Source organism: Limanda limanda, chromosome 8, assembly GCF_963576545.1.
Source record: "Limanda limanda chromosome 8, fLimLim1.1, whole genome shotgun sequence".
Classification (NCBI taxonomy): domain Eukaryota; kingdom Metazoa; phylum Chordata; class Actinopteri; order Pleuronectiformes; family Pleuronectidae; genus Limanda; species Limanda limanda.
In genome coordinates this window covers 8166653-8391872 of record NC_083643.1, presented here as the reverse complement: position 1 = coordinate 8391872, position 225220 = coordinate 8166653, and the positions used below count along the sequence as shown (strand labels likewise).

Genomic DNA, 225220 nt, shown 5'->3' with positions numbered 1-225220 from the left:
TAAGCTAGACAGAGTTGTGTGTGTGTGTTTCTGTATCTGTGTGTGTGGGTGTTCAGGTGGGACGGTGGTTCAATGCAAAGCCCAACAGAGGGAAGGCGTACCTGCGTCTGTCTTTGTGTTTCAAACTTGCGCTGCGAACTTAGACGAGTGGGCTGGAACGACAGAGCAGGACTGAGCAGGACTGAAAAGAAAGAGCCTGCAGGGCTGCGATCGCACCTTGCTCCTCCTGCCTGTGTGATACTCAGCCCACGCCTCACACTGCGGTCCGCCCGCTCTGAAGGACCAAATAAAATGAAATAACAAAAGTCTCACAGACATTTTTCACGCCTACTGTTTTCTGAAAGTGGAGCTGGAAATGAAAGAAGGGAAGAGAAGCCAAACGGAGGAGGAGGAGGAGGGAGATCTTTTTTTGGGAGGGGGGGGGGGGGGGGAGTGGGTGGAAGACCAATAGTCATATCCAAAACATCTGAGTGTAGCTCACTTGAAGAAAGAGAATTTGGGGTTTAAGGAAAATAAAAAAGCTTCCAGAGGAAAGAGTCTCCTCGGGGTGAGTTCCTTCAGAGGAGCTCAGGCTGCGGGGGGTGGTGGTGGTGGTGGGGGGGGGGGGCATCAGCGGGAACACGAGTGAACACACTGCTCTTCTCAAACAAAAGCTACAGCAGTGATTCCACCCTTACTCTTATCTTCTTTAAACATCATGTATCTCTCTAATAGAGTCATGAGGCTTTGTGTCACATCAGTGGGATAAAGTAATAAAGTACATTTGCTTAAGTCTTGTTCTTATGTGTAATTTTAGGCCTAAAGGTTCAGTGTGTAAGATTTAGTTGAGAGGGATCTATTGGCAGAAAAGACATTGGATAAGATATTCCTAGTGATGTTTTTCTCCAGTGTTTGATCCTCTTAATTGTACAATTGGTTGTTTTCTTTACACTAGAATGGACCGTTTATATTTAAACACTTTATATTTACGCACTTTATATTTAACACTTTATATCTACATCTGGAGAGGGTTCTCTCTACGGAGGCTGCCATGTTTTTTACATTAGCCCAGACTGGACAAACTTAACACCTTTTGAGTTTTTACTCAACAGCTGAAGCTAGCACAGGTTCTTCTTCATGTTTTGAAGAGGAGGCTGAGGTGAGGGGTGTTCAGATGCAATATACAACTTCACCACTAGATGTCACTAAATTCTACTCACTCAACCTTTAACTATGGTGGCTCAGACATTTCACACATTTGAGGTCCAACCAAACTTTAAGATGCAACTGCTTTGACTGGGTTTTCACCAGTGACAGCTCACTTGACCCAACTGGACTCATTTCATTGTCAATATCTTCTGTCACTCACTTCCATTGTGGTTATGTTTTTTTCCATTAATGTGCTTGTGTGAGACGTCGCAGCTTCAACATGCTTCTTAATGCTATATTGGATTTTTGCTAAATTGGGTTTTTGCTAAATTGTATGCTGCACTACAGTTGACATGGTCTTTACTCTCTGCTCCTCTTCATTTACTGGACTGAAACTGGGATGGAATTGCTTTGGCTACTTGTGATTTCCTCTCTAATCTTCACAGACAGTTTCAATAAAATATATTAATGAATGGTCCACTTATTGTGCAGCAGCATCTAATTAGAGTGTCACTCAGTAGAGCTTTTCTAGTCCTGATGACTACTCAAAGCCTGTTACAGTACAGCTTTAATGTCAGACATTCACCCACACATTCATACAGTGTGTCACTGTGCAGCACTTTCTCTATGAGTTGGGGCATTTGGGGTGTCTGTCTGGTCAGAGGACAACCGCTCTTTCCCCTGAGCCACAGCCGCCCCAGTAGAGAACATACCTCTGCCCCCCCCCCTTAAGTTCAATCAAGCTGAAAGAAATGTCACAGCCTCATAAATATTAGTCCTCTAAAAATGCTGGATATTTTTCATGACGATTTCTGAATAAATATTTTGAGAAATTCACAGAATTGTTGAAAACCTTGCTCGTATCTATCCACTGAATTTCAATAAAGTCTATTCAGTAGTTTTGAGGTAATCCTGGTTGCAGACAGACCAGCAGTAATAAAAACACAACCTTCATGTCGGAGGTAATCATGTGTCATCGGGACATTCAGAATGATCCCGTCATGTAATTGAAACTAACCTTGAGCAGCCGAACTCTAAATGGTAACTTAAAATATTAACAGGAAAAGGCTGTTGTATTGATGCAATCCTGCAATTTGAAGATTAAAATATCGAACCATTCCTCTTTAAAACTAGACCTTTGTGAAATATTTTGTTCACTTGTTTACTTACATTATCTAAAATGTTTCCAACACTGTTCAAACCCAGAAATAATCAGCAATTTAAATATGATATGACACAAACACAAGTTTGTGGAATGGGCTGTCCTTAGGGGGTTTCCAATCATGGTGTCGGCTGCAGTGTCCTGTACATAGATCTCAGAATTTCAGGGGGTTCTCACTGTGTACTAAAGGCTCCATTATGCTTCTACGTATCTGTTTCTCGGAGAGGGTTGCACGGAGAGCGGAGAGTCTTTTTGATTTTTACTTCTCCGACGACTGTACGTTGAAAACAATTCACCGCCAAACCCATAGGTGGCGCAACGGAAGACGAGGTCAGAGAAGCCTACCCCATTTATGGGAAGAAGAAGTCCACGTGTGTCTGTTTACCTCTGTTAGCTTGCCTCCCACACACTGAACCATGGCAACTAACAGAACTAAATAAAGTGACACCCAGCAGGTCAAAATGCTGATGTTATCGTTTCTTAGCGCAGCGGTTCCCCGGTCTTGTTTCCGAACTCTGTTGCTAATTCCACAGTTTAAAGCTCCGTGTAGCTTGAAGCTAGACGGAGCTAGCTAGCTCCGATCCCAGCTAGCTCCCCCCCAGCTTCCACACACAGTCAGCAGGACTCCCGGCACTAACTACTACCCAGTGTTTGCTTCTAACCTGGCGGTATTATAGAAACAGTGTCATGATAGAAGTGGAATTAAAGTCGTGACGGTGGGTTTTTGCACTGTTACCACCGCAGTTAGCATGGTGGCTAGCCTAGCCCGCTAGCGCCGTTTTGAAAGCTCGTTATAACCGTCTGTGATCGTGCACACATGCCCTCAGTGCTCGAACGAGCCACCGTCAGCCGGACAACTCAGCTGGCTTAACACACACGTCACATTAATCGTAGAATCGTAGTTGTGTTTGTGTTTATTGTGAAGCAGGAAGTTTAGGGTCCGGAAATGTGAAATCCGGAAATGACGTCGTAGGGAAATGATGTCGCCCTCAGGTCTGAGCCCCAGGTTAATGCCAACCTATTGCAGCGCCCCTGCACAGTGCTTCAAATTGATAACTGCAGTAGAAGCTTATTCACTGATATATGAAATTCTTATTATTGAGACTCACTGGCGTGCTTTTAAACTGCAGTGTGTGTGTGTGTGTGTGTGTGTGTGTGTGTGTGTGTGTGTGTGTGTGTGTGTGTGTGTGTGTGAGATACTGCTGACGATGCTAAGTCTGATAGGGGGCCTGCTTGCATTTACCTCGAGGAGCCGTACCCCAGTTGCAGCTCCGCCAGCTGGCCTTTTGATGTTCGCCATGAAAGCCCCTTATTAGGATCAGTGGAAAACACAATAAATAATCTGTGAGTGAACTCGTGCTGGAACAAACGCTGGGGAGAGTTGTCATAAAAATGCAAACTTCCACTACAAAAGATATCACAGCCAATGCCGAAGGAGCTGAAAAGGAAAAAAGGAATACAGGCAAAACATTTCGGATTCTGCGAACAGAGAAAGACGAGGAGGAAAAGGTGACCGATGAAGAGCGCGGGTGCAGGTAGAGGTCTTCTGTGTGCGGAGGGAAATAACAGTATTTGAATGATGGGTGTGACAGAGGCTGATGTCTGCTCAGGGCCAGAGTGGCTCCAATAATAAAGATACCGAGGCTCAAAGTGGTTTCATTCTGTCTTAAACGCTCCTTCATCTCACCATAAATGACACAAGTGGCTCCCAGTAAGGAGAGTGAAGAATGAAACCTGTATGTGCCAGTGCCACTGGGATTTTAATGGTTGTGTCAATAGAGAAAAATGAGCTGAGCTTTTTTACGTCAGGAGAGTCTGATGTATTTTCTCATCATTCTGAACACATTTCTATAAAAGATATAGTGAACTGCAGGTGGTGGGTTTGTGGAAATTACAGCCCTCTGCTCCCGCTGCACTTGAGAGGCTGAGAGAAATGATGAACGTTGTGTGATGTGAGAAACAGTTTTTAAACACTGCTGTAATTTTCTTCAGACATCAACGGCACTTTTCAACAAGCATTGAAATTATCCGTGAAGCTAAGAACCAGCAAATCATGATATTTATCTTTGGGGTCAGATTATATGAGTTTAAGCACAAAGAAAGAATAGAAAGAATAGAAAGAATAAAATCATGAATCCATTAACCTGGGATGGCATACAATGTTGGAACATAATAAATGAAAAGTTGAAGTTCTATAAAGTATAATCTGGCTACAAGGACCAAATGTTCCATAGGTGAAATTCAAATAAAGGAAATAGCAAGAAACAGGCAATTTTAAAAGATAATTGATACAATTTTATACATATGAATATAAACTTATGTAAAATCAAGTATTATTCAAGGTACAATATATATAAATTATTCATTAAAAATCACTCTACATAATGTAATCCTCTAAATAGTGAGTTTGCCATTTTGTAGTGCTGTCTGAATGTTTAGTGAAAGTTTAAAACTCTATCATCGGCTCATTCTTTCCAATAATGCATCCTGATATCCATCCTATTGTTTAGATTGACAGACTCCCGTTGGCCAGACATATTATACGTTGTCAGTTGTCGGTGTATATGCTCTAACCTTTCTTAAACCAATACCTTCCTGTAAAGAAGGTAATTTGCGGAGCTCACACGAGAGCTGAAATTGCTTCTCTGCTGCTGAGTGTCACCTTTGTCCCGCCTCTAACAGCCATATCTACTTTATACCCTGAACATACAAGCACACGTATGCTTATATATGCATTCATGTACGTCGGGGGAAATTGAGTTTGCTCTAAGCGTGTGGTTACGTGTGAGCACGACACGGAGGAGGATCATAATTTGCTGACTTTCTGGCCCCTCGCCCAGATGAGGACCATAAAGAATCGACGGTGGGATAATGAACCTGGATGACACACCTGCAGCTGGAGGAGCATCTCCAAGGACGTCTCACGGCCTCCTTTGCTCCCACATCTCATTATGACCAACGACTGGTTGGAGCCGGTGATTACAGACGAGCGGTGGGGCCCGAGCTGAAGAGGGGAGGGATCAGGACGTGACCGAGAGGATTCATGTCACACTGATGATTGGAAGGTCAAGAGGGTGATTATCAAAATACTGTTGGAAGCTGGTTCACACACATCTGTGCTGCTCGCTGTTTGTGACGGTGAAGCTGGGATATGCATCTGAAACTGTAACAGGTAATTACAGTCTGTGACATGGGTGAAAGGAAACAGGTGTGGAGTTTTGTTCTTCAACTTTTGGATGGATGGATGGATGGATAGATGGATGGATTCAGAGTTGGATGAATGGGTGAATATTAAAATACTGTTGGAAGCTGGTTCACACACTTCTGTGCTGCTTGATGTTTGTGACGGTGAAGCTGTTATATGCATCTGAAACTGTAACAGGTAATTACAGTCTGTGACATGGTGAAAGGAAACAGGTGTGGAGTTTTGTTCTTCAACTATTGGATGGATGGATGGATGGATTCAGAGATAAATGAATGGATGGATGGATGGATGCATGATGGATAGATGGAGGGATGGATGGGTGGATTTGCCATAGGTTTGAGAGATTCAGGGATAGATGGATAGATGCAGAGATGGATGAATGGATGTATGGAGGGATGAATGCAGGGATGGATGGATGAATGATTTATGAATGGATGGATGGATGGATGGAGGAATAATTTTAATCATCTTATCTGAATCTTATTATCTTTGGGTTGCTGTTGCAGTCAACACCACTCGAATTGAAGTGCTGTGCACGTGTCCTTGGGCAACACACTGAGCCTGGAGTGTCCTAGTGGTGTTTAATAGTGTTGTATGAATATTTATGTAAATGAGTGAATGTGATTTGTACTGTAAAGCACAAATGGTGATATAAAGATAATTAAACCCAGATAAATTGATAAAAATGATTCAATGCATCCATCTATTCATCCATGTAAATTCAGGACAAAAATACATAGAAATACAGTGGGAGTCATCACTTTCACAGACACAGCAGGAAGCAGAACGTGACAGTGCTCCGTCCCAGGAGCTGTCAGTGTGACAGATGTCAGCGTGTCCACTCTCCACATGACCGAAAACCGAATTGCAGAATAAAAAAGGCTTATTTTCACCTTTTAACATGTCGGGCTGAGCACGTTTTATTCGTGTGTGTGTGATACTCTCACTCTCCTCTTCTCATCCCGTCTGATTTGAATGTCAGGACAGAACAGGATGGAAAACCAGGAGTACATCTGCAGTTATATGGGTCTTCATGGAATAAAATTGTGAATAGATTATAGAACGCCACCAAGGCCCAGCAGTCCCCTTATGAAGCTACATTTATATTCACTAAAGCCAGATTTTTATTTGGATCTGCACCAAATTTTCACACACTCTTAAATATCGGCTCCCTCAAAATGTTTGATCCATGAATTATTCTCTTTATGAAAATATTGAAAAAACTTGTTCGCATTTTGCAATGTGAAAGAAAGTGAAGCAATATTCCTGGATCTGCCCCCTGATCATGATCCTCACCAAAATGTAAAAGGTTCCTCCCTGACCCATGAGCACCCTGTCACCAGGTGTCTGTGGAGGACACCGTAACTCAGCGGATTAGTCACCGTGTCATCCTGCTAACAAACAATCAAAATATGCACATATTGAGTCATCGGCTTCACTGAGTGTCTTCAGACGATGTGAACGCTGGTTAACAAGCTGAGTCCAAATATAACCAAGCACAGTGGTTGAGTTGTTGAATGAGCTGGCTGATAGCTTGAATATTAAAAACTTGAAATAAAATAAAAGTGAATGAGTAATGTGTGGTGTCAGGGGAGAGGTACTTGAGTTCATCTGCCTGGAGTGTTACACATTGAACAAAAGTAGGTTGGGAACCATTGGTGTTGTAAATTAACGGTTCTATTTTGCATTTTCCAATATCAGCATGCGCCCCATATTTGTTACGAGTATTTATAGGACCTACTGTAAATTTGTCAGCACAGTTAAGGAGACAGAAAGGAGTTGCCGGTATTGAGTCTGGAGAAATGGGTAATTAGCCGACAGCTGACTCAGGCCACTCGCAGCTTTGGGTGTCAGGGTGGGGATGGAAAAACCGATGAAGCACATCTCCCCGGGTGTCATAAAGCTTTGCTTTATGGCCAGTTTGTGTAGCCTCGCAGATTAAGTTCAAAGAAAGACGGCCACTCTTTTCTCCATGCATCTTAAATCCTGTTTCTCCTCCGCTGGATGTGTAGATCAATTCCTTGGGCTGTGCTGAGATATCCCTGGTGTCAGCAGCTATAGGCAGCTACAAGAAGGTTGTTTTGTGGTGGTGGAGTGTGTGTGTGTCTGTGTGTGTCTAAAAATAAATTTTATAAGGACAATTTCCCCTCATATCTAACAGTGCTCCCAGAGCAGCATGACCGTTCCACTCTCCCTCACTGTGGACCGGCTTTCTTCGCAGGGGTGAGAATGAAAGCTCACAGCTCCCAGTGGACTCCCACTGAAGCCTCCATAGGAAGAAGCAACACTTGCAGTTGAAAAGCAAGAAAATCACAGTCAATCAGAGGTTTGGCTGCGATTCATGCGAGGAGCTCTTCCTCAGAAACTACTTTCAGCATTTATCTCAAGAGAACAGCTCCGCGTGGAAGTAAATGGGCTGGTGTCTGGAGATGGCACGCTCCCTTTCTCTGTTTAGACACAAAGAGCAATTTCAAATGGTGGAAGTAGCAGAAAACGTGCAGCTGTCTAATCTGCGACTATACCTCACCGCAGACAGCTGGTGCCACCGAAGGATCCCGGTGTTTCTAAAGGTGCACAATCAAAGGAGAATGAAACGCAGTGCAGCGTGTGTTCTCCTCAGAAACATATCTGTTACTGCAGGAACATCAGCACCATGGAAATCTGGCTCTAAAAGCAAAGACTAAACCGAGCATGCACGGTTTGAAGCATAAGAGACAATGATTTTGTACCATGAGCCTTTGTTTTCAGCACTAAGACTCATTCACTTATCCACTTTCCTCTGAGGATTAAAGAAATGACAGAACACATCAAACAAAACCGGTTGCAACACGACTTCAGCAGCTCCATGGATATACATGTATATTACTTATAAATTATTTATTTTTTAAAAAGTCTAAGAAATATGAACCGTACACTGACAAAAATGCCCAAACATATCCAGCACCTGACATGTGCACATTTGCATTTTGACAGTTACACAGTATTTACAGTATTTAAATATTTACAGTGAAGGAAAAAAACAACTCATACAGATATTTTCTCATTTTTTCAACATCCTCACATAGAAAACACAGCTGCTCTGAGGGAGATTGCACCAGGAAACATATTCTACCTACGACATGTGACATTTTATTCCTCTACCAAAATGCATTAGAGACACTCAGAAGCCGAGCCCTATACTTTATTCTTCTTTTATTTACAAATAAATCCCCCCTTTGCTTCCTGTGTGTCTCACCTTCAGGAACATTACGCTTTGTCTGGCTAAAGGTCAGATTTGCTCTGAAATAGTACAGAGACTCTTGTGTGTGTTTGTGTGTGTGTGAGTGTGAAAAGCCGCACTCTATAAACTATATCCTAATAATGTTTTCAATCAAAACATACAGCAGTAAACCGTTGATTTTATTCTGAATCAGCACCACACACACAATTGAAATTTGGCACTTTTAATGTCTTCAGCAAAACCAAAATAAGCAAAACTGTCATTCTATCGGCAAAGTGCAGAAGAAAAATGAATAAATAACTTGATGAATAAATCAAATAAATAGATAAATAAATAAATAGAATGATGGAATAAATACATAAACAGCATGATTTTTGTAAACCTTGAACCACATCCATCATGTGACTGGGTGAAAAGTCCTGTGCTCCACTAAACTGTGGGACAAGTTTCTGAGTTCTGCTAAGGAGTGAACCCGCCGGTATCCCAGCAGGGCCAAGGTGTCGTTGCACAGATTCTGCACCGTCCTCACGATGTCGAAGCCGAGCCGCAGCCTCCAGCTCTCCGCTGTGGCTCTGGAGTCTCTGGCGGTGGAGTACCTGTAGCTCCAGTCGGACGGGGAGGACACGTTGCTGTTGGTGTTCCTTGCAATCCACATGTTCACCCTGTCCTCCATCTCCAGTCCCGCAAACCTGTAGATCTCTGCGGCCTTGTCCTTGGGTCTGAACGCCAGGTCCTCGTACCGCACTAGTAAGTAGCGTCCCCGCAGCCAGGCTGGTCTCTGCAGGCCGGTTTCTGCAGAGGCCACCATGTCCTTGCAGGTGCTGGTGATCTGCGACAGGTCCACGTATCGAGGTTGCCGTCCGGTCGCGTTCCATATTTTCCAAGCGCGGAACTGATCTGCAAACGCCATCATGCGGGAGGCCAGGATGGCTCTGGGGTCCCGCACCAGGTGGATTATCTTCAGGTCCAGGCGCGGATCTTCAGTCAGGGTCCGCAGATCCCCCACCTCGGGGACCCGCACAGTCTTTATGGCTACGTGTCCTCTTGACAGACACGACATCGAAGCTAAAGTGAGGTTTAAGGCCCCACACTTCTTGGGACACCAGGTTTCATCAGGCTGCTCAGGCACCCCCGAATCTCCTCCTTCCAGGCACACGGGAGGGGAACAGAGGGCGTGGCTGGAGCTTCGGCGGAAGAAGAGGTTTGTGGCGTGGTCCTGGGGCTCCGGGCGGATGTAATTCTCTACGAAGTGAAGGTCACATGTGTAGAGATTGAGGAGGAGGTCCCTGTACGCTCCCAGCAGGGCCCGGCGGTCCAGGGTGCGACGCAGCCTGCTGCTGGAATTAGTGAAGGCCTGCTGGACGTGGTAGAGAGGCTCGAACACGTAGAAGACCCCCGGGTGCTGGTTGAGGAGCTGGCCGGTGAAGGACGAGCCGCTGCGCGTGGTGGCAAACAGAAGGATGTGTTTCCGAGGCAACGCCACGGGAATCCAACTGTCGTCACACAGCGCTCTCCATCTGGAGTCTGGAAGAGGGAAAAGAAAGTTTACGTGTTGGACTCAAACTGATGCCAGATATATTGTGTATTTGTCACAAAAGGCAAAAGGCACATGCACAGCCAGTCAAAGGAGTGAGGATCAAAATTCACTGACAGCTTTTTAAAACACATTTGATCTGTTTGCCAGTTTTAAAATCTGTTAAAAGTCGAGTTATTCCATCGGATAAAAGTGAAAGAAAATCCTGTTTTTCTGTCATGGCTCCAGGAGAAAGTAAACTCCTGAATCAAGCCAATAAGCTTTGAATTATTCAGAGGGTAAACATGCATGAGTAAGTTGCTTGTCTGCTGGTGGTTATCGGGGGGGTTTATGAAATGGAGGATCTCTAAATATAGTGCAAATAGCTAACGTGTAATTACTGCTGATGAGGAGTTGATTGCAAAGGGGATGTTGCTTTTGTACACGGGAGCCCGGCGCCGGCGAAGCTGCAGCTGTGCTATGAGAGGGGATTAATGGAGATAAATTGGAGGGTAATTGTAAAACGGATCACACATATTTCATTTCTCCGTCCTCGCAACTTCTGGGGAATTCCCTCATTTAATGCACCGCTTTGCTTTTTTCAGCCACAGCGTACTGCAGCCGCTCGATTCCTGACTCTGTTTCTGTCTGTAATGATTTTCTTAGTTAATATTAACAATCAAGTGTCGATTGTGTCTGTTAGCGCCCTCAGCCAGTGCTGAAGAGCTATAGTTTGTTGTCCTATTTTTATAAAAGAGAATGTTTTGTTCAGTTTGAGAGCAGTGCTTTCACTCAAAACCCTGCGCTTGCACTCAAATAGCCCCAGCTTGTGCTTAGATGTTCTCACGCTGCTTCTGTTCCCACTTGGAACGTCCACTCCTGTACGTGTTTTACTTTAAGCCGGTTCATGCAGATTTATTCGCTTTATTATAACACTGGCTTCCCTTCGATGTCCTTGAAGAAACGACAACACCTTTATGCCGCAGGAATCCAGTAGATCCCTGGTAAACCATGAGCGGAAAAGTTAAGGATCTCAAGTAATTTACGCTACAGGAACACACAAGATAAATGCCGCCCTGTTTCTTACCCTCTATATTTTACGAAACAGCATGTGAAATTTCATGTGTTTTCTCAATTTGCAGTGCGTCAACGGCTAAAGTAGCCAAAACAAGGGCGGGGCCGGTTCATTCATCATCCAACAGCAGAAGGAAACATCAGAAGGCGGAGGAGAAATGCAAGTGCAGACATTTCAAACGCACACGGAATCAGAGTTTGCACGAGGAGCGGAGCTGCAGCTGAGCACAAGCAGGGGTTATTCGAGTGCAAGGGCAGGGTTTTGAGTGAGAGCATTACAAAATCCTGAGGTGAGATCAATAAGTCCTGCTCTGGCTACTGAGGGGGAACACTCCTGAATAAAGATGGGTGAAGAAAATCCATGAAGAACTAAATTCTGTAACAAAACAAGTGGATTTTTCATTATTTATATCATCGTTGCATTAAACATGAGTGCCCATATATCCATAGCTGCAGCACTACATGCTCTGTTGTTGCGAGCCGGTACAGCGTGTGGGATGATCCGGTGTTTGGAGTGTACCTCTGAGATGTCTGGTCTGACAGCGGTAAGCTCCCTGGCAGGGTCCAGCCAGCGAGTCCCTCAGCGTGCGGATGGCCGTGTACTGGACCCCCAGAGAGGCGCACACCAGCAGCAGCACCGTCTTCCAGGAACACTCCATCCTGCACCCCCCTCTGGCTCTACATCCTTCACGCTGCCAGGAAGGCACAGAGACACACTATGAGATTTCATTTTAATGCTTTTTTTTTTCTTTCAGATTCATACAAGTGCAGCTTCCAATCGTCTAACGCCTGCAGCCTGATACTGAAATCCAATGAGATGCTCCTACTGGAGCTGTTTTTGTTCTGGGCTGCGTCAACAACTGAAAGTGAAGTATTTGTCGTTGACTTGTTCCATCAACATTCAACAACTTCGTCCTTCAATTTGTGTGGCAGGATTTTCAAGTGAAGTAAAATAATAATTTGAGAGAATAAAATAAATAGTTCATAATTTTCCTTGTCGCCGAGAGTTGAATAGAAAGATTGATGCCGCTCAACGCTAACCCAACAGCACCATTCACATGCAGTATGTGTAACATCACTGTTTGGTTCATTATCACATTAATTCAATATCATATGCAATATTTTATTTCAATACAATGGTTCTGCATTACTCTCTATACACTTAATTTAATTTAATTAACGTTACATTTATACTTATATTATACTTTTACTTTTACCTTTATCTTTATCTTAACTTGTATTTTAGACACAATTCTTAAGAGTATTTTTTTTTTACTGTATTCTATTCTACTTCATGGTGCAAACTAGCACAATAGTTTCTTTCTGGATAAATAAAGTCTTAATTTATCTTATTTATCTTAATATCATATCTTAACACTTCGACCTACAAAACCTACATGAAAGGATCTTTATACATTTTATATAAGTTTTGGCAATCTGTTCCGTCCTGTTTGCGTTAAAATAAGCAACATGTCAGACTCTTCCTCATAAACTCTTTCATAACAAAATACAGACTCCAGGAAAGGTTGCTCTTTTTGCAAGGAGAGTAAACAGACAACACCGTTTGCTTTTTCTAACATGAGGAGCTTCAATTCTCTGTATAAAGAGTTTGAAGGTTTGCAATGTTCCAGCACTAAAACACGACTCAATGCTCTGACCTTAGGCGGAGAATGGCAGCAGTAATGTCCCCATCTACAGTAGCTCCACTAGTCAGGACACCGCGCTCACACACAGTTGCATAATTGCATTTCATTTTTGCTTTCCTTTCTTCTGGGTAATTAGCCTCTAGCAGAGAGCTGCATACCCAGATAAATATAGATGTCTTCACATAGATGAGCGGCAAAGTTTCCTCTGTTCACTTCGGAGTTCTTTGCCACTGGGCATGAGAGGGAAATGTGATTCTAGTAATAATGGATTTAGAGGGGGGAAAAATAGGTGCTGCCACGCATTTGTCCCTATTCGCCAAACTGATGGACGGTAATCACATGAGATCCCCGGGCGCACACCGTCTGTCCATCACTCAAAGTGGCTGCACGGAGGCAATCACCATCAAACCCACAGGTAAATATATACATCACGTTACTGAGAAAAATAAATATTGCCTTCCCGTTTGCTTCCTCACCCTCTTTCTGTCACTCCGCCTCGCTCCAGTCGGCGTCTTGTTCATTAATGATGTCTATGTGTCCCTGGCAGACTCACATCCTCAGGAATGCGTCACACTGAGCTCAGATCAGCTTTTGATGTTCAATTATTCACTAACGGTACAACACCAAAGACGTTTACTCCACGGGTGAGAGGGTAGAATGAGCTGGGCTTACATCATGAGCAATTCTGTTTGAGTGTGGCTGAAACACTGATCACATAATGAACTCATCTGGGGGGGGGGTACAAACTTTGTGTGTTTGAAATTGGTGGTTTCAGGCAGGATGACAAAAAACGAGGACAGGGAACTGTTTGTGTTTCGATTCAGAGACTCTTCAAAAGATGCTTGTTCTGCATGTGTGGCTGGTGAAGGACACGAGAGACAAAAGGAAAAGGCAGAGAAATGTGAGTGACAGCAGAAAATAATAAACTCTGACCGAGCTTCTTATCACGACTGAGAACTCGACTGTCACTCAGTCGAGCGCATAACCCGGGCAAAGCCCAACAGTCGCCTTCAATTCACTCAAGCTCCACCAACACTTATATCAGATATCAGTCGCCTACATGTGCCTGATTTATTCCATCAAGATCCATGAATTATTTTCTGGTGAAAAGGATTATGTCGATTTGAGGTTGCATTCACACAATTTAGTTTTTTTTGATATTGGCAGACATACATACATACATACATATCAAGTGACCACTCTCAAACACTGGGCATGCACCTGCTGTTGAGCACATGAGACGTTTGGTTGCCATTTGTGAGGAGAGGCGGTGGACTAGTGGCAGAAACTTGGACTATGGGCAGAAAAGGTCTCTGGTTCGTCTCTGGTTCGACTCCACGGAGAAACAACAAAAACAAAAATCCAAGAGGATTCTCCCTACCCTGTCTAGTGCCCCTGAGCAAGGCACCTTACTCCCCTAACATCTGCTCCCCGGGCGCCGTACATGGGCTGCCCACTGCTCTGTGTGTCCTGCACCAGATGGGTTAAAAGCAGAGGTTAAATTTCCCTCCTTGCATGAGTGTGCATGTGTGTGGGATAAATAAATGTATCTTAATCTTAATTTGCAGAAAAAGCTAAAGGGCTAAAAAAAAGAGGCAGCAATGACGTGAAGTAAAATCCTGAGTCATCGTTGCTTGTTATTGATTATCTCTGATGGTTGTATTTTCCGGGCAGAGGGACATGTTAAAGGGAACCTGATGAATCAGCAAAGGCTATGTCCTGACGGAAAAGACAATCAAGCAGTTGAGTGTGTCTACGTTTCTGCCCGTCCACTGAAATACAGCCCTGAACTTTTCAAACTAAAGCAGTGTTTCCAGGCAGTGAAGACATCAGGTGTAAATCCGTGGAAGTGTTGATGTGTTTCCAAACAAAATCACAGAGGATGTAGTCTGACAGTTCTGCATGCATGCTCCCCGCACAGCTGGCTGACCAATCCACGTCACATGGTTTTGTTTTCCTTTCCAGTCGTGATCAGAAAGCTCTGCTGAGCACACTGCCGCCCTCTGGAGAATGGAAACAGATGCTTCAATGGATTAAACCAATTTGATTTGCAAGTCCTCCTTTGTCTCCGGCTCATAAGTCGTCCCCACACCGGGATTCACAGCAGGAGTGAAACACGCTATGTCAACAGCTGGAAGGGGAGTGCAGGCTTCAGATGGCCTCAGCTTTTGGATCCCTCAAACAATAACAACGCTTAGAGGGGATAAAAGCCTCGGGGACCGGATCAAGAGAAGATTACGCTGTGCGGTGCATGCTCCTCTGGAAGGTTTGAGTTGTAAATTCAGCGAGCACAGGAATCGCTGCTGCTGAGATAAAACAGCTAGCAGCAAAAGTGTTGGAGGTAATGACATTTGTGCAGGGTGCAGGAAAGGCAATGTGCCTCAGTGGAAAAGAAAGGCAACAAATGAAGTTAGTGATGAGAGAGGGACTGAGGGATTTGGGATGGAAGTGACAGAGGGATGTGACACAGCCAAAGATTTTTCTATTAAGACACCTCGGCGTGTTCGCTGATCCTCGGAGGGAAGCTGTTTGTTGGCAAAGTCTGATGATCAATCCTGCAAAAACACAAAGAGTTGAGCAACAGTAGCAACGGGAGGAGTCTTCTGTCCTCGCTTCTTTTTCTCTCTCTGAACCAACACACACACAGACAGACAGACACACACAAACACACACAGTGCCACAGGCTGAGAGCAGAGCAGCAGAGCGCTGCAGCGTGCAGAGGAGCTGCATCTGACCCCGGGGCTACACGAGGAGCTCCTATGATAGCGGAGAAGATGAATCTCGTCCTACATGATTCCTCCAGAACACACAAACACACACACACACACACACACACACACACACACACACACACACACACACACACACACACACACACACACACACACACACACACACACACACACACACACAAACACAAACACACACACACACACACACACACACACACACAGCCCTGAGAGCAGAGGAAGGAAAAAATGAAGAGACGGGTCAATGCTTCACCCTAACTGATCTGATCTTGTCCGTTGGAGAATATATATTTATTTCATAGGATTGCGACTGTGAGTTTTGTTTTAACTGTTTAGTTAAGTAACACGGAGCACACACACAGACACACACACACACACACACACACACACACACACACACACACACACACAAACATTTGTGTCTCCATGACATCAGGGCATTACATTGATTTCCTGGAGACAGCCTTAATCACAGTCCCCAGCCCTTAACCTTACCCTTAACCTTAACCTAACCATAACCTAAGCCCAGTCTAAACCTACAAATAACCTTAAAAACGTGTCTTCACCTTAAACTGCAATGATTTACATTATGGGGACTTGCTTTTTGTCTGCATAATGTCACAATGTAAACAGATTTAGATCCAAACAACATGAGTAACACCTGGACCACACACACACACACACACACACACACACACACACACACACACACACCGTTGTTTAAGTCTAAAATGAAAGATGAATGAATTGGAAAAGATGATGCAAAGTGAAGTGATGATGACATTCAGGTATAACATGTTCATATTGTAGAAGGTGGATGAGTGAGGGAGCTGCAACTTTTGCAAGGTGTAACTAAACCATCGATACTAATGAAGCAATGATTGGATACAAATATAAAAACAACCGTTTTCTACGAAAATCTAATTGAATAAGCACCTGCTGTGTGGTTGTAATGAATACGTTATAAGGATGAAATAAACTCAAATAGAAAACTGAGTCCATATAGTATACATGCAGGTTCTGAGACTCTATAAGTCGCTATAAAGAGAATTAACAGGTATATTCACAATCGCCTCCTCGTCAGATCCCACTTCAGTTCAGCTGCGACTCGCTGCGCGTAAAAACGAAAAATCAAGATGATAACAATCAAAGGGGAAATCCTGCCTCTCACCATGAACGCTGTGCATCAGCTGCAGGATTCCTCCGGCGGCTCCGCTCCTCCAGCCTGCATGTGTAAAAGTTTGTGTGCGCTCGTCGGTGAGGCGGAGGGATCCGAGCTCTCAGGGCTGGAGATGCGCCGTGGAGGCTGGGTGAGGAGGAGGCATCAGCCCCCCCTGAGACCACCAGGCTGCCGGAGCCCACACTCCAGATTGGATGCGAAAGATTGGCTGGCCGTGCGTTACGCGTTCACGCCACAGGGGGTACGTGTGTGTTTTTTGATTACGTATGGGTAATGCATGTGATCTGCACAGGGGCAGTAAATAAAAACCAGGACCTAGATTTCTGTTGCCGTCACTTATTTGATTTGCTTGCAGACGCGGCAGAGGAGCCGAGAGATGCCCTGTGATTCATGCGGGTGTGTGTGTGTGTGTGTGTGTGTGTGTGTGTGTGTGTGTGTGTGTGTCACCAGCTCCATCCAGGCATCAACAATCATCTCAGCATCCCACCACGAGCCCACCAGCCTCCTCCTCTGTCACTGTCCCTGCAGGGAGTCTCTCCATATACCTTCAAATGGGGCTCTGCACAGGCACACACACACACACACACACACACACACACACACACACACAACCACACACTCGTCCCCTGAGATTACAGCAACACACACTGACCTCTACCTCGGCTCATTCCACCGAGGATGGCTGCTGTCACCCCTTCCTCGCAGATGACTCCCCCGGTGAGGAGGGATGTGTGCCATATCATTGCCCCCTCGGGGGTTACCGTGGGGTCAGTTTTACCCACTGACAGCTGCATTACTCCTGGGAATGGGAACGGAATTCATCCCCCCCCCCCAGCCACCCTCCATCCCCTGAGGCAGAGTGACGCCGGCTAAAAGAGTGTCCTCTCTGAGATTCACTTGAGAGATTGGTGAAATAATGTGGCAGCAGCAGCTCATCCAGACCTGAGATGCTGTTGTGTAGCTCCAGTGTGGCATTAGTCGTCCCAGCTAGCTAAAACCTCTTTCCCACCATCATGAGCAGGTATACGCAAGAATTTTTCAAACAGGAATAAACCCGCTAAAAAAGGCAGTTGACCCCTGCCGCGTTTCAAGAGGAGTTTGACTCTCTGTTATTCTTTTTTAAGGTCACAAATTCGCCTGAAGCGGAATCCCTTTTCCACGAAACACCCACTATCATATCATCTTTTGTCTGCAATGTGAATGGACTTGATTGTCGACTTGGCAGCCATCAGGCGGTTTTGAGGAGCAGTGATTGGAAACGTGACACCCAGGTGAACTTGCTTATCTTGATAGCGAGGTGAGAGAGCGCCTCAGTTGTTGGCACGTTCGGGATGTTGAACATAACTCACCTGGGGCAAAACGACAGAAAGGTAAACTGACAGAAAGCAGTTTTACCTACGTTTAAATAAACTGTGTATACTCCCTAATTTTGGTGTAAAAGGTAGAGACGATCTCTCAATTTCTGTCTCTTGATTGTTGTGTCTTGCACGATACAAAACTAAAATTGCTAAAAATATGTAAAAAAAACCCACACACACGATTTTTCGCACCAATGCCCGGACATTCATCGTTTGGAATATCGTCTCCCAGCAAAAGTGCATCATCAGCGTCTAGACTGTTAAAATAATGAAGATGAAGACGAAATTAGCGCGAAGACAAAAGCCAGAAGCTAGGGGGTGTAAGCATTGTTTTTGAGCAGAATGGCTTAACTTGTGTTTAAACTTGGGCAGTGTTGGCTACAGCAGAATACACAAATTCAAAAGAGGCACTGAGGGACAATACCAGCAAAAGGCTTTATCCCACAAACGACAGTAAGGTGCCAAGAACTCCCGGTGAGTGATTCAAGAGCGTCCTGTGCTCCACGCCTCCCTGCGCCGAGCCTTCGCTCCACCCGCCCACAGCATCGATTCCCCGGCTCTGGGGAGCCAAACGCCCCCACACCTTCTTGGTGAGGTTGGAAACAGGCAATAAGAAAAAGTGGAATTTTCAGAGAGCGGAAACCGAGTCCTCCGAGGGCCTCCCTGTTTAGCTTTACCCACACTTGTTCCTCCACCACGCACAAATGCAAAGAGCACAGAATCAAACGTGTGAGGGATTCAGCGCCTCCCTCTGTTGTTTACCCAGAACCATCAGGCTCGTAACAAATGCATCGTCATTCCGAACGCTTTCTTCCCCATATCTCAGTGATCCTCCCCATATCTGATCTGTAACATGACAGCAGTCTTTTATCACAACGTGGATGGAAACGTTCCCTCCTGTTTTTGAATAACCTTGTCACTGTATACCTCGTTTGGCAACTTCTACACCTTCCATTTCTCTTGTAAAGACGCAATCCGTCAGTCAGCTTGTCACGAGGGAAAGCACGTCTCGCAAAAGTTATCTGAGGGAGGAATTTTTGCCTGTGGAGGAAAGCCACTGTTTCTATATACTACATCTCAATTGAGGGAGTGAGAGGGAAGAAAGGCAAGAGGCTTTTTTCAACCCTCCCTCGCTATAAGTGCAATAAACAGGTGAAAAGAAATCTCATTTCACCCACTGGTATGCCAGCAGAGACAGCTAAATTTAATTCAGCAAACAACCACCCAGACACACTTGGTCTATTGCTCAGTGGTATTGCACAGGCAACTTCTGAGAACTTCTCCGCACTTATTGTTGCTCGTTCAGTAATAGCAGTTACTTAATCTAATGCAAGAGTTTGACAGTTTGGAAAATGCGCTAATTTCCTTTCTCGTTGAGAGTTTGGTCAGAAGATTGATACATCCCTCACGAAGAGTTTAATACGAAGCTAGAGGAAGGAGGCGTTTAGCTCGTAGCTGAGGAAAAACACTGAAAACAGGGGGAACAGCTTCGCTCTGTCCAAAGGTGAAAAGATCCATGGAAGATGTCGAGCGTGGGTCCAGAAAGTGAAGCCAACGAGGAAGTGCCTGACACCTGTAACCCCTCAAATGACCAGCAGAGGGCAACTCAACAAAAAGAAGTCAGTTTCTACAGAAGTCAGTTTCTATGGTCTCAGTCTAAATTTTCAAGTCTTCTTCAATAAAGCAAGATGGTCCCATTTAGTGTTAAACAGACAATTAAGCACAGGGCGCATTGGGGCATGGATCCTGAATATCACATCTACGTTGTTTGGTCCAGCAAGGACGTTAATTTGGTGCATTCAATCTAGTTCTGCACCTGAGGCTGGAGATGCTTGGGGCATAGTTCTTTCATTTTCTCCTGTCAGACCACCTGACAAATTGACATCACGCTAAGGTCAGACACACGCCTCGTCTACAAACCAATCAGTGTCATGTATAGGCAGACACAGCCAATGTAGGCGATGGCGAGTGGACGGATGTACGTCAAACTAAATTCTGTAGTTTGCTACATGAATTACAATGTGAAACCAAAAGTAACCAGAACGAATATAAAACAATTTAACGAAACATGAGCTAATGGCGTTAGCTTAGCTCAATGACCAGGCTTCTTTCCCCAATGTTTTTCCCCCCTAATATGTTCTGACTCGTAATGGGGGGGTCATGATTGAATTCTGTGGATCCGACCCCAATTAGACTCAGTTTCTAATTGGGTTTGATTGCTTGTTATCCTGAAGCTCACAGAACTCCTGACCCGACTCGCCTCTCCACCGCCTGGTGTCTCACCCGTCGGCTTTCGGCGAAAACTTCATCCGACCATTTCCACAAACCAAAGCTCTCAGCTAACATTTACTCCGCCGCCTTGTTCCCACCCGGCTTGCCAATTTCGCGTGGCTCCATTTATTAAATTTGGGACAGGACCGGCAGTGAGGTGCTTCACTGCTGGCAGGATGGGAGAGATCCGCTGAGTGACACGGGGGATGATGAGGGGAAGGAAGAGTGTGGGGGAGGAGGGGGGAGCGAGAAAGTTTACACACTCCATCTGGGCGACATGGGTGTGGCTGTGCCGCCTCGCGACGCACGTCGGCCTGATTGTTTTTGAACGAGAGATCTCTTGAATATAGATGGTCTCATTTTCACCCTCCTGTCGGCTGAGATTTCTTATTTCGGCTTTTATCCAACAGACTCTGCACATGAGCAAACATGTCGGCTCGGCTTGCGTCGGGGATCCCTGCCGCCTACAGAAAAACAAAAAAGACTTGTAATTGTCTGCTATAAACATGCAGGTCTCTCTTCAATGAAATTAAAACTTTTGCCTGGTTTTTAACTTTCCTCCTGGCCTCCATCAGGACTTCCACAGAGGACTCCTTTTCTGCTTCTTACATACCAGAAAGAAGCAATTACATAATGAGGCATTTTCTGGTCCAACCGGTTGATAGCTCTTTTTGCTCCTCTTCACAAAATGTTTCCCTCATGATACATCCCACCGACTAATAAAAAGGCGGATAAACTAAATTCTGCTTGTAAACGTCACAAAAATGAGCAGGGAATTAAAAACCAGAGCGAGTATTTGCGATGCTCCTTCTGTTCTCCGACGGTTTCATCACACAGGGGAGCTGAAGTTTTATGGAGTATCACAGCGTCTCCGCCTCACGCCCTCTGGATTCCACGTTGTCGACTTCAAATCAAATCTGCTGGACGGGAAGTCCGGAGGGAAGCCGGGTTTTTATTGGGAGCATTTGATTGGTCCCAGTCTCGCTTGGAGTGGCCCTCTGAAAATAACAGACATAAATCCCTGCATGGCTGCGATCCGACCAGACACCTCCACATGTCGGGGTGTAGAGTGAGCAGACTGCTATTAGTGGAGAAAAAGCCCCAAGTGGCTTGTCTCTAACATTTTGTTTGTTGCTGTTGTTTTTTACCCAGAGGCCTCCTGCTGCCACTGTTTCATCCCCTTGCACCTTCACTCTAACAGCGGAGCTCTCTGGTGCATAATTGGTGCCATTAGCAGAACACATCGCATGCTCTCAGACACTGTGGCTAGACGGCAGCAACAGTGAGTGTCTCTCTCTCTCTCTCACTCTCTCTCACTCTCTCTCTCTCTCTCTCTCTCTCTCTCTCTCTCTCTCTCTCTCTCTCTCTCTTTCAGTCCTTCTAGCTCTTTATCCCCACCAACTGCTTCACACTCACAGGGCGCACAGCCATCACATTTGTGGGAGTAATAGGCCTGGCAAATTACAGCAGATTGGGCCTCGGCAGGCTCAGCCCCGCAGCCGCCAGGGAGCATGCAGCAGACGAGCTGATTCCACCGAGCACGGCCGCCTGATCGCACAGAGAGAGGGAGTGTGCTGACATCCACTCTCTGTGATTCTGATTGTGGCATGGGCGCGAGAAGAAGGACCTTTGTGTGTGTGTGTGTGTGCGTGTGTCAGCGTTAGAGAGAGAGAGAGAGAGAGAAAAAACTTCAGATAATCTTCAAATTGGAAGTCTGGTCACACGTGTGTTCTGCAGAAGTTGCGCGAGCCCAAGTGAACACGGGAGACTCTGAGGAACAACTTGAGTGAAACACAATTTCCTGCCTGATTTCATTGATTATTTCCGTAACTTTTTCTTCGCCTCAGTTTGGTTAAACTTGAACCCGCGTGCAGCTCGGGCCGACACAGACATGCACTTGCAGCTCAAACACGCCCTCCCACACAACACAGATGGTCTGAGAGATGCCTCGACAATTAAGCAGATCCATTTAAAGTCTCTCGCCGTAATAAGCCGAAAGAAGCCTGCTGCTGGATCCCGGTGTTCTCCGAGGCGCTCTGATTGTTCGGCGCCCTGTCGGCCCTCCTGGGGCCACTCGGGGCTGTGACCGAGCCCTTTCTTAATTACACCTGAGAGTAACAGCTGCTCCTCTTCCACATCTGTGTCTCCATCAATCAATCCGAATGAAGAGGAGCCGGCTGTTTGGAGCTAAATGGAAAATATGGAAAAGCTTCTTTGCTTCCTCCTTCCTTTCTTCTTTTGTACTCATCTGATTCATGCGTGCTTCACGTGTAGAAACAAATATTGTTAACATCCCTGATTTAGTATTGAAAATTTTCTTCCAACTCTAACCCCACATTGGTTGCCCCGTCCTTAGAGAATTCATGACAATAAATCGTGGGCAGAAAAACCAAAATTCTTTCTCAAATTCATATTTAATTCAAATCTCTTCTCCACAGATGTAATGCTATTCATACAATTGGTCGGTTTTTAACACTTTGAATGCCTTTTTAATAAAAGTGCTTCATCTCAGGGTTGTGAAAGGAGACAACACACAAAGAGGGGAATTCAGGAAAGGACATGATTTGTAAAGGACGTCTAAATTATCTTTTTTTTTTATTCATCAGCTTTAAAGAAATAAAAAAAGAAAAATGACAAATAACATTAGCTAAAGAGAAAAAATCAGTTTAGAATTTGATCTTCTGTCTTCTGCCTCATCCGTTTGAAACAGCTTCCATATCAGATATTGGCTCGGCATCAATTTAAAAACAAAGATGGAGTATGATTTAATGTTTTATTTGTAGCAGCTGAGCAAATATTTCCTAACGGAAGCCATATTTCCTCTTAGGATGCACTGGCACTGTACATAAATATTTATCAGGGCTCCAAAGGTTAAGTGTGTGGGAGTGATGGAATCTGGCAGCTGAAAATACTGCTGAAGCACAACATCTCCCGATTGTTTTACATGATGGAATAGCTTCATAAATCCACCGTGCTGCCTAATGGCCCTCGCATCATCAAACATCACTAAAGATGTATTTTCTGCTTTTTTTTCTTAGCTCATAGTGTGAAAATGTTGAGCAACGACAACTCTGGAAATAAAAATGATAAATGTAAACATGTCTTTTTAAAGCAGGGACACTGAGAACAATTGTTTGTGGCTGATGTTGCAGCCCGGGGGGGGCAAAAATCTGAAGGCACGGAAAAATCAGTATTTAGTAAATATGCATTAGAAGTGAATCCAATCCTCTCATGAATATTGCAGCTTGTTGCTGCCTCTGTGGAAGATGTGCAGGAATGCAGACTGTGACCTGGCAAGTCAGAGGTAATGCTGCACCATAGAAACACCATCAGAAGCCGTGTGGTTGATTCAAGATGGTGGAGGCAGCGGCAAAGTCTCTACTGGGACATTTATTCACTATCATTCTGGAAGTGAGTTTATGTTATGTTATTTATTTTCCATAAGGTATTGTATAATGTATACTGTTATATTGTATGTGGACAGTTAGCGATCACATCCAACCCGAACTCGAAACCCCCCGAAATACTTTTAACATGTGGATTCTTGTCCGGATCAAACAAAAGCGACATAAGATGTTATTAGTATTCACAGCCTTCTCCTCCTGTTTCCAATCTCCCTGCAAAGCTTCATACCTGCTGTACAGACATGAGAGTATTATTAGTTTTTACTTTTAACTATGAGTAATAAGGCAAAATAGCGTATTTCCCAAAATGCACTATTTCTTTAGCATTCAATTGTTTGTTCAGACAGGGAAACACAGTCTGTTATTTCCTCATTGTTTAGTTCCACGGATATATTGTCAGGCCACATTCCGGGTCACAAAACCAGCATAGAAATCAAGTGACTCACTCTAAAGGCTTGATAAATATTTGAAGCTACTTTCACTACCGGGACATGTATTCACTGTCATTCCACAAGTGAGTTTATGTTATGTTATTTATTTTCAGTAAGGTATTGTATAATGTATACTGTTATATTGTATACTATGTGGACAGTTAGCAGTCACATCCAACCCGAAACCCCCCCAAAATAATTTTAACATGTGGATTCTTGTCTGGATCAAACAAAAGCGACATAAGATGTTATTAGAATTCACAGCCTTTTCCTCCTGTTTTCAATCTCCCTGCAAAGCTTCATACATGCTGTGAGAGAGTATGAGAGTATTATACGTTTTTACTTTTAACTGTGAGTAATAAGGCAAAATAGAGTATTTCCCAAAATGCACTATTTCTTTAGCATTCAATTGTTTGTTCAGACAGGGAAACACAGTCTGTTATTTCCTCATTGTTTAGTTCCACGGATATATTGTCAGGCCACATTCCAGGTCACAAAACCAGCATGGAAATCAAGTGACTCACTCTAAAGGCTTGATAAATATTTGAAACACCTTATGAAATTCCTCTTATACTCCGGCTGTGCAGCATGTGCAAGATTCATTATTCACTGCTCAGTGAATAAAGACCTTATGGCCGTATAATTACACAAGATAGAACAACCTACAGCGTTAAATCAGCAGCAGTTTCTGCAGACTCTGGTAAGATGAGCCATCAGAATTCTACTGGAGGAGTGAATGAACTATTCTTTGAAAAGATATTCAATCATTTTGTCTTTTAATGAGAAAATGGTTCAACACGTCAGTTCAAATTCTCCCAGACCCGTTCAATTCACTTCTGGTGACTACGAAGGCCAAAACTTAAGATCCACATCATTTTTATCCTTATCAAACCATCCAGGAACTACATGTGCCCTGTGGGAGGGAGGCACTGTCATCCTGGAAGAGGCCACTTTCATCAGGTTAGAATTAAAATGTGTTGATTTGCAGTGTCATGGCGTCAAAGGGGACAAGTGGACCTGAAACCATGCCAACAGGCTCAGGTCAAGGGTTCAGGCCGGCACAAGCTCCCTTGTCGTTGCTCCACACATATGCACTCGCTCGCTTCTGGAGAATGTGCTGAAGGATGACTCATCCGACCACATCCCCACTGCTGTAACATCCCTCTCTTGCAGATAGTCAACTGATTGTTCCTGCTGACACAGTCTGATCATGTCCTTAATTCTCAGCTTCTCCTCACTTTTTCCTTTCCCCTGTACGACAACAGACCAGCATCAAATGTGTGCTGTCGAACACACTCTGTTTGATGACGTCTTTACCGGGGATATAAAAGCAGATGTCTCTGTTTTTGTCTGTCTGCAGCTAATTCTCTCAAAGTCACATATTTCCTCTTATTGTCTTGATGAAAAATCTGAATCATTTGTTTTGTTATGTTTTGACCCCCCTGTCCATTCGTTAGTTAGGAGGAATATGAGGAAAGAACTCATAAAATGTTGGTGCAAACTCAGATCAGAGGGAGATTTTTCCACAATTTTGAGCATTTTTCTTTTTCTTGATACCTTTAAGAATAATTCATGGATCTTGATATAGAGTTCGGGGTTAGGTATTATTTAGGGAACAGATTTTTATGACTGTGTTAAATTTGGTGCAGATCCAGATTTGAAATGTGGTTTCATAAGGTGACTGTTATGGGCATCGGTTTATTCTGGCATATTTAGCTTTTTCCTTTAATTTCTGACTCATAAATAGCGTAATTCAGGACACTGTGACTTATTCATGTTTGATGTGGAGTGAGGTCAGGGGGTGAGAAGAGAATCGGAGCCTCTCCACGCCTTGTTATCACGGACAAAGTGAGGTGGGGGGGGGGGGAGGTTTCCAGTGGACATTCTCACCTTCAGCAGCTCAACAACCTGCGTAGCAGCACTAAACACGTTGTTCAATTAAATGGATAATTACACTCTTGTCAAAATGCAAGAATTTAAAAAACACATCTTGTCTGTAACAAGCTCTTCCAGCCGCACAAATCCAATTCAGATTAGAAGACGATGAGACATTTTTCAGCTTTAAAAACCTTTATTCAAATTCATGTGAGCTCGTTACAAAAGAGACCTGGAGCGTTTCAGTTTCCTGAGCATGACACCACGAGACCCTGAGGCAGCCGCTCATATTTTCTTAAAGCATAAACTGCACATCCCTCTGTACATTGTCGGGTACAATAAAATGCACAAGAGAATCGATTAGAACACAGTCAGCGAGTCAGTAATGCTTATAATCACTTCATACTCTATATCCCATTTTGTGTTTTGCAAACATAAACTGCAATATTGGATCGATACGTTTGGCTCTGCAGCAGTGTGCTGCTTAACTCGCTCAGAACTCAGCTACAGCACATATTGATTGAATATCGCAGTTAATGTGTATAGTGTCAGATGAGACAGCCTCAGGTATAGATCCCACACACACAGATGTAAAATACTTTAACATGTGTCATGACCAGTATTTATCTGTTTTGCTTGCATTTCACATTCAAAATGGACATTTCAGCCTTTTGGAAAGATCTAAGTATTGGTGGCACTTTTTCCCCCCTTGATCATTATAGGTTATCAAAATATCTATATACATGCAGCAACAAGGTTCCTGATTTGGGGAATAAAGCATTTAGAACAAGCGCTTACAGAAGGGGAGATCATTTGAGAGTTTAAATACATACATTATATTTACACAGTATATAATTTTACAATAAGGATCCTTTGCTAATTTCTTGCACGATAGTCTGCCATCATCCCGGTAAAATCCATTCTGCTCCTTCAAAGCTGCACTAATCAATATCTTTATATTCACACTGGATCAAATGATAGTTTGTAATGTGAAGGGTTTGCTTGTATTGATAAATGCAGACATTTAGCATCAGCCTTTTGGTCCTCTGAGCTTTACAGTACATTTTGGCTTCTTCAAATTTGTTTTGGCACAGATTCACTCATTGTCCACTCAGCTGTTTCTAGCAAAGAAGCTTTAACAACCTACCAGGTGCCAAAAAGTAGGATTAAACCAAGTTGGCATCGATCAAACTGTTTTGTAGCTAAAGAAGCAGATATGTCTTCCAGGAAATGGTGGAGACCAAAAAGGAGCAAATGATGGCAGGTATATAGAAACCCAATTTCGAACTGAAGTGTAAAACAAATATCTCCTGAGCTGTTAACAGTCAAATTCCTTTAATGTGCAACACGGTACGATGATATCATTATTTTGGGAGTGGAGCTTTAGGTACTTTCTCTGTCGCTCTCCCTTATTGCCATTAAACAATCTGTTGACAGCTGAGCAGCCTGACTGGTTTTCAGTCGTCACTTAATAACAGCCTACAGCCGTACGTCATTTTCCGTCCATCAGATAAGTCAGAAGCACTGTTCACGAGAACTGTGTGATTAAAACTGAAGAGACACTTTGTGACAGGATGGAATTTGGACATTTGCAGTCATGGATTGTTTTAAAAAGCAAAATTGCATTTTGTCAGATTTAACACGACAAATATAGTGTCGGTGTCAGGAACTCAGAAAAGAAATTCGGTTTAAACATGAGAGTATAAAAACAACCATTTCATAATGGAAAACATTTCAATAAAGATGTGATTTATGGACATATTTCATCGCACAGTTAATGTCGGTTGGATATAAAATACCTCGGAGCTACTTTACAAAAGCTGTTAAGCGCCACATTCATCACCAGTTAAGCTCTTAGTACAACCAGGATCCTCAGTCATTTTCATTTCCCTTTCCTTATTTATTTCAGATCGAGATCTTGCCATTTTTTTCCAGATGACAATGGCTACAGCAATCGCTCCAACCACCAGCAGCGCCGCCACTCCTGCCCCGGCTGCGATAGCAGTCACGTTAGAGGCCGGCGGCGGTTCAGCAGCGGGGTTGGCATCAAGGTTTCTAGTCTTCGGATTAGAGGTCTCAGGCGTGATTAAACTCAGGATGGTCTCCTGTTTCAAAATGCACCTGTTCCCGAAATGGACCTCATTATAATCATCATCATCTGGATCATCCTCGCCATATTCATATGTGAAATCATCATCATCATCCAGGAACTCAGGGCCTTTTAAAACAACACACCAGTACACGCCTGCATCGTTCATCTGCACGCCGGAGATGATCAGCGAGGAGCCGTTGTCAGACAGAGTCACTCTGCCCTCCAGATCCTCCAGGCCGGGAGCAGTCTTGTCATCTGAGTCAAGGATGAGTTGATATTCCCCTGACGTCTCAGTGCGGTACCACAGCACTCTCTGGGAATCGCTGTGGCTAACTTTGCATTCCAAAGAGAAGTTCCTGCCTCCAAAGTCCATTTTTTCTTGGGGTTTCTCTTTGGGACAGAGCATCAGCAAAAACTGCAGCTCAGATGAGGCGGAGAGGCATGAATAATCCCCAACGTGGTCGTCAGTGACAGAAGGAATTATCAACGAAAAGTCCTGTGATCTATCCCCAGCTGATATATACATCTCACTGTTCCTCGTGCTGTTGCTGTTGATCTTTCCCAGTGGCGTATCCCATTGCTGGTTCTTTCCCTCAGAGGGGCACTTCAGCACCACTCTGTCCCCGTGTGACACAAATATTTCCTTGCTCTCGCTGTGGTCTTGTAAGGACATGTCTTGGTAACTGAGACATTTCTTACCTTTAATCACAAGACAGTGAAAGTGCTGTGAACTCTTCACCAAGCTCTTCTCAATCACAAGACTGGCCCCTCGGTCTCTGACCTCCACGAGACCCTTCATCTCCTCCACCACAGGCTCCAGTGACACGCCGCTGTCCAGGAAGAGTGTGGTTTTAAAGGACGGATACGTTTCATGGTACCAGAGCACAGAGCTTCCCTCCAGACCAGTGGAAGTGCTGTTGCAAAGCAGCTCGACCCCTGCAGCTCCCTCCTTCACGATGATCTCCTCAGATTCGACCTCCTCATCGCACACAGAGAGCTGCTGTGTGAGCTGGCTGCTGAGTTTCTGGTTCTGCCAGCATTCCCTACGATAAATCCCAGAGTCCATGTGCGTGAGGTTGAGGATCTGCAGCCCGAGCAGCTGATTATCGTGGTTGAGGCGGACGCGATCCAGCAGGTCATCTGGAGGTGTGACGGCCGTGCTGTTGTCTGAGGAGTTTCCAAGCAGCTTGTCTCCCCCCGGTCCAGATCTGTAAACAACAATATAATCCACTCCGAAGCAGTACCCCATCTCGATAATGCTGCCCTGCGCTCTGAACACGGGCTCTGGTTCCTCGCTGTAGGCCCGGTGGAGGAGCTGGAGGCAAAGCAGAAACTCAAGACACCACCGGGAGGTCATCTTCTCTGGCTGTCCCGGGCCATGTGCTGCTCTCACTGCGTACAGTAAGCTGGTTTTACTGTATCCACTGCTGCCTGTCACTTTGGATCCACCTCCAGCTTGTTCCCTCCTCTTCCACAGACCGACACAAACTCAAACACAGACACACAGCGACAGACACACACACGCCAAGAAACTCCAGCAGGTAGTGATTCATCAAAGTCTTTAACTTAACTGAGCTTAAGTCTGACACAACGGATTGAGCCAAACAGAGCATAATAAAAAGTTAGGATTCTGGTTGTACATTAACAGCGTTGGTGTGTTGTCAGACTGGATATCTCTACGCTGTGGGTGTGGTCAGTCACCATGACAGCAGTTTGAAGGAGTGTTCGTCTGCACTTCTGTTTTTTTTGAGGAAATTCCGCACAGGCAAGATTCATTGCTATTTGGAAATGCACCCAGATCATGTTTTTTTGTACCAACATGCCCCTTATTAACAGAGCATGCTAATCTGAACTCCATCTCTGAGGTATCGGGTATAATGTGTTTCTGTGTTCTGGCAGCTTTCATTACACTATTTCTTTTGTCACTGCGAGGCAACACAAAACTTCCATTCATTCCCGAGTTGGGTGGTGTGATACACAATATAAAAGCTGTAAAATCCAAATGGGTCCAGTCGTTATATAATTCGCCAACAATATTTTAAAATAGAAACCTTTCCTGTCCTCGGGAGAGCAGCCTCATAATGTGGCAGTTTGCTTTAGAGCTAATATCTTACTTATTGCTCATGTTACGTTAGGTTTCTTTATTCTAACCTTTATTCTGTTTTTCAATGACGCAACACAGTGGGACGTCGATGGTCTTTTAGTGGTTTAATATAACTTTACTGAGTGTGAGTTCAAGAGATATTTTGCTTTTAGTACAACTGAACATGAGCTACTATATTATTGAACTAATAACCGTGAGCTGTAAATGTGCTTGTTAATATACAAAATAAAACAAACAAGGGTTAAACCTGGTTTATGAAAATGAAACAAATCAGACTCTAAGATGAAATATGAAACAATAATAGTTAGGTCAGGAACTGTTTTTTTTTTTTACTCCTGCTCTCTCTTTTACTTGCTTTTCAGGTTGACAATGTTTTAACGTTTCTCTGGTATTTAAGTGTAAGATAAACCTTGCTGGGAAAACCCATGATAATAGATAACACTTTAGACAAGTGTTGAGGATGTGTGTCACGTGGGGCCTTTGGTATTGTGTGGTGAAATCTACCTGTTTGTTAGACTCCGGGCCAAGTGAGATGAAGGTCAAGAAAACGGGTAGACTGTGGAGGGGGGAGGGTGAGATGATCCTGGAGGGAAAATGTTTTGAGAGTTATCTGAACAAAATATCCTTTGCGATGCAACATATTCTACCCAGGACCCGAAAGATTAAGAGGGGCCTTTGGCCAGAGACAAAGAAAGGGACAGAGCCTGGGAAAGCTTATACATTCCAAAGTTAAAAAGACAAAAAACGAATAGAGACACAAAATTGCCACCAAGAGACAAAGAAAAATAACCACAAAGATGTAAAATGGCCACAAAGAGACAACAAATACAGCACAAACAACCACAAAGTGATAAGACAAAAGAGACAAAACGACGATAAAGAGATAAAAATGACCAAAAAGAGACAAAAAACAAGCACATAGCGTGAAAGCCAACTCATAGAGACAAAACGACCGCACAAAGAGATAAAAAACGACCATCAATAGATTGCATTGTGTGCTAACATTTTGAATCTTTCAGTCCGAGGGGGTTCTTCGTAAGATGGGTGGGTGGGGGGGGGGCCTTTTAACTATCTTTGCCTAGGGGTCCATTTTCTTATAATCCGTTCATATCTCGTCTGTACAAAGCCGCACCAAGTGTGTGAGCATCTGCGAGTGGTCTGACAGCCTGTATCACAATTTGCCTTTGTTGCCCAGCGGCAGTTTGGAAAAGCTTCTTCTCTCCTCTTCCAGTTCAATGCCTTTTGTTTACGTCTTTGTCCCGACGTCTGCTCCCTCCTCTCCATTTTGTCTCTGGCTGATGCCGCTGTTCCCTGAGAACTGCTGTGTCTGTGCTGCTGTTACCTGGTCACTGTTGATGCTTTCATATTTTGCGCAACCCACAACAATGAGCGTGAGAACGTACCAATTCCAAGTACGTGCCAACAGTCTGGATTTCAAGTTCAGACAATTTCAACATTCAAACGCCTACTCGGGTTATTTAATTTGCGTCTTTATTTGACAGTCGGGGGAGATAGATGTGTAGTTTAACCAGGAGAGCTGCTGCAGTGCTGACCGACTATCAGAAGAACTTCATGTGAACCCAAAGTTTCTCAAAGCCCCTCCTGAGTGTTAGGTGCATTTCTGAAAGCAGATTCTGTTTCTATCAAGGAGCGGATCGTTCTGAATCAAAAGGATTGTCCATGTTTAGTAAATATTGTAATCAGGCCTGGTGGCCTTGTGGTATGGAATTTGATATGACTCTGAACTTTGACTCCTTTTATGAAGAGTATTTTAGGTTTGCTCTTAGACTCTTTATTACTTTTCCTGTTTTCCTCGTGTTAAGGTTTGTTTTGGATTTGTGTTCTCCCTGACTTCTGTGTTTCCAGTTTTTTTTGCTCCTTGTGTGTTTCCAGCTTGAATCCCAGTCTTTGTCCTGTCTTTGTGGATGTCTACACCTCTTCCTCACGTGTTTCACCTGTGTCTAATTACTCCCCCTTTTATCAAATCTGCATTTATGGGTCCAGCTGCTCCATAAAACCCGACAGCATTAGTTTTAAAATCCAAAGTTCAATCCTCATCCCTGCCTTTGTCGTCTGTCTCTCTGTGGTGTGGATTCAGCTAAGTTTGTTTTATCAGTCACACATCATGTATATTAGCTTTGTGTGTGCAAAAGTGTCCTTGATTTGTGCGCTAGAAAAAGTTATGCACATCTTTCCACCGTATGAATGTGCATGTGTGAATGGCTAAAACTATACAGTAGAGGGCTTGGAGTCGTCATTGAGACTACTGAATAAATAAATACACACAATTGACCTTATGCTTTATCTTAAGATTCAGTCTGTGTCTATTTTACTTTTAAAGATTCAGTTAATCAGTTGATTTCTTTTTCATGTTATTCCTGCTCAAGTTTTAAGTTCCTCATATGTTGCAGTTAGAGAAAGAGGAGGGGCCAGGAGGGGAATTTACTGATTGCATGAGTTTGCTTAAACCCTTGAGGGAAGTCTTAACAGGTTGACTGCAAATAGACGAAGGGAGAATGATATTGTTTATTCTGCAGGCCCACATGTTGTGTCATATCCCTGCTTTCATATCTGAGGAAAGTTGTTCCCCCGTGAAGCACGATAGCAACACCCTCACCCTCAGTGCTCTGCGATAACCAGCTCACTCATGTCAACACACTGGCTTTCAAAAGAGAAAGGACACACCAACCTGTTTCCCCTTCGAGGCGTTTCATCTGTTTGCTAGTACATAAACCATAATGAACCCGGCTACCCACTCGGCAGCGGCGGCTCTTGTGCTGCTGAGGGAACAGCTTGCCGAGCTGGTGATCAAGCATCGTGATTAAGCACCAACTGTGAGAAAACTCTCCGTGTGTTCAGTCCAATTCAGCCCTGTGCTGATTGCACTCATCAGCGCCTCCGTATGCTGCCGGCTCTGGAGCTGCACCGAATGCTGGCTGAGATACAGATATTATTTGGCCAATTTTCTTTTAAGCACTGGACATAAGGGCTGTGATAAAAGAGCAGGAGCTTTGAGGGGGGGGGGGGGGAGTGTGAGCTTGGAATCAAATAACATATCGACGTCTCATAAATGTTGAATGTTTATCTTTTCTAAGAAATAACAGCTTTTTTTTAAGGGGCCAGTTTGAATTTGAAACGTTTGCTGTGCTTCACTGTAGTGCTCACCGCCGCCTCTGTAGGGCGCTGTGGTGAATCGGACAACACACACACACACACACACACACACACAAAAGAAGAAGAAATCGGTTTCATAACAAAACGTCACATCCGCTGACCGCAGCTAAAGGTAAATCACGTTCTGACAAATGTGTTCGTGTTGTTTAAATACATCCTCGTTTGTTCTAACATATTTGTTCAATAGTAAGTTATGTTTAATTGTAAAACCTCCAAGGGGAATCACACGCCATGCTGGTGGAGCAGCGTCACTGCCTCCTGTAGTTGTTAGCCAGCAAGCTAATAGCACTTAGCATGTTTCTCCAAATAAAAGCACGGCAGACTTTTATTTTGAAGTCGTTGACCTGTGGCGTTAAGTCAACGGGGGAAACCTCCAGTGTAAAATTCAGATTGACTTATTATGGCAATAAAGTTGGAACGAGCTCCTGAATCTGTTTGATTTGACTCTCGAGTTGAGAACAGATGTGATTAATGGCTCCTCCTCCACTCTCCCCTTGTGAAACATCTGGCAGCAGCTGTGCAGAGTCACCATCACCCTGCTGCTGGGGATCCTGTGTGATGACAACGAGGCTGTGAGGGGGGGATTCAATCAATTACAGAAAGCATGAGAGAAGAACAGTCAGATTAGAAATATTGTGAGCAGGAGTTTCTGAGTTCTCAGATGCAAACTTTGACATACAGGTTTTATTTCATAATAAAACCCACAATAAAACCCACAAACAAGAGCCGTGGAACTCGTAGCAAACTCCCCTGGTCAATGTGGGAAAGACTCTGGTGACTGTCTCTGCCTGTACTCTGTGAGATAAAGTGGGATTTTAAGGGTTATTAACTACTTATCCTTAATTCTGGGGAAGTGAAAATTGTTAAGACACTGTGATTTTCTTTTTATATCTGCCATACGTCTATATTTTCATTTATTATGGTACAAGAAAGGTCTTAAAAAGAAATGTATATGTATCAATATTTGCCCTCAAAAATCTATATTGGTCGTGCTCTTATTTTTTTGTCAATAATTACATATACAGTTATTCTCCTGCCCTTCTCCCTTTTTCTCTCACTCTCTCCGGGGATCAGCATCAGGACTTTGCATCAATGTTGAACTTGATGGCAACATGCCTGAGCCTCCGGTGCCAGCGTGTCGCCGCTCTACCTCTAAACTTCAGGATATGCTCGACGCTGAGTTCAACCGAGAACCAGCAGACCGTGCAGGAGCTCTATGATCTCTCCGTGGACATTCAGAAGGTCCGGCAACTTAAGGGCTGGGTCCTACACAGGAACCCAGCCTATACCAGGGAGGTGTCTAATCTGCTGAAGGACATGGGGGCCCCAGGGTTCATAATCTCTCGGATTTTAGCAGATCATCCTGAGGCCGTCCTCTGTCACCCGGAGCAGATGCAGGCTCAGAAAGAGCTGTGGATGACTGTGTGCTCTAACCAGAAAGAGCTGGTTGGGATCATTGAGAAATTCCCGGCCTCTTTCTTCACCTGCTCCAGCCACCTCGACAGCCAGCGTCAGAACATCGCTTACTTCCAGAGTTTAAACCTCAACAAGCGGATCATCACCAAACTCATGGCCAGTGCCCCCCAGAGCTTCAGCCGGCCGGTGGAGCAGAACGAGGTGATGGTGCGCGGCCTCCAGCAGGCCTACCTGGAGCTGGGAGGGGAGGAGGCCAACATGAAGGTCTGGCTTCAGAAGCTGCTGAGCCAGAACCCGTTTGTTCTCCTCAAGTCCCCGGAGGTGCTGAGGCAGAACTTGCTGTTTCTCAAGGACAAAGGCTTCAGCGCTGCAGAGCTCCTCCACCTCATCTCCAAACTCAAGGGCTTTGTCATCGAGCTGAACCCGGACAGCATGCGCCGCAGCCTGGCGTACTCCAAGGAAACCGTGGGCTGCTCCGAGGCAGAGCTGCGGAACATCGTCCTCAACTGCCCGGCTCTGCTGTACTACCCGGAGGACATTCTGGCCGAGCGCTTCGAGGGGCTCCTTCGTGCTGGGATCAGCATGTCTCAGATCATGGGCACTCCAACTGTGCTGGAGCTGACCAGGCAAATAGTGAATTACCGCATCCAGCGACTGAGGGAGCGGGGCTATGATGTCGGGGCCGGTAGTCTGGAGGTTCTAAATGGCACGAAGAAGAACTTTGAGATGAGCTATGGAAAACTACAGCTCCGCACAGAGAGACCAATTTTTAACCCTGTCGCCCCTTTAAAAGTAGACGACTGACAGAGGTTGTATAGAACTGATGTGAGGAAATTAAAGCTGAAACTGGATTTGTACTGTTCTTATAATTTATACTGTGTCAGTATTAAAGTGTCTCAGTCTAAAGGTGCAACCACTTCTAGTATTTATTCTAGAATCACTATTGACGTGTTTATCCTCACAGTTTGATTAGGAAAAATTACAATGATGCCCTATGGAGCCCGAGAGGCCAAAACTAATCGACCGGAGAGTGAACAATCTCAAAATGCAAGAATTTATTGTGTAAAGACTCAAATTCAGTTTGTTTTTTTCACCATGTGCTCAAATCTGTACAGCAGAGAGAATTTTTTTCCTGCTGCCAAAAGTTCCCGACCTTGGGGGATGAAAGTGGCAAACAACTTGTGAGTCATGTGAGTGCTATTTTTTCTCCAAGCCCCCGTTTTTGCCTCGACACGTTTCATTTATAAATTAGACAAAGAAGATTGTGATCACAGCCTATTCATCAGTTTGCGTTATGTTATTACACATAACAATCAGAGCGCTTTTATCACAGATATGAATCCCTGTCGGAGGAGTTGTGGATGGTGATGTCACGGCGTCCCAGAGCAACATCAGACAGTGAGACAAATGCATTGGGCTCTTAATATGTCACACGTTTGAGGAAATATAGTCCCTTGACAAATAAATACTTTATTACTGCTTTATTTACAATTGATCTCATCACAACAACTTCATGACTTAAGTGTGTAAAAGGAGACACGCTGACTCGTCTATCAAACACATTACCGAGGACAAACAAGGCTTTTAAACTTTTATTTACTGCCCGAGTCACATTTTCACACAATGTTCTTGGCAGCACAGCCGTTTCCTTCAGGGTGGAGATCTAACTGTGCCTCCTTTTTTTATTGTTACTTTACAAATGGAGAAATTTCATTGTAAGCTATCCCACTACAGAAATGTCACTTCATTAGAATTTCAAATGAATTCAAATGCACCCACAAGATGAAATGGAAAAAAGGAAGGAAATGGAGTTTCTTTGATTTGGATTGGAAGTGCTTTATTTGAACACACTCTCTGGCCATCTTTAGAGTTTCAGATCATTTATGCAAAATTGATTTTCCATTATGTTTGGTTTTATTAATAAGCTTTTCAGGTCTTTGTGCGTCATGGATTAGTGCCCGTATTTCTTTTAGAGTAAGCCAGAAAAATCCATATACAATCTTACGGAGCGGTGTCTAAGGCGAGAGAGGACACTGTAAAAGGTTTCAGTCTCGTTTTAAATGCGTCTTAATCTTCAGGAGCCAGCGAAAGCCCTTGAAAAATGCTTAAGAGTGGCTTTTAATGGGGGCGAGCTTCGCCGGTAATGAAGCCACGACTTTATGCCTCGAGGTTCGCTCGCTCTCGTAATGTGGATGATGGGGTCACAACAAAGAAAGAGAGGACTTGTGTGTCCAGAGGGAGGAGGCGGGTGGCTGGTGTTGGTATACATTAACAACTTCCACTTCCCCATCTGCTGCCGTCTGCATCAGTCAGCATGGTTCCGTAGTCATGGCGATAGCCACTGGGCAGATGATGCAAAATTGAGTGCATCTAGTAATGAATTCGAGCTCAGCAGATGGATGCTTGACTAGAGTTAATTTTCCAACATGGAGCCCTCCAGGGGCAACATCACACCTCAAGCTCACTGCAGCTGATGTACTGATGTTACTCATTTTAATCAGTGACGATGTAAGTCATCGTGTTGCAGGGTTGTGTCCGTCACCAGCGCTAAGGAGCCAATGCAAGGAGTTCATCGGGATGTTTGAAGGTGAAGTGGATGAGACGAGGCCTCGGGTGTGTATAAAATATATAACCTCTATTTCTTACCCAGCGTCCTTTTGCTGTGTCTCCTGCTGTGTGTGCGATGGATCACGCAGACAAGCCACAGAGGTTAATTAACGAGAGAATAAAATCGTCCTTTAACATTTCAAACACGGCACATGGATTGATATGAGTCATTCTTAACATTGTCTTTATGGGTCATTTCTCACCAGAAACGGGCGACAACTGCAATTAAAATCTATCATTTTTATCTTGATGGCGTCCTTGGGTCCCTTGAAAGGGGCTATAGTAATGTAAGTTTATTATTTTTTATTAAAAACGACCTTATAAAAAACACCTACCATTGTTTTGTGACATCACTTGTCTCTGAAACTCACCTGTGACCTGATGAGATGACTCAGATACAGTGAAGACACACCTGCAGGGAAATAAATGTCACATTGATGGACGTCTGATGCACAGAAGGTAAATGACTTTCTATATTAAACATTGCATCTGAGATTCACATCATGGACTCATCTGTCACCGCTGCACTTGTCACCTGTGGCGTGGAGCGGTCTGTTGTGTTAATATCACCGGCTGGCAGATTCATTCATGTCTGATTTGATTCTGCCACTCACTGTTGAAAGCAGCGTTTGTGTCGCTGCTTGTCCTTGAGACCCAGAATAACTCTACTCTTTAAAAGTACTGCGTCAGAAATTCATTTTTTCACGGATCACACTTTGACTAATTACTGGAGATAAATAACGAAACTCACTGTGGCTCAATTTCATTCAGCAACTTTAGTTTCAGTGTCCTTGTAACGATCACTGTGTCTCAGGCTTGCCCAGGGCCCAACTGTTAATATTGTTAACATCGGTTACGTCGTAAAACTTCAGTCACACTTTTTTCTTCTGTGATAAATCACAGGATCTGCAGAGAGAAAAGTCCCTTGGTGTATGTGTGTGTGTTCGGTGTGTGTGTGTTTGAGACAAGGCATCGACAGATTTTGTCCTGACCATGAACTTTTAATGCCGGCTAGTCTAGGTCAAGGCCTGAAAAATTCATTTTTCAAGATATCTCTGTAAATGATAGAGGAACAGATCTAAAGCTTTTGTCGATCAGAGAGTTGATGTCACAAGATCAGTGATGTTTACACTTGCACCAGGAGGTTTTCTTCCTCCCCCGAGATCGACCCTGATTGACACTTTAATGCATTTTGTTGAGTTTTATTTTGACAGAGGTTATGTTTTCCATGTTGTGTGTGCATGACACATGTAACGTACAACATCACTATCTCAAGGCTCAGGCATCAGTAGAGGCTTCAGAATCAGTGAATAATTTAAATGTCACATTAATGCTGTTGGATTAATCTGAGGTATGTTGGAAAGGTTATTTCAGTGCTGTCACATGTCCTTCTGTAATGCCTCCCCCTTGTGGCAAAAACGACCATGTACAACAGGATGAACCGGGGTAACTTTATTCAAAAATGACAAATTAAACTCGCCCAGTGTCACTTATTTGGTCTATTAATTGGCTCACTTCATTCAAAAACCCTTGCAAAAAGCTATACAGTGAAAACCATTGGCAATAACTATGTCACAGCTTTTCTAACCACAACAAATTACACAATCTATTTATATCTCTACGTCATATACATGGAAAGAAAGATCATCATAACATCAAAGCAAACCAGTTGGATAAGTTACTGGTTTCTGTCGTGTCTGCTGAGAATCGAACACATCTTATTTTCCATTGAGCTTCAATATCACCAAGGAGGAGAAGATGGAAACGCTGACAAGTGACAAAGTGACATTAGATGTTGGCAGAAGATTTTCTTCCCAGCAAAAGGCAAAATTAAATATAAGCTGAAAGTTGGTTTGAGATTTAGCAGGGCCGCTGCGGTTTGTCCAGGAGCTGTGCACAGGGTTTTTAAGGCAGAACAGAACAATCCAGTGATTTAGTTTTTTGATAATATCTCAAGTCTCTGATCTAAATGGCATCACAGATCGATTTCTTGAATACTTGGAATTTGTACGTAATGCCGTTCTCCTCCTGAATGCCACTCGGTACCTGAGGAAATCTTATTTGGAGACAAAGGGGGAAAGAAGGTTTTGTTAGTTAATTAGGACAAATACTGTTAAATATAAATATAACAATGCAATGGATGAACAGTTTAATAAAACACTGAAAGGCTGCTGATCATCTGCAAAACCATGAAACCACTGATAAAAAAGCAGTAAAATATTCAACGACTATAACAAGTTTGAATCAAATGAGAGAAAACAAAGATACCAGTAAAACGAGAGGTAAGAAGGTAAGAATCTACCTTTAATGGACACACAATAATTTATCAATAAAATTCAATGGAACAGAAGTTATATTTACAGAAGTTCACATGGACATAGACAACTGGACTTGCTCGTCTTTCTTATATAGGTTTTACCTCATCATGTATTAAACAAGTCCAGTTGCCTACATGGAGACAGCTGTAACATTGCTTATCAAAACAATGTCGCGGCAAACCAGTGAGGGTGGAAGTCAGCAGAATCTTTTGAGCTGAGTTAGTTCGAGTACAGACAATGCAACCGCAGGGAAAGTGCTGATGTTTGCTTTGTGACTAAGTAAAAATCACTCTCTCATGATGCATTCGTGAGATAAAATAAACACTAACCTTTCTTGTAGTTTGAACACTCCTCTGTCAAACTCGGGGAAGAAGACATCACACTCAAAGTCAGCCATGACATCGGTAAGATAAACCAGATCACACCACGGGTGACTCAGCCCGGCCTGGTCAGAAAACACGAAGCAAAAGGTCACATTTGCGATGCTTCTTCATGGTTATGCAGCACAAGAAGGAGAGAGACTAAATGTAAGCTGCAAAGGAAACTCTGCATGTTGATGGCAGTTCTCTTTTCAACACCAGTGCTGGTGTGAGATTATTTAAAAGATGTATCTGTTGGATCCTTGTTATTCAGTGATCAGGCTTAAACCAGCTATTCTCTGAATGTGCATCTACGACTATTTTACCTTGTAGACCTGCATACCACCAACGACCCAGATGGTCTCTATCAGGTCAGCGAGGGGGGGCTCTGCAGCCAAGCGGACAGCGCTCTCAAAGTCATCAGACAGGAAGTGGGCATGATCTGGAACTTCACTGAAAGACAACAGAGTTCAGGAGCAATTCAAAAGATGTGCGTTTACTCCCTGGAGCAAATTGAACAGATAAGGGCTCCACTCGAATCTCAGAGCTGACCAGGTGTCGTGTGTGTGATAAATTCGCCACAAGTTGGTCCAAAACTTGATGTATAGGTTGTGTGTGAGAAGTGGAAGATGTGGGAGCTGAAAGAGCTGAAGCACAAAATACTTCAAAAAACCTGCAACTGTCAATAAAAAGCATTACAGCTAAAATATCATAATTCAAAAACTGTGATGAAATACAAGGTTCAAGGCTGAAAGTTTTGTTGTCTGTTTGAAGCTCGAACAAAGTCTGGACCTGAAAGTGGGCTGAAGTGGTTGAATTTCAAAGTGGTGAGAAATGTAGATGACGTGTCAGTTCCCTTCATTCGTTTCAACGAGAAAAACTTCAAACAAAACGTTGAATATTTCATAAAGTACGAAATATATAGTAAAACTAAATACATGCAAGATTGTCTTACTGAGTAGAAATAAGAACCAGAAAAAATCAATCTCTGAAGAAATTGTGGTGTAATCGCTGTTTTCTGCAGAAGCTGAATTGTGTTGCAGGCTTGACTTTGTCATTGAAGTACTATATTATGTTTGAAAAAATAAAATGGAGAGGCATAATAATACAACCAAGGCACCAAGCAGTGATGGGAGTTTCCATGAGTCTTATAACGTAAGCCAGCTCAAGTTTGGAGAAACGGCGCTGAAGCCAAAAAACCATCTGGAACGCATTGTTCTGAGAACTGAGGTGTTACAACATGTTGTGGAAATCACCTAAAGGTAAACTGAACTCTGCCAAAACTGAAAGTCCTGAAACACCTGAAGACCAAGTCATTTTGAGGGCTAACTTTTGAAAACATCAAACACAACAGAAAACAGATCTTTGTATGACCAGTGGAATGTGTGTTTGTGTTTGTGTCTCTGTGTGTGTGCGTGTGTGTGTGTGTGTGTGTGTGTGTGTGTGTGTGTGTGTGTGTGTGTGTGTGTGAGATATATGACTCACTTCAGTTTGGTGCTCAACACCACATGTAGAATATTAGCCAATGGGAATGTTGTTTCTGGGTGGGATAACCAGCACTGTTCGCCCCAGACCATCATGTTCATCTTTCCTGAAATCACAATAAATACAAATATTTGATACTAACGTCGACTTCTCAAGCAGCACAGCTCCCATGTCTCTGATGATGAAACATATTATAGGCCTTATCCAGCATGGAAGAGGATAACATCTTCTATAGTAGTGGCCTTTACGTCATTTCATATCATAAAACACATCAACACATTACAAGATTATACGTGACCCTACGTGAGGTGATAATATGACAGGATATTGATCCGGGGGAATACCTGGTCTCGACACCCTGGTGACAGTGTTGATGAAATACTGGAATTCAGACCTGGAAAAATCACATATTCAATATTAATCCAAACACAAAACAGACGGCTTTTACAAAGATACAACTACTTATAGTTTGCAAATAGAATGAGGAATACCCTTATGAATATGATATGCAATTATAGATTATATAACTAAATAATGCATTAAAACAAATACAGAAATCAACTTTTTTCATGAGCAGAGGAGGACAAATATTTCATATAAACAGCAAAACATAAAAAAAATCTTTGGTTGATAAATCATGGGTTGTACGTCTTCACTGAACTGGCTCAATGCGTAAGTAATACATAGACACAACAACTTATATGAATATCAATCATGTATATACTGATCAAAAGTAATATATTGATAAGTTTGGGTGTTTTTAAACATTTTCTTATATTGATATTGCCATGGTGTTATTGCCCAGCTGTGCATATTTTTTTATTATTTTTTATTCTTTGATGTTTTAATTTTATTTCTTGTTAAATGTTTCCTTTTTACTTTACCATTTTAGCTCAAACTGCATTTACAACAGATTTTGAAAGCTCTTTCGAAGATCAAAGGACAGCTTATAATTTTTAGCTAAAAATCTCCATGTCGCAGACATTTTTGCTGGACCTGTGACATGATTTCGGTGAGAACATACAGTGTTACAGTGAAGTTATTGATTATTATCCATAATAAATATTTCCCAAAATTATACAAAACCACATTTTCCCAAACATAGTACTGGAGCATAACCAGCAGGACTCCCTGGACCTGCGATGTGATTTTGGTGAAAATGTACAGTATTACAGTTAAGTTATTGAATAATCTTCATAAAAAATATTTCCAAAATGTATGATAAATGACATTTCAAAAAAAATTGTACTGTAGCATAGTCAGCAGGACTCGCTGGACCCTTGTCATGATTTTGCTGAGAATAAAAAAGTTTTACAGTGAGGTTATGAATATTTTTGTAATATCTCTTTTCGGTGTTGCACTTTGTAGACGGTCCCTGCGCACTCGTCTCACAGCAGGCTGTACATAGACACCAATGTGCTGAGTCCATCACGGAGGACGAGGACTTGTCATATTGACGATGGGCTGTAGCCCGTTGTCTCCCTTACCACGGTGGGAATTATGCAGCGTTTGTGCTTTAACAAGGTTTCACTTATGACTTATTGATCCGGGAAGTCCGAATCTGTGAATATCTTTCCAACTTTACTGAACTCTTCTCCTCTTCTCACAGCTGTTTCATTGAACCGTGGTTGTCAATGACATTTTTGGCGATTCTAAAACGGTTTGTACGAACCCCTCGTTAATAACTGTTTCTAACACACTCTGCTGGAGTCACAAACTTTCTCCCCTAATAAATATGAATGAAATATCAACAATGTGTGTGTGTGTGTGTGTGTCTCTTACGGTAAATTCCAGGGCATTTGTCCGTCTTTCCCCATGCCCATGTCATTGCAAACAGCCGCGATAGTGCGCACCGGCTTCTTCTGCATTTTCTCCAGGCTCTTCTCCATCTCGATCAGGTGAACACGACACACAGGAGCTGCTGATCAGGGTCTGCGACGGGAACCATTTATCAGGATGAGAACTTCCCTATCACCGCCCACCGACTTGCGGCCACATATTGGACATGGTGGATTTTACACGCTTTACACATTTTATTCGCGTTTACTGCCATCGTGTGTGACCTGTCCTCATACTTCAGCTAATTCTCTTGTTGCCTGGGTATTACAATGTCCATCCACTGTAAATCATTATGGCATAATCAAACGCTGATCAGTATCTGTGATACTATAATAAACCCCTGGGACTTCAGATATTTTGCCTCGTCATAGGAGGAAAATAACAAAACCAAAGCCATTTAATTTGTTAAATTCGCAAAGAAACTAATTTCTAAGAAACCCTTTTTAAATTGTGTTCACAATTACTTGAATTCCTTGTGTGAAGAGATTACAGTTTAATAATAGTGAAAACAAATTTAAATATATACAACAATGTTTGTGTCTTGCATTGTTATCTCAATAGAGTTAGAAAAATAATAGATTTACCATCACATTGGAGACAAAAGCACATGAATTCACGGTGGGTACATTTGAGTTTTGGTGACACATTATTTACCATAGGTATCTGAAAAAATCAATAACCAAATATACGAAAAAGTCTGAGAACCACTGTGGCAGTGGAAGACAACATCTGTCCTCACAACACCCTCATGTCGAAACTTCAGAGCTCCTTTTAACTTTTTCCCAAAATATGAATTTCTCTGAACTCCTTCCTGTTTCTGAGATGTGTGATGCATCTGCATCTGCTGACCAAGACGTGTTGTGCTGACGGTCCAGTCCAACATGTGATGAGATTCTTCTTCGTGGTTGTTAGTTACAGTTACTGTGTGTTAGCTGAGGTCACAGCGGGAGCGAGCGCTATGAGAGCATAGAGACAGAGGCACCCTTTGTATACCGGCTCTTGCCTATAGGTTCAACTTGCTCTGCCTCCAGGATTTAGAGCTGCTCCCAGATGGAGCCTCTTCTCAGCGCCACTTCTGCGTCAACTGTCTTCTTTCTGCATTTAAACAAGAAACACAACACGCATCATGAGACAACTTCTTATGGATTTAGTCCCATCCTTTTTGTATGTGAATGGAATAAAAAGAACATTGACATCGATCAAGAGCAACAGGATGACGGAAAGCACTTTTGAAGCTGTAATGAAGTCGATTGCACTGTAACAACATGTTTTGGTCTATTTACTTGGTTAATCAACTCTGTTTTTTTGGAAGATCAACAGTAGTTTGGATATACTCTGTGGTCAATAGCAAGTTGCTAAATTACCTTTAGAAGAAAAACAAGTTAGTAATCTCCCTTGTACAATTTGAAATGTACTTTATTCAGACACATTGTCAACCATTTAGATTGTGTATCTGTTGGAGACGTTCCCTCCTGACTGAGCAGTTCTTCAGAGGACCCTCCTGGACCTCGACCGGTCCCCATGTTACTGCCACTTGCACCACTGTGTGGATTTGCAGGTACTGTTGCCAGAAGGCCTGCAAGAAAACCAACGACTGGGTTCAAATATCATTTATAACAAATTGCTCTATTTAGTAAGTGACCTCAAACTAAGGTTCATGCCAACTTTGTAAGGTCACTTGATATGTAACTAGAGTCATAACCGATTTCTAGGATGAATTGAAATATTTAATTTCTATGAAATCAATCTGAAAGGCCCTAACACAAGTTCAGCGTTATCATAATGCTGCTTTGTATTTTGGCTGCTTTTCTTCTTGGATGTATTTCAAAGAATAGAAAAACCAAAGCAAAGAATACGACCGCATCTTCTCATCTGTCCGATCTTTTGTACCTTAAACAGACGAGGGAAGACATCGGTAGGCTGGCCTCTTATGATCCAAGTCCTCCAAACAATGCAGCAAAAACCTGGAGTCAGAAAGTCACAAGGAACGATCGATTACAAATATAAGATCATTGTGAACAGAGACCACTGTTACACAAAATCAAACCATGAGATCATGAGACCATCAATCAGAAGTGTAGATGACTTAAAAATGATTGGGGGAGGGGCTACAACCACCGCTACACAAAAACTGTGTGTGTGTGTGTGTGTGTGTGTGTGTGTGTGTGTGTGTGTGTGTGTGTGTGTGTGTGTGTGTGTCAGCAAATCACACAGCACATCACACAGGTCAAGTAGGCATTAACTTGCAATGCAGTGACTCAAGCATTATGCATCTGTGAACAAAGCCTGTCATTCACTACCACTATCTCGAGAAAGCCAACAGATCTGCTGTGACAATCACTGAAATTACAAACAGCGTTAGATATGGACTCTAGAACACACTGAATACAAACAACTTACACAAAGGAAAAGAGGGCATGAGATCCAAGTGTTTCAATTTGAGAAGGCTGCCCTCTACTGGTGACATCTTCATACACACACTGAGTTATTATCAACTAACACAAGAGAAAAGCTGACAAGACTTTTATTTGTATGATAAAAGCTTCTAAATTTACATCTATGTTTTTCTCAGAGTGCAATCAGCACAGTGACAGCCACACTGAACTTGTGAAAAATAGACACAGCATCTTTGGCGAATTCTATTATTCATTTTTCCTCGTCTACTATTAGAAATCCATACAATTCCATAAGTGTGCGTTTAATGTGGCTGAGAACTGTGAGAGGGTGTGATGTAATCGCTACATTGGTCAACTTGGAAGAACGTAGCAATCACAATTTGGCCTATCAAATGTACTACAAATATGCTCTTTGCCTCCACAATCTTCAGCCAGGTCATGCTTATGATCTATATTTGAATAGTTATCACGAAAATTTTTCAGATTTCGCCAGAAAAATCGTAGTAATGTAACGCTTTCATCGTTGCTATGAGGACTGCTGTGAACGCTGCCATGCTATAAACCACGTAGCAGCATGCTGTACGAGTCATCATCCGTGCGTTGTGTTGTTCAGTGAGCGTGAATGTTTTCTATGTTATGTGTGTGTGATATATGAGTTTTATTTTGACAGAGGTTATGTTTTCACCTCATGTTTCTTTCTATGTTGTGTGTGCATGATACCTGTAACGTACAACATCACTATTTCAAGGCTCAGGCATCACTAGAGGCTTCAGAATCAGTGAATAATTTAAATGTCTTTAATGCTGTTGGTATAATCTGAGGTATGTTGGCCAGGTTACTTCAGTGCTCTCACATGCCCTTCTGTAATGCCTCCCCCTTGTGGCAAAAACGAACATGTACAACAAGATGAACCACGAAAACTTTATTCAAATATTAAACATTTAACTTGCCCAATGTCACTTATTTGGTTAATTAATTGGCTCACTTCATTCAAAAATCCTTGGAAAAAGTAATACAGTGAAAACCCTTGGCCATTACTATGTCGCAGCTTTTTTAACCACAACAAATTACAAAATCTATTTATATCTCTACATCTATCTATATATGCAAATATAGATCATCATAGCATCAAAGCAAACCAGTTGGATAATTCACTGGTTTCTGTCGTGTCTGCTGAGAACCGAACACATCTTATTTTCCATTGAGCTTCAATACCACCAAGGAGAAGATGGAAACACTGACAAGTGACAAAGTGACAGTAGATTTTTTTCCCAGCAAAAGGCGAAACTAAATTTAAGCCGAAACACAAATACTTGGGTTGACAAATTGCTCCGCTGCCACACTTCCTATTCCAAGTGTTGTTCATGGATTAAAAATACTGTTTGGTCAAATTTTCACCGGCTATAATGTTCATTGACAAAAAAGCAAAAGTTACAACATGTTTTTCCTTGAACTTGCGCAAGTTCGACACACTGTGGGTTTGGGTTTAGCAAGGCCTCTGCGGTTTGTCCAGGAGCTGTGCACAGGGTTTTTAAGGCAGAAGAGAGCAATCCAGGGATATCATTTTTTGATAATATCTCAATTTCTGGAGTCTCTGATCTAAATGGCATCACAGATCGTTTTCTTGAATACTTGGAATTTGTACTTAATGCCGTCCTCCTCCTGAATGCCACTCGGTACCTGAGGAAATCTAATTTGGAAACAAAAGGGGAAAGAAGGTTTTGTGAGTTCATTAGGACAAAAACAGTTAAATATAAATATAACAATGCAATGGATGAACAGTTTAATAAAACAAGCAAAACACTGAAAGGCTGCTGATCATCTGCAAAACCATGAAATGAGATAAAAAACAAACTTTTATTGTCATTTAAAACAGACTGATATAGAAGCAGTAAAATATTAATCGACTATAACGAGTTTGAATCAAATGAAAGAAAAACAAAGATACCAGGAAAACGAGAGGTAAGAATCTACCTTTAATTGAAACACTCACTAATTTACCAATAAAATTCAATGGCACAGGAGTTTTATTACAGAAGTTCACATGGACATAGACAACTGGACTTGCTTGTCTTTCTTGAAGAGGTTTTACCTCGAAGAAAGACCCCCCCTGCTGTTGTGTGAGTCAGTAGGGTCATTTGATTTGACGTGTGGTTGGGTGATGAGCTGTGTTGGGAGAGAACTGGGGGGAATATTGAAAGTGGATGAAAGCTTCTGTCTTAAACCAGCTTCTCTGGTTTTTCCAGGTTGACAAAGTTGGCGTCTTTCACTCCTCAAACCATCTGTGTTCTCTGGCCAGAATACTGTACGTAGACTACCATCCTCAATAGAGTGTCACTTGTTACTCCTCTAATATAAGGGATAGATGGTTGTGTACATACTTTGGCCAGAGGAGACAAAAACCTCTTGTGTGAAACGTCTTCAACAAACACCAGTCCAATTGCCTACATGGAGACAGCTGTAACATTGCTTATCAAAACAATGTTGTGGCAAACCAGTGAGGGTGGAAGTCAGCAGAATCTTTTGAGCTGAGCTATTTCAAGTACAGACAATGCAATCGCAGGGAAAGTGCTGATGTTTGCTTTGTGACTAAGTAAAAATCGCTCTCTCATGATGCAGTCGTGAGATAAAATAAACACTAACCTTTCTTGTAGTTTGAACACTCCTCTGTCAAACTCAGGGAAGAAAACATCACACTCAAAGTCAGCCATGACATTGGTAAGATAAACCAGATCACACCACGGGTGACTCAGCGCGTCCTGGTCAGAAAACAAGAAGCAAAAGGTAACATTTGCTTCATGGTTATACAGCACAAGAAGGAGAAAGACTAAATCTAAGCTGCAAAGGAAAGTCTCTGCATGTTGATGGCAGGCTGCTTTTTTAACACCACTGCTGGTGTGAGATTATTTTAAAGATGTATCTGTTGGATCCTTGTTATTCAGTGATTGGGCTTAAACCAGCTATTCTCTGAATGTGCATCTACGACTATTTTACCTTGTAGACCTGCATACCACCAACCACCCAGATGGTCTCTATCAGGTCAGCGAGGGGGGGCTCTGCAGCCAAGCGGACAGCGCTCTCGAAGTCTTCAGACAGGAAGTGGGCGTGATCTGGAACTTTACTGAAAGACAACAGAGTTCAGGAGCAATTCAGAAGATGTGCGTTTACTCCCTGGAGAATATCGAGAATGTGTGTGGGATATATACGGCAGAAGTTGGTCTAAAACTTGATGTATAGGTTGTGTGTGAGAAGTGGAAGATGTGGGAGCTGCAAGAGCTGAAGCACAAAAGACCTAAAAAAACCCTGCAACTGTCAATAAAAAGCATTACAGGTCAAATGTAATAATTCAAAAACTGGGATGAAATACACGGGTCATAGCTGAAAGTTTTGTTTTCTGTTTGAAGCTCAAACAAAGTCTGGAGCTGAAAGTGGGCTGAAGTGGTTTGATTTCAAAATGGTGAGAAATATAGAAGACGTGTCCATTCCCTTCATTAATTTCAAAAGGAAAAACTTCAAACAAAACGTTTAATATTTCAGAAAGTATGAAATATATTGAGAAACTAAATACATGCGAGATTGTCGTACTGAGTAGAAATAAGAACCAGAAATAGTCAATCTCTGAAGGAATTGTGGTGTCATTGCTGTTTTCTGCAGAAGCTGAATTGTGTTGCAGCCTTGAACTTGTCATTGAAGTAGTATATTACGATAGAAAAAATAAAATGGAGAGGCATAATAATACAACCTGTTCTGTGAGCAGTGATGGGAGGTAACATGAGTCGTATTACGTGAGCCAGCTCAAGTTTGGAGAAACGACGCTGAAGCCAAAAAAAACATCTGGAACGCATTGTTCTTAGAACTGAGGTGTTACAACATTTTGTGGAAATCACATAAAAGTAAACTAAACTCTGAAAGTCTGAAAGTCGTTTTGAGGGCTAACTTTGATTTAAAGGACATCTTGACGAGTATGCACAGAACTACAGAGTCAAGAATGTGTGTGTGTAGTTTCAAACACAACAGAAAACAGATGAGCTATGTATGACCAGCAGGAATGTGTGTGTGTGTGTGTGTGTGTGTGTGTGTGTGTGTGTGTGTGTGTGTGTGTGTGTGTGTGTGTGTGTGTGTGTGTGTGTGTGTGTGTGTGTGTGTGTCTCTCTCTGTGTGTGTGTGTGTGTGTCTCTCTGTGTGTGGGTGTGTGTGTGTGTGTGTGGGATATATGACTCACCTCAGTTTGGTGCTCAACACCACATGTAGAGTATTAGCCAATGGGAACAGTGTTTCCGGGTGGGAGAACCAGCACAGTTTACCCCAGACCATCATGTTCATCTTTCCTGAAATCAAAAAAAATACAAATATTTGATACTAACGTCGACTTCTCAAGCAGCACAGCTCCCATGTCTCTGATGATGAAACATATTACAGGCCTGGTACTAAAACTCCAGAGATAAGCATGGAAGATGAGGATAATATTTTCTATAGTAGTGGCCTGTACGTAATTTTATATAATAAAACACTTCAACACATTACAGGATAATACGTGACCCTAGGAGAGGTGATAATATGACAGGATATTGATCCGGGGGAATACCTGGTCTCGACACCCTGGTGACAGTGTTGAGGAAGTACTGGAATTCAGACCTGAAAAAGTCACATTTTCAATATCAATCCAAGCACAAAACAGACTGCTGTAGTTTGCAAATAGAGTGAGGAATACCGTTATGAATATGATATGCAATTATAGATTATATAGCTTAATAATGCATTAAAACATATACAGAAATCAACTTTTTCATGAGCAGAGGAGGACAAATATTTCATATAAACAGCAAAACATGTGTTGTACCTCCTCACTGAACTTGCTCAATGCGTAAGTAATACACAGACACATGTCTAAGTAATACATTAACACATGTTTTGCTGTTTATAAAAAATCATTGTCACAACAACTTATATGGATATCAGTCATATATATACTGATCAAAAGTAATATATTGATAAATATTGAACATTTGTCGTGTTTTAATACATTTGTTATATTGATATTGCCCAGCCAATGCATTGCCTATACAGCCTCCAACTGCTTTATTTCATTTTTTTTTTTTTTATTCTTTTATTTATTTTTTTATTTCTTGTTAAATGTTTCCTTTTTATTATACCATTTGAGCTCGTACTACATTTACAACAGATTTGAAAGCTCCTTTGAAGATCAAAGGACAGGCTATCATTTTTACATAAAAATCTCCATGTCGCAGCTCCTCCTCTTCCCACAGCTGTTTCGTTGAACTGTGGTTGTCAATGGAATTTTTAGCGATTCTAAAACAGTTTGTACGAACCCCTGTCTCTAACACACTCTGCTGGAGTCACAAACCCCCCCTAATAAATATGAATGAAATATCAAACATGTGTGTGTGTCTCTTACGGTAATTTCCAGGGCAAGTGTCCGTCTTTCCCGATCCCCATGTCACTGCAAACAGCCGCGATGAGGCGCACCGGCTTCTTCTGCCTTTCCTCCCGGTTCTTCTCCATCTCTCTCAGGTGAACACGACACACACCAGCTGCGGGTTCGGGTCTGCGACGGGAACCATTTATCGGGATGAGAACTTCACTATCACCGCCCACCGACTCGCGGCCGCTATTGGACACGGTGGATTTCCGCTGCTGCTGCTGTTGGTTTTTCAGCTCGGTCACATCAGCCTGATGTGTAATCAGTCGGCGGGCGGGACTCACTGACGAGGATTTGTTACACAAGCAGCACGCACGGTGACAGATTAAGATGGAACACCATGAGAGCTTCCCCTGAGTCCACACGGGGGAGCACACAACTCAGAGCCACTAACAACACAACAAGTGTGCGGGTTGCAGCACAAAAAAACTCTAAAACAACACAACTCTTCTTTGTAAGAGAAAGAAAAAATAGCACAAATGTATCCCATTCAATGTTGTAGAACATTCAGTTTGCTTGTTTTATTTGTATATATTTATCTCATGCTCTTCACTCTTTGTTGGGTTCTTGCTCCTCTTAAAGCTCGTTTTGCTTTCTATGTACTAAGTTCATAAATCTCCTGTACCCTCCCTGTGTTCCTGTGTGCTGCTTTTCTTTGTAACTGTTGCACACTGTAAGCTACTGGCTGCTTTCCCATCGGATCAATAAAGTGCTGATATGTGTGTGTGCAGTTACATCCTGAGTCTACAGGTGTGTCAGCTAAAGGTTGTAAGAAGGATAAGGATTTTTCAAAACCTGGATCTGACTGAGGTCTGGACATTTATTTGTGTATTTCTGCCATCGTGTGTGACGTGACCTCACCTTTCAGATGTTTCTCTTGTTAATTGGGTATTACGGCATAATAAAACGTGTTTGAGGAGGGGCTGTCTACAACCTAGTAGCACTGTACTTAATTCCTGACCCTGATATGTCTGATTGCCGCCAGTATGACCCTGCAGGTGCATCATTATCCATTTACAGAATCAGATATGAAATATTTGCAGTATTTTCCGAATTCGAACAATTCTCCTTTATCCCAATATCTATCCTACTACTCAAAAAGGACACGTGTTGACTTTTTGTCATGAATCTCAATAAACCCTGCACTTTGTCTGGCACATTTTACACTTTGGTTTTCAAGCTTTACTGCCAGGTTCTGTTTTTCCTCTTGTTGATCTTGTTATATCCTTTTAAGGGTTTCGGTGCAGGTGCAATATTCAACTCACTTTTACTCTGCATAATAATGAGGTATGTCCTTGTTTACTGTTTTTGTTGTTGTTGTCCAATGTACTGTTCTGCAGCTGCTGTAGCACTTTGGCCCAAGACACATTTTTGGTTGTCGTTGAAATGCAGATGTAGGCTGTATCATATTATAAAAAGTTTATTGTAATAACAAGAGGCATTTCATGTTATAATTCAACTTTATAACATGACATTTACATTATTGAAACATAAAAACGTATCACACTAAAACAAGAAATGTTTCACATTATAACTATAAACGATTTATCACATCATTGTGTAAAATGTTTTATGTTATGACAGTATAGGAACATGTGGAATGTTATCTTGTTATTGCAAAAAGGCTTTTCAGGAAACAATGTAAAACATCCCACAGTTCAAAATATAGGAACATTCACATGTTATGAGAAAATATAAAATTTTTATGTGAAAAGTTTGTATGACGACCAGAAAATATAATGTGAAAAACATTTAATTACGAACAAATTGCATATTATAATGTAAAAAGGTTTCATGGTAGCAACATACGAGGTTTTTCCATGATAACATAAGTTCATATATAACAATGTGAAAATATCTTATGTAAAAAAACACATTTTTATAACATTGCAAGTTATAATGTGACACTGATCAGTGTCTGTGATACTATAATAAACCCCTGGGTCATCAGATTTTTTGGCTCGTCATAGGAGGAAAATTACAACTGTAACTTTGCTATTAAATCCATTTGTGTTGTTCTGCTTTGGCCAAAAATAGTAGCTGTTACAGAATATTCAATGAGATGAGATGAGATTCAGCTGTGACCTCTCCTTGTACTTGGGAGGTACCATCCCCACTGTGATCATATTCCTTTCCAAATGTTTAACTAAACGAAAAGTATTTAATTTGTAACTTTTGATTAATAGGGTATAGAGATGTTAGTGGGGTTTTCTGCCCAGAAGAAAAGGGGCGATAGAGCCACTCTGAGTGAGAGACACTGGCTTACCAAGGGAAAGATATCTGGTTGAATGGAAATGATTTATGATTCAACTAGAATCGTAACTGACAAACCGAAGACAGAACTTGTACACACCTGGATTTTATCCTGAATTAGTCATCATCATTTCATTATCACTTTGGTTAATAATCAACTGCCACTGACTCTTATCATTGTATTGTTGCATACTTGAATCCTTTACAATGTGACTGCTCTGTACTGCTGGTGGCGTTTGACTCTCCTACAGTCACAGACCTGTCAGACAGGTTAGTGAACTATAGGGCCACTCAGAGAGCGCATACATCTGCAGAAAAAGTTTGAGAACCACTGCGGCAGTGGAAGACAACAGCTGTCCTCACAACACCCTCATGTGGAAACTTCAAAGCTCCTTTTAACTTTTCCCCCAAATATGAATTTCTCTAAATTCCTTCCTCTGTTTCTGAGATGTGTGACGCGTCTTCATCAGCAGACCAAGACGTGTTGTGCTGACGGTCCAGTCCAACATTTGATGATCTTAAATGATAACCAGCACTATTATCTGAAATTAGTTTGTCAGACAAACCAGCTCCATTGAACACCAGCAGCACATTTGTTCTTCTTAGTGGTTGTTAGCTGCAGTTACATGAGAGCATACAGACAGAGGCACCCTTTGTATACCGTCTCTTGCCTAGTGTCTACTTGCTCTGCCTCCAGGATTAAGAGCTGCTCCCAGAACCGTCATCTTTCTGCATTTAAACAAGAAACACAACACGCGTCATGAGACTATTCCAAATTGATTTGGTTTCATCTTTTTTGTGTGTGAGTGGAATAAAAAGAAAACTGACGTCAATCAAGTCCAACAGGATGACGGAAAGCACTTTTGAATCTGTAATGAAGTAATTTGCACTGTAACAACATGTTTTGATCTATTAACTTAGTTAATCAACTCTGCTTTTTTTGGAAGATCAACTTTAATTTGGTTATACTCTGTGGTCAATAGCAAGTTGCCAAATGACCCAAGTCTCTGGTCTATTCAATTTAGCCATTAGTGTGATGATATTTAGTAAAAAACAAGTTAGTAATCGCATTGTGTGGACCAGAAGGCCTGCAAGAAAACCGAAGCATTTTAATTTACATGCAAGACAATGCATCTCTGTAGAAAACAACGATCAAGAATAACTGCTTCCTTGATTTGATGTTAAAATGCTTCTTAGGCCTAGGAGCGATCTGGAGATCGGGAACATTTGAATGTTTTGCAGTGACCATGAACATCAGTTAACTCTTGGATGGATAAGCAACATATACAGTAGTCACAGTGCTGTGTGTTTATAAAATTGGTTGCTCAACTCAATGAGAGCTTTGATAAACCCAAGATTGAAGCTGCCGATTGTAGGCATATGACTGACTTACACACAAAGGCTTTAACTGCTAAATACTGGCCCTGACTTAGAGAAATTAAAATTATATTTGAATCATATTTGCTGAAGACCTTTAATCTTCAGACCTCCTTAAGCACTTCTTTAAAAAGTTTGTATTTATTTATTTATTTTTAAACATGTTCCAGCCACTTGTGTAGTCAGTAAATCTATTTGATGAAATAGTAGCACTCTTTCTGGGTTACGATTAATTGAATGCCTAATTACACATTAATCTATCCATTCATAATAAATTGCAGATCCTCTGAGGGTCGCAGTGGGCTGGAGACAATCTCAGCTGACACATCCTGCACAGGAGGCCAGCAAACTACAGGGCCTTTATAAGCACATGCAAACTCTACACAGAAAAGCCCTAGTATAACTATAAAATGTTGGTTTTGAAGGTTATTTTCTAAAACAAACGTTTACATGGCACATCTGTTTAAATACAAGCAACATTCCGGAAAAAAACATTCAAATCAATGTATCTGAGTCGTGTCCCTACCCAGTCCTCTATTGCAGGAAAGCTTCTGGCATATTTGCTTCATCCACTCAATGTTGATGCGGCTGGCTTCAGCATGGTTCACCATGGGCTTGGGGTAGGGCTCTCCTATGATGCACTTGGCAGCTTTCTGCACTTTCTCTGGGACCCTCCAGGGATCGTAGATGTATTTGGCTGGAAAGTCTCTCAATATGGGCAAGTAACGCCTGAAAATAGATAAAGAAAAGAATGAAGATACATTTGTAAAGATGAGGAACATGATGTGAAGGTTAACGATGTTCATGTATCAAGTGTGATAACTTTGTCTGTGATGGTGCAGGAGGGCCTCGTTAGATGAGCTGCTGTTCAACTGTCATTAATACTTAGTGTAAAATCACTTATTTATCCACACATATTGACAATGAGAATAAGGTCACAGCATTTCAAATGCTTCCCATCAGTTGATGCATGTGATTACAACAAGTTATATGATGATGATCTGTATCAACTTAGAATTATTAATAGTAGTGTAATGAATCAATATTGCCTTTAATTTGCCATGCTGTAATTTAGAGCTAGATGAGTGAGATATGAGTTCAGATTATCCAGCACATTGTATCTTCAATTGGTAATTTCACAGGGCAACGATCCATATAACAGACAATGTCCCCCAACACTAATGCAACCATGACAAAAAATATTCCCATGTGAAGCAACAAAAGACCACAAGCCTACCGTGAGATATTGTTGTGGACCATTTAAATGACTGCAGGGGACCCATGTACTCAGAACTTATGAAAGACGAGATGGAAGGACGGACTGACCGTATGTATTCGACGTTGGGGTCTGTGCGTCGTCCACATCCCACAAGGCAGTAACATCGGACGAACTGCTGGAAAAATGAACTGCAGGAGAAGCACATCCAGCTGCCAGCGTTGACACTAAAATCAAGACACTCAGAGTTTGCCATCCATGCCTGTAAAAGGATGAAGCTTTAGTTAAGCTCAATAATTATATATACTGATTTTAAACAATCACTAAATGCAGGTAATGTTGCATTGAAAGTTTAACTGGTGAGACATTAAGACGATGACTAGAGCAAAGGGACTGTTGAGCTACAGCAGATTTAATGGTACCTGCATTAACTTCTTCTTTTGTGTACATAGTGTGTAGTAACATGTCTGCTTATCTTCCTCTCCAGATGCCGCTCTAGTCTCATGAGAGCTTTTGTTTCTCCACCTGGTCTCACTGCTGTGCTCAGGCCTTCTGTCTCAAATCCTGACGAAGCAAAATACTGCACAGTCACTCCCTTGTCCAGATCATAGAGGATGTGTGAAACCGCACCAGAGCCTCCACCGCAGCCTCTTTGGCCAGTTTAGTAATGGTGGCATCACGTTCCTTGCCAGAAGGCTCAGTGTCATATTCATAAGATAAACGTGTGATCTACCATTCCTGAGGAAAAGTATGACATACTTAACACACAGTGGTGTGTAGATATGTCATTTGCTGTTTTGATCTGAACAGAAATGTTTGTTCAAGATTGACAGAGAGAGATACAGACTGAGACCACAATGTTATAATAAGATCTTCAGCTAAGTTCAAATATCATTTATAACACATTGCTCAATTAAGTAAGTGACGTCAAGCCAGGGTTCATGCCAACTTTGTAAGGTCACTTGCTATGTAACCAGAGTCATAACAGATTTCAAGGAAGGATGAATTGAAATGTTTAATTTCTATTAAATCAATTTGAAAGGCAAAACAACACAAGTTCAGCGTTATCATAATGTTGCTTTGTATTTTGGCTGCTTTTTACTTGTATTGTGATGTATTTCAAAGAATACAAAAAACAAAGCAAAGTATACCACCGCATCTTCTCATCTGTCCGATCTTTTGTACCTTAAACAGACGAGGGAAGACGATCGGTAGGCTGGCCTCTTATGATCCAAGTCCTCCAAACAATGCAGCAAAAACCTGGAGCCAGAGAGTCACAAGGAACAATCGATTACAAATATAAGATCATTCTGAACAGAGACCACTGTTACACAAAATTAAACCATGAGATTGTGAGACCATCAATCAGAAGTGTAAATGACTTGAAAATGATTGGGGGGGGGGGGGCTACAACCACCACTACACAAAGACTGTGTGTGTGTGTGTGTGTGTGTTTGTGTGTGTGTGTGTGTGTGTCAGCAAATCACACAGGTCAAATAGGCATTAACTTGCAATGCAGTAACTCAAGCATTATGCATCTGTGAACAAAGCCAGTCATTCACTACCACTATCTGGAGAATTGCTGTAACAATCAGTGAAATTACAAACAGCGTTAGATATGGACTATAGACCACACTGTATACAAACAATTTACACAAAGGAAAAGAGTGCACGAGATCCAAGTGTTTCTTCATACACACACTGAGCTCTGAGCTATTATCAACTATGCAAGAGGGGACAAGCTAACAAGACTTTTATTTATATGATAAAAGCTTCTACATTTACATCAAAGCTTTTCTCTGAGTGCAATCAGCACAGTGACAGCCACACTGAACTTCTTCAAAATAAACACAGCATCTTCGGTGAATTGTTATATTAATTTTTTCTCGTCTACTATTACAATTCATACGTGTGCGTTTAATGTGGGTCAGAACTGTGAGAGGGTGTGATGTAATGATAATTTCTCGGGCCTCCATAGTACATTCAGTCCTGAGCGGCACAGTTTGTAAACGGGAAAAATGACTTGTCATCATGGTGGTTAGGTGCCAGCTCCACGCTCACTGCCCGGAGCTTTTAGATTATGTTTTTCTAAGGACATGGAGGCTGAAATACTTTCCTCTCCTTTTATCCCCAATTAAATTATTGACTGAAAACCAGGAAGCCGGCGGCACGGATTCGAGAAAAATGATTGACCATTCTTAATAAATTGCTCGCTAACATTCCTCTTTCTTTGACATTTGATTGTTTGATTCGTGCAGCAGGGGCCTCATAACTGTATCTGCAGCTGTTTTCTACAATCACTGTGAGGCTTATCAAAAGCTAAAGGTTGATTTCACGGACACAATCAAAGAGATAATAAAAATGAAGACATCACACTTATCAAGCTCCGTGGATTATTATGCAATGAAGGACTCAGAGCAGGTCTTCCACTGACCACAAGCTCAGAGGTACGATCCCCAGCTCCTCCAGTCCACATACTCCACCTGCACCAAACAACCAAACACAGTATCACAGAGTAAATAAGTTGTAATTGGTCTTTATTTCTCATTCAAAACCAGCTACGGACGATCCACTTGAAATCCATTGATGCCAGCTTCTCCTTCAACACAAACCCCCATATCAAAGCTTGACACTGAGATGAAAGCAAATGGGCAAATTGAAAAATTAGAGGCCATCAGAATGGACACTGTGGACAGTGAGGAGGTGAACATTGAGACCTGCGCAGCAGCAATAAACAAAGTAAGGTATAATAAACATACTTTAAAAGCAGGAGGTGTCCGTCTATCAAGATTACTTCAGAGAAATAAATTCTAGGCTGTCTATTGGCAAGTTAGTAAAAGGTCGATTTAATCATTACCGTTCAATCAGAGGATTGTATGTGGGACAATTAAGATTATACAGCCCATTAAAAAGCTTCCTTTCGTGTTTCTTTTCTTTACTTTATTCTTTCACTGTTCAAAAACGCGTTGGAATCTTTCCGCAGTCTGTTGTGCTAAAGTTCATTACCCACAGATCGTTCAGTTTCCTTGTGCGCATGCTTGAAACTCAAAGGGGGAGTGAACATATCAGCTGCCACGTGAGGACATCTTGTCCACATGGAGTACAGAGCAATGTCAAGTGTCTCAGCTGGTCTGTGGTGCTGACCAACTTCTTAAAAAACAATGACAGTATATCCTACAGTGGGTATCAGAGTATCCTATAATACCACATTCTGTAAGTAAGGCAGTGCCTCCAAGTTCTGATTCATGTTACTCAACAATTATTTAATTTATCGATAGATGGCAAATATTTCTGTGATAATCAATGGATTGTTACATGTGTAAAATGTCAGAAAAAAGTGAAAAGGCCAAATATTATTCCCTGAAGCCGGAGGTAAAATATTGAAATTGCTTGTTTTCGTGAAACCGACAGTCAAACCTTTTCAAGATGTTGAGTTTTCTATCGTAGAAGAATGGTGGACATTGACATGTGATTGGCTGGTACTCAACCGTTGACTTAAGTGATGAGTACGTTATGTTAATTTTCTGTCATTCCAATACATTATTGTATCAGCTAACAATTTCACTTTCACAGTTCTCCTTCCCACATACCTGGGGAAATAATGAAATTGCCATATGTAGTAATTATTGATCTGGGTCTTAAAACATTCTTCTGGAGCCTTGGGAGGGTAATCACTCTATGTACACGATTATGGCCTATATATATTTTATAAAAAATTGTGGACATTGCTTTTTTCCCCTATATATAAAGATTGAATAACTCAAGTCTGTTCCTGCTCTTTTACGTCACACAGAAATTACAGACTCAGACAAAAGAGATATGTGCTGAATAAGAATGTACGGTATCACCCTGGAGCAAGATGTCAAAAACATGTCACTGCCACAGCCCGTGCATCTGAAGCTACAGTATACAGAAGCTATTACAATATGTTTCTACCTGAACATGATTTTAATCTGCTCAGAACATTAAACATTTCAACTTATACTTAAGTTGTAGTCTTTAACAGCAAACTATTGGGACCCAGAAACCAATGTCTAACAGTAAACAGCTTAATGTAAGGCAGTACAGCTTGTGGTTATTCTATATTGACTCCTGGTGTAGTCACCGGAGGGACGTCTGCAGCTGTCTAACCCAAACAGCTTTTTTCAGCTGCTTCAGGGACGTCTTCAGTGGCTTCCTGACCACACATCCTCCCCTTCCTGGGTAAATTATAGTGGATGTGCCTGCATCAAGCTGTTTCTTTGGGCTTAGATTCCAGGGCTCTGGGGCATCTTACTGTTACAGACACAGCTCCAGTTTAATCTACAGTTATATCTATACTCTCACAATATTGATAGAATTATGTTTTATGTCTTAAACCGACTTTTTACTTAATCAAGTGATTGAAAAAGGCTGTAATCTGTTATCTATGCTGCATCCCTGTTGTGAGCTTGATAGAGGAATAATCTCTAGTGGAAAACATGTAGCTTTTATGAACACTAGATGGCAGACTTAACCAGGAATTGTTCTGGAATCAACTGCATCAAATTTTTACATTTTATTATTATTACAACTGATCACACAGTAAGCATAACGCAGTGTCTGGTAAAGCACATGTTGCATTTCATAATTTGTATTATGTCTTTATATTATTGGGCAAATTGAGGGTTTGAGCTGATGATGGTTTTAGATCACCAGAGACACTGCAACCCCTCCTGAGGAGCAGGTTTTACTAATCTACATGCGACATTTCCTGGATTGATAAAAAGCAATTGATGCAGAAGTAAAAATCAAGGAATCATCAAAATCAATTGGATGCATCCTGAGGTCACCATGGATACCTGTGTTACATTATTTGAAGATCCATGCAGTAATAGTGGAAATATTTTAGTTTAACCCAAAGTGGTGGATGGACCTAACATTGCCACAATTAGGGTCCTGCTGATAGTGTAGCTTATAGCAGGTCACTTGGTTTACACTCAAAGTATTTATATTATTAAAATAATTAATTAATGGAGTTTTGTATAGATATAAAAGGCATCAGGACAAGATGTGAAAGCAACATAAGAGAATATACAAACAGACCAATTGGTTAAATGAGGAAAGAGTAAAAGTTGCAGTGCGGATTACAACATGAGTCATTGTTTGAGTTCAACAGACGCGTCCTCAGCCTTGATTTAAATAAACTGGGAGTTACAGCAGACCTGCAGGCAAATCCATAATGAGAGCAGTTTCAGTGATGTTGTTGAAATCCTGACTGCATGAAGTCCTAACAATACCAGAGAACCTAGAAGTCACTTTACTTAAGAACAGGAGAGCTGATGCAGGCCTTTCAGTGATGTAGTCTTTCTGGACTCTGCTCGATGACGGCAGGTTTCAGCTATTTGAGACAAGTGGCATGTTGACAATTTGTAGATCATCTGAGGCCAAGCAATTAGAGACGTTGAAAAAAAGAAACCTTTTGGCAGAAAGTCAAGGCAGCAGGCTGAGGATTCTTGTCCTCCTGGTTTTTCTGGTTTATGGATTAAATGAAACAATCCCCCTTTTTTTAAATTACTGCTCTCTCTGACATGCTGCTCCCTCTAAATTAAGTATGATTAAAGCAGTCACTCATTTGGAAGGGCTAATTTGCCCCCAACATAGACATGGAACTGTGATATTAAATCATCCCTCTTGACTATAAAGGACTGTTAAAGACCTTGGAGTGAGTTTTGAATCGTGATCTTCACAGCAGTGATTCTCCAATAATGATTTTTTGGTGCTCAACATTGAAAGATGGAGCAGTCAATACAGAGACTGAGAAACATTAATATGATTAAAATCAGTAAGAATGAAAGAGACCTGGCCTCATGACAGTAATTTGTGTTGCAGTCGCTCTTATTGTGTGAAGTGGAATCTGGTTATGTGGGGGTGGAGTTGTCCCGGCTGACCTTCCTATGACCTTCTGAGAGTCTCTCTATATGTGTACGTGGTAGATTTCAATAGTTCCAAGCACATGTCTCTATGAATATGCAGATGTCCAGTGTAGGAGGCAGGGGCGTAGTAACTGAGGAGGCAATTACCTGGGACCAAGAGCTGATGGAGAGCACCCCCCTAGAATGGGAATTACATTTGTCCTGAACAATGATATTGGGGATAGTGGGGGTTCGGATTTTTCATAACTCTACCGAGGAGGTTATGTTTTCATCTGTGTATGTTTGACTGTTTGTTAGCAGGATTATGAAAATACTGCTCAACTGGTTTCCACGATTTATTGTGAAGGGATGGATCATGACCCAATGCAGCAAAATGTTGGTGTGGATCCAGATCAGGTGGCAGATCCAGGATTGTTCTTTACTTTCTTTACCATTGTGAGATTAGATTTTCCCCAGCATTTTCGTAGTTTCTTCTTAGAGAATAATTCATAGATTGACTGATATTTATGTGTGTTTTCACCAGGGGGCTGTTGTGCCTTGGTGGAGGTATGCAATCTACTGAGAGCAATTTTATGTGTATGCCCTTTGTTTATCATTCCTATACTGAAACGAATCAGTTGTATATTTGAATGATGTGGTTTGGTGTCATGTCTTTGTGGGTTGATTTGACGTAGGACCCCAAGGTCCCCTTCACATGGGCGCCCCAAAGACCCTTGAAATAATCCTGGTAGATGATTAAAGTATCAACACAAATGATAAAACATACATCTTCCCACTGATGTCAGTAAAAATCTTACTCTAACACTCTGTTAGCCATTACAGAGAAACTGTGCAGGTAGTTTAAAGTGCTACTACAAACCAGGAGACATGAGGTCTGCTCTTTAATAACATTTAATGCCACGCTAACTGCTGCTATGGACATTATAATCATCAACTAAACAGGATTTCTCCCTTTTAATTAAATTCTGCACTGCGTGTCATTTTGTTATTCAATTAGAGTCGGTGTCACTCATGGGAAAAGAAATTGGAGCCTTACATGCACTGACGAGTAAACTAAACTTTCCCTGCACAACACCAGGGTTCACTGTTGCTCCAGAATGACAGTCAACCTGCTGTCAGATACAGAAGCTGCAGGTTTACTGCATCTCAGCTGTAAACACAGACAGAACAAAGAGCAACATTCAGATCATGATCTTATTATCTTAACCACCAGTTTGGATTCATACACTCCTGAGACATATTGTCACTCATGGAGATAGTTGGTTGCCTAAGGATTGCAACATGACTGCAGTTGCTTTCAAAGCACTTAACCACACACCTCACTGCTGTTGAATATCTCTACCGTTGTTTAAACTTAACCTATCCCTGTGTTCACCTTGGCTGTAATACGAGTTAACGCTTTATGCAGATTTGAACTGAGGCAAAGCAAGAGGCCTGTGTGTGATCAGGGGGAGAAGCTGAGCGGATACAGCTCAGGTTAGACCCCGTGAGCGATCACGACAAATGACCTTGAAAGTAATTCAGATCTTTTCAATGAGTTCTCCACCGGCGGAGCAAAGGATACATTATGCATGCAATCTATTATTAATGGACTTGAGTCATGTTACCATCAGACATGGGCCCCCGAGAAAATATCTGAACAGCCTGATACTCTGGAGGATTTGCCCTCTTATACATGGTTATATAAAAACAGCTGCTTCTATATTATGTGATTCATACTTTAGTGCAAGTTCTGTCTTTAACACATTTTACTTTTACTTGACATTACCCCTTCGTCTATTCTGTTTCAAAGTTAAGAGAATTTAAGTTTTTAGAAAAGTAGGTTCTGGACAATTAAACAAACATTGCGTTCCCTGTTTACACAGCCTATTTGTTAGTTGGCCTTATCAATAGCTTGTTATCGATCCTCTGAAGAGATCCAATTAAAACTCCTTGCTGCTTCATCCCGGGAGTCCATTGGCTGACAGCTGTTGTCGGCCCCTCCTCCATGTGTCAGGAGCAGTGCGGGTCCCTGAGATGCTCGGAGCTGAGAGACTCTGCAACTTCAGCCTCGGGTGCATGGACTTGTCCCACAAACGCACAAGTGGAGGTGTTTTATTCGGACACGTGGGTTTCCGAGCTCCCTTTTTTCTCCACTTTCCCCCCCCGAGCCCTCCTTTGAAGGATGAAGTGCAGCCATGGCTCGGAGTAGCAAGTCAGCATCGAGGACCCTGGAGGATTTGACGCTGGACTCAGGTTATGGTGGAGCCGCAGACTCCTTCAGGTCTTCCAGTGCGTCGCTGTGCTGCTCGGATGCACATGGGGCGAACCACTGGCATCTAACCGACTCGATGCACAGTCGACACAACAGTCTGGACACTGTGAACACGGTCCTGGTGGAAGACGCAGAGATCCTGGAGTGCACCGTGCAGTGCGCAAAGCTGCCCGAGCTTGAGGATGTGCCGTGGAGCCTCGGGGAGGTGGCGTGCGCCCTGAGCCGGGACGAGGAGCGGACCCTGGCCACCCCGCCGCAGGACGTCCTGCTCCGGCTCTCCGTGCTGGTCTCCCGGGCCCTGGTCCGGGTGGCCAAGGAGGCACAGCGGCTGAGTCTGCGTTACGCCAAATGCACCAAATACGAGATCCAAAGTGCCACGAAGATCTCCCTGTCGTGGAGCGTCTCCATGAAGTGCCTCGGCGCGGCCCTCGGCGCCTTGTCCCTGTACAACATGAGCACGGAGGAGGACAAGTTCGGCCGCGGCAAGTCGCTGCGCTGCGGACTGGTCTTCAACGTGGGGAAGTTCTTCAGGTGGATGGTGGACAGCAGGGTGGCGGTCCGGATCCACGAGCACGCAGCCATCTACCTGGCCGCCTGCATGGAGAGCCTCTTCCGAGAGGTTTACGCGCGGGTGCTGCGCAGCGCGCTGCTGGAGCGAGATAACGGGATCCCCAAGTTCACTGTGGAGACCCTGGAGCAGGCCGTGAGCAGCGAGGCGGAGATCTGGGGCTCCCTGCAACCCTGGCAGCACCTCATCTGCGGGAAGAACGCGAGCGGTGAGTCAGGAGCTGAGAGCCACATCCTCACCACACACATCCACTGCTGTCAAAGCCCCGTGCGTCTGGTTACCTGTAGAGTTCCCATAATCACCCCTGAGTAGATGTATGCAGCTACAATACAAAGCAAAGACTTCCTCACTGGATTTACGCCAAACAACCATATATCAATCACCAATAAAATAATTTTTCGTGTTTAACCTATAAACCTGCACCATAAATACCATACAGGTATGAGTAATGAACTGAGAGCATCTACAGGGTTCTTCTCCACTTCATCACCCCACATCCACTGCTTCCAACCCCCTTTTGTAACCTGTTGAGCTCCATTCTCTCAGTAGATCTCTGCAGCTGCAATACAAAGCAAAGACGTCCTCACTGGCTTATTGATGGTGGATCATGATCTTGCATGGCTGCTATGATTGCAGCAGGACTGCTTGCCATATAGTATTGAAGTTATCCTTTAAAATATTAACCCTCATCAATGCTGCTTAAACCTTTATCCTGATGATGTTTTCCTTTACACTTGACATCTATTGCACTTCTGTCAGTCCTGGGAGAGGGATCCCTCACATGTGGCTCTCTGAGGTTTCTACGTATTTTTACCCTGTTAAAAGGGTTTTTAGTTTTTCCTTACTCTTGCTGAGGGTTAAGGACAGAGGATGTCACACCATGTTAAAACCCTATGAGACAAATTGTGATTTGTGAATATGGACTATACAAATACAAATTGATTGATTGATTGATTTACTCCAAACAACCATATATTAATCACCAAAATAAGACATTTTTCGTGTTTAACCAATAAACCTGCACCATAAATACCATACAGGTATGAGTAATGAACTGAGAGCATCTTCAGGGTTCTTCTCCACTTCCTCACCCCACATCCTCTGCTTCCAACCCCCTTTGCTTCTTGTAACCTGTAGAGTTCCATTCTCTCAGTAGATTTCTGCAGCTGCAATACAAAGCAAAGCCTTCTTCACTAGATTAATCCCAAATGACAATAAAGTCATCACCAATTTAAGACTTAATCTTGCGTGTTTAAAACTCTCATCTGCACCATACATGTTATACAGTGATGAGTAATGATCTGAGAGCAAGTGCAGGGTCTCTCTCCACTTCACACAACCAATGCTTTCAAATCCATTTGCTTCATGTAACCTGTAGAGTCTCAATTCTCTTCTGCAGCAGCAGCACAAAGCAGAGCCGTCCTCACTGGATTTACTTCATATATTCATCATCAGTGTAAAACTTAATCTTGCATGTTAAACTCTCGTCTGAACCGTAAATGTTACAGTTATGAGCATTGTGAGAATGTCAAGAAAGATATCCCTTGGACTCACCCGCTGCCAGGATATTAAAAGGTTATACCTCAGTCTCTCTCCTGCTGAGGAGCTGTAGATTTTAAGAGTATTTCTGTAGCTGACGTAGTGTTTCCCAGTGGAGCTGCATGAGCTGCAGGCAGGGGATGACTGACTGAGTAGAGGCCAGGGAAGGAGAGAGTGGTCCTCCTGCCCCCTGTGTCTTGTTGTGCTGTGTTGTGTTACTCTCTCATATCATTCCTGTATGTGGCTGTTGACTTGATGCACAAAATGCTGAAGCTGGGCCTGATTTCCTCAGGCTTACAGCCTCTCTCTCTCTCTGTGAGAGCTTTCAGTGAAAGCGGCTCTCCCAGTTTCCTACAATGATGCCCTGCAGAGGTTAGTTTTACTCTTTTCTTCCCAAAGACGGAGGAAGTCTTTCATCCCTGTGTGCATGTGCTGAGTCCACACACAATACACTTCACATTGGCTCAAAGTGTTGAGGAATACTTGTGTTGTGTGATTTGATAGTGAGTGTAATTGTATTCCGACTTCACCGCAGCTTAACCAGCAATACATCTCACCACACAAACACAGGCTTGCCCCTGTTTTGATGGATGTTGTAAAAGTGCCGCTGTGGCTCCTCTTGCAACAGGTTTACGTAATGAAAGGCCTTGGGGGACCCATGTGCTATCATGCATTATGCAGATTGATGTGAATAAAACTGAGTTATAGAGTAAGAGAGAGGGAGACGGACAGACAGATGGAAAGAAAGAAATACTCTTACTGTATTGATGAATCACAAACAGAAGCCTGTAGATCGGCCCTTTATGACAACTCTTTGTTTTTAAACTGGCAACAAAGCCTTTTATATATTCATGTCAGTTTGTGTACATTGTCCATAACTGTGTCCTCACATGGTTGTTAAGGTTCAGATGCACAGTCTATGCATCCATCATCTTTATATTATCTTTATATCACTGTATCGTAGACGGTAAAGACAGACGACCCAGCCCCACTTCTTCTCACTATCCAGAAATGAAGCCAAAATGTCGTGGATACGAATGCTGCCATCTTGTTCTGATGTCATTTGGAGCCGGAGCCTTCATAGTATTGATCAGGGGACCAATCTCAGCTGTCATTCTTCATAAGACCTACCTAAAAGGACGGAAACCATCTTTAAGAAACATTGATTTGTTCTTGTATTTTAACTGTTTAGTTTGGCCCATATCCCATCCACTAACATGGAGGAGAAGGGATTTTGTGACCTATACTGCAGACTATGGTCGAGACCATAGACTGCCACTCTGCAAAAGTGAATCCAAATGATCTTGATTGGCCCCTTGCGGCTTGAAGCAGTTACGTCATAAACCCTGACTCCTCCATGTTAGCAGATGGGACAAGACCTAAAAAGGCAGAGTAAACCTTAAATAATTTCTTCTCAAAATTGTTTTTGTCATTTTAAGTATTTCTTATCACCCTGATTTATGTTTATGTGCTCATTTTTATTGTTAGCTATTATATGCTCCACACCACGATCACTTCTGCACAGACTCCGGCTCCAAATGACGTCCAAAAGGCAAGATGGCGGCCCCGGTATCTGGGAATATTTGGCTTAACTTTTGGGCAGTTGGAGGAAGTGGAGACACGTTGTTCATGCTTGTATACATGCAACAATGACAGTGCAAAAAGGATGCAGTGTACTGTATCCTCAGAGTTTACAGTGAGAGCAGAGACCTTTACAGTACTGAGAGTCAGTCCTGGGCACACTCAGGCCACTTGGCATGCAGTGAGGCTCCAGCTGTAGAAGAGATGCGGTGAGTGTTCAGTGGTGCATTGGACCGGAGAATAAAATGAGATGCAAGAAAAAACGTCTGGAGCATGTGGAATAATGATATAATGCTCAGGGCTAGAAAGGTGTTGTAGTGTGCATGAAGTCCATGCAATGCAGTGCTGAACTTTGTTATTCCTCCTTAGGTAATGGGCTGTTATTGCGAGCATAAAAAAATACATTAAACTGGCTATAATTCATGTTTTTATAATAACAGGATTTAATCTGAAGGGAGCTTTTAACAGAACAGCTCTGCGGTGGTTCATCTCACTGCTGGTTTTCATCAGTTAGATTTCTGGCTATGTCCACCAGCTAGTTAGCTGTTCAGGTAGGTCAGTCAGTTAAGATAGTAGATGTGTGCGTCTGTTAGGGAATACAGGAAGTTCCATGTCGTGGAAGATTTGTTCCACATTTCATCTTGTGACACAGCGGGACCTCCACACCCCGGGATGCCCTTTACCTGCACTGACAGATAAGACAGGGACACAGATGCATCATTTGTCGTCTTCCCAGTAAAAATCAAACAGCCCCGTCGATCCGAGGGTGGGTTGACCTTAACCCAGCTGCCGCCTGCCAAATTGAGCATCACTCCATCCTTCCTCTCTGCCTCTCTCTGCCAAGTGGGAGTAATTGAGGTGATTTTTCCATATTATGCTGATGATGCTGATGACTCAGCTTTGCCGTTAGGAATATCTCTATTTCATCTCTGCCGCCAAAGCTGATTACTTTCTCATTTTTTTTGTGCTGTCACAGATTCAATCAGGAAGTTTCGTCATTCAGTGTTTTCCCTTTTGAATGTTTGAAGCTTCTATTAGTTACCTTGGCAATGCGCCAATTTGTTTCCGGGAAGCTTCTTCTATCATGAGGAAGAATAGTCTCTCAGAAATGCTTACATTTGCTTTCTTGCCATGACTTTAAGAAGATAGACGATGCTCTCACATCTGTGCAGTACTTATAAAGTTATCTTTGCCAGATAATTTCTTTGACAGAAGCAATAACTCCCACAGTGTGTTAAGAATCCAATAAAAGAAAGAAAAAAGTCACACTATTGCTTTTAAGGCAAATTTATTCTCAACATTAAATACATATTTGTATACGGACGTAGCCTTCTGTACATTTGGTCTGTATTTTTGCACGCCTCGTGAAAAAAACGAATGAAATAGATGAAATAGAGCAGTACCTCTGGGAACAGTAGGGGAGAGTATAGAGACACGAGGAAGGACTTTTTGAGGTGTGACTTTGGGAGTTGGTAAGAGACTTCAAGCATCTATATGATGTTACTTCACATGGGCAGAAGGACAAACAGCTGATTTGCCTCCTTCTAAGGAACAGTATCGCATCCTTCACTGTCGCCATTTTGGTTGTCGTCGAAAACTCTCGACTCTGCGCTGCCCTCTTGTGGATGCGTTGCTTATATCGTGCCAATGCAGCATAAGTGAGCAAACAAGTAAAGGAGCTCTAAGTCTTCAGGAGTTGTTGACGATATACGAGCAGAACCAACGAACACAAGAGGCTGTTCTCACTGTATCTTACATATTTGTATGCATGGATTTATTTCTTTGTAATTCCTTTATTTATTCAAACAAGGAGGAAGAGCTTCTTCTTGTTTGTTTCGTGAATTGAAATGTCAGCCTTCAGCACAGGCTCCGTAATTACCCTGTGCTATAATGCGTGTTCACACTCTCTGCTGCCCACAGCTCTGCAGTGGCATATTCAGCATACGGCCGCAGCCTCCCACACAGACACATACTCAAACACATACATCAAGATGTCAGGGGCTCCTCTCAGCACGTCTGACTCAGGTGGGTGTTGGGTTTCCCTTCTTGTCAGAACTGGAAACTACTCTATATGGTGGGATATTTCTTATGGTTCCCACTAGAATCTGCTACACAGTGATTCTTTGATTTCCTTAATGATGAGCATGTCAAAGAAAAACATCCAGTGTGAACATGATACCCAGCGCTCAGGGACATGTACCACCCAGAGGACGAGTTTCTAATTTCTAATGTAGACATGAGACAACTTTCAAGTCTGGGCAGGGCTGGTTCGGTTGAGAATTTTAAATGAAATTGTCACCCTGAAGTCATTTGAAACAAATGCAATATACCTTGAAATAGCTGACCCATTTTGTTTAGTGGCCCCAGTTGTTTTTTCTTATTTAAATGGACGAAACATGCATGACTTGATGCTGAAACACATGCTTGGTTAGCCGCAAGCTCACATATAGGTTTTTTATATTCAATGTCAACCATTTCTGGAATGCCATAAACTGCTGGTTGAATATCACATATACAGTGATGCTATTATAATAAAATATAATACAATAATTCCATAAATCATGTTATTGGGTCCACACTTACGTACATTACACATATTGTACTACTTCACATATTAATCAACTTAAAAAAAACACAGGTAACTGTTGCTCTGTAGCAGCAGCGGCTGGGACTCATCAATTTAAGTGTTACGCCGCTGATCATGACAACAGTGGGTTCACGGCAATGGCAAAGACAACTGATTCTCCAGTTCCTGGTTCAGTGAACTGAGTCCGGCTTCACAGAACCTTGAATGAGCCGGGGAACAGCTCTTTGTGCAGCTTCAGGGTTCTGTAGCCGGTCGTTACTTGTTGTTTGCCCACTCCAAACAGGCAGGATCAGTACAGACACCGCACTAATTGATCAAATGAGTAGTAATGTGAAAGGGGTCCAAACAGGCATAAGCGATTATTAATGTGATAAATCATCATTTGTCTTTTTACCGATTCGCTTGAATTTTCTAAACATACAGGGAGAGAAAGTGTCAATATATTTTGAGTTTCAGTCTCGCTGAATAAATAAGCTCCTTTCTCGAGAAGCGATTTTGCATTGACATTCATCAATCATCCAGAGAGAAATCCATCACAGAGCTGTCACAGATACCAACTTCACTGTTAGCAGCCCCGATAGAAATTCAATGCAGCCACGACTTGCATCTCTGTGGAGCAGTTGCCAGCAGCATGTGAAATACAAAACTGTTGAGGGGTAATTTGAGGTAATTTGAACAAGTGGGCAAGCTGTTCTCTGGCATTGTTCTCTTCTCACTCTTACTTTTTTCCTGCCTGGAAAATTGTATCCGCTGTCACCGCTGCTGATGGACACACACACACACACACACACAAACACACACACACACACACACACACACACACACACACACACACACACACACACACACACACACAAGTACGCATGTACACACCCACCGCCCTGAGTCCTGTCAAAAAAGGGGGCTGAAAATGTGGAAAATCACCAAGTGAACAGGCAAATGTGGGAAAAGTGGGGACACTAAAATAGTAAATTGCAGCATTTTAGCACTTCCCTCAGAAATAGTCGGACCATTACGCTGTGAAGTGTTTAAGTGAGGGGGGATTTCCTTTTAAAGGCTTATGCTCTATCAGCAGAATATGATCTGGTCGGCCCTATGCATGTAACATATAGAAGTGAGACTTGTGTGGTCATATGTGAAAAACAGAACAAGAAGGGGTAGGGACCGGTATCGGTATAGATGTCCTTGTTTGCAGATTAGCACCATAAAGAAAACTTTAACATTACAAAATAAACATTATTTGCACTTGTGTTTTCAGTTTACCTAAAAATATGTTTATTTCTTCAATTCAAGTTCTATATATTTGGTTGTATTTGTATCTCCTTTCCTTTTTTGTACATTTAAAACACCTTCATCAATTACCTTCGCCAAGGAGTTTATGTTTTCATTGGCATATGTTTGTTTGTTTTTCTTGTCTGTTAGTTAGCAGGATTACACAAAAACTACTCGATGAAATTGATGGATTACCACAAACCTTGTTGGAAGCATAGGATGCAGGCCTAGAAAGAAGTCACTGGTCCTTGGTGGAGGTGTGCAGTATCGGAAAGAAAGTTTTTCTCCTTTATACCCCACCAATTCAATTTCACTCATGGTTTAGGGGGCACAATGTGTGTTATATAAGCACAGTGACACTTTCCTCTTCATTTGTTGTTGCAGAGCTACTCAGGGGTGAGAGAGTGCAGGTCCCATTCCGTCCAGGTCTTTTCTTCCTCACCCACTAGTCAGCGTTGATGTGCGAGGTCGGTGCCTGGTGCACACATGCGGTGGGGAGAGCAGGCAGACAGGAATGACTGCGGTCTGCAGTGGTACCACTCTGTACCGGTGGAGACAGTCCCCATTATGTCTGGGAGCGAGATATAGCGTATCAGTGCAAGAGAAAACCCTTATACAGCAGTAGACATATGTAAGGCAGCTACAGACACACAAAGGTTTATGCACACCGAGAAGGACACACACACACACACACACACACACACACACACACTCACTCAAAAGAACTGCACATGGCCCAGGAGCAGATCTGGTTTTAATTGCGAGTTTGGGAGGAGGAGGTGGAATGCTGATGTGACATGGAGGCTGGTACTAAGAGGGAGAGCTGCAGCCAAGTTGATTAAGAGGAGACAGGTGATAAAATACAGTTAATCCTGCACCCAGCTGGCACTGCCTATGATGGATCGGGTCCTTTTTCCATTCTGTAACACTCCGTTTTTCTCATGCCCATGAGGATTGTATATAAAGTGTTGGTTGCATTGTGTCACACGTTGCTGGGTGTGTTGATGATACATGCAGCTGGTGGATGCACGTGACTGCAATTATCGGGTTGAACTGTGCCTCGTATTTAACTCACGTAAACTTGTCCAGTTTAATCGATATTTATGATCGTGCTTCAAATCCTGGACTGTGTATAAAGTTAAACGACATCACTGATCCCAAGAAAAATGAAGCTAAAGCATCTAGGTTATGTGGCTGGCTGCATTATAGGTCATAAATTCTACCTCTTCCAGGTTAGTAGTTGGTACATGGAGGTAACTAAAAAGTCGTAGTACTCATCAAGTTTTTCTGGAAGATAGTTTCTGTCATTTTAGGTAGGTCTAGTTTATTTGATTTCTCATTTTTGCTGGAAAGTTTGGATTTTAAGTTGTCGTTTATGAGACAGATTCATGAAGAGTAGGAGGAAGTGGAGACGCGTCGTCCATCTTTATATTAGGTATAAAAACTAAAGCTAAAACAACAAATTACCAGTCTGTGATGTTAAAAATGCTGCTGCAGCTGCTGGTACTACTAATTTGCTAGAGATGTTTCTAATGTTTATGCTTGACCTTTTGCACCAGAACTAGATTTATTCCATTATAGCTCTGATAATGTCAGCGCAGAGAGAGTATGCACCTATTGCTTTAAACTCACTCTGCGTAGTGTGCTTAGCTTTCTATTTACTGTCAGTAGAGAAGCTTCAGTGTTTTTTACCCTGGGAGAAATTTATTTTAAATCATCTGGGTGTTTTTCTTTTCTTCTTGTCAGTTTCACCAACTCTGAGTAAGTTCACTTGTACCACTCCCACTATTCTGTGTTAGCACTTAGTTTGGCAGACAATGACAATATACTGAACCGGTGCCAGACCAGAATAGTTTAAAAATGACTCTCCACAGTGGAGCCAAATCCAGTGGCTAAGAATGAATTGTTCATGATGCCGACTTTGGAAGCAAAGCAGAGGGAGAGGAAGAGGCTCAGATGGCAAGGATCAAAGCAGGAAAATTCATAAAAGAAGCCGTGGGTGACAGATGAGACCCAGGCAAGCATTGCCTACTGCTTATTATACGAGGAGAAAGGAGTCTGAGCAAACAAGTACCAGCAAGTGGATTAGTTAGGTGAAGCATCAATATCTACAACACGTTTTTTTTCCAAGCAGCTCTGAAATCCTGTTGTTGTAGAGAAGGAAATAATCCAGTTTGAGTATCATGCACTCTGCCTGGAAATTATGAAGAAAACACCAGTAAACACACTTTTAACTTATCTCCCTGGTTTGCTGTGAGCTAAGTATCAGGGAAACTTGAAGACATTTTCTTTTTAATGTTGGTATTTACACAGTGCTTTTGTGTGTCAAGCGTTCATCCATTCACACATACACTGAATCATGGATTCCGTATAAAGATAAATGACATGACAGCTCCCTAAAAGCGAAACCAAAGCATCTGGATTGCCTCCTGGTGGCTTGCTGCAGTATAGGTCATAAACCTGGCGTCCTCCATGTTAGCAGATGGGTCAAATTTAAATATGAAAATACACATTGTTTCTGTCATTTTAGGTTTATTTGGTGGTATTGATGATTGACAGCTAGGACTGACTCATGATTGTCAGAGTCCGTGTATCGACAGGACCTCCCTACTGCCGCTCAGGACTCTTTGCAGGCTCTAGCTCTACTTGATGTAATCGGTGCAACATGGCAACATTCGTATTTTGGCTACATTTCTTGGTAGTGGGAAGAAGCAGAGACATGTCATCCATCTTTATAGACAGCCTATGCACTGAATACACAGCATCAGGAGCATTGATGGGTTCAGTGTCTTGCTCAGTGACACCTCAACACATTCCAGGAGCCGGGGATCAAACCAGAATCCGGTGGATTTTGATCTCCTGAGTCATTCTGCCTCGTCTTGTCACCATCAGAAAAGGGATATATCTGATAGAGAGGGTGGCAAGTCAGGACACATCCAGACACTTCTGGATTGACAGTTGGTGAACTGCGAACAAAATTCCAAGGTATTTACATAACACACACACACACACACACACACACACACACACACACACACACACACACACAAAGACACTCACACACACATTTCGTATCGTGGTTTGCACCTGTCAGAAACCAAAGTTTGCGATTCCACTTAGGCCGACGTCGTCTCACCTGTTGTTGTTTATTTCACGGTAACGTAGTCGGAGGACCTGCCTGCAGCAACATTGCTTATGCTGTAACTTCATTACTTATGAGGAAACCATCTGCAGTGTCAGTTAAACTCCTCTGTGTGTGTGTGATAATCCTTCCTCTGCCAATAATACTGTCAAATCAGGACATCATTTCTCCAAACAGCCCGGTGCCACACAGTCAGATTGTGAAGAATAGCTTGTATCTGCCCAGAACACCCACCCAACCCTGTTTTTAATACAGCTCTGATGACTTCTCCGGGATGGATGGAGGTCTCCCAGTTTTCCTACGTTTTCTCGAGATGACTGTAGCTTCTCACACGAAATAATGGACTATGATGATGAAAATCTATGAACATAATATGAAGTGAATTCAGTTAAAGGGATAGTCGGGCGCCTTGCTGAGAGTTAGATGAGAAGACAGAAACCACTCTCACAGATGTAAGTTTCCACTTATCCAATCCCCATGAAACACTCATCCTTACCACTACATTTTCATTGTTTTCAAGCATAAATGACAGTTTTAATCCCGATCCACACGCCTGATATTGCATATCACATGACCTCTCACGTGACTGCGGGAATTCTGTATGCAATATAGCTTGTCTTCTATGCATGTAATCAGTTGTATCATTGAGACAGAAGGGATCAGCAACGCTTGTAATTGATTATCCGTGTTGTGTTCTGGTAGCTGAGGATAATGTGATAGGAGCCTGACCAATCAGCAAAGGCTGCGTTGTTACGGCAAATACCCAATCATCAAGCACTTGGGTACGTCAATGCCATTGTTTCCAAACAACACATTTCCAGGGAAGCAGCGTTTTCAAGCTTTGCCCAACTTCCTAGTTTGAGCAGCTCTAAAACTCTGGAGTTGTGAGGATGTGGAAACAGTGGGAGACAGCTAGTGTTGCTCTGTATGACGCTAACGAAAACGGCCAACCAGCACCTCTCAAGCTTATAATTAACACCTGAAGATTGTGGTTACGGGGCAGTATATGTGGGAGTGGGATTATTTCGTAGCTCGGTTCAGTGACCTTCTAGATACTTGTTGGCACCGTGAGATTACCAAGCAACCAGCGGAGATGCCAGGAAGAAAACAAGCTTTAACAGTTAACAATTAGCGAGCTACAGTGGCAGTGGTAGGTTGATGCTAGCTGCGAACAGAGCTACGCTTGTTGTTTCCAGCCTTTGTGTTAATCTAAGCTTACCATAGCCCTATATTTAACAGTCATCTGTAATAGGGATATCGTTCCTCTCACTTCTCTCAACAAGAAATAAATAGGCGACTTTTCCCAAAAATGTTGGACTGTTCCTTTAAGTAACTGTGATGGGAATTTTGTATTTAGACATGTTTATATGTAACAGATTACATTTATATAGAAAGAAGTTTACTGAAAGATGTATTTTGGTGGTTCAAGACTCATAGTCAGAGTTTAGCTCAAGTTAACACTATGCATAATGCTCTTGAAGGGCCTTATAGACGTGGCCTTCTCAGTCTAGTGTGAACAAAAGGTTTCTCAACAGGGGCCAATTAAGTCTTCTGCAGCAGGGAGCTTCAAAGGCTAATAGGTGTGACCTGCAGAGACAGGAGATCTCTGAGAAACTCACAGGGTCTGGAACAAGATGCGTTTAGCATCTTGTTCAAACTTCAAAGAGACCGCCAGAGACCAATGTCTGGTCTTCCCGTAACGACATGGAGAGAAGCTGATTGGACAAATGTATTTTACTGTGGAGAGGAGGGATCTGATTGTATAAATGGAGTGTACTTTTGAGAGCTCATCGCCATTGCCCTCATATCTGTCACCGTGATGTTTGAGCTCTGTGCCATTGAGGTCAAGTCTGTTGTCGTGACTTGACCTTTGTAAACCGTCCGCAGACGGTTTGAATTAAACATCCAGAATTGATAATTGCTTGTTGTGTCATGATATGTAATAATTTTCCATTACATTTGGCTGTTGTTGGCAGTGACATCCACGTGAGCGACTCTGGCTCTCGGTGCTGAGGGTAGGTAATTGCGCCGGGGCAGTACGTTTGGAACTAAACCTTTATTATTTCAGTGGGCCTGATGTTCTGAGAATCCGGAGTGCTCACTGAGGTGGGCTAAAGAACCGACTGGGACAGGCAAGCAGTTTCATTCTGGTAAAGTATAATTCTTGTTTTTAGATCTTTTAAGGAAAAAGGTCCAAAGAAATTCACTCATTCAGGGAAGTGAGTTACTGACGAGTATACATTAAGGAGGTCTTAGAGACCGGTGTAGGATTCACAATAAGCTTAATAGGTTAAGATTCTTTTCAAAAAAAGATCAAAATGTTAAACAGGGTTTAGCGAAAGAGTTTAATGCTAAATTACTTTAATATTGGGCGCTGCGGCATGCTCATAGTTATTGTAAACAAGCAGAAGAGTAGAATATAAATATATAATAGTATTATTATTTTGAAATGGAGGAAAAGCTGTGACAGAGAGACCTAGGCCAGGTCTGTATCGTCTCAGCATAATAATCTGTTTGAAAATCTGATAAATTCCCATACATTTTATACCTACATGTGTCTTGTTTAAGAGAAATGTGAAATGAAGTTTTCTCTAAGGCGATTTGATTCATGCAGAGTTTTAGAATTGTATTAGAGGAATTAAAATTAAAACTTAGTAATTACAAGAGGTGATTACAGTGGCAATATTATAACTGAAGGGGTTTTTCTCATTGTCTTTTAAAAAGTGTTTTCTTTAAGATTGGTTGAAGGTGAAAGGTTACTATCAACGTTACACAAATGTTGATGATTTGATACAAGTAACATGCATGATTTGATGAGACTAATCTGAGAATTACAGCTGAAAAAGAAAAAGTGAGGAGTGAGTGAGAGAGGATTTCTTGGAATTCTCAACACTGGAATAAGGTGAGTATATTTTCAATCATATTTGGGATATATGTGTAAGTTTTAAAGGCTTATATCAAAAGAAAAAGAAAAAGATTCAGATCAATCTTAAAACGAATTTGAAAATAGACAGTTTTAAGAATTAGGAAATAATTGGCTTTAGGAAAAAAATCTCAGAAACATTAGGGTCTTTTCCATATCAGTAGAACTTAAATTCCCAAAAGATTCGTATTCTACTGAATAAATCAGAGTTTAAATTGATAAACAACCATTACAGAGATGAATTTACCACAGATTTCTTCTCCTACAGTTCAAGATATGGTTCTGAAGTATGGTCATTATAGTGTTACACAGTTTGGCTTGTGGGTAAAAAACTATGATTTTCCAAACACAGGGAACATAACTTTAAATCAGTTGAAGCAACTTAAGATCAAATTGCTCATTGAACAAGAACGAAGCAAAGAAGCAACAAGAGGGAGAGATGTGGAGCTATTTGTGCCAGACTGGAGAGCATTTGAGTGTTGGTTGACTGAAGTCAACATAAGAGACAGTATACAGAAGGAAGTAACCGAAATAATCTCCAGGTATCAGTCTCTCCAAATAGGTTCTGATCTGGATACATTTCCACTGAGAGGGAGATCATGGAGACAGAGCAGCCATCAAGAGCAGACCATGATGGAGAGAGAGAAGTTCAACAAAACTTCATATAAGTAAGAACACAGCTGCAGACACCATGTGAATTAATGTTACACATAAAGCATATGGTTAACATTATTATAGTTAAATTAGAAATCAATAAAACTAATTGCTAAAAACACACAAATTAAATCTATTTTTAGGTTCAGGAACTAAAAGCACCAGTAAATATGTGTGAATAGTGTGATATTACTCTTAGAATGAATGTTATATAGCTCATAATGATAGAAAAACATATGCAAAAGTTGTAGATAGATCCATTTTTATCATTGGGGTTTAATAATGTGGTTAGAGGCTAAATGCAAGACAAACATTTATCTCTGTTGTCACTTTACTGCTGGGTAAAATTTAGGGGGAAGATAGAATAGTATGCTAAATTTTAAAACAGCAGGGCAGTAGTGGAAGACAGAGTTGAATAACATCTGCATTTATTTAAACGAGAAAGGGGGATCTGACACAAGCGTATCAATGGATGATCCGAGACAAATTTCTCACCTCTAAATTAACATCCTCTTGCAAAGAGCAAGGGGAGAGATCAAATTAGAGCACAAATGGTATTTACTTAGATTTATCTAAACACTTGGTAAGACAAATTTAGTTTAAAAGGTTATATAGTAAGTAAATTAAGGATAAAATAAGTTTGGTTGCATTTAGAATAGTAAATACTGTGTTGTCTCAGTAGTTTTTGATAGATACATTGGCTATAAGAAAAGAAAATACATTTAATCAAATTAAAAGATTTTAAAAGGAAGGTTTAAAGTTAATCGCAAACGATTTTCTTTCATGCTAAATCACATTGGGGTTTCTGAACACATTTCTGCATGAAAATGTATTTCTTTGATGTAATTGATTGACATTTTCAGTTTGTAGTAAACATTATTGATTTTTCTGAGTTGATAACAGGTACTATCATGTTTGTGAAACGGACACATATATGATTTTGGTCTGATCAGAAGAGCAGACGCAATAGAAAAGAATATCTGAAATCTTCTTGTGGAATATGAGTAATCTTTTGTTTAAACAGAAAAACTTTTTCCTTTAGGGGAAAAGCAACAGATGCAAAGTTTCAAGCAAGTCTCAGAGCAATGGCAGCTTCTGAGAGAACAGAGTAATGTGATATGTGTGATACTTTGAAATAAGACTTTACTAGTGTCATATGCTGTAACAATGATATTTGCTGGAGAAAATAACGTTCACTTTTCAACAGCTAGGAGGTTCAGCTATGATACAGGATTGTTTTGGATGATAGACATTACTATTTACAAATAGAAAGTTTTTAACTAGGAAACTCTTAACTTTATCAGTAGAGCAGATTTAAATGGTTAACAGCTGATTACTGTGAAACTGAAGTGTTTGATGACAGGTTTTCAGCATCACAGTGTGATAACGAATGACAGAGGGGTTTTACGACTCTGTTTGAAACAAAGGAAAACCGTCCCCATCATTACATGCATGAACCAAAGAGATGCAAATATGCTAGTGGCGAGAGTGTCAAGATTTACACTGATAGCTTGTTTGCATGGGGGTTCTGCATGTGATTTGGGCTGAAGAAGACATTCATGAGACACCATTGTCTTGCCTTGACTGTGTTACTGGTTGCAAACAGTATGCAGTCTGTAGAGGACATGGAAGGCATTTGAATGATTCTTAACACTGACATTTAATGTGGGTTACAGGAGCGGTTAGCAAGAGTACATCAAACTAAATTTTTTTTAGAATGTAGATTTGGGTTTATTAGTTTAGGAATTAAGTAGTCTTGATAGACTGTGTTTTGTTTGGTGGTCGATGGATTTTTGATGTGGGATATGGATGATTTTGTTCAAACTGTGTACGTTTTCTCATTAGGTTGGATTGACACATGACTGGAGTCAGTGTGTCAAGAGAGAGGAGTAACATATGCTGGATATAGATGAATTGGGTTATTGGGTGTACACAAGAAACACTCTAAATAATATTCAATAAAACTTTTTTAACAGAGTTATGTAATTTGAGTTACAAATAAAATAAGGACATCCAGATTCTACAAGATTGACATCCACCTCAAAACAAACGGTTTAATCATTTATAGAGAGGTTTAATAAAGATTAAGTTAAATAAAGTAGGTTAGGGAAATAAATAAATACTGTTTTGTTTTATGACATGATTTCTATGCAAGCAGAAGTGTTTCCCAAACATCTAAACAGGATTCTCCAGCGGTGAAACAGATACTGTTCGGAGAACTCATTCCATGATGGAAGATTTCAAAAGGATGTCCGCTGACAAGGGTAACATATTCATAAGTATAGCTTTATGGATACTGGTGAGTATGAGTATCAACACAAGGCAACATCATGCCACATCCCGCCAGGGATGGGACAGTGGAGAGAGAAGGAAGTAAAAAACAAACATAACAAACACATTGAAAAACACATTGAAAAACAAACTGGTATATATTGTTTTAAACTGTTTCCTGTACTCTTTAAAATCCACAGGCAGACGAGGAGATTCTATCTAAATCCATGGAAAGAGGACTGCGTGACCTGAAACCAGGAGACTGGATTGTGCTTAAGGACGTGCGGATGGAAGAAGAAGACGACGTCGATGGAACGAGTGCAAGCCAAATGCCTCTCAACACAGATGACAGGAAGGTCGCAGAGGTCAACCTGGAGATGAGGGCCAACGCAGGAGGATTTCCAGAGCCAGGGGTGGATCTACAGGACGGGAAGTGCTTTGTGCCAGTGTGTGAGCTTCAGTCTGAAATTTTTAGGTGTTGCAAGGAGAGTCAACACATTTGAAGAGCTACACGCTGAACACAACCGCACCAACAGGAGATCAGCAACACATGATTATACGACTGAGAAGCATTCAAGGGAAAAGAGATGGTTTCCCTGCTCACGAATGCTTGGCAGGAACAACATCAAATTTCTGATCATCAAAGTCAGAGCATACAAGATGTCTCTGAAACAAGATGTTCTTCAACAAGGAGGTGTTCGACACACGATCAGGACGAAGTGTGGCACCAACACAGTGAACATTTTGATAATATGATGCACATCATTTTAATAATTGTAAAATATGTTATTGAAGTTTGTAGAAACTGATCATTTTCAATTGTGTAACTCTGTTGTATTGTTTTTGCACTAAGACTAGTGTTACTTCTTTAATTCACATATCCTGGAAAATTCCCAATCTAAATGATGAGATGTTATAAAGATGTTGATCCCAGATTTATAAAAAGGGAGGAATTGTGATGGGAATTTTGTATTTAGACATGTTTATATGTAACAGATTACATTTATATAGAAAGAAGTTTACTGAAAGATGTATTTTGGTGGTTCAAGACTCATAGTCAGAGTTTAGCTCAAGTTAACACTATGCATAATGCTCTTGAAGGGCCTTATAGACGTGGCCTTCTCAGTCTAGTGTGAACAAAAGGTTTCTCAACAGGGGCCAATTAAGTCTTCTGCAGCAGGGAGCTTCAAAGGCTAATAGGTGTGACCTGCAGAGACAGGAGATCTCTGAGAAACTCACAGGGTCTGGAACAAGATGCGTTTAGCATCTTGTTCAAACTTCAAAGAGACCGCCAGAGACCAATGTCTGGTCTTCCCGTAACGACATGGAGAGAAGCTGATTGGACAAATGTATTTTACTGTGGAGAGGAGGGATCTGATTGTATAAATGGAGTGTACTTTTGAGAGCTCATCGCCATTGCCCTCATATCTGTCACCGTGATGTTTGAGCTCTGTGCCATTGAGGTCAAGTCTGTTGTCGTGACTTGACCTTTGTAAACCGTCCGCAGACGGTTTGAATTAAACATCCAGAATTGATAATTGCTTGTTGTGTCATGATATGTAATAATTTTTCCATTACAGTAACATTAATCTTATTTTATCCCACAATCCTTAGGTATCCTGTACATATACAGAGGATTAGTCAAGGTGAAGTAAATGTGCTCCTATACATCCTCTGAGCAGCCGCTGTTCATCTCTCCTGCAGGTTTTTGTTAATCCATGGCTGCACTATACGCTGAGCCGTGGGGGGGGGCAAACATGTCTGGGATTTCTGAGCTGAATCGTGGGGAGCTGGACTTCTATGATTTCAGTCAACACACCACTCTATGTGTGTTTCCCATGCACATGACAAATCCACAGCAATCAGCTGTATAAACAGCTCTAGTTCATGTAACAGAAATAAACACACTCTGCTTTTGACATGCCAGCGTTCCCATGGAATAAACATATACTTTCACTGGAAGACATAATTATCCTCGAATATACGGATGTATACATTGGTTTGCGCTGATCTCTCCTGCTGTTCACTGCGTCATTGCTGAATCTTTTACATGCTGCTCGGCGATTTGCATTCAAAACAAAGAGCTGAGCCTCAAAATCTGAGAGAAATTTTATTGAATCACCTTGAACATGCCCGCCGTTTTCTTCATCTCCCTACAGCGCTTCTTGTAAATCAGTAACTGTTCTCCCACCTTTCCCAACGAGCCCCTAGATGTGTTTGAACTTGTTTCGCTCAGTTGCACGTGAAAGGTTCAGTAGTGAAGGTGATAGAGACATTAACAAGAGTCAGACTCCATCTCTGGGGCTGCTGCATTGCATTCTGGTCTTTTGAGGTGTCTGTTGGTAAAGGATTTTAGAACGTGATGAACAGAGCTTTACAGCAACCTTCGTAACCTATCATAGGGTTTCACTCATAAGAACTTCAATCAGACATTAAAATACTCACTATAAATGTGAATGGCCTCAATGGATTTCTATGAAGGCCACATAAAGAAAAGAAAATTGGAGATTTCGAAAATGAATTTGTGTCTTCACAAGGAAAAAGTTATGACTTTGTTAAGTTACGTAGGGCACTAAGGTAGCTAAGCTAACTCTTTTCTTCGCAACATTGTAACTTATATTAAATGATATAAGATTTTTCTGACGTCAGCTCCGATGAACTGCTGTGTTTCAGATTAGATTTGTCGCATAGAGTGTGTAGGTGAACAGTGATGTTAAGAGAAGCACATTCTGGGTTATAGTTGCGTTCTCGCTGGCGGTGGATTTGCTGATGCAGTACTGATTCTGTTCCACTGGACCGGTATCCCATTACCTCCCAAGAGAGCTCAGCACGCTGACCTTCGGACTATATGTGTGCGTCATTGCACATATTCACCATCCCCTCTTTCTATTTTCCAGTGTGCGAGTGCCTCAATCCGAGCCCATAACCTGAAAGATTTGTCCAGATGATTTTAATAAGACTTATAGATATAATATGTGAACGAGCAGAAGTCCTCTACTCCTCCCTCCCTCTCTGTCTGCGTCCTTCTGTCTTAACTTGCTCCTCTGCTCTCTTCTCATTCTCTCTTCATTTTCTTCGCCCTGTTTTAGTCCATTTTTCTGACGCTTCCTTTGATGGAGAGTCAGCGCTGAGTTGAGTTAACCTTGTCCCGTCCTACGAGCTCTAATAACTCTGTCAATCCAGACATGGAGGGCCCTGCAGCTGAGCCTGAACCAGTCACACGCTGCAGACACACACACACACACACACACACACACACACACACACACACACACACACACACACACACACACACACACACACACACACACACACACACACACACACACACACACACATACACACACACACACACACATACACACACACACACATGTCGGAGCCATGACAGATCTCCTCCAGATCCAACTACTATCTGTAACTGTAGTACTCCACAGTGGGCAGGGCTGCGTTTGGGTGATCAGAGAGTCAGTTGAGGAGAATTGTGCCAAACAGTGAAACTCCGCCTGAGAACCAATCAATAACTTTACATTAGCTCCATGTTCCCAGAGCCAAACCGACTTTTCTCCAACTTGAGCAGCTGAATGTTGAACCTCGTCTCAATCCTGAGCTCCGACTTGAGTGTATTTGCTCAACCCCCAACCAAACTAAAGGCATATGGTACAGATTACCACTGGAGAAGGTGTATGTCTATTTTGCTCATGACATGTTTTATTACTAACATATGCTGGGTCCTGCTTTACTCTCATTTGTGGAATAACAACCACTCAGCGAAAAAAGACAGACGCAAGCAGCGACTCTAACGTCTGCCCTTCACTTATTTTTTAGCAAAACACTAAAACATTTGACTGTATGTTTTGTTATGACAGACATGAGCGGTGTATAGCACCTAAAACCTAAAAGATAAATATTACCTTGCGGATATATTACCGTGTGGAAGGTCGTTTTCTCACCTGAAAGTCTGGACCAAGGCTTGTGTCTTTGTTACATTATAAACACAAGATCCGGTTACTTTAGGGCTCACGTTACATTTAAGGGAGCGGACGATAGACTTTTGTATGACATAGATACGTCCTGTCATCATGGCCGTCGTCGGGCTGCATCTATAATTGACATTGACTGGCTTGTAGACAAGTGTGTGAGAACTGCACGTTGTTTTCATCAATTCAGTTTTGTTAAGGAAAGGACGAGCATGAGGAGGAGGAAACACACGATGCAGTGAGGATGTTCACTTCCAGATAATCTCCAATGCCACTAAAAAATACATGACGTGAAAGAATTCTCATGCGTTCTATGCATCGCACGGATGTTGTTTATTCAAGCCAATGGAATGCAATCATTTTGCCTGCTTACTTTTATCTCTCAGGAAATATAAAAATAGGTCTCGGCCATGTGGTACCTGTAGAAGACTCCTGAGGCTGGTGATGTAACCAGTTATCACCAGAGTTGTCTCACCCCCTGCTGCAGGAGGGAATGTATGATTTAAGAGGCCATATGCTTTGGGGTTGGTGCCTGAAACTGATGGAAAAGATTAGACCTTTGTCTCTGGGGTAGGAGGAGAGTCATCCACCAGTTGCACCCCCTGGTTACGTCCTCCTGTCCCAGCGTCCCATTATAATCATTAACCTTCCTTTGCAAACGTTTTTTGAGCGGAGGAACGGTGCACCCCCAGAGAGTCGAGCAATGAAGCACAGCGATTCACAGAGTCCCACATCGGAAATGTCAAACTGAGGCACATTCTTCAACTGGGACATCAATTATTGATGGTCTCCGGGCGATGATGACTGATTGCAAAGCCAATTTCTGTGACAGAGGGCTGAGCCGGGATCTAAAGTGAACTATTAGGGTCGGCTCTGCTGGCAGGGAAGCTGCATCCATCCAATTTGGTCTATTTGCTTGCCTGTCAGTGGCTTGAACCAACGAGGCTAAGCGGCACCAAAAAGCAGCGCTGCCACAGCGACTCTATGGTCCCGCACTTGAAAAGATGGATGACAGCAGCTGGCAGGAAGGGGCAGGAGGTGGTGCAGCAGAGCACTGAACCACTGCGGGGTGAGGTGTGTGAAGGGGGGATGATAAAAAGGAGGGTTAGTATAATGAAGAGAGCTGTAGGCCAAGCTGCAAAAAGAGACTTTTTTCAAGCTTCTAGCTGTGGTAAGTACCACAATATAAAGATGAGATTATCACATGTTGATGAGGCCTTTGGGGCCACTAGTGATACAGGAGAGTAACTATGTTCAATTATGCAAGTCCTCTAGCTGTTGAGGTACTTGTGTTATGCTCCTTTTATTAAAGGTTTATTTATTGATATTATCCATTGATTTTTGACCTTCAAAATCAAAAGAAGCATTGCAGATTCTCCCTGCTTTTCACCCCAACCTCCTGACTTAGTTGTGGCCAACACCACAAGTAGCATTATTAGTTATCCAGAACTGAATCCTCACATGATCGTCTGAGCTCCTGTAATTGAAACGGATTCTGTATATTAATGTTCAGATCCTGACTCAGACGTTGGACTGTGCCGTGGCAGAATGTCATTAAACGAGGGACTTTCCTCTGTTTCACAAACTAACTTTACCTTACATGTGCTACCTTTAGCATTGGTTGTGCATGAAACTACGCTACATTTTTTCTGTGGACGGCCTCTCCTGGTGAGCACAGTTCATACTGCTAATCCCATGCACAATGTTAGAGTCACCACACAGACATGCATTGCCCTCCCAAAACTTTTCAGACTTTTCTTTAAGCTCCATTGTTGTCGTGCTACTTTTCTCCTGACTGATGATGCCCTCTGACCCCCTGAGCTCAGCTCTCTGCTCGCTGATGCTTATTAAGGCAGATTCATCTCTCTAAAATAGGGTTGGAGGCGCCTTAAGATAGAGACTCTGCCCTTTGCCCCCCTGCCACCACCTCTGGCTGTTAAATAACAATGATAGAGGCAAGTAGAGGGCTCCTCTGGACACACGAGGGATGTTGACCCAAGTGTTACCCCCTATGGGGCAAAAACATTTCTTACACGGACTTCAGAGTGTGTAGTTGAGCCGCTGCGTCTGAGTGGAGCTGAGGGAGGTGTTGAGTAACCCAGGGAGCCTCAGGAAATGACTCAATCCACACAGACAAAGATTCAACCGCATCAGAGGCGGCGCTCCCCGGTCCTCGTCTTCTTCGCTCTCTGATGTCCCATCTTCCAAAGTGCAGAGCTGACAATACAAAGCTAGCATTGATTTTCAGACTGATTTCAGATTTAATGGGTGAACTGATGAGGTCAGATTGAGTCTGATAAGAGGCCGACTGCATTCCTCATGTCAGCTCTGGGAACTTAAACCGAAGACAGAAAGGGCTGAGTTCAGAGTTGAGACATTTAAATATATGTCCTCTGATTGGGAGGGAAAACGTCTTCCTATATATCTGTAATGTATGCCATACTGGTTCTGGCTGATTCCTGCATCACCATGACTAATATATGTGACATACGGTGAAAGCACATCATGTTGCCTTCAAGAAACCCATTCTCAGCGCCACTCTCAAGTCACCGTGTTTGAAGGTGCCACACAATTTGATTTTCTCCACGGACAAGGATTACAGATTCAAAATAGATAGAAGTCATTTACATATTCACTGTGGCAGGATGAGAGCTGACCTACCGCATCCAGACTGTTTCCACCACGAGGCATATTGGATTTCTGATTCCAGGGATAACACAATTGCAGCTACGCAGATTCTTATTGGCGCGGATGCTGTGAAGGTTGAGAGTGAACGCGTGGAGATGGGAAGGGTCATTTTACGTATAATCCAAGTTGGGGAACCGTGAGATGTGAAATATTTGTGCACAGATTTGAGATGTCCCCTCTTTGTTATGCAGACAAATAAATCATGTCAGACTTATCACACGAGGCATGCCTCTCAAGGCCTTATTGCCAGCAGGAGAAAAATGAGAACATGGCAGGAGATGATTTTGATCTGTTCAGGGACTCGGGACAGATAAATCATTTAGTTTCCTTCAGCTGACAAAGTCACATTATCAAGATTTCTTTTTCCTATCAGAAACGTTGACGTTTGAAAAGCAGCTCAAGTGGATGGGATGTGATCAGCTTCATGATAAGAAGTTGTATTTGTGTGTAGCTGAAGTCTATTTCCACCACAGTGATGGGGGAAAAAACACAATTATTTTGAGCTACAACCCATTATTCTCAGAAAGTTTTTCATTATTTTAAAATACTTAGTCATTATTTGGATACATTTTTCATTCTAATGACTTGCATCTTTTTCTTCTTCCGTATTGAGCAACTGATGGTGATGAGGGGAAAAAATCCATTTCCACATCTCAGCCTTGTATTTTGTTAGATCTGTTAAACATTCACTCTATGTATTCACAAGTTTGTGTCAATGTTTCTCTCTGAGAGAATGAGACAGCTCTCTTCTATTCTGCACAGACCTTAATACCCCATTGATGTCAAGCTCCACTTTCTTTAACACAGCTTTTGTGTGTGTGTGTGTGTGTGTGTGTGTGTGTGTGTGTGTGTGTGTGTGTGTGTGTGTGTGTGTGTGTGTGTGTGTGTGTGTGTGTATCATTGACTGTATATAAAGATGGATGAACTGACAGATCCCCAATAGTGAAGCCAAAGCGTCTTGATCGCCCACTAGTGGCTGACTCCAGTATTAGTCATAAACCCACCTTCTCCGTGTTAGTGGATGATACATGAGCCAAACTAAAGTAGAAGTACATCATTTACAAGTAGAAGTAGAAGTACAAAGATGGCTTTTGTCATTTAAGTCGTAAAATTATTTCATGCTACAACAACAGGATGAAACATGGTGATTGACAGCTGAGAATGAATACTACAACGCAGGCTCTGGCTACTAATGAAGACAAAAACGCAAAATGGCAGCGTCCATATCTGGGATAGTTTTTGCTTAATTATTTTTACAGTTGGGAGAAGTTGAGACGTGTGTGTGTGTGTTTAATACCACCCACAACTTTTATTTCCTCAGAGGTTGAACCATTGCTTGTTCACATAAACATTATATGGATTTGTAATATTCTTACATCATAAGCATAAATCTCGTCTCATGGAGAAATGACTCAGGAAACAGTTTCTTTATTTGCTCTTGGATTCACTACTGGCAGCTCTTCAGTGGAACCGAAGCGTCATTAAAGAACCATTAAGAGACGTTTCACTTTGAAAATCCAACCCAGTTTATTTCTCTGCACATGGAAACTACATAATGTGGCCGAGGCTTCGTGGAGATTCCTTCACGTAACAGTGTGTGTGGAGCTGGAGCTGCTCTGACAGCAATGATGAAGTGAGTCGTGGGATTGTGGTGTAGTTCTCACTGTACCTTGGACACAAAGATAGTTGGAGTTCAGTGGTGAAAACCATCCTAAATCAATATGTAATACAAAAAAAACATCAGCTTTTAATTTAATATCACAAAAATACAACACTAGGCAGCAGGTCACCTCTAAACACATGGCTGTGTTCGGTCAGGTTAGTTTGTATTCTGCTCACTGCTAATGTTCCTTGTGCTTTGAGAGCTGTGTCTGAATTACACACTCATCGAATGTGCTTTGGATTTTGTTGTGGATGGTTCTGACGGGTCTTTAACAGAGAATACCAGCTCATCTCTCGGGGCCCAAACCGCAGCAGTGATATCATGCAGCTCAAGAGGAAGGGAGTTTTTTTACACGGGTGTGTCACATGAGATAATCCCGTCAGGTTTTATCCAACAAGCTCCTCTTAATTAGTCATTTCTGTCCCTGCAAACAGAGCAACACACACACACACACACACACACACACACACACACACACACACACACACACACACACACACACACACACACACACACACACTGACACACTCAGCTGCTCCTTCACAGTATCACTGCAGCTGCAGGGGACAGCGTTCATTTGTAAGCATTAATTGCTCATGTCTGTCTAAACTTGCATGGATGTTCACATGTTCACGGTGAGCTCTGCTAATGAAAATTGCCCGATGACATCACACCACTCAGCGGACCTATTTGGACGAGACGAGGAGACCCACATGCTTGGCTTGTGGTCACATTGGTTTGGGGGGGGCCGGTGGTTTGGGCTCATGGTGTAATGAAGGAAAGATGGCAAAGAGCCACATGAAGAAAGGTCTATTATGAGAACAACATTCCCCGATCCACAAGCGAGACGTCCCTGAGCTCACTGTGCGATGACAACATCCAGTTTGCTGACGGCAGGCGGATTGAGTCTGAGACGAGAGCTGAAATAAGAATCAACAAAATGTTATTTCAATTATTTATCTAATTGTAGTGGATCATTGAAGTGTCTCAGAGTGGAGCTGAGTGGTGTTAAACTCCACATCCTCCAAAATGATCTTTCAGACACAAATCTCTTTACGTTCATGGAAGGATGATTTATTAGTGGTAATATTTGGTCATTTTCACACCTGAAAGTAAAAAAAGAGTGAATAAGACTTTTATTAGACATATGTACGTCCTGTGGCCTGGTCTATCTATACCTGACTTGGTTTGTAGATGAGAGTGTGTGAAGTCAAACTGTGGTAGACTTTCCGTTTGAATTGAGAAAATGAATGAACCTGTTATGTTTGCTAATTTGGTTGCCATGGTAATATCATTATGGTATTACTACTAGCATCACTGACTTCAGGAGCAGGTCTTGACATTTGTCTGAATGGGCCGAATGAACGTCCTCATTATTACACATTATACTGTCAGAGGTAAAGATTAAAGCAATCCTGCAAGACGCTTCCACTGAAAAGGTTTGGACCTAAAGAAGGTCAGTGTGAAAGCACCTTTAGAACAGATTAGCTTTAGCTTGGTGAAACAAATTAATGGCTTTTGGAAGGGGATATATGTAAAGAATTACTAATGCATACATGACTGAATACCCCTGGGTGGCCAGCAGGTTTCTACTATCAATTACCTACTGCTTATCCTTTGAGGGTTGCAGGGCGGCTGGAGCCCATTGGCTGAGAGGCAGGTTACACCCTGACCAGGACCCCAGTGTATCACACGGTCAACATACAATGACCAACAACCAACTGGACAGTTAGTCTCCAGTTAACCTAAGCTGAATGTCTTTTGCCTGTGGGAACAACGTACCCACACAGGCATGTGGAGAACAGCCACAGAAATGCATTGGTCAGCCCGCAGGTTTAACCCCAGAACCTTTCTGCTGTCGGTGCACGACCACTGCCCCACCGTGCCGCCCTGTCCCGAGGGCCATGTAATTATCTCTCCCACCTTTTGAAAAGGGGAGAAAAATACTCACATTTCCCAAGACAGTTCAGGACGAGGCCACAGACCAAATGCTAACTGCTACCATAACAATTACGAGGATACATTTATGTTTCATGTGAGGGATTATACCGTGTTTGTGTGTTAGACAGAGAACGAGAGCGATCTGTAATCAGCCATCGGGAACTAAACCCCGGTGCTGACAACTGCAAGCTGAATTTCCTCTCTTACCTGTTGTGTTCCTGGTGGTGTCAGGTTCCCGAGGGGGAAGGAGATTAATATGTCACACCGCGGCTGTGATCCCTCACCCTGGGTGCACTCATTAAAGTCCCCGCCGCGTCGCCTTTGACTATATCCTCCGTCTGATCCAGCTTTCGACTGAACTCAGCCGGCTCCAAACAGCACTGGAGAAAGAATACATCCCCAAAAAAAGGATGCATCACTTTTTTTGTTCTCATTCAAAGTAAGATAAGTGCTCTGAGCTGTTATTTCAAACTATAAATTGTCACTCACACATTGACAGCCTCCCTCTAGCTCTTTATTTGTGTCCCACGAGGGAGTCGTTTGGATGAAGCTTCAGGGAGCGGTTTAGGATAAAAGTAGAATCAGTGGGAGAAAGAAAAAACCCTGTTTGTTTGTTTGGGAATCCATTGTTGCGGGAGGAGGTGGAGAATAAAAAGAGAGGGCTTCTGGGACACACATCTACAGAACTGGAAGATCTATGCTCTCTGACGCTGCTGCAAAGCATCCAGATGGGCTAATGGCTCTCGGTGCCTCAGCTACAACCGGGAACTGACGTCTCCTTAAACAACAGCTGGAGGGCGGCCAGGACACTTCGGAATAAAAAAAGTTAGAAATCTGCGATCAATGGAGTCCAACAAGCTGCAATCCAAGTGGCTACACGGTGGTGTTTGATCAGTGTTTGTGTGTGATCAATGGCGGATCATCGTGTGAGTGTTTAGCTGTGTAGGGATCTGCACAGTGATGACAGCACGCGGGCCGGGTGCCTCCTCCTGCTGGAGCTGCACATGGATACCAACACCAACACTGTACACTATCATGTAATCCAGTATGACAGACAAAGTAATCCACAGACTCATAAATTGGCATAAGGAGCTGAGTCAATTCCTCGTGGACACAGTCAGTAGAATTACCAGATAACCTTCACACAGGTTGCATTTATAGCAGGACAGCTTTTATTGCTTTTCCTTTTATTGTACACTTGTTTTTGTTTTCGGTTTGCCTCCCTGTAGAGGTAACTCTGTTATATTACAGATATAAAGTGGCAACAAAGAACGAGGAGAGGAGGTCAAATTTATTGCAATGTCACAGAAAAAAAAAGATTCCGGTATTCAAACACAGTCTCTCTGCCGGACATTCAACTACAGAATTGTGTTTCTTCTCTTTCTTACTACACGTTCAATGAGGAAATTGATCCCACTGTCATGTATGTAAGCTAAATATGAAGCTGCAGCCAGAATATGACAAGCTCAGGTGGGTTCAAAGACTGGAAACGGGTGGAAAGACCAGCTTTTTTAAAACCAGCACTCCTAAAACTCAAAACATAACATAATATATGTAATGGTTAAACAAACCAATCTTCAAAAAAGTCAAACTATTAAATTATTATTTATTATGACATTTCCTATATGTATGAATTCATGGAGAAATGGTAAATGACATAAAATACATTGTGAATTTGATATTCAAACAATTATCTTAAGTACACATATTACCCATAAGTAAATACATCAATAATACAGTAGTATTTTAAACAAATGGATAATGTAACCCCCTTTATGACAATTCTCGGGATTGTACTTTTATGTATTAAATTTGAATTAGGTGTATATTGATCTGAAGTATTCAACAAATCAGCAAATTGACATTTTGTTTTGTGCATTTCCCATCAAATTTTAAACTCTTGCCAAAAGTGTTGAAAACTCCACAGACGTTTATCATTTACAGTCATGCCTCACGAAAAAGAAGTAGCAAGACGGCCTTCTTCACTGGTTATTTTAACTTATTATGCAACAATGATGAGAGGCGTTTTAAACCGAGAAGTTGAAAATCACCTGCTGAATCATCCTGTCTTCCACATCCGACGCCTGCAGGATATTTTCCCTTTTAAGTTTGAGTGTTTCTTCCTTTACGGCCTCGGACACCTGCAGGTCAGAAACCGAACACGCCTACAAAGAGGATCAGTGTGTAACCCTTTGAACTGGCTCTTTCTTCCCTCTGGTCGTTCACTGTGCTCCCTCTGCTCTAACGCTGCTATTACTTACTTTCTTTTTTTATCTTTGCTAGTCTCCATATAGGAAACGCAGGCTGGCAGGTGTAATAACGGGTGTCGCGTATCATTCTGCCTGCCGCGCTGGGAGAGTTCAGACAAACCACTCAATTAATATCACAGATGAAACGTGCCCGGTCGCAGAGAGGTCAGCCCTGCTCGTTAGCCTTCGCTGTTAAATCTGCATTAGCCAAATTCTGTTGTCTTTGGCACAACAGGGACATTAACATTGCGACTTCTGCAAAAAAGCCTGGATTTATTTCAACACCGGCAAACTGAAGGACTTAGTGTTCACCGTTAGTTACATGAAATGACAGCTTTGTCCTCGGTTTTGGAGTGGACATTTCTTTTTTGCTTTCTCAAGGTCTTTGGTGGGAGAAGGAGAAAGGAGTAGAAAAGAGAGGGAGGAACTGCACCCTGCAGTCCGCATGCTGTAGTCATTAGTTTGTGTGGTGGGGAGCTTTATTGCTTCCCACTTGTGTTAAGTCAATCCAACAATTTACTCTGCTGCCCTCGCTCCCTTTCCCCTGTCACTTTCATGTGCGACTGTTATGTCTATGGACGTCTCTGGTCAATCAGTGCAATGTTCTGGATGGGTGAGCCAGCGGCCCGTCAGCCCTCCGGTTGAGGCCGAGCGGTTCCTCCAGGCAACATGGGAGTGGGAGGAGCTCTACTCGTCTTTGAGCTCCTAGCTGAATGGCTGCCGGCCAGTGGCGAGGACGGCCTCCAGCTACTGATGTCATCCTGGTATCGACGCCCTCTGGATGTGAGCTCAGCTGTGGTTGTTTCTGTACAACAACATCCAAGACTTCCTTTGTTCCCCCGTGTCCTTCCCTTAGCTTGTGTGTAGCCGCTGGGCGCTAAACATAAGCGGAGTTAAACGGGCGACAAAAGCCAAATGCACTGTAATGCGGCGGCTCTTTTAAACACTGATTACAGGGGTTGACAACAAAGGCCTATTTTTGGTGCTGCAGAAGTTGCTGACCTGGAGCTGCCGGCGAACGATTGTGTTTCACACGGTCCCGCGGGCCGCTGTGTCCTGCTCGCGGCGCCCAAAGGCAGAAACACTATCACGTTTTCCACCAACGGGCATCAGAGACTGCTCTCCAACCTTCAGATTGTATTTTTGTCTCCTCTCCATCGGGGGGGCTGTGTCACAAGGTCACGTCGAGAGACAGCAGAAGGCTTTTTGCGGCTGAGTGACAGCCACGTCCAGGTTGTTTCTGGGTAATATTTGATGGCAGGGGAAGCGACTGTCGGTTCCTGGCCGCGGCGTCTCCGAATCTACTCGAGTCTATTGACTGTCCATCACTGTCTCCCTGCTTCTTATCGATTTGCTCCCTTGATTTTCGCACCCGGCTCTTCCTGCACTCAACTCATCACTCCTGACTGCCTTTTTTTTCAAATCTGTCCTTTGATAATCCAGGCCTCTCATGGCTAGTCAGAAAATTTAATATGAGAGCGAGCAGAGAGGACAATGTGCTTATTTCAAAGAAGTATGAAAGAAGTGTGAAGAAACCTATAATTATAACTATAATGACTTGAATTCATAAGTGCCGGACATTAACATGCAGCACTCTGCGTCTCCGCTCACTCGGGCCAGTAGATTGTCATTTGATTGATGTTTTAATCCAAATAAATTTAGGGACTGTATGAAAATGATTGGTCTGGAGAGGGGGGTTGAATGTTATAATTAATTCATTAAAAGGCCCTGCCCAGCATTTTTTTAAACCTTTTGGATCTTAGCCCCTCTCCCCCTAACAAAACGATGAATATTCTAACCACTCTCTATTTTCAAGTGAGTACAAACAGCTGCTTTGTGTTACTTGCATGCCGCAGTAGTTCCTCCTCATCCCCAGACTCTACTAAACCAAAATGTACGTACATGTGTATGATTCAGAGCAGATGAAGATAAAGCCTGTAAGTTATGAGCAGCCCGACCAATTTATCTGCGCCGATGAAGGATATATTGGCCAGTTCCTATATATATATGACAAAAAATTGGTTGAGATTCCTCAAATGTGGTTATCAAACCCTTATGTCAAGTCGAAATGTATTTTTTTAAGAATGACGATGTATAAAAACACAAATACAATCAAATATCTTTAGAGCTTCCGTAATAATTATTATCTTTTTTGCATTGTTGATTCTGGAAAATAAACTTGTTTCTTTCTGTAAGATATGTAGTTGGAGGACTGTATCTTAAATCTATCGCATGATGCTGAGCAACATGGAGCAGAATATTCGAAATTAAATATGGAAACAAAACTCATCTTTGTTGTGTTAACTGTTTGATTAGGAGATAAAGCGAGATTTACAATAATAAAGGAATCTATCTGGGATAAGAAAATTTGCTCTTCTGCAGTAAAAGGAAACAAAATACATATTCTCTCTTTAACCTCTCCTCCCCCCTCAAATAACTTTACCACAGTCCCTAACATTTCATGCATGTGAGGTAAAGCCCTGACCCTGCCAAGACTTTGTGTCGGACTCGCCCAACCACAGAGGACATGAGGGCATAGAAATCTGTGTGAGACTTTATATAAGTGTATGTGAACTGCACTGTACATATACGATGTGTCGCAAAATATCTAAGCAGCACAAGGATGTCTTGATGTATATAGGAATCAAAGAGTCACTTTCATCCAGTCAGAGTGAATCAATGCCGACTGTAGTTTCACTGAGGCAACAGGAGAGAGAAACACCCACAGATCTTTTCCTTTCTGCGTCAGCGCTTGTTCACACACCTCCACGCACCGAACCCCTCGTGGGGCCGTGGGATGCAGTCAGATTGATTACCTGTCATTCAGGGAGGTTGCCATGTCCGATGGGAAGCTCCAACGCTTCTTCAGCAGCAAACACAGAATGTAGCCTGTGTGTTATTTTCTGCTCATGGGCCCAAGGTGCGCAATGTGCCAGATAAAGCAAAGAAAATCCCCTCATTTCCCCGTGTGCAGTCTTCACAGGGCAATGGCGACTCTCTCTGTGATTTTTCTCCTGCCTTCAGCCAGAGTGAATCAAAGGATCACCGACACCATCACCGCAGGCAGGATATGAACGGCTTGCCAGACGTTCTTTGGCAAATAAAATCTCCCTGGCGAATGTAGAGTCCCTGCAGGGGCCGAGTGGCACCGGTGTGGCACAAGCTGCTTTACTGACATGAGTCCACTCCGTTCTTTTTTCCATTCACACACTGGGAACGTCCTCTGTAGCTCCTCTTCAGTCCTCATGGAGTCAATAAACCATTCTTCTGTAATTACTCCTCTGACTTCTGCTTCATTCATGCCCCTCATGCTATGTATACAGGCCATTAAAGAAGTGTTTTAAAGATGAGACGCAGACGCTCGGATCTCTCATTAATTCGTGGTACAATTGGAAAAGCCGCAGTGCCCCCTCGCTTCATCTAAATTAACTTTATTGATCGTTTGAAGCGGACAACAGTCAGACAGATATTACCCAGACACTCTCCCATATCCCCACTGCTTTTAAAAGCTGAATCTTTAACTTTATAATTGTTTTGCTGTATTTTTGTCAGCAAGTATTAACTGTTTTCCTCCGTGGGTGTTTTTTTAATCCTCATTTCACCAAAAATCGATCCTCGATTAAACATAATTAAAATCGAATTTGCACAGAGTTTCAGGAACTTGCTTTTGGCTTGTTTTCTCTCCGTGTTTTGTTAAATAAAAAGCATTAATAAAACATTTGTGGGACACCAAAAAAAGCATTTACCCTGAATGGCATCACATCCATCATGTAAGATACAAGCGAGTGTTGAGAGAGAGAAGCTACGTTATGATCCTGAAGGACAAGAGATAAACACACACACACTCGGGGAGTGCGGTGTGAACATTTTGCCTTTAAATGAGCATGAAAATGCATTTTACAAATTTTAAGTTTTAGCTTTGGCATTAAAAATTGATGAGCCAGTGTGGAATTATTTAAATAAGACTTGTATAATTTATAATTTGAAGGAACTTGAGCATATTTTCTTTTCTCTCTGCCCCGAGTTTGTCAAGTAAGTTTTTTTGGGAAACACTGAGTCGGCTGTTTTTGTTAAAACAAGTAAATATATTGACATGCTCTTCTACACAATGTGAAGGCAAATAATTTAAGGTAGGAATAGTTTCCACCAGCGATGCATGACCAATCACTCAACCTTAATTCCGTTGCTCCTTCTTGTCTGAGACGACAGCACAATGCTGTAAAATCAATCGGTTTCCATTTGTTGTCTTTGTTATGGTGTCGACCTGTTTATCGTGGCTAAATGGCAGCAAAATCAGTCTTTTCTTATTGTGTGCAGGGAACTGTAAGACAGGGAAGAAAGGATCAATCAATGACTTAATTCTGGAAAACAATAGCTCTTTATTTGAACACCGAGGAGCTCCTCGTTTTGGATGAGTGCACAATACTATTGTTAGCTGACACGGGTTGCATCCAACAAAAAAAAACAAAGGCTTGATTTAGCTGTCCTTGTTCTTGTGCCATTCATCATTGCTGGGATTTAACAAAATGCGGGATTTAAATGTCAAAGAATAAAGAATGAATGAATCTACCAGAGGCTGTCAGGCTCTAATCATTACTCCGTTAACCCGTCAGCACAGAGCATCAGTTACCAGTGCATATGGATTCCACTTCCATATCTCTATGAGGCAGTAATGGAACATATTTCTAGAAATGTACGAGTATTCCTACTTCCCATATTTCCTGTTCGTCACCCAACTGGCTCTGATTTCAACTGCAGCATTGAAAGTGAAATGAAAATCATTCATTTTTCAGTCTGACAGTGAAAGTAATCATCATTAGCTTTTGACAACAAGAGGAAACGCTTTATTTTGAATTCATCCTCAGTGCAGACTTTTAAAGCTTTATGGACGTCGTCGTTTATCTCAGCTTGCATATCTTAAGAATAGTTTATCTTATCATCTTCACACTTGGCATGTGTGTTGTTAATACCCAAGATTTGGATATTATGTTAAATATCCCAAAACTAAACATTGAATAAACAGGCTAACAGCACTCGGTGATGCAAACTGAGTGCAGCTGCTCTTCACTTGCTCAATCAGTGCAGGTCACTTTTACAGACTGAGAAAGACAAGCTGCAACCAGCATCACCACAGGCACAGTCCAACAGTCCAAACAGACATGTTTTAGTGAAGTGTGTGGGGGGAATTACTCTAATTGATTCCACATTTATCCTCAGTCTATGTGGAGCTCGGTAACAGTTGGCCTGGTTTTGTACAGCTATAAGAAAAATGGGCTTTCCAGCACCTCTAAAGTTAGTTATCATCTTAATTGGACCGAGCGACAGAGCGTAGAAAGCACATACCGCGGTTTTGTGGTGGGTCATGTGCTTCCTGGAATGTTATTGTCACCACAAGGTTGCCTGATTAAGATTCTTGAGATGACCAATCTTCATCTAACTCTCTGCAAGGAAGAGGAAATGTGTATTTTCTCAACATGTTGGGATGTACCATTCAGGTTAAGTTCAGTCGCCCCGCAGAGCTGTTGTGGTTTGCACCCAATGTGCAAGCAATCCTAAACATGTCTAAAAATATCCTGCGCTATATATTTAAGGAAAAATAGCATGTAGGCAAACATGCTGAGGTTCCTCTTGTAATGTCTCTCAAGAGAGATTTCTCTTGTGGCTGTTTCTCTGCTCAGAGTGTCCCGCTGCTGCCTCACACACATCATCTGCTCTGACTCCCACTCGGTCATTGACTACTACTCTTAATGTCCACTGCAGCATCCTGTAACCATTCAGCTTTCACTCAAACCCCGCTGCTGCTCCTCCTCTGCTACTCACTTAGCATTTCCCTTTCACATGCCTCAGCTGCTGTATCCTCCCATCACGCCCGCAAGCTCCTCAGCATACACAACCTGCTGCGCTTCCCGACCACAACACGAGTCTGGCAGCAACAAACACAATCCCATTTCCCCCCCCGGCCACCTACCAGCCCCAACAACTGCCTCGCCTCATTCCACCTTCATGAAAAAGTAATATCTTTCTTCTTGTGAGCTAACAAATTAATTTGAGTCTCTCCCTCTCAGTTGTTCACGGTTTGGTCTCTAGAAACAAAATGCAGTAAGAACAGGCCCAGTCTTCATCTGCTTTACCTTTCCACTGTAATTTGGGGGGTTAGTGTTGATGGTAGCACATCATGGCGGACAGGTTTGCCTCCATATGCCACAAATCCCTGCCCTTTCTTTTTTTCTTTCACCTTCCAGTGCAGGTATCCGTGAATTCAGTAACTACAATATGTGAAGTACATTTAAAGACAACAGTGATTACGTCTACTTGGACAGCAATACAAAATAATTTATCCTGAATTATTATATCAATTTCGATTGATGATGTGTCCATAAGTTGCTAAAATAATATTCTGTTCCTATTCCTTAATTGTTGATATCTTAGTTAGTTAGCTTAGCTTGGTATAAAAATTTAAATTCTCTTTTAATCCACTCAGCACTGTGCCGGTGGGGCGGGGTGGGTGAAATGTTTGAATCCACAAAACACTTTTGGAGTTTCAGGGTCAAACAGTGTTGCAGCCAAATCCAAAACAATTGAAGTAACCGGGGACCACTTCTTAAAATGTAAAAAAACAAGAGAAACAACTAAAATACAATGCCTCCATATTGATGTGGTGTCATCAAAGAGTCTGGACTCTCCGACAGTTCTCACGAGGGAAATTATTTTATTTTCATGTGGTTTGAAGTCACTTAACGATGGTGCTGGTGTAGCTGCTAAAGCCATGGTTGTTTTTCAGTATAATGGGCAGAAGGAGAGCTGGTGCGTTATTCCTCAAACAAGAATCCACCAGAGGAGGACAGGGCCAAGAACAAGTGTCTATGGTCCTCACAACTATTATTAATATTTATCATATCACCTTGATGGAAGCAGTTGACGCTTGAGGAGGTGGAAGAAGAGTTTCCGAGTCATGACGTGAGAACAAGCTCCGGTTGGTGAGGTTAGCGTTAGCACAACAAAGCACACCATCTATCACCGAGGCACAGCTTTACATATGGTAATTGAATTGGATTCATCTAGTGCTTTTTCAGTGGAAACACGTTACACTACAAGTCACAGTAACCTATTCATAAATGCCTCTATATGAAGCTCTTTCCTATCACACATCACTCATGTTCTGAGTTCAGCGCCTTGCACAAGGACACTCTCGTCATGTCACAGACATTCTGGTAAGTGGACGAACCCGCTCTACCTCCTGCGCCACAGCCGCTCCTTACATCTAGATTGATTGATGAGAGGACGAGTGTGATTCCAAGGAAAACCAGTGTGTGACGGAAGGAGGTAGAGCATCAATGTTACAATACAATGGAGAGAGAGAGAAAGAGAGAGAGAGAGAGAGCTAGGAGAACACAAAGGGAAAGGGATGAAGGATGAGAGGATTTTATGGAAGATCAATGTTATCAGAAGAAAGAATCCATTTTCACTGCAGTGAGTGACACAGTAAATAGCAACAACAGCAACTGTTGAATATCGGCCTGCAGCTGCATCCGGCAGTTTTGAGGCTTTTTGATGTTTATAATCGAATCACCACATCTAAAACTTGAGATTTTGTTTGATTTTGGTTGCAAAGAGCAGGAGAGCAGAGAGGAGGAGAGCGGCGGACGGATGATACAATAGAGAGAAGTACTTCGGAGATGAAGAAGAGGAACGTATCAGACGCGGAAGTAGTACAGTTTGTCATAGATCAGATTTGTCATAGTTCAAACGGAGCAGAAGCTACAAGACCAGTGTTTGTCAAATCCCATTACTGCTACATGCGCTCTAACATATGACTTCATCAACAATAAAACTCAGGAGCTCTCAAAAGGGGTTTTACTCCTGCTGCTGAAAATACATATAATTCAGTAAAGTGCTCTCCTCCATCATCAAGATCCATTAAGTCTTCCTTGGAAAAATTGCTGAAAATGTCAAAATAAACAACCTCATCTCATCTTGGAATTATAAAGACAGTGATAAAGAAAAGAAATTCTGGATCCGCCCCAGATTTAATGGGTTCTCCTGTGGCCTTTGTCCAACAGAAATGCATTCTGTCGTTTTTTTTCTGTGTAATCCTGCTGACCAACATCAATACACAACCTTTTGGAGGAGCTTGTGTGCTCTTATATTCCATTTTACTCTTTATTATTGGGTGAAGATCATTTCCAGGCTAAACCACCAATGTGTCCTGGTCCTGACAGCGCCTCTGGTTTTGCTCTTGTGAATAAGAGCAAAACCACGAGGAAGACAATGAAATTAAAACATTTCAAAAGTAGTAGAGCGCTTCAAGGAAAATGAAGCTATATGTGAATTGAAATCTATGTGATAAATGAATTCGATTTATTTATTTATTTTAACAACTACGATTCATAGTTGTCCTTGTGTTACATTCATCATTCACAGCACACAATTACAACATTTAAGTATCTTTAAGAGTGAAAGCAACACATATTTCAATAATCACAATAATTGAAGCAATGTCAAATGCCAAGGAATCAAGCTTGGAATTTATGAATTTATGTATGAATTTTATAATAGTTTATAAAAACGTTTCAATTGAATTGTCAAAATAAACAACCTCATCTCATCTTGGAATAATAAAGACAGTGATAAAGGAAATAAATTCTGGATCTGCCCCAGATTTAATGGGTTCTTCTGTGGCCTTTGTCCAACAGAAATGCATTCTGTCGTTTTTTGTGTAATCCTGCTGACCAACATCAAAACGCAACCTTTTGGAGGAGCTTGTGTGCTCTTATATTCCATTTTACTCTTTATTATTGGGTGAACATCATTTCCAGGCTAAACCACCAATGTTTGCTGGTCCTGACAGCGCCTCTGGCCCCCTGACATATTTAACGTCTGTGTCACTGTCATTCATCCTTCGCTCTGACATGGCAGCGGCAAGGAGAGCATCGTACAGCGCTGCTTGGATAACAGAAAGGCAGGTAATGTGACATGGCATGAAGTGATTCATACGGACGACTACCGCACTCTGGAATCGTTGTACGTGAAAGGAGTCAAAGGACGATTAGCGACCTTGTGTGCAGACACGCGGGCGTAAGGCAGAAAAACACATCAGTGCTCGTGGAGGCAGCTCACGTGCTCCGGGGCACTTCATCGCCGCGGCACGCTTAACTGTCACTGTGCACACACACACACACGCGTGGTAATACCCAACACACACCAGAGGGTCACTCGTGAGCACAGTCAGTGCATTGTTGGAGTGAATTAAAAGAAAATAAGTGTACGTTGGCCGAGCAGGGGTGGAGGGTGTAACTCTGATGTTGGGTGTGATTGGAGCTGAGTGTTTTGGGAAAACTTCAGAAGGGCGAGATTTGAGCTCAAAGCCTCAGGTCGTCTATTCATGCTCAAATACCCTCCATCAAGACCTTGGCTGTAAAACCCACGGAGTGAAAGTCAGCTTTATATAATTCACACGAGAGTCTATTGTGAAAACAGAACTTAATGGCTTCAGGGCACTAAGTAACGCAAACAGAGAAAATCAATTACGGAGCTCATTTCTTGCGAAGAAAAGCGGCGATGAGACGTAAAGGAGGAGTGGATGGTAGGTTGAGTAAAAATCCCATCAACACCAGCATGGAGACCTTTACCACAAGTGTGTTGACGGCCTGTGGGTCTGCCTGCTGGACTGAGGACTCATAAGTCCGGCACAAGGTTTATAAGTCCATGAATTCTTATTTCATTTGCCCCCTTAGTGCAATTCATAACCACTTGGTTTTTGTGCAATAGCAGACAGCGAGTCATGCATCGAATAACGTCACTGGCATCTTTCTGCTAATCTTCACTGGACTGAAGCTGGTCCGAGGAGAGAAATGAGGAGAAAAAGAACCTTTGTAAAACAAGTTAACACGACGCCCATTTGAGATAATGGGCTGATGCACTTCATGTGTGTGTGCTTCATTCACACAGAACAAGCAAAACTGAGATTGAACAGCAAACCATCTGGTCAGTGGACGACCCGCTCTACCTCCTGACCCGTAACCACCCACCAGAGTTGATACTGTGGAGATTTGAACACACATGGACGAACGTCACTTCTATTTTCAGACCATAACATCGCTTTTGTTAAAATTTCCTCAATTCAGAGTCAGACTTTCTCATTTGACTTCATTTTCTTAAAGGTTATTAACAAAAAAAACCTTAACTTTCAGAGTTTGGCAACTTTCCAGCTCTGGCTTCTCAGCCCACATGCGTTAAGCTGTGCAGATGAAGTGCCGCAGTCGACCGAGCAGAAAGACAACTTGTGCCTGCCGCGGACGGGATGGGACGGGGGGGGGTGGCTGGGTTAGGTTTGGACTCCACAGTGCCGAGGGCGGCCTGGGACTTGGCCACCATTAATTACCACTAATGAGCTGAGCATGAGTGACCTGATGGTGATGGACTGCTCGTCCCCTGCATGGAGCAGAGAGAGAGAGAGAGATGTGATGCAGCGTTGTGATGGGACATGTGGGAGAATGTGGCGGCGCTGGTTAGAGGGGTGGAGCAGCCAAAGATTCATTCTGATGGTTCAGATGAAAATAAACACGACGAAGAAGAAGAAGTGCTAATTCATCTTGATTTATCGTGTGGGATTAAGTCGCTCGGAGGCGTTTATCAAGAGACTGTTTCAGTTCAGAGCAAACTCTTTGAGTTCGGGGTCAGAAATAAACGACACAGTTTGACTTGTGCACTATTTGTGTCTCTGAAAGACTTCAGTCTCCATGTTTTTCTGGTTTAAACCTTTAAACTTGTTAGTGAACGCCTCAGGAACTGAACACTGAACTTGGCCATTTCCACAATGGCTCCTTTTTGCATTTATACTACTGGCGGGCACCGTTTGAATCTCACAACTCTGAAGCGGGAACAGAGTAGAAAAGAAAAAAAAAACGGGGACTTTGTGTGTGTGTGCAACGTGCATGTATTAACATGTGCACAACCCACAGATGTGTCCGTGTGTGTGTGTGTGTGTGTGTGCATACTCCAGTGTGTTTGGATTTGAAGTGGCTGCTCTCTGCCAGCCTCCTCCTCCGCCCTCCGAGCCTCTCACAGCAGAGCCAGTGTGCCTGAAGTGGAGGCTGGGAAAACATGTGGGGGGGGAAACCCGGAGGAGCTGGAGGGAGACCCGGCCTACCTGCAGCTGACTGGAGTCACTCGGCAGGGGCAGACGTCCAAAATACGATACCTTCAATATTTTCTTTGGCTGGATTTGTGTGTTTCCTTGAAGGGGATGTACGCCTGGTGCACAGGCTGTGACAGTTTGAACCTGCAATAACAAAATCCCGCTGTGGGAACGTGAGCCAGTCCGATAACTGGTGTGTTTCGTTTATTTCTGTTTGTGATGCATGAGGCTGTTTCTGCCTCGTGAGTGCGAGAGGACACGTTTCTTCTGAAAGACAAACTTGATTTAGTGGGTGATATTGCAAAATTGCTCAATTACAGCTTGGCCAGTTTTCACCCTCGAGCATTAGTGTAATCGTTCACTCACGAGACTTAACAAAGGGGACATTGTTTGTTTTTTTGTCCGACGTCCAACATATAATAAGCATAACATACGAGGTCCCTGGGGCTCCTCCCCTGGGGTTTGAAGCATTGTTCAGAATTGATCACATTTTCCGATACGGCCGCTCTTAAGGCTCCATTATGCTTCTACGTATCCGTGTCGCGGAGAGGGATGCACGGATACCACGGACTATTTTTGATTTATGCTTTTCCGACGACCGTCCGTCTGAAAACAATTCACCGCCAAACAGTAGGTGGCGCAACGGAAGACGAGCTCAGATAAGCCTACCCCATTTCTGGGAAGAAGAAGTCCACGTGTGTTTATTTACCTCAGGTGCTCCTACCTCCACTAGACGCTCTTCAATTTTGCTATCCATATTCGTATCGTAGTTGTGTTTGGATTTTAACGTGTCCGTCTTATGATACAGTATATGTAAGAAAACCGGAAGAAAACCGGAAGAAAACCGGAAGTTTGAGGTCCGGAAATGTACGGAAATTATGTTGTTAGCGGACCAATCACAGCAAAGGGCTGTCCGTAGGCTATCCGAAATATCCACGGATAGTAAGAAAATCAGAGGTGCACGAAAAGCTCTCTGGGGCATTCGGAGAGGGCGGTCCTATCTGTCCGTATCCGTAAAAACAGAGTAGCATAAATCGGCCTTTACGTGATCAAAGCAAGGGCCGCTTGGAGGAGCCCCCCCGAACAGCAGAGGGTCCTTCCCCCGGAGGAGGGGTCGGTGCTGGAGGGGAGAGAAGCAACAGGGAGCGGCACACAGCCCCAGGCCTCATCACTCTCTGCCAGGCGTGGCCCACTTCCAGTCAGTGGCTGTGCGACACGCGGCCACTTTGCAAAGTCAGAATGATCGATCACACGAGGCGAGTTAAACAATTACGGAGCGACGGGGAGCTCGATGCCGCTTAAACCGCCGGTCGCTCATCACGACGCCGCTCAAGGAGGAGCGAGGAATCATCACTCACGGAAAACCAAAGTTTGAGCTTTTTTATTGATGTTAATGATGACAATATTATGGGAAGGTGTGGTTTTTTTTGACTGTTAAGAGTCACCGCTTGGATTCCATCCATCCATCAAAAACATCGCTCGTCCTTTGTGGTCGAGAGGCAGGGACAGGCTGCCACTTATGAGACGCACAATTCACACAATTTAGAGTCTCCAGTTTATGTCCAGGAATCAAACCTTCTAGCTTTGTGCAATAAATATAGAGACTTGGGTATATACAGCGATAGATAAAGTCAAACCTATACAGGTAAATCCACACACATTTGAATTCATCTCTGCGAATTTCCTTCAGGATTAAAAAAGTCTTATTTCATTGTGTTTTCATTCTGTTTCATATGAACCAGGGGCACAAGGAGAGAGAGAGAGGGAGAGAGAGAGAGAGAGAGAGAGAGAGAGAGAGAGAGAGAGAGAGAGAGAGAGAAAGAGAGAGAGAGAGAGAGAGAGAGAGAGAGAGAGAGAGAGAGAGAGAGAAATATTCATAGTTTTCCACTGTGCAGGGCGTTATCATGCAGGTGGCTGATAACTGAGTTTCTCCTGCCCGCTGTGAATACATCAAACCAGCGTTTCAGAAAGAAGAGGAGAAAGGAGAGAGCGGTGCCTGACATGATTCTGCAGTGACGCACGGTGCAGCGGGGGGGTCAAGGCCTGTCTGCCAGGTTGGCAGCAGTTATCAGATTATTTCCACCAGTTTGCAGACACGGGACTCCGGGGAGGAGCCGAGGGAAAGAGGGGATATGTTCTGTGGCCAACGGTTTTGATAGTCGTTGGATATTATGATGCACACGGGCAGCGTATGTGTCATTGTGTGTGTAACATCTGAAATGAAATTATAAATAAATGGAGTAACACATGGAAGTGTGAATGCAAATTTAATGAAGACATTCATGTCCCGTGTTCGTCTGACATTTGTGTATTATCTTAATAATACTTTGTGAATAAGAGCAAAACCACGAGGAATACAATGAAATTAAAACATTTCAAAAGCAGCAGAGCGCTTCCACGAAAATGAAAATCCATGTGAATAGAAAATCGATGCGATAAATGAATTAGATTTATTTATTTATTTTAACAGCAACGATAGACCAGTGTTTCATAATTGGCCTTGTGTTGCATTCATCATTCACAGAACTCAATTTAAAAATTAAAGTAACTTTAAGAGTGGAAGCAAAACAAATATTTAAATAATAACAATAATTGAAGCGATGTCAAATGCCAAGGATTCAAGATTGAAATTTATGAATTTATATATGAGTTTCATTAAAGTCTTCTACATTGAGATGGTAGATACCTTTAAATACTCTGGTATGACTCCCTTATACTTTCAAGCCTCATATTCAGATCTTGGTAAAAAAGAACTTGCCAGACCAGTGTTTCATAATTGGCCTTGTGATGTCAAATGCCAAGGGTTCAAGATAGGAATTTATGAATTTATATATGAATTTTATAATAGTTTATAAAAATGTTTCAATTGAAATTGTTTCTTCCACATCGAGAGGGTTAATACCTTTAAACACTCTGGTATGACTCCCTCATACTTTCAAGTCTCATATTCAGAGCTTGGTAAAAAATAAGCTGAGGCTCAAACTCAGGTTCTATTTTAAAGTGTTTTTATCTTTCAATGTGAAAAACTTGCTGCCTCGTTCTTACTTGTGCTGGACTGTGGGAGCTTTGTACGTCGCTGCTCAGACATCGCATTTGATCGATACATCCGACCATGTTGCCCTTCGTCTCATCACTAACTGCAAAGCCTTGACTCATCATTCTCTTCACTCTGCAACACACTGGCACTCACACCGGCTTCACTTCATATACAAGGGAATTATTGGGCTGCTTCCATCCAGTCTGTGCTCTAATAGCACCCAGAAGTGTGATGGACTCTTACTTTTACATGATGTCTGAACCAAACAATTTGGAAAAGGGCGCTCAACCCCATCAGACTAGAATATTTTACCAAAAGATGTAAAACGATGCTATTTGATTTCATTGAATGCTTTTAAACCCATTTTAAAAGACTAGCAAATTGTATAGTTTGGATGTGGACGTTTATGACCGTTTGGTTTGTTTTGCAACATCATGTTTTTATGTTGCAACTCTGAACATCTTGTTTTTTACTGTTAGTTTGTTTGTGTTGCCGCCTGTCTTGGTCAGGACTCCCTTGAAAGAGAGATTTTTAATCTCAACGGGACTTTTCCTGTTCAGATAAAGGATAAATTGAATAAAAACACATCCTCCACTGAACAGGCTGCACTGTGATAGAAACGCTGGTGTCATTGTTCGTCATTGCTCTGGAACATCCAGGACTTTCTAAATATTTCCCCTCAGAATACTCTGAATCATCCGGTCTTCCATGATTTCATTGCATGTTTACTCAAAAACTACTGAGCCAAATGTAATTAAATTTATTGGAAGGGCGAGGCATGATGAAAGGAAGAACAAATTACATTTTCATGTGGAGTTTGAATGAATGGGTGGATCACTGTCTACAACATGGCGACACCGGGCCTTGGCCTTGGCTACCTTTAAGTTGCAAAGTGAATCTTGTGCTTTTAAAACTGACATGTGGTCAATGCTAGAGCGATGGACTGGGGACAGCAGCAGCAGCAGAGTTATGCAGAGTCTGCAGAGATTCAGGGTTGCAGAAATGTGCAGTGCAGAAATATGTATTCATTACCACACAGTCAGACTGAGTCACACACACTGGCACAGATGTAGGAGCCACCGTTCTCACAGGCACACAGAGCGGGAGGATTTACCGTCTTATTTACTTTGCGCGTTGCTTCATATTTATGTTGCTGACTTTTCAGGTCCGAGAGCGAGTCGGCTTAAAAGCTCCCCGTGTTTGCAAGCAGCTCGATGTGATGTCACCGCTGTAAAATATCCCCCTGCAGCAAATCTCATTTTGTGTCATTAGTCATATCCTTTAATTACTCCAGTGCCCTCAGTGCTAAATGAGCAATTACTTCAGAGCATGGCTGCATTCAGTGGGACTGCTCCGTTTGTTTCAGGGGCGTTTTCCTATTTTTCTTTAGAGTCGTAACTCACGGCGAAGTCCATCCTTGACTTTCCTGAAATGTGACAGACCGCACAAACCCACTTCCCCCCCCTCCCTCCCTCCCTCCCTCCCTCCCTCCCTCCCTCCCCATATCAGATTATATGAGATAATTGTGAGGGAGAAAAATACTGTAGTGCTGCTTTTGAAGACACTCCCAGAAGCCCGTGCGGAGGTAGTGCAGGGTGAGCCGAGAGATTACGGCTCAGTGGCTTCAGATTTATCCCTGCTGCTGCTGGTGATTGCCGGCATTGTCTGGAAAGCATCCTGGGGGGGGCGTGCGACTCTTGGATGTTACGCTCAGACTTATTACCCTTGATGGAAGGAACGAGATGAAAAGAAAGAAATAATAGTGGGAGAGTTGGTACCTTCGGGTTGGAAACACACACGGCCTGCAGGGGGAGGCTGGTTTCCCTCTGATTGGAGACAATTGTGTAATCCTGGTTGTCACCCGTCACAAGTACTCCATCTGCGTGTGTGTCTGTGTGTGTGTGTGTGTGTGTGTGTGTGTGTGTGTGTGTGTGTGTGTGTGTGTGTGTGTGTGTGTGTGTGTGTGTGTTTTCGCTTGACTTATTTACATCTGTCTCATGTTTGGTTTTAGTTGAGCCAGCAGACTTGTCCACAGCCTCTCTCTTTTGTTTCTTTGTTTCTTTCTTTTTCTCATTAGAAAGCTGATTATATTAAAGGACCAATCCATGATTTAAGTGTAAACAGTAGAGAACATTTTGTTAGAATATATACCAGAAGTATTCAAACTGTGTATGAAGATGTACGAAGTGTCTAGATCGCTACCCGGTGGCCTGGCTGCACTATAGGTCGTAAACCACGTCTCCTCCATGTTAGTGGATGGGACAGGGACCATGAACTATCAAATACATTTTTCTCAAAAATATTTTGTCATTGTAGGTGGTTTTTAACATATTGATGTTTATTCAATCATGTTTATTCTGCAAAGTTTGATGTCAAGTAGTGATTTGATGCTTTCAAAATGGGGGAAGTGTTATGATTGACAGCTGAGTCTGACCCTTTATAAACAGTCTTCGTTTCAATTATAAAGTTGAAGAAGTTTTTGCTGAAAAAAGGTCAACACTCCACTTAATTTTGTTGCAATTATGTTTCTTCCAAAACAGTTTTGCTGTTGCAAAGAAACAAGTTCTAAGTGACAGGGTTAATTGGTGACCCCCTTCCTCATTACCTTTGTCTAGTTTTTCCTTTGTTAATACAATAATATTGATTAGCACAACTTCTACACAATTCATTTTACTAATTAAATAGATTTCCCTTAAGAAAATAATGCCAGAGAACAGCTCCGTAATTAAAGGGCTGTCAACAGAGGCGAACGCAGAATCCGCCGAATCAGACTGTGAAATTGCTCCGTCTGTTTGCTTCCTGATTTCTTAGTGTCTGACGAAGTGCTTCATCGAATGTCAATGACGAGGTGCCGCTTCATCCAGGAGAATCTAATCTAATGAAAGATCGTACGCAGCGTTCACACATATCAAGTGAAACAACAACACGGTGGAGGGCGGCAGGCGGACAGAAGGATTCCCTGGTTGGTTTGAGCCCCATTGCAGTGTCCTTGTATCAGAGTCTGAACTCTGACCTCACAGGCGTCAATAAAGGACCAATATATCACATTGTCTTATGCATTCATTATCATTGACTTGTAAAAACAACAGCAACAGAGGTTCCATGTTACAGTGAGCTCCTGAACACATACAAATAAACCCACAGTCGTTTCCCACCTGGGGTTCTCAGGTACTCACACACGTGACGACACATCAGGAGGATTGTGTGTTTGTTTCAGAGCAACACAACACAAAACCGGAGCTTTTTCTTTGCTCTGAAGCAAGGACAACAAGAGAGATCTTCAACGGACTCTATTCAGAATGGGGTTCCCCAGTAATTTGAATTTTTTTCTTTAAAATTTGTCGAACATTTGTTTTTCCCTCTGCAGAGTAGGTCACACTTCGTTATTAAGACTTTTATATTATTAATACTTGTGGGTTTGTAGTATTAAGTAGAGTCTAGTCTTGATTCCGGAGCTTTCTGACGACCGAGTCGTTTGAACTGTCGGCACAAGCAGCCTTTTCCTAATAACGTAGATGTCCTGACTCCCTAGCCTTTTGGTCTTGGCCAGTGTCGAGGAGCTTGAAACTGTGGGTGGGATCATGAGCTCATATTCAACCCGTAAATGTAGAGTTTTACAACTTTGGTGATAAATGTGATTTTAAAAGCAGCATTAATGTATTTCATCAAAGAAAAGTCGTATAATGTAGTTTACGGCTCAAAATTCACATTCAAGTGTGACTTAATATTAGCGTGTGTGTGTGTTCATGTGTTTGTGGTTTATACAGTTTTGTCATACACGTCCTTCTCTGTAGTGTCCTTATTTAAACGGGCATTTGCACGTATATTTTCTCTCTGGAGTCGGACTTGTACAGTTTTCCTTTATGCCCGTGGGCCAGGACAAACCCTTTAATAGACTGGTGGCTACCTTCAAACCTACTGTAGTCACCTGAGAACCCAAAGGCTGACTGTGCCTCTGGAGATTTACAATCCACCCAGGTACACAAACACTGGCTCTGACGAACACAGTGTCACATTCACGCCTGCAGCTCGAAAAAACATGGCCAAGATTAATCAGAGTGAATAAAGCAGCCATTTAGAGTAGGGTAGGGCATTATAACACACACTTTTCCCTCTTTCCATCTTGCTGTGTCGCCCTCTATGATCACTCGCCGGTATACAGTACATATGGCGGCCATCTGGCCTGGCAGCATAGAGCCGGAGCCCATAGTGGGGAAGCACTACTGTGATGCATGTACAGTAACAACATGATTAACCCTTAAGAGCCACAATCGTGCTCCACTATCACATTTGCATAATGCCTTTTGATGCATTCGTCATCCCCCCTCACCTTTTCTTCCTCTCTTTAATTCTTTCTTATCAATGACCAACACTCAGGTCCGCTCTTACGTCTCATTCATCCGGCATCAATGCACAGCTCTGACTCCGCTGCATCTTATCTGCCTGTGAAACCCGATGCCAGTGTTTCTGCAGAATCTGCAGTATGTTTAGGGAAGTGCTCTCTGCTCTCTGTGTCGCATCCAAAATAGATTTAAGTGCGGGGTAGGAGCCACATCGAGGTCAGCGCTGCTGCCCCACTGCTCCAGTCAACCCTGGGACACGGAAGAATAGAAACTACAACAGTCTGCCCTCTGACAGACAGACCCAAAGAAAAACAAGAATGGCACTCAGTGGAGCGCATACCTCTGGCAACGGTCCCCTTTGGAAACCATGTTTAAATCTGCAAGTTCCAGATTTTTGTTTTGATTTGCCCCAAATTGCACACACTTGTAGATATCAGTCCCATTAGTATGTCTGGTAGTTTTCATTAGGGTCCATGATTTATTCTCTGGGAAACTGTTTTCCTTTGTTTAGATTTGCGCTAAAATGCAATTGGTTTATTTTGGACATGGGTGAAAACATAACCTGCAAAGTACCATTATAATGTTTGTTTATGCAGATACAGCATTTGTGTCATTTAATCTTCAAAAAGATGATGGCACATGATTTCAATATCCAACGTTTTTTCCTTTTTATTAAAAAAAAACTTGGACTAAGCAGAATTAAATATCACATGAAAGCAATAGTAGATATTTAAGGTATTTGTGTTCTGACTACTTTCATGCATCGTAGCTTAGCTTAGCACAAAGACACAGCTAGTAAAGTTTAAACATTAAATTAGCTCTGACGTTTGGCCTTTAGCCCTTTTGTAAAAGTGTAATTTCAACTTGTTTTTTGCATCATGAACACGATATCTCTGCAACACCTTCTGGAAATTTATTCAAATTTGGCACATTCACTTGGACTTAGTGGATTAACTGGTGACAATGTGGTGGTCAAGGTCACTTTGACCTCACAACACACATTTTGGATAATAAATCAAGAATTCATACACCTATTATAACAAAAATACACTAAATACATTCTCTACAGTCTTCACCACATATGTTGAATGAGACACAGGCATGGTTTTGAAGAGTTCCTGGTTTAGGATGTAAGTCTAGTTGACTGTGCACTGGGTCTCTTCAGTGCAGCTGCCTATCACAGAATATGACTAAGGTGCATTCAGTGACATCTTAATGGCCGGACTCATTACTTCTTCTCCAGTGACAGTGTCTTGCCTGGAGCCTCCTCTCCTTTCTCTCTGCTCTGCAACACTGAATAGCTGCCATATGGCAAACAGGACTGGTCCACTTAAAGAGGGGCAGGTGCCCGATATCAAGTCACAACATTATGCATCAACAAAACAATAACCAACTGTTTTGTCATTACGATTATGGACAAGGAAACAAGTTCCAACAATTTGTGGAATTAAACTTTGCTTTAAAAAACCTGACATTTCATTTCCTGGCAGATTTCATGGTGCAGTGACAATCCCGAGGAAGATACAGAGGACAAGTGTTGTCATGACACACACGCACACAGACACACAGGGGGAGCAGCTATAGAGGCTGGCTGGCATGTAAGAGCTCCATCAGTTCCTCCCTGAGGGCAGACAGGGGCTTGCATTAGGACGCAGAGAGCCAGTGATTCACCTTCCCTCAGTCCACGCTGAGAGCATCAGGCCCTCTGCTGTCAGCTGCTTGTTCCCCTGAACCAAGGTTAAGGAGCTGAGCAGTTTAAAGCTCAAGTGCATCAGTGAGGGGGTTTTATTCATATGTTTATTCTGCAATAGATTCATTCATAAGCAGATATTTAGACGCAGTATAGGAAGGATGCTGGCGACACTAACAGCACCATCAATGGCTTTGTAACACTGCGTTCCTTTTGGAGCTCGGCACTCGGAATGACGTCACACCCAAACAATCAGATAACATGTTTACGTTATCCAGCTTGCCAGTGTAAGCAGAACCAGTTCATAATAACGCATCACGTTCACTCATGGAGGTAAGCTCACATGCACAAGAGCAGAAGAAATGTATTGTTTGCACAAAACTTGGTGGAAGGATGACAAGTGGGTGAGGGGAGAACCCATTGCATATTTCGTTGTGGATCTGGATCAGGGTTTCTATCCTGGAGTTTTTCTTTCTTTCTTTAAAATAGTGAGATTCGGCCTTTTTCACCTTCTCACTGAAGCACTCTTCATGGATCTTGAAGATAAAATGTAACCAAATCTATGGGACTAAGTGGAATCTCTTGCAGCTTGGTTGAATTGAAGGGGATTGTTATGTTCTACTGAGTGTCATTTTAGTTCATATTAAATTTATGGTGTGATTATTTACAACTCGGCTTTAAAGGAAAATCCTGGCTTGGTTCTGCTCCTGTGATCTATTTGGTTCACAAATAGCAGATCTGCATTGTTCAATACGAAATAATAATGATAATAATTTATAATAATGATTGTTCCTGACTTCTTAATCACATGTTAGCATCACCTTGTTATTTCTGATCTATACAGCACATTAAAGAAGCTTTATCCAAGGTTGTGTCCTAAGAAATAGTTTTAAGATAAAAATTCAATTAGATTGAATCATTTTTCTCCAAACTTTCCTCATTACGTTTTCTGTTTGTTTAGACCTTTTTCTTAAATTATCAGATCCTATGACTTCATGCTGACGATCCTGTTTAATTACTAGATTGATAGATTAGATACGGTGGAAATGAATATAGACAAATAAATGAATGAAACATGTTGAAGGTGAAGACCGGGCCAAGTTTAAAGTGACCTTTTTAATCCATAATCCAGTTATGAAAATGATGGCGCCCGCCGTGCATTATTTAGCTAAATCCCACCTGGGGGGTCTTTAGAGTGTTCACATCAAAAGTGGTGGCTCATGAATTCTGTGGTCACGCTCTTAACGTGCTATTTACTCTGGTGTATAATTGTTTGAGAAGAAAGGGGGCAGCAGGAAGGTGCCAGCGTTGCCCCCCTGCTGCTTTAAATGGTTTTAATGGGTTTCCTGGAGGTTGCATGGCTCCTTGCCAAAGAGGGCACATAGTGAGCAATAAAAGAAATAGAGGAGGTGTTTTAGAGTAATCCCTGCTGATGAGGTCCTGCAGAAACAGAAACAGAAAGTTTATTTTCTTCATAGAGTTGAGCTGGTTGGTTTCTCTGGAGCTTTGGCTGGAAAGCTGTGGCGGTGCAGGACACCTGACACCGGAGCAGGAGGTGTCTCTTTGTTCCGGGCTGGAGCCGGTTGTCAGACCTAAACAAAGATGTAGGAGATGGGGCCGCGGCCGCTGCTCGGCTGGCAGCTGCTGTGCAGGTTTATAAGCAGAATAACTCTGACTTATTATCGAGAAACCCATTCCCAGATGTTTCTGCCACGCTGTTTTTTTATTGGTCACAAAAGCCAAGTTTAATCCCAAGCACGCCGTTTAAATCAGCACATTAAAAGAAGTGTGGGTTTTATTTTCAAAGGAAGTGTTACATACTAATTAACCACATTTCTCTATGAGCTTAACTTATATAGAGATTTGAACATGATATTTCAGTTTTTACACAAGGCAAAGCCAAAATCACTTTACTTGACAAAGGGCAAAACTGCAGCATGTGCCTCATGGTTTCCCAAATTTATATAAATCTAATAAAATAGAGAATAATACAACTAATATAACTTTTCTGAACTGCAGAAAAAAGGCGCACAGAACTTTAAGATGATGAAACTTCCACTAATTTAAGTCTGTTCAGCAGTCTGAGGAGTGTTACTACACACGTACATCTAGAATTGTGACAATTACTTCCTGTGAGTTCTGTCTCCTCGTGGGTTTTCTTCTACTTGCTTAACGACATGATGACTGGGTAAAGTTAATCTGAGACTCTCGCCCAGTATCAGCTGAGATTGGCGCCAACTCTGCCCTGTGACCATCATAGATACATGGTACATCACCAACGTTATGGCAAACATTACAAAATAAAATAAACTTTGGAGAAGTCTTTCATTTATAGAGCTGTCACTGTCACTTTGTTTGATGCATTTTATTCAATTCCAAAAAGTTGGAACAACCCTCCATTCAGCCAGAAGGAAGTAACACAACCCTCCCTATTTTCTGAAACTCTGCCAATAACTTTCATACAGTCCTTTACTTTCAACTTCCTTTGGTCTCATTAGGGAAAATTGAAATGAATCACTCTATGAGAAGAATGAAGAATGTCACCTCTGCCGCAGGCTGCATGTGCGTTAAATTAGCAGCATATTAAGTGAGTGGAGCCATTAAAAGCAAAGACACTTTTTCTTCACAGCGATTAGGCGGCTGAGTGGAGTCGCTGCTTTCAGCCTTTTCTCTGTAAGTCGCCACCGTGCAAACAGTGAGAGGGCAACCGGCCTCGTCCTTCCACAGCGAGGAAGAGTCACTAACATCCAGGGGTGTGAATAATGAAATATTACGTTATTACCTGTGGGACAAACCTCCGACAAGTTCAACAAGGAGACATGATTACCACCCTGCATGGCCTCTGTTGGTTTTCTCATCATTGTTTCAGTCACTTACACATTCATGCTGTGTTTTAATAATCTCTGCTTTAATCATATTTTTTTGTCATATGAGGAATGAATGAAGGGAAATATCAGGACATTATTTAAGTCTCCTTGTGTTCTGTAATTACAAATCACAGTCCGTGGTGCAGAGTGAAGTTACAATACTTTGCGTTCATCCTACCTGGTTTATCGGCAGTGAAGATTTTATATTCAATGTTTTTCATATTGATTTACTAAATTGATCTAACTTGTTCATACATTGCTTGGTGGTTATGTCAGAGGTTTGTGAAGCAATGACACAATCTTAAACCTCAAGTTCACACCTTTTCAAAATAAAGGTTCTTTCATTCAGCCTTATATTACGCATTACAGCAACAAAACAAATGCTGTGCTTTTACTTTAGGTGATTCAATGAATTTTGTTGAAATCAACAACTTCAACTCCCAGGAATGTCTGTATCAGTCCAATAAGGTGAATACAAAAAAAAAACGACTTGAAACGGCGTCATTTACGTCATGTTTTAGCCTGAAAACCCCTTAACCACTCTTCCATTATTATTATTCGAGTTAGTAGGTAAATCAAGACTAATAATGTCTCTCTCTCCCTCCCTCTCTCTCTTCCAGGTGTGCTGAGCCTACCTGAGGGTCTAAGTCTTCCCAGGGACCAGCAGCAGCAGCAGCAGCATCAGCAGCAGCAGCAGCAGCGAGCAGGAAAGAGCGGCGACGGAAACGCCTATAGTCAGTCGGAGCTGCGTTCTGTGGAGCAGTGCTTACTGGCAACACGAGTGGGCAGCATCTCTGAACTCAGTGAGTCATCTGTGTGCTGCTCTGCTGTTTGTGTGTGTGTGTGTGTGTTTTTACTTTTTTGAAATAGACAGTGACGGAGAGACAGGACACGGGTGAGAGAGTAGGTTAATGGTCTGGATCGCTGGGAGATCTGGTACGGACCTAATCATCGGGTCGCCTCTGGGCGGAGACGAGACCGTCGTTGAACCCTCCCTCAATACCCGCTGCTGTCAGTTTGCCCTTGAGCAAGGCAATTATCAGCCAATCGTCTCAGTGAAGATGCTCAGTTGTCACCAACATCTCGAGAAACGCCCTGAGTGGAGGCATGCTGAGTGGTCATACTGAAGCAACCTACTTATGTGTTGAGATGTTCAAATGTCACATGAGAATAATGTTTTAGTGTCCACATACTTTTTACTTTTCGAGTTGAGGGAACAAACCTGGAAAAATGCATTCAAAGTCAGTGTGTGTACTAGTCTTCGGGTTTGGGTTCTGGAAATCGAGTAGCTGTGGAGTTTAGCTGAAATTGCTGACACCTGGTAATTTGGGACGATATTCAAGAGTTTTGATTCGACTATTTTCATGCCAAAGAAATGCTCCATGCTCCACAACCAGAATTTTGTTCTTGGACTGGAACTCAGCATTGAAGCAGTATTGAAACCATCTGATACAATAGAGGAAATTAGTCTGGTGTGTTAGAGACTCTCTGGAAGAATGACCCCCCCCAACACTCAACACATTTGTTGTTTTTTTGGAAACTTCATAAGATACGACATGAGAAGCTTTATTGATCCCATGCTGTGGAATACAAAATTAAATAAAATGAACTTAGATATGTGAAGATACAACTGCTAGAAGTGGACTTTCCTTGCAACCCTACATTTAAAGAGAGACTCTAAATTCTAAAGGTGTGACTGTGAGTGTGAATATTCTCTGTTGACCAAGCGGAACACTGGCGACCCTTAAGAAAGGAGAAGCATTATAGATAATTTATGATAATCCTTTTGTGTATGTGTTTACAGTATTTAAATGAAGGTGACTCAGTGGCTGTTGTGCTGTCACTGTCAGCACTTATATAATAAACGAGAGCCATTGAATAGCTTATAAGTTAGTCCTCTTAGAGTTAATTGATTGTCTGTTCACTCACAATGCACTCATTGTTCAAAACATAATGGGCGTCAGAATACTTTCTGAATGCATTTATGCAGTTTACAAAGTCATTTACATTACACAGCTTTAGGAGTTATTTTATTTAAGCATAATCATTGTCTCGCTCTTGTTCCCACTCTTAAATAAGATACAATACATCACAACCAAAGTGGTTAAAACAAACGAGTTTCTACCTCGTTTTTCTATTTTTTGCAGAAACTTTGATGACAAACTTTTCATAAATCTGCTCCAATCTGAAAATCACTGAATACACAACAATAATCCAAACCTAACCCTGACCAGAAATAATCACAGAATCAAGATGCTCATCGGAGGCGAGGCACAGTTTGGTTTCTCTGCAGCTGATTCTAGGAAAACACATCTCAGAGCTGCAGCGTCCGCGGACAGAGACGAAAAAAGCAAATTCACTCACAAACACAAATTATCCCCCGATGTGTGTAACAATGTTTAAAAAGAAAAACTCAAGTCGAATTGTCTGGGATATGACTGCAGGGTCTGTTTCTGTTGTCATGGCATCGCTGTGTCAAGACAAGGCCGGGAACTATTTTCTATATATCTAGTGTAAACATTTATCATCAGAATAAACAGGCAGCCAGATTTCTTCAGTGTGTGTTTTCTCAGGACCCGAGGTGGGAGGGGTGGAGGGTGCAGCGCGGCCTTCCTCCGGGCCGCATTGTATTGATGAGGCCGAGCAAGGACTCATTCCGTTGTGTTGACACTGCAAACAACAGACAGCGGAGCGGCCGATGGATAATAGCAGAGCTTATTGCGACGGTATTGTTATCAGCTGTGGAGAAGAGGAATTCTGTAAATAACTATATAGGATCTGCAAACTGACACACGGCTCAAGCTGGGGCGAGAAATTAATAATTGAGAATAGCAGAAGCACCAGCGGTGATTGCACCATCAGGCTGTCACACAGTATATTTAAGAAAGAGCGAGATGGGAAACAAAAACAGAATAAGAGATGGGAATGTTGGGGGAAAAGAAGATGGACGAGAGTTTAATTTCTCTAAGATAAAGTTAACACAAACCAGCCAGCAGCATCACATCCATGTCTGTCCACAATCGTAATGAGGGAAGGAATTTAATAACAGTAGTAATAGTATGTTGTCTTAATTAGAAGTAACACAACGGTGCGACGATCAGCACTGACGCCTCGAAAGCAAGAAGGTCTTCACACCCCCTGTGTGGAGTTTGTTCTTCTCGTAGGTTTTCCCCAGGTTCTCCAGCTTCCTCCCACGAGACAACCAGACCAGGGTTAGGTGAATTGGAGACTGTGTGAATGTGAGTGTGAATGATTGCTGTTTTCATACATGAACACCGTAGGATGTCAGCAGAGTTGGGTCCAGACTCTCTGGAGGTTGCCTTTCACACAGTAACAAAGCAGTGGGAGATTCTCCACTCAGACGCGTTCACTCCGGAGCGTTAGAGGTGCAGAGGCAGGATGCTCTGGCAACCTGAATTCTTAAATTATGGCCCAAACCTGTCACAGATTTCTGTAAGGTCACCGTGACCTTGTCCTTTGACTTTGACCGACAAAATCCAATTAGTTCATTCTGGAGTCCAACTGAATATTTGGGTCAAATCTGAAGATATTTTTCAAGGTGTTGCTGAGATATCCCAATCAAAAGAATGGGAGGGTGGACAAAGAGAGGGACAACATTTCCTCCACAGCTGTCTCAGGCACAGTGAAATGTGCATCGTGTGCAGGGACACTCTTATGCACTGGCATTTAGACTCCATTTTCCAGGTTTGCCACTGATTTACCTCTTTGTATTTTCTCCTCCGTCAAAATGCCAAATTAGCATATTGGAATACGGCAATTATTAGAATTGTTGGTGTGCATCATCGCTCAGTCATAACCAATAACAACCTACTTCAACAATGTTCCGCACAGTTGACGTGTGTGTACCTCGATGTGTTACAGAACTGCATGTGCTCGATTTCTATTCTTAGAAGCACTGACGGATAAAGGACACTAAACAGAATGAGGTTTTCTCTGTTTACAGAATATGAAAAACTTATACAGCTGTTTATGATCTGCACAACAAAGTGAAACAAGTTCAAACGGCAGCAGTGTGCTGGATGTGCAACCTGCAGCTGTGTCATCATGCAGGAGACAAAGTTCTACACACAAACATCTGTACCGCGGTGGCGACCCACTGTGACGTCCCCATTGGTTTGTGATTTTTCGAAGACCTGAGTTTGTGCATTTTATCTAGCGCCATCTTTTTTTAAAATCCAGAAGTAACTATATTTGGAGGAGCTACACAAGTGACCTGCACCCATTGGACGGTACTAGCTGTCAATCAAACGATATCCAGGCTCCAATGCATACAGGGCTTTATCGTCTATTTGAGTCTAAATGTGACGCGAGTAACAAAATGAATATTCAATCATATTGGAGATGATTTGCAATCAAGACCATAAACTCCTCAGGAAAATGATTACTGATCACATTTTTCAGAGACTTGTTTAACCACAAGTTTCTTTTTGCCCCCTGCTGGTCATTCAACAGGTTTAAGGCACATGTGCATTGGCTTCACTTTCTGACCCCTGGAACTACGTAACATCAGACTTTACTGAATCTCTACAGACTTCTCACAAGGAGGCCAGGCGGAGAAAGTCTGCAGAAACTGTGGCGGGCCTCACTCAGACATTTGCGTTGACACATGCACCTCCTCTAGGAGACAATACAGAGTCTCTGTTATACTTTCTCATGTTCATGCATATGTTCTTCTTCGTGACTGCTGCACATCTCTTTGGTTTTTTTCCCACTTCCCTGTCTGTTAGCTATTGTCTTTTCCTGGACTGTCTCCCTGGGTTTTTTGGACTGAGAGTAAAGATTCAGCCTTTTACTCATCTCCTGTGTCCTCTCGGCATTAGACTCCCATCACTCAGCCATTGTCACAATTAATCCTGATTAGAAACACTGGAAACGTAATCATTCCTCATTATTGGACAAATTTAAATACTAAAACCACATTTCCCCTCAGAAAACAGACAGTTTGGAGCCGGTCGTGACCATTTCAAAGATCCTGTGGGTTTGTTTTTCCTGTTTGCGTCTCATCTGATGCTTTGTCTTTCCTGTTGGACTCTGGGCTGTTTGGCCATCCGCTCAGTTCTACATATCAAACATCTTTTTGTTGTGGCAACTTCAGTTTACAGATTTTATCTTCAATACCCAAAGCGTTACCATGTATGCACCGAAAGAAGCAGAATATTATAGGAAATAAGAGTTTAGTTATTTTTAGTGGGAAGTTTTATATTCCCCATCTGGCTCTGTGACAAGGATTTTGGAGGGATTACATCATTAAACCCTGACGTTGGTTGGTATCAAGACTTTGACAGACTGCAGGGACGATGTGTGCTTGTCCCTAAGTTGTATTATACGTTGTGAAGTTCCTGAAAGTTCAGATGTGATGATTAGGAAAGACGTTCTTAACGACAGCTTCACTCATTGCATCACAAAAGAATCTTGTTGTTTCTTTAAAAATGTTTTATATTCAAAGACAGATTCAGATGAGCGGCTTTTGGTCAAGTAGTTTTTTGACCTTGTCCTTTCTATCTCTTCCTAAGTGAGTCTTTTCACACTAGCCGCTCCATAACAATTGTGTTTGTGCACTCCATGTTGTCTGATGTGGACGGACCTAGCAGGAGGAATAGCAGCATCTTGAGTGTGGATGGCCACGGGCGACCATTAACCGCAGTCATGGCAGCGTAGCGGCGAATAATTGAAACACGGAAACTGTGATGATGGCAGCAGCTGCACAGCGAGGACCCATCCTTCAAAACCCAGAGTAAAGCTGGTTACTGTGTATTTATTTCCCCTTAAACGCCTGAATATAATAACTTTATTAGGAAGGATTGGCGACGCCTACATTTCCAAAGAGCCTCACTATGAAACACCCGTCACACACACTGGTGTAACAAGCTGTTGGTTGTTCTGTGCCTGGCACTGACCTTGAAGGTGCCACCCTGAAATCAGAGCAGCTCCCTGAATGGAAACTGACATATTTGTGTGATTTTGCGATTTTAAAGCCTTGAAAACAAAGAGCAAAGCATCCCTCTGCTAACAGTTAGTCCCCGAGACATTGGCGGATATAGGATTTCCAGGGGCCAAAGTTAACACAGAGGGGCTAATTCAATGTCCAACATCCATGCACTATTCCTATTTCAGTAAGGTGCACCTTTAAGTCATTCCTGGTTTATTATTAGCCTTGAACATAAATTGTGTTTAAGTAAGTGACTAGTTAGCATGTGTGTGTGTTCTCCACCTCTCCACCTCCCTACTTCTTCTTGTCAGCGTACAGATTTAATTACCCAGGATGTGGTGTATCGATTAAAAGGTAATGAAAAGAATATCGACGTTTCAGCTTATCAAACCGCTCCACTTCCGCCCGAATGTTTTCTCTCTCCGACGAAACAAACCCTCACAGCTGGAGGTTAAGTCCGTTTGCTGCTGTTATTTCTGCGTAGACCTGCTGAACGAGCCGCACTGAAACCTCACTTTATATGTTAAGCTGCTGCTGCTTCACTTCCGTCGCTCTCTTTCACCGTGAGAAATAATCTTCCTCCTCCGCCGTGCCGTCCTGCTCTGCTCTGCAAACATAGCAGATGTCACAGGTCGGCATAATAAGACATGAGACCTGGCGTCTGCCGACCACCTCGGACACCACGGTTACAAAATCATCTGTATTATTGATGGTACGATTAAGGGACAGACACTGGAAGAGCTCTATCTCGGAGGTTGTGCACGAGCCGGTCATTCCTGTGATAAGGTTTCCTGCACGTTGCATCAGGAGGCGATCCTCTCTCCCAGCGCAGCACCAGTGTTCCCAGAGGACAGTGCAGCGATTGACTGTTTTATTGCCTCAGTGCTCTTCCCTCAGTCCAGCATCCTTTTCAGACTCATCTCTCACATTGTCGAGGCTAAATGGAATGTTGGCAAGCGCCACAGAGCCCAGTTTTGATGCTAAACAAATCCTTTTGTCCGCTGTGTGTTCCCTGTTTTGTATAGGCAGATATACTGCTCTGTTCTGTGCAGTGTTCGTCCTTCAGACGGAGGAACCGAGAGCCATCACGCTCCAATGCTCTTTCTCTGGGAATAGGGGCAAATTGACCAGAAACCGTATGAGGCAAAGTGGACTTCATTACATTTTCTGTCATGGTGCAGTGGGTGTAGAACACAGACGGAATTACTGCTCCCTCAAAGTGAATGCATCTACATCGCCCCCTAGTGGCTGGCTGTACTGTAGGTTATAAATCCTGCCTCCTCCGTGTTAGCAGATGGGACAAGGGCCATCATTTAGGTTGTTCTTATAAAACAGCTTTATGTTTATATAAGTGTTAATTATTTTTATTTTATTTTATTGGTTTTCATTAGGTATTTTATGCTTTAAAAACAGGGTGAAACTTCATGATTGACATGTGAGACTGAGTCATTTGGAATATCTTAGCTTTTCTGCAACAGGAGGAAGTGGAGATCTTTATCAGCGGGACCTCGCCACCAGGCCTCCATCCCCCGATCAGGCTCCAAAGGAGGTCAATGGGGCAAGATGGCAGCGTTTTGTATCCGGGATATTTTAGCTTCATTTCTGGACAGTGGGAGGATGGAGTGGAGATGCATCATCCATCTTTATTTACTGTCAATGTTGTAGCCAGGAAGGAGAAGTGTTAGAAATCTGAGAGAACTCTGTGAATTGTGGCTTGGTCACAATGTTTGCTTGTGGATGACTTCAGGAAAACTGTCTGGTTTTGAAAGAGAACGTCGAATTCCTCTCTTGATTTCTGATGAGCTGAATTTGCTTTGCTGAAAGACGATATGTCTCGTCCCTTTAGAACTTTAGAACTTTTAAGTTCGAACTAGGAGAATATTTAAAATTTGTATTAGCAGAGTCCTCTCCAGCTTTGATTTCTCCAGCCCAGCTGGATGACCTTAAAGTACTGGCAAATTATGCAGAGGGAGTAGTTTGGAGTAGCTAATGTTGATCCATAAATATTCATTCTTCACACCGTATAGTCCTGATCGTGCTTATTCTCTCTCTGCGAGCTGCACAGTGAGGACTGGGGTGAACCCTCCCTGTCTCTTCCCATACCGTGCTTTGTGGAAACTCTCGATTTCCCCCGACACAGTCGACTCCAAGGGGGCTGGAAGAAATGAGGATGATTCCCCGATGTCTTTTTAAAGGCCGTGTGCTCAGAATATTCCTGTCGGTCCCTCGCCTCTGAAAAAGCCTGCACCAAAATCCCCTTCCTACCGCTCGTTTTCATCTTCTGAATCCCTCTAACGTTTGTTTTTGTGTACAGGTGACCTGGTGTCCCGAGCCATGCACCACCTACAGCCACTCTACATGAAGAATCACAACAATGGGACTCCAATCCACCAGAAGAGCAGTGTGATTCACTGGGCGCCCGAAGCCATCTACACACTGTGTTATTTCATGCACTGCCCTCAGATGGAGTGGGAGAACCCCAATGTGGAGCCGTCCAAGGTTACTTTGCAAACGGAGAGGTGAGAAACAAACACAGTGAGGAGATTTAAAGAGGACGTCTGTATTCCTTTATAATAAACTACCACACGGATCCTAAAACAAGTAAAGTAAAAGGACGATGAAAGGATCTGACTCACAGGTGTTGTCTGTGTATCCAAAGCCTGGTTTAGTGCCATATAACTCTATGATTGTCCAAAAGCTCTTAAAAAAGCATCAAGGAGCCAAACTGTTATTGCACTGGATGATATGTCGCTTCTCTAACCTCAGCCTGGGCACTGTCATACATTTTGAGATAATTCTACAACAAAGTTCTGCTGCTGTAAATAGCGTATATTGCGCAAATAACATATCAAATAAGTATTAACTTATATCTAATGATTGTCACTGTTTAGGTGATTACTAAAATATTGTGACATAAGACTAATACATTGTTGGTTTCATTACAGACATATATACAGTAGAACAACTCGCCTTCAACACTGTGGTTTGAACCAGGAACACTTACAACAAAACGCTGAAACCAATAAATGATTTCATGAACACAATCTTATGGGACGACAATCATTGGAAGAATTGCTCTAATAAATCAAACATCCTACACGTGGTGACTTTAAAGCAGCTTCACTCAGCATCTTTGTATGAACAGATCACGTCTGTGTGAAAGAGGTCTTTTGTACTGATGAACCCACGTCAACGTTATGGTATCTCCACTCTCGTCAGTGTCTGCTATAGTTTTCAGTGAAAGAGACTGTAAAGTTACTTAACCAGCACCAGCTAGCACAGAGAGTTAGTGACTAGTTGGTGAACATAGTGGAGCTACAGAACCAAATAGTATCCTCATGAGGTGGTGGAGACCAAAACTGGAGCTAAAAGAGTTTAAAGATTGGCCTCACCGTCTTCAGGAGGACATGATTCCATAAAGATGGTTTGCTCCATATCGGCTCATTTCTGCCTTACCCAAGAAGTAGCATAAACTGACATAGGGAATTTATCTCAGCCTCCGTAGAAGCTGAGAAGGCGATAGTCATCAACACTGTGGCCCAGCTTTAAGCATGTGACTGACAGAAATATATACATCTCATGTTTTCACAAGTGGAACAATAAGCAAGTAAGAGCAGAAAGCAACAGAAACATCAGATAATGAGAAAACGTCGCACCAGTAATAGAAAACATTTTTCAGGTGCCGTTTTCGGTCAAGAGGAAAAGATGCAGTTTCTAGATAAAAACATGGTTATTGTAAAACAAGGTAAAGTCACAGAAGCGTGCGGCATTGACTTATTCATCAGACCCCTGCACCTTGTAAAGTGGGACAGTAAAAATATTAAACCTTTAATGCTCACCGGGACAACGATAAAAGAAAACCATGGGACCACAATATGAAAAAGTGAGAACTGCATTCGGTTATCCACAGCTCACTCTCACTCCTGCATCTGTCTGGCTTTTCACCTCGGCGTATAACTTTATAGACACCAGATGTTTTTCCTCTGGACGGAAAGCACGGTTTTATATAAGTGAATTGTCGACTCGCTGGCTACTTGAGCGAGGCCTGCGGGTGACCTGAGGAGCGGCAGGAAGGAGCGTGCACAGACATGTGCTCAGGCAGTATCGATAATTACTGCCACTGACGTAGTGGGACATTATCGGGCGGCAGCTGCAACTGTGCTGGTGACTTACAGGCTAATGACATAAGGATTAGACAATGTTTCCGTTGTATTAATTCCCTCGATCCTTCATCCTGGAGTTTTTGGACACTTAGTCCGAAAAGCACAGAACCCTCCACACATGAGGCGACTTCTCTGCTGAGTTTATGAGCTGTTTCTCTTTTTCTATTTCGTCTTTGTTTCACTGATCATATTCCACTGCGGCGTTTATACCTCGAGCTGTTCAGTATTTCCTACAGTTTGGGTAAAAGCCCTTGTCAGATTGCGGCAGAGGTGGGAAACCGTCCTGACAGTTGAGCCTGAGCAGTCCTCCTCCGGGGCTCCAGGCTTTATCGCCTGCAGTGGAGCGACTTATCAGCTAATGTGTGTCCCCGGTGTCCGACTCACGTCTGCTTTAGCTCTAATCACCGTTTGTAAAAAAAAAATCCCATTCATGCGTGTTGGTTTTAGTCATATTTAAGCACAGTACCAGAGCCAAAATTAGGCAGAGCGCTGAGGCTGCAGCAAACTCTCTGTGTCAGGACTTTACTGGGATTCTTGAAGGGGGCGCACATGGAAACAGACCTTGAACTGCTCGTGACCCCTGGCGTTTCCTTTGGGCTTGTGAGAGAACGTATTGCCGCTATACGTTCCCTGCCTCTTGATTAGGTGTTCTCCGTCTTTAATAAAGTCTGTGGAACCAATAACAGCGCTCGGCTGTAAGTCAGGCTACTTTGAAGTGAGTCAACTAAAAGGCTTTTTCTTTTCCTCCAGGATCAAACCATTAATAAAAGATCGTCCCATTAACTCGGAGTAATACTGATGGGTGATAGATTAACGGTGATTGACAGATGTGGGCCGAGGTTGTGTCAAAGGCAGAGCAAAGCATTAACACACCCTTTGTAAAGTGATGTAATCCCCGGAGGAGCAGATCAAGTCTCAGACAACACACACATGACCAGCATACGTTTTGTTTCTCCTCCAACATATTATTAATGCTAATCTGAATAAAGGTTCGGAATAATACAAAATTAATTATAATTAAATTAAACATATTTTACGCACAATAGTCAAATCATTTAGTTTGAAAATGGAAAATTAAGCATTTTAATATGCCTGCATGCAAATTAACACATGAGCAATGAATAACATCCTCCATAATGTGTTACAATTGTTATCATAAGGAATTCAATTTCTCATTATTATATATGTTTTTTCATTTTGCATGAATAATAGAAAGTCCTATGAAAATCACGCTGCTTTTTGTTTCCATACTGGACAGAGCGTCGGTGTGTTTCTGCATAATGTGTTTGTGAAAGCTCATTGTATAGTTTAAGTGACTAAAGTGTGTATTTATAGCCACAACATGCTTTCAGTACAGTAAAGAAGGTCAAAATGTAGCATCATGCATATGTATCTTCATGCATATGGATTCCATGTGGCTGCGGTAAACACTGGAGGAGGAGGAGGAGGAGGAGGAGGAGGAGGAGGAGGAGGAGGAGGAGGAGGAGGAGGAGGAGGAGGAGGAGGAGGAGGAGGAGGAGGAGGAGGAGGGAGAAGGTGGGCACTCGTGTGATGGTGATTTCCTGCTTCTGTCAAAGCAAGAAAAGAAAAAAAACAGTCAACCTTTACTGTAGCAGACAGAAATAAATGCTCTTTGTTGAAGTGCTATACTACATCCCCCCCCCCAACTATCCATTACGTTCACAGATAGCACCTCAATGTTTATAAGACATTATAACGTCATGCAAAATAGATAGAAAACAGAGCAACACATATTTATTTTAATTTAAGCCAGAAGGTCCCAGTTAGATGCAATATCCAATCTGCCACTGAGTCCTGGTCGAGATGGGCAGTAGATGAGATATATAAATAAAAACTGTTCAATTCAATTCAGTTTTAGATGTATTGGGCCAAATCATAACAAACATTGTCTCAAGGCACTTTGCACAGTCAGGTCAAGACCTTCAAATCCTAAACAGGGACAGATAATACACAAAAAGCAGAGTGAAGCACGGCGATCAGACTGAAGCACAAAGCAAACAGCAATATATGGGATTCGATGGCACAAATGCAGAATGGAAAATGTTAAAATCAAAAGAAGACCTTGTTAAGCAACATAATGATGATGTAAGTCGTCTGAGCCCGAGTGAGACTCTCTACAGCTTCAGGTCTGCAGAACAAAGTCAAGACGAGTAAAGTTTCTATTGCTCTGATCTGTGGTTTATCAAATGATCTCCCTCTCAGTTCAGATTCCCCTCACATCAAAGCGCGTCTCTGTAATAATCTGGATCCTCCAGTCGGAGTTCATCCTGTTCTCAAACATCTGCTGCGCTGGGAACCATCACTACAGTAACATATGCAAATTCTCTATTAGGCGGATTTTCCATGGAAGTGCCTGAGCACATTAAGTACCCCAGTGTGATTTGACTTCACTGTGTGTGTGTGTGTTTGTGTTGTGGATAGAACATGTGCTTTCATCTCCCCCTACAGGCCCTTTCTGGTGCTGCCGCCTCTGATGGAGTGGGTGCGCGTGGCAGTGGTCCACACGGAACACAGACGCAGCTTCTCTGTGGACAGCGACGATGTCCGGCAGGCGGCCAGGCTGCTGCTGCCTGGAGTGGACTGTGAGCCCAGGCAGCTCCGGTACGGCTGCATGAACGCCCCCCCCTCCCCTCCCTCTCCTCCCTCTCCTCCCATGCCTTTAGGCCGCAGAGCGTGTGTGTGCGGTTGATCTGCACATCACAACACCAGCAGGCATGGTGTACTCACAAGTGTACTCACATGCAAAACACTCATAATCAGTTAAATGAGCAAGAGGGGATACGTGCGTTTCTCAAAAACACGCACCCCCCCCCCCCTCTCGGTCTGGATAAATATGGCTTGTCAGGTGTTCAGAGGAGATGTGGCGCATTGTAAACACTCTAACGAGTCGACTTGCGCTGTGAATCACTCTGTGTGCTCTGCCCTTCAGAACGGATGACTGCTTCTGCGCCTCGAGGAAACTGGATGCCGCCTCCACCGAGGCAAAGTTCCTGCAGGACCTGGGCTTCCGTATGCTCAGCTGCGGCCGCACGGACCTGGTGAAGCAGGCTGTCAACCTGCTCGGGCCGGATGGTATCAACAGCATGAGTGAGCAGGTTAGAGACACAGGCAACGTGCCGCTTTAAATAATGCATAGGCAGGCACATTTACACGAGCACACATCGATACGGCTACAAACACACACACTCGTACACAGCCTGTCGAGAAAGTTTCATTTGCTTTGTTAAACTGTGGCTCCTTCACCGGTGAGCACCGTGCAGATCGTACATATTCAGACTTGGATTTGTTTTGTTCTGCAGCTCGGAGCTCTGCATTATACTGTGACTATCACAATCCAGAGCAGTAAATCGTCAGGGGATTTCTACAAGTGAAACTGAAATGATTTTCTATTGGAAAATGAACTTTTAGTTTGGGCCGATCAAAGCAGAAAGTCTGGTACGGTGTGTTTCTCCCACAGAGGCTGAGCCGGCGCCCTTTACGGCCTCAGAGGAAATATTGACTTATATCTTGTCCTTTAAAACTTTGATCAATAGCAGATTACTACTCTCATCACACTCCAGGTCCTGGGAGTCCGAGTGTCAATTATACAAGTTTAGAACTGAGCAAAAGTTAAGCCAAAAGTTTATTCTCAAAAACTTAAGACACAGAGTTCAACTTATACACAAATGACCGAGAAGGTAAATGTTTTATTACCTCTGGTGCAAAATGAAGGAGTTTGATGTTCCTCTGTGTCTGTGTCACTTCTGAAGGGGATGACCCCGCTGATGTACGCCTGTGTCCGTGGAGACGAGGCCATGGTGCAGATGCTGCTGGATGCCGGGGCCGATATCAACAGCGAGGTCGGTGAAAGAAACAAGTTTTTCACTGCAACATTCTGGTGTCGACACTCTGGGAGAATCGATGTCAAATAAAGGAAAAACAATTGCGATGTAAAACCACATGCGGCAGAATGTCTGCATTTCCTTTCCCAGAAACAACAATAGAAATATCTGTTTTTCATCATGACATTGATCCCCCCCTGTGATCGTCACATGCAATTTTACTGGGAGACGTCTGATTTGTGCAATATATCAAAGAGAGGAGGAGGGGTGGGGGGTCTACGACAGTTGAGAAGTGTTGACAGGACTTTGCAGCCTTCAGTTTGTACAGCGTGATATATGAAATGTCTCAAAAGGATAGTAATATGTATCAGTGTGTGTTAGTATTTGTAGTGTTGAATAGGAGAAAAAATAAACATCAATTCAGTTTTATATGATTGTTTGTTCTCTCCCATGTGACCGGTTGGCAAATGTAAAAGACCTAAAGATCACGAGGCCCCGACACCTGCCTCACGACTCAGAGGTCTGTGGCTCAGTCGATTTTGTTTAACCACTAACGGAAAGAAAGAGAAAGTGACAACGATCGCATGGCTGAAAAACAAAGTGAGTCCCTCACAGACTCTGGAGAGAACCCGGCTGGCTTCCTTCCACTGAGCTCAGCTGAGGTGGGTCAGTCCAGGCCTCGTGATCCCGGTCGTCGTTAGTCAAGCTCGGCCACAACACGTCCCATCAGCCCTTTGTGTCCGATTTGCCAAACACAAAGCGCTGTTCACTAACACGACTAACAAGTCCCACTTTCATTTTCATTTCATGCTCCTGTTTTTAAATGTGAACTGTTAAAGATGACTGTTTTTTGACTGTGATGTTTGCAAACACCTCAAAGTGAATCATGTTTTCTAAATTCTCTTTGAGATCAAATCTTTTTCATTAACACCAGTATTGCTCCCGTACTCCCCTGAGACTGTTACATCTCTTCCACTGTTGTCCCTGTACATTTAATACCTGTGCAGTGGGTGCAGGTAAGTATTTCATTAAATCAAACTGTTAGTTCCATGCTGTATTTTACAACAGAGTACAAGGGCCAAATAAAGTTACAAAAAATCAGAGATTATCAAGAATAACGTTATTACATTACAACAATAAAGTTGTGATACCCCAAAAATAAGTAAAATTATCGGGGAAAAAGTCATAATCTTACAAGAACATAGTCATACTATTAAAGAATTGAGTTGTGATTTTATGAGAATAAAGTCATATTATTAGATAAAGTCGTACCTTTATTATAAAGTCATAACTTTATGGGGAAAAAATTGCAATTTTACAAAAATATTGTCGTAACTTTACGAGAAAATGTATTTTATGAGAATAAAGTCCTAATTTTACAAGAATAAAGTCTCAACATTTTCAGAATAAGTGGCGGTCGACTGTGATGATATCATTGGTTACAGCTGCTTGATATTGAAGAGGGTTATTTTTTTGGTTGCTAATCAAAATTTAGCTAATAAAAATTCTTAATCCAAAATGAGTGGAAAGCGGGCTCTCCCTGGAACTCATATCCAAAGAAAACAAATTTTCTTTTATTCTCGCAATATAATGTCTTTATCTTTCTTGTTAAATTATGACTTTATTCTCCTTATATTATGACTTTCTTCTAAATTATGACTTTCTTCTTAATGCCAACTTTATTCTCCTAATCTTCAATTATAATTTTTTTATTAATGGCCCTCATGCTCTGTCCCAGTATTTCAAAGTGTCACTGAATCATCCTGTCTGCGTGTGTCTCTGCTGCGTCCTCCCTCTTTTCCCTGGAAGCAGCCTGAGGAGCCATGTTTGCCTTTGTGTTCTGCTCGTGTGCGTGTCTCATGTATGTCACGCTTTCATTTGGCTCATAGTTGTTCATCTCATCCTGACCAGAGAGAGATGAGCCTTAGAGAGGTCAGGTCAGAGCCCAGTCAGTGGAGGGGTGAAGAGAAATCGGGGTGAGACCATTAGGACGAGGCTCGAAGTGAACAGATCAATCCCTGGTGTTCATTAGAAGGTGAACACGGAGACAGGATGTCCTCTGCAGCCCCGGGGGTTCCCAGTTAATTACTCTCCTGTAGCGCTTCCTGTCCTGCCTGTCTCCCCCCCCCTGCAGCTGCTTGTCTTGTGCTCCATAAGCCATGTAGTAGTTTTAATGGCTTCGTATCTCTCTCCCTTACCTTTCTGCTCCATCCCCTACCTACCCGACCCCACCCACCTGTGTCCCCTCCCCAGGTGCCAAACTCAGTGCACAGGCACCCCTCAGTCTTCCCCGAAACGCGGCAGGCGACGCCCCTCACGTTCGCCGTGTTACACGGACACGTGCCCGTGGTGCAGGTAGTGACGTCCTCCTCTCACCTGTGATTCTCTCCTCACGACCTCTCTCTGTGCCTCAGCTCACGGTCGGTCGTCATTGTCATTGTCTGTCATCAGAGCTTCTTGGTGGTGATGATGAGAATGTCCCTCCGCTACGAGTTTTCTCCACTTTCTATCTCTCTCTCTTTCTCTCTCTTTTTATTTCCTGAATTATTATTGAGATGCTATTTGTGAGATTTTAATCTTTTCATCTTTAAAGAGGCAATTTGCCAAGTGGCTGTTTAGATCTGAGCTTTTATGTGGCGTGTAGCCTCCTCTTGGCCATTTGTGTTTTTGTGCAAATGGATCAGAGTCCATTAAGTGAGTGGAAAGAGGAAAACACAGCTGTCTAATTGTTATTGAACTCATTTCATTAATTCAGTTTGCCCCCTGAATGATTTGTCCATTGGCCTTGGAATCATTCGATTCTAAATGGAAAGTGTTTAGGCTGTGTACGATCACTGTGATGTCTCTGAGGGAAAAAAGAAAGGATGAAGTTGGAAAGATTAAAATTCAGGGTGAAATTATGAAATGTTTGCTATTCCCAAGATGTTAGATGTTAGTTTAAAGTTTGAATTAACAGTAAAACATATTTGTAAGACTCTTGAGTCTTTAGACTCTTTAGAAATCACATTTCGACTCATAACAAGTTACTATGGCATTTACTTCTAAAAATATAAGCTAGCATTGAGACAGTATTTTGACATTTTGTGAGATAAACTTTCACACCATAGAACTAAATATAGTTTTACAGGGCCTCATATTTATAAATGCAGATGTATGAGTGTCCTCCAATGACTGAATATAAAGATTGTTGTTGTGGAGCTCAGCGTCAAGTGTCATGTTTCATCAAATTATTTAATTAATTCATTAAAACCAAACTAACTGCAAAAATCAACATTTACACAAACATCAGTTTGATAAGAATCGACTAAAATCACTGCAGCCATCTTTGAACATTTTTTATTTGACATGTACTTAGAATTTTTTGTTTGGTCTATGTCCCAACTGCTAACATGGAGAAAGCAGAGTAACTATACTTCAGCCAGCCACTAGAAGGTGCTCAGGATGTTTTGGCATCTTTATTTACAGTCATACTTTATGAAAATAAAATAAGCATCTGCAGAACAATAGAATTAGTGAAAAGTAAAGGTCGTATAATTCCAGGCAGCTTAGCAGCATTCAAACAGTCACAGCTATAGATTTCTTCATTTAAACCAGCATCAGACAGGAGAAGCTCAGATTTACCCACCTGGCTCCAAACTGGCGCATTAGCCCGACTGACTCTTCCTCCTCTCCTCTTCCTCCTCTCCTCTTCCTCCTCTCCTCTTCCTCCTCTCCTCACCCTCCTCTCCCCGTCTAACCATCCCTCTCTCTCCCATCATGCCCCTCTGTGTCCCCGCCCGACCTCTGCAGCTGCTGCTGGATGCCAAAGCGAACGTGGAGGGATCCCTGCAGGACGGGATGGAGAACTACACAGAGACCCCACTGCAGCTGGCTGCTGCTGCAGGTACAGACAAACAACGTGACCCCCCCCCCCCCTCCCCCTCCTGTCCCACTGATAACAGCTGATAACAACACCTGACTGTCAGCAGGCTCATTGGCTGAGTTACGGCTTCACAGGCTCATCTATCCTGGGGGCTTGGAAAATAAAGACAAAGAGAGGCATGCATGCAGAACAAATGATCCAACGTTTGCCTCACTCTCATCCGTCTCTCTGTCCCACTATGTCTCACTTTGTTTCACTCTGCTTAAATCATATAGTGTCTGTGTGTATATAAACATGTCTTCTTCATGCACAGGTAACTTTGAGCTGGTGAGTTTGCTGCTGGAGCGGGGGGCCGACCCCATGGTGGGGACCACGTACCGTAACGGCATCTCCACTGCACCTCACGGAGACATGAACTCCTATAGCCTGGCAGCAGCTCACGGACACAGGTTACACACACACAGACACACAACCAGACACACACACACACACACACACACATCCATGTTTTTTTTGTGCATAGATTTGTTTGTCTAACTGATGCTCACAAAACAAATAAAAAATAGGAAAAGAACGTGCACCTTTGCTTGATAGATGTATTTTAAATATAGTCATAAACATACATATAATTTCTATATATACTATATAGTATATGTTAATGATGCATTGAATAAAAATAAATTAAAATGGAAACTAAAGTGAAGTTAAGATAATATAATCAAAACTGCTTTTACACTGTCTTAATCTTAATGATCCTTGCACTGTATTCCATTAGTTTTTATCTGATGTGTAATTTCCTCCAAAGCTCGTACACAGCAGTCACGTCTGTCTAAAAATCAACTTTATTTGGCAATTTACAGGAAATATAAGCCAGTGAATTAAAGAATGGACAGAACCTATCCCATGAATGAGGATTACCAATTTATATTTCATCCAGTTTTCACAAAAGGCCACAAGAACCAGGAACAAGAAGCTTGCCTTTAGGGGAATTTAACCAATAAAAAAATGTATTTCTCTGGAAATGCACCATTAGATAAAGAACATTGTTTCTGCACACAGGCTCTAGTTATTTATAGAAATGAGTGAAATGGGTGTAGACTATTAAAAGACATCCTGTGTTCCCTCATCGCTCATTCATGTCGCAGATTGTTTATCCTACCGACTCTTTGTCAGACTGCAAAGACACTTGATTGTCTATTTGCATAAAAGGAGCATTTTCTTCTTGAAGGATTTTTCATTGTTGATTGATTTGCATAGAAAAATGTGTTTATCTTGCTATACTTGATAATCAATTCATCATTTTATGCAGGAATAAATATCAAAGCTGCAAGGCTGAGAGATGCAGATTACCGATTAGCCTATCACAGTAATGAGTGGAACTCAATCACTGTCATATCAATTTACTTATTTTTCTACAACTGTGCCACTTATGGAGACTTACAACAACAAACATTTGAAAATCAGTCATTATCCAGGCTCCTGTAATCTGTGCACATCGATCAAACTAAACTTTCGCCTCTCTGTCTGTGCCTCTCTTCTTCTAGGAACGTGTTCCGTAAGCTCCTGTCCCACACGGAGACGGGGAAAGGCGATGTCTTGTCCCTGGAGGAGATTCTGGCCGAAGGTTCAGACCTGGAAGGAAGAAGTGCGTCTCAGATTGACCTGATCCGGTCGGGGAAGGCCAAACTCAAAGCCCTGAAAGAAGCCATGTATCACAGCACAGAACACGGACACGTAGACATCACCATAGATATACGGAGCCTTGGTACGTTTCTGTAAACACTATCAAACACGTGCATGTATTTTCTACAGTGTCATATTGTGTTTTCAGCTTTCATTCCTCCTCTGTGCGTGTTTGTGTGTGCTTCATGTGTGTTTCTGTCTGTTTCCCCCTTCCAGGCGTCCCCTGGACTCTTCACACCTGGATGGAGTCTCTGCGGACGTGTTTCCACCAGCAGCGCCGACCTCTGATCCAGGGTCTCCTGAAAGAGTTCAGCTGCATCGAGGAGGAGGAGTACACCGAGGAGCTGATCACGCACGGCCTGCCTCTCATGTTCCAGATCCTCAGGGCCAGCAAGGTACTGTGAGGACTCACTTTGAGGCAGAAGTGAAGGAAGTACTCTAACATTTCACTGAAGTAAAAGTACCAAAAAATAGACAGAATTGTACTGCAGCTGTTGGAGGCTGCTCCAATATTGAGGAGGAACTCATTTCAGAGACAGATAAATATATATTTTGGCAATGATTCCTGATATGTTGTTATCCAACTCTGTATGTCAGAGAAATGTAATCAAGGCTTTTTTACAGTTTAACCAACCACTTTATTATATAGAACTATGATAACAAACAATACAACCAAATAGATAGAACTTGAAAAATAGATATAAATAGATATACTTAAAATGTATACCCAAATGTAAGTCCAGTTCAGGCTTTTTTACTTCGTACACTGAAGTACATAGCAAAGTACTTTGTCACATTCCACCACTGCTTTTATTTGTATCCGTCCTGTTCACTGATCCCAGCTTCATCCTCCTCCTCTGTGTTTGATGGTTGTCATTAGGTAGTCAGGTCATCAGCTGCACACACACTGACGAAGCCCCAGAGGCCGACTCAATAGCAATTACCTAAAATGATAATGATTTATGATATTCCCCCACCCCCCAACCCCCGGCTCCTCTCAGCTGCGGCTCATTACAGTCGTGACTTTATCTCATTACTTAAGCTCGTGATCCTCTGGGTTTAGTTTTATCAAATCTAAAACAGAATCATTGTCCCGTCTGGCACCGCTGTTGGTTTTACCTTCTTTACCCCGGGCTGAGCGCATGAGTTTCTCTGTCAGTGCTGAGAGTGTAGAACTGTAGTGTACACACACACACAAACACACACACACACACACACACACACACACACACACACACACACACACACACACACACACACACACACACACACACACACACTCACTCACTTACAGCTGCTGTGTCGGTCCTTTTCTGTGTCTTGGCTGATGTATGATGGGGCCAGTGACCCTCCTCTCTATTAGGGACCCTTGACACTGTCTGTCTGTCCCACCAGGATGAGAATCTGCTGTCTCAGCCCACTGGAAACTTCATCCATCTACAGTCTATATCTATCAATCTATCTATCCATCTATCCATCTATCCATCTATCCATCTCTCTATCTATCTATCTATCTATCTATCTATCTATCTATCTATCTATCTATCTATCTATCTATCTATCTATCTATCTATCTATCTATCTATCTATCTATCTATCTATCTATCTATCTATCTATCTATCTATCTATCTATCTATCTATCTATCTATCTATCTATCTATCTATCTATCTATCTATCTATCTATCTATCTATCTATCTATCTATCTATATATTTATCTATCTGTCTATCTACAGTATCCATCCATCCATCCATCCATCCATCCACTGTATTGTGTTATTGATGGAGTAGGTGTAGCTGTTTGTCAGCATCACACTTCAGTAAGAGCAGGCAGCTCGTACACGTGGGGTTTGTATTGTTGCGCACTGCTGCTGCAGCAGAATGACATAGCCCCCCCTTTCCTCACACACACACACACACACACACACACACACACACACACACACACACACACACACACACACACACACACACAGTAGAAAGTTAGGTGTAAGACTAAGAACATCTCACTCTCCTGTCTCTCTCTCTCTCCCTCTCACACTCCCACACTAACTCGTCATAAATTCTCTGAGGAGCCGGGGGAGTAAGAAACGAGTCTGATACTCATCTGATCCTCGTCTGAGGTGTGAAATAGCTGCGAGAGTGAAGCTTATTGAAACATCTGCAGGAGCAGTGTCAGTGCTGAGCAGGATAAGAGGTTGAGGAACATTAACCTCGCTGATAATTGTGTTGGAGGATGTTTGCATTCAGAGAGAAAGAGTGTAACAGCATGTGCTTATGCTCTTGGACTCCTGAATGTTCCACACAGGGAAGGATCTGCAGAGCGGCTCTGTGCAGCCTGTGATGTGTTGCTGATCTGCGTGTGTTGTTGTCGTTGTTAGAATGAAGTGATCAGCCAGCAGCTGTCTGCAATCTTCACCCAGTGTTACGGCCCGTACCCCATCCCCAAAATGGTAGAGATCAAGAGGAAGCAGTCGTCACGTCTAGGTGAGACCCTGTCTTTATTTTTTTTTTTTCTTTAATATTGAAAAACTAAATGATTAAAGCAGCATAAATGGTGTGATGTAGTATTTTTAGTTGGCTGCTACCTGTATATAGGTTTACACTGCCAATACTGCCATCTAGTGTTCGGAGAGTTGAAAAGGAATGTACATTTACTGGTAATGTGTTCAGAAAGTTGGACGGCTATGCTTTTTTATGATTATCAGGACAAAGAAATGAAATTTTCCTGTTTTTTCCCCTTTCAGATCCTCACTTCCTGAACAATAAGGAGATGTCTGATGTGACCTTCCTGGTGGAGGGGAAACCTTTTTACGCCCACAAGGTTCTGCTCTTCACAGCCTCCAGCAGGTACTTGAACGCATCGGCTCTCAAAATATACAACTACCTCATTGAGATGAGATGTCAGAAAGCTGCATCTCCTCCGGCTGATCAATACGGTCATGTTTCCTTCCGCCACTGGGATGTAGAGAGGGCGTCCGTTTCACTCCTGTGTCATGTGACACTGACATGAACCAATCAGTCCTGTCACAGTGTGATCGAAGAGAAAAGACACGTCGGTCCAATGTGTTGTTGACTTGACGTCCTCAGAGGAAACATCAAACAAACTCCTATTATTCTGTATTATTCATGTTTTTTTTCCAATCAATATTAGAAACCTGAATAAAATAACTTGTTTTCCATCCAAGCTGATATTTTCTTTCTATTTTTTTTATCTTTCTCTCAAGGTTCAAATCTCTCCTGGCAAACAGACCTTGTGGTGAAAACACATGCATTGAAATCAGCAATGTTAAATACCACATTTTTCAGGTAATGTTGTATAATCAGACTTGTAAATGACACGTACAGCACGCTCTCCTAGTACTTCCTGTCTAATTGTGTACTATGTGTATATTCCTGTGTGTTTTTGCTTTCAGCTGGTGATGCAGTACCTCTACTTTGGAGCGACAGAAGCGATGCACATCAGGAACACTGAGGTTATGGAGGTTAGGCCTTTACTTTATTCAGTCCACTTATGAAATCAGATTTAAAATCACTAGATGCTGATTTTTATTTGCATCGTGAATATCACTCCCCTCTTTTTACATCAAGATCCATGAATTATACGGGATTATTGTTATCCTGGATACCTGTGGACGATAAATAATGCTTTTGTAATATGAGCTACTTGTGGTTTTGTTGCAGCTTCTGTCTGCAGCCAAGTTCTTCCAGCTGGAGTCGCTGCAGAGGCACTGTGAGATGATCTGCTCCAAGAACATCAACACAGAAACGTGTGTGGAGATCTACAACCACACCAAGGTGCAAACACAGTCAGACATTCACAGTGGTGCACAGGAAGAATGTGTTTTCAGTGCTCAGATAAAAACAAAAAACAAACCTTTCCTCCCCTTCCTGTGCAGTTTCTCGACGCCCCGGTCCTGTCGTCCTACATCGAGGGCTACTTCCTGAAGAACATGGTGATCCTGATCGAGTTGGAGCCCTTCAAGCAGCTGCTGTATGACGCACCTCCGGACAGCCCGGGCTGCGACATCCTGCAGGACCTGGAGAAAACGCTGGCCAACCGCATCCAGTCCATCCACCTGTCGTCCTCCAAGGGATCCATCGTCTGACCTCCCGACCCCCGACAGGAGCAGAGACTATTTACCGGAGACGTGACGCTGTACTGAGATCACGACGGGAAGAGAGAAAAATAGGACTCGTGATCCAATCTTTGTCTCTGTGAAGCTCATCAGTTGCTAATATGCTTCTTGTTATCTTAGCACAGATGGATCCAAGTCTGTCTGTCTGCCTCGTTGATGTCCGTCCATGCGACTGTCATAAGATCGCTGTGTCACAATTTGCCAATAACATCTTTTACTGTAACGAAGTCCAGCAGGAACCTCTCAGATTAGCGCGTTAGCTACGTGTGCTACATGTTGATAAACGCAGAGGAGGAGACGTGATGAGCCAACGAGGAAGAACTGCTGCCGTGTTGTGATTGTTTGCTCGAACATCTGGATCCATACAGAGTCATCAATTTGTGCATCTGTCAGTCACTTAGTATTATCTGTGCTGAATACTCCTTAAAGCCAAACTAGTAAAACAACTGACAACTATCTTTAATGTGACTGATGCAAAAAACAAGGGGGACTTTCGTCGGCTGACTGGGTCGGAAAAGAGGATTTTTACCTTCTTGGGCTCGACTGTGTACATATTGTTCATAAAAAACAGAGCTATTGATAATGTAAGTTAATGTACATATATATATCCACAGATGTTTTCTCATGCGTGTTGCGGTTGGATACGGCTGTAAAAAAACAAAAAAGCCTCATCTTGTAAAATATCTGTGTTTCAGTGTTGCATGTCAGAGGGATGACTGTGTTTTGGAATTTTTGTTTGTTTGAGCTGTTGGACGATCGCACCGAGCAGCTGCTGCCACGGCCGCGTGAGGAGAGTTCTGTCGTCAGCAAGGGTCTGTAACCGTGTCGTCACTTCATGTGTGAGAGGCTCCAGGGTCCGGCGACGTTACGCCCCCCGGGAGGAAGTGAAACCATACGACCTGTACATGTGTGACTTGATATATCTTTCCTCTATAAAGATTAATATAAAGAATGTTGTGGATCATCTGCTCTTTGACTCTTCTGCTGTAGTCTCTGATACGAAAACAACCGCAACAGGACATCTGATATTACCTTGTTTCTACCCCTGTCCACTTGTTTGTTGGTGTGTTTGTGAGAAAAATTAAGTAAAAATTTCCAGACGGTAATGTCCATTTTGGTGTGGACACTGATTTCTCAGGGACTGATTCATGAGTGTGTATCTTCCAATGAAAGAAAAGAGTCTATGAAACACTGAAGTCTACATTTCCCACAGTGAAAATCTTTTGTGTCGTTATATGAGACCATCTATCCATCCATGACGTCACTGCTTCCTCAGGGGTTATTTACTCAAATCTCTCAAAGCTCCTTGAGGAGCAAAGAAGATCCAACTGTTTCCAAAGGATGAGAAGAAAAAATGAAGCTTCACTGAACTTTTGCTTTAATTAATTTAAAAATTGTTGAAACAGTATCAAGGGCAAATACAGAGTAAAATGTGTGTTGTTGATATTTTTTTATATATTATCTTTGTGTGGCAATCATCAATCAATCAATCAAATTTTATTTGTATAGCCCATATTCACAAATCACAATTCGTCTCATAAGGCTTTAACATGGTGTGACATCCTCTGTCCTTAACCCTCAGCAAGAGTCAGGAAAAACCACTAAAAACCATTTTAACAGGTAAAATTACGTAGAAACCTCAGAGAGAGCCACATGTGAGAGATCCCTCTCCCAGGACGGACACAAGTGCAATAGATGTCAAGTGTAGGAAAACATCATCAGGATTAAAGTTTTTAGCAGCTATATGTCAAGCAGTCCTGCTGAAACGTGGCAAACACTTCCACAGCCATGACAAAGAGCCAGTGTCTGAGGATTACTCTGATTTCCTGCTTATGCTCTTTGTGAAACCAGAACTAGATATTGAGTATAGTGGGACAGTTTAATGGTGAGTTGTAAAACAAGTTAAAAAAAAGGAGGATCTGCTGACACCAGGGATTTTAAAAGTCTCAGACTCTCCTCACACAAAACTCAGATTACCGGCCTGTCGTTGTGCTCATTGTGTTGAAGTCTGTGTGATCATGATTTTCATTATTAGCATCATATAAACACTCAAACTGAGCAAAGATGGACTCAAATAACTGTTTGAAATATACTAAGACAACACCAAATACAACAGAGGTATTTATTATAATATATATTATAATTTGTGTAAAACTACAATCTCTCTGAACAGTGAACTTTTTAGCGTGTCTCCTTTGAACTAATGTTTTTTAACTAACTATTAACTACTTTTCAGCAATAAATCGTGTTCGGTGGTTGTGAGACTGAAAAGTGAGCAAGCAAACAAGTCATAATACAAGCGGAGAACATAAGCTTTATATGTGTGTGTTTATATATTACAGTATATTCAATTGTGTCACATCTAATCAGCGATGAATGCGTCCTGGAAACTGTTGCCACATATTCCTCTGTCTTCTGGAGAGATTAGAACAGCAAGGGACGGGGGTGACAGCCGTTGTTAAGGAGTTGCCATGGTCACCGCTGCCCAGGAACAATGTGGAGCTGAGAATGCTCCGCTCTGTTAAAGACTGAATGGAATCCTGAGGTGCACTTTGCATGTACACGCTTCATACAGTGACACAATGAACCCACACACAAGATGTCGTCATCCAAAAGGATTTTCGGGGGAGAGACTCTAGGTTTGAGGCTGAAACGATCCATCATCTTCATGTGGCTGCTTTGGCCCAGGAGATTGAGCCGTGAACATGTCTCTGTTGCCTCTTTTTCTAAAGCACTGCTGGGCATCTTAATTTACTGGGCTGTGAACTGGGAGGGCAGACATGAGGGGAGCTCCACAGGGGGACACACATTCACCATCACGCAGACAAAACCAACTGTTGATAATGGGATTTGTGTGATTTCCTCTTTGTGGCCACTTCGTTTCTCTTGCTAGGAAGTGGAATTTCCAAACGCACAACTCTGTGTGTTGTCATGCATGCAGCTCTGAGCCACTATTGTTCAGTTTTTGTGAGTAGGTTGATGTTCATGTGTGTGTGAGAGCACATAGGGGGGGGTAAAAGGGTGTTTGCCCTGCTCACTGTGCCCCCATCGCGAGCCCCTTCGTCCTCCCCTTGTTGTCATGCACAGGCTCTCTCTCTCTTTGGCACAAAGTGGGCTGGCAGCACAAGAGCCATGTGTTTCAGCTCCACGCTTTGAAGGACCTCAAAAACAAAAACTTTTCAGAAACTGTTTCTAAGAGACGTTGTGCAAAGAGAGGGAGAAGGACAGGGAGAGAGAGAGAGAGATAAAAGAGGAGGAGAGTGGGACTAAACGTGAGGGTAAGCGTGAGAGAGATGGGTCGCACAAGGAGCCGCATACAGAAAGAAGCCGTCTTCCATGTGGTGGTTTGATCCCAGCGGCTGAGGGACACCTTTGTTGGACTGTGTTTGCAAGAGACTCCAAAGCAGGTGAGTGTGGACGGAGCAATATGTGGAAAGTGAAGAAGTGAAGATGGAGGGGTCGACTCTCGGCTCCAGCAGAAAGAGGAGGGGGTTGTTTATTTGCTGCTGCGTCATAATTAGCCTGGTGACTCTTTTTCTCTGAGTTTGATCACATGGGATTTGTCAGGGACTGATTTTCAAGGCTAACACCAATTTGACTATTTTATGAACTAAACAATCTGATGACAAAACATCAATCAATATTTATTTTTTTTGCAAATAAAACAAATTAATGAGGATTTTTAAAAGTATGCATGCTTTTAAATTTTGACCAAGCTGTACTGGATTCGATATAAAATAGTAAACACACTTTCTTAATCAAAATATGATGTTATTATGTTATGTAAGTATGTTTTTACTTATTGGCTGAGTTAAACACTGGTAAATGTGTGATACTTTACTTTCCATCAATATATGGTGTCTAGTTGAGACCACAGAATCTGGAGAGGGGCTCAATCTATAAAGTTTTAGAATCACAAGAAGCTGTTTTTTTGTATGATGTTAAGTCTTAAGTTAATGTTTTTTAGTGTTTGTTATTTGTGCAAGGCCAGATTTAACTTTTTGTTATTGCCACTGTTTTAATTTAGTCTTTTATTTTATCCTGAGCTCTTTATTCACCAGCCACTCAGTATTGAAATCTCCTCTCTTCACTTCTTTGTTTGTTTTCTTCCTTTCCCAGAGGTTGGAATCCTCGCTGATCGTTTCCCATCCGATCCACAGTCGACCACCATTGCCTCAGAGATGCAGTGTGAGGACCTGTCAGCCAGAGATGAGTTCACCTACAGCCACATGCCCACCCTGGAGAGAGGTGGCGGCTCGCTGGGACGGCGTGGAGACAGGGGACTGGAGAGAAGGCCAGACAGGGGGGAGCGGGACAGACCCGAGCGGGACAGCTACACAGTGGACGTGAGGGCCAGTGACCTGCAGCTGGCCCAGCCGGAGCATCTAAAGCACCCCTGCTTCAGCTACAGGGCCTGGCTCTACAGTGTCCTCATAGGGGTGAGAGTGGAGGTGGTCAGGGAGACTTGAAGGAGGAACAGAACAGGATTTACCTTTTCTTTAAAGTCCAGAACACAGGATTTGAAAGGATTGGGGTTTTCTGGGGAGAGGAAAAATCCCAATCTTGAAAATTTTAGTGAGATGGCAATGAGAAATCTTGTTTTGTCCTTCCACATCCAAGCCACAGCAAACAACATGTCTTTCACACCTTTCTTGTTTGCTCGGGACCCTCAGAACTTTCTGTGTAGTCTGAACCAATATAACAGGTGTGAAAGGTTCCTCAGTCCACAGTCCACAACCAAGGACCCAAAACTGGTCTCTATCCATATTAGAAGCCATGGTTTGGTGCATTTGCAGTTTGTAAACACTTATTTGCATAGTTTAAAGTTTTTAACCAATTTGAGACAGAATTCTTAGAAGAAATACAAGCAGCTCGCTGGATTGATTCTTGTCTTCACCTCTGACCATATGTGTGAACTAAGAGGAAGTTCATTTTGCTGGTAACACAAAATTAAATTACAGTTTCAACGACCATTAAATTCTTTCATTCAATCGTTTTTCTAACTCTGTTGAGGTAGAAACCTCATTTACTATAGAGCTGAGTATAGAAAATAAAGAAAACATTCCAAGAAAACACAAATAAGTAAGACATAGTAATTAATACAGTACATACAATTTATTTAAAGCAAATGAATCAATTAAAAGAAGATAATGAGATTAAAACCTTAAATTGCCCCAAGGGTAAAAAAGAGTTGAGCTTTCGACAGTTCTGTTATTTCAGTAATACAATGAGGAAAAACTGGATGTGCCGAGCTCTGTAACAGTTGGCACCTCCAGAGTCATCCGGTTATCTGAGCGTGTTTGATGAGAAATGAACTGGTTCATTCAGTTTCTCCAGTCAAACAGAAACACTGCTACCGGCCAAACAGACAACGTGCTGTCATTAGATGCACGTCCGCCTACAAGGTCATCATCACCTAAGTGGGCGTCATCTCAAGGTAGATGACGCTCAAATAGGTGATAACGACAGGATAATAAAGTATTTAGTCCAGTCCCTGAATTGCAAAGTGAAACCAAATCTAACCACATCATACGTTTCAGTAAACTTTGGTCAAGACTTTCAGGTTCTGTCCCAAATAATAAAGTCTTTTAATATCAAAAGGAGACAAAATTAGGATTTAATCTGAGTAAATAAAAGTGGATACGTAACAGGGTTATTCCATCGAGATATGGGCATGTGTGAATTAAGATATATGCATTTTTTCAAGTGTGTGCATTAGCATGCAGATTGTTTTGCAGCCTCACCTGTTGAATGCATATATGAGCCATCTGTATTTGTCTCTGTGTGCATGTCTGTGTCTGTCTGTGTCCTCAGGGCAGTCTGCTCATCACATCTGGGTTCTCCCTGTACCTGGGAAACGTGTTTCCTGTTGCCATGGACTACCTGCGCTGTGCTGCGGGCTCTGTAAGTGACTGTAATCCAAATCACATTTACATTGCCTTTCTACCTTCAGCCTAATGAGTTGATAAACATTGCTCAGATTAGACTGTCGTGTCAAAACGGTATTTTTCCCACAGCCTCTTGCGTAGATTAATGCAGTTGCTCATTTGTTGTTGTTCCCAGGGTCTCCCTGCAGCCATCGCCAGTTTTGCCATCGCCAAGAACAGACATGTTGCAGTGAGTAAACAAGCACACCATTGGCTAAAGGGATAATTATGTTTTAATTGATTTTTAATTGAATTGCCTTATCCGTGTTTAAATCCAATGCAGGGAATTGTTCTGTTTTCAAGGTGTCAGATTTCCAGGTGGTCTATGTGTCAACGTTTGCAGTAACAACCACCTGCCTGGTTTGGTTTGGCTGTAAACTGGTCCTGAACCCCTCTGCTGTCAATGTGAGAGCTGCGTAATAACATGATGATGAGAACTGTCAGTCATTTCGCAGCAGATCAATGACTTCATCTGCAGTCGTGTTTCAGTCCTCCTGCTCTGCGTGTTCTCAGATCAACTTTAACCTCATCCTGATGATTGTGCTGGAGGTGTTGATGGCCAGCACTGTCATCCTGTCAGCCCGCTCTGCAGAGGACTGCTGCTGCCACAGGAAGGTGTGTGTGTGTGTTGTGTGCGTGTGTGTGTGTGCCTGTGTGAGTGATTGATGGCTTTTGTTCCCCCATCTGATACCTCTCCCCTCTTTCTCTCCCTTCAGCTCTCACTCTTCCACCCTAACTCCTCTCGATCTTTCATCCATCTTCCAGTCGGTGACATATGACAGACCTCTGGTTATAACGCCTGCAGTGTTCCCGGCACGACTCCTCAAAGCATATTCTGTGAGTAGCTTTCTGCTTCATTACATATTCTGCTACGGTGTGGTTCCAATTTGTCTCTTTATCAACCAATGAAGAGTGTCTCCACAGGTGATTGAAATGATTGTGGGGATCTCAGCTGTGTTCGGAGGCATCATTGCCCTCAACATGGACGCTTTGCTACCAGGTCCCTACTTGTCTGTCACATTTTTCTGGATCCTTGTGGCTGTAAGTTTTTCTTACTTAAGCATGTTTTTTATAATAACAGAGATTTCAGTTCAGAGTGATGACTAAAATGTCTTTTCTCATAACTGTCTGATCTTTATTCCTTTGCAGTGTTTTCCCAGTGCTATTGCAAGCCATGTTGTATCAGAATATCCCAACAAATGCCTGGTGAGTATAAGACAATACTGTTGCTCTTCTCAAAGTCCACTGATGCCAGAGTGATCTGCATTGGTACTGTTGGATTTTGTTTTGACACTGTAGACAATTAGTAGATTTAGGCAGTGGGTAAGTATCTCTGGTTCAGCCCTTGAATTGTTGTCCTCCTACCTCTCAGATAAGAGTCTCCCACTTTCTGTTGGTAACTTTCATCGGCCACTGGTGTGCCTCAAGGTTCCGTCCTGGATCCTTTTCAGTTTGCCTTGTTTATTGTTTTAATGTGTATTCTAAACAACTGCCTACATGCCAGATTATTTCCTAATACTCTTTCCGAATATTCATAAATTGCGTCACTACATTAATCTGTAATCTAGTTCTCTTTCCTCTTCTATTAAATCATCACTTCAAAACGTAGGTGTCACTTCAGATCAGGCACAGACTCATGACCAAGATGTTAAGAGTTTGATATATATATTTATAGTCTCTTAAGTCCCCTGATCAGGGTTTGTTGCTCCAGACTTTAAATATATATATATACATACAGTAAATATGTTTAGGTTTTCTCTTAATTTGAAATATATACTTCCTTTGGACTTAAGATATGTGGACAGAAAGGCAATAATAATTGATGGGATTTTATTTTGTGAAATCTATTTGTCCAATTCTTTTGTATCCTGAAGCACATTGTGATGTTTTGCTCTAAAAAGGTGCAATATGGATAAAATGACAACCTGAAATCTCACGAAGGATAAACTTTTGGTCCATATCTATATTCCTTGATCTATTATGCTTTGAACATTGTTCTCTTTCTCCTTGATATTTCTCAGGTGGAGGTGCTGATCGCCATCAGCAGTGTGACGTCTCCCCTGCTCTTTTCAGCCTCGGGCTTCCTCTCTTCAAGCGTGATCAGCTTCATCGAAATTTTCCTGTACGATGTGCCCACAGAAAAGGTGAGCTTAATGAAGTGTACATTTGCTGCATAATGCGATTTACAGGTTGCAGGATTTTTTTCTTCATCCTTTGCACCAGAACAATTCCATCTTGTCTGCATATGTGTTTCTGTTTCTATGTGATCCAGCAATCCTATGACATCCTGCTGCTGATTCTCATGGTGCTGCTGCTGGTGCAGGCAGTTCTGACTTCAGCCACTGTGGTGCACTGTGCCTCCTACAAGAGTCAGCTCCGCATGTGGGCTCCAGAGAGCGGAGAGGGCATGCCCATGCTGACCCATTACTATGAGGTGAGGCAGGGGAAACAGGAATTTGATTTCTCTCTCTCACCACTTCCAGCAAAAGATAGAGAAAGATATCTATCAATGTTGTAAAAGACACCAACACCAATATGTAATACTCCCCAGCTATGGCTCATGTAAATTGCATGTTAGTGTGAGAACATAAAAGTCAATGAGCTATTTCAAATTGAAAATGACATTGTGCTGCTCTTCACACTTGATTTATCTCCCACGTTTTTGTCACATTTCCTCTTCTACATTCCCCCTCTCTTCTCCTCCCTCTCTCCGTTTTGCTCCCTCAGCAGCAAGCGTCCAGTGGAGCGCAGGATTTTGACAAAGACAGAGCTTGGAAGGCAGTTGTGGTCCAAATGGCCCCGTGAGCAGACCTACTGTACTCAGAGAGGTTTGGATGAGAAGTGTAAAAACAAACTGTGTAAGCTCTAAGCACAAAGCAATCCCGACAGAGAGTTAGAAGGAAGATGGAAGATGTGTAAAGATGTTAACAGAGGAAAGAGGAGAATAATGGAAAGATGAGAATGAAATCAGAAAAGGAAAATAAACTGTTTTTATGCTTTTAATTGACATGTAATGTTTTTGATTAAGATCTTTTGTATTCTGTGTTTTTATGATTGTTGTCTGTTAGTGAGAAGCATCATTGAGAACATTTCTCTGCTGTTTAATAAACACACGTACCTTTAAACTGAAATAATATAGATACAATCAACAATTGCGTGTTTTTATCTTCAGTAACATAAAGCTGTTTAAATGCGCTTGAGTATTTTAAATGTTCATGTTTTGCAAAGAATATTTAACTTTGTTAAACTGTAAATACCTGAATTAATTCTCCTTTTAATGAATACAGTACAATAAGAAATATATCAGGGTTGTAAAGTAAGATGAAAAGCACATCAGTATGTGTAAGTACAATAAATCCAGCTCATTCTTGTCAGTATGTCTTTGTATGTATTTTTCTACCCATTCAAAGACTCCCTACTTACTTTACATTTACATGTTTATCACCTGCCTCTGGCTCAGTTTATTCTGAGGTATTAACCTGTCAGTGTCTGGTGATGATTTGAAACAACCAGCGATGCAACAGATCTGAAAACAGCTCATGAAAAACTGGTTTGAAAACAGACTTTATTCTCCACAGAGAACAATTACTTATCTCAACACTTGCATCAGTGTAAGTTATATATATTTTTCTTTCAGTAGGACTCTGTTTGTACTCTGGAGTATTTTATTACAGCAGAACATTTGCATTAACTGTCTTTTCATGAAAAATAAAACATCGTCATCAAGTATATACAGTGGTATGTGTCTATACTGCTTTTTGTCTTTTCCTGCTTATTTTATGTTGCTCATTCCATTAAATATCCAGGATACTAAATATGTCTCAGTGCCAGACTGATCCAAACAGACAGCAGATAAATATAGCTCTAATTGCCTCCATCCTAAATTTAACTTCCCAGGAAAAATTGTTTACTTGATATCCTTTTTTAGATGTGATGGTCTCCAGATGATTATTTTGTGCTTGCTTACTTCATCGAACCTCCACACTTGTGCTCGCTTCTTTTTAATGAGAATGGTGTTCTCATTATTGTTGTGCTCTCATTTATTTTGCAGTGCCAGTTTATTTAATTCCTTCCTCTGTTCATTTACTCCCTCTGCTCCAGTCTATGTTAAACACCTCACATGATATATTCTTATTAGCAAGAATCCATTTCCCCCCCCTTTGCACACAAGTGAAAGTCAAACAATCATTAAGAGACATGATGTGTTTATAAACCAAGGGTTAAATGCATTCACTATCTTTTTTGGGCCAGGTTTAATTTTATACCTCAAGCAGTATCCAATTTATTAGGTACACCTTTGTAGTCCAATGTGATTCAGTTAATTCAGTTATATGCTTTAGCAGGTGCTGCTGTACTCGACTGTATTATATTCAGAAGTGTTTATACTAAACTGAGATTGGCTTCGGCTTCACTGTGACGCTCAAAGAATAAGATGGATGCATGGATGGATGGTGATGGTGTTTCTTTTAATCATATTCATCAAATAAAGTGTAGTCCATTACAGCACCACCTGATCAACCCAGTATTAACAGATGCACACATTGACAAATTTAAAACTCTCAACAAAAAAATTAACGTCACCAACAATGTAATAGTTTAGAGCTGTTGAAATTAATTGTGAGATTGTGCAGATGAACCTAATAAAGTGATCACTCTGTGTATAGGCCTTAAAAAGAAAGGACTGAATACTGGGATTTGTGTCCTTCCCATATGGAGTTTTTTTTTTTTAATACTCTTCACACCAGTACGACACATGTAAGACACGAACATCACAGTGAGAGAGGAGAGAGAGAGAGAGAGAGAGGAGAGAGAGGGAGGGAGGGAGGGAGGTAGAGAGACGAGCAGCCTGAGGAGCGGCGCTTCTCGCTTAAACTGGTGGAAACCGGCTGGAGGAGAAACTGACTTGTGGCTGAGTCGATCTGACGAACATCGGGGGCGCGCTCACAGGGAGACAACAAGAATCCCAGCAGAGATGATGGACGATAGAGTGCAGCTTCTCAAGATGATGTAATACAAGCCCCTAATCTGTGTTATTCAATAAGAGCCACTTATATTTTAATATTTGATGCGGTTTCCTTTAAACACCTCCCTCAAAACAAGGCATTATCATCACATTGGCCTGTGCATCACTGCAAATACCTCATGCATATTAAATAGTGGCTCCTCCACTATCAGCTCTACTTTGTTCTTATCTTGACTTTGGCTTCATGCTGCATGACTATTTGTGATTCTGCTGCAGTTGCTGCTGTCTTTGGCCAGAAATGAATAATTAAACATTTCAAATATAGAAGTGGAATCCAGATGCTCGCCACACCCAGTGAGCTTGAGTGAGAGGCATGTTTCCCTTTCACTGTATGTGCGTGTCTGTGGCCCGTACCACGCAAACTGATGATTGACAGGCTGCATGGACCTATCAATGTCACAGTCACCGCATTTTCTGTTGTGCACTGGACCAAAAGAAGATTTGAATGGTGGTTTGAGCCAAGTCTTGGTCCTAAACCTACGCCTATTAAGCCAATTATTTTTCTTTTAATAGGGAATACACAGTTTTATCCGTGATTACATCACTGCAACGTTCAGAAATCCGATTGTCCAATATCTCAATGGTGATAAGATGAATATATTTCTGCAGCACAGCCTCGTTGAGTTTTTCTCCCCAGCATCTCTTCTCCTGTTTTGGATAAACACGAGGCGATGTGATGAACTACATAATCGTAATGTGTCGTCTCATCCCTTGTTTCTGAGGAAGAGGAAGAGGAGGAGGAGGCAGGGCAGGGGAGGGGAGAGGAGGGGAGGGGAAGGCGGAACAAACCGGTGCGCTCGGATACATGTTGTAGCTGCTCGCCCGCACTGCAGATTAACTCTTACCGTGCCGGAGGAGGCAGCGAGACACGGTGAGTGGGGTCTTGATTGTTTTCGACCACAGCATGCACATATCTCTGTGTCTGAAGCGTCCACAAAGAAGAAGATGAGGGGGAGGAAGAGGAGGAAGAAGAGAGGTTTTGTGTGGATGCAGTACAGGTAGACAGCTGCTCAGCATCAGGGTCTTCTCTTCTCTCTATCACACACACACACTCACAGAGATAGTGGGAGAGTGTGTGAGCGGGAAGGCAACACACACACACACACACGGACACACACACACACACACATACACACACACACTGAGACGCCACACTTGATGTTGAGCAGATATTTCCAGGAGCTATCCGCCGCTCAGGTGCTGAAACGGAGGCTCGTCGGTGTTCCTCCTCCTTCTCCTCCTTTTCCTCCTTCTCCTCCTTCTCCTCCTTCTCCTCCTCCTTCTCCTACTCCTTCTCACCATCCCGCGGACTCGTGAACCTGTTGGAAAGACCGCAGCTGGAAGCGCCCCACAACACATGGAGGATGACATAATGCTCGCCTCACCCCGAGGAAAGGTCCCTGCAGTGTTTCCAGTTAGGGAAGTCAAAAGTGGGAAAACAAGAGTTACCTTTATGCTGTCTTCCTATATCAATACAAAGCAGTGTGCCTTTACAGCGTTTTTAAAGGGAGATGATTTAGTTAGGTGGGGAAAGTGTCCGAGCCATGTGCTCTGAAAGTTCCTTCACCTGCAGCTGTCATCTTTGAAAAGATCTGTTCCCTCTATTGTCCCAGACGCTGCCTCACTGTCTGCAGCCGGCTCTTTGAAACCGGAACAGACCTGTTGGGAAGACAGCAGCGAGGAGCCTCCTATAACACAGTGAGCTCATAACAAGGATGAGCTCACTGTGACATCATGATCTTCTCACCCTGATGAAACATCCCTGCTGTGTTACTGACAAGTTATAAGTGAGGGAAACACTGGAGATACTTTTTCCTGTCTTTCTGTGTAGGTTCCCATAATGTGTGCCAGATGCTGTAGCTATAGGGGTTCAAAGTGTGCAGTGAAAGTTCCTCTGCCTGCAACTGTCAGCTCATGATGAATGAACAGGTCTCTTCCCTCTATTGTCCCAGACGCTGCCTCTCTGCAGAAGACAGCAGCGAGAAGCATCCTCTAACACGAGGATGAGCTCACTGTGACTTCATGATCTTCCCACCCTGACTCTGCCTCTTTGCAGTTGGCTCTACTGGATTAGTGGGTTGTTGTAGCAGCAAAGGAACGTGGGATTCCCTCTAAACACAAACAGCATCGTCTGACTCAGGGACATACAGTACAGTCTGTCAGACTGGAGCGGTGCAGGTGGCTCACTTGCTGACAGCAGTGCAGCTTCTAACTGAGCACTTAAAATGTGATGCTGCTCCCTTAAATTCAAATCAAGCAAAGTTCTTTTTCCCCTTTTGATTATCCTTGAGACTACTGCTTGAGGTCAGCCTTAACAAGTAGTCCTGCATGATGTCCACTGGTGATATTTCAAAAGAGTCCTCACCGTATGATCTTTCTCACCATGTGGGTGAGAGTGTTATAAAACCGCCGGTCCCAAGGTTCTGCTCCCCAGGACATTAAGTGCATACTCTCCAGGCCTGGACTACAAGAGAGCTCGGCTTTAAAGGGATTTCATAGATGAGCTGTGTGTGTGTGTGTAATGAGACGAAAGTGAGAACAGGGCAGAGGGAGTAATGAGGAGAGAAAGGGTGAGGAGGGAGAGAGGGGGAGAGAGAGAGGGTGAGGGCTGCTGATGTGAAGGGGTGATGTATTTACACCCCTCACTTAAAAGGACATTCACATAACCTTCAAGTGAAACGAGCAAGCTGCAGCCTCTGATCCCCCCCCCCCTGCACAGTTTCAGCACAACCATTTGCATTCACGTGCTTATGTCACCACACGTGCACACACTCGCTTTCACACATGACAAGACGTCCCACTGGGTGCACACGACGTCCCAGTGAGAACATGCTCTTCCTCAGAGAGGAAAACCACCAGGAGTCCAGAGAAGGGCAGGGGACAGTAAGTGTCCAAAACAGACAGATTTGTCAAAATCGCAGAGTGAAACCGGGCTAGCCTGCTCCCCAGAGACTAAACTTGCCCTTTAGTGTCCTTGCTCCATTAAAAGCAAAAACAACCTCTGGAGTTACCTCACTTAGAGCGTGTGGGTTAGTCATCCTCAGTAACAATTGTTTTATGATGGACGCTGGATGAGAACACATTCTTAAAGAAGGTGTGAGGCAATATCAATTCATTATTTACTCATTATCGTATTATATTCTCAGCCATACTTAAAGCTGTACTTAAAATTAGCCCCATTTGACTTCCCCAACTTGCTGTCTGTCTTTCAGGTATCGACTGGTCCGAGCTTCTTCTGACCGGAGCCAAGGGAACAACTGTTCAGCCAACACTCACTCTCCCTGGGGTTTGCATGGACGCCTCCTAAACTCAGCTCATTCCTCATCCTGCCACACAGAGCGTGTGGGGACGCAGGCCAGGCACTGTGGAGACAGGGCAGAGCATAGGGGCGCACACAGAAGAGGCAGAGTCAGAGGAGTGTGTGTCTGTGTGTGTGTGTGTGAAGAACACAGATCCAACAGGATGACCCGCTACTTCCCCACACATGTTGACAGGGGCTGAGGTCGGCCACACTTTGACGTGTGTGTGTCAGACTGTGTGGAGGAGTCTGTGATTGCAGCAGGGAGAGTCTGCACTCCCCTCCAGCCCGGAGAGGGGTTGTAGTGGGCGTCCTCTGTGTTCCGGATGCAGAACCTCCTCGATCAGAACTTAGACATGGCCACAGCTCTACTCGCCGGCGAGAAGCTGAAGGAGCTGATCCTGCCGGGCTCCTCTCAGGATGAGAAGGCCGGGGCCTTGGCATGCCTCATGGTGCAGCTCAAACTAGAGCTGCCCTTTGACCGGGTTGTTACTATAGGGACGGTCATCATCCCCATCCTGCTGGTCACCCTCGTCTTCACCAGGAACTTTGCAGGTAAGACACTTTACGAGGGGTCCAAGGTATAGCAGCAGCCGTGAGGTCAGGTTTGGAGATATACATAGTTTGCAGTACTTTAAAATTAATAAAGAAATTAACAGATGTACACCTCCAGACTCACAGCGTCAAAGATACAGATACGATGTTTGGTGTGTTTGTGTCTTCTGTCCCAATGTAAGAAGGTGATAAGGCAGGGAGGGATAGAGAGACAGAGAGACACACAGAGAGAGAGAGAGAGAGTGAGAAGGACAGATGGGGAGAGAAGGGAGTCTGGTTGGAAAGACAAGAGGGAAACGATGGATGGGAGGGATGTTAGTTCACTGCTGAGTCAGACTCTGCAGAGCAGCATCTAACCAGCTGGGACCGGGCGTTTAACTTGAGCAGCTGAGGGATGTGACCGTTTAGACGACTTCCCGGGTATTCACTCACCAAGGATAAATATAGAACTGTCAAAATATAACTATTAAAGCACAAGGAGAGCAGCCTGCCCTCTGTTACTCTAATAAAGATATGTCACTGCAGACATCCACATCATTTCAAGTTCTTTTATTATTTATTAAAATATTGTTATAGTTATAGTTTGTCGTACTGCACTTTGCTGGTAGATCTGCTGACACCTGTACTCAACAGACTTAGCTGATATAGACGAACCTGGACAAGAAGGAGTGTTATTATCACTTCCTCTATCTGAGGCAGTCAGGTGCTTCTGTCGTTATAAAAAGCTGCAGGAGAGATGCAACGCTTTGTGCTGCACAGATGAACGATTCTGGAGGATTCTTATAAATGAAACCAAAAAGATACAAGAAACGTCCTCAGAGATGAATGTGAATAGATCTTTGCAAGTTACATCCCCAGAATGGAACTGTGGTCTCTTATTTAGAAGTGAAGTGAAAGTGAGAATTAATAAATAGTTGTTTCACATTATAAATCTGTTGTTTGACGTTGAACTGTGTGCTCATACAGATTTACAGTTACAGATATTTCAGATGTGTTTACCTTTCCATGCATTAAAATGGTTAGATTGTTAAACAATTTGTTTAAAACCTTCCTCTCATGCCGTTGGTTGTATTTTAAAATGTTTTATTGTAGTCTTTGCCAAATATTGTTCATGAGGTTGAACCAAAAATGAAGATCTAGGATATAGCATTGCAAAATTCTTCTTTCAGTTTGTCAAATTGAATACCACCATGATTAGATATTATCATCTAACTTGTTGGAGTGAGTTATACTTATGGTTTCTATCTGTCCTTTCTTCAGAGGAGTCCATATACTGTTACACACCGCACAACTTCACCAGGGACCAGGCACTTTATGCAAGAGGCTACTGCTGGACAGAGCTGAGTGATGCTTTACCTGGTGTGGAGCATCACCTCTGGCCTTCACTCTTTGAGCACAAGTTCCTGCCCTACGCCCTGCTGGCCTTTGCTGGGATCATGTACATCCCTGCTTTGAGCTGGGAGTTCATGGCCTCCACGCGACTCACCTCGGAGCTCAACTTCCTGCTCCAAGAGATCGACAACTGCTACCATCGAGCTGCTGAGGGCCGAGCCCCAAAGATCGAGAAGCAGATCCAATCCAAAGGACCTGGCATAACGGAGCGAGAGAGGAGGGAGATTATAGAGAACGCAGAGAAGGAGAAGAGCCCGGAGCAGAACCTGTTTGAGAAATACTTAGAGAGACGAGGCCAAAGTAACTTTCTGGCTAAGCTTTACCTGGGTCGCCACCTGGCTATTATCTGCCTCAGTTCTATCCCCATTTCCTACCTGAGCGCCTACTACGCCCGCCAAAGACAGAATGAGTTCACCTGTGCGCTGGGTGAGCCCCCAGACATCAGCAGCTATTTAGAGCTGAGGCTCAGGGTTAACTGTAAGCTTCCTGCTGTGCAGCTGCAGCGCATTATGGCCATTGTGGACATATCTCTGCTCTGCACCATGAACCTCATCATCCTGATTAATTTGCTGCACTTGTTTGTCGTGCGCAAGTCCAACTTTGTATTTGACAAACTGCATAAAGTTGGCATTAAAACACGGCGACGCTGGCAGAAGTCTCAGTTCTGCGACATCAACATCCTGGCCATGTTTTGCAACGAGAACAGGGACCACATCAAGTCCCTCAACAGGCTGGACTTCATCACCAACGAGAGTGACCTCATGTATGACAACGTGGTCCGGCAGCTCCTGGCTGCGCTTGCACAGTCCAACCACGACGCTACACCCACAGTGAGGGACTGTGGGATACAAACCATTGATCCCAACATGGATCCCTCGGATCTGGGAGTGGGAGAGATGGCCTGGGAGCCGCTGATCAACAAACGGACTCGCAAGAAGATTAAATGGATCCCATCCTCAAATCCTCTCCCTCAGCCATTCAAGGTACAACGGTTTCCCAACAACAATGTCAGAACTCACCATTTTCTCCCTGAGAATCTTCAGTCCTTCTTATTTTCTCTTCCCTTTTTCTTTTATATATCAACTGTAAGAACTTAACAAACATGTGTAAGATTGAGTGCTTTTTATTTGCCATTAATCTGTGATATGACGTTTTCTATTCTTTGTGAAGGAACCTCTTACCCTCACACGCTTGGAAAATCACGGCAAGCCTGAAAAACCCAAAGCGCTCAGACGAAAGACGGTGGCCGACCACTTCATCGCACCACTTCTGGACAGCAAAGGCACACAGCACCCAGCAACAAAAGGTATACAGCTCTACAAACTGTAAGTGAACATGCCAGTAAAAGAGATTTTAAATTAAAGCTGCGCTAAATTTTAAATCAGCAATTGCTCAAAAGTCACTTCAATGAACTCTTACAGAATTATCATTCACTTCTGCTGTCACCCCCAGATCCCCAGAGATATATAGGGTCTTTTAGCTCATTGTTTTGGTTTTATGGCCCAAATATTCACTGTTTTGGTCCATATTTTTCACTTTCTTTAGCATCTTAGCAAAGGTTTTCAGCTCCGATAAACCCATATAAACAATCTTTGCAGTACCAAACAGAAAGATAGTAAACCATAAGAATACAATATGGTGTTAACAGATAAACGTTGTGTTCACAGCTTGCCTCCAAAATGCAAGAAAATCAGTTAATGCTAATTTTGGAGGGATTATGTTCCTTTTTACTTCCCTATTTTTAAGTGAATCTGATTTTTGACTTGTAGATTTAAGCGCGATGGAGAAAAAGCTGAGTCGCAACTTCTCACTGGACGTCCACCCGTACATGCTGACCATTCGTAAGCCCAAGGTGGAGGCCACAATAGCGGAACCACTTCCCTCAGAGCACAACGTAGACACAGTGTACCTTGAAGGCACACACACTATCGTTCATGTGTCTGGCGCGATTACAGGTAAATCTAATCTTTACTCGTCTCTTTCTGGTTTCTGGCAGAATTACTCACATTTTTTAACAAGAAACCATCGGGTCAAATATTGAAGGAATTTCATAGATACCAGACAAACAGGGCATCACATATAAACCAACTGTTCCTTGCATAATGCTGCAGACAAGCATTAATAGATTCAAGATTAGGGTTGCAAAATTCCGGGAATATTCAAACTTGGAAACTTTCCATGGGAATTAACGGGAATTAACGGGAATTAACGGGAATATACGGGTATATACGGGAATTAACGGGAGTAAACGGGAATAAACTGGAAATGTTGTAGGTAATTTATTCTTACTGTATTTACCTTGTCATATACAGACACAAATATAAACATTTTTTTTGTCATAGGCTGATTTGAGCCCTGAGGAAACGTTGGGCACTTGACTTAATATGCTTCTGCATCGTTGTGTCATTCTTAACATAGGTCTTTACACAGTATTTGCTAATGTACACAGCCTTTCCTTCTACATTGGATGGGGTGAAATGTCTCCACACATGAGATAGTGCACGTGGCATTGTTCTGTAGAATAAGATGAGAAAAAAGTTTGTAAAAAAACACTAATGCAATGCCAGAGATATAAATATATATAAAGATGGAAATAGGCTGGATGATGAACAATCCTCAATCAGCATGCTAATATATTTTCCCCAGTAATATCATCGAAACTTACCTGACTAGTCCTGCTCACTACAGCAGGCCTCAATAGCCCTGCTGTAGAGTGAAGGATGCTGGGAATTATCTGTGCATGTGATGGAAGAAAGCACAGTGGAGGGTTGAAACTCAACGTGCAGCGTGTGCTGCATTCCATACATCTTTAAAATAGAGTTTTGAATGTTGTTTTTATTGCTCAGCGTTTAATTTGCTTATTTTTTTTTTTCAAAACTCCCAAAATTCCCGAGCTTACCTTCCCATGGAAACTTTCCGCCCCTTTGCAACCCTATTCAAGATACTGTTTTATATCTATATTCACCTCCACATTTCTCTCCTCTCGTATCTTTCCTGTCTTGTTTTTCCTTCTTGGCTCTGCAGAAACCAAGGTGTGCTCTCCGGAATTTACCACCCCTTCCTTTTCTACCATGACCCTGCCCACCACTGCATATGTAAATGGCGTGAGCCCCAACCCGCCGTCCAGCGAGGATGCGCTCAGTCCCAAGTCCTCCCCGGCACAAATGGAGCCCCTCACCCAGGCAGTAAACCCAGAGCCTCCGACACCACCCCTGGCCAGAGCGCCCACACACCAGCTGCTCAGCATACACCACACTCTCTTCGAGGAAGACGAGGACGAAGAACACCGCAGAGACAGACTGGCAGAGAGACCGGGGGAGCTCATCGCCGCCGGGGAATGTTAAAGACGGAGAAGAAGGGGAACGCCGACTGTGATTCCTATCTGCACATGACCACCGTGTCAATCCTGTACACCAATCCAGAGCCTCCCCTGCTCACCTACTCTCACTTCTCACACTTCTGTGATGGGAGGATTGGGCGGACTGATGAGAAAGATAGGGAAACACTTTTAGATTGTTGAAATAAGCAGAGAGGATGAATAATGGATGTGTTTACCAGAGTATTACTGTAAGCACCAAGGTCCCATTCATGTCTCAGGATGATTGTGTACAGCTCATCACCCTCCAATGAAACCAGCAGTGATATACTTTAACAGGGTGCTACAGTGCAGGTTCAAACCGCTATTATCAGTGAGTAAAGGATGAGCGGCGATGGCAGACGAGCTCAGACACCTTTGGATTGATGCATATTTGCAGAGAAAAGTACATTCTGGCTTCAGACGAGATGTATTTAAACACGTATGATAACGCTTAGTCCCTTTATCACAATAACCAAGTAGAAAGGTAGCTCACGCAATACACTTGTTGAGATCTGCACAACAATATGCAAAAGATCACAATATATTTGTGGCAATAAGTTTTTGCGCTTACAGCATCGTAGTTCGCAGAAAGCTGTACATGTATAGACACTGTCGGTGACTCAGTGATTCGTGGGATATTTATAATATTATACATTACATGGCTTTGTCGTCGCCGTTTTCACCACTGATTAGGGATCATCATTATCGTTAAATAGGCAGATTTGTAAAGGAACAGAAGTTTCTACAGTGATAGGAGTGGCTGTGTGAGTGAATTATCCGTATTGATGTGGGTAATAGGTGCAAGATATCTTTTGAAATCTAGTAGAAAAAGGTAACGTGGGTGTTTTCTTCTTGACGACGTGAATATCCCTTCACCATGACGACTGGAGCTGGACTCACTGGTTCTGGACTCTTTGTTCTGCCGGCTTCTCGTGCGAGTGATGTGAAAATGAATGAAGTGGGGAGCTGCTGTCGAATCGTTCCTCACTGGAACTCACAATGACAAGGCTTATGATTGTCAACCGCTGTTTTTTCAGTGCTCCCCTGTCTCACATTGTGCTAACACCTGCTTGATCGCCAAAAGAATGACTTGCTAGAATAGTTTTTCTGTGATTTGTAGATAAACCAAGCATTTAGGCAATGTCAGCACCTTTCACACTGAGGGGTTGAGTTCACTAGAGCGTGGACAAGGGGATGGGCGCCTACCACAACCTCTCCTTATGCATTTATTGCAGCTGCACACATGAACCTCAATAAAAAGGAAATATCTGAATACTGTAGAACACTTTATCGCAATTGCCACAGGCCTATCTGTGGGATAGGTGCACCTACATACATTCTATATACTCATTGTCTGGGGCATTCAGTAAATACACGCTTTAAGATTTGTAGTGGTAGATGGCTATGCCAAAAATGATATCAAGACAAACTATTTTAGTATCATTCGATATTGATAATTATCAAAATAAATGTCACCTATTATAACTAAATAATAATAGCTAGAGATGACCACAGAACAAGGTGGAAGGATGTGGTATGTGTCAGGAAAGAACCCATTACATTTTGCAGATTAAAATCAGTGAGAGGGTGCTTTGCAAAATTTTCGCTGATTTCTCAGAATAATTCATGGCACTTGATATTAAAAAAATCAAGCATATTTAGGGGACAGATATTTATGAACATGTGAAATTTGGTGCAAATACAAATAACCATCCTGATCTGGTGAATTGAAGTGGTTTCATAAGGGGACTGTTGGGCCTTGTGGGAGGTATAATACTAACTTGAATGTATATAGCACTTTTCAAGAAGCCCAAGGACGCTTTACATGTGTCAGTAGCAACAAAGAGAAAAAGGATGTGATCTCTCTGACTGTCACAATAAAGTTTGGCTCAGAATCCCTTTGTCAGACTACTCAAGCACACAAAATGCATCCAGAAGCACTTTATAGGACAAGTAGCACCAGAGTGTGAGGGCATGTTGTATATGCTGTAACACGGCACTGCTCTTTTTTCTGTGTAAATCTTCACATTTAAAGGTCCAGTGTGTAAAATTTTGTGACATCTAGTGGTGAAGTACCGTTAAAAAAAACTTGGCGGCCTCCGTCGAGAGGACCTGATCTAGATATAGAGTATTTAAATATAAAAGACCCATTCTAGGGTAAAGAAAACAACAATTAGTACAATCTAAATCAAACACACTAGTGAAAACATCATTAGGATTATTTTATATTTAATATCTGCCAAGAGATCGCTTTCACCTGAGTCTCACACTGGACCTTTAAGGCTGAGGACAGGGGGAATGTGGGGATGAAAGTCCAGACTCTGACTGTGATGTATAAAATGTGAAAATGCCTGAAATGAAATAAAATAAAACACGTTTTTCTTTATACAAAAAAACAACAACACGTGTGCCTCCTGCCGGTCGTTGACTACGTGTACCAGAATGCACCGCGGCTGTCAGTTTGCACTGCACCGGGGAAGCCGCACAGTGACAAACGCACACACACCTACACGGACACACACGGGCTGACAGCTTGTTCAGTAAGTTGAATCTTTTCCTGTGTTGACAGCGAGTTTATCTGTTGTTAGATGATCTCGGTTGTATTGTGTGTTGCATTCGTTTTCATTCCTGCTAGTTAGCGTTAGCTTGAAATTAGCTGTTATCGCCGTTGGGTTAGCTTAGCAGTCCCGAGCTAGCTGGTGAGTTAGCTGGCTCGTAGCCGTGCCTCCCCCCGGCATGGGCACCTCTTCCTCGGGCTCTGAGGTGAAGGAAAGCTCCCGACAGAGATGGACATACCCCTTCGTTTCTCTTTAACACACCGGGGACATCCTCCACTTCTCCCCGGTAGCTTTAGAGCCGTTAACAGCTGCTTTACCCGAACACCCGTAAAGCAGCGTCAGCAGTCGGGAGCTGTTAGCCGTCGCCTCATCGTGATCCACTGTTTGACAACACAGGCTGAGTCCTTAACCTATTGTGTCTTTTTTTAAGGGGAATTCATTTAAAAAATCTGAAGTGTAATATTCACCCATGAAACTCGGTTAAACGTTAAATGCACTTCTTGTGGACCTGAGCCAATCATCGTGATGAGAGACGTAGAAAAGTTTGTTTACTTACGAGACTGGCAGCAGTTATGCCTGAAGACATCCTAACTATATTTAAATGTATAATAAGTTGCACCTAGGTGATCAAACTTATGATTCTATTATGATAGGTTCTTTTCATATTTATGAAGTCAGGTTTTTGATAGTCTGCTCCAAACTAATGTTATGACTGAATTGAATATTGAGACTTTAACCTTTGGACAAAGAGAGTGAGCATACACTGTTTTACTTTGAGTGATTATGTCCTGGAACCCTAGGTTAAAGTTATTGACCTGTTATATTGAGTTTGTGTGTGTGTCTGTCTGTGTGTGTGTGTGTGTGTTTGTGTGTTTAAACCACAGACATTCACTTCTTCATTTTGTTCTCTGTCACTTCAGCTTGTAGTGCTTCAAACATGGACCAAGACAACAACTCAGAGGTGTGTAAAAGTATTAGAGTGTGTGTTTGTGTGTGTGTGTGTGTTTGTCTTGTGTAATAATACATTTTAATGTTGTTTGTCAACCAGTTGCTTCATTTTGTGCAATCACCTGTCTTTCACCAACTGAGCTCAGCTTGCAAATGCGTAGTTTCCATAATCCTGGCACAGTGTGTCTAAGATCTTGTTTTGTGTTTTGATGTGTCACAGGATGAGTTCATCTGCCCATCAGAAGACGAACTGCCGGGTATACCTCCAGAGCTCTGTAAGCTGCTTGTTAATACTGGGCGTATGCTGTACTTCATCAGAGAGATGGTGCAATATACCATTTTAAAAAAGGGACTTTTATTGTTTAAAAAGAAAAACCTTTTTCAAAATGTGTAGATTATCAACATGACAACATCTTACAATAATTCTATGCTTTTAGCAATAATAAACTAAGCGTTACAATTCTTTAGATATTGTTTTATGGATGCAGCTTGCGCAATACATGTGTCAGAAGTTGCCTTAAGGCACAGACGTATTTCACCATATTCTAGACCAACAGATGTTTTATGACTTGACTAAAAACTCTTCTCCATCATTAGTAACAAGACTGTATGTGTGAAGCTTTCAAAGCTGTGAGAAAAACACATAATGCGTTTAAAACATCAAACCTAATAAGTTATTTTTCATTTGTTTCTGTGGTGTCTGTCCAGCTGATGGTGAGGCAATGGAGCTGCTCTGGCAGATGCGAGCTCAGCGTCGCCAGTCGTCTCCTGAGCTCCCAGAGACTGTGACACGTCTCACTGCCCCCGACGGCAGCATCCTGTACCTGGTGGGCACGGCACACTTCAGTGACAGCAGCAAACAGGACGTGGCAATGGTGGGCCATTGAGAATTCACACATTGCCATTCACACCCTTTTAAGATTTGACATGCTGTGAACTGTTGGTGAATAAAGGAGTGACTGTGAGTGTGGAGAGGAGCTGTAGAGTAGGTGGTGGTCTCTCCCTCTCTTATGTTCTCTTATTTTGTTTCTGTCTCTTATCTTATAAACCCACTGCTGTCTTTCACTATCACACAGATGATTCGCGCCGTGCAGCCGGACGTGGTTGTGGTGGAGCTGTGTCAGTACAGAGTGTCGATGTTGAAGATGGACGAGACTACACTGCTAAAGGAAGCCAAAGACATCAACCTGGATAAGGTTCAGCAGGCCATCAAACAGGTGAGGCTCACAGGAAGATGGGGAATTAAGAAAGGTGGTGGTGTGAGGGACAAGAGGGCGTGCGGAACAGCAACAGTGAAGCAAAGATGGAGAGAGTGAAGTGTACAATGAATAAGGTGGAATGGTGAGGTCTTCGATGGGGACAGCCACAGTGAAGGCGAGTGCAGGATTGTACTCATTGTTAATGGAGAAAGAAGTATCACTGATATGTCCTTCATAAGCAGGTCTTAAAGTCAGTTAAGCCATTTTCCAACATGACCTGTGGGTAAAGCTCTGAGAATTGGGTCCGGAGTTTACCCAGAGTTTGCCAATGCAACAGGAGGTTCTCTGTACGGATAATTTCACAACAGCCACAACTCCTCCCCATTATCCAGCGGGGATCCCCTGCTGTGTTCACACATCGCTCACACAATCTCCTTAATTTCTACGGACTTTATAGTAGTAGGCCAGGCAGAGACAGTCTGAAGATAATCCGGAGCCTCTCACTCGGACAATTACATTCACACATGCACCTCCTCTGGAGAAAATACACACAATCTGCAGAGTTCAGTGCAGTGTCTGAAAGCAGCTTAAGTGACTGAGTTTTAGTCTGTTCTTGGTTTTCGAGTTCTTTGACAACATTTCAACCTTAAAGTAAACAACTTTTACTAATGTCATCAAATTAAAAATGATCACTGAACATATATTTGTTTCTCTGTGCCATGTGTGTTTGACAGAATGGGGTGATGTCTGGCCTGATGCAGATTCTCCTGCTCAAAGTTTCCGCTCACATCACCCAGCAGCTGGGCATGGCTCCTGGAGGAGAGTTCAGAGAGGCCTTCAAGGAGGTAAATCACAAAAGTGAGAAAGAGTTTGAGCATTTATTTTATGTTATTCTCTTTTTTTTCATTGTTGATGTTTTCCCCTCCACACAGGCTGGACAGGTGCCCTTCTGTAAATTTCACCTGGGGGACAGGCCGATCCCTGTGACCTTCAAAAGGGCTATTGCTGCCCTCAGTATGTGGCAGAAGGCTCGTCTGGCCTGGGGTCTTTGCTTTCTGTCAGATCCAATCAGGTATAACATCACTTTTAGTCACAAGTAGTCAAGAAAACATCTTTCTCTGTCTAATATTAGATGCTGCTGGTTAACAGCATAGAGATGTACAGCACTGTATACTAGAATGAGTTCAGAACATGCCTTATTTGCATATCTTATGATCTTCAGAGGTTGAGAAAGAAACGAAAAGGGAAGTTTAAATATAAATGCTCACTATCAATGACTTTCGAAATTTTGGGGAAATTGCGGCAGGTGATAGCAAACATTATACTTAAAAAAGCAGCTTCAGATATGTTTGAGAATATCTGTGTGCTCCCTGTTGAGTGAGGGACTGTGCGCCCACACATTTTCCAGAGCACAAGCAAATCTGCCAATTTGTTCAACTGCCAGTGTCCATGAGATCTGACTGGAATCTTTTAGGATAATGTTATAATGATCTAGGGCATATAGTCAAAAAGTCTTTTAAAGTCTGGTAGATGCTCTGAATTCAGCTTTTCCAGACTGAAGACATGGAAGACAGACAGTTTCAAAGTCTCTCACAAATATAAGCAATGCAGTCTTTTGCTTAAAATTCCTTCACTGGATTCATACTGAACATGAAATGTTGAATTCAAACAACTAACTATTTGTAGCTCCGCATAAACTATGTTGTGCTCATTTCACAATATTGAATAGTAAAAAGCATTAAGAAATAAATTCACCTCAAAATAAATACAGAATGTAACATTTGAACAAAATCACCCAGATCTTTATTTTTTTGTTTCAGTAAAGAGGACGTAGAGAAGTGCAAACAGAAAGACCTGCTGGAGCAGACCATGTCGGAGATGATCGGCGAGTTTCCTGCTCTCCATCAGACCATCGTGGCTGAAAGAGACATCTACCTCACTCACACCCTCCGTCAGGCTACACGCTGTGTGGAGGCTCCCTCTAATGACCAGAGTGAGTATTTCACTTCTCAATAAGGAAGGCATCACATCTTGTGGATCATGATATTCATTTTTATATATAGACTATTCAGCTTGCTCATTTTGTTCTGTTTTTTTTTAAAATGTTTTGACTGGACCAGCCACAGTCAGGTGCTTAAAGCTTAATTCTTATAAATTTGTGACTAAATCCATAATATATTTCAGTTAATACTGCTGTTACATATCTGGTCGACCAGCAGAGTTTTGGTGATTTCCTTATTCCCCAAACCTGTTTCAGAATGACTTGGTGCATCAGTTTCTCTTGAGTTGCCAGGGGGCGTTTACAGGCAGTGCTGCCAACTTGGCACATTTGTCACTAGAACATTTCATACTGTTTTGCAGAAGTGCCTGCTGTGGTGGTGGGAGTCGTTGGGATGGGCCATGTTCCTGGCATCGAAAAAAACTGGGAGAAGGAGCTTAACATTAGTGAAATTATGAGGTATGTTGATTTAGTTGTTTAAATAATTGACATTCAGAAGTACAAATGAACTGTAATGGTATTTGCTTAGACAGTTCAACAACTGCTCCATGTGTGTGTTTCCTCCTCAGTGTTGCGCCTCCCTCACGTTTTGGCTGGGTGTTGCGCACAGTCATGAAGGGCGTCATGATGGGAATGCTGGGATATGCCTGTTACCGTGCTGGAGGGAGTATAGGGAGAACCCTACTGTCTCTACCCACTGTCCAATCCGTTCTGGAGATTCTACAGCCACCGCCTGCTTGACCGCTCCAAGCGCATCATTGACACGACCTCTGATTTATGAAAAAGATGCATCTTTCACCAGTGGCCTTAACAAAAGGAGGTGAGGCTGGAGGAATAGAGTTCACCAGCCCACAATATGAACTAACGAGGACCTTAGGGGGGTTTAGAGCCTTCCCTCTTGTATTGATGTCCCTGTCAACACTGCAGGCCCGTACTGCCAAAGAAACCACGACAGTACTCTTTATTTAATTTATTTTTTATCATATTTCGTGCAAATCCTGCATTTTGTATTGTTTACAAAGGCCAAAAATTCCTTTTCAACAGATTTCTATTTACCCCACAATTGGTCTGAATGACTTACACACACAGATATGATCTGTCAAGTACCGTCAGAAACAGCTTCAGTCCCCTGCCCTGATATGACGGTTCACTTTCTGAGTGGAACACTTTTCTATCGCTCTCTCCTTACTCCTCTCTCCTTTATTGTGCCAGCCAGGATGTTTGGGATATTGGCACATTTCAAGTTGAGCACTTTAGAAAAGACTGGTGGAGTCTTTTACTAGACGTGCAGCCTATGGAAAGGACAAGAAAGCAAAATAGCAAGAACTGGAATATATAAAATGGAGAAATATGATTTAGGAAAGGTCTTTTTAAACCTTCCGTTTTAATAGTTGGTGCATAGAGTAACTCAAGGTTAATGTCAGCAAGTGTCTGACTTGGAGGGTTTACTTTCATTTCCTTAATTGTTGAATATTCCACAAAACTCTCAGACAGGATTAGCATGAAATGATTCCTTTTGTGCATGGCCCTGCCTACATCAACAGACAAGTGCCTCATACCGCAGCTGTAAGGGCTAATGGTTAACTTCATGGAATGGCAAAAATGTGTGTTATGCATCTCACAGATTAGACAAGCAAATGGTTGATGCAACTTTGTTTGTAACAATCTGTCCTTTTATTGATTTAAGATAAAGTAGACAAACTTTATAGATACTGTCGCCCTTAATACAGACATCTGTCTACATTTTGTCGTCTTAGTTTCAGCAATTTCAGTTACCATGGCTCCTACATTTTATATTCTACAGAAACCTGAAGGAGGAGAAGCTTAAATGTGCCTCAGAATGAGAAATTCATCAAACATTTTATTTGTATATATAATTGTACTTCCAGTTTGCGGTACCATCATCTCTATGCTTTTTCTAGTTGCACCTACTAGTACAGGTTTCATACTTGACACAGAAATATGCATCACAGGCAGAAAGCTTTGTCTGAAAACCGTCCCATGAGGACATCTGACATCCAGCACACCAGCTGTTTGTATTTGTATGATATATGCATTATCTCTTCCTGGAATGATTGTAAAAAGGGGAACAAGGATTGGTTGATCTAGCAGACGATTCAAAAGTTATATTGATTGTCATGATTTCCCATTGAGGGAAATTATTTGTGGACTTGTTTTGACCACTATGAAGAGAACTGAGAGTTGAGAGGTCAAGCCTTACACTGCTATCACTGCTGCCTTTGACCCTGTTTTACCCAGTGACCTGTATCCACAGTACAGAGTCTCTTATTGCACATAGAAAAAACTGGATGGATAACATCCCTGGAACTTGTAAATACAACAGTCTGATTAAGACAATAACACAGTTGCAAGGTTGTATACCAACATTGATTTCCTTAGTTTTCATGACAATTTTTGTACATTCCCTCATCTAGATGTATTTACAAGATTTGTGATACGACCCAGTGAATTTATACAGGACTTGAGTAACTGAAGCAGTGCCGTTTCTTCTTACATTATTAGACCACTTGTAAACTACCCAAACATTAAACTTATTCAGATAATATGTCTTCCAACTCATGAATTAGATTAATTCATATATAAGCATCGTGAGAATGTGGAGGACAGATGTCCCACTCAGCAGTACAATGCAGTCCGATTAAAACATTGTCCCCCTGCCATAGAACTCTGAATGGTTTAATATATACTGTAACTTTGAGAATTGCCAAGAAAACTGTATGAATGCCTATTATTTGTTGCAATGTTTGTTTCCCCATATCCTTGTATTGTCCTTGTTGAGAACCCCAACATTGAATTCTGAATAATGTCATGAACTATGGAAGCCTTTTAAATAAAGATATAACTATATTTGCCTCAAAAATGTTGCTTTCTCCCTTTTGTATATCACCTACAAAAGCACACTGACCCTGGCATTTGATTTCCTCAGAATACAGTATGTAGCTTAATGATGCTATTATATTAATATCAATGTTAATATATCTGTCACAATAATATTAGCTTTCATATATAGTTATAATTAAATATGAATTATTATCTGAACTTTGTTATCTCCGTTTAATATCCATTTGAGCTTCTGTCTATGATCCTGATATCTGTCCGACCGGAAACAAACAGTAGATGCGGAACTACATAGGTGTAGATGCATCTACTGTTTGTTTCCGGTCGGACAGAGATCAGGGTCGTACCCTCTGTCGTAAACAGCAGGATTATGAAAGCATGATCAAAGACTGCGACACAAACTCACTCATGGCCGCTGGTTCATGGCTTATTTAGCACCTCGGCTGCGACTGTCACTCATCGTGGTGCCCGGTGTGTCCGTGTTCAGACGCCTGAGCTCGGGCGGGATGGAGAGCATGGGTCTGGCGGTGAGTCGGTCCCCGCTGGAGCGGCTGGAGTTTGACAACGCCGCCCTGAGGAAGCTGCCCGTGGACCCGTCGGAGGAGCCCGGTCCGCGGCAGGTGAAGGGAGCCTGCTTCGCCCAGGTGACGACGCAGCCGCTGACCCGGCCTCACTTCGCCGCCGTGTCGCAGGCCGCCCTGGGGCTGCTGGGGCTCCGCGGGGAAGAGGTCACCGACGACCCGCTGGGGCCGGAGTACCTCAGCGGCTCCAGGGTGATGCCCGGGTCCGAGCCCGTCGCCCACTGCTACTGCGGGCACCAGTTCGGACAGTTCGCCGGGCAGCTGGGCGACGGGGCGGCCTGTTACCTGGGGGAGGTGAAGGTTCCTCCGGGTCAGGATCCGGAGCTGCTGCGGGAGAACCCGAGCGGCCGGTGGGAGATCCAGGTGAAGGGAGCCGGGCTGACTCCTTTCTCCAGGTACAAGCTGCTGCTGGGAGGGACTGTCAGTGTCATGTTGCATTTCAGTGTTTGGAAGAAACGTTTATATGCAGTGTGAGATGAAAATCACTTCTATTAGTTATTCAGCTTGAAATACACATTGATATTTGGTTAGGGGTTTATCCAACATCTCTTTAATACTGATAAGAAGAAGACAGTGAACTGTATTTGTATAGCACCTTGTGAAACAGAGTTAGAAAGTGGATTATAAAACAAATATTACAATTTCAAAACATAAAATACAACAAGATAGAATACTGTAAGTAGTTTCAACTCACTGATAGTGAGTATATACCAAACAATATGAGTGAGTCTTAAGAATAGATTTAAAAGAAGATGCTGTGTTTACCTGCCTGAGATTTAAATAAGATGAAACTCATAGGTAACCAGTAAATTGCAGAAAGGTTTGGTTTAACTTCTCTTCATCTTACGTGTTAAAAGTCTGGCAGCAGCGTTTTGTTTAATTTTTTGGCGATAACAGAGTAAAGTGCATTGTAGTTTTAAAGTCTGGAGGAGAAAAGGAAAAAACTTAAAGAAAGAAATGATCTAACTTTGGTTTGCTTTGTCTCAGGCGATCAAAGCAGGACTTCACAACTTTGGTCAATATTATTATCATTATTGTGATGATTTGCTGTATTTTCTACCTGTCTGTGTCTCCCCTCCTCAGACAGGCTGATGGCCGTAAGGTTCTGCGCTCCAGTATCAGAGAGTTCCTCTGCAGTGAGGCCATGTTCTTCCTGGGTGTGCCCACCACCAGAGCTGGCTCCGTGGTGACCTCTGACAGCAGGGTGGTCCGGGACGTGTACTACAGCGGAAACCCGCGCCAGGAGAGATGCTCGGTGGTTCTCCGCATCGCACCCACCTTCCTCAGGTGAGTGCAGGTCATTGCCCCCCCCCCATCCCATCCATCAATGATGTCTGAGCTTTGTAAACACAAGAGATGTCTGTCATCTTCGCTGTGCAGGTTTGGATCCTTTGAGATCTTCAAGCGGGCCGACGAGTCCACGGGGCGTCAGGGTCCCAGCTACGGACGAGATGAGATCCGAGGTCAGATGTTGGATTACGTCATTGAGATGTTTTACCCTGAGATCCAGCAGAACTACCCCGAGCGAGTGGAGAGGAACGTGGCTTTCTTCAGAGAGGTCAGAGTCCCTGAGTGACTTCCACCCCGCCTAATTTTTTTTCTTTAACATTGTGAGACGGTGCTTTGTTCAACATTTTGGTGGCTTTCTTAGAGAATAATTCATGTATCTTGATTTTAAATTATCAGGCCTGTTTAGGGGCATGATCATTTTGATCCAAATTAAGCATCTAGTGAATTTTTGTGTAGGGCTTCAGAAAGGAACTGTTGGACCTTGGAGAAAGTCAGAATGCACCTACCTAGTGTTATTCTAATTTCCACAAGTTTAGTGTTTGCAATAAGTCACAAGACACATCTTAAAGAAGGGATGTCATGTAACCCTGGAAAAGGACGGGGGGGGGGGTTCAAATGCATTGACAGGCCCAGACATTTTAAGAAAATATGTACCTATGTATGTAAGACTAAGGCACTGACATTACAGTTTGAAGCCAAGAACATTTATGGATCATATTATCCTGTTAAGCTGCTGTAGACTCAATGACTCAGTTTCTGTGTCCTCTGCTCTATATGAGATGATTAGAAAGCAATGATGCAATTTACCCTCCTCAGGGGAGGTTTTCAGATTATAGTTTCTTTTTGGATGTGTTGCAGAACGGTAGCTTATCTGTAAGATGTTGTGTTTGCAGGTGATGCTCCGTACAGCTCGACTCGTGGCTCAGTGGCAGTGTGTAGGTTTCTGTCATGGAGTCCTGAACACAGACAACATGAGCATCCTGGGACTCACGCTGGACTATGGTCCCTATGGCTTTATGGACAGGTCAGACATTTGTAGAGTTTTTATGGCTGCAGCGCCCTCTGCAGCCACATGTGGTGATTCATTATTTTGGGCTCCACCTCCGTGCAATGAAGTTGTTTTCATTTAGAGAAAAATCTGACTGAACTGAAACACAACTGAACAGTGGATATTACTCATGATCAGCGGCTCCCTGAACCGGAAGAGCTGCGACTTAAGCTGCAAGTATCAGTCAGTTACACAATTCTTCAAGGAGAACGTACGTACACACTCACCATAGTAACATAGAGCAAGAACAGGAAGTAGGCTGAGGAGTGGGAATCAAAGAGGAAACATTCTCCCTTTTCCAAGTCATTGAACAATCACACTAATTTTGAAGCTGCTGTTCTAAGGTAAAACAGTTGCATAGTGTTGCTTTATTTCAAAGGAGTCTTTATGTTTTTCTGCTGCAGCCTATTCATCTGCCTCTCACAGCAGCAAGTTGAAAGGGCAGTAAAACCATGATCATTACCACAACACACATATTCTGGGTTTAAAGTGTCCATCGCAACTTTCCTCATTTCCTTCAGGTTTGATCCAGATTTCATTTGCAACGCCTCCGACAACTCGGGCCGTTACTCGTACCAGGCCCAGCCGGCGATCTGCAGGTGGAACCTGGTGAAGCTAGCAGAAACTCTGGCCCCGGAGCTGCCACCGGACCGGGCTGAGTCTGTCATGGACGAGTACCTGGATCTGTACAACGGCTTCTACCTGGAGAACATGAGGAAGAAACTGGGCTTTTTGAAGAAGGAGGAGCCTGAGGATGAAATTCTGATCACCGAGTTGCTGCAGACCATGCACAATACAGGTGGCGTTAAAGAGCATCATATTTCCTCGCAGCAGAATGTGATGATGGAGCGTTATGTACACAAAGCACAGTGATGAATCATGGGACATATTAAACCTGTTGCACCACTGTTGCCTGCTTCTCTCCTGCAGGCGCCGACTTCACGAATGCGTTTCGCAGCTTGAGTCAGATTTCCTGTCCCACTGAGGGAGAAGCTGAAGGAGAAGAGGAGCTGGTGAAGAAGGCAGCAGAACTCCTGCTGGAGCAGTGCTCCTCCTTAGAGGAGCTCAAGGCCGCAAACAAACCGACGATGGATACACGGTGAGCAGGTCAACGCCGCCATGTACAGAACAGTCCACACTGTTAGCTTGATTTGTTCTGTAGTAAATAGAACATCAAAGTATATTTAGAGTGAGAAGATAAGTAAGTTAGTTAAATACATTGAAGTAATCTGATTACTGTAGGCTGATAAGGGTTCAGTGTCACAGCAACAACACACAGGCAGTACATTTAGAACAGTCATGGTTCATAGCTCCAGTGATCTTTACTCAACCTCCACCATCACATGTTTTAATAGCTGTTGAAATCCACACCCCCCAGAAGATGAATCCTAATGTGTGACGCACTGACTGTAACTTGTGTCACCACCAAGTTTCCCCTTAAACACAGGAAGTGTGGTTTTATTACCATTTTGATTGTGCTCCAGAAAAGTATCATATTCATTACCCTTAACAGCCAGTGATCGATGACCTGAGTATACACCAAACTATCACTGAGCAACATGAGCATCCATTTAGAGTCATGTTTATGATAAGTCATACGCCATCTTGATCAGAACCGTTAAGTTTCAAGGTGGTAAAAAGCTGCAGAGAGTAGCTGCACTGTGGGTTATAGTCAGTAGATGATTTGTTTATTATATTTAAGGGAGCTGGTCAGAATAAACTGCTCATCCCATTATTTAGCATTGTGTCTTCTGGAGATGGAGGGGTGGCTGAAAGGGAATGACAGAATATACAGATTGCTAATGAGAATGATTTATGGTCATATTGGTTTAAAGGGAACGGCCTTACCCTCACCCCCCTTCAAATTGGTTATTGGTTAAACCTCATTAGTCAATTGAACCCCTTGTTAATATGAAAACTGAAGCACTCGTACTGATTGCTGTCAACACTTTGCAGTCATATATTTCCATTTCAGTTTCAAAATGGGAACCAAAATCATTCGATTAAAATGCTGCTAAAAACACAGCCCCAGGTCGTTATTTTTTTTAACTGCGACAATGCTGGAGAGAAAACCAAATTTCATTATATCTGTCAATGTGGTCCAGCTTTGTATATTGTACAAGACAGATCGGGCGACTTATAATTATGTCTTGTGCTGTCTTTTGGACGTGGTAGAAGGAAAATCTGATCATTGAGCAGACCAGAAGTAAACATGGAGGATCAGAGTAATCGGAAATGACACGTTTAAATAAGTGATGTGATTTCCTGCCTAACCCAATCTGCTCATGTAAACAGAGTCAGTGAATTTGCCATAAACATCACGTCCGTCTTCTCTTCATCTCATTACCTTGTTTTCCCAACGAAAGTATCTGAAAAGCGGATGAAACCGGGATCGACCGCAGCGGCAGATTCAGTCCTCTGCTCTCTCCAGCACGTCGCTAACAATTTGAACTGTTATGATTCCTGTCTGCCGTCGACAGTGAGCTGGCGATGCTGCTCTCCATGGCTCAGAGCAACCCAGCGCTGTTCCAGATGATCTCAGACAGGATGACACTATCGAGGCAGTTGGAAAAACTCAGCCGACTGAAAGACCTGATGGAGACGAGCGGGGAGGAGCTGAGGGTGAAACAGGCCGAGGACTGGACTCGCTGGATCGCAGGCTACAGGTGAGATAGAGGGAGAGAGGCCTGGTATCTGATAGGAAGAGGGAGAAGTAATAATAAAACAAAAGCAAAGGGTGAGGAACTAGTTTAACCGGATGAGAGTTTATTTTTTATTTGTTTTGGGTGGATGGTGATGGGTGGAAGTGTGACTGATAACAGGGGCTGACAGAGAGGGCGGGCGACAGGAGGAAATGGGATGTTGAGTCTGACATTGTTCCATGACTGTAACTCTCCGACTGAGTGTTTTTTGCGTTATCACTGCCTCAGGAAGCGTCTGGCTCGCGAGCTGGAGGGGCAGAGCGACGTGCGGGCCGCCCAGGAGGAGAGGGAGAGAGTGATGGACGCCGCCAACCCGCGCGTGGTCCTCAGGAACTACATCGCCCAGAATGCAATCGAGGCCGCCGAGAGCGGGGACTTTTCTGAGGTCAGGCTCGGATTCACTGTCGGTGTTAAACACATTGTACTTCTGCTGCTGCCTCCGCCAAGGGGGAGTCCATCGGTTGGTTTGTCAGTGGGATTATGCAAAAACTACCGACTGGATTCCCACTAAACTTGGTGGTTTGATGAGATATGGGCTTAGAAAGAACCCATTGCATTTTGGTGCAGCTCTGTAGAAACAGGGGCATATAAGAATTTTCTCTATCTTAAACATTGTGATGTTTTTGACATTCTCATACATTTCCCAAGGAATCATTTATAGATGTTAATGATAAATATCACATATTCAGGAACACTGATATCTAAGAGTGTGTACAAACTGGTTTATGCAGCACCTCAAGAGTGACTTATAAATAATTGTTAGAGTTCACTTCAATTTCCTTTTTGCTGCAGCGTTTCACTTTCAGCTCTCACTTCCTCACAGGTCCAGCGGGTCCTCAAGGTTCTCGAGAAGCCTTTCTCTGCACAGCCAGGTCTGGAGCGTCCTGCGTGGGCGGGCGGAGGCGGCGCCGCCGAACGGGCGGAGAACGACGAGGGGGAGGAGCAACGGCAAGAAGCTGCGTCTTCATCCGCAGCCAGAGATCCAGTTCCCTACAACAGCAAACCTCCCGCTTGGGCTAATGAACTCTGCGTCACATGATCTTCGTAGTAACTTTCCTGATTATCAGCTCGTCTGCCTGAAATGAAGAGAGCGCTTATTATGGTTTTTACTTTTAATGTCTCTCCCCTCTCTTCCAGTCATTGTACAGCTCTCTCTTTCATAGGCAGGCAGCATCAGGGAAGTTAGCATGAGGCACGACACACCACAGGATCCTCACTGATACAAAACAAACAGGGACGGAGTTGATTTTGGTTAAAATACATAAAATTACAAACATGACGGGGCCATATCTGGTTAAAAAAGGTTTTGACCATGTGTGAAGTGGGTTTTAAGGATAAGTTTCCCCCGATGGCTTCACATTTCTGAATAAAACAAGATGTTGTGATGGAGTTTAACAATCGAACGCAACTTAATCTTAGGAATTAACTTGACTTTATTCTTATTTCCTGTAAATTTCCCAAAAAATGGCTCCCTCAGCTCGTTCCCTGTCTGTTTAGTGTTTAGTTGGGTATTAATGACGAGTCAGACAACAAGTCCTACAGTGACCTGTCTGGTTCTGATGACCTGTGGGGTGTCACCTCAACATATACCAAATAATATGACGTATATAGTATGCGTGTGGGTGAAAGATGATGTTTGAAGTGTGCTTGTGGTTGAAAGGGAATTGCTGCACTTGATCCTTTAAGCCGCAGAAGATAAAACGCACAATATATTCTCCTGTTATTGTAAACACCACAACTGGCATAGAACAAAACCACAATTATGAACTTAGTTGTTTAATCTCACGTTATGTGAACATCGAGATGCCAGTTGAGAGATAGAAAAATGGGAAATGCATGACTGAGCATTGTATTCTGGTGGTGACAAGACAAACCATAAGAACAAGGTTATTAACGTGTTATAAATGTGATGTTATCAAGAGTGAGATTCTAGATAAGGGAAGAAACACCCATTCATGAATTTACTGCCTTAAAGGGCATGCACCACTGGTGGTTACTCTTAACCTTTTGAATCCAGATCAATCTGTTGGTTTGGATATGAGTTTTAGATATGTTGTAAAAACTTGACATCCAATGACAGGAATGGACATGAAATGAGATTTTAATTTTGCTTAATAAGTGTGAAATATAACTTTGAGCGCTTCCTCAGCTATTGCTTTAACCCATCTTAATAAACAGAGCAATGTGTAATATGTGTGGTATCCTTCCTTCAACCTATCATAGCTGACTTGTTATTGTGAGAGCTGAATTCCACCTCCACATTTCTGTTTCATTACATGAAACACTCCTGTCACATGCCTCATACTGACACAGGCAAATGCTTCAAACCTGTCTCTGTTTGTATAAAAGTGAGCCGGAGCTGGGACAGTATAAACCGTCCTGTTTGTTTATGATATATCAGAGTATTAGTTCTGTTTCCTGGAAGCATATCTCTGTCTCTAGCACATCACTACATTCTTGAGTTTGTCTTCACCTCAAGTCCCAGCAAGTCCCAAGGACGCAGTTCTGAGGAAATGGAACCTGCAGTAACCAGGCCTGATCTCACACTCACACACACACACACACACACACGTAGCTCTCCACCTGCCGACGTGTTTCACTCTCCCTCTGTCAGCCTGCGGTCTCATGTTACTCACATTCCACTCTGCGTTTCACCTTTAATTGTGAGTCTCCAGCGGGAGTGGCTCTGGGTGACCTCAGGGTGCGGTGGTGTGTGTGTGTGTGTGAGAGAGAGAGAGAGAGAGAGAGTGTGTGTGTGTGAGAGAGACAGAGCGTATAGGTGGGATCTGGGACAATGGGCGTGTAGAGACGACGCACAAAAACAAAAACAGCCAAGGGAGAAGAAGAAGACTCAAACCGGACGTATTCTATTTTTTATTTAGGTTTTTCAACTTCTATAAACATGTCCAAGCGCGTCAGACCCGGGTACTACCGACAAGAAGTCAACAAAACCTCCTGGGAAGTGCCGGATCGGTACCGGGACCTGCGGCAGGTGGGCACCGGGGCGTACGGGACGGTCTGGTAAGTGGAGACCCTCCCATCACACACACTGGGGGGCTGTTGAACTGGGAGCTCGCTGGGAACAATGGGAACAGATGGTGAGACATCCATCAGGCGGACAAAAGAAAAAGTCCGTGCACGCTCCGCTGAACATGCGCTTGCTCCACTTCCTGATATGATGGAGACACTTGCACCTTCACCAGAGTCTTCCTCACGTTCTCCAGCCTGCTCCCCGGGGGGTCACAGCCTGATGAAGAGTGCACGACTCGAGGTTTAAACACACACACGCAAGCGCTCGCACCAAGTTTGTACAGATAGAGACACACAAACTGATCCTCGGGTTCCTTGTGTGTCTTTGTTATCGGTGATGGACGGTGTGGGCGTGTCCTGAGCTGCTAACCAGTAACTCAATGCAACTTAATAACACATGAACTACTCTGAGAACAACATGCGGTCCCACACATGGCGCACAGGATGGATTGTGTGTGTGTGTGTGTGTGTGTGTGTGTGTGTGTGTGTGTGTGTGTGTGTGTGTGTGTGTGTGTGTGTGTGTGTGTGTGTGTGTGTGTGTGTGTGTGTGTGTGCTTATAATCACTGACCTTTCAGGACCAGTAGACTCGAGTGGGTCCAAAGCCTGGTCCCTTAAAAAACGTCATAGCTTAGGTCCTGGTTAAGGTTCAGGGTTACACATGAGTTGGTCATGGTTAAGGTTTAGGGACAGCTTTGTTTAGACTGACCATGATGAATCGGAGTTAATACAAAGGCCTAGCTGTGTGTGGTTCAGGTAACACTGGTGTTGTGGGGACCTACATCTGTTTAAACATTATGGGGACTTGTCTTCCTTATGGGGACAAAAGCAAGTCAGACTTAGGTAAATCATTACATTTTAAAATGAAGACACAATATAGGTTAGGATTAGGTTAAGGTTAGGATTAGGAGTTCGAATTAGGCAAGTAGTTACTATGGTTAAGGTTAGAGTAAGTGTCCAGGAAATCAATGTAATGTGTGTTTGTGTGCTTGCAGTCATATTTTGTAACTATTAGTCAAATTCCTGATCAGAAGATAAGTAAGTAGTTTATTCTCAGAGAAGATCTGATTTATCCAATTTTTCATCATGACCGAATGGATTTTCATTATTATTTCCTTATGTCTTTAGATCAGATAATCTTCTTTGGGAGTTATCTATAAAACATATTTATATATATATTGTATGCAATATTGTCTCAGAGCCTCTGATGTGTTGTGACCCGCAGCTCGGCGGTGGATTCCAGGACAGGAGGCAAAGTGGCGATCAAGAAGCTGTACCGACCTTTCCAGTCCGAGCTCTTCGCCAAACGGGCCTACCGGGAGCTGAGGCTCCTCAAACACATGAAGCACGAGAACGTAAGAACCAGCACCCAGAAAGTCTTTATCTTAATCCTACAGTAGAAAACATGTATGTGTGATACAATAACGACCAGAGGGACAGAGGTTCACGTCCTCCTGGGTGATTTACTGTATCGTTCTGTCTGATGCAGGTGATTGGCCTCTTAGATGTGTTTACTGCTGACCTCTCCCTGGACAGATTCCACGATTTGTAAGTAAACTTCCTGCCCCTGCCAAACGCCAAAGGAACGTTGTGAGGCAGCAGCCGGTTGTAAAGTTTCCATAGGCGTGAAGTTTTTGTTCTCCTTCTTCTCTAAGCTACCTGGTGATGCCGTACATGGGGACGGATCTGGGGAAGCTGATGAAGCTGCAGAGGCTGTCGGAGGAGAAAATTCAGTATTTAGTTTATCAGATGCTCAAAGGGCTGAAGGTGAAGAACCCTGCGTCGATCGTATTTCCAGTTTATTACCTCGGTCGATCTGTTCTGTTGATTAAATCCCTGTTGTATTCTTTTATTGCAGTATATTCATTCGGCCGGTATAATTCACAGGGTAAGTTGTTTAGGTGGATATAAATATACTTTTGTAAGTGTGAGGTTAAGAATCATACATTATTATCTTCTTATCTTATTTAGGAGGAAGTTGTTGTTTCATCGCTTCATTTTAACGTTTGCAGGACCTCAAACCAGGAAATCTCGCCATCAACCAAGACTGTGAGCTCAAGGTACGGCTGCACACCCTGGTACCTCAAAACACACAAGATGTCTTAGTTTTTAAATACTTCAATAATGCCGTTCCGATCAAAAACTGACTATTTGCATCTGTTTGCTCGGAAATCCTCACCGATTCAACGTCTTTAAGTCCCATTTTTGTCGGCCTTGATGTGTAGATGTCTGTGCGTCTGACTCTGCCCTGTCTCTGTTCACGCTCTGTCAGATTCTGGACTTTGGTTTGGCGCGACAGGCAGACAGCGAGATGACGGGCTACGTGGTGACTCGCTGGTACAGAGCCCCCGAGGTCATCCTGAGCTGGATGCACTACACTCAGACTGGTAATGTTGAGCTAATTAAAGGACGGAAACACACTCTTACACCGTCCTGTTCTCCTCATTAGCACCAGAGCCTCGCCGCCTGGGTTTGATGTTTTGTTATCTTGAATTCTCCCAACTCGAGGCGTCGGTTTCAGCTGTGATTTACTACATTTCCCACAATGACCTTTGAAACCTCAGGAGGACGGGCTCCGACTTGTTGCTTAATTCATTTTTCTAAAAATGTCTTGTTGTTGTTGTGCCTTCTGGGCATTTGATGCCACTGAGACATTAGCAGGTCATTGATTCCTCTACTATGAATAATTATATAATTCATCCATCCATCCGTCCTCCATAGTTTTTACTACTTATGGATCATGGTGGGGGGTGGGGGGGGGGGATGGGTGAGTGTGACCTGTGCTGTGAAGAGTTTTGAGTGGGCGATAAGATTAGAAAAGTGTTTTATGAATACAGTTCATTTACAGACAAGTCAGAGTGTCCAATAAGCTGCTTGTCATTGTACTGGGAGAGGAAACTGGAATACCTGGTAAAAACCCATTCAGACAAGGGCCATATACATTTTACAGTACATATTTTAAAGCGCTGCTTAATACACTTAATATAGATAAAACATCTTGCTAGACAAACACTAAACCGGAGCCGGAGGAAAGACAGTATTTAAAGCAGATGTAAAAGGCTGGAAGAGAGTGACAACTTAATCTTGGAAATCCAACATGGACAAGAAACTTTTGCACTTTGTGGCACCTTTGCTCTTTTTTCTTACAGTTGCTGCAATATGTGAAATATAGACGTATGAAATCCAGACTAGAGTCTGAACCTTGTCTTCTACGTGCAAGCTTTGCTCTGCTTCAGTGTGACAAAGGACAGAGTTTTTTAAGGTGCAGCTCTTCCCATGCCTACCAACTAGAGCATTTCATTCCCACGGGGAGATAGTTCTAGTGGAAGGGGCCAGAGATGGAGAAGCCGCTGTCTCCCCAGGTTCTCTGTTTGTCCCTCTGGGGTTTGGAGAGGAGGTTTGAAGGAGCTGAGAGGCTCAGGTTTCCTGCTGGGGCGATGGTGGAGGAGTTTGTTTTTATGTTTATGAATAATAAGAAACTGAAGTAGAAGAGGAAGCCTTGTTGTATAGCAGATTAAAAAACTCCCAAAACAAGGAAGATTAAGTATTACAAATTTTGTTAAAATAATACACCTAATTAATATATAAATAAATACTATTATATTTAATAAATATTTATAAACTAAACAATAGCTTGTATTATAATTGTATTACATTGAAATGGGTTTTTAAACAATGCTGTGATGGGTTTTGAATAAAAGCGGAAGTACTTGAGGTTATATACATCTAAGTTCAATTGAGTCCAAATGTAATAATAGATCATATCCACTAGATGGTGATCTTTTAACACTTTACAGACACTTAGACTCATCTTATTCTGATGATCACTGGCCTACTACGCTGTATATTAAATGCTTTAAAATAAGAATTATCAAGTCTGAAATGAGTGAAGTTCACTAACTGTGATTTATGTCTCCTCTGCAGTGGACATTTGGTCTGTGGGCTGCATCATGGCGGAAATGCTGCAGGGAAGACCTCTCTTTAAAGGCAGCGACCGTATCTTTTCACCTGCAGGACACGGGTAAAGGTCAATAAGGTGCAACAGGGCGTGCGTCCCCTAACATCTAGAGCAGCTACTACTGTTTGCTAGGTGTCGCTCTGTTGCTGAATAATACAGAGAATGTAGCAGCACATTTAGAGAGAGTGAGTTCTCTGGAAGAATTGCCGTTTAATTATCCTCTGTGTGATTTGAATCCCTTGTGACCCTTGACCCCTGTTCGTCAGACCTCGATCAGCTGACTGAGATCATGAAAATCACCGGAACACCAACTCAGGACTTTATATCAAAACTAGAATCCCAGGATGTGAGTGCAAGACCCGCAAATCAAGAATTTAAATTATTCACTCTCTGGTTTTATTTTACCGCCCAGTTGTGTCCCCAAGTTCTCCGACAGTGTAGGAACTGGAGGCACAATTTGGCACCTAATGATTTATATCCAGAATAAATGTCCTTGTTTCTTCTCAGGCTAAAAGCTACATCAAAAGTCTTCCCAAAGTGGAAAAGAAAGAGCTCCAGAAGCTGATTTCCACAACTAATCCACAAGGTAGGACACGCTCAGCCTCGTAATTCTGCCTGCGTTCAGTTTGACAGTCTATCTTCTGGTTGCCACTCTTTCCTTATTCTGTTTACTTCCACCTCCCTCAGCCGTGTCTGTGCTGGAGCGCATGTTGCTGCTGGATCCTCAGAGCAGGGCGACCGCTGCCGAGGCCCTCACGCTCCCCTACTTCACAGAGTTTAGAGAAACTGAGGAAGAGACGGAAGCGCAGACGTACGACCACTCGTTAGACAACGCAGACCTGTCGCTGGACCAGTGGAAACGTAAGGATGAAGGGAACGGAGGGGGCTGTTAGACTGATTATGGGGCAACACAGTCAGAAAGATCAGTGGAATAATAACACAAGGATGTGGGGGAAGACAATAAGAGCATTTATGTTTTATTGACGGGCGTCCTGCCGTGCTTCTGTCTCCAGGTCACACCTTCACAGAGATCTTGACGTTCAAACCCGTCGTGCCAGAATCCAAGGAAACATCACTGTGAGACAGAGAGAGTGGGCTGAGCAGCCGGGGACCAAACCTAACGAGCACGTCTTCTTCATCTCCAGCTACAAAACCTCTCTGATCACAAGAATTAATGAATGACCACAGACTCTGTTCCCCCTCCAGTGCAACCTGCTGTGTTTTTGATTCCCTCGCTGTTTGTCGCCGTCGTCGTAAAAAAAACAGATTTCTTTCTTTGTAGCTTGACTTCGTTACAGCAGCTCTACTTCCTGAGTCGTTTCAGCACTTCCTACTGTGCTGAGGATCCTAACTCACACTTATACTTGATATAAGTCGGATAATATCCAAGTACATCGCTCCTTACCTGTGAATCTAGAAATAAGAGGAGACACAGTTTTTAGAACACTGAAATTCTTGAAATTGCCTGGTGTCAGTCGTTTAATTTCCAAGACTTATTTGTATCTGTGGTTAAGGCCGGGTTGAAAGTTAATAGATAGAAAAATGCTTCTTTAATCAGTGAAGTAATTCCCCGATCAGTGACTACATGCCCTTAAAATTCCATTAATTGTTGTGTTTGTGTGCACGTGTCGTCACTGTATGTGTACTATGACCTAGTCTCTCCTCGCCGGGGCCTTAACGATAAAGATCGGCAGCTCTTATCAAATCCATCCCAGCAGGTTAAAGGCAAAAACATTGTCTTTTTCAATTTTAAACCAAAAACACAAGAGAGAAATGTCACAATGTTGTTTTTTTATGAAACTGAAATTTGCACAAAACACATTTTCTATGTTGATCCGTGAGTGAATGTTTTTTAACACCACCACTGTATTTTTTAATATTAAAGATTCTCTTTGAAGATGATGCAAATGGTATTTTTTCCACAAACAAATCGGATATATTTTGAGATTTTAAGCTTCATCTTTAAACACTGAAACATGATCAGACAGTACAAAGACAGATTAAATGAAGAAAATTGGTTAAAACTGATGTCTGGGAGTGAGGGAGCTCAGAGGGTGATGAAATAACCTTTAATTTAATTATTTTAATACAGTTACTGTACATACTAGTTATTCACTGCAGTGGAATACAGAGTTACAGTATCGAAAACTTTTCCTTTATGTCCTTGACAAGGTATTCCACAACTTCAATAATTTATTTCAGTGGAATTGGGGATTTACAACCAATTTAAAAATAATATCTAAACAGCAGAGACCGAGATATCATAGTTTTCATTCTCTGGAATGGATCAAGCTCTGACAATTCTGCTTTATTCTTTCTGCCTTGTTAATGTCTCAGTCTTACAAACTCCTCATCCTCGGTTAATGATACAGGATTGTACCGGTGACATTTTTGGGTTTATTTCTTCAGACTTCCACCAAGGACATGACTATACAGCTGATTCAAGGGTTGAATGGTTCCGACCAGGTCCTGTCAGGTGGTTGGTGTGTACAATTTGTGGGATTTACCTTTAAAATATTCTAATTTCAACCTTGAACGTCGAAACTGTTGTCTGGCCATAAAAACAGCTTTTTGTGTGGTAGATGTAAATGAACACCAGGGGGCGTCATTGTAAACAAACTCTTGGTTAAAACTGTGATCCAAGACTAAAATATATTCACAGATATTCAATGTCCCTGGATGATGAATAGTAACAAGCTATTGACTTTTCCTCTTGCTCCAGCAGCAGATAAAACCTTTATATAACATTACATTGCATTGCTCCTGCTCATAGAGAAAGTGCTGCACATAGAAGCACCGTATGAATGTAAAACTGCAATGTGCTGTCATCAAGACTAGGAAAGCTCCATATGAATACAGATCATTTACCGTTTACACCTCAACACCACAGACTGTGTATAAAGATTCACTGCTCCACATAAAGTGAAGCCAAAGAATCCCAACAGCTGCAGTACAGGCCTCATCCATGTTAACAGATTAGACATGGGACAAACTAAAAAGTCAAATAATTTCCGTCTGTCAGGTAGTTTCTTATCACGCTGATGTGTGTTCAAGTGGTCCTCTTTCAGTATGTTTTGTTTAAATTTGTTAGTTGATGCAATAGAAATGGGGTGAGACGTCTTGATTGGCAGCTGAGACTCACTCGTTACTGGGCAGACTCTGGCAGTGTTCTAATCCGGAATATTTGGGCATTATTTTTCGATAGTGGGAGGAAGTGGAGACACGTCGTCCATCTTTATTTAACGCTAGCATGCTGACATAAGCACTTTGCTCAAAGAGGCTGATTTATTTGTCGCTGTTACAGAGATTTATTGTTTTGCATTAAAAACCGACAACCTTACTTTTGTAATGAGCGTGATTGATAACTCGGAGGAACGAATGTTTAAACAGATCGGCTGTTTGCTTTGAGATTCTGCTCATTCCTCCTCGGACAGGACGTCCTCCACTGGCGGGTGTTGAATTTAACAAGCTTGTGACCTCCAGATCCTCGACTCCCAAGGGCGACTCCCCCGAGGACCAGCTTCCTTTCCTGGGCCTGAGATCCTCCAAAGCAAACTCTGGGGGTAAGACCTGTCCTGGGTACACACACACACACACACACACACACACACACACACACACACACACACACACACACACACACACACACACACACACACACACACACACACGCCACACACACACACACACACATAGGACTCGGGTCCTGCTTGATAGTTCACTGAAAAGTCAGAGAGTTCTGTTCCCACTGCAGACAGGAAAACAGAGGGGAAAGCACATTTTTTTACCCCACGATCCCCTCCTCACACACACACACACACACACACACACACACACACACACACACACACACACACACACCAGTAGCACATGGAAGGACTCCCTCTCTCTCTGTCTTGTTTGTTGACCTGCGGTTTATTTTCAGACTGCGCTGGGTTCAAGCCGCATACTTCTTGAGACACCCACATACACACTTGATGAGTTCACATGTTTGCATCTGTACACACATGATATGCCTGGCATGCATGCATGTTGAAAACACAGCACACACACACACACACACACACACACACACACACACACACACACACACACACACACACACACACACACACACACACACACACACACACACACACACACACACACACACACACACCACAGACTGACAACGACTCAGGAGGGAGTACATGTGGAATGGCAGCGATGCCCAAACACTGATCTGACCCAGGTCAGTGTCTTTTCTTTAAGTGGAATGTCTGATATAGCTGTGTTTATTTCATACGTCTGAGGGAGGCTCATCACCGTGAGTCTCACCATGGTGAGAGGATCAACAGCGTCTGCACTGACATTCTTCACCTCGCACACTCCTCACAGCTCATTCTGGTTCCCGTGCATGAAAGATTGATCGCGGTGCACGGTGATGGAACATTGCAATTTGTCTTGTTTGTCTCGCAGAAGAAAAGAAAACCTCTGATGGCTAATGATTGGACAAATCAGAGGCAACACGATCCCTGCAGGAGCAAAACCAGCTCTTGATTTCCAATCCAAGGTCATTACACAGGCAACAGAGGATCATTTATTCTCTGAGTAATCTGTGCCGTCATGTCCTTGCTGGAGACCAAACAAACAGGGAGTTTTTACATTGAGGCAAAGTGAAAATGTGTCAACTTGCTAAACATCCTTCTCTTTTGTCTGTGTGCAGGCTTTCACACAGATTTATATTTCTACACCGTGTGTCTGTGTACACGATGTTCACCATATGAGTGTTTGCTTGGTTTCAGATGTCTGTTTGGATCCGTGTTGCTTCTGCTGCTGGAGGCCTGTGTTTCCTCAAACAACATGTGTCACGGATGTTCCTAAAATGACGTATTCTGGATTCTTTTAGCACATGCAACTAAACAGAAAGAAAAAGGGTTGCGTAAAAGGTCTGTGCACCAAATGTGGATTCAGTTTTATTTTGGGGGGGCATGCACAGACTGCTGTTGAACAAGACTCCTAAAAAAAAAAAATGTTTTCCACTTTCAAAAGACAGGAAATGAATCTCAATTATTTCCCATGATCAGCAATTCTTTTTCCAGTTTTCCATTTGTCTGCTTCGGTGAATGGTTATTTGCGTTTATAGCTTTCCTGCTACAGTATTTGTTTGTGTGTCTCTTCCAGTGTTTGTTTTTCAAGCAGAATTCCCAGTACAGTGAGTCACGTGGCCCGACATACTGGAGCAGGGGGGGGGAGTTCTCCATCTTCATGTCTGTCTCACCCTTCGTCCCTCCGACCTTATTTTTCGGTCTCTCCACATGCCTGAGGCTCTATCTCTGTCCTGATCTGAGTGAGACGTATACAGAGGTACACGTGTCTGTGGAAACCCTTCAGGAGGAGCGTATAGGATCAAGCTCTAAACTCTAAAAGGAAATTCCACAGGCTCACATGGAGCTGGTGAGCCCGGCGAAAGGGGCACCAGGAGCTGGGTGGGTGAAAGAAAGTCAAACGGAAGCATACTGGGAGGTTTAGGAAGTAATAATAACGCTGAGGTACAAAGAGAAAAGCGTGAAGATGTCAGATTGCAAGTGGAGGACAGGAGAGCAAAGAGGGGTGGATGAAAGTATAGGAAGGGTAGATGAGGAGAGAGATGCTCGGGGCTCAGGGGAGAGATATCTCAGTCCGAGGGAGCAGTTTAGTTTACAATATCTCAGAAGCCGTCCACCCTCTGTTTGAAGAGCGCTGTGGAATCTGCGACGCAAAGAGTGCATGCCACAGATTGTGATCCCTCTCCCGGGACGACTCTGCGTCCATCTGTGCCGTGTTGACGTACGGGGTTGTAGTGTGTCACATTTAGAGGCTTTACGCTCCTGAAGAGCCCTCGAACCCGCTCTGACCCACAGCAGCGATGGGAGCCAGCTGCTGAACCCAGACAAATGGGTTTGCTCCTAAACTGAAGAATAAAAAGGAGCCCACAGTTTTCTGTGTTACTCCCCGGCTGCTGGGGAGCTTTGGCATCTGGGACATGATGTTTCTTTCCTCTGAAAAGAAACAACAAATTGACAGATAGATGCTCATAAATATGTTAACACTACATATAACAGTTTATTGTTTGATTTTCTCTCGACACAGCATATGAATAAATCAATGTTTTAATTTGACAGCCGTCAGATTGTGAAAAGCAGATTCCCACCTCTGCATAAACACCCAACCTCCACCACAAACAGTGACAGCACTGCCAAGTATACAAAGATGACAAAACATAAGACAAAGTGAACGATTTTCTATTGTAAGCAAGGTTTAAGTTTCTGAAAGCTGACTTCCATGATGTTTTTGCAGTGGGTAACAGTGTAAAAATAGATTTTAAAATGATTTTAAAACATGCAGATGAGGCGGAATTGCTTATTTGTTTATTCAGAGTCTTGCCTGCCAACATCTTCCATGAACAAAGTTGGGTTGAGTCCACAAATCAATCACCTCATCGTATTAGCATGGAATAATAAACACTGCAGGAAAATCAAACAGAAGCTACAGGAGTGTGAGGTGTAGGGTTAGTCCAATGGCGTCTGTCCACAGGTATTCTGAACACAAACACACAATCCAGTGAACTCACACTGCTCGATGTACCTTACAAACCTGTGGCAAGAGTGCACTTCCTCTTTAGAGCAGCAGCAGCAGTCCTGTGTTGTACACAATTTGCTGTAAATTAGCTCAAACATGATGCACAGATGAAAGTGGAGTTTAATCTTTGCTGTTTTTTACCCCTTCAAAGCTCTCAAATTAAGCTTCATCCTTAAAATGCTGATTAGAAGCGGAAGCAAATTAAACCTTTAATGCTTCACTGCAGCCCTGATGACACAAACACTTACATATACACTTATTACTGATTCCCGACATCAGAGGAATCACGCTGGTGTTTGTCGGCAGGAGAGCAGAGACAGACCCACAAACAGGTCGTATCAAACCCTGACCCCCTGCAGGCTTCAAAGGTGGCTGTTAAAAGTTTGTAGTTTCCTCACAGACAGAGAAAAGCAGCTTGAATTCATTCTGTGAAGTCAGATTCCAGCGGTGACAAGCTTCCATGGCGGAATGATTTATCAAAACAACCACAAGCATTTCTTGAAACATGTTGCGTAATCCCCTTCTTTGTTGCCCGTTCCCATGATCACTGTGATCTGTTTCTCAATTTCCCCGTGTGGGATCAATAAAGTGGATCTTATCATATAAGGGAAACCAGAGGACGGATTCCCTACAAGTCAACAAAGTGAGTGTACAGAAATTCGCTTACACAACAGCTTGACGCAATTTGAGATGATAAATACTGATTGATTCATGGTCAGTCGGGCACATGACCTCAGCGGTGACCTCAGCGGTGACCTCACTGCGGGGTTGCAGCTTCCCGAACGTTATCCTTCACTACGCAGCCGATAAACCAGGCAAGACAAGGCCTCCCGCTGAGTCATGGGCCGGGCTGAGCTCTGGGGTGAGAGGGCACAGTAGGTCACGGGCCTTGTGTTGCTCTTGCTTTGCGTGGAGAGGAGCTGCTTCTGTGGCCAAGGTCAGAGGGAACGTGAAATGGCGGGCCGAGGCTGCAGGAAGGGAACCGGGCCAGGGACTATGGCAAGATTAGCAAAATCAACATTTTCCTTTTCAAGTTCCCACCTTCTTATATAACTGAGCGTTAATGTCGCGCAGCTTTCAAATCACGAATCGGCACAACGCTGAGTAGATGCCAGGTCGCCTCCATTGTGTTCCCCCCCCCCCGCCCTGGCTAATGAAATGATAAATTGTGTTCCTGCTGTCTCTCGTATGAGTGAGATGAAACGCAGGGCCGGCCTGAAGTCAGGAAAAACAAACAGGCATTATCGCACAATGGTGGATGAAAATGTACCCAGGAGTCAAAGCCCTCAAAGACGGTTATATAAGCCCGGCAGAACCTCCTGAGCCGCGGCAGCTTGATGTGTTTAGGGCCGATGATTGCTTTCAGTTGTACGGACTTACTCCGAAGACCGAGGCGAAACAGAAACTCTAGCATTTTTTCCCCCCCTTTACTAAAAAAGCCAATCCTCGCTGAATTAAGGGAAACTCTCGCAGACGCACATGTATCCGCGGTGTGGCAGAGAACAGAACACACTCTTCTTTTCCTTTTTTTCCTGAGGGGGTTGGTGGACGGTGGCGGTGAGGAATGTCCGCATCTGTCTTGGGGATATTTTGTGTTTTATAGCTGTTTTTCTTCGGGATGCCAGTGAGCTCTGTGGTGAGAGCACAGGGCCGCGGGCCTCCGATCGGTCCACATGGGCAGGAGACACCACACCAAACATGGTCGCCGCAAATTAATAAAAAGCCACAATTGTGTTGTCTTTGTGTTTCTTTTTGTTCCTACAGCGACCAAGTGTTCGTCTCTGCTCTTGTTTATACGTCCTGCTCTTATGTGGCAGGATGCAGCGTATCAGGTTGCTCTATAAATACCCACAGAATAAGTCTTAAAATCTATGTATAAGAAATGTAAAGGATCTTATTACACGCTACAACACATCATGTTATTGCTTTGTGAGCAAACTCAACTGACGTGACCCAGAGGGAGTGAGAGCAGGGGAAACGATGCGGTTAGAAACAGAGCCACGAGTGATAAAAATAATCTTTCTGGATTATATAAAGACTGGTTTTTCCTCTCCAGTGTTTGGACGACGCAGCTTTTTGGATGAACTCGGCCATGTTTCACAGACAGGCCTGCCTGGTGGAGTGGATGTTCTCCTGTGAGAAAAACACACAGGGACGGGATGAGAGAGCAAGGTGTGTGTGGCAGATGTGCGGGGTAATACATTGACAGGATGTTTACCAGGAATGCTGCTGGGTGACCCCAGTTCCCCTGTAGTCCCCCCATAACAGACCAGTGATGATGTGGTGAGAATACGCTACATGCTGGTGGTCTCTTAACTCTTCCTGTCAGGCTGAATGTGGCAGATGGTGGACTCGTAAAACTTAGATTACACATAGAAACCGTATTATTAGCAGTGGTGACAAGATAATTTGGATTGTTGGATTGTCCATTTCAAAATTCATGTCCCACAAAAGATACGATCATATTTTACCAGTCTTGTTATCTTAGAGATGTTTTCACTAGTGTGTTTCATCTAAATTGTACAAATTGTTGTTGTCTTGATCCTAGAATGAGCCTTTATATTTACATATTTTATATTTACATCAGGAGCGGTTCCTCTCTACAGAGGCTGCCATGCTTTTTACAACAGCCAAAACTGGACAAACGAAACACCTTTTGAGTTTTTATGACAACTGAAGGCTACCACAGGTTCTCTTCCATGTTTGGAAGGGGAGAGTGAGGTGAGGGGTATTCAGCTGCAGCATACAACTTCACCACTAGATGTCACTAAATCTTACACATGTAAACTTTAATTGCTTTAATGCAGAGACTTCGATGAAATGTTTGATAGCACCAGAGCCCTTTTTCTGAGAACTTGTCCCCTTCCTTTTAATGCTATTGCACCAAAATACAAATCACCTTTGAAGTTCATGAACAAAGCTACGGCTAAAACAATGATTTGCACTTCCTTCTAGACAAATAGCCAACATATCATTTCAGTATTGATTCAATGAAAGTAAACCAATATTATTTAGATTTCTTTCAGGGATGACAACGTTTTCCATATCTCGCTAACATTCTGCAGAAGAACCAGGAGAATCTTTGTTTGACGGCTTAATGTGAATTGAGTTATACTGGCTCTGGTGATGCCTTAAAGTCTCTTATGGTGCATGACATAACAAATTTTTACCAAAAGTGTTTTTCACCACGATTAAAACAAATCTAATCTTATTGAACTGTGGGCTCATCTAAAGTTTGTGAATATGTCCCTTACCTTTTATTTTGTATTAGATAGATAGATAGATAGATAGATAGATAGATAGATAGATAGATAGATAGATAGATAGATAGATAGATAGATAGATAGATAGATAGATAGATAGATAGATAGATAGATAGATAGATTACTTTATTCATCTCCGAAGGGAAATTAAGTCGTTATAGCAGCCGGTATATTTGAATACAATAAAATACAATACAATAGAATAAAATAAAAAATATTGAGGTAGATAAGGTGCAGTGGCAAGATGATGGTAATAGTTTATATTACCATTTATCATTTGTCATTTGTTTATATTGCCATATATTTTGTGGAGCACTTTGTAACTTAGTTCTGTGCTATACAATTAAGGTTATTCTTAATATTGTCGTTAATTCCCCCGAATCTCAAACCACTTACCAGTCACATTAACTCTTGTTGTTTTCAATCCACATCCTCTGTGTTGAGACTTGTGGATTCGGGTGGTTAATGCTTGTGTTTGCAGAAAACAACGAGGAGCCACTAACAGAGATGCAAATGATCATTAGCAGACGCGTGTGCGAATCAACAAGAAGAAAAAAAGGAAAAAAAGGAAATCCTCCTTTCTGCATTATCAGCCAATTGTTCCCTGAGAGGAGGAGGAGGAGGAGGGAGGAGGAGAAGGAGGGAGGAGGCTTCACTTTTGTTTGCATGGGGGTGAGGCAGGAGGGGAGGAATAGAGGAGGGGGGTGTTCCTTCTTGTCTCCTCCTCCTTCTCACCCACTTATGCGTGAGGAAGAAGAATGAAAAAAAACTTGACCGGCCCCCTTTCCATTCCCATGGATCGTGTTACCGGAGCCTCCTCAGCCTGGAGACATCTGCTCCGCTGCTGAACAACCGGAGCGCGTCCCCGAGTCCCGGACCTGCGACCGATCCCGTCTCCCGTGGTGCCCTCCTCCTCCTCCTCCTCTTCATCACACTCGCTCTCTCTGCTCCTCCTCCTCCTCTTGCCCTCTTCCCCAGATCCTTGGGAGCTCTCCGTTATTTCGTGTTTCCACCCCGGTGCTGGTCATGATGAGGAGCCCCGGTGCCCTCCACGCTTCCCCCCGGCTGTGACCCGGTTCTCCATCGCATCCATCAGGAATCCCAGTGCGTAAAAGCGAGGCGCAGAAGAGAGGGATCAGTGCCCCCCCTCCTCTCCTCCCTGCCCCCCCACCCTGTCCCCGGGTCCATCGAGCAGCAGCAGAAGGGACATTTCTTTTTGTCTGTGCTGGACTCGGCTTCGCATCCTCTCCCGGGGCTCCGCTGGTTTTTGCAGGAGCGACACAGAACGCAGATCTCCATGCAGCCGGATATTTAACCTGCTTTTTTTTGTTTGTTTTTGCTCTTTTCTCTCAAAGAGCTTTTTATTTTATTTGGGGGGTGGGTGGGTTTGTTTTTTGGCACCATGGAGTCGGTGGAGAAGGAGTGTGGAGCGCTGGGTGGATTATTCCAGGCCATCGTGAACGACATGAAGGTAACACACACACACACATATAAATGTATTAAAGTAGACCGGGTGTCTTTGTGTGACCTTTGTGGTTGTGTGCTGTGGTTTGATCACACGCATGTTTTTACTGCCTTTGTCTCTTTCACCGGGTCCTCCCCCCACTGGGAACACCGCTGCAGGACAAATTGAGAGATGAAACATGTTTCTCTTTGTGTTAATTGCATGTCAGGGCACTGGTTACACTTATTAACACTGCAGCCTGTGTGTGTCAGGGTGTGTGATACTTCAATAACCTGCTTTTATTGAAGTATAGGCAAAGGAAATTGGTTAGTTTTGAACAGTGTTTTGCTTCTAAGTGTTTGGTTCAGAGGTCAAAACCCAACTTCATCATTCTTATAATCTAATATCAGCTTAATAGCTTAGCTTAAAATCATCAGGGGACAAGAAGAAGACATAATAATTAAAAAGTGGAATATAATTAAAATTTTTTGGCAGTTATCTCAGTATAAAGGTCCTGGTTGTCCATTTGACCCTTGAGCCCAGTGAGGGTTTCTACATTAAATATCCGACAGGGAAGGATGCTCAGAAAACCGAATGACCGGCTCCATCACCGCAGCCTCCTGGACAGGAACAGGCTGAAAGGTTATTGATTGTTCTTCCTGTTGTTTGGCCCTGAGTCAGGAAAGCACTGCTTTACCAACAAGCAGTTTATGACCCTTCGCCACACACACATCTCTTGTATCCTGTGTGTATGAAAACAAGCTTTTCCCACCTTTCAGGACAGATTCAACCTATAGATCCTGGACGTGTCCCTCAATCCATCACTCACATGTTAGTGTTTATGTGTGTTGGGGGGGAGGGGTCACTTCAAGGAAGTTGAACCCGGGTGGTCTGTTGTTGTTCTCCACAACAGATGGAAAGTGCGAACACATTCATCAGGCCTGGAGGCGACTCCCATGTCCTCTCGTGGAGATGCTGGTTCTACAAAGTGTGGATTTGAGGGAATAAGCCAAGAGGCGCTCGCCACTTTCCACCCGACAGATTTCTTATTGATCGCTGGCTCAGCGCTGGCGTTAGAGAGACTATTCATGGAGCCTAGTTTTTCAGGCTCCAATGGAATAAGCTATCAACAGCCCTGGTTTGATTTCATATACATCCCCCATTTGTGCTGTGCTCACGCCAGAGATAGAGAGACAGACAGGGGGGGGGGGGGGGCAGGAGTCTGTGTATTGATAAGCAACGCAGATGAATGAGGCTGAAGCCCTGAGTCAGCACAGCGTCCACCACGTCCACTGTCTGAGACAGACATCTGACCTCATTCCTGACGCCTGGCTGGGCCACGCAAGCCTGTCAGGCCAGCTTTACCCCCCCCTGCACAATGTTACAGTGTACAATTACCAACATGGTACACACACACACACACATACACTGCCCCTTTCGGCGGATGCGTTGCTACAGGCAACACCTGTTGGTTATATAAGTGTCTGGTGAAGCTACAGGAAGAAAAGGGTAAATAAAAGACGAGGAGGAGGAGGAGGAGGAGGAGGAGGAGGAGGAGGAGGAGGAGGAGGAGGAGGGTGAGATGATAACATGATTCTGCCGGATTAGATCACCAATCAAGAATGAGATCAGCGATGGATTTGGGAGGCGCAGAGAAACGCAGGATGTGATTTCATTCCACCTCTACAAACGTCCTTGGAACAGCTCTGCCTCTAGCAGCCTCCCAAAAAGAATAGTTCATCCCTCACCCACTAGTGTGAATGACAGGGCATGGAAGAGGAAGAGCCTTTCTCTTCTTCCTTCCTTCCTTCCCTCTTCTCATCCCTCCCCACCTCCCTGGATGCTGCTGGGCGTGGATGAAGAGAGAAATCGGCGCACCACCCCCTCCTGTGCCACCCTCCTCATCCCTACTTCTCTGCATGTTGTCTCCCCCCACCCCCCACCCCCCCCTCCCTCAGCTGTCTTGGCAGCACATCCTCTTTGCCCCTGGGTGTCACAGGCCACACAAGCTAATTAGACACCTGTTTGAGTCAAGTGCAGACAGCGAGACCGAGACGCCGAAGATTTCTTTCCTCACAAATCACTGGTGAAGGCCGAGGCTTGGTTCTGAGCGGGAGAGGCTGGGTGGTAAAACCCTGTCATTGATAGAATGGAGGTTATATCAGAAGTGAAGGACTGTTTCCAGACTCCACGCTGACTATATATAACCAGAATGTGTGGCTTGTTTTGGGACCTCTCCATCAAAGAGGCACAGAGGGGTTACGGCCCTTCTCTCCTTTCTCCAGGGGCTCCGGCTCTAATGGGATCTGGCCTTGACTGTGTTTCAGGCTTGGCTTTTGCTCTCATAGCTCAAGGCGCTGTGGGATGATCCCGGGGTAAATGTAATCCAGACTTTTCAAAAGACCTGCATGCGCTCCTACCTGGACCCCGCGTGCACATAAACACTTGTGATGATATAAGAGCTTAACTAGATCATTGCACGTGAATACACGTACCGGCTCGCGGGCAAAACACACAAGAGAGAGAGGAGGGCGTGCAGGTTGACTGAGGACAACAGAAACAGGAGTGTTTACTGGGAAATCGTGCTGAAGGTCAGCAGAGACGAGTCAGAGACAAGTCAGCGCACGGGGCTAATGCGCCGACCTGTTTCTAACCGCGGGCTAAGAAGCAAAGCTCGGTTTATTTGGATTTCACTCAGTGTGAATTAGGGAGAAAACGCACCTACAGCGAAAAGAGCTGACATTGAAGTATAATCACGCTGTACCAGATTCTAAAAAGCTGGAGAGAACATTTTGTATTTTCGAATCTGTTTGCATACGCTGTGTGTTTGAGAGAAATCTGTCTGTGCACTTAAATGTCCTTGGCCGAGATCTTTTTTATTTGACTTTTGTCTTTTCCCTTCTCTTATCAGAGCTCGTACCCTGTGTGGGAAGACTTCAGTGCCAAGGCCACAAAACTGCACTCTCAACTCAGGTGAGAAACAGTCCCGACAAAGACTAAACCCGCGTGAAAAGATTCTTATTTACAGCCTGGACGATTTACAGCTACTTTAATGCAGTTACAACAGTGCAGTGAACTAAGTGTTGATGTGTTTCTACAGGACCACAATTCTGGCAGCAGTGGCCTTTCTAGATGCCTTTCAGAAGGTGGCGGACATGGCCACCAACTCCCGAGGTAAGTTTTTTTCCCATTAATTCAAGGGGACACACAGAGAAAGGAGAAAAACATGCCCCACTTGTTTTGACTACATGGATTTTGGGGTGAAAATCGGAGCTTATTGTTCCTTTGGTCTTAATGAGGTCTGCTGATCGGAGTGTCACCCGGCTGGTGGCAGCAGACAGGCCGGCCACAGAGGCGGCTGATTAACACAGATTTCTTTGGAGTTGATCGCCGAGAGCAGAATGTAGGTCAAAAAAAAAGCGAGCGTGCAAAGGCTCCTGACCACGTGCACATGCACAATCACACGAGTGTAGAGGCACACATGCACACACACACACGCACACACACACAAAGATATTCAAAGGGTGACAGCTGCCGGCCACCTGACCTCACAGGTCACATGCCATGCTTTTAAAACAGTTAGTACCAGCAAACCCCCCCCCCCACTGACCACTTGCTGCTGGTGAAAATAACTAGAGAGGCATTTCTTCAACGCTTTGCCACCAGTTTGACTCCTATAAGCCTCTCCAGTGATGGTTCATTGCCATGGCGATGCATCAGGTGATGTTAAATGCTTCCTGATGTGAGCGCACATGAACCCTGCGAGATGAAGTAAAGAGCACCGGGGTGAACCTGCTAGCAGCTAGCAGCAGGCAGCCGGCTTCAATAAAGCAGAGGCACAGAGCATGGCAGGGCAGCGCTTCAAAGAAGAAGTGTGTCTGCCCAGTAGAAGTGTATAAAAACAGCGGAGTGATAGATGGACCAGAGAGAAAGATGAGAGAGAGAGGGATGAGAACAGAAGGGCGAGTTTTACTGCTATAGATGCATAAAATCCCTGTAAGTGTGTCACTCATACGCCCACTCGCTCTTCTGCTGCTCTCACAGGGACATTAACTTCAGGATTAACGTCGTTGTCAGGCCACAGGCTCAAGGGATGAGGGAAATATCATATAATTAATGGTTTTTACATGAGTGTAAATCAGAAACCTTCTGGCTTTTAGCCATAATGGTGGCGTGGAGGTGGCTCTGAGGATGGCAAGGCTGGTTGGTCCTCAATAAACCTGGAACCACCTAGTAAAAAAATATTATACGTAGTTTTTATTATATCGATGGTTTGGGGATATTGTGATGGGCATTTGTCTTTTCTGTCACTTCTAAACTATTAACTGAATATTATTATCTATTAGCATTATAGATAGCATCATCTTAGCTTTTTTTTGTCTGTGTACAGATAACTTTGTGAGGACCATTTGTAGTGAGGACATTTTGACCCATTCCTCACTTTCTGACCTACTTTCATGGGCGTTTTTTAGGGGTTAAGACATGAGTTAGTGTTAGTATTAGTATTAGGGTTAGGTATTAGGTTGTGATGGTTAATGTTAGGGGTGTGATGTGAATTGTGGTTAGAGTTAGTCATGGATTAGTCATGGCTTTGGTTGGGGATAAGGTTTTGGTTAGGCTGTCTACAATGATTGGACGTCAACGCAAACTCCAAATAAGGTTAGAGGGGCAAACAATTGTATTAATTGAATTATTTAATGATTTCAATGATGGATACAAATTACAACCAAAAAATCTTTTGGTGTTTGGTCTTCGTGCTTTTTTCAATTCCGACGAGGATTTCAAAGGATTTAAAAGAGCGTTTGTTTCTGCTTTGAACCAGTGTAACATTAAATCCTATTTCCCCTTTGGGAGCTGCAATAGTCTCTCAGCGAGCTCCAAACCCGAGCTATTAATTTGGCAGCAGGAATGTCGATACATACTTGGCCTGGCTCATGGTGGCCTGGTGGCCTTTGACCCCAGTTTTCCATAGACATTTTAATGGCAAAGGTGACCTTCCCACAGCTGCCATGTTAAGTTATTATTCTAAAATATATACATCCACATGTTCCACTCGATCATTTATGTCTCTGTGGCTGTTTCTCCTCCTCCTTCTGTCTGTCTGTCTGTCTCCCTTCACCAGTCTGTCTGCAGCGATCATGTTTGCCTCAGCGTCTGCATGGCCTTATAGGGCTGATTGCACCACAGGGGGGCCGGCCCTGTAAGCCGTCATCGCCGTCGCCCCCGATTCCACTGTGGTGATCGGGGGGGGGGGCGGGCTACAGCTGCTGACACAGCTGGAAGTTTGATCTTATTCGTCTACTGCTTCCCTCAGTCTACCTTTGACACACTCACCTCCTTCACCCCCCCCCACCCCATGGCTCTCCAGACTGCACGCACGCTTCCTGCCAACGAAAGCAACATTCCCCGTCATTCATGGCTCCTTGATGAAACCTTGGAGAGAGGACAGAGTGAATGAATAGAGGATTTCATTATTTCCTGTCCTGCCTCTTGTGGTGTCTCGACCTCGGAAGGGCGTCCTTAAAGTCTCCTCGCTGAGATCATCCCCTCGACTTCCACCTCACACAACCCCCCCTCCCGCGTGTTCATGTGTCAGACTAACATTGTTCTGTGTTCATGTTCAGGCTCCCTCTTTCCCATGTAGCCCCCTTTTTTAGAGTTTATGGTCAAGGCCGTGGCGTCTGTGTTTTATGGAGCAGCTGGAGGAGTCGGCGGCGGCCTGGCGTTTTGGCCCTGCGTCCGACAGCACTGTTTCTCCAAGCCGTGTTGATGGATCTGTGTCTAAAGGAGCGTCTGTGCGTCCGAGAGCCGACAACTTGCATCTGGGTTTAATAAGGCTCCGCCAACCACGAAGTCTATATTAGATGGATGTGTTTGGAGTATTTTGGCCTTTTTTAAAAGATAAATGTTCCATGTTTCAACACCCATCTTTCATGGGACTTAAGTTTGAGGCCCTGCAGGTCTCTGGAATGTTTGTATTGTTGGATGGGTCACCCTAATGGTTTTTGGTGTGTTGTCTAGAGCAGTTTTCTTGTTTCACATTAAAATGTTGTGTGACATATTATAGAGCGGTGGACTTATCGGCCGGATAGTAAGCCCTGTGTTTGGTGCTTTGTTGTTGCTAGGCCGGGTGACATGTGGTTTAGTGGACGGTTGACTTCATCTTTTCCATTTCTGGACACGGTTGAAGTGAACGGAGGTCAAAGGGGCGGCAGTTCAGGGCTGATGTTCCATTATGATATGAAATACAGGCTCTACACATTTTTTTCGGAGAGGTGAGGCCATGCAGCGAGGGCTGGTTTGGACCGGGTGGGGGTTGTGGCTGCAGTGGGATTTCCACAGCTCTGGGTATCCAGGCTAGGCAGAGGCGTTTAGCTAATCCTCTTAGCCCCACTCTGTAACACACAGACACAGACGGCCTTCCCTGCCCGTCCTGATCAGCCACCCCCAGCTTTAAAAATTCACACTCCGGGATCACCGGCCAGACTGCCATGCACTGCAAGTTTGTGTCCAGCACAGACCGAACCTCTCTCTCTCTGTACATCTGTGTGCCAGAGCCTGCCGAGTTCCCACAGCATTACTCACACTTCCAGTGGGGTCAGTGCAAACCCCCCTCTCCTCTGTCTGCCTCTCAGTCTTTTATTTTCTTACTCATTTAGTCTATAACTCAGTGGAGGCATTGAGGTATGCTAGTAGATCAGTGTGTCAGTGAAGCAGTAATCTGCTTGGCCGCTGTGCTTCTCTGGGTTGGCAGATGGGAGCGATATCCCTAGCAGCCATCTGGACAGCCTGGCATGGACGACATGCGGCCGTGGCCTAGCGCAGGGCCGAGATCAGGGGATTACTGTCCGCCGCACCATCCCAGCAGCACAGCTATTTTTACAGACATGTCAAATAATGAGAGTGTGCCCATGTGACCGGCGCTGACATCCATCAAGCAGTGTAATGTCATGTTCCAGCCTGATGTAGGCCTAGATCTACATCTTGTGGGGGTTTGACTCTATAAAATGAGATTAAGGGCTCTAGGTTGTGGACATTCACGTGCAGGTTGGTATTTCACGATATCCAGCCACGAGGTCACGTTAAGTATCCACAGGAGGATTTTATTTCTCCGAGCCGTCTACCTTGTCTGTCAGACTGAGCTGAAAGCTTCCCATCACATTGCTCCGTCTCATTTTCAGCCTCAGAACTCAACGCGGTCCGGCCACAAATGAATGTTTTCCAGCTATTCTAATGACTACGTACAAAAAGTGAAGGGTGAAGTGGCCAGAACAATGATGTGAAGAACAGATGAGAGTGAAAACAAATATTTTGGCCTCAGCGCAACTCTTACTCTGAGGAGTGAATAAGTAGACAGCCATGAGACTTGAGTGGAACACTGTGTTCGGCTTTACTGTATCCTGAACAACAAGTCAGCGTGGACGGGAGCTGGAGAGAGGAGGGGAACTACAGAGAGAGAGAGGGAGAGAGAGAGCCTGATAGAGGAATGTAACGTTTAACACAGAGAATGAAAAGGACACAAACATATTTTTATAAGGTTGGAACAGTTGGAAAACATTTACTGAGAACCGTGTTTGATGGCAACCTCACTATTTTTAAAGGGCTGTATATCGTCTGCTGGATACAGTTAGTGCGTTCACCACTTCAGTCCAAACATTCATGATCCCCAGAGGATGCATTGTTCCTGACTTTATTGCTCCACTGACGTTTCCCCCAGACGTCCCTGTGAGGTTTCAGTTCTTGGTTATCGGAGAAATATCTCAGCAACTATTTGATGGATCGCTTATAAGCAAATGCTAATACTAAGTTAACTCATTAACGAACACTTGTTCATTAGACAAACTTTTGCTGATAAATGCAATGGAGCAAAAGCAAAACGAAGAGATGCATGAAAGGATGTAATGAACTACAGTAAATGTAGTTCATTACAAGCCACCACTGACATGAATTGAGATGTTAGCATTTAACTCGAAGCATCCATGTGCTAATTACAGCCTCGAGCTGTTAGCATGATTACAGACTCGTCTAAATTTAATTAAGAGATCTTTCCCGGGTCTGCTGGGGGCACAAGTTTTCTTCAGCAGTGTCTTATTAGGGTTGAGTATATGTATTTAATACTTTTTCACTGCAGCTCTATATATGAGACACTGTGTCAGAACTAATGAGTATTAAAAACACAGGATTGAGTTTGAAGTTTGAAGTTTTAAAGTTGAGTTGAACTAGTTCAGAACCCAAATGAAGGTCACAGACAAATCTCATTGTTCTGAGAGTTTAGCAGTTTTTTGTAATTCAAATCCAAATGGTGGAATGAGCTCACAATCGACGTCCGGACATCAGAAAGTTTACACATCTTCCGCCGAAAACTAAAAACACACCTCTTCCGACTGTACCTTGAATAAAATAAAAATAGAGAGAGAGATATAAAATATATAAATATCTATATATATACTAACAACTTTTTGAAACTAACACTTTGGTAGCACTAAAATGGCACTTACTTATAGCACTTTGTAGTTTTGCTTTATTTCGAAGAAATTGTACTGTCTTGATTCTTGTTGTTCTGGATCTGTACCCTCGGGGTTGAATGCACTTATTGTAAGTCACTTTGGATAAAAGCGTCAGCTAAATGAAATGTAATAATAATAATAATAATGTAAAACTAGTTCTGAACCCAAATGAAGGTCACAGACAAATCTCATTGTTCTGAGAGTTTAGCAGTTTTTTTTAATTCAGCCGTCTCATAATAAATTCATTGTTAAAAAGCACACGGCCCAGAGACTACAGGTGGAGATGGAGCTCATTAAGTTCTGTGTGAGCAGCAGCAGCAGCAGCAGCAGCAGCTCCAGCACTACCAGCAGCAGTAGTGGTGGTGTCAGCATTGTTTGGAGGATTGTTTGCAAATGAGCAGTGCAGCGTTAACTTTGGCTGAACAAAGGAGCGGGAAGTGCACTGTCAGCTCAGATAGAGGCAACCTTACTGCAAAGAGTGGAGAGCAGGACAACCTTATCTGAGTCAACCGGCCTAAAGGCTTTTTATCCCCCCCACCCGGATTATAATGCAGGGGATATAGTGATCACAATGTCTGGCTGTTTGTCCCCCATTTATTTAGTTTCCATAGAAGGCTTTCCAGGGGAGATATGTCATCTCCTGATGTCTCTATATTTATTACTGAATCAATCACTGTTGCTGCGATGTTTTCTTTTTTTTCATCTTTTCGTGCTTGGATGGATCTGTGGTCGTTTCCCTGAGCTGCAGGTGGAGAAAGTCCCCGAGGTTCTGCTGTTCTTCCCATTAATTGCATGATACATTACTTCTCCGCTTCCCTCTCAGTTATGTTTCTCTTGTTTTCTCTCTCTCTCTGCATCCCCCCCCCCCGCCTTTTTTTTTTCATCTTCAATGAACAGCACATCTGGACAAGGGGCGCCGTTTATTTTTAGCAGCGTTTATGTCCCTCAACAGGAAGCTCCTCCAGCAGAAAAGTCCAACTTCCTCCTTGTTCTCCTGCTCCTCCTCCAGTCTTGTCCTAATGCGCTCCAGAACACGTTCCCACCACATCACACTGGGAGCTTTTTACGAGTGTATGTGTTACTGGTTGAGAGGTGAAACTTGCTGCGTATACTGTTTGGCCAGACAACAATGGGATGAGTGTGTGTGTGTGTGTGTGTGTGCGTGTGTGTGAATGAATGAAACAATTGATCTTGAGGCTGTTTCCTCTGCCTTTCATTACTATTGTTTTCTGGTAAGGAGAGACATTGTAAGGAAGTGACACAAAGGGCCCGAGTGCTGTTTTGATAACTGCTGCTGCAGACACACACACACCTTCACTCAGAACCACCCTCACATTCACAGGACATTTCAGACTTCACATATGGGAAAGTTTGCAAAACATTGTAAAATATATAATGTTTGGTTTCAGACAGAAAGTGCAACGTGACGACATCACTTTGGGAAATTGCGTTGTAGTTGTGGTCGTTTACTCTATTTTCTTCTTGAAGAAACAAACATCTGTAAAACAATTGAGGGATAATAAATGATGCAAATAATCAATAATTGCAGCCTAATGGAAATATATATTTACGAAGAATCCCATTAATGGAACTCTAATGTTCTCTGCTCCGCCTTTAACAGCTGAAAAACATTCTTCCCATTGATTTATTAGCCTAATGCTGAAGAACGTGTCCTCACTGGTTTCACTCTATTAATGTGTTTTGCAGTGTTATACTTTAACAGTTTCAGTGTCTTTCAATACTTTTTCACTGCACAGATTTATATACTTTTCAGATATTTAGAGAAAGAGGGTTTTGTAAAAGTTCTGAATGATTAAAACAATTTCACAAAAAACTATAACATATACAGTATATGCAAGTATACCCAGTATCAGCTGAACAGAAGATTTAAAGTCTTTCGTACTGAATCTCTGTAAAAGCCATTTCCAGTGGTAAATATAAGGTTGTTGAATTTAATGGTCCTTTGATGTTGTATGAAAACCTTTTCCCCAGACACTCTCGTCCCTTATTGTGCTCTGTAGACAAATTAACTTCTCCACCCTAAAGTGTGGGATCTGGTCTTTGGCAGCGCCTGCTCCACCTGCAGCAGCCAGCTCGCACTTCCTCTGCCCCCTGACCGACCAGTACCAGGCCGCACCTCGGCAGTGTGTACCCTCTTTCATCCTCCCCTCTCACCCAGAGGCCCCTTTTCATCCGTCACCGGCCTCCGCTGTGTCCCTGCCAGTTCACACTTAAAAGGGTTGAGGGAGGGCAAAAGGCAGGAGGCTTAACTGTCTGTGCCAGCCGCAGTCAGCTCCGCGGCTGAGGTGCCAGCGACGGAATTTCCCAGCTCAACTCCCTGTATGAGAGAGTGTCAGAAAAAACAGGGAATTCATATTCCTGGAAGTGAAACCTTGAGGATGTTCTGTACCTTTTTCGCTTGTCCCATATAAACATGCTTTATTGACACAGGAAGCCGAGAGAGAGGGAGCACCCAGGAGAACGGCTTCAGCTGGAAAACCAGTCGACTCCAGAGGCAGAAGAATCTCACTCCAGCTCGGTAGTGCAAATTAAGTCTGAGCTGAATGTGTAGATGCTGGAAGAGAGAGATAGTCGAGCTAAGCTTCAGTGTTGGAGACATCAGGGTAGAGGCCCGTGGCAGTTTGGCTCCCGGCTCCTGGCTCCCGGCTCCCGGCAGGAGAGTTCCCTATAAAGCAGGCCTATTAAAATGCTCCTCCTTCCCCAAGGAATCAGGAGAGTTAATCAGAACCAGATCTCTGGATGGAACCACTCACTAAACACTTGGACCACACTGCGTTGGTGCGGGATACTGGAGCTTAGGGTTCCCACCAAAACCCGTCAGCAGAGGCTTGACCTTCTCCCTGAAATTCCCATGTACCCGGAGACATACGCAGCAGATCTGGCTTCAATTTCTATGCGTGTTCTGAATATATGTTGAGTCAGGCGCCATCTGCATGAGAGCAATGCTGTTTTAATCAACCACACATTACCGTGCTACTCCGTTGGTCCCAGTTACGTGTCCTAAGATATACGACTGGGTTGCATAATGGCTCCCTCTCATCCTGGTCTGTGTTTTGCTTCATTCATGCACGTGTGGGTGTCTGCTATGAGGTCAGCCCTGCTCCCCCTGAAGCCCCAGGGGTCCAGGTCTGCTAAATAATCACTTTCCCAGTTCCTACCCATGTTTAGTCAGGATCCAAATCGCTATAAGGTCAAGTATCAGTAGATTTTTAAGGGAGGGATGGAGTTGGCAAAATTTGTATTTATACAGCCCAGTATCACAAATCAAAAATGTACCCCAAACTGAAATAACCCTTAAAAAAAACAATATCACCTTAAAGAGCAACAGAGAATGGATCTCTGTTCAAAGTTAAGATAAATATGAAATGAAATAAAGGAGAGGAGGGAGAGAAACTTGTCCTCCCAGCCTGTGTGTGTTCGTCACATGCCTGTGTGCCTGCCGGGTGCTGTGGGAGTGAAGCGCTGCGTCCCTGTCCGTCCGGTCGAGGCCAGAGGCCAGCAGGGCTCGTGGACACTGGCAGGAAGCCGCTGGACCTCCCCAGGATGTAGCTGTCAGCTGATCCCCCTCCGGGAGGGGAAGGAGGAGAGGGCGAGACGGGAGGGAAATTGGCAGGTGTGGATGGGACCGGGGGGGGGAGGGGGGTGGTTAAGGGCTAAGACGGCGACATTGGGAAAGTCTGTTAGAGAGATAAAAGGGCCCACATTACTCTCTCTCTCTCCTGTCTCCCTCCATCCTGCTTGTTCCCTCTGCAAAAGCTGATTTGCAGCTGTGCACGCATCCTGCATTGCTATTCAGAGAAGTGGAGAGAGGCGTAACCTGAGGACACGTGTCCTACGTGTGTGTCTCTACTGCTTCTTTCAGACACGCAATGAGAATCTCCTGAAATTATCCAGTAGGTCTGAATGTGAGAAAACAAATGTCCAAGTCAGTTGCTGTGAACATTCTTCGGAGTCATTCCTCCCTTAAAGTTGGACACTTCTTTGGCTATTTATAGGAGGAGCTGGGCGTATAGGTTCCACGTGTTACTTCAATCACTTCCCGACTTTTCACCTCTGACCTGTCACCCTGAAAAGCGATGCAGACAGAGGGCGACCTTCCCTTCCTCTCTGTCTCTCTCCCAGACACACAAACACACCGGGGTTAGTCCACATCTGCCTGATCTCTGTGAGATGGCATCCAGGTCTGCAGCTGAGGGTCTTTGAACCAGGGAAACAGTCAGTGAAGTCGACAGCCGAGTGCTGGAGTGTGTGACGTGACATCGACTGGAGACCGTAACCTAGTTTCTTTATGTGATCGCAGGAACGAAAGCAAAGTTCTCAGCTCACAACCATCTGAAGCATTCCTAACAAAGTGTCTGATTTCAGAGCTGCTGTGCGAGTCAAGTTTTTTTCTGTTTTTATCCTGGCTAATCGCTTTTTTTTTTTTTTTTTTGCAGCTTATTTTTGCTGTGCATGTCAGAGCCAGTTTCTCTCTCTCTCGCTCTCTCCCTCTCTCTCTCTCTCTCTGTCCACCCTGCATGAATGGTGTTTAGGAAACAGAGAGAACAGGAAAGGCAGAGCCGGCATGGAAGAATAGAGGGATATCCCCTTACAGGGTTCCCTCCTTTTTCCTCCGGGATAGAGGGGATGAGAACATTGGAAAGGGTGCTATAGGAGGGGGTGGGGTGGGGTGGGCATTGGGGGTTGGTAAATTGCACCACCTGTACACACACACACACACACACACAGACAGACAGACACACAAACCTATGCACATACACTCCAAAAATCTCTCAAATTCATGTGTCTGTGAGAGGCCTACCGCTGAGAGATGTCCCCTCTCTTTCCCTTTGAGTGTCTGTGTGTGTCTGTGTGTGTGTGCATGTGTGTCTGTAGTGAGAGACCCTCAGATTAGCCCTATGTGGCCCAGATTGCAACAGGATCAGCGCTGCCATGTATTACACCAGGCTGCTAACCATCAGTAAGACAGTGGAGCAGCCTGGGCCTTAGGAGCTTAAGACCCCATTTTAATTACACTTCAACCGAGAGGAAAAGTACAGTAAGCAAGTCACACGAGCCGGTGGCCAGAATCCTGCACGTAATGAAGTGCCAGAGGGGGAAATGCACAGGGAAGGACGTGGTGTAGGAGTTTAGTTTCCATTCGTGCGTCACGTGTAGTTTCACAGACAAATATGACATTTACGGGCTCTGCTCTCGGTTTCTACAGCCTGGTCGTGTCCACCTAGTGGCGGCAGCAGGAAACGCCTGATAAATCCATTTGACAGAGGAGAATTAGACCTTTCAAAATGGTTTTGTGATGGTTTTCCTCCTCTCTCTGAAATGTCGGATCTTTCCAGGCCAAGGGGCATTTCTATCATGTGCAATGCTTTACTCTTCATTTTTCTGTTTGTCTTTCTCAAGGTGCCACCAGGGACATTGGCTCCGCCCTGACGAGGATGTGTATGCGACACCGCAGCATCGAGGGAAAATTGCGCCATTTCACCAAGTAAGTTTTTTTTTTTAATTTATCACAAAGGTCAATGAGATTCAAACCAGAACACAGAAAAACACACAGCAGCCTATTGAAGAAAGAGACAAAGATGATCACAGCTATGTTAATAAATGATTGCATAAATGTACATGTGTACTACACTACTATATCTATCCCTATTCAGTGGTGGGATGTAACAAAGTACTTGTACTTAGTTACTTTACTTAAGTACATATGCACCTTTGATACACTTGAGTGATTTTATCTTTTAACTCCACCACATAATTCAGCAAATGTACTTTTACTTTTAATACTTTAGGTATATTTAAAAGCAAGTACTCACTTATTTTAATTCAAGTGATTAAAGAGTACTTTTCCTCAGGTAAAATGATTGAGTACTTCCTCCACCACTGTTTATACTTGCATACATATATTTAAACAGATACAGTAGATATACATACATATATACTGCACTTATATACACACTCCGATACTTGGTAATTTGTGTGGCTGAGTTTCTACGTGTGTCATTAATCTGTGTTTGTTGTCCCTGTGGCTGCAGTGCTCTTATGGAAGGTCTGGTTACTCCGCTTCAGGACAGATTAGAGGAATGGAAGAAGACGGCAAATCAGCTGGACAAAGACCACGCCAAAGGTGAACACCCAGCAAGCACCAGTGATATGATTCTCTTTTTGAGTAATGTGCATATTGGAGAGAAGGTGACACAGCTCGGGCTTTGCCTTGTTCTCTGCAGAATACAAGCGCTCTCGTCAGGAGATTAAAAGGAAGTCGTTGGACACCATCAAGCTCCAGAAAAAAGCAAGAAAAGGTGAGAAAAACGCACCTGTTGACCAAAGGACCTGTTGTGAAACTCCACTGGTTTCTGCTTGGCTGCTGTACCAACGTTTCAGACTGAACTGGTGCCATCTAGAGTGCGGAGCTGAAAATGACACCTCAAATCAAAATGCCTGGCACGGTTTCAGATTCTCCTCCACAGCTTTTGGATGATTTATTCTCTTCTACCTAATAAGCCAAAGAAATATTCTTCTTTCCTGGCTGTGCTTGAGTCAACCCCTTCAGCTGGTTGTAATCAAACTGCTATTTTCATGGTGAAATTTCACCCGTGGCCTTGGCCACTCTTATGCAATGTGTCCTGATTTCATGGAGCTAACACTGCCTGTTCTCCTGTCTCTCCTCCTCTTGCCTGTCCCTGCAACCCCTCCTCTATTCCCCCCCTGGCTGCAGAGCTTCTGGGTATGTTGGCCAAACTTAACCCTGAATGAGAACTTTTCAATGAAAAGATCATTTCAAAAGTATCATAACCATCTTCAGGCGAAACTGCCAGTCAAAGAAAACCCTGCGCTGTCTTAGCATTTGTGGTTAAAGAAAATATAATAATAGAAATCACATAAAAAGATTGATGCCACTTTCATGCCGGTAAGGTACAGATGCAAACTATATATAAGCAGACAAGAGAGTGATGTGTTCACCTAACGGCAAGAAAGTGGATAAACGCCATTTTAATCCAAACCTCAAGCAATGCAGTCGTAATGCAATCTTACGAATGATTTTCCCCAAATTCGTAACAATAAAGAATAAACACGACACAGGAGTAAGAGAACGGGACCAGGTCACAGCAGGAAAAACACGGGTCTTACTTATAGACTGTATGTTAAGGTGGACACAGGTCTCCCAATCGTCCCACTTCCTAGAAATTTAGCCAAAATGCCCATGCCTCATCCAATCTATGCTGCTGCCAGCATAGATCGAGACACTTTTTGGCTTCACATTGGCGAAACAGTCATATCGTCCATCTTGATTAAAAGTCTTTGATTTCACTCGTAAAATTGACTCTGATCTATTCCAGAGATATGACAGTGTTCGCCCGACCTGTTCATTTTTTAATTTGATAAATGCCTTTTGAATATAGTAAGAAACTGCCAATTCAGTTCCTTTGGCGTTCCATCAGTGAGACAATCTCTCATCCCTGTGAGTAAAATCATCTTGTCACAAGCTGACATTTGGCTCCGGGATGATGACTAAGTGTCTCAGCACAGACTTAAACTTCTGTTTTTAAGAACCTATTAAGTGGCAGGTTGTCAGATCCTCAGAGGCTCTGTGTGTTTAATTTGTGGCCCATTAAACCTCAGGTACGCTGAAAGATCAGCCAATTATAATGATGGAGTGTTCGACACACACACGGTTGTGAGACAGATGTTGCAGTGTTGTGGGTCGGACAGACAGATGGATAGGTAGATAGGTATCAGAGGTAGAAGATAGATAGATAGATAGATAGATAGATAGATAGATAGATAGATAGATAGATGGATAGATGGATAGATGGATAGATGGATAGATGGATAGATGGATAGATGGATAGATAGATAGATAGATAGATAGATAGATAGATAGATAGATAGATAGATAGATAGATAGATAGATAGATAGATAGATAGATGGATACATGTAAGATAGATAGATGGATACATGTAAGATAGATAGATGATAAATGGATAAATGGATAGTTGGATAGATGGAAGACAGATTGAAGATAGATGTAAGTTGGATAGATATAAGGTAGATAGACATAAGATGTATATATAGGTATCAGATGTAGAAGATAGTCAGATGTCCAATGGATAGATGTAAGATGAATAGATATAAGGTAGATAGATATTCAGTGGATAGATATAAAATGGATAGATATAAGATAGGTAGATATAAGATGTATAGATAGGTATCAGTGGTAGAAGATAGAAAGATAGATAGATAGATAGATACATGTAAGATAGATAGATGATAGATGGATAAATGGATAGATGGAAGACAGATTGAAGATAGATGTAAGTTGGATAGATATAAGGTAGATAGACATAAGATGTGTATATATAGGTATCAGATGTAGAAGATATCCAGATGTCAGATGGATAGATGGATAGATGTAAGATGAATAGATATAAGGTAGATAGATATTCAGTGGATAGATATAAAATGGATAGATAAACGCTAGGTAGTTAGATGTGTAGAAGGACAGACTTGTGGATATTAGATAGATAAATATGTGAGAGACGGATGGACCGACAGTGATTGCACTCTTTGAGATTTTAACCAAAAATGCTGAGGCACTGCAGATGCTATTACACTTCAGGGTAAAAAAAAAACATTTATCTGGCAGCGTGTCTTTTCTCAAGCAAAGAATTTGGCCTCTCATTGCTCATTTTCATCTTCATCTTCATCCTGCTTTCTTTTGCCGTCTATCATCCATCATCCCGTGTCACTGTGGCATCGCATTCATTTCAGCAGTCACCACCAGTTGCTTTGCATCAACTCGCGTCCCCTCATTCCCATGAACCATCCGAATGTTTGTCAGTGCGTTGACCGTTAGTACACGAGCAATTTATCACCATGTGTTCTAATCATCTCCATTTTTTTGTACCTCCTCCCTCTTCTGTGTACACATCCATTATCTCCCTCCATTCCAACTTTCCCCTCCTCCTCCTCCTCCTCCTCCTTCTCCTCCTCCTTCTCCTCCTCCTCCTTGCTTCGCCTCCTCCCAGGCCGAGGCAACCTGCGCCCCCAGCTGGACAGTGCCATGCAGGACGTGAGTGACCTGTACCTGCTGATGGAGGAGACGGAGAAGCAGGCGGTGCGCAGAGCGCTGCTGGAGGAGAGAAGCCGTTACTGTTCCTTCATCACCCTGCTGCAGTCTGTGGTGGTGAGTTGCTCTCTTTGCACAGCAGAGAGTAAAGAGTAAAAACACGGGGCGGTTTAATTCACTCCATCCTGTTTCCTTGCTCCAGACGGTGGAGATCGCCATGCTGGGAGAGATCACACACTTACAGCCCATAGTGGACGATCTCACTGGTTTGACTGAAGACCCACACAAGCTGCCGCCGGCCAGTGAGCAGGTGAGGGGTGGAGCTTGAAATGATGCCAACACATTTGTTTCTCAGAGCTGCTCAGGTTATTTGGATCTTAATCAAAGCTTGTTTTTTTGCATTTCTATTAAATGGAAAGTCTGGCGATATATTATACTTTTATTATCCTATGATTTTGTCATTATAATCTTGAAAAGGATGAACAATCAATTGATCCAACAAACAAATGTTTTCTGTGCCTAAAGACCTGATTTAACTTAAATCAAATTTTACAAATCTAAAATCAAAAAGCTGCTTTTGACTGATGCTTGAGTAATATTTGCATCGCACAGCTGTTTTTAAGAAGTTGTTCAGTCTTTGCTACAAACAAAAGTAATTGTTTGTGATCTGTCTGTAAAGATTTATGTATTTTCAGCTGGAGAAAATGGGCTTGAAGCGGGAAGAGATTTACAGACTGTTGGTTTTGTCTTTTAATGACATTTGAAATTAAAAAAAAAACAAAAAGTGAAATATCGTTTAACTTTTAAATTACAGTCAGATGCATCGCTGCCATTTCCCAGTTATCTGATGCAGTTTCTAGATAAATAAATGACTTTGCTCATCTCCAGGGGGACGTTAATGTGTCACAGCAGCAGAGCACAGACGCAAAAATACCAATTAAATAAAAACACCAGAGAGTTGTGCAGTATTAGAAGTAGAAGGGATTAAATGTGATCATCTTATGTTCTTATTAGAGATGTGTTGTTGTGTTGTCATGTGACTATGCATCTTTTACTCTCTTTCCTCAAATGTTACCACAACAATAATGGATTTGATTAGACGTTTTTCTGTATCTTGTGTTAGAGCAGTTAAATCTCTGGCTGCTGTTGCCATTGTTTCCTCACCGTTTGGTTTCGTGTTGTCGCAGGTGATCCGGGACCTGAAGGGCTCAGACTACAGCTGGTCGTACCAGACCCCCCCCTCCTCCCCCAGCAGCGCTAACTCCAGGAAGAGCAGCATGTGCAGGTACTGTTCTATCCGACATATTCGCACCTTATCTCTCTTTGCTCTCTGTTTAGCATTTGCAGTGTCATTTCTCACACAATAGCATTGAATGAAATATTAAAAGTTTGTCATGAATACAAGAGCATGCGCCCCCCCCCCCCCCCCAGCCGACCCAGCAGTGACAGTCGACGTGCGGTTACGCTCCGCATCTTCTCCAGCTTCTCAGCTCTTGCTTGGAGCAGATTTACAGTTCCCAAGCTTCTTACAGGCAGATTAGATCCAAAGCTGTGAAACATCCCAGCCTGAAAGCCACGAGCCTGCACGAGAACCAGAATCCACATATTCATGAGGCCTTATGAGGCGACGGTTGAGCAATTTATTCATTAAAATGTGGGTCAGAAGTAGATTCCAGGCCAAGAAACAAGAAAATAAGAACTGCGAGAGCAGTGTTGGGAAGGATACTTTCAAAATGTATTTCGTTACAGAATACAGAATACATGCCCAAAAATGTAATCTGTAACGTATTCCATTACATTAACTAATCTGAGTAACGTATTCTGAATACTTGGAATACTTCCGGTTTGTATTGCATTTTTTTAAGTGTATGATTGCGGCGTTGTTATAGTCAGTGGAGCAGCAGCAGTTTAAACTCTCTCTCCGCCGATGCGGCGGGCCAGCTGGATGTCCGGCTCCCATCCACTCCCACCTCTGTGCCGGTCCCAACGGAGGCTGAAGTGCAGCGCCACAGCAAGGCTGCCTCGCGTCGTGCAGCGATCGTTTCGGCGTCGAGTCTATTTTTGTTTGCGCTTGACGCGACCGTATCGCTCCAGGAAACACACGGAAAAATGATTTTAAACGATATTGATGACATATTTTATATGATATAAATGATAAAGTATGGATCCCATAGTTTAAATTCCCCTTCTGTTGTCCTGGAGTTTTAATTTTACCAATATTACCAATCACATTATTACATGCCCCCCTCTGCCCCTCCATACAGACACACAAGCAGTCATAAAGATAAAAAGAGAGGGGGGGGCCTCCCCATTGGCTTGAGTGGAGAATACGTAATTTACCCTCGACACCCGACATTGAACGGAGCAAACAGCGGAGAAGTTCTTGAAGATGGATGACATTAAATTGGGACGCTGTTGCAGTTAATGTTGGAGCAACAAGTGAACATATGCTTTTATACTACTTGGTCAACGGGTGATATTATAAGCGCTGCCCGGCGCTTCAGCGTCCGGTGTGAACCCGGCGTGCCTCGCTGGCCTCCTGCAGAGCCATGACAGCGGAGCTCTGGGAGCGCAGGTCGGTCTTCTCTCACCAGGCGCTGGAAGGGCAGCTTGCGGATCAGCAGCTCCGTAGATTTCTGGTAGCGACGGAACTCTCTCAGAGCCTCGGTCCCGGGCCTGAAACGGTCCCGAGCCGGTCGCGGTGAGGCTTCTTCACGCCGCCGGGGGCCGGGCGCTCTTACGGCAGCCCCGGTCTCCAGCTGCTTCCTGGGGGCTTTGCCTCCGGTGGATTTACGAGAGAGTGAATAAACTCGTGAAACAGAGAAGTACCGTCATGTAATCCACTGATTTCAACAATGTAACTGTATTCTGAATACCATCTATTTAATTTGTAACTGTAACGGAATACAGTTACTCATAATTTGTATTCTAAATACGTAACGCCGTTACATGTATTCCGTTACTCCCCAACACTGTGCGAGAGGAATATCAAATGTTGTCATCGGAAATCATCGCCTTGCCTTTTGTGTCGCTGTAACAAAACCCTCCTGATGTTTCTGCCAATTACCACTGCAGCCTATTTTTAGAGTTCGGTGTTTGACTCACTCTTTTAATGCAGCTTTAAGTTGTAAATCGCAGCTAGTGTGAACTTATTTTAAGTTGAAATAAGGAGAGTCCATAAAAAAAAGCTTATATCCCCCAAATGTCAGCTTTTTAAAAGAATTTGGAGAAACTTCAGAGTGGGAGCTCGGCTGCCGAAACTGAAGGTCACTGGTTTTTATCTGCATGTGAAGAAACGAGATTCAATTGTGGATAAAGGATTTTTTTTAAGATTTTTTTTTCCCATTACAACAGAGATATGCTAAAAAAAAAAAAAAAAGGGTATTGATGGTGGGATAGAAGAAAAACAAGCTCTCTCAGGAGGGTGATGTTCAAGAGGTTCATCCTGTTTCATTTGTCTTATCTAATTTGGAATTCTCCTTAATCGTATAGAAGACAGTGATTAAGGAGAAAAGGTTGCTTCAGATGCATTCCAGAGGGAAAGCAGGGGGTGGGGGTGGGGGGGAGGAGGTGAAAAGCACAAGTTGCACATTTAAAAAAAGAAAAGCGTGGGTGACAAAGAGACGACGCTGAGTGAGAATGACGAATCACGACAAGGGAAAACACGGATACAGGTGTTAAAGTTCAGGGGGAGAAAGGAGAATCAAAGGAGGGGATAACTTTTTAATGCTCTTTGATGCAGCAAAATTAGAAGAATGGCATCATTTCGAATTTTTTCACATCACCCCGGCTTCATGTTCACTGCGTTTGTGATCAATTTTTCATCCGGCTTTTCCTGTTTTCCTGCCCCAGCCTACACGTAAACCCTCGGAAAAGAAACAGATAAAAAGGAAGGGAAATCGCTGCTGGGATCGTGATCACAACCTTTTCTTGTTTATACGCACGCTGTATGTTGGGGTGTATACTGATGTGGTTTCCTGTCAACAGCCTCCTCCAGATGCCCTCTGCAGGAGCCCATCGGCTCAGCAGTGTGTCCTCCCACGACTCTGGCTTTGTCTCCCAGGATGCCAACACCCACTCTAAGCCTCCGTCGCCCATGCCGTCTGATATCACCAGCCAGGTAACCGTCTCCGGCATTATACTAAAGTTTAATCTTTGGTCAGGGGGAAATAAGGTCTTTTTATCGCATCGGAAAACCAGGAAATGCAGACGTGTAAGCTGCAGAGGGGAAAAACTGCAGCGGGAAGAGGACACATCAACAACTCCACTTATTCTTGTCGAAGTAGATTTACAATAATTCTAATCTTTTTAACAACAGGGCCTCTTTTTTTTCCATCTGGCATCTTCAATCTGTCGGGATTTGCGTCTTTTTGCATTTCAGAGATAAAGCCGCAGTTACAATAAGAGCCGGAGAGTCGAACCCAGACAGAGTCCTGCGTGTTGTGCTGCAGTAGAGTCTTATCAGCTGCGGATGTGGAAGTTCTGTCCCACTGGTTTGATAAAGTTACTCCGACTCTCGCGGTCAGAGCAGATTACAGTGTGCGCATCACACTTGGCAGCACGCCAACATACGCAGTGTTCTGTTTCGGGGAAAACACGATCTGAAATGCTGCTTTATTTTGGAACCTGGGCTACGGTCTTATAGATCCCCTCAGAGAGAGAGAGAGAGAGAGAGAGAGAGAGAAAACAAGTCAGCAACACCCCGACTCAACCCGTTCCTCTGCATCTCTCATCTCACACACATTCCTCTATCTCTCTCTCTCTCTCTCTCTTTCTCCATTTCCTCTTCCCCCTCCACTGTTTTTTCCTCCATCTCCCGTTTCCCAGAAATCAACAAGCTCAGCCTCCTCTGAGGCTTCAGAAACCTGCCAGTCTGTCAGCGAGTGCAACTCTCCTACGGCGGTTAGTGCTGCATGTATCTCATCAACCCACTTGCTTTATTGGAAAACATTAGCAGAGTTGTACGCTGCATTTCACCCCTTGTTGTGTAGTTTGAAGAGACCCGTGGGCTCGGCCTGATCCTGTACTTGACAGCCGCAGTGCGGTTGCTCCTGGACTGTTTGGTGGATGTTGAGCACTCTGACTCACACTTGTCTGTCCGTTCCGCAGTTTGGCTCATGCTCATCCTTCGGTACCTTCCGCCCTGCTTTCTCTCACACTGGCACCATCAGGCCTCTCTCTGTCATACTTCCTGCGTCCCCCACATTTAATCACTCCCCTGGATCCAACACACCCTCTCCCACATCAAAGGTTCCTAACTGGAAGGTTTGTCTTCATTTGCAATTTTACTTTTTTAATTTCTTTCCACTCTTTTTTAAAACTGTGTTGCTTGTTTGCTTCTTGTGTTTTATGGCCCTCATGCACATTACTTAAATTAAGCTCACAAACACCCATGTTGCTGTTGCTCATCAAGCTCGGTTTCATCCTCTTTCCTCGGAAAGATGTGCTGAACTGAAGCAGCTCTATCATTTAACAACACCTACCAAGCCCACTGTAGTAAGCCCACACCTTTCCGAGCACCTAACCAGTTCATGAGCCAAACCAGTAGCGTCCGTGTTAGCCGACAGTTACGAGAGTTGGATGGCAAAACTGCTGGACATGCTCCGGTTGGAGACCTGGACTCATTGTTCCCTATGCCGCTGCAGGACTGGGCCAAACTGAGTTCCTGCGAGCCGTCGCTGGCCAGCACTCTGCAGCGTAGGAGGGAGTCTGTGGAGAAGATGAGAGACCTGGAGGCTTCGCCCGGTCCACATGGGTATTCTGGGATGCAACCAGATGATTCACACCGAGGTCGACTCGGCCCAGCCAGCAAGGTAAGAAGGTCCCCGGGGAGAAAACATTTAAATGTCAGTATATAAATTGATGTGCCCTGGGAAACGTGGTGTGGTGAGTAGGATATGTAAATGTACTCATCTTTATGTATTTCCTACCTGTCTGTATCTGTAACCATGAGTGTGTGTGTGTGTGTGCTTCAGCATGGCGAGCCCCTCTCTCCAGCAGCCAGCTCTCTAGCGATGGTCCTGACCAGAGGCCTGAGTATGGAGCAGCAGCAGAAGAGCAGCCGTGACTCTCTGCAGTACTCGAGCGGCTACAGCACTCAGACCAACACCCCGTCCTGCTCCGAGGACACCATCCCCTCACAAGGTAAACACCCAGGAGACATTATTTTAGTTTTATAATAAAAATGTCCAGACGAGCCCTTAATAAGTCATTTCCACACGTGATCTCCAGACATTGTACCAAGTCGCCCTTTTACACATAGAACGTAAACCAATCATCGTCTATGTGAGACGTGTTCTCACCTACTGGAAATTCTCTTTAGTTCAGGCAAATGAGTTTCACACTCCCACTCACTGGCTGTGAATTCTCTGGACATTCACCTGCTGTATTCACACATCGTCTGTTTAATGAACGGTTCACCTGATTCAGACGTTACCTTCACACGTACAGCTAGCTCCCTGTGTGTTTTCCAACGTAGTAATTGCCTTTTCTGCCATTTTGATTTGCTGTACATTATATTGTAAGGAAGCAGCCGCTCAGTAACTCTTCCCAGCCTTGTCGGTGTCAGTATTTTTTTATCATTGGATGTAAAAAATAGATGCTCATGACTCACTGTGACACTCACTCTCTTCCAGGTTCAGATTATGAGTGCTACTCACTCAATGGGGATGCTGACAGCGAAGGGCAGGCAGACTTTGACAAGTCCTCCACCATCCCACGCCACAGTAACATTGCTCAGAGCTACCGACGCATGATCCAGACCAAGAGACCTGCCAGCACGGCCGGTCTGCCGGCAGGTAAGACCCTGCAGGGGACCCCCAATGGAGCTGGGGGGAGCGGCTCGGGAGTCATCACCTCGGGGACAGCCACGATTCGCCGGACACCATCCTCCAAAACCGGCGTGAGACGCACGCCGTCCACATCCGGCCCCATTCCCATTCGGCCCCCCATCGTGCCGGTTAAAACCCCCACAGTACCAGACTCTCCGGGGTATGGGAGCCCGTCACTGCATGGGACGGGCAGCGAGGAGTTCCTGTACGGTGATGACCTCTCTGCTCACGACTACATGAGGGCTTCTCCAAAGCGGATGAGCCTCCCTGACACAACTTGGGGCTTGGGAGGAGGAGGGGGAGGGGGGGACAGGACTGTCTATGCCCAGCAGGCTGCTGGCATGGCCGCCCACTGTGCCGAGGAGGACCCTCTGCTCGCTGCCAACCGCCACAGCCTGGTGGAGAAGATAGGGGAGCTGGCAGCGAGCGCCCACGCCCTCGGTGAGGGTCAGTTCCCCTTCCCCAGCTCGCTGCTGGGGGGGGCGGCTCAGCACGCGCCCCAGGATCTGTCCTCCGTGACCCAGGAGGACTTGGACGTGCTGGTGTCGATACGCCGCGGAGTGAGGCTCCGCAAGACGGTGACTGACGACAGGTCGGGCCCCAGGATCCTGCGGTAGCGGGAGGAGAGGAAGGCTGTGAAGCAGCTGTGTCCTTATCTGACTAAACTGAAGCTTTGTAGTAAAATGCAACAGCGCTCATGTAATACATGAACTGAGGCACAAGGAGGATGTAACATGTGGTGAATGAAGGCCAGTTGACTGACGTGATGAGTGACCACCAACTATGTCAAGTCATTTCATTTTATGTCATGTATGTATCGTGTACGTACAAAGTAATCCATATTTTTTGGTTTTTATTCTTCTGTTGTTTTTCTGTGTGGCTGTGCGTCTCTGCTCCCTGTGTGACCGGTAGTTCGATCCCCGTCTGTCCCCTTGGACCCAGTGGCCGAGACGTCACGGGTTTGAACGCTGTGTGTCCTTGTTCTTGCTCTTATGATTATTATAATATTGTGCGTTTCTCTGACCACGGCGACCTGTCTGTGTGAGCCCGTCTGTGTGTGTTGTGTTTCTCATCATTACTGTACAAGTACCGTATTACTGTTTTGTTTCATAAGCTGAACAGCAGCTGTGTAAGTCATGTAAAATAGGAGCAATATGGCAGAGTTTTTATTGCTGTACTGTACTGTCAATATATTCTGCAATTAAACAGGCTTTTTATTGTTAATGTCTTTGTCCAACAATGTCTTTACGGGTCATCTATAAACCAGAAGGTCGGGGGTCGGATCCCAGTCTCCCCTCATTCCACGTCCCTAGCTGCTCATGTGAATGTGTGTGAATTAGTGAATTGCATAATTGTACCATAAAGAGCTTTGAGTGGTCATCAAGACATGATTACTTATTAATAAGTAAGACATTTCACATTATTATTGTTTGGGATGCAAAGTAATCTGCGATATTTAAAAAAACATTTAATACTCACTGTACATTTAGTGGTAAAATGGGTCACCACCAGGGTTTTGGATGGTTTTAAGTTTAAATTTCATTACTTATAATTTATTTTATTTCTTGGAAGATCCTGTTTCCCCCCAGGATCTTTCTCTACATTTTCGTTCTGCAGTTAAAAGTAGGCTATCAGTATTTTATGATTTCTCCAGCAGAAGTAGGCTCGACGTAATTTCCCAATTTCAAAGTTTTGTCTGTCGCAATTTCCCAAGATAATTTACTGCTCGGCTCTCGTTGCCCAAAGTCACACGATGTACTACACTGCAGTCCCCCTGTAGAGACAGAGGAGGGCGCCAAAGAGCCTTCCCTTGCTGTCACTGTGGCTGAAGAAGACTTTGGTGCCAGAAGGAGCAGAAATGGATGATTTCCATGTCCATGGCTGCTCCAGTGGAGATGAAACATGTGGTGAGACAAAGATTCAAACCAGGTTCGGACTTCTCACATGAACAGCTTTCATTAAACACCATTCCCTCATTTGACATATTGACAAAGAAACAACAAAAAAACTTTCACTCTTGTTTGGCATCACAAGCTGCAAAATATATATTCATTTTGGCCAGGGGGCTGTTTCTGTTAGTGGGGGGTAGAGAAGAAAAGACCATCATTATTCCTCAAAAATCATCATCCTGCTGGAAAAACAACTGTACAAAGCAGCAGCAGCGATGATGAACCACGCAGCCTTCTGCCTGGATGCAAGAGAAAGGAGTTTGTTGGAGGGCACCATTTGATACATGAGCATGACGTCCATTCAGAGCAGCTCTCAGCGAGCAGCCACTCGACGTGGAGCCTGGAAACCAAGGCAGGGTTCAGTCTGTGTTTAGAGACGGGGAGCAATGTCATCTATTTCAATTCTGAAACTGAGTCATCATCTCTGACAAGTCTCGCTGATTTGCAAAAGAAGATTTCAGGCTCACAAGGTCTGACCGGGACCAGATAATGAAGATTCAACAGCTGGATCCAGTGGTCTGATAGATAGCAGAACCAACCACGGCCGAGGAGATGATTAGTTGCTTTGGCTCATGGAAACCTTCAGTAGCCTTCAGTGTTTTTCATATTCTCTCCCCTCTCTCATAATCCTCTCAGCCTCATAAATAGAACATTATTGCGTAAACACTAGATGGGTGTAGAAGGAATGTTCTTGACCAATGTGTCTTCATGTTCGGACACAAAAACACGTCCTTCTTTAAGTCAGAAATCCCATGGGGGGGCGGTATTTACCTGAAGTCATGGGCGGAACCAAACTCTCTATATAAATGTGTGAAAGACCCCTGGAAGTCAGATTTCACTATTTGGCCTGGGGGATTTCTCCGAGTTCTAGAGCTCGTCCTGACCTGTGAAACTTCTGTGTAATAAACATTATTATACTTGTGGGTCCGCGTTCCTTTCCTTCACCATCAACTTCTACAACAAACATCGACATCTCGGCTGAAATATACTTCACAGATAATGAAGATTCAACAGCTGGATCCAGTGGTCTGATAGATAGCAGAGCCAACCATGGCCGAGGAGATGATTAGTTGCTTTGGCTCATGGAAACCTTCAGAAGCCTTCAGTGTTTTTCATATTCTCTCCCCCCTCTCATAATCCTCTCAGCCTCATAAATAGCACATTATTGCGTTAACACTAGATGGGTGTAGAAGGAATGTTCTTGACCAATGTGTCTTCATGATCGGACACAAAAACATGTCCTTCTTTGAGTCAGAAATCTCATGGATGACGGTATTTACCTGAAGTCATGGGCGGAACCAAACTTTCTATTTAAATGTGTGTAAGACTCCAGATTTCACTATTTGGCCTGGGTGATTTCTCCGAGTTCTAGAGCTCGTCCTGACCTGTGAAACTTCCTTCATCATCAAATTCTACAACAAACATCGACATCTCGGCTGACCAGAAATATACTTCACAGATAATGAAGATTCAACAGCTGGATCCAGTGGTCTGATAGACAGCAGAGCCAACCACGGCCGAGGAGATGATTAGTTGCTTTGGCTCATGGAAACCTTCAGAAGCCTTCAGTGTTTTTCATATTCTCTCCCCCCTCTCATCATCCTCTCAGCCTCATAAATAGCACATTATTGCGTAAACACTAGATGGGTGTAGAAGGAATGTTCTTGACCAATGTATCTTCATGTTCGGACACAAAAACATGTCCTTCTTTAAGTCGGAAATCCCATGGGGGGGCGGTATTTACCTGAAGTCATGGGCGGAACCAAACTCTCTATATAAATGTGTGAAAGACCCCTGGAAGTCAGATTTCACTATTTGGCCTGGGGGATTTCTCCGAGTTCTAGAGCACATCCTGACCTGTGAAACCTCCGTGTAATAAACATTATTATACTTGTGGGTCCGCGTTCCTTTCCTTCACCATCAACTTCTACAACAAACATCGACATCTTGGCTGAAATATACTTCACAGATAATGAAGATTCAACAGCTGGATCCAGTGGTCTGATAGATAGCAGAGCCAACCACGGCCGAGGAGATGATTAGTTGCTTTGGCTCATGGAAACCTTCAGTAGCCTTCAGTGTTTTTCATATTCTCTCCCCCTCTCATAATCCTCTCAGCCTCATAAATAGCACATTATTGAGTTAACACTAGATGGGTGTAGAAGGAATGTTCTTGACCAATGTGTCTTCATGTTCGGACACAAAAACACGTCCTTCTTTAAGTCAGAAATCCCATGGGGGGGCGGTATTTACCTGAAGTCATGGGCGGAACCAAACTTTCTATATAAATGTGTGTAAGACTCCAGATTTCACTATTTGGCCTGGGTGATTTCTCCGAGTTCTAGAGCTCGTCCTGACCTGTGAAACTTCTGTGTAATAAACATTATTATACTTGTGGGTCCGCGTTCCTTTCCTTCATCATCAACTTCTACAACAAACATCGACATCTCGGCCGACCAGAAATATACTTCACAGATAATGAAGATTCAACAGCTGGATCCAGTGGTCTGATACTGGATATACTGGGTTTCTGCCTCGATGTGAGATGCTGAAGAACCAACCACGGCCGAGGAGATGATTAGTTGCTTTGGCTCATGGAAACCTTCAGTTGCCTTCAGTGTTTTTCACACTCTTCCCCCCTCTCATAATCCTCTCAGCCTCATAAATAGCACATTATTACACTATCAGTTATTAGCCTTGAACTGGCCGAGTAATGGAAACCTGCCTAATGGCTAAGGCCTCGCCGGAATAATTAACTGAGAGAGAAAAAGTCTTGTTGCACAATCCGAGGAAAACGCTCTAACTGACTAAAACCGCTTTTCAAAGAGAACCTCATCATGGCTTCCCTCTGAAGAAGCTCACCTCTTCATTAGCCAGAGAGCGAGCAGCACCCAGTGCCACGCTCATTTTCATTTTCTCCTTTGCTTTCCAACGAACATCTCCTTTTGTCCTTTGATGGTGCAAAGAAATCTTTTAAAGTGCAGAGAGAGTCATGATTGTTTCGGGGCTATTTCGGCGAGATACGGTTAAAATCAATGATGGTGTCTTAGTGGGCTAATCACCGAGGCAACCCGGGGCTCCTCTAATCACAACGCTGATATAAGAAAGAAACCGCTGCTCAGACAAGACGTGGCCCTGAAGTTGTTGCACGTATTTGTTTCCATCAAAACAAAGGGGTCTGATGTTTTAATCATGAAATTATTTTTTGGGGCTTTTTTTTTTCCCTGCTGCTTCAAGGTGGCTGCTTGTTGTTCTCATTTCATTATTACACTCATCGAGCCTGCAGGGGGTGTGGCTCCGTGATGAGACGCTTGATTGTGTTGCTCTTTTTTTCCCCCCTGCCTTTTCAAAACTAGGTGAAGGCTCCTTTGCATTGTTGTTGTAGTTAATATTATTATAATAATAACAGTGGAAAAGGTAAATACTGAAGCGAGTTGCAGACGTTGCACCGTAATTAACAGCTCTATTAATTAACAGTTATGGTTTACAGCACGGTTTAAAATACTACAGCGCCGGGGAGCCTTAAGGGAATCACAGATCCAATCTAATTAGCCGAATCTAATACATGTGGGACATATCTCGATATTTCCAGCTCCTCTAAATGCTGTTAGGCCCCGGGTTGTGATGGGGGGGGCTGGGGGTGTCCTGAGGGGCCCCACCATGCGACACATGAGCTGCTGCCGCTGCTGTCGGGTTGTCATGCCCCCTCTAACTTTATAATATTGTATTTTACAATTAAATGTAGATAGCCTGTTGTATATTTGAAGACCAATGTCGTCTGTATGAATATGAGAATGAAAGAACAAGGAAATGTTTGGACAATCTGAAGTGGTACATAGCTGTTAATATTGAGGTGATATAATATATAGTAATTGTTGATTTTCAATCATGAATACTGACGTCTGTAAATACACACTTAAATATATTTCCCATATTATAACACTCATTCTTGCCAGAAGTGCCTTTTGAGTACTTAATGCTTTATGTACTAATTTCTAGATCCCATCTAATTAGCCGAATCTAATACATGTGGGACATATCTCGATATTTCCAGCTCCTCTAAATGCTGTTAGGCCCCGGGTTGTGATGGGGGGGGGCTGGGGGTGTCCTGAGGGGCCCCACCATGCGACACATGAGCTGCTGCCGCTGCTGTCGGGTTGTCATGAGGTTTCCGGAATTGGCTCTTGTCAGGCGAACTTGCTCGGTGTGTAAGGCTTTCCATAAACGCTCACAGATGAATGGCAGCCACGAGAGCTGCGCCGCTTAGTCACTCGCTCTAATTGTCCTGTCATTCTCCAATAAACCTGCCTGCTTCTGCCAATTATTCCATTGACTTGTGCTGAATGCGCTTTTTTTTTTTTTGACGTTTTTTAAACACTGCACTCGCTGACATTAGCTGCCGATTAACTGATGTCGGTGCCAAGTCCTCTTAAGGCTGTCCTCCATCATCCCCCGGTCCCTGTGTTTCCTGGAAGAATAAGAGACGACTTACACAACATTACACAACAGGCTACATTACAGGACGGCCGCCACTCCCCCCCCACCCACTCGCCAAATCCCATCATGCCTCCATTGCCTTGTCTCTGAGGAGAACAGAAGCAAAGGTAGAATCTTTTTAAAATGCTGCAAGGCTACAACCTTTGCCTTCATTAGCCACGTCTCCCTCCGTCTGAGTGAAGGGAATGGACCCGGTCAATTATTCATCGAGTAAAGCATGAAGCTTTCTAATGTTTGTTGGCTGCTTTCTTCAGTCTGATTCCTTCTTTTTTCCCCCAAAATGCCCTGCAGCTCCGCGTTATCTGTCGGAGAAGAGGGATGCACAGACCGTTTCATGATTATTTCTTTAAATTCATATACACAGCTTTGTTGTTGTGGTTGTTTTGTATGTTTTCCATCTCAGTAGATAGCAGCTCCATGCAACCCCTGGAGTAAAGCACCACGGCCTGGGCCCTGTGATTGTGTTAGCCCTCGCCACAGCTATCTCTCCCACGCTGGCAGTCACGGTGAATTTCTCCATGTAAGACAACATGATAAAAAGACAGGGGCTCTTGATTTGCATTCATGAAGCACTTAAGCAGTTCAAAGACAAGTCGCAGAGCAGAACAGAGCGTTCAGGGTCGTCTCAGACAGTTCAAACGACGTCTGTTTTAGATTTCACCACTTCACCCGCGAATGACAATGTGGCACTGCTGCTACATGAGGCCGTTTCTCATCAATACACTCTCCAGTCACACTTTGGGCTGTGGCTATTTTTGTGCACGGATTTCTTTTCGTTAAAAAGCCTCTCCCTCCTCAGGTCAGAGATTGTAAAAAAAAACCACCAGAGAGTGTTGGGATGGCTCATGTGTCCTGGTAACACAGCCCACAGCTTTGTGCCTCGTAAAAGAATACAGCGATCCACCAATATGAGCTCTGTGCTCCAGCTGCAGGCAGGGATTCAAAATTGTCTGGGGGCTCACTGCCAGTTACCAGAGTTATTGCCTGAAAAGGAGCAGTTTACTGCAGAGAGTGGATTCGGCTAAAATTGCAGTGATGGATTGTCGTCTCAAATTGATAAGGATCTTTTCAGCGGAGGCTTTGATGAATTTTCAGACTGAATACAG

The 225220-nt window shown here is 43.2% G+C and overlaps 12 protein-coding genes across 13 annotated transcripts; 8 read left to right on the top strand and 4 right to left on the bottom strand.

Moving 5' to 3' along the window:
* Positions 1-9112: 9112 nt before the first annotated feature.
* On the bottom strand, positions 9113-13469 carry si:ch73-62b13.1 (Carbohydrate sulfotransferase 1-like). Its single transcript, XM_061077161.1, has 3 exons — positions 13425-13469; positions 11823-11994; positions 9113-10239 (listed from the first exon to the last, which is right to left on the bottom strand). Exons 1-3 carry the CDS (start codon positions 13467-13469, stop codon positions 9113-9115), a joined length of 1344 nt encoding a protein of 447 aa, XP_060933144.1.
* A 20204-nt stretch (positions 13470-33673) lies between these two features.
* mterf2 (mitochondrial transcription termination factor 2) lies at positions 33674-35907 on the top strand. Its single transcript, XM_061077094.1, has 2 exons — positions 33674-33699; positions 34662-35907. Exon 2 carries the CDS (start codon positions 34680-34682, stop codon positions 35805-35807), a length of 1128 nt encoding a protein of 375 aa, XP_060933077.1. The 5' UTR covers positions 33674-33699; positions 34662-34679; the 3' UTR covers positions 35808-35907.
* A 3668-nt stretch (positions 35908-39575) lies between these two features.
* LOC133009855 (dihydrofolate reductase-like) lies at positions 39576-43661 on the bottom strand. Its single transcript, XM_061077396.1, has 6 exons — positions 43555-43661; positions 42117-42166; positions 41773-41878; positions 40614-40740; positions 40258-40373; positions 39576-39666 (listed from the first exon to the last, which is right to left on the bottom strand). Exons 1-6 carry the CDS (start codon positions 43659-43661, stop codon positions 39576-39578), a joined length of 597 nt encoding a protein of 198 aa, XP_060933379.1.
* Positions 43662-46914: 3253 nt separating this feature from the next.
* LOC133009418 (dihydrofolate reductase-like) lies at positions 46915-51644 on the bottom strand. Its single transcript, XM_061076920.1, has 6 exons — positions 51424-51644; positions 50593-50642; positions 50230-50335; positions 49002-49128; positions 48651-48766; positions 46915-47697 (listed from the first exon to the last, which is right to left on the bottom strand). Exons 1-6 carry the CDS (start codon positions 51528-51530, stop codon positions 47607-47609), a joined length of 597 nt encoding a protein of 198 aa, XP_060932903.1. The 5' UTR covers positions 51531-51644; the 3' UTR covers positions 46915-47606.
* Positions 51536-56549, bottom strand: cry1b (cryptochrome circadian regulator 1b). Its single transcript, XM_061076497.1, has 4 exons — positions 56404-56549; positions 55604-55806; positions 51617-51730; positions 51536-51573 (listed from the first exon to the last, which is right to left on the bottom strand). Exons 1-4 carry the CDS (start codon positions 56547-56549, stop codon positions 51536-51538), a joined length of 501 nt encoding a protein of 166 aa, XP_060932480.1.
* Positions 56550-64364: 7815 nt separating this feature from the next.
* On the top strand, positions 64365-141164 carry btbd11b (BTB (POZ) domain containing 11b). The gene is made up of 17 exons (XM_061077132.1): positions 64365-65217; positions 117194-117376; positions 124838-125042; positions 129156-129308; positions 129637-129802; positions 130457-130546; positions 132782-132883; positions 134318-134411; positions 134704-134839; positions 135935-136155; positions 136290-136468; positions 138455-138560; positions 138821-138923; positions 139301-139382; positions 139490-139558; positions 139758-139871; positions 139973-141164. Exons 1-17 carry the CDS (start codon positions 64365-64367, stop codon positions 140180-140182), a joined length of 3066 nt encoding a protein of 1021 aa, XP_060933115.1. The 3' UTR covers positions 140183-141164.
* Positions 141165-144393: 3229 nt separating this feature from the next.
* Positions 144394-148944, top strand: mlc1 (modulator of VRAC current 1). The gene is made up of 11 exons (XM_061076496.1): positions 144394-144651; positions 146027-146116; positions 146276-146329; positions 146443-146544; positions 146653-146754; positions 146905-146976; positions 147064-147180; positions 147289-147345; positions 148161-148283; positions 148412-148573; positions 148867-148944. The coding sequence occupies exons 1-11, from the start codon at positions 144394-144396 to the stop codon at positions 148942-148944; spliced, it is 1215 nt and encodes a 404-aa protein (XP_060932479.1).
* A 5842-nt stretch (positions 148945-154786) lies between these two features.
* panx2 (pannexin 2) lies at positions 154787-159751 on the top strand. The gene is made up of 5 exons (XM_061077202.1): positions 154787-155015; positions 156276-157390; positions 157578-157713; positions 158177-158362; positions 159432-159751. The coding sequence occupies exons 1-5, from the start codon at positions 154787-154789 to the stop codon at positions 159749-159751; spliced, it is 1986 nt and encodes a 661-aa protein (XP_060933185.1).
* A 2485-nt stretch (positions 159752-162236) lies between these two features.
* trabd (TraB domain containing) lies at positions 162237-169350 on the top strand. Its single transcript, XM_061075909.1, has 10 exons — positions 162237-162305; positions 163244-163284; positions 163492-163546; positions 163980-164146; positions 164348-164488; positions 165205-165315; positions 165403-165542; positions 166291-166463; positions 166832-166928; positions 167039-169350. Exons 2-10 carry the CDS (start codon positions 163261-163263, stop codon positions 167208-167210), a joined length of 1080 nt encoding a protein of 359 aa, XP_060931892.1. The 5' UTR covers positions 162237-162305; positions 163244-163260; the 3' UTR covers positions 167211-169350.
* Positions 169351-169681: 331 nt separating this feature from the next.
* selenoo1 (selenoprotein O1) lies at positions 169682-177139 on the top strand. The gene is made up of 9 exons (XM_061076000.1): positions 169682-170304; positions 170993-171196; positions 171290-171467; positions 172093-172223; positions 172769-173046; positions 173178-173346; positions 174728-174913; positions 175178-175334; positions 175773-177139. The coding sequence occupies exons 1-9, from the start codon at positions 169751-169753 to the stop codon at positions 175995-175997; spliced, it is 2082 nt and encodes a 693-aa protein (XP_060931983.1). The 5' UTR covers positions 169682-169750; the 3' UTR covers positions 175998-177139.
* Positions 177140-177756: 617 nt separating this feature from the next.
* mapk12a (mitogen-activated protein kinase 12a) lies at positions 177757-183769 on the top strand. Its single transcript, XM_061076276.1, has 12 exons — positions 177757-177970; positions 179203-179332; positions 179467-179525; positions 179633-179744; positions 179836-179865; positions 179990-180037; positions 180250-180364; positions 181902-181973; positions 182202-182281; positions 182443-182521; positions 182623-182796; positions 182949-183769. The coding sequence occupies exons 1-12, from the start codon at positions 177852-177854 to the stop codon at positions 183014-183016; spliced, it is 1086 nt and encodes a 361-aa protein (XP_060932259.1). The 5' UTR covers positions 177757-177851; the 3' UTR covers positions 183017-183769.
* A 9180-nt stretch (positions 183770-192949) lies between these two features.
* On the top strand, positions 192950-218892 carry mtss1la (MTSS I-BAR domain containing 2a). 2 transcript variants are annotated; one of them, XM_061076951.1, is made up of 14 exons: positions 192951-193269; positions 196154-196215; positions 196343-196416; positions 207171-207255; positions 207803-207894; positions 207995-208069; positions 210798-210955; positions 211041-211148; positions 212026-212123; positions 214826-214958; positions 215666-215740; positions 216484-216651; positions 216814-216982; positions 217474-218892. In XM_061076951.1, the coding sequence occupies exons 1-14, from the start codon at positions 193201-193203 to the stop codon at positions 218283-218285; spliced, it is 2178 nt and encodes a 725-aa protein (XP_060932934.1). In that variant the 5' UTR covers positions 192951-193200; the 3' UTR covers positions 218286-218892. The 2 variants fall into 2 exon arrangements, with proteins under 2 accessions (XP_060932935.1, XP_060932934.1); XM_061076952.1 differs by lacking the exon at positions 215666-215740 and having other exon boundaries at positions 192950-193269.
* Positions 218893-225220: the final 6328 nt, after the last annotated feature.

Bases quoted from the DNA above. Each gene is read 5' to 3' on its own strand.
- si:ch73-62b13.1 (XM_061077161.1), bottom strand. From the start codon at position 13,469: ATGAACAAGACGCCGACTGGAGCGAGGCGGAGTGACAGAAAGAGG. The intron at 11,995-13,424 runs GTGAGGAAGCAA...CCTTCCTGGCAG, and splicing joins GGCGGAGTGACAGAAAGAGG to CGTGAAGGATGTAGAGCCAG. The intron at 10,240-11,822 runs GTACACTCCAAA...TCCCTCTTCCAG, and splicing joins TCAGACCAGACATCTCAGAG to ACTCCAGATGGAGAGCGCTG.
- panx2 (XM_061077202.1), top strand. From the start codon at position 154,787: ATGCAGAACCTCCTCGATCAGAACTTAGACATGGCCACAGCTCTACTC. The intron at 157,391-157,577 runs GTACAACGGTTT...TTCTTTGTGAAG, and splicing joins CTCTCCCTCAGCCATTCAAG to GAACCTCTTACCCTCACACG. The intron at 157,714-158,176 runs GTATACAGCTCT...TTTGACTTGTAG, and splicing joins ACAGCACCCAGCAACAAAAG to ATTTAAGCGCGATGGAGAAA.
- cry1b (XM_061076497.1), bottom strand. From the start codon at position 56,549: ATGGCAAACTCTGAGTGTCTTGATTTTAGTGTCAACGCTGGCAGCTGG. The intron at 55,807-56,403 runs GTCAGTCCGTCC...ATCTATTTTCAG, and splicing joins CCCAACGTCGAATACATACG to GCGTTACTTGCCCATATTGA. The intron at 51,574-51,616 runs GTGATAGTGAAG...TTCCCGTCGCAG, and splicing joins CGGCCGCGAGTCGGTGGGCG to ACCCGAACCCGCAGCTGGTG.
- mlc1 (XM_061076496.1), top strand. From the start codon at position 144,394: ATGCAGTGTGAGGACCTGTCAGCCAGAGATGAGTTCACCTACAGCCAC. The intron at 146,330-146,442 runs GTGAGTAAACAA...TCTGTTTTCAAG, and splicing joins CCAAGAACAGACATGTTGCA to GTGTCAGATTTCCAGGTGGT. The intron at 147,181-147,288 runs GTAAGTTTTTCT...ATTCCTTTGCAG, and splicing joins TTTTCTGGATCCTTGTGGCT to TGTTTTCCCAGTGCTATTGC.
- LOC133009855 (XM_061077396.1), bottom strand. From the start codon at position 43,661: ATGGAGAAGAGCCTGGAGAAAATGCAGAAGAAGCCGGTGCGCACTATC. The intron at 41,879-42,116 runs GTATTCCCCCGG...TTGTGATTTCAG, and splicing joins CACCAGGGTGTCGAGACCAG to GAAAGATGAACATGATGGTC. The intron at 40,374-40,613 runs GTAAAATAGTCG...TTTTCTGACCAG, and splicing joins GTGGTATGCAGGTCTACAAG to GCCGGGCTGAGTCACCCGTG.
- mtss1la (XM_061076951.1), top strand. From the start codon at position 193,201: ATGGAGTCGGTGGAGAAGGAGTGTGGAGCGCTGGGTGGATTATTCCAG. The intron at 207,256-207,802 runs GTAAGTTTTTTT...CTGTGGCTGCAG, and splicing joins AAATTGCGCCATTTCACCAA to TGCTCTTATGGAAGGTCTGG. The intron at 211,149-212,025 runs GTGAGGGGTGGA...GTGTTGTCGCAG, and splicing joins TGCCGCCGGCCAGTGAGCAG to GTGATCCGGGACCTGAAGGG.
- mterf2 (XM_061077094.1), top strand. From the start codon at position 34,680: ATGTTGAACTTGATGGCAACATGCCTGAGCCTCCGGTGCCAGCGTGTC.
- trabd (XM_061075909.1), top strand. From the start codon at position 163,261: ATGGACCAAGACAACAACTCAGAG. The intron at 163,285-163,491 runs GTGTGTAAAAGT...GATGTGTCACAG, and splicing joins ACCAAGACAACAACTCAGAG to GATGAGTTCATCTGCCCATC. The intron at 163,547-163,979 runs GTAAGCTGCTTG...GTGTCTGTCCAG, and splicing joins GGGTATACCTCCAGAGCTCT to CTGATGGTGAGGCAATGGAG.
- mapk12a (XM_061076276.1), top strand. From the start codon at position 177,852: ATGTCCAAGCGCGTCAGACCCGGGTACTACCGACAAGAAGTCAACAAA. The intron at 179,333-179,466 runs GTAAGAACCAGC...TGTCTGATGCAG, and splicing joins AACACATGAAGCACGAGAAC to GTGATTGGCCTCTTAGATGT. The intron at 179,745-179,835 runs GTGAAGAACCCT...CTTTTATTGCAG, and splicing joins AGATGCTCAAAGGGCTGAAG to TATATTCATTCGGCCGGTAT.
- LOC133009418 (XM_061076920.1), bottom strand. From the start codon at position 51,530: ATGGAGAAGAACCGGGAGGAAAGGCAGAAGAAGCCGGTGCGCCTCATC. The intron at 50,336-50,592 runs GTATTCCCCCGG...TTTTGATTTCAG, and splicing joins CACCAGGGTGTCGAGACCAG to GAAAGATGAACATGATGGTC. The intron at 47,698-48,650 runs GTTAGTGTTTAT...TTTCCAAATTAG, and splicing joins GTGTTCAAACTACAAGAAAG to ATTTCCTCAGGTACCGAGTG.
- btbd11b (XM_061077132.1), top strand. From the start codon at position 64,365: ATGGCTCGGAGTAGCAAGTCAGCATCGAGGACCCTGGAGGATTTGACG. The intron at 65,218-117,193 runs GTGAGTCAGGAG...TCTCTCTTCCAG, and splicing joins CTGCGGGAAGAACGCGAGCG to GTGTGCTGAGCCTACCTGAG. The intron at 138,561-138,820 runs GTGAGACCCTGT...TTCCCCTTTCAG, and splicing joins GAAGCAGTCGTCACGTCTAG to ATCCTCACTTCCTGAACAAT.